Source organism: Typha latifolia, chromosome 4 (genome assembly GCF_019914945.1).
Source record: "Typha latifolia isolate L0001 chromosome 4, TyphaL0001v2, whole genome shotgun sequence".
Lineage (NCBI taxonomy): Eukaryota > Viridiplantae > Streptophyta > Magnoliopsida > Poales > Typhaceae > Typha > Typha latifolia.
The window spans coordinates 9,975,364-10,263,721 of NC_133089.1; the positions used below are offsets into that span (position 1 = coordinate 9,975,364).

The following is a 288,358-nucleotide window of genomic DNA, read 5'->3' on the forward strand; positions in this document are numbered from 1 at the left end:
CAGTTTTGCTTTTGCCTCTAGCGAACCATTTGTACAAAGAACTATTGGAAGTAGTGATTCTTTTGATACACCAATACTGAATGAAGTAATATTAGAACATGATGACACCTTGCAATGTGGTGATGGCATGTTAAATTTAAACTAAGGGGCTTCTTCTAGGATAAAGAAGCAATATCAAAGTGGATCACGTAAACAAGGTAAGAAGAAAAGGTCGACCCCTAGTGATGATATATGCCAAAAATTGGCAGAAAGCCTTGTGGAAAGAAATAGAACAAGTGATAAAAATGCGAAATATAAGTTGAAGAAGATATTTTTTGAAAAGATGAAGTTTGAACAACATGCAAGCCAAATTTAGGACATTCAACTAATTATGTCTGTAGCATAGTAATTTCCTGGTATGGATATTAAGAAGATCATGTTTCTTTTAGAGACTTTGTTATAAGATGAGAATAGAGTAATTGTCAAGAGTCTACAATCTACATATTAAAAAAATGTTTGACACCACCATCTACCTCATCTACTCCACTACAATCTAGAAATATAGGCGCTAATTTGCACAACAACTTTACATTCAGTTTATGGATTAGATTGGCTTATGACATTCCTCTATTTATCTTGTCTCTGTAATAAACTTATTAGATGCTTATTAGTCTCTCTTAGCAATAAGAACTTATGTTGTTTTTCTCCGGTTATTAATACTGTGGGAATGTATATTATTATTTCTATTTGAAATATGCAAAAAAAAAATTATTATGTATGCAATGAGTTGTTTTACATACATGGTAAGTTGTTCACATATATATGAAAGTGATGGAAAAGTTTTATCCAATTAGATTGAAAGGATTATCCATTATGGATAAATATATTATTGATAAGATTAACGACGTCCCTAATGAGTAGTATTACTTTATCCCATCTATTATATTTTTATGATTATGATCGAGTCAAATTATGCACGGAGCTATAATCTTCCATCTTTTTAACGATGTTTATAATGCTATCTTCTTATTTGATAGTTTAGATTATATTTAAAACGACGGATTCATGAATTGCAGAAGGAAACATATGGATCAGCTTTACATGATTGTAGATGATATTATTTGTACAAGGCAAAAGATGTGTCACAATTGTGCTGAAATTTTAGAAGAATATGCTCAATGTTGTTTTATGAATATAGACTTATATGTAAGTTATTATTAATTTCTCATTTTTTACTTCCTACAATATATTTGAACTGAAACATTGTAGAGGTTTTGAGCATGAAGTAGGATCCAATGGTTAAACATTGTGTATCCGGTGCTCTTGAAGGTGGAAGCCTAAGGAAGTGTATTTATTGAATGATTTCATTGAATACAGCTTGATACGATCCAACCACATGAGTTAAGTCAGTCAAGTCAGTTGAGTCAAGTCGAGTCAAATTGACTTAGTTGCTTAGATTTATTTTATTACTTTAAATTTTAAATAAAATAGAAAACCAACATGTTAATTCGATCTACTAGGACTTTCTATAAATTTTCTTATTGTCTTTATATTTTATTATGTTGTTAGATGATATGTATCTTCGTAGGAGTATATGGTAACCCTAGATCTACCTTTAAGCACCGAAACCCTAACAACCATCCTCCACTATGAGCCACCCTACTACGTATGCTATTTCACTACCACCCTTGACCATCTGCCACCCTCTGAAGATCGTCGTAACATCGGATATTTATTGATCTATCTCATTAGGATCTACTTCCACTATTTTATCTTTAACTTTTTATCCCGATCTTCGATTTATGGCAAACCACAACCATTAGAACGCTAACTTTCAAGGCCACCACTAATAATATCATAATTTTCTTACTTCCCAATCAGTCCAAATATGGTTTGTAAGATTGGTATAAGAGTTGACATTCCTATGGGAGTTTCTCTGACACCTCTACTACCAGTAGCCACCGTCGACAATGAGCCATCGGCGTGGGCGAAGATATTTTTTAAATAATTTTCTAACGAGGTCGCTAGATCCATTGCAAAGAGCACTAAAAGGATGGGAAAGGCTATTCAAGCATAGTGGCAGCCTTCCTAACACAGTAGGCCACCCCGTGCTGCTAGTACCATCAACCATAGTGAAAACCGGCTAGCCATGGCCATCAATACCCAACCGTGATAGAGGGGATGAACCAATCCCAAACCATGGCCTCAACCCTTCTTCCGGTCGTGGTGAAGACCCCTCCAGCCCCTGCAGACCCTCCTGGGCACTATTACCATGCCGGAGCTGCTCGTAATAATGGCAATGGGTTGCCTTCTCTACTCACTGTGGAAGCTAGGCCCAAAAACCCTAGCTTTCGACTAATACCGATCGAACATCTATCGGCCCCAACTTCAACATTCAGTCCCTTCCACAAAATCGCCACACTTGAGCTAGGTCGACGATAGCCACTAGAGATGACCGTAAGACCGCTATCAACAGCCACTATCGCTATAGCCAACTTGTGGTTGGTGGCTGCAAAAATGATGCTCCCACTACCACCAATAGCCATGGCTCAGTTCCTCGGGATAGCTACCAACCAATGATGGCCATCGATGACTATCAGGTGGCCGAACCTAATGGCAATCACCATAGGGGGCTATCCCTTTATTGGGATGGCTTCATTGGGGATTCTTATCACCACCACTCTCCTATAGTGGGGCCAAGCATCCTTTGAGCAGCTATTGGGGGCCAGTGGACCCACTGGTGATGCACCATAGTCGCCACGATACTAGCTCAAGCTCGAGATTGATTTTGGCTTGCCACCACTACTCTTCACCATGGGGACTCGTCAGATAGCAATTGTCAGTGGCCAACCACCTTGCCTAGCTGCCACTGAGGCTATAGTGGCTGTGACGGCGGTCCCTAGGCCAAAATCCTATCTTTACCCTAAGGTTAGGGTTAAGGCAAGTGCATGGAGAAGATGAAGTGCGCGAATTTTGAGACAAGCTAAATTTTTGTGAATCAGTTTGACCACCTCGTGCGAACTAGTTTGAGGCCTATGTACATAACACCGAGCTTGAGTATGAGCCTGAGGATGACTGATGGAACGACTTGATGAGCCCGTGTCATTGGACTGAACCGAACCCGCATGCAGCTCGGGTGCGACATGAGTCGAACCCATAGGCCTATGACCCACGTGACCAACATTGATCACAAGGTCACTTGGCTAGCGATGACAGACTATATTTTGGGATCCAGGCTTGGACTATCAAGCTTGATTTTCCAAAATTCTCTAGAGGATACTTGCTGGACTGAACCTATCTAGCAAAGAAGTTCATCACGTATTATGGCACGTATGACCACTAGAAGGTCTAGCTAGCATCATTTCACTTGGAGGACGTTGTAATTAGGTGGTACAAATCGGCTGAGTGAACTCACCCATTCAAGTCTTGGTAGGACTTTGCTGATGTGATTTGTGCTAAGTTTTGTCCAACCTAATATGAGAAATTTCAGAGCATGTTAACTAAGCTGACTTAGTTAACAACAGCTTGAACTTACCAAGAAGAGTTAGTATGGATATGCAACTGAGTCACTAATTGGTCTAACTCGGCCCTGAAGAAGAATACCTTCATTAGTGGGCTTAGACCTGGCATTCATATTGATGTCAAGGCTTTGAGGCCCACTACTTTTGATAAGGCCTTCTCAATAATTGTTTTAATCATGGAATCTAAGTTGCATTAGTTGAACCAGATCTGTAAGGAGGGGAGAAAAAAGATGGCCTAAGCCTATGACCCACTATTTGTAAACTTTGTAGATGTTGACATTATTTGCTAAGGGCTATCGGCATGAAATTATTTTGTTTGTTGTTGTTGTTAATAAAAGGAGCCTTCATAATATACTGTTATTTCTTTGATGTGATTTTTAACATTTCTTTATTGTTTAATACTATTTGCTACTGTTATTTCTTTTTTATGTTGTTAAGCTTTCTTATTCTTATATCATTATTGATAGGTGTTATTAAGATTTGTTAAGAAATTTTGATTTCCTTTGAAAATCTAAAGCTTCTAATGTGGATATATCTTTAATTATGTTCCATTTTCTTCATGCATATTATCTCAGATGATGGATCACAGATATCTAGCAAGTTGACGTAATGTCTTATCCTTGCTTTACTTCTTTGAAGGTTGAGTATCAAAAATCTCTCTAGGGGTTACCTGTAATTCTCACTGTTACCTTTAATTGCAGCTGTGACTGCATCTTACAAGATATTTTGTTGAATTTGGTACAGCCATATGTAGCTAGCTATTCCAGAGGATTGGATTATGGTGCAGCTATTTTGGAGGAGTGGACTTAGATAATATTTGTTTTAATTCTTTTTCATAGAGGTAGTGCTTGTTGTCTAGTAATCCATTTATACTTTATTATGACAAGTATACATTTGTGGAGTTACAGTGTCTTGAAAGTTTGAATGATTAGTGCAATATCTAGTAACCTTGAAATAGTTTTGAATTTTGATGGCTAAGAATGTTTGACATTTGTCTCGTATAAAATTTTCTTATTTAGTACTTAAACAGAACATATATGCTGAATTAGAGAATATGTCATTGAATATAGTAAATATAGCTTGAAGAATTACTATATATACAGATTGTCAATTAAAAATTATTGGTTTTAGATGATTTAGTAACGGTTAACTATAAATTCTTGCACGAGTTGGATAACTTTGTTGTTTTTATATTATTTTTCAAGAATTTTGCTATAAATGTTTACTGTAAAGATCTTTTAGTTATATTTATATTAATATATATTATATAATTTCAAATATGACAATTTGATTTAATGGCCTAGATATAGGTATTGCACTAATTTCAAACATAATGTTTACCTACCTACTGGTGCATAATGCATATGTAGGCTCCGCTAGTAGGTGAGAAAAAGCATAATAATGTATGGTAATATAATGTTTGCTACACACATTGCATGTATATCTATAATATATTACTCTTTTCTTTGTCTATTCCATCAATCTATTTTTAATTAAATTAAAGGGTATTTTAATAATTTTATATTATTTATTTCTATTTATATCATATTAAAAATAATTATTATAACTTTATTGTAAAATACAAGTAAATATAAGATTAATAACTATTCCTAAAATAAATTCCTTATTTTATTAATAATAAATTATCCTATGCTATTCCTATTTCACTCTATTCTGCGTGTGGACACAGCTTACCATTTCATACTTGGGAATTGGGATTAACACCACATAACACATGGTCCCGTCCTTGGGCCTGGGAGGTAATCCGACACCATCTTGTAGGCCATGCGGAAGGGTTGAATCTCAGAATACGACGTACCAGATATTAATTCCATCATCTCTGTGTCTTGTGGCTATTTGGTTCATTATCTATGCTTTAAACAAGACTGCTACGTGAACCAAAGAAGTAGCAATTGACGAACTCAAGATGATGATGATGCTTCTATATATATATATATATATATATAATATTAATAATTAAATTGTGCTCCATTAATACCTTGTTAATTTGCATTCTAAATCTGCACCTAAAGTGATAATAGTATTTTTCTGTTACAATTATTTTATGTTAATGAATAAATAATTTAACTATTATGATACCACTTTATCCGTAAATCCGGTATAATAATGCTGCTTCAGCATGCATGTTCTACAAATAATTCAAACACTCCTACGTAAAAAAAGAAAAGGAAAAAAAAAACGGCGGTCAACATCTCGAGCAGTGGACTTGATCATCCATGCTTTTGTCCGTTCCTACGAAACCTACGGTCCATTCTCCGAAACGCAAGAAAAGACTACTCGAATCTAATCCAACGGTGCAGTTAAAACCAAGACGTTCTTTTCGTGGAGAAGAAATAAACACATTTTTCTGTACATGTCGCGACACGTCGCATTAACATCCAGACGAGAAAGAACAGAAAGACTGGAAGGAAGAACTTCTTTGCAGAAATGGACAGCTGCGAAGCGCATTTCTCGTTTTTGTTGTCAAGTCTCCGGCTGCGCTCCAAGAACGAGAAAAAGACGGAGAAAAACCCTGACAATCTCGTAGGAATTGAACTCCCGACTCAATCGGATCCGGCCGCCTCCTGCCTCACTTTGGGAGCTCGGGTTTAATAGTGGGGCGGGAGGAGATGAGGCGGGTCGGGAAGGCGGATTCTCCAGGGGTGGTGAGGGTAAGCGACTCCTCACCCGAGTCCAGCTTCCGCGAGCTCGACGACGTCTTCTTGCAGGTACTGTGGCTTGGAAGATGATCCTCTGAGTAATTTGTCATTATTTTGTGATTGGATTTGGACTGTTCTCCTTACTTGCTTTTGTGTTTGAGGAACTTGTTCTTGATAGGGGTAGTATTAGATTGATCGGTTGTATGGAGATAGTGTGAGAGTAAGTTGGTGGGCTTAGATTGATGCTTATAGATTTCTTCCTTCCATTTAGGAAGTATTTTATTGGGAAGTGATGGAAGAATAAACCAGTAATGACTATTTTGAGCAAGATGATTTGTTGATAATTTTGGAGCATGCATGCAAAACAATTGAAGGGAGACGATGAATGTGAAATTTCGTAGCCTTTTCTCCCTCTTAAATCTTGGCGTCTGTAGGGGATTGTTATCCAATGTTGTATGAACACCAAAGATTCTGCAAATAAGTAGATAGTTTTAGCTTGTTAGATTCTTTCTTGATTTTTATGTGGTTATATATGAATTTAGCATGAAATTTTGAGGGTTGAGATTGTTGGTCGAAGATGACGACGTTGATGCAGCAAATTTAGGATATTTGATGATGACTGGATGACAATTTGCTGGGCTGAAGATGCCTAACTCGAGGTCGATGCCGAAGCACAAGAATTGGGCAAGAGTATCACATGAATTCACCCCTCATACCCTCAGGTTTGAGAGGAGAGATGGAAGGATCTACAGATCAATGGCATCTCTCTTGCAGTCCACATGCCACAAGCACCACAATAATACATAGGCATCCAAGAGGAGGGGTTTAGGTACAGAGAGACTTAAACTGAAGAGTCCTATCCTAATGTTATAAGGGGTACCACTAAGAAATAACCCTTAGGAGCATCTAATCTGATTCGCATAACAGAATTTACGCAGATAGTTGACAAAGTTCGCATCAAGTATAATCCAAAAATTAGTTACACATAATCATATTTTGTCGAGAACTCGTCAAAATTAACTTAAGAAACATATAGCACACCATAAATCATTTAAGGTTGTGGCTTGGCCACTGTTATTGCCCATGTACACTGCTTAACAAGGCAAAGCTACTTTAGGGATTATCATGTTATTACTTGACACTTCATATCTCTTGGCATTAAGATTTCAGTCTTGATTAATTAGCTTTTCCACAATTTTCATATCCTGCCATCATGGACAAAGCTCATTTGCTCGAAAAGAATCAGAAGCCATGATTAAGTTGATGATACAAGTTCTTGAAGAATGCAACAACCGAGGGATACCCTGAAGGGCATAATTGGTATTTAAAGATATAGGGAATCAATAATAAAAGAAAATGCTGGGGAACTGCTAGGAAAAAGGTTGTCTGTTCTGAAATATAGGTCATCACTAATGGGAAGAGGTAGTAGCCTGCCTGGAAAGAAGATTTGCCATTCCACTATATAATAGGGCCTATAGACTGACAGAAAAAAATTCTTCTCTCCTCTCTTTCTCTGTAAGGGGGATATTAAACTGTGAAAATGGGGACCATCTTCTAATGGCATTAGTATGCCAGGTTCTCCACTTATAGAGAATTTAGGCTGCATCAAGAACCCATGGAAGTAGAGTATTATCCTGGTCATTGACTATAACAGGAGGTAAGGTCCGTATCACAAGAGACTTCATATGTGACAGTGTCTAGAGATTTCTCATCAGGCTCGAAGAGTTTTACAACATGATCCCTTCAGGAACCATATTCCATCCAGATAACTACTAGAAATCTTGGTAAAATATTCTCTCTCTTTGTCTCTTGTCAAAATAGATTAATAAAACACAATTTTAATCTTCCAACATAATTGCTGGAAAAAAATTCTTCTGCCTAATATTATTAGACGTAATAGCATACCCATGTACTCTAAGGTGACATATTCCCAAATTTTCTTCTTATGGTTGAGAAATGTGGGCCATTAGATTATTTGACCAATATAAAAATTTCCAACTAGATATAGATATATTAAGCTATTATAGACCATAAAGTCTCTGTCACTATATTCAAGTGACTGAATTCGTTGTGCGGGACACATCAAAATAACCGAATAGATATGATATATATTGTTGTTGGATATTGTCACGAACTCATGACCTAAATTTGGAATTATGATCAGTCATGTAACCCCAATAGACTTGAGATACATGAAAGCCATAACAAATAAAAAATTTCAAATCTATAATATAAAAGAATTCAATATGAATCAAGTCAATAATCAATAAAACTCTAAAGGGGTAATAATGATAACCAAATTTGACAACCAATGTCTTCCCAAAATAAGGCAACAGATAGTTTTCAGATGGAACAAAAGCAACTCATACAACTAAAGGTAGAAGACGCAAATCCTAAGTAGAGATAGAGTCCCAGTGCACCATACTCATTTGCCATGCTAACTAGCATATGAAATATTAGGAAATTTTTTTTAAGTCAACAACTATAACTTAGTAAGTGAGGTGAATCCATCTAAAAGCTAATAAAATCCATAATCCATAAGTATTCGTTTAAAAATTTAAGGCTCAACAATTTATAATACACATATAACACTAAGCATGCTTATAATAAGAATAATAAGACACAAGTAATAATAATGTGAATAATAAGCTGATAACATGCTTAAGGTTTCATTCTATGGAACTTTTCAATCTCTATAAATGCCATTCTCATTTCGATCTGTGCCTATGGATTATTTTGAGATGATGCTTAAGTATTTTTTTCTTTGTAGTTGATCCTATTGGGGTCACCAAACGGCATCACTATGTAATTAATGCACTCTGACATCTTCTAAGAGTCACTAGGAGGTGTCGCTGTGTATTGAATGCCTATATTTTCTTTTACTGTTGACAGATATTAGGGTCACTTTAGAAGATTTTTGTTTAGTCTATGACTATTTCTTTGACCATGCCAGAGTTTTCTAAATGGATCATCATATGATTATGAATTATTTGCTTCTTGGATTTCAAGATAGATTTGAGTCACCACAGAAAAATGCATTAAGAACATCTAGCTTGCGTTCTAAAAGTCATATTTATTCATAACAAATTTTTCACTAGTCACTCATTCACTAGTGACTCATGATTCATATACTTTCTATTTGCACGGGGAATCGCAATGTACAAACAATAATATTGCACAAAGATAACATGATATTATAGTAACACAAAATATGAGACGAACAAAACATGTGAGTGAACCCTCACTTGTGGTCCACCTGGAATAACTCAAATCAATGATCTAGTATGAGTATAAATCTTCACCTTTACCCAATTACTTTAAATTAACACTATATATAATTTGTAAAATTTTTTACTAAATATATTTGGGCCAGAAGAAAGCCAAAGACTTAGGTTGATCCACACACTAGGCTAGCAGACTAGGCTAAGGCCCAAACCTAACAAATCGTTGAGCTCACCCGACCTTGAAACAACCCAGATTAGGAACAAGCTCAAACTATCTCCCTTGAAGGTTGTCATCCTCACTAACAACCAAGACCAGATAGGCCAATAGGTTTGCCACGACAGAGGCAACATATGCGAGGTGGGTGAGGGAGGTAAAGGCGACCGGCGGTAGAAAGGATATTGTCCATGCTTATGGCCATGGTGATTATCGATCTTGTAGCTAGAGTAACGGGGATCTCAAAGTGAAGAATCAAAAGCTTCAATATGATGAGGCAAACATGCTGAAAGGTTTAGTCATAGCTGAGATTGACAACAGCGATTAGATGCGAGTTGAGAAATTGACCCTTGGGAACCTACTTTCGTGGGTCGACAACTTCAGCGGTGACCTGAAGTTGTCGGCCCACGAAAATCCGCCGTCGAGGCTACAAATAAAAAAATGAAGTTGTAACTTTATTTATTCTATTAAATAACATATAGAAGAGGACTCACAAGCATACCTGATATGGTCCAAGTCTAAATTGAGCCTGAGTCTGATTTAGCTCGAGTTCCTGAATTGTAAAAATTTACAGTCTTCGCAGTTCAGGAAGAATAATTAGCATATATTCATATAGTATTCAAAAAAATATGAAACTAGATGGATTAGATCAATGGCGTCATTATCTATGTTTTTCATATTTGGACTTTCAATAGATTTAGATTCTAATCTAGGGTGGAATCACGATCAAATCCGAAGGAAAGACGAAAGTTGGATGTATAAGATTAATTTTTAGTTTGTTTTAGTCATCTTATGACTTACTCTATAAATAAGGCCTTATGGCTTGAATGACTTTCTTTCTTTCTATAATAGGTTAGCCTATCATAGCTACTGACTATCTACTTGCAAGGCCAACCCGTTTGCACTATCATCCAATCGAGAACCCTACCTATTACGAACCGATCTGAGTTGATCCGAAGCAAGGGGGTCTAGGTTTGTTAGATAGAGGAGGCCAACGGGTGGTGATGAATGTCGAAGGTGGTGGAACACGGTTGGGAGAAATGATGAGCGGTGGTGGTGGTGATAAAGGGAGATTAATTTACATCTACTACTAGAATACTTTTACTTTTACTCCTAAGATAGTCTAAGGCTAAAAGATAATCTCAACTCTTCAATGTATGCTTAGGATATAAGCTATAAGGCCTTATTTATAGAGAATAAAACAAAAGAGTCCTAAACCTAATAAGACACAAATTGATAAACTTAACTAAACTAGTTTCCATAGTTTCCTCGGATTGGTTCTCTGTTCCGCCCCAGATAGCGTTTGAATCACAAGAAGTTTCAAATATAGGAATTGTAGATAATGACATCATTGATCTTATACATCTAGTTTCATATTATTTGGACATCTCACGAATATTTGATAATTTTTTCCCAAAATTATACAAGTTCTAGCTTAGGATTCTAACTAAATCACATAAGCTAATAAAATAAATAAGGTAAATAGACTCGATATATCAAGCCCAATGTCCCCATGAGGCATTTCGGTCAAACCCAGATTACAAGCCCACCATGGTTCTTAGTTTTGGCTAATCTCGATCCCACCCTAAAACTAGTCTTTTCGGTGGGGTATCCACTAATCCGTATCAGCCAAGTTTTGGCTGTTTCGGTTGAAATGAACCAGATTAGCCAAGCGAAAGGGAGAAAATGAGGGGAGATAGCAAAGAAAGAAAGGGAGAAAGAGAGAGAAAAGAGTGAAGAGCTTATCGGACGTTGATGGAATTGTATCTACGTTGGAAGAGTTCGGTAGAGGTTGATGGAATTGTATCTACGTTGGAAGAGTTCGCTAGAGTTTGATGGAGTTGTATCTACGTCGGAACAGTTCATCGGACGTTGATGGAGCCAGATTTATGTTGGAGTAGTTTGCCAGACGTTGATGGAGCCGGATCTACATTGGAGAAGTTTGCGGAACGTTGATGGAGGTCGAAACTACGTTGAGAAACATCATTTAGAAGAGAGAGGGAGTAGGACTATAGGAGAGGAAGATGAGTGCGTAGGGGAGAGAGAGAGAGGGTAAGAGAGGAAGTGGGAGAGAGAGGAAGGGAGAAAAAGAGGGAGAGGTTGGGATCGAAGGTTTTTTGGATCCTGATATCAACTCTTGGCTGCATCAATGGTATCATCCCCTTCCCCAGCTCGCATGCATGCACTTGCCAAGCCTTATTGTGCACATGTCAAACTAGGAAAAAGATCTATAGCTTTGAAAGCTTGGTCTAGCCTTAGCCCTAGCACATTGGCAGCCTCCAGCCCATAGTCGCGGTCTAACCTAGGTAAGTACACCATAGCCTTGCTCATGGTTAGCAGTTGGCCTTTCTTAGCTGATCTCGATTACAACCTCATTGGTAGACTCTATTGCAACATACTAGTTGAGGTGAAGACGTCTCAACTTCGTTCTTTTGTGGGTGCTTTCAACTTAGCATGGGTGATGGAGGAGAAGCTTCAGGAGCCTCGGACAGTTTAAAAACCAAAATAGACATCTTGAGAATAAGGTGGTCGGAAGGGTGGTGGAATGATATGGTCCAAGGCTGAATTAATCCTAAGTCCAACTTAGCCCGAGTCCGTGAATTGCAAGAATTTACAGTTTGTACAATTCAGGGAGAATAATTAGTAGATATTCATATGATGTCAACAAAATATGAAACTAGATGGATTAGATCGGTGACGTCATCATCTATATTTTTTGTATTCAGACTTTCTACATATTCAAATTCTATCTAGGGCGGAATTGCGATCAAATCCGAGGGAGAGATGGAAGTGGGATGGATAAGATTAATTCTTAGTGTATTTTAGTTACCTTAGGGGTCTTACTTTATTTCTCTATAAATAAGGTCTTATGGCTTGTATTTTAGGTATCATCAGTGATAATTTGAGTTAGATTAATATTCTCCTTATCTCTATCATTTTGAGTTTTCTCACTCATTCATCCCTCTCAGCCCTAATCATCCCTTCCCCTTGCACGATTCTTTCTTTTCTTAGCCAATTGATCTTATCATAGTTGCTGGCCATCTACCCACAAGCCCAACTCCCTTGTATGCTGACCATCATCAAACTGAGAGCCCCACTAGCTGTCCTCCCTTCCTTAACTATCTCAAACATCTATCCACTGACCTCCCACTCGCTCACCCACCTGGTTCACATCAATATTGCAGGGTTGTCTTTGCTTGCTCCAGCGATGCCCCAACGATTAGATCCGATAACACACGCTCTTGCTGGGAGGAAGAAAAAGAAGACGAAATAGTAGCACAGAGAAAGAGGTTATGACATGAGGAGAAGAGGAGGATGCTAGTGTTTTATAGAGAAGAAAGTCTAATGTTTGCCCCAACAGCATTCGTGATGATTTTGGCAGGATTAGTTGTGATCGTGGAATGGGTCAGTTAAGGAAAGAAGAGAAGAAAGGAGAAGGCACGTGCATCGCATATGAACTTTCCTTAATCTTTTTATTTTTATTTTTTTATTTCTGATTTTTACAGATACTTTCTAGAGCATAACTATATACTTTATAAATTTGTAAACTTTTGTTGAGTGGTTCTACTAAGACAAAAACCTCGACCTTATTGATGAAATTTCACAAGTATAGAATCCTAGATTCTAGTGTTTTTGTAGCTATATACTTACCATTATGTATGCTTGGTCAGTACTGTTGATATGATTAATAAACTTTATATTATAAACTGTATATTGTGGCCAACATAACTCTTCATATAGTTGAACATATCTTGTTCTGCCAAAACCTACAAATTTAGCTAAAACTAATCTATATCCTGGAAATCTTGTGGCAGCATATGTAATCTGGATCATACTTTTAGTGGACCATTAAATTTATAATCAAAATCTGTTTGTTCTGTTCTCCATCTTATATTTCTATTGATTTTTTATTTCCATTTTGTTCAGTGGTATATCATGATAGAGCACTGGAGTTGTCATGGAAGAGCTTAGGTCATGCCTATGTAACTACTAGTTACATCACATCAAGACTTGGTTGAATAAACTCATTCTGTTTTCTCCCTTATCTCCTAATTTTAAGTCCTTCATATGCCCTATAATCCTAAGTAAATTTGTTATCTGGAGTGAGAAGTTTTTGGTTGACTAGTTTGCCTACTTGAGTGCATAAAGCGTCATCCCATTATTGTTGGGTCTTATAAGGTGATATTTGATCGAAGTTGCTATTTGTCAGCTGCTCATATAATTTGTTTTTTCATGCATTAGACTCAGGCAAGAATCTGGCTTGGGGAGGTTCTCCATCTTAGATTCAATGAAGAGACATCTGTTGCTGACCTTCTTGCTGATGGGGAACTACTGTATGCTTATTTTTCTCCTTGATCTTGTCCTATTATCAAGTGACTTTCTTCTAGTTTCAGTAATTTCAGTTAGTGTTGCTAGAATACTATGTTAACTGACAAACTATAGAATCTAAACTTTTAAAATAGTTGGTAAGTTAATATCAAGGTTCCCAGTATCGGGATCGGTATTGGCCGTCCAGAAAAACGATACGTATCGGCCGTTCGTATCGGATCGGACTATTTTTTAATTATATAAAATTTTAAATATTATTTAAAAATGCAGAAAAATTTTAAAAAAATTTTAAAAAAATAAGAAAACAAAAATTACTCACATATGAAGTCTAAAAACTTAAAAAAATATATTAAGTTACTCAAAATTTAAAACTTTGTTGAATACCGAGCTGGTTCTCGTAAATTTCTATAGTCTTCATCATCATAATCACTATAAGTTTATAAATATTGATGTCTGGGACCTGATGCTCCAAAAAGTAATTCCATCATACTAGTCATATTGTATGGATCTTGTTGTGTGACTTGCGTTTGAGGAGGATAATAATCAGCATTTAGATCTTGTGCCTGAGAATACTGAGGATACTAAGGATAATAACTAGCATATGGATCTTGTGATGGCTCCAAACAATAAATACTCAATGTACCATAATCATAGGAACCAAAATGCATCTCATGACGACGTCGCTGATATGTATATATATCCTCAGTTTCTCTGTCTTTACTCCTTATGCCTCCTTGACTTTCCTCAACAAATGTAGATGGAATAATCTCACTACCATATGTATCATCAGGACTATGACTAGTACTAGTAGGTATACTATCTTTCGCTGCTGAATGGCTTGTACTAGCCTCTGCCCTCGTCGTGGTCTCTCCCAGTATTTTATCTAACCATAGGTTATCTTTGTCATCTAATATCCTGTCCTCTATCTCTCTGATCCATGGAGTCAAGGGGTCTTCTTCATCAAAAACATGATTTAAATCAATCAGTTGTTCATTTTCTGCCTTTCTTCTTAAATTTCTCTCCCTCAATCTCATATTATAATGACAAAAAACTAACTTCTCCAATCTTTCCATTGTCAATCAGTTGCGTATTTTTATGTGGATTAAGGAGAAAGTAGTCCAATTTCTTTTACAGTGTGATGAAGACACAGTTTGACTTAAAATTTTCTTTGCTATTGTCGTCAAATTTGGTGTCTCCTCCCATCCATAAATAGACCACCATTCAGCTGGGGTGTTATGAGATATAGCTGCAGCAACTTTAGCAGTATTGAATTGCCCAACTCTCAATCTATATCTCTCCATCTGAAATCAGAAATATATTATTAGCTTATTGATTATATTGATTATTGAAAGTTAAAACTTGAAACAAATAATAATAAAATTATTTAATTGAATCATAACTTCTTTATCGCACAGGATTTGTTTATGAATATCGGGCTCAAGCTTGCTGATTACCTTTCTAACCCCCAATAAGACTTCACCATCATTATTGACATTTTTAGAGAATTAAAATCTTGGATTAAGAAAATACCCTATAAAAATTTAAAAATTGTAAGTATTCAAATTTTTTAAATATTCATAAATAAAAGTAAATTAAAACTTAAAACTTAAAAGTATGCTTACCAGCAGCGTGTATATCTCTATGTAGTTGTTTGTTCCATCTAGAATCAATCATCTTCCACCACTTCCCATAACTTTGGCTCACATTTTTTTTATTGATACTTTAGCTATGTCCATTGCCTCATATAAGAAACCCATCTCAGACTTGTCATCATTGTCTATAAGTCTTAATACTTTGACAAGAGGCCCAAAATGTATTTCCAAGAGCCATATTTTTCAAAATTTCACCTAAAGATTTATCTTTAGGTTTCATATTCTTAATTTTCATAGACCACTCCTGTGATGTAAACATCCGCATAATATCATCCTTGTAGCGCATGATGCTCTCCAAGGCTAAAAACTGAGTGGCAAATCTAGTGACGTCAGGTCTGATGATCTCCCTACCACCAGTCATCTGCCTGAGTAAATTAAGAACCCAACCATGGTTATATATAAAATTTGTTAATCTCTGACCTTCACATATGACCATGTCAATTTCAGGCTCTTTTGCAATATCCTCTAACATCAGATCAATACAATGTGCAACACATGGCGTCCAATATAAATGAGGTCTTTTAATTATCAGTAAATTTCCGGCAGCTTTATAATTTGCCCCATTATCAGTAACCACTTGGACTACTCTTTTTTCACCAATTTCTTGTACTACCTCATCCATCAATTGACAAATATAATCTGCATTTTTAAAATGAGCAGTAGCATCCACAGACTTTAAAAATATTGTCCCAATGCCAGAGTACACTAAGAAATTAATTATATTTCTTCTGTTTTGTGTACTCCACCCATCACACATCAGTGTACAACCAAATTCATCCCAATACCGTTTAGATGTCTCAATATAAGTATGAAGTTCATCTACCTCTGAGTCAAGATATTTAGTAGCAATATCATTTGAACTAGGAGGGGGAACACCAGGCCCTACTGATTGTATAGCATCCACTATAGTGTGATAGTAAGGGCTATCAGCTACATTGAAAGGAATATGGTTGTAGAAGAAAAATTTAGAGATAGCTCTATCAATGTGTTTCTTTGCATTTTTAATTCCTTTGAGAGCTGTCTTGATTGGAGTCTGTGTATGACCCTTTTTTTTTCTGAAGATATGTATCCATTGGTCCAATATTTTCAGACTCTGCTGTAACACCAGGAGTCCTATAGGTAGAACTGCTGCCCCCCATATTCTCTCTCTCCTCGTATATTAACTGATCTAGATCTCTGAAAGTTACCACCAGTGCTTCTTCTCATCTCTTCCTCTTCTCTATGCATATTTTTGCTCTCTTTTATTGCCCTCCTCATCTGTCTCTCCTCCTCATCCTCCTCACTTTGCTCACTACTATCATCATCAATCTGTATAAGATTATGCATCAATTTTTCACGAATCATTGACTCTTTGTTGTGCAGATTGTTTATCCTTCTTTTTGCCAATTAAATGAGCCAACATCTGCTTTTTAACTTCCAAAGACACTTGAGTGCAAGCTGCTACATTTTCTTGTCTTCCAGCTAAATATTCTTTCAAACAGTTGACACCACCACTTATTTCCTTTCCACACCAGTTGCATTTAATGCGCCTTTTATCTTGCCCAATAGTTGTCACGACCCGAAATAGGAATCATGACCGGCCCTGCATCTCAATATGCTTGAGATGCACGAAGCCTTATTAATACTCTCTACCTGTACGATGACAAAATAAATAAATAAAATGAGAATTTGCTTTATTAAATTTTATAACTAATTGCAATGAAGATAAAAAAAAATAATGTTAATATTTTTGAGTCTCTAAATTAAATAAGTAAAACTTCTAATCTAAAGCACAAAATCTAAGAGAGCGGAAAGGTAAATAGGTGAATCCTAAGTGGAGGTGGAGTCCGGGTACATCTCGCTCAGTCGCCCCGCTGACTATTACCTGAAATAAATAACAATACAAAAACAATAGAACCCGTGAGCCAACAATTATAGCTCAGTGAGTGGAATCCACTCGAAAACCAAATAAATTTTAATTCATATTAATGCTGAATAAATTAAACTAAAAGTAATAATATTCATCACAATATGCAATAGGCATGCTCTCTAAATAATAGCGATGATAACAATAGAGAGATGTCACAACTTGTAACCTTGCACGTTTTCAACATATTAACATCTTTTGATATTTATACTGTCATATGTCTCAATGGGTCTAAACCCTGTGGATCCACATCAACTAGAAGTCACCTCGAGATGACGCTCGAGACTTTTCTTCATAGTTGATCCGGTTACGGTCATCAGAGGGTATCACCCTGTGATTAACACACTCTGTCTTTTCCTCTAACCGTTAAAAAAATTTAGAGTCACCTAGGACTGTTCCCTAACCCCGCCAGAGTCACCTAAGAAAGTCACCGCAGTGATCTAATTTAGGACTTTCCCCTGGACTTCCAGATAGACTTGAGTCACCACGAAAAATCGCAAACGATTTATACTGGGACTGTTATCTAAGTCGTACCAATACTAGTCTCATTTTTCTTTTCACAAATTTCAATATTTGGACGAAGTATGGTGATGCACTGAATATAATAATTAAATGCACACAGGAAAATAAAACAATTAAATTTTCGCACGTACGGATGAAATAAATAATTAAATGCACACAGAAAATTTACATGGTCTGACAAAAATACGAAATACAATAAAATAAACATGTGAGTGAACCCACTCACCTGAGTCTAGGCAAGACAACCGAAATCTCAAATCTCTAGCTCACGTACTAAAAATCACCACCTTAAATAATAAATAACAATAACATTTTTAATTAAAACAATTATTAAAAATCTTTCTACAATTTAACCCAAGAATAATTAATTTGGGCTAAAATAAGCCCAAATCAGTTGGGCTGGGCTGTAGTTGGCTGCCCACCCAACTATTTTTTAAATGGATTGGGCCAAGGCCCAATCCAATTAAATAATGGAACCGGGTCGGGTTCCTTGGATTCAGATCCAACCCGACCTGAATCCAGACACTAAAAGGGAGAGAAAGAAAGAGAGGAAGAGGAAGACGCCGGCGGCCGCCGCAGCGAAGGTTCACCGGCCGCACCCTTAGCTCCCTAACACCCATACGGTGCTGCCGTCCTCGCGAGGTGGAGAACCCGCGAACGGTGGTCGATCCCATGACCGACGGCGACCGAAGCCACGAGAGCTCCAATGGTGACTGCCCACGGCACGAGGCCAACGGCAAGGTGCTTCCGGAGGTAGCGGCTGCGACTCGAAGCCGCCGTCCGGCCAGATTTGTCGATGAAGCCGATGAACCCCCAAATTAGGTATTTTCACTAAACCCTATTATTCTTAAATTAACTTTGAGGGGTGAGAGAAGGCTTACGAAGGAGTCACGTGGTGGTCTCCGCTAGCTCCGACGACGCTCCGGCAGGCCGATTCCACGTGACTCCGTCGGTAAAGGAGGAAGAAAAGAGAGAGGAGAGGACTGAGATCGTTAAGCAGGGAGAGAGAGAGAAGAGATTAGGGTTTAATTTATAGACTAAATGAGGATCAAATCTAATCCGATTCGGATTAGATGAAATCCCCCCCCCTTAACAGCGCCTCGTCGCGTGCTGGAGAGGGAGAGGGGAGGGGCTGCACGTGCATAGCGCGTGCACCCTCCTCTCATCCCCAATTTTTTTTTTTAATTCTAACAATAGTGTTACAATGTTGCCACCCAATGTCGGTATCATATGACTTCTCTTTTGGAGCCATTGATATTTTAGCTCTGCAAGACTGCAACTAAAAAACATAAACAAAAATCAAAATAAAATATAAAATAATTTAAAATTTATGAGGCATAATTGCATAAGCAGCACCAGGTGCTGCTGCAGCAGAGAAGCTGCTACTGCACTGCTGCAGCTGCTATACAAGGGGAAAAAAAACTGAAAAAAAAACTTACCGAAGGTCGCCGGAGATCGAGGTCGTCGAAGAACGTCGCCGGAGGTCGGTCGTCGAAGAACGTCGCCGGAGGTCAAAGTCACCGGAGAGACAGAGATCTACTTACTATTCAGTCGCTGGGGAGAAAGAGAGTAAGAGATCCATGAGAAAGAGAGAAAGAAAGAAAGAAAGAAAAGAGAGAAAGAGAGGAAAGGGATGGGGACATCAATTATTGATGCCCCCGAGTCGGATCCGGATCGGATCCGACCTGTTCCCACCCGTTTCGGTTGGGACGGCCGATCCCGCTCGGGATCGGCCGAAACTGGGAACCTTGGTTAATATGGCTTCAAAACAAAGGTCCCAAGTTCACATTTTGTCCTAGCCTAAACATACAAAACCTGTACCCATTCAATTTAAGTCCACTTATTGGGTTTATAATGTCTCAAAGTAGAGGTGAGTGAGAGTGTTAAAATATAAAATATAAAAATTACCAAACTGTAAGAACTTAAACTTTTAAAGCAGTTGATGAGTTAACACATTTTTCTTTTAACAGTTAAAAGTTTCTAATCATGACATGTCCATTATTTGATGAGTGAAATGATAAGTTAAGAGTTTTCGGTATAAAAAATCCAGTTTTCAAGTGATTGCTCAGTTAAGTAAATCAAAACTGCAACTGAGAATACTGTAATGATACAATTCATGGTACACAACAAAAATAATGCAGAAAGAAGGTAAAAGACCATAAGGGTAAGACTTTCACATATTGGAGTTAAATTTCATCGTTAGGAGTACTTGTTAAATGAGATGACAGCTGTCATACATGTACAAGTGAGGTTTTAGATTAGTACTATTCTTAGTGGTGCATAGATTACTAAATAATTAAAAAAAACATTTGTTCTTATTTATTGCTTACTTCTCTTTACATGGCCAACAGATTTCAAGTATCAAAAGTTGTATGGAAAATGCTGTTGAAAAAATATGCAGAACTGAAGCAGTCAAAAGTATACATCTACGAACGAACATCTTTTGGTAAGAGTGATGGAAGATACATGGCGTATCCTAAGGTTGACTCGTTCCTAAAGGTACAGTAATTTATTTGTTCATTTACTCACCCTTTTCTTAACAACTCCATGATTGAATGGCATGTCTTATTTGATGCCCCACTAGATCATTTATTTTACTAGTATTAGTCAATAGTCTTCTTTGTGAAAAGTTAATTGTCTTCATAAATACTCCATTAGATGGCTGAAAATAATAAGTATGGTGGTTTGCACCATAAACCAAGATAAATTATAATTTTGCATTCCTACCCATTTTAGTTTTTCTTTGCATTTTTACCTATTTCAGCTATAAATTGACCAAAATGCATTTACATCTATTAAGTGGACAAAGTCACATCACCTGCAACATTAAATGACAAAATCATATTACCTATTTTACCCATCTCTCTCTTTCTAATTTTATATTCACGAGGAAAAAGGAAAATATCCCTAAACTATTTTTTGGTACACAATGACTATGAATTATCAAAAATACTTCACCCCCTTAACGTCATAGACGGAATCAGAAAAATGACCAATTTGCTCCTCCATTTTGGTCAATATAAAATTTTCTTTTGAGTTGCATGTAACTTGCATGTGCATATAAGGGGGTAAATATGTCATATTTTTGTCACGTGACTATCACATGATAATTTATATATAGAAATAGTTAATAAAAATCTAACGAAAGCGACGGGGAGAGAGGTATTTTTCATAGTTTCTAGTTTCAGCCGATCCCGATCCGGGTTGGCTGGTTTCGGCCGTATAGGTGGCTGCTAGTAGCCACCTGCAGGCAGCTCTCAGCTGCTGTTGACAAGGGTGAGAGAGAGATGGAAAGATAGAAAGAAAGAGAAAGTGTAGAAAAGAATGGATACTTCAGACTAATAGTTAGAGGAATAGAAAAAAAGAAAGGAAGGAAGAGAGATTTTTAATATTTTTATTTTTAGGTTTTAAATGTGAGTAATTATTATTTCTTATTTTCTTATAATTTTTTCGAAATTTTTAGAAATTTTTCAACATTTTTCAATAATATTTAGAATTTTATTTAATTAAAATAATCCGATCCAATACGGGAGGCCGATACGGCCGATATGTATCGTCTTTCCGGACGGCCGATCCCGATCCCGATACCGATTTTTGGAACCTTGGTATTTTTGATAGTTTAGGTGGTCAATGTGTACTAAAAAATAGTTCCGTAAATCATTATTGGAAAATAATGGTAGTTCACTGGATGAAAATGAAATTAAACCTAAAATGTATAACCATAAGAATGGACTAAGGCAATATTTGTAAATTCCTTAGATATAGTTACAGATTTTATAAATATTCATCTTTAGGTTATGTAAATATTTATTATTTGGATTCCATTAGTAGTTATGGATTCTTTAGATATATTTGTAGATTCCTAGATATATTTAAGGAATCCATAGTTACTAATTTTAAAATCTATAATTAATTCTTCAAAATATTCATAATCAGTGACTAAAAAATCTAAAGTTAGTATGCACAAATCTAAAGATATGAACTATGGAATCAAGAGTTAGTATCATTGAAATCTATTATTGTCACTATATATAAGATTAAGTTCAACTACATAAGTCATTTTATCAGTAACAAAGTGTGTTTAGAATTATCAAATCTGAAATCCATAGTTATAATAATAGAATCTAAAATTAGTAACTACAGAATTAGGAGTTGGTATCTATAAAATTCGTAGGCAGCATATATGAAATCCGAAGATTCTAACCAAAAAAAAAATGTGAATTTAAGAGACACTTCAATGCTTTTTCAAATAATAAGAAGGAATATCTTTACCTTGCATAGTAGAATTCACCAAAGAAAATTCCAAGTTTGAAAATATTTTATTTTATTTTATTTATATTGTTCTATCACTCAGGTGCGCACTTGATCTGCTAATATAGGAGTTTGTATGTTAAACTTATGCATCATTGTGCGCGTTATGGAGTCTATAATGAATAACTATGAATCTTTAGTTAGTATCTATAGATTTTAGAGTCAGTATATTTGGAATCCAAAGATACTAATTATATAAATTGTATGCCAAAATACTTTGTTGTTGTGCACAAATATTTTAGAAAATAATATCTATGAATTATGTATATTGTATGTCAAAATACTCCATCGCTGGACACAAAGAAATATATATTGATCTACATTTCAAATATTGTTGCATTGTATGTAAATTTTATTGTTCCACATACTCCAAAATTCAAATTGTTCAGAATACAATTTAATTACAATAAATTAGTATGTGAGCGTAACTCCTCTAGTACTCTTCATTTGTGGAAGATTGTCAAGTGAGGCATTAGTTGTCTTAGCACGATATTTGTACTCGGAGCAATTGTGGCTTTATTTATATTCTCTCTTTGTTTTGATATCTTATGATGATCCTTCATTCCTTTGACTCCATCAATTACAATTTTTGCCGTAATTCTCACAGGTGTCATAATCCTCAATTAGTCATTTACTCATTGTGCTTGTAGAATATTTGTGTGTAATTATGAATCATGAATACGTATCCATGAATTCCATCAATATATCTATGAATTATAGAAATAGTATTAATATTTCCCTAGTTAAATGTATGCTGAAAGTATGTATAAAAATTGTATTTTTTTTTATATTTAGCACCATTTAATGAGTTGTAATGTATTCATACCCAAAAGTTAGTATGATATTACTATTAAACATTATATTAAAAAGTAGTTTTACACCCATATTACAGGTCATGTTACAAATTGGAAAAATACAAATAATCATGACCTACAAGATTTAGAATTAGTTTCTGTACAACAAAGAAATGTTTTCATATAATTTACCAGCATAAAAGAATAATAGAGTACAAATACAAGAAAACATGAAAAAATTGTTTTGACCAATATAGGGTGAAGAGCACCTTAGGTTCAACACCTAAGGTTTAAATTTAGGAAATGCAATTAGGACCCTAGAACTCGTCCCTGAGAGATGACCCAACCTTCTTGCTTATCCCTTTCTCTACTACTCGACACCTACACTCATACTGTCCACTATCTCAACTCAAACTGCCCTACCTAGGTTGAGTTCCACCACTGTCACGACCTAAAATAGGAATCATGACTGGCCATGCATCTCAATATGCTTGAGATGTACGAAGCCTTATTAATACTCTCTACGTGTACGATGGCAAAATAAATAAACAAAATGAGAATGAGCTTTATTAAATTTTATAACTAATTGCAATAAAAATAAAACAATGTTAAAGTTTTTGAGTCTCTAAACTAAATGAATAAAACTTCTAATCTAAAACATAAAATCTAAAAGAGCGGAAAGATAAATAGGTGGAGGTGGAGTCCGGGTACATCTCACTCAGTCGCCCCGCTGACTATTACCTGAAATAGATAAACAAATACAAAAACAATAGAACCCATGAGCCAACAATTATAGCTCAGTGAGTGGAATTCACTCGAACACCAAATAATTTTTAATTCATATTAATGCTGAATAAATTAAATTAAAAGCAACAATATCCATAACAATATGCAATAGGCATGCTCTCTAAATAATAACAATGATAACAATAGAGAGATGTCACAACTTGTAACCTTGCACGTTTTCAACATATTAACATCTTTTGATATTTATACTGTCATTTGTCTCAATAGGTCTAAACCCTGTGGATCCACATCAACTAGAAGTCACGTCGAGATGACGCTCGGGACTTTTCTTTATAGCTGATCCAGTTAGGGTCATCAGAGGGCATCACCTTGTGATCAACACACTCTGTTTTTTCCTCTAATCGTTGAGAAAAGTTAGAGTCACCTAGAAAATTTTCTCATTCATCCTAGGACTGTTCTCTAACCCCGCAAGAGTCATCTAAGAAAGTCACCGCAGTGATCTAATTTAGGACTTTCCCCTGGACTTCCAGATAGACTTGAGTCACCACGAAAAATCGCAAATGATTTATACCGGAACTGTTATCTAAGTCGTACCAATACTAGTCTCATTTTTCTTTTCACAAATTTCAATATTTGCACGAAGAATGGTGATGCACTGAATATAATAATTAAATGCACACAGAAAATATAACAATTAAATTTTCGCACGTACGGATGAAATAAATAGATTTGCACACAGATATTGCAACAATTTAATTTTTACACGTAAGGGTGAAATAAATAAATTGCACACAGAAAATTTACATGGTCTGACTAAGATACGAAATACAATAAAATAAACATGTGAGTGCACCCACTCACCTGAGTCTAGGTAAGACAACCGAAATCTCAAATCTCTAGCTCACGTACTAAAAATCACCACCTTAAATAATAAATAATAATCAAAATTTTAATTTGAATAATAACAATATTTTTAAAATTAAAAAAACTAAAAAGAACTAAAATGGGTTTAAATTTACCCATTGGATTTGGTTGGGCTACTGCTGGCCCGGCCCATTCCAAAAATGAAGCTAATCGGGCTGGGCCAAAGCCCAGCCAAAAGAAACTAATCGGGCTGGGCCAAGGCCTAGCCCATCCAATTTAATTGGTTCGGGTCGGGTTTGTGGATCCGAAATCCAAACCCGAACCCGAACCCAACCCGAATTTAAAAGAAAAAGGGGGTTGGCTCGGGTTAAACCCGAGCCCAACCCACCCTTTCTTCTCTCTCTCTTGTGTCCGACACGAGGAAGGGAGAAAACTAGAGAGAGTGGACATCGGTGACTCTGCGGCGGGCAGGTCACGACCGGCTCCCTCTCTCTCTCTCTCTCTCTCTTTCTCTCTTTCTTTACTTCGTCGTCCTCACGAGGTGGAGAACTCACCACCGACGGCCGAAACCGAAGTCGACGTCAATCGGAGTCACGAGGGCTCCCTAGAGGACATCACCGACACCGACTTGGAGCACGAAGCTTCCGGTGACGATGCGGTTGCGACCCGAAGCCGCTGGCCGGCCAGATTTGCTGACGAGGCCGAATTCCGCGAATTAGGTATTTCTGATTTACCTATTTAAATTTAAATTAAACTAGAGGGATGAGAGAGGGCTCACCGGGGAGGAGTGTGGTGGCCCTAAAATCCTCCGGCGATCTGATCCCACATCGACGACTCCGACGGAGAGAAGAGAAAGAAAACGATGGAGGAAAATAAGGCTGGGGGTAGGGGTTGAGGAGAGAGAGGATTAGGGTTTAATTTATAGATTAGAAGAGGATCAAATCTAATCCGATTCGGATTAGATGAAGTCCCCCCTTATCAGCGCCTCGTCGCGTGCCGGAGAGGGAGAGGGGAGGGGCTGCACATGCAGAGCACGTGCACCCTCCTCTCTCAACCCCCAAATATTTTTTTTTCTGGTTCTGACAACCACCACCATATCGACCTTCATTCCACCATCCATTCCGATAGATTCGTCCGTCATTCTGAATCTATCAACTCCCCAAAACTATTCATTGATCCAACCATTGAATCTCATGGACCTTCTTAATTTTAAAGGTTCGTGATAGACCTAGCTTTTACCTCAGAGGGGTGCCTATTGGTAGTATCAGAGTTGGTCAATCTTAGACCACCATTAATGGCTAACACCAGATCCATGGACCTGCTCCTCCTACGAATGTTCGAGGAGATGCATGCGGATTGTGAAGCACATAGGGCATCTCTAGAGGTGGCTCGTATATCGTAAAAGAGATTGATAAAGCTTCTCACCCAGACGATCGCCGCTGATCCTACAAACCAAGAGCCATCTCCACCAAATCCACTTCCCATGGAGCAACCAGATGGACAACTTCCTTTCGGCCCAGCAATTCGATCTCCATCGGTGGAGAAGTATGACATCCAAACCCCTGCATCTAGACTTGAACTTCCCAAGTTCGAAAGGGATGATCCCATAGGGTGGCTATACCGGGTAGAGCAATTTTTTGCCTCCCAAAGGACAGTGGATGAGGCTAAGGTACTACTTGCCAGTTTGCATTTCAAAAGTCCTGCATTGCATTAGGGTCCACCTATTTACCCGAACTCCACCTCCACTTAGGATCCACCTGTTTCATAATTATTACAATTAGTTTAAATTTAATAAAGAAGATTTTCTTTATTTATTTATTTATTTTTGCCATCATATACGTAGAAAGTATTAATAAGGCTTCGTGTATCTCAAGTATATTGAGATGCATGGCCGGTCATAATTCCTATTTAGGGTCGTGACAGGTGGAGCCAACGACGGGGTTCGTGGTCGCTCTTGATAATCTGGATAGAAATCAGCATGAAACTTGCGAAGGTAACTGGGATCAATCTAATCGTTGGATTGATCTGAAATTTAGAACATTGTTCCTCTATAAGTTAGAAATCCAACGCAACTGGATAAGTGGTTATGGTTATGGAAGATGATTATGGTATGGTGGATGGGTTAGTGTGGAACTAGATGAGGGAGGAGAATGGAGCTTTCAGGTATGGCTGGTTGCTAGAGATAGGAGGGAGAAGCGATGGAGCATTAACCTTGGCCGTAGATGAGAATTTGGGTTGGATACCAAGGGGGAGGAAGGAGGAGGGAGAAGATGGCTTAAGCCTAGATGAAAACCAATTCTAATATTCAATAATCAATAGAGGCTATTTTTTCACATATATAGAGGCTAGCCAAACATCAAAAAACCCTAAATAAATTCTATTACAATTCAACTTTCTCGTCGTGCGTTCAAATGCACCCTAATCTTATTCGAAAGGCCAAAACGCATTCTCTGTATATGCAAATGCGAGATCAGGCGTTCGAACGACTGCATTTGAACGCACCTACCAAAAAATATTTTATTTTCCTAAATCATATATAAAAATTGATACAAATTAAAGCGGTTTTACTATGCACCTAAATTAAGAACCGCAACACATTGTCCTAGGCACCTAATGGTTATAGAGGTTAGGACCAGTACTCTTTGATTTTAGCGTCTTATGGATGTCCTACCATCGAGAAGGGCGAGAAGTGCACTTTGATGGTGTCTAGGGGCAGCCGATCCCTGCCTTGCAACTAATGATGGCACTGCTAGGAGCACACAAGAGGGCCTACTTGTTGCAGATAGCACTCGCAAAACCTAAGACATCCTCAAGCTTAGGTATAGCTCCAGAGTTAATCCAATTGCTAACTGATTTTTTTGGTTTATTTGAAGAACCAAAGGGATTGCCATCGACCATAAATTCAAATCATCGCATACAGATTATGCTCGAGGCCGAGCTGGCTAATGTGTGCCTTATAGGTACCCGCATGTCCAAAGAGGAGATCACAATGTTGGTAGCAGAGATGATGAAGCAAGACATAATACAACCAAGCTAGCTGCGTGCCAATTTGTGCCATGTGAAGCTATTTGTTTTTTAATGTTTTCTATTTTCATTAATCATTATCAAATCAATTGATTAGTTAATCATTTAGAAGGCTTAAATAAAATTGATGATAATGAGACTAGAGATGATAATGATGATGGTGATGGTGATAATAACGAGACTCAATTTAGTAGCAGTGATGATGGAGATGAGACATGCGTTCTTGTTACACAACTTTTTTAGAGGTATTATTTTTATAAAGGACTTGAGTTTGTAGGTAATAGAATATTAGGAGAGATGCACCCACAGGATGATATGAGTTCATCATAATTACTCTATATTAATCAACTTATCATAGGCAGAACACCCGTATTATACTCTATATCCATAATCTGCATATGCTTATATTGTATTTGTGCCTGTTCTGTGCCATTCATTCCCATATATATTTAATATCCATATTATATCATAGGAAAATTATAAAATTTCTATTTGTATGAAGACTATGTGAGACGTTATAATAGGCAATACTATCAGTGAATGATTTCTGAAGAATATCGACAATATTTAATGCAATATTCTCGTGTTATTCTTGTGCTGGCAAATGAAGTTTTGATCCTCATCATTTTATATTCAAATAGATATTAATTTTAATTATTAAAATATAATCAATTAATTTATGTCTTCAATTATATTATTGAGTATTCAATTATATTATAGAGTGTTCAATTGTTAATATTAGTTTTAATGTATGTCTTTAAGGCAGTTTGAGTATTCAATTATATTTAATTGTTGTTTTATTAAATATAATTGTTAATATTAGTTTTAATAAATGTCTTTAAGGCAGTTTGAGTATTCAATTATATTTAATTGTTGTTTTATTTATAAAGATAATGGTAACCCTACCATTTAGTTCATTTTTATTTATTAATTTCATAGTAATAGAAATACATGTCCTATCGAGATAGAATTTATAACTTACTATCCTCTTGCCTAGCAGGCAAATTAAACCTAGTGCTCAGGTAGTTTGGCTAATAGTAGGTCAAAGAATATTGAATAGTGATGTGAGAGGGGGTTTTCGACAAATAATTTCTAGTTTTTTTTCTAAAATAGGTTATTTACAAAAATAATAAAAAAAATAAAGCATTATAATGTAGGTTCTAAACTTTTAATATATATATTTAAATAAAGAACCAAATATTGACATATCGAAGACTCAAAAACATATTTAAATGTCTTAAAATTTTTATTAAAAATATTATAAATACGTGCTAGTAGCACGTAGGGGCGTTCCACTAGCACAGTGGGGCATGCTGACGTATGCCAATGGTGGCAGGGCAAGGCATGTACCACTGGCACGACCATCGTTGCCACCCATCATCTAAATCCAAACTGCCCTATCTAGGTTGAATTCTATCACCACCATATCGATCTCCATTCCACCATCCATTCCGATAGATTTGTCCGTCATCCTGAATCTATCAACCCTCCAAAGCTATTTGTTGATCCAACTATTGAATCTCAAGTATCCTCTTAACCTAGAAGGTTCACTGCAGATCGTTTACCTCAGAATCGGATCTCATAACTGAGATTATTGTTGATCTCGTGTGGATCGTGAGAGTTGGTAGACACCTTCGGATTGTCGATCGGGAGGGGTGGCTATTACCACTATCATTGTAGATTATTAAAAATATCTTCCAAATAAATAATATTTTAAAGAGAGAGAAGTCATCCGCATGAATTATATTTCAGAAATCTAAGAAAGATTTAGTTTTGGTTTTTCATCAAACTATATAGTTGTAATAAAATTATAGACACATTTGAATAGCAATGAGTGCTAAATCTTAGAACTTGATCTTTTTGTTCCAATATTTTATTGCAGGCTGCTTCAATACGAAAAGATTTAAACAATAGCAAAACCCAATTTTCTTACTGACGATGAAGGAGAATGGAGGAGACCGAAAATAGAAAAGATCAAGCCATAGAGGCCTTGGTGGGGCATATTTGAAGTTCTTGTCATCAGAGAGAAAGAGATTAAGATTGTGGAGAAGAAATAAGAGGTTTTGGAAAGGTAGAAAATTTTAGTTTCTTGCCACTAAATTAGAAATTTTGTTGGAGAAGATGAGTTGAGAAAAAAAATTCAAGATCTATTAACATATAATGCCAAAGAAGGGAGAGAAGTAGAAAAAAATAATTATTTATACTTTATAAATATTATAAGATCTTTGTGCATTTAATGAAATGAGATATTCTTAAATTTGGTGCAAGTACTATTTTGGCATTTACAAAATTTTGGGTGAAACGACAAAGTAAAAGTAGAAAGTGTAAGAATGCAAAAATATAAATTATATTGGTTTATAGTGCAAATTGCCCAACAAGTATTGTCGAGGGATTTATGAATGACAATATTATTTGTCTAGGTATAGCTTGTTATCCCTTTCTCTATTTATCTATTCTCTTTGCTTCTCAACATCTTCTACCCTTTCTACTCTCTCTAATTCTTCGATGTAGAGGTCCTCTATTACATACTAGGACTCCTTTGCCTTGTATTATTTTTTTCTCATATGTGGCCTATATTCCTTGTTAAAGACATGATATACATTGTGTCACGATCCGAAATAGGAATCATGACTGTATGAATCATGACCGGCCATGCATCTCAATATGCTTGAGATACACGAAGCCTTATTAATACTTTCTACGTGTACGATGGCAAAAATAAATGAAGAAGATCTGCTTTATTAAATTTAAACTAATTGTAATAATTATGAAACAATGTCATTGTTTTTGAGTCTCTAAACGAAACAAATTTAACTTCTAATCTAAAGCATAAAATCCAAAAGAGCGGAAAAGTAAATAGGTGGATCCTAAGTGGAGGTGGAGTCCGGGTATGTCTCGCTCAGTCGCTACGCTGACTATTACCTGAGATAGATAAATAAATAAAAAAAAAAAATCCATGAGCCAACAACTATAGCTTAGTGAGTGGAATCCACTCGAAAACCAAATAATTTAAAAAAAACTAAAATCAACAATATACATAACAATTTGCATTAGGCATACTCTTTAAATAATGACAATGATAACAATAGAGAGTCACAACTTGTAACCTTGCACAGTTTCAACATATTAACATCTTCTCAATATTTATACTGTCATATGTCTCAATGGGCCTAAACCCTGTGGATCCACATCAACTAGAGTTACCTCGAGATGATGCTCGGAACTTTTCTTCATAACTGATCCTATTAGGGTCATCAAATGGTATCACTATGTGATCAGCACATTCTATCTTTTCCACTAACCATTAAGAGAAGCTAGAGTCACCTAGGAAATTTCTCATTCATCCTAGGAATATTCCCTAACCCCGCCAGAGTCACCTAAGACAGTCACCGCAGTGATCTAATTTAGGACTTTCTCCTAGACTTCCAGATAGACTTGAGTCACCACAGAAAATCGCAAGCGATTTATACCGAGACTGTTCTCTAAGTCATACCAATACTAGCCTTATTTTTTTTCACTAAATTTAATATTTACACAAAGTATGGTGATGCGGTGAATATAATGATTAAATGCACACAGAAAATGTAACAATTAAATTTTTGCACATAAGGATGAAATAAATAAATTTGCACACAAGAAAATTTACATGTTCGACAAAGGTACGAAATATAATAAAAATAAATGTGAGTGAACTCATTTACATGAGTCTAGGCAAGACAATCAAAATCTCAAATCTCTAGCTCACGTACTAAAAATCACCACCTTTAATAATAAATAATAATAAAATTTTCAATTTGAATAATATCAATATTTCTAAAATTAAAAAAAAAACTAGAAAGAACTAAAATGGGTTTAATTACCCATTAGATTGAGCTGGGCTGCTGTTGGCCCGGCCCATTCCAAAAATAGAACTTGGCCCAACTAATTTAATTGGTTCAGGTTGAGTCTATGGATCCGAAATCCAAACACGAACCCGAACCCGAACCCGAACTTGGAAGAAAAAGGGGTTGGCTCGGGTTAAACCCGAGCCCAACCAAATCCCTTTTCTTTTCTCTCGGGACCGATGCGAGGAAGAGAAGAATCGAGGGAAAGAGTGACCGCCGGCGACCCCACCGGTGGCGATTCATGACCACCCTCAAGCCTCTCTACTCTCTCTCTTTCTTTCTCGCGACTTCGTCGCCTCACGAGGTGGAGGAGAACCCATGCACGATGATCGTCTTCATGGCCGACGGCAACCGGAGCCACGAGGGCTCCAAAGGTGACGCCCATGGCACGAGGCTAACGGCAAGATGCTTCCAAAGATGGAGCGGCAGTGACCCGAAGCCGCCGGCCGGCCTGATTTGCCGATGAAGCCGAGAAACCCAAATTTAGGTATTTCTAATTTACTTTATTAAACTTTAATTAAATTTGAGGGGGTGGGAGAGGGTTACCAAGGAGTCACATGGTGGTCTCCGATGGCTCCGACGGCATTCTAGCATGCCGATTCCACGGCATGACTCCGACGGTGAGAAAGAAGAAAGCGAAGGAGGAGAGGAAGAAGAGAGGAGGTTGAGGGGGATTAAGGGGAGAGAGAAAAATTAGGGTTTAATTTATAGGGCAAAGATCTAAATTTGAATTAGATTTGGATTCGGCAAGATTTTCTGTTGTGCCTCGTCGCGTGCTTGGAGAAGGAGAGGGGAGGGGTTGCACGTGCACCCTCCTCTCTCAATTTTTTTTTCTTTTCGGTTCTCACACATTGTGGTATATTATTTAAAGGCTTAAGCTTTTAGGTCAACTAGTTTTCTAAACTAGTAGCGCCAATTTTTTCTAGAGTTCATGTGTGTGGTATGATGGGTCGCATATTCTATTATCGATCATCTGTCTACATGTAGTATTAGGGACTGCACATGAGAGGGCATGTTAAAAGCATAATATATATTGTTGATCTATTACCTAGTAACTTATTTTTTTGGGCTAACTGGTTGTCTAACAGCCCTATTTGACAAGACATTTTTCTCGAACAGCTGAGAAGCTTTACAAAATATTGAAAGCAACTTGTTTTCTTTCAAATGGAGTAAAGCTTATCATCCCAGGTCAAAACAATTTATTTGATAAGATCCTCCTTTTTACATCCCCATGTCCTTGTCATGTGGTGTTGTGACATGGCATCATTAATGCTGCCACTATTTGTTATCCTGAAATCTCCTTATCCTTTACTGTACCTTAGTACACATTCTATTCTAGTATCCAACGATGGTTATGCTAGCGGCACGTGCCATGCTATGCCACCATTGGCATAGCATGTGTTGACAGGTACGCCCTTGGCACTGCTCAGCGTGCTACTAGGCACATATTTAACATATTTTTAATAAAATTTTAGGATATTTATAGATGTTTTTAGGTATTTAGCATGCCAATTTTTTATTTTTAGTTTAAATATACATATATTAAAACCTATAGTATAGTGTTTTATTTTTAGATTATTTTTGTAAATGACCTATTCTATTAAAGATAAAGCAATAGTCAAATATAAATATTATTTAACACATAATATGATTAAATAAAACTAATATTAATGATTGAACACTTATCATGGATAGTCGTGCCGATCGGCACGGGGCATGCCCGCAGCATACCGGCATGTGGCACGAGGGGTGCTGCATGACACTCCTAATAGCTCTGCCGCTTGCCATCGACGCCGTTATCGAATTTGCCATCACCTTTCGCTGCTCATTGTCGCTCGTTCTCGTGCCGGATGCCCTAGCCTCTTGATCTTTCTTCCTCCCTCCCTCAAGCTAGGGCAGTGACTCAGTGACGGCAAATGTGAGTAGTCCCTTACCATTTTTTCTCCCTCCCTTACGGCATAGCTAACAGGTGCCGCGACACGTGCCATGCCATGCTGTGCCGATCGATGATCGGCATGGTCCGTGCCTGTGGCATGACCATCGTTGCACTTCATAGTATGATTAAATATTTCATAATATAATTAAACACATAATAACATTCAATAGATAATATTAATTGATAAAAAATAATAGTTTAATAATTAAAACTAATATCTAATAGAATGTAGAATAACTAGATGATTAAAGACCTCATGTAATGATGATTGATAGAAATAAAAAAAAATTTAAAAAATCGCTCCACATCGGCACGAAGATTGGTACACCCTGTGCCAGGTGGGTGTGTGCCACTGGCACACTCCGTGCTAGGTGTTGTGCCACCACCGGCACGGCCATCCTTGCTTGTATCTATTTAAACATTTTACTTTCTATTCAAATAGAGTATTTCTCTTTCTATTCTGAAGTTAGCCAATTAATGTGCAAACAATGGTTGGAAAGACAAGTCCATCATGGTCCATTTTCCTCTATTCCATTTTACAGCAAGGCTCAAGTTATTTTATTTTATTTTTTTAACTTTCAATGTTACTTTGATTTTAATTTTGCAAAAGCCATTTATGTACTAATGTTCGCAAAACTCTTTGGTTGTTACTAGATCTGTCAAATCCTGGGGCTAACCGGTGTTGATCTATTCTGCCCATCTGATGTTGTTGAGAAAAGGGATATCCGTAGAGTCTGTATGTGTATTCGTTCACTATCAAAAAGAGCAAGGTTGAAGAACTTAAATGTGAGTTCCAAATAAAAGTACTGTTGTAGTAGTCTGTTCTAACTTCTAAATGTATGACGTTTTGCTGAAGTTGTTATACAGGACTTTCTTTTACCTGACCTGTTATTTGTCTCGCTTTGGTAGGTTCCAGACTTTGATGTAGTTACTTATACTATAGCCATGCCCACCGATATCGTTGGTGGTATCTGCAGGAATTTGGAGAAATCAAGCTGCAGTTTGTTAAGTTCCAATGGATACAGTTCTTCTGTTAAATCAAGAGAAATATATTCGCAGGCAAGCTATAATATAATCTTTTAAAGCTTCTCTAATTCATTGGTGATCCTGGTTAGTAACTCATGCTTATTGCAAACCTTATAATTACTGTAGAGAAGTTTCAGTGGACACCATGATCATCAGTATGACTCATATTATGATTCTGATGAAGCAGAAAGCAGTTTTACAGAGTATCATATTCCACTTGCAAGTGCTTCATTGGAGTCTTCGAAGGTGTTCAATATAGCTGGCATAAATCCGCATGAGGACACAGTTAGTGGAAAAGATTCTGCTTTCTACTGGTTACGCAGTCCCCCCCACGTAGATATGGAAGACTCTAATGAAAATTGGCATACTATTGATCATGGTGAACCTATGTTAGTTGAATCAATGGATTTATCTAATGCAAGCCCTATCAAAACTGGTAACCATGATTCCACATTTGCAATTTATAAGAAAGAGTTCACACCTTCTATTAACACGGGAAAGAAAATGTGGCCATTTAAGTGGCTTAAATATGATGGAAAAGTCAACAATATTAAAGTAGACTCTCTGTATGCTGCTTCATCTTCTGAGGGTTGTAAGAATGATTTGGATACAGAATTGCTAGAAAATGCAGAAGAAAAATGCACATTTCCTACACAGTGCTTCCCTAATCATGAAATTTGCTTTGCTGATTCTTGTACGACTCTTGCTAAGGCAGGACAGGGTACATCTAGACATGGAGTAACATGCCACAATCCAGAAGAAAATGACAATGTCGAACAGGAAGACATGGTCTCCTTTGAGGAAATCCAACAAAATGGTTGCATATGGTCCTATACATCTCATGAAAGCATTCCCGCGTGCAGCAACATCTCAGGACTTGCAGAAATGGAAAATGGGGAAACCACTCCAAAAGCATATAATAATAATGGAGAAAACTTTTACAACAATTCCATGAGCAGTTATTCTGGAAATCAGCTGAATGAAAATGTTTCGTTTGAGGATTCCGCCGGCCATCTCTCAGGTTTCTCAGACTTTGTATTTCACTCTGGTGTCAATGGTAGTAAGCTTTGTTCCGGTTCTGAGGTGTTAAGTGGTTCATATAGTCTAGACATGGAAACTGCAGATTCAAATGGAGGAAAAATTATATTTGGACTGAAAAGGAAGTCGACTGGGCAGACTGTAAATTATGAAGTACCCTTTACTACCTCAAATTCTATATCAGAGAATGGATCAACAGGAATTACTGAAGATAAAGTTTATTGTAAAAGTCCTACGGAATTCCATTGTCTCAAAGAGATTGGATGTGATATTGAGGAAGGCATTAAAATAAGTATAGTTAATGGAGAAGAACATGATTACTTGACAACCAGGAGTTGCATTTTAAATGTTGAAGAGGAAGGCATGAAAAGCAGCTCTTTAAATCGGATTGGGCCATCTGTTATGCTTGGTTCAAGAGACTCTGTTGATTGGCAAGAAAATGGCTCTGTAATAACAAGACATTGCATGAAAAATGAATATATGAAATCAGCAACATGTGTATCATCAAGTGTGGACAGACAGCCATCTCGTCGTGCAATTATGAATGATCTACACTCAACCTGTTATTGTACCATGTCTGTACATCCAGATTTACAAAGTGACAAACAGGCTCAACAGCAAGAGTCTTGTAGCGTTTGTCATTATATGACCAGGAAGTATGAGACAGACAGTTCTTTCACTTCAAATACACTCTATGAATGCAGCGGCAGTGAGCCTAGAAATTCTTGCCTACCTGATATATGTTGCAGCCCCACTAATGCAACTTTGGTATCATCACTAAATCTAATCCCTGATAACCTCATAGCAGAGCAAGAAAGTTTTTTCACCCCTGATCTGGAGTTGGTTGATGAAAATAAGCAACCTGACAAGCTGACTGAATATGTAGATTGCACTGCAGCTTCGAATACACTATTAGATGGAGAAAGTAATTCAGATAGTCCTATGGATAGTCAAACACGAATAGGCAAGACTAATCTTAAATTAAATAGCCTTGAGGGTCAAATTACTGTTTGTTATTTAAGCAGTGAATTTGAAGGAAATTTGGAAACTAAGTTGGATAACCAGAAACGTACCTTTTGTCATAGTCAATGTGCAGAAAGTGGTTTTCAGATAGAGCTTAAGGAAAATATATCTAAGAGACAATGTGCACAGAAGTTTTTGAATAGGTATTCTGAGGAGAATTATACCTTGAAGTCCAGAAAATGTGGCTCGACTTCAACTTTAGTTGGGATGGAGAATGAAGATCAATGCTGCACAAGTCCTAAGACAGGAGATAAATTTAAGTTTCTCTTTACTAACTCAATGGAACATGGGGAACAAGTTCTTTTACCTAGAAAAGACACCATTAAGCAACCTTCAATAGTAGATAATGGAATGCTCTCTGTTTCAATAGCAGATTCTTTCTTCCTTCAGCAGATGCATCAAGTAAACCAATGTGCATCAGGAAATGCACCCATTCCAGTGAGGAATTATATTGAAGAAATATTGACTATACTAGCCCCCAAGTATAAAGACAAAAGAGTGCTTCATGGATTGCTAAGTTATGGAGCACTGGAAAGTTCTGCAGTGTTTTCCCCTATTTGCTTAAGAAAAGTTCACAGAAGGGAATCTACAGGGATATATGATGTTGTTCAAAGGGGTGTTCAAGATTTGGATTATGAGTTGATATCTAATAATGAATATCTCCATTATGACTTTGAGAGAAATACCAGAAATAGGATACAATTGAAGGACGACCACATGCACAACCAGGAATTGACTCTCGGACATATAGAAGAAGCTGAAGGAGATACAACCACAGAGCAACCTAATGAAGTAAGCGGACAATTTGCTCATCCCTTTGGAGGTTTTATTACAAGCATCAAGTGTGAATCTGCAGATGAAACTGAAATGAGAAAGGTGAAGCTCTAAAATAGTTACCTCTCAATTTAAGCAGCCTTGTCTATTTATATAAATTATAAACGTAATCATCAAGTGTTTTTTCATTTTTATGAGAGAAATGAGAACTTTATGGTGGCTAAACAATTAGGTGTTGCTGGGATTCGAATTTACAGTCTATGTGATGTGATCCGGGTCTGATCGGATCAATTTACGGGGACATTGGGCTCGATTAATCGAGTCTATCTATCTTTTAATTATTTTATAATGTAAGCTTTTTAGGCAAGTCTAGTTTGGTCATATGAGTCATTAAGACAAGTCAAAATAAGTCATGACAGCCTTTAAGGTAAATCTAATTAAGTAAGTCTTTAAAGCAAGTTCAATTAAGTCATGTCCTTTGAGGTAAATCCTAATTTAAATTTAAGTCGTATCAGTCTTTAGGGCTAGTTCTAGTGGGATTCATTATAACCTACCTTTATATATAGAGGGGTTGGGCTCCTTGTTAAGCATCCAAGCATTAAGAAAGTATTCTAGCCTTGAGTTTATTTTAAGAGTAAGAATAAGATAGCCCATCATCTTCCTCATCATCAATACCACCATCATCCCTCCTTCCACCATGTCCATCTATCGTCATTCACCCTAATCAAAGCATACACTCCCTTGTTGCAGATCATCTCTAGTCGGTCCGTAACACTATGTTAACCAATTGTACATTTTGTTGCTGTCATCTAGGATGTAGAAGAATATGGAGATGAGCTGACGACTTCAAATAATTCAATTCAGCAGGAGAGGGGAGATAACAACAGCAAATTACACAATCCAGTCAAAAAATTGCTGAAATCAGTTGCTAGTGGAATTACAATAGTTGCGGCACTGTTTGTTTTCCTTCATCTCAGGTATGATCCAAAGATTAACCTGCACATATTTATGTCTGTTAGTCATGTTCTTCAATGATTATTTACTGTGCAGAAAAATAAGTAAGGAGAAGAATTGCAGAAAAGTTGTGCCTTTGCAAGCTCATAAATCAAGCAAGGAAGACTCCAGACATAGGAAGGTACAGATGGGGAAGTCAGACGCTCTATACCCCAGAGAGTGGCTAAACTTTTAGGTGAACTATTTCATGCTTCGAAGAAGTTAAGAATGGAGAACGTAAAATCTCTATATGCAGAAGAATCACTTCCCTATGAATCTTTTCATTCTTCTTTCAGCCATTTACTACTAAATTTTCAGGTTACAAGAACCTTGTAGGATTTTAGCTATCAACATCTTCCAAGTTACACTTGTATGCTGCCACAAGGCAGAAGTTTTCTATCTACAGGGATTATGTACATGCTTCTATAAGAACGCCAAATTATTCATTAATCTTGTATATACCCTCCTTGAGAAGGAAAGAACAACAATAAAGTACCAAGCAATGAAATAATACTCCTTTCAGTGTACATGGTTGATAGTGAAATTTTATAGAAAGTGCAGCTATTTTGAAATGCCCCCATTTAGTGTATTATCATATAATATATTTTATTGATAGGGTTATTTCATTTTATTTGTTTTATTATTTTAAATATATTATAAATATGTGGATGGCAGTCAAATTCATTATACTATTGGATTATTGATTTATTGCTTTCTATCTTCTCTCTAGACTCTCTCTCTCCTCCCTCTTCACCATCCTTCCACCTCTGTCGTTGGAAAAGTTTCTCTTAACTTCTAATCTCCCTCGACTGTCAAGCCACCCCTTTTCTTTGGGATCTCGACCACTTCGTTCTCTTTGTCTATATCCCTTAATCACATCCACCATTTACCTTCATCTCCATATCCATCCATAACCCTAACATCCACTCCATCCGTCACCACCACTTACACTCACGTTATTCCGTGTTTTCGTTCCAGTTGCATCTCAAATCTGCAAAGGGCGTAAATACGAAAGTTGTAGATTAGGAAGTTAAGAATCTAATCCACTTGGTATCGTAATGTTTTGACTATAGGAGAATATTTGACGAATAGTTTCCTACGGTTGCGCGGACTGTTTTCTACAAGAAATTCAGATCTTGAAGGAACCATTCCGTAGCCGACCTTTTGGTACAAGAACCCATCATATTGACATAGAAAATAAGCAATGTTATTACTTTATCTAAGGTAATAATTACTTTGTGCTAAGTCTTATGGAGGTCCGAGGTTCACTGTGCTCTAATACCAATGATAGGCTACGAAATGATCCCTTCAAGATCTAGATTGATTGTAGAAAGTAGTCCACACAACCGAGGAAAATTTTTTACCAAATATTCTCTTGTAGTTAAAAAATTACAAAACTAAGTTTGATCAATTAGTAAAAAATATTTATGCCCTTCAAAGATTCGAACTACAACTAGGACAAAAATATGATAGAGTGGGGATGAAGGTGGTCGTGATAGGTGGAGTGGATGCTCAGGTTATGGATGATAATAGAGATGAGGGTGGATGGTTTATATAGTTTAAGGGATAAAGACGAAGGGAAAGAAGTGGTCGAGATCCTAAGGAGGAGGGAGGACTTGATAGGTGAGGGAGATTAGAAGTTAGATGAGATCTTGCCAACGATAGAGGTGGCTAGTTGGTGAAGAGGGAGGAGGGATATTAGGATAAAGAGACTAGAGAGATGATAGAGGAGGAAAGAAACCGATATTCATTAAGCATCCTGATTTTGGCTGCCATCCACACATTTATAGAGGCTAGCTAATAAGCCAAAATAATAATTATTAACCCTAATTCTAGTGGACTCCTTACCGATCGCGTTTGAATGCGAACTGATACGAGCTAATGCAAGCGTTCGCACATGGGCGTTTGAACGCACCCGACCGCGTTCGAATGCACTTTTTGCATTGTCTATTTTTGTGAACTGATGCAGGCATTCACAAAGGCGTTTGAGCGCGACCTACAAAAAAATTATTTTAATAAAAATAAATAACTAATGCAATAAGAAAAGACTCTAACAAGGTGTTTTAGGCACACTTGACCACGATCTAGCTAGCATCATTCCATTTAGAGGGCATGGCGATTAGATGATACTAGTCGGCTAAACGAACTTGACCATTCAAGTCCTGGCAACTTCTCGATGTGATCTATGCTCTATTTGCTTTGACTCAGTATGAGGATTTTTAGGCCATGTTGACTAAGCTGACTTAGATAACAATAGTTCGAGCTTACTAAGAGTTTGAGCGGATATGCAACTAGGTCACTAATTGGTCTGACTTGGACTTGAAGAGTACCTTCATTAGTGAGCTCAGGCTTGACATTCAAGTTGAGCTCAAAGCTTTAAGGCCTTCTACTTTTAACAATGCTTTCTCTAGCTATTTTGATATAATCCAAGTTGGATCAATTGAACCAGATCTACGAGGAGAGAAGAAAGATGATCCAAGCCCATAGCCCACTAGCGATTGCATCTATCCTGACTCAGCCCGCGCAGACAGCTTAGCCCAATCGACAGCAAACCTCACGCCGCTTTGTACACAATGATTTGGAGGAGTGTAGAAGGAAAGGCTTGTATTTTTACTATGATGGCTGATTTACCCCTGATCATAAATGTAAACACTAGTCAGCCCACGTCATGATCTTAGGCGGTCATGAAGAGGGTGAACCTTAGTCCATTAGTTCCCACGATCAACTCTATGAGTACGTGATCAACTCTTGAGGACATGGCGACAGAAGCGTAATGGATTGGTATGATCCGATTCTAATCAGATTGAATCACGAGAGACTAGGATCGATGGATCGAGTCTATTTATCTTTTAATTAGTTCATGATGTAAGTCCTTAAGGCAAGTCTAGTTATGTCATGTAAGCTCTTAAGAAAAGTCTAGTTAAGTAGTGAAGCCACTAAGGCAAGTCCAATTAAGTCATGTAAGCCTCTAAGGCATGTCCACTTAAGTCATGTAAGCCTCTAAGGCAAGTTCTAGTTCGAATCATATAAGTCTTTAGGCTAGTTCGAGTATAACTCATTGTACTCGACATCTAAATATAGAGTGGCTAGGTGATACATTTCGTTAGGATCTTTTCTTTCTGCATTAGTTGTTTATTTCCATTAAAATAAAATTCATGTAGGTCGTGTTCGAACGCAGGAGGGGTCGCATTGGAACGCCCTTGCGAACGCATGCATTCGGTTCGCAAATACAGAGAACGCGAAAAGTGCATTCGAACGCAGTCAGGCGAGTTTGAACGCTGCGTTCAAACACCTGCATCGCGTTCGCACATATAGAGAATATCTTTTGTGAGTTTGAACGCGATCGGGTGCGTTCGAATGTGATTGGCTAGAATCCTCTAGAATTAGGGTTACTTATTGTTTTAGGACTTGTTGGCTAGCTTGTATAAATATGTGGATTGCAGCCAAATTTATTATGCTATTGGATTATTGATTGGTAGGAATCCTCCTATCTTCTCTCTAGACTCTCTCTCTCCTCCCTCTTCACCATCCTTCCACCTCTACCGTTGACAAGGTATTTCCTAACTTCTAATCTCCCTCGACTATCGATTTTTCCCTCTTCTTTGGTATCAGAGCCGGTTGAAACAAGGAAGATGACATCAACAAAAAGACCAATGGAGAGCACATCGACAAGGGAAGACTCAACCCACGACAATCCTAACTATGAGGCCGATTCCTTTGGGCGACCACGGTAGGACTGAGTCAACCAACGTCCATGGGTGTGAATATGGGCTTGATGGATAAACTTAGGGGCATGTTCCAAACATTGCTGCATAGAGTTGATGCAATACAAGAGGATCACAATGACCTAAAGGAATATGTCGTGAACCGATCGGCATCGTCTTCTCCTCGACGACGACTGGTGCCTCAAAAAGGACAAGTGGTGGAACCTCATCGACCCGATACCCTATAGGTCCAGATGCAACATGTGAGTGTCAATGATCCCCTCTTACCCATGCCTACACATCATCCCCCTCCTCCATTACAAAACTGAGAGGCGTGCTGCACCGGTGCTCTTCGTTGATGAGGAGGATTGACACTTTGACAATGAGGTTGATCCCTTTGGAGATGGTGATGGACATGCTCGAGGATTTAGAGAAGGTGATCAACATGCACAAAGGTTTAGACCTGAACCAAGGATCTTTCGCGAACCTGACAATGCTATTCGGGGAAGAACCACACGTTTGGACTTTCCAAAATTCTAAGGCGGTGATCCAACGGATTGGATGTTTCAAGTTAAACAATATTTTGATTGTCAAGGGACAACGGAGGATGCAAAGGTCCAAATGGCAAGCTTTCACCTCCATGGAACGGCATTGCATTGGTATAGATTAGTTATTCGTGGTGGAGGATTTACCAGATGTGCTGATTTTTGTAGGAGGATTATAAATAGATTTGGGACAGCAGCATATGAAGATTTTGCTGCCACATTAAGTAAGATGGTTCAGAGGATGACCGTATTGGAGTACCAAGCTGATTTTGAAAGAGTTAGTAGTTGTTGTGAGCAACCTTAGCCCGAACTGACATTGATGAGCACATTTATTTTAGGGCTGCGGGATGAGATACAAGCGGATCTTCGTGCTCTATGTCCAAGCACTCTTGAGGAGGCCTTTGAGAAGGCCGTGTGGATGGAGCAAAAGCATAAGGCTCTCAAGATGGCAGCCTTATTCTTTCGATGCGTTGAACGTTTCACCCCCGTTCATCGGTGTTCTAAACCGATCAGGAGTGTGATGCTCATCGACGGGCTTGAGGAGGATGATGAGGTTGTTGAGGTCCATGAGGAGGCCATTGAGGAGGGTGCGGAGAAAGATATCTAAGCTGAAATATCGATGCATGCATATTCGGGTACTTTCGCGCCGAGGACGTTACAGGGAGACGGATTTGTTAGAAAGCATTGTGTGCAGATCCTCATCGATTCGGGGAGTACATACAACTTTCTAAACAAGAGGTTAGTGAGGAGATTGTGTTTGGATGCCGAACAGACCACAGGATTTGATGTTGCTATTGGAGACGGCACGAAACTTAAGGCGAAGAGCTTGTGTTGCCGGGTTGGTATACGGGTGCAAGGACACGACACCATTATGGACTTGTATCCTTTGGCACTGCTGTAACAACGTGGCTGGCCACACTATGACCGGTCTCGTGCCCATGAAAGCTGCATGAGCAGCTTGCGTGGTGAGGTGCCACGCGCCTATCGCCGCTGTCGCAGCCAACCGGCTACGGCCAGCTAGCCGCAGCGGGCCCCGGTGCCGCCACGGCTTCCCTCCACCGCCTCTCTTTCTCCCTCTATATCTCTCTCTCTCGCTCTCTTTCTCGGTCTCTCTCACTCACTCACTCTTCTCTCTCTCTCAAACTCTCTTCCTCTCTCTCTCAAACTCTCTTCCTCTCTCTCTCTCACTACTGCCGCCGTGGCCTCGTCGGCCTGCTAACCGGCGCTACCTCCCGTGGAACCGGCGCTACCTCCCGTGGAACCGGCGCTACCTCCCGTGGAACCGACACTACCTCCCATAGAATTGTCGCCGCGACCGGTGAGGTCTCTCACTTCCCCTCTTTCGTTTTCACTCCCTTGCTCTCTCCCTCTAGCTTTCTTGCTTTGGGCTCGGGTTCATCGGAGCCGAGCCGCTAGCGAGAGGCCGACAGCTGGCTGGCCACCAGCTGCCGGTGCCCTCCCCGCCAACCCGGGTCCACACTTCCCTCCTCTTCTCCCTTCTTCTCCTATTCTTCTTCTTCTTTTTCTTCTTCTTCTTCTTTTTCTTCTTCTTCTTTTTCCTTTCTTCTTCTTCTTCTTCTTCTTCTTCTTTCTGCACAGGCCTAGCACTATAGCAGGCAGTGCTGGGCTGAGCCCATCACTGATGGCAGTGATTTATTTCTTTATTTATGTTATTTTATTTTATATTTATGTTATTTATTTAGGTATTTCCTTCTTAATTAATGCAAATAGATTATTCAAATATTAATTATTTTCATAATATTATATATTCTTCAATGTGATTATTATTAATTATAATTTGTATAATTAATGATTAATTAGGTATAAATATAGGTAATACTTATATTTATTATTTATATCTCTATTAGATTAATATATAGATTGTAACTTATAATTATCAAATTATATACTAATATTCTTATGAGATACATTTTAAGTAATTCTAATAATTTATTATACATTATTATTTTGTAACAACTAAAATACCAGGCTTAGGTATTTATTTTATTATTTTATAAAGTAATGACTACATAGTCCCTAATTAATCAAGATATAATTTAACTATAATTAGGTTTTATCTATATTTTATTTTTATTTATAATTAAAAATCTAGCTAATTATAAAGATAAGTAGAAATTCTAAAACCTAACAAAGATTTTAATTAGATGGACGGCTAACTTTATACTACTTAAATATTTTTAGATCCCGAACCCCTTATGTGAGGCTCCGTGGACCCTGTTAGGACAAGTTGTCGCTCGGTTACCGGATGTGAGGGATACGTGAGTTGTGTCTTTTGATCAGAGGTGAGTAGTCTTTTCCTCTAGACACCTTTCTCAAATTAGGATATATTATATATATTATGTGCATGCATATTTTGGCCTCCAGCATGATTATATGACTTTATATAGAGATGATTTCAGTCAAGCATATTTTATTATGCATTTGATTAGGCTGATCTAGGATATGAGTACATTGGTGATATATAGAGATGATTGAAGATGATTATACTATTATGGTTTTATGTCGGGATGATCTCTATCATGAGTGTGCATGTGATAGACTAGTAGGTATACATGTGTTAGATACATGGTTGGAGACTGCATTGCATTATTTTCCTCTTGACTTTCTTACTATCTAAATTCCTGATATGCATGACTTGTTATAGTACTGGATATATGCATGTGATCTATCTTATAGAAGGAAATGCATAAATCTTATTGATAGGAAAGTTGATAGAAAAAGCATGAGGGTACCCAAGTAGGCACTAGGGTTAGGGGTATCTGGAGTGATGATTGCGATCGCTGATATGTGATATCTCGTGGCCCATGTTCGATGTTAGTTGAGTATGTGCGCATAGACAATTGAACACCTATTGTTCGCCAAGGCATGCGTGTGGCGAGTTACCCTCATGTGATTTTTATTAATTGGTGGGGGTACCCGATCTAGATGGATTTTGATATACCTTTAGCGTATGGCAGGGTATGATTATGACTGAGATACTCTTAGCGTATGGCAGGGTATGCTTTGAGCCTATGGGCAGGATATTATCGGGTATCGAGTGTTGACTGTGCATAGTGGTCTAGTATGATGATATTATACCGAGATGTCGTGATGATCGTGATGTTGAGAAATGCATATGATTTTATTATCATCTGTTATACCTGATTATCGAATAGTCAATATGCATCATAGATAGTTGCATTTGATATCATAGCATAATCATGATCGGCATGCATCATATGTGTTATATTTGAGAGAGAGTTATGATGATGGTATGACATGAAAATTTATTTATACATTGTCGAGGATTATATATTTTATCAGTTATGACATGACATGTTATCTATGTTTTATTTATGTATTATTGAGGAACATTCATATACTCATTCATTAGCAGGTAATATTTATTAACAAGTTTATTTGGTTGATAGTATGATTTATTTGGTGTTGGATTATGTGCGCATGGATTTATTAGCAGGTAATATTTGTTGATATTGATATGGTAACCACCGTGTCGGGTGGGGGCGTTACAGCTGTGTGAAGCGGATATTGTCCTTGGCACTCAATGGTTACAGAGCTTGGGACCCGTCGCATTTGATTTCCAGAGCATGTGGATAAAATTTAAACAAGGAAATAAAAATGTGCGGCTTGATGGCATTCAGTCTTCGTCGATTCCTGCGATGCAGCCTATGGTGGGGCTGCCTTGTGCTTATGATTTGGCCTATCTTCTTCAGTTAGGACCAGCAAGAGATGAGCCTCAAATGAGTTCAGGTACTACAATTGAATTGTCTAATTTATTAGATAACTTTTCTAGACTGTTTGAGGAGCCACAAGAGTTCCCACCGAGGAGAGCGGTGAACCATTACATAGAGATTGTACCTAGAGCTGCACCGGCGAGTGTGAGGCCATATTGGTATCCACATGTGCAAAAATAAGTTATCTCCAAGATGGTAGCAGAGATGTTGGAGCAAGGTCTCATACAATCAAGTCATAGCTCACACTTATCCCTCGTGCTATTGGTGCAAAAAAGGGACGAGACATGGCGTTTTTGTGTCGACTATTGAGCACTAAATGCTATTACCATCAATAACCAGTATCCTATTCCGGTTATAGAACAGCTATTGGACAAGCTTGTAGTAGCAACTATATTCAGCAAGCTTGACTTGAGGGTCGAGTATCATCAAATTAGATTTCACCCGGTGGATGTGCATAAAATTGCATTTCAGACTCTAGACGGACCTTACGAGTTCCGAATGATGCCTTTTGGTCTCACCAATGCTCTAGCTACCTTTCTAGGCCTCATGACTGATATATTTCAGCCTATCTTGTGAAGGTATGTCTTGGTATTTTTTGACGATATTTTAGTGTATAGTAGGGCTGAATTGGAGCATTGACGGCATTTGGAGGACGTGCTGAATTTGTTGAAGCAAAATCAATTGAAGATCAAGAAGTACAAATGCCTATGGGGAGCACCATAAGTAGAGTATTTAGGCCACATCATTTCAGCGGATGGTGTAGCGGAGGATCCTCAAAAGGTTGCATGCATGACTACTTGGCCTATTCCAACTACCACCACCGGATTGAGAGGATTTTTGAGGCTGATCGGATACTATCGCTGCTTCATCACCGGGTATGGCAAGATCACTGCTCCCCTCACTTCTTTGTTGAAGAATGACTCTTTTAGATGGACGGATGAAGCCCCTACAGCCTTTGAAAAACTAAAAACAGCAATGACGACAACACCCATTCTAGCACTACGGACTTCACCAAAGAGTTCATTGTGGAATGTGATGCGTCGGGTGTTGGCATAGGAGCTGCACTAATGCAAGGATGACGTTCCCTAGCCTTTCTTAGTAAGGCTTTGTCACAAAAATCTCAGCAATTATTGACTTATGAGAGAGATATGTTGGCAATTCTGCATGCGGTGACAAAGTGGAGGCCTTATTTGATCGGTAGACGATTCCTTATACAAACCGATCAAAGGAGCCTTCCATACTTTATGGGATAGCGTATACACACGCCGACATAGGAGGGATGGGTCACAAAATTGTTGGGGTATTATTATGAAATCTAATACAAGAAAGGGAACAGAAAATACATCGCACCAACCTGATACCGCCGAGGTTGCAGCCTATTCTTCTCCTACCTTTCTCTTCCCTGACGAGCTGAGGTATGCATGTACATCTGACTCAGATATTTTGAGATTGTTGTAGGAGGTGATGGATGATCCGGAGTGCCATCTAGAGTTGGAGAACTAAGGCGGTTTGCTGCTGGATCGTGGATGCATTGGGGTGCCCACAAATGATGGATTGCGGCAGAAATTGTTAGAGCACTTCCACCAAACTCCAGAGGCTGGTCATGAGGGTGTCTTGGGACTTATAGGAGGATATCTTAGAGTTGCACGTGGCCAGGATTGAGGTGGGATGTGAGGAGTTTTGTCCGTGCTTGCGAAGTCTGTCAAAGGGCTAAGGCAACCATATTGAAACTAGCCAGATTACTTCAGCCTTTACCTATACTAGACCATGTTTGGGAAGATATTTCCATGGATTTCATAGAAGGTCTTCCGCTGGTACGTGGTTATTCTGTTATCTTTGTGGTGGTTGACAGATTGAACAAGTATGCGCACTTTTTGGCATTGTCGCATTCGTTTTTAGCCAAGTCGGTGGCTGAAATTTTTATTAGAGATGTTGCTCGGTTACATGGCATGCCATGCACGATTGTCTCGGATCGTGATCATGTATTTATGAGCAATTTTTGGATAAACTATTTCAGATTGTAGGGGACTCGATTTAACTTCAGTTTGGCCTACCATCCACAGACGGACAGCCAAACTGAGGTGGTCAATCGAGGCATTAAGTAGTACTTAAGATGCTTTGTTGGAGAGATGTCGAGACGATGGTTGGAGTTCTTACTATGGGCGGAGTGGTCTTACAACACCGTCTACCATAGCAGCATTGGCATGACTCCATTTGAGGTTGTGTATGGTTACAACATTATGTGCTCATCTTAAATTTTGAGGAGGTGGACTTAGCTTTGATGGATAGAGATGCCACATTGAGAAAGTTGTGTGCTCATATTAAACTTGCTCAAAATCGCATGAAGCAAGTTTATGATCACAGCCATAGGGAGCAGGAGTTCGACATCAGTAGTTGGGTGTTTGTGAGGGTGCAACCATATCAATAGGTGACCTTGCGTCTGATGCATAATCAAAAGTTAGCTCATCGTTACTTTGGTCTATTTCGGGTGCTAGAGTGTATTGGTCCGGCTGCATATCATTTGGAGCTGCAGGAGGGATCGAGAGTGCATCCTGTCTTTCATGTTTCATTGCTGAGAGAGAAGATTGGGGATCATGAGGTCATTGGATTAGTTCTACCGGAGCCATTGGAGGAAACAAAGATTGTAGAGCCAGTGCGTTTACTTGCTAGGCGCAGACGACGACATGGTACTAAATTAGAGATGGAGATTTTAGTCGAGTGGCTTGGCAAGCCATCCGATGAGCTGACATGGGAGGTGGAGACTGATATCTTTGAGCGTTTCCTCGACTTTTCACCTTGAGGGCAAGGTGGAGGAAGCGTGGTGGGCTGATACATTTAGTTAGGATCTTTTCTTTCTACATTAGTTGTTTATTTCTATTAAAATAAAATTCATGTAGGTCGCGTTCGAACGCAGAAGGGGTCGCGTTCGAACGCCCTTGCGAATGAAGTTCATTGAAATCTCTTCCCAGATTTGCTCGCACACGAGAAGGGGTTCGAGAAGGTCGGCTGGTCAAGTTGAATCAGATTTGGCTCGTTGGCAAACTTCACATGTGCGGATGTAATTGCGCACGTCTTTCTTCATGTCAGTCCACCAACAATTGAGGCATAGTCTCTAGTGGGTCCGAAAGATGCCCTCGTGGCCTACAAGGGGTGAGTTGTGGAAGTGGCTAATCAAGGCGATCCGCAAGTCTGCATTAGTTGGGATTAGGATCTAATCCCCCTTGAGCACTAGTCCGTCTCTCGTGCTGTACTCGATCTAACTTGATGAGTCTTGAGTTACCTGAGTCGCAAGTTCCACTAGGCTTGGGTCCTTCAAGGTGGCATCCTTGATTCAGTCCAACAAGGAGAGGGTTGGAATCGATAGGGTGGCTAGCTCGCAGCATTAGATTGGTGCGAGAGTGCATTGGCTGTGCCATTCTCTGAACCCATTTTGTAAACCAAGTCATAATCATACCCGAGCAACTTAGAGAACCACCTTTGTTGCACTGGAGTGTGGATCCTTTGCTCGAGTAAGTATGGTAGACTTCTTTGACCGGTGTGCACTACGAACCGCCTTTTGATCAGGTATGGGTACCACTTTCTAATAACGTGGACCACGGCTAACATCTCTCGCTCATACATCGACAGTTGGTGGGACCATTGCGAGAGCACCTTGCTCATGTAGGCTGTTAAGTTTTTAATTATTGGCAATTGTGTACAAAATATTCTAAGTGTATTTTTACATGTATATGAGCTTTATACAAGTCTAGAATATCTCTGGTTTGAAGAATTGCAAAATTATTGGAGAAAAGCTGTTGAGTTCACACCGCGTTCACAAACATGTTCGAACGTGGGTACTTGCATTCACACAGACCGAGAGCTGCGTTCACAAACGCATTCGAACGCGGGTACTTGCATTCACACAAACCGAGAGCTGCGTTCACAAACGCATTCGAACGTGGGTACTGCGTTCACACAGACCGAGAGCTGCGTTCACAAACGTGTTCGAACGCAACCTGAAGACAAGTTGTCGCGTTCGAACGCACTTGGGCCCGTTCGAACGCACCTGAGATCAAGTCATGCCGTTCGAACGCACCCGGGCCACGTTCGAACGTACCAACGAAGTTTGATAAAATTGGACTTTCGTGAGTACAGATAAGACTTGGATTTGGCTCTATCTTGGAGATCATATATAAGGATTATGATGCCCTATCTCTAGGGTGGTTGAAGAAGCATTATTGAAGGAGACTTCTTGAGGCTACATTGGTTCTTCGACTAACAAGTTTCCACTCGTCATCAAAAGTTAATCTTTCGTCTTAAGGGCTATCTAGACGAAAGATCAATCTCGAGGGTTACTGAGGTTGGACTTCAATCACGAGAAGTAGTGAATCGTGGGTTCTAGCGAGCAAGACTGAGAGGAACAAAATCATTTGGATCGACGGGTTGTTTTGTGAGTCAGTCTTGTAACTGCTACTATTCTAGTGATTGGTTTTGATCCAAGTTTGGATCCGTGGTTTTTTCTCATTTGGGTTTTTCACGTTAAAATCTTGGCGTTGATCTCTGCTTTCGTTCTTAATATTTTTACGAACTTTTACTTAAGCAAACGAGTGATATCATTGCCTAGTATTTAGATACATACTTGTGTCTAAGGGTTTTTCATAGGCTATGGGTCGCCCTTCTTGCATCAAAATTGCACCAATCCCTAACCCAGATGCATCACACTAGACAACAAAGGTGTTGGTGAAATCTGATAGGGCTAACATAGGGGCCTCGGTCATGGCTTGCTTGAGTTCTTCAAATGTGCATTCCACTTTGTCGTCCCACTCGAACTTGCCTTTGTAGAATAGGGCGGTCAGTAGGGCTGCAATCTTCTCGTAGCCCTGGATGAATCGATGGTTGTAGCCGATGAGGCCAAGGAAGCCTCGGAGCTCCTTAAGTGTCTTCAGTCGTGGCCATCACACTATGCTAGCCACCTTCGCGAGATCGGCCTCCACAACTGCGAAAGAGATGAATTGCCCTAGGTACTCAATTCATGGCTACCCCCAAAGGCACTTGAATTTTCTTCACCTTCAGTTCGTGTGCTGCAATATCTCCATGATTGTCCATAGGTGATGTAGGTGCTTCTCTCTTGATCAGCTGTGAACGAGGATGTTGTCAAAGAACACGAAAACATACGCTCGAAGGAGTGGGCGAAATATATCGTTCATCAGCCCTTGAAAAGTTGCTAGGGCATTGGTCAGGCCAAAGGACATTACAAGGAACTCGTAATGCCCGTCATGGGTTCAAAAGGCTATCTTGTGAACGTCGGCTGCCTTGACCCTAATCTGGTGATAGCTAGCCAACAAATCTGGCTTGATGAAGATGTTGGCCCCAGTTAACTCGTCCAACAATTCTTTGATAACTGGTATCAAATACCGGTCCTTGATGGTGATGGCATTTAGTGCTCGTAATCCACAACAGAATCGCCATGAGTTATCTTTCTTCCGCACTAGTAGAACCGGTGAAGAGTAGGTGATATGACTTGGCTGGATGATGCCTTGGTCAAACATCTCTCGTACCAACCGTGTGATCTCATCCTTTTGGGCATGTGGATACCGGTAAGGCCTCACGTTCGCTAGTCCGACTCTTGTTGTGATCTCAATTCGATGATTGTGGTCTTAGATTGGCGATAGTTCATGCGGTTCTTCAAAGACTTGATCAAAATCTTGGAGAAGTGAGTCCAAATTTGTAGCTATTGTGTTACCTGGGTTTGGTTCCTCCATGGTTGAGACCAACTACATTAATAAGCCATGGCAGCCAGCTTGTGGTAATCCAGTTAGGGCTTGAAGGCTAGCCCTAGAGTTCGGTCGCAACCCTTCGAGTCGAATTGGTCTCCCCTCATACTCGAAGTCCATCCGCATCATGCCAAAATCAACAAGGATTGTGCCTAAGCTCGGAAGCCATTGAACTCCTAGGACCAAGTCGGCCCCCTTGAGCGCCAATAGGTCTAGGTCCGATAGGAACATCTCATCTTAGATCTTCACCTCAACTCCATCGCACCTACTATCGGTTCTCAAGACTATGCCATCTCCAATGGCTACATCAAATCTGATGGTTCGAGTCACCCCGAACCCAATTTGTCACATAGACTTGTCATCCATGAAATTATGTGTGCTGCTCGAGTCAATTAGTATCTCAACTTGGTACTTCTTGATTGAACCCTCTACCCGTAGGGTTCGGGAGCCGCAACACTCCTCTCTATTTATGCTCGTGAAGTCCATTCATCACGGAGTTTGCGAATAATGGACACCATCTCAGCCATGATGCTTGTATTGATTGCAAGGATTAAAGCACCTCTGATTGAGATGTCGAGGGTGGTGGGGTCAGTGGTTCTGGTAGTGGACTTGTGTTCTCAGGTAATCATCGCCGGTGGTGGATCCCTGATCGTAGAAGTCTCCCCGATTACTCTTGCTAGCATTTCACATATGATTACCATCTGGTCTGAGGATAACCTGGCTCTCATACCAAATTGTTATAGACCGACTAGAGATGATCCACAACATGGGAGTGTATGCTTTGATTAGGGTGAATGATGGTAGACAGAGAGGGTGGAAGGAGGGATGATGGTGGTGATGATGGTAAGGAAGATGATGGGCATAGATGGTGGTGATGAAGGGAGATTAATTTACTTATACTCCTAGGTTATCTTACTCTTACTCCCAAGATAAACTCAAGGCTAGAATACTTTCTCAATGCTTGAATGCTTAACAAGGAGCCCAACCCCTTTATATATAGAGGTTGGTTACAACGAGTCCCGCTAGGACTAGCCCAAAAGGCTGACACGACTCAAATTAGGATTTACTGATAGGCTCTGATACCACTTTGATAAGCTATGATACCACTTGATAAAATCTGGAACCAAAGATAAGCTGCAAATTCAAGATCTAGATGTATTACGGGAATCAATATGTGCAACTGTGGGAAATTATTCATCAAATATTCTCCAGTAGTTAGAAAATTACAAATTTGTATTTACGCCCTTCGCAGATTATAACTGTAGTAGGGACGAAAACACAAAATAACATGGGTGATGGTGGTGGTGACGGGTGGAGTGGATGTTAGGGTTTATGGACGGGTATGGAGATGAAGGTGGATTGTGGATGTGATTAAGGGAAGTAGATAAAGGGAACGAAGTGGTCGAGATCTCAAAAAAGAGGGGTGGCTCGACAGTTGAGGAATATTAGAAGTTAAGAGAAACTTTGCCAACGATAGAGGTGAAAGGATGGTGAAGAGGGAGGAGGGAGAATTCTAGAGAGAGAAGATAGGAGGCAAAAAATCAATAATCCAATTCCATAATAAAGTTGGCTGCCATCCACATATTCATAGAGGCTAGCCAACAAGTCCTAAAATAATATGAAACCCTAACAAACCAACTAAACTAGTATTCGTTATCTTCTCTAATTACCTCTCGGATTAAGATTTCATTTTCTCATAGATAGATTCCGAATCTGGAGAAGTCATGAATATCAAAGTTGTAGATCTGGAGGTTGGTGACCTTATCCAACTAGTTTGATATTATTTGGATATGTATATAATATTCTATGAATATTTTTCCGAAACTACAAAAAGCTAGATTTAGCTAATTAAATAAAATCCTAACCTATTAAGACTCTAACTAAACCAAATAACCAAATAAAATAATTAGACTCAATCCATTGAGCCTAATCTCCTTTTTATATATCTGATTTGATCCGATTCGTATCATTTACCTTAAAGGCTTACATGACTTAATTGGACTTGCCTTAAAGGCTTAATTAACTTAACTAGATTTGCCTTAAGGATTATCATGACTTATTTGGACTTGCCATAATGGCTCACATGACTAAACTAGACTTGTCTAAAAGGCTTACATCATGAAATAAGTAAAAGATAAATAGACTTGATCAATCAAGCATAATATCCCTGTGAATTAATCCAATCAAACCCGGATCACATCACACGTCTACTCCGGAATTGCCTCGCCAAAGACCCTTAGAGTGGATGGTTAGATTAGAGGCAGTACACATAACTTCTTAGATTAGAGGTTAGTCAAGGGCTAGGATTTGAGGAAGAGCCGACCAATATGTTTGAAGTAGCAATTGGATATGACACAAAGCTACAAGCAGGAAGTTTGTGCCAACGGGTAGGAATCTGGATATAAGGTCACGAGCTCCACATTGACGTGTTACCTCTCGCCCTTCGAGGAGCTGACATAATCCTAGACACGCAATGGTTGCAAATCTTAGGACCGGTGACTTTTGACTTTGGAGCAATGTGGATGAAATTCCGACATAATGGGTAGGTTGTACGGTTTGATGGAGTTTGAGCAGCCACCGACCCTAGTTTGCAGCCGACGATGGGAATGTCGAGGCCAATGGAGATGGCCTACTTGCTTCTCATGACACCCACCAATCTTGAGGCTGACCTAGCTCAGATATAAGTCCAAAATTAAAGGATTTGTTGATTGAGTTTTCTGCTATGATTGAAGAAATGAAAGGGCTGCCACCAACAAGGGATTCAGACACCGAATGGAGATTATTCCGGGGGCAAAACCCACCAATGTGAGACCTTATAGGTACCCACATGTGCAGAAGGAAGAAATTACAAAGATGGTGGGAGAAATGTTGGACCAAGGCATCATTCGACCCAGTTGAAGTGCTTATTCATCTCCCGTATTGTTAGTGTGCAAGAGAGATGACGGTTGGCATTTTTTGTGTGGACTATCTGGCCTTGAACATTATCACCGTCAAGGACCAATATCCAATACGAATGATATAAGAACTTTTAAAATGAATTGGCAAGGAACATACTTTAGCAAATTAGATTTGCGCACTAGGTATCATCAAATAAGAGCTGACGCTGCCGACATTCACAAAATGGTGTTTCGCACCCACGATGATCATTATAAGTTTTTTGTTATGCCATAACCAATGCTCTAGCAACCTTTCAAGGGTTATGGAATGAAATTTTTAGACCTCTCCTACGTCAGTACATCTTAGTTTTTTTTACGACATCTTAGTGTATAGTAGGAATTTTGGGAAGCATATTTTACATCTTCATGAGGTGCTAAAAATTTTGGCAAAACATTCATTGAAAGTTAAGTTGTCAAAGTGTTTGTGGGGGTGTGGAGAAGGTGAAATACCTGGGCCATGTAATCAACCAAGGAGTTTCGGCCGACCCAAACAAGATTTCTTTCATGCTTGGTTGGTCGATTCCTAAGACCATGTGCGAACTTCGAGGCTTCCTTGGTTTGACGAGCTATTGTAGGAAGTTCATTGCAGGATATGGGAAGATAGCTTCACCTCTCATGGCCTTGTTAAAGAAAGATGCATTTGTATGGAGCGAAGAGGCCACTGCTACTTTTGAAGATTTGAAAGTTGCTATGACATCGGTGCTAGTATTGGCATTGCTGGACTTATCCAAAACTTTTGTAATTAAATGTGATGCATCGGGAGTTGGTATAGGTGCTATTCTCGTGCAGGGAGGAAGACCTAAAGTAATCATGAGGAAAGCTTTGCCAGAGAGATCATAGTAGCTATCGAGTTATGAGAGGGAGATGTTGGCTATTTTGCACATCGTCACCGAATGCCTGTATTTGGTTAGGCGTCGCTTCACTATCTACACAGACCAAAGAAGCCTTCCCTACTTCATGAGTCTGCGGATTCACACCCCCGCCCAATAGAGGTGGGTGACAAAATTGCTAGGATATGATTATGAATTGTAATATAAGAAGAGACCAAAAAATTGGGTGTGAATGCACTTTCATGCCAAACCGACGGGGCTGAGTTTGCAAATTTTTCGGTCCCAATTTTTCCTTAAAGAGCTGAGGGGAGCAGGTACGGATGATGCAAGTGTGCCCGCAGTTAGCAGTAGATCCGACGAGCCACCCGTAGTTGGAGAACCGAGATGGCATCCTACTCGATCGAGGGTGCATCCGGGTGCTGTGGTTAGCTCATTGTGAACTCGGGCATTGGAACACTCCCACAACACCCTGGAGGCTAGACATGAAGGCATATTGAGGACATACAAAAGACTCTCCAACAGTTGTACCTAGCCCGGATTGAGGAAAATTGTTAGAGAGCACGTGGGAGCGTGCAAGACTTGCCAATGAGCGAAGGTGGAGATGATGAAATCGGCAGGACTTCTTCAACCTTTACTAGTGCCGAATAGAGTTTGGGAAGATATATCAATAGATTTAATGAAAGTCTACCATTGGTATGTGGTTTTTTAGTGATATTTGTTGTGGTGGATAGGTTGAGCAAGTATGCTCACTTCGCGGCATTGGCGCACCTATTTTTGGCGAAGACTATCACTAAATGCTTTGTTCGAAACATTACCAAACTCTATGGCATGCCCTGCACCATCGTTTCATATCATGACTGAGTTTTCATCAGCAATTTTTGAAGGAGTATTTTAGATTGCAAGGCACCCGCTTGCACATGAGCTCAGCTTATCACCCACAATTAGATGAACAAACAAAAGCGGTGAATCAGGCACTTGAGTAATATCTCCATTATTTTATGGGTGACCATCCAAGGCATTGGTTGGAGTACTTACATTGGGCAGAGTGGTCGTACAATGCAACGAAGCATAGCAATAGCAATATCAGGATGCCACTATTTGAGGTAGTTTATGGCCGCACTACACTAGTAGTATGCGTCTACAACAAATCGGCCACTTCAGATCGTAAAGAGGTAGACATGCCACTTCTTGATCACAATGAGACACTTAGGCAGCTGAAGACACACATGAGAACTACTCAAAACGGCCAAAAGTAGATGTATGATAGAGGACACCGCGATGTGGAGTATGATATAGGCGATATGGTTAATGTCCGGGCACAACCATACCACCAAGTTACCTTGAGACTAGTGCAAATAGAAATTATCGCATCATTTCTTTAGTCCTTTCAAGGTGTTGGAGAAGATTGGACTAGTGGCATATCATTTGGAGTTACCTAAAGGAACACGAGTACACCCCGTGTTCCATGTTTCGCTACTGAGGGCAAGAATCGGTGTGGATTAGATATTGGGTGATGTTTTGTATAAGCACAAGGATGAAATTGATGCATTTAGTTAGGATCTATTCTTACTGCTTAGTTGTTTATTTTTATTAAAATAAAATTCATGTAAGTCGCGTTCGAACGTAGAAGGGGTCGCATTCGAACGCCCTTGCAAACGCCTACATCAGGTTCGCAAATACAGAGGATGTGAAAAACGCGTTCGAACGCCTACATCGCGTTTGCACATACAAAGAATATTTTTTGTGTGTTCGAACACGATCGGCAGGATTTCACTAGGATTATGGTTAGTTAATATTATTAGGGCTTATTGGCTAGCCTCTATAAAGGTGTGGATGGCAGCTAAATTCATTATGCTATTAGATTATTAATTTCTTGCCTCCTATCTTCTCTCTATTCTCTCTCCCTCCTCTCTCTTCTCCAACCTACCACCTCAACTATTGGCAAGGTCTCTCCAAACTTTTAATCTCCCTCGTCTATCGAGTCCTCCTTCTTCTTTGGGATCACAACCACTTCTTCCCCTTCGTCTTTATCCCTTAACCACATCCATCATCCACCTTCATCTCCATAATCACCCATAACATTAGCATCAACTCCACCCGTCACCACCACCATCATGTGTGTTCTTTCATGTTTTCATCCTAGTTGCAGTTCAAATCTATGAAGGGCATAAATACCAAAATTGTAGATCAGAGAGTTACGGATCTAATCCAATTTGTTTCTTAATTTTTTTACTTCAAGAAAATATTTGGTGAATATTTTCTCATAGTTGCCTGGACTGATTCTTGTAATAAATCTAGATCTTGAAGGAATCATTCCTTAGTCGATCTTTTAGTACTGTAACCCATCAATTTAGTATCAGAGCCAGGCGAACCTCAGACCTCCATTAATGGTTGAAACAAGGAAGATGACATCAACAAAGAGACCAATGGAGAGCATATCGATAAGGGAAGACTCAACCCACGATAACCCTAACTGTGAGGTCAATTCCTTGAGAGCAACCATGGTAGGACCAAGTCAATCAACGTCCATGGGTGTGAATATGGGCTTGGCGGATGAACTTAGGGGCAAGTTCCAAACATTGCTGCATAGAGTTGACGCAATGCAAAAGGATCATAATGATTTAAAAGAATATATCATGAACTGATCGGCTTCGTCATCTCCTCAATGACGATTAGTGCCTCAAGAAGGACAAGCGGTGGGACCAAACCGAATCGATACCCCACAGGTCGAGGTGCTACATGTTAGTATCAATGATCCCATTTTACCTATACCTACATATCATCCTCCACCTCCATTACAAAACCCAAGATCGGCGGTGGTGGAACTCGAGAAGCGTGCAGCATCGGTGCGCTTCATCGATCAGGAGGATTGGCACTTTGAGGATGAAGTTGATCCTTTTGGAGATGGTGATGGACATTGTAACAACCCAATTCAAAAAAAAAAAAAAACTAGTTGCATGGCACGACGTGGTCGGCTGCATCAAAACACAACCAAGACCTTGTCGGGATGCATCACTGTAATACAAAGTTGTCGCCCTCTGTCAGAAGTGAAAGGATAGGAGCTGAAATCAATCTCTGATTGATCTCTTGGAAGCTATTTTCACAATCATCTGACCACTCAAATCTCACCCCTTTTTGGTGAGGTGAGTAAGTGGCAAGGCAATCCGTGAAAATCTCTCTACAAACCTTCTATAGTAGCTTGCCAATCCAAGGAAACTGCATATTTCAGATATTGAAGTAGGCCTCAGCCATTTGCTAACAGCCTCGATCTTCTTTTGATCCATCTTGACTCCATCCTTGCTGATTATATATCCTAAGAAAGCCACCTCATCCAACCAAAACTCACACTTCTAAAACTTTGCATAAAGCTTTTCCTCACGAAGAGTTTGAAGTATTATCCTTAGATGTTCCTCATGCTTTTCTTTGCTCTTGGAATAGATCAATATATTGTCAATGAATATCACAACAAGCTGGTCCAAGAAGATTTTGAAGACCTGGTTCATTAAGTCCATAAAAGCTGCAGGTGCACTTGTAAGGCCGAAAGGCATCACTAAGAACTCCTAATGGCCATAGCGAATCCTAAATGTTGTCTTTGCAATATCTCCATTCTTGATCTTCAATTGGTGATAACCAGACCTCAAATCGATTTTTGAGAAGACCTGAGAGCCTTGCAGTTGATCAAAAAGATCATCGATCCGGGGTAGTGGATACTTGATCTTCACAGTGACTTTATTTAACTCCCGATAATCAATACAAAGACGCATTGATCCATCTTTCTTCTTTACACATAAAATTGGTGCTCCCCAAGGTGATACACTCGGACGAATAAAACCCAAATCCAACAACTCTTGAAGCTGGGTCTGCAACTCTCTAAGTTTTGCTGATGCCATCCTATAGGGTGCCTTTGATATTGGTTCAGTGCTAGGGAGCAGATCTATGGTGAAGTCTATCTCTCTATCGGGTGGAAGACCAGGTAGATCTTCAGAAAAAATATTGGAAATTCATTTACCACTTGAAGTTCATGAATCTCCTACTCTGCACGCTCCACGCCCACTACCGATGCCAAAAAGCCTGGGCATCCTTTCTTCATTAATCGATTTGCTTGAAGTGCTGAGATAATACTAGTCGTAGGAATCTTTCGCTCACCCTGGATGAAAAATTCTGGCTTCTCCGGGATAGAAAATGTAATCATTTTCATTCTACAATCTACTATAGTATGATGTGCAGATAGCTAATCCATACCTAGTATAACATCAAAATCATGCATGTCTAGACAAATAAGATCTACTGGAAGTTTATGATCGTCTATCTCTACTAAACAAGATCTGCAAATAAGATTTAAAAGTATGGTCCTCCCTATGGGTGTAGTCACTGCTAAATATGATTCCATAATCTCAAGTGCAATAAGTAATAAGGAAAGAAAATCAGGTGAACCAAAAGAGTGGGAGGCTCCAGAGTCTATAAGGATTTTAGCTGGTATGGAAGAAATAGATAATGTACCTTGCACCATGGATGGTGAGTGCTCAGCCTCTTCCTGCATCAAAGTATAAATTCTTCCTTTATTCTCTAGCCTCGCTCCTAGATTTCTGCTACTTGCTAGAGGCCTATTGTTTGCTGTGCCAGACTGGGATGGTCGATGTTGTTGATCCTGCTGAGAAGTCGGACACCATCCCCCACGTGGTGCTCTGCAATCTCTCGCCAAGTGGCTAGGTCTTCCACAGTTATAGCAGCTGCGGGGTACTCCATTGCACCCAACACTAGACGAATGGGGGTGTTCACACCTCGTACAATTTTTAAGCTGACTCTGTTTGGGACCTCCCCCAAAAGGGTTTGGTCCACTCCCGGCCCTCAAGGGCTGTCTAGACGACTGACCACCTCCTTTGTTTTGCTCCTGGTACCTCCTCGGCTTACCCCTAGAACTAAAATGGGTTTAGTTTACCCATTGGATTGGGCTGGGCTACTGCTGGCCTAGCCCATTCCAAAAAAGAAATTTAATTAATCGGGTTGGGCCGAGGCCCAGCCCAAAACTAAGTGGATTGGGCTACAGGCTAACCCCGCAGCCCACCCACTTAAATGGTTCGGTTCGGGTGGGGTCTTTGGATCCGAAATCCAACCCAAACCCGAACCCGAAACTAAATAGAAAAGGGTTGGCTTAGGTTAAACCCAAGCCCCACCTATAGCCTTCTCTTCCCGCGACTGACTTGAGGAAGAGAAGGATCGAGGGAGAGAGTGGCCGCCGGCGACCCTGCCGATGGCAGTTCACGAATATCTCTCTCTCTCTCTCTCTCTCTCTCTCTCTCTACTTCGTCGTCCTCACGAGGTGGAGGAGAACCCGTTACCAACGGCCGACGACGATTGGAGCCACGAGGGCTCTTCCAGAAGGCAACCATGGCGCAAGGCCAATGGCTTGGAGCTCTCGAGCACGAGCAGTAGTAGCCTGAAGCTGCCGGCCGACGAGAGTTGCCGGCGAAGCTGAAATCCCCAAATTAGGTATTTCTAATTTACTTTATTAAACTTTAATTAAAATTTCTAGGTAGGAGAGGGCTTACCAACGAGTCGTATGGTGGTCTTTAATTGCTCCGGCGGCGCTCCGGCGATCCGATTCCACAACGACGACTCCGACAGTGAGAAAAAAAAGAAAACGAAGGAGGGGAAGAAAAGAGGAGGCGGAGGGGGCTGAGGGGATTAAGGGGAGAGAAAGAAAATTTAGAGTTTAATTTATAGATTAAGAGAGGATTAAATCTAATCCGATTCGGATTAGATAAAATCCTTTTTGCGCCTCGTCGCGTGCCGGAGAGGGAGAGGGGAGGGACTGCGTGCACCCTCCTCTCTCAACCCCCCAAATTTTTTTTTTCTGATTCTGACAATTCAAACAATCAATTTTTTCATATGCAGTCAATCCTCTAAAATTACCTCAAATCAATTAAATACAAGTAAGATGCTTCTATAGTGCCTTCTCATGAAGTTAGATTCTCAATTCTATTTATTTCTTGGAATTTGTATTTCACCTTTTCATCACCAACACCACAGTTACCTCACATCTTAACCATTGAAGAATTACTCTTTCCTACTCTATATATTTTTGAACTAAAATGGTCTTTCTCCGCTTTTGGGGCATTCTCTTTCCACTCGATAAATTAATGAAAAGCAAAATACTTGGCTAATCTGGTAAATCACCCTAAAAAACAAATAATTAATATGAGAAGAAGCTGGCGTCATTTAACCATGCAGTCTCAATCTAACTGAATTCTGTAGAGATACATATTCTTATCCATTTATAAGTCCTTTGAGACAATGCCATTCATAGATCAATTCGTACATACTGCTAGCTATGCAGAGCTAACATGACATTTGTCATAATTGAAGAGGCTGCAATTGAACCACAAATTTTCTTTCCTCTGGAACATGTCCTTGAACCAGTAAGCTGACATTTTTGGGTATCGCTTCAGGTCTTGGAAGTCAACATAGACCAGACCGAACCTGCAAGTGTAGCCCGACCCCCATTCAAAATTATCCAGCAGAGACCATGCAAAGTAGCCTATCACATTGGCACCCTCATCTATCCCTTTCTTGAGTTCAGTTAAATAGCTCTTGTAGAAGTTCACCCTTATGGTGTCATTCAAGGCCTCCGGGAGAGTGATGTTGCCTGGTTGATCCATACCTATTGGATATTATTGTAGCAAAACCTTAGAGCTTAGTTGTTAATTATCTAAGGTGATCAATGTTTCGTTTGTACCATTTTCCGATAAAATGATGATTGGATTGCCATACTTCTCCTTGATGTAGTTCACAACACTGTACATTCCCGTTGGTACGATATAAAGCCAGTGAGAGTTTGCCTGCACATAGCTTTCCATTTTTCAAATAAACCATCACAATATCACTTCTAGGCAAAAACAAATATTTACTAATGTTGCTACTTAACTTGCCAAGTTGACTTGACCTATCAATTGCAGACAACTTGACTCAAATCTAAACTTGTCAAGTTTACTCAGTGAATTTTCAAATTATGCAGGATAGTAACTAGTCAACTAGTTGAAGACCATAGTGGAGATCAGATAATTTACCCGTGGTCCAATTGGCACACCATTACATTCAGCTGTATTGTCAAGGAAATAAAGAAGAAAAATATAAGTACTACTATGAATATCAATAAAAATTCAGATGTTCTGGCCATATCGGAACATGAAAATAGTTGAAAAAACTCACAAACATAATCAACATTCCAGTCGGCTGAGTAGCTGTACGGTGTTTGCGGATTCATGTGTCGGTCTTTCGTGTAATAAGATGTGTACTGACTGATTCCTACATAATCTGCAGAACCTTTAACCAAGTTAACTTCTTCTGGAGTGAAATTAGGAAGTCTCTCTTTAACAATCTCCTGCATTATCTGTGGATACTGTCCATTTATTATCGGATCAAGAAACCTGAAATTTTAAATATCAGTGTTATGCTTCATAGCTATTAGTTCTTAATTTGAAGGTTCCACATAGATAAGCTCTTACCAACCGACGTGGAAGTCCCTAGCCCTCTGAGCTGCTGCTTGGTCGTTGGTGGAGTTGGAAAGAGGCTCATACCAATTAAAATCCAGAAGAATCCCAATCTTGCCCTTCTGTGTAGCCTACAAAGTAGTATTGTTCTTGTTCATAAATCAGTTACTATGCAATAAATCAATGTCTTTATACAATGAACTAGAGAAAGTAACACTAGTCACCACATGTTCTGAGTGAACAATAAAACTATTCAAATACTGACTATTTGGATTATAGATACGTTATTTGTTGACTAAACTTGCATCACATGCACCAATCATAGGAGGACTGACTTTGTCTTGATAGTATTCGAAAGTCCCTGCCAGGATAATGGGGCAAGGAAATATTTTATAATTATACTATTAGGTCCCACATGTGAGATCTTAGTTTGCAGATCTGAGACAATTAAGCACGTGGTACAATGAGTACATGTAACCATTGATTACACTACTGATTTTTCAACCAAACGCGATGATTAATTGTGTGAATCAATATTTTCTTTTTGTACTAGGTTGAATTACTATCGCAGCACGATCATCAGTAGAATAAAACTAATCTGTCTAACAATGATCTAAGTCCAACTCACATTCCCTATTGCTAGGTGAACAATCCAACACTAGGTTAATTCTGAAGAGCCGACATCGAAGGATTTTGTCGACTAACAAGCGCTGATCCTCTGAATGGTATAACGCACAAATGTGGGTGAAGTTGTGAGCACATAGTTATACCCACAATATAAGGTGAATAGCGATGTGTTGAGTTGAGGTTTCATATGATTATTTTCCACAGAGAGATGCAACGATGATGATATTGATATTTATGAGATAGGTCACACAATTGAGATCTTTATCTGTGCCACGAAAAATCAGTCAGCTATTCAATTACTAGGCTTAGCAGATATTAACCTCAAGTTCTACCACTTCTCTTGGGGTATTCCTTGATAATTCTGGATACATATTTGCCATGTGGACTTGTGACTGATCAACTTTCCCCATAGCCCTGAGGGTGTACTTGATGATAATTTGATGCTCTCGAGTATGTTTTGTGTATATTTATGCTTTATACACGCATGTTCACACACTAGTCCTTTATCTTCAGCCAAAAGATATGTACCACTTGCTGAATATCAGGCTTCACTTCTCGACACCCCTTGCTGGAACTCAATGTAGATTTAACTTGGAAGAAAATTAACTATGTAATGTATATTCTGTAACGGATTAAAATAGAGAATGCCATCTTGTGTGATGACAAGGCTCTCCATCATGAGCCCTATTGGTGCTGATTCAAATAACGATAGCGAACCTCTAACAGAAGTTGTTCATATCTTACCCCTACAGAAGGTCAAGTTCGTCTTAACACATAAACATGATCTAACCCACAATGGAGACATAATGGTGGGAGAAAAGTTTTCCATTAAATCTTTGGAATTATAGACTATATAGAAGTATAGAAGATATATGAAACCATATTTGGAGTTAAATGTACCTGATGCAGAACTGCAGACTACGATATTGTCACATGTCCGTAAGACCATTTAAATTTTTAATTTGGTTATGATTAGGTAAATGGGATAAAATAATTAAACTAATTAAATCAATAAACCAGCACAGTTTACAGTTAGCTATATTTCAATTTAGAAAAAATAACATTGATATTACCCGATAATTATCACGGTATCTCTTAACTGCTGTCGCATGAGATAAGATAAGATGATGAGCAACGATGTAAGGCTCAGTTGAGGAGTTTCCACTAGCTGGGCAGTTAGTGCATCTTAGAGGGGGATGCATGCCCTGGTCATAACCAAACGCTGCAATTATCCTTGGCTCATTGAAGGTGAACCAGTTCTTTACTCTATCACCAAATATCTTGAAACAGAAATCAGCATAATCAGCATATAAATCCCTGCATAAGATAAATTATCAAAGCAAAGTTTTAGTCCACTTCCTGTAATATTTTGGTTAATCTATGCAGCATGACAAGGCCTTATGGTTTGGTTAATATCCTTAGTAAAAAACAAATGTACAAATCAGTATGATAATTTCTTTCTTCTTTATGCTATTCCTGTGAGTATGAACGCTAATTTACAGAAATGTTGAACGCTAATTTACAGAAATGTTCTTTGAATTGCTAAATGAGTACATTGATTTTTTTTTCTAGCATATCTCTATTTATGAAGCATAGTCTGCAACAGCTTCTATAGCTGCACAGTGAATCTATCGGAAGACAACAAAAGTTGCCTAACATGGCATGCCAGAATGAGTCACAGTTTATACAATATGAAAGGATAGCTAAAAGAGAATCATTGCAACTCTGAACTTACACCATCTTTGGGTTTAACCAACCGTGATACTTTTCCTCGAGCGCAAGAGGGAGATCAAAGTGATGAAGATTTGCATATGGAACGATGCCTATTTTCAGGGAATAAGTCAGTGACAATCGTTTCTTAGCTCTTGGTATTCTGATCTCATCAAAAGCTTTTCTAATTCTTTTCCTATCATTTTACCTTGCTGAAGCATGTAGTCTATCAGCTTGTTGTAATATGCTACACCTTTTGGATTAACTCTTCCCTCTCCCTCTACATAAAGGGATGTCACCACCAATTACTTTCAATGAAATCTTCTAATCTGGACTTACGAACTCATTTCAAGTAAAAAGACAAGCATAAACTTAATCTCAGAGAATCAGAAAAAAGTTTTGTTTACCTGGAAAGATCCTAGACCATGAGATAGAGAACCTGGAAGCATCAAAATTCATCTTTTTCATGATATCCACATCTTCCTACAAAATAATATCCATCGCTGAGTTGTTGAACTTACTTTAACAATAGAATGAAACTAATAAAAATTTGAATACTATTTGAGAGAAGCAGAAGGCATCTTAAATGCTTACATCACTTTAAAAAAATAGAATGAAAAACTTTCTTACTTCAGGCTTAAGTTTTCTTATTCTTTTTGTTTATTTTTTGTTCTGCATATAAATCTGCTGGATTGATCATGTGAGAACCTAGTTTAGACTGTTGGTTTTCAAAAGAGAAGATAGACAAGACAGAAAGAGCAGGATGTTTGTAGCTTCCATTAAGATGGTAATTTCTCCACCTATGGTGCAGATGGAATTTTAAAAATTCAAATTACAATGTTTTCACTGTCAAGTTTCTAAGGACTGTACATCTAAAATTTTTTGTCAGTTACTAATCCCAAAGATCAGGAACAAGGATTATAAGCAATAATCTTGATTATAGAAAGGAAGATGAGAGAGAAAGATGGTGCTCTCTTCCTCTATATTAAAAAATTTAGAGATGTATCCATTAGAGATAGACATCGTTAACGCATATGAAATAGCACCTTCTAGACCAATTAGAGAGCTGTTGGATGAATGGATAAAACTGTATTTACATTGATCATTTGAAGGGCTTGATTCCCCTTGTCTGTTAATGTCATTTAAACATTATTCGAACCAACGATGGCCATGCCACAAGCACGGACCATGCCTACCACTGGTGGGCACGGCACGGCATGGCATGTGCCGCGGCACTTGCTGGCCATGCCGTAAGAGAATGAGAGAAAAAGGTAAAATATACTTATCTTTCCCTTAAATTTTTAACCTCTCTCTCTTTTTCTCTTTCTCTTGATCTTTCTTCTCTCTCGGGCTAGGAACACCCGATCAAGCTCAGGCGACGGTGAGCGGCGACATGTAGCTCGACGACGAGTGGCAAAATTACTAGGAGGGGTGTCGTGCCACGTGCCGGTACGCTATTGGCATGGCAAGTGCCGACCAGCATGCCTCATGCCAGTTGGCACAGCCATCCATGATTCGAACAATGCTCTCAGTCTATCACCATTTGTTCGTGAACACTACTTGTGTTTGAATGCTGAAAAACTCAGTTCGAACACTGAAATATATATATATATATATATATTATGCTCCATTTATAGAGTTCCTCCTAATGACCAAAAAGCTTTGCCAAGGGAACACATCTCTTTACATAGATGATGTAAACCTATGTCTCTTTAATTCAAGCAATGCGATACTAAACCAAAAATTCAATATTTCCCTCCGAGAGAGTTAGGAAACTTGAATTTCACCAATTGCCTTATTAAATACTTACCTTATTCATGCTTTTGCTTTATATATTTTAAGAAAATGCTCTACAAAAAGGGAATTCTCTGAAGCTCCATCTAGCAACCAGCCTTTAAGAGCTTGGCACAGACTTCAATAACTAGTGGACATTTGTCTTAGGGATAATTTTCAAGTACTAGAAGAGAGATATGAGTGGCAAAACTTATGGTTGGGTAAATATTTCAGTCTGTATCCATCGAAAAAGATAGGGCATAAGCATCTGCATAAGTTTTTGTTCTACTTTGTCAACTAGAACTTTATCAATAGTTGATTTGCATGGATGACAGTATCAATTGAATCGACCAAAACCAAGGTTCCAAGTATTGGAATTGGGATCGGGATCGGCCGTCTGAAAAAATGATACGTATCGGCGGCATCGGCAGTATCGGTCGTCCGTATTGGCCTGTATTTTAAAATAAAGAAAAATTCTTAATTTTTAAAAAAAAATAATAAGATATAAATATAAATTATTCATATATAAAGTCTAAAAATTAAAAAATAAATACTATTTTCTCAATTTCTATTTCTCCCCCTTTCTACTGCTCACACTCTCTCTCTCCTACACAAATTAAAAAAAAAATTTAACTTCTCTCCACTAATTCTCTTTTCTATCAAACTCTCTCTCTCTTAGTAACTCTCTCTTATCAAACTCTCTTCCTAATTAACTTTCTCTCCTACTAACTCTCTCTCTTAAAAACTCTCCCTCTCCCTCACCGACTGCCACCTCTTTCCCTCTTTAACATAGTTTTTTAATTTTTATTTTCTCTCCATGCCTCTCTCTCTCTCCTCTTTCCCTCTGTCTTCTTCCCTCTCCCTCTTACTGCTGCAACCCACAAGCTCTATCTCTTTTTCCCTCTCTTTCCCTCCCTCTTGCTCCATCTCTCTTTCTTTCTCCCTCTTTCCCTCTCTCTCTTCCTCCCTCTCTTTCCCTCTCTTGCTCCCTCTCTTTCTCTCTCTCTTTCCTCTTTCTTTCTCTCTTACCCATGCTCGTCTTGGGCGGGATCGGCCGATACAGCCGATCCCGAACTGAAATGAATTGGGTATCGGCCGATACCAAACCAAAACCAATCGATTGGTTTTGGCCAGGGAGCCGATCCCGATCCCACTCGGGATCGGCCGAAACTAGGAACCATGGCCAAAACTGATTGAGACCTACCCCCTTCTGAACAAAATGGCTAATTTTAGAACTGGATCGATGAGATCGGCGCGATTGGCAAAATTAACCGAAATGGCTTGATATGGGTTGTTCAAAGATTTGGGTCAGATCTGACCTAGTCAATAATTGATGTCTTCAATTGCCTTTATTTCAAATTTTCACCTTTTATTCTATCTCTCTCTCTCTTCCACTCTGAGAAAGCCATTCTTTCCTCCCACCTTTCAAACTTTAACGAGCTCATTTGATGGCAAACTCGGCAACTACGCACTCCTGCGAACTTGGGATGAATGTTTTTTTCTCTCTTTTAATTTTTTTATTTTTTCTCTTTCTCTCAACTCTCTAACTCCATTTTTCTCTCTCATTCTCTTACTAGTGAAGAGAGAAAGTAAGAGAGAAATCTCTTTATCTCACTTTTGCAATAGTAATTTACAAGCATAGAAATTTATCAAATTCAGTATGGAATTCATTATGATTTTTAATAAGTGAGTACATTTTCAGTTTTTAGGCTTAATATGAATAATTTTGTGTAATTAAAAAAATAATTTGATATCATTGACTGATATGAGCTGCTAATACAGCCTGTATGTATCATTTTTTTGAGCGGCTAATATTGATGTTGCCACTATTCATTGTTTGTAGTTGTTTATACAGTTCACAAATTGCAAATCAGGCACATGCTAAGGGAATGTATAAGAAGATCAATCAATTTATAAACATTGTAAGTTTTGTCTAATAATTTTGAGAGGAGCTAATCTCTGAAGTTTCTTTTTCTTAGAAATGAGTAAATTGAGAACAGTATTCCATCCATCTATTTTAAGTTATTTTAAGTTATTTTAAGAACATTAAATCATTTTAAGTTATTTTTACGACAGACATAGCATACGTTGCTTATTTTTTTCGGATTACCTTGTAGAGATGATACTCATCTGCCGTCACGTCTGCCGTAGCATTTCCTGGAATATTTCCTGTCCATATCAATAAAACAATTTTAGATGAGATTTACAATGAACATATCCTTAATCTATAAAGAAAATAATATCTTGAAGGCGTTATCATACGAGAGCATAAAGGGTGACAAAGATTTGATATTAGAGAGTCATCAATTGGTCTCTGATTTTGTAATTGAGTCACGACAACTTAAAAGTAAGTTATTTGAGTTGTTTCTTATTTTCTTTTCATTTATTTTCTTTTTTTATTTATTTGGTAGCTTTAGTAATTGGCATTACATTTTTTTTAATTGATTGAAAGTGTTCTGGATAAACAAGTTAGTACTCGGTTAGGTAATGGCAGAACAATAAGCAAGCAATGACAAGGAGTGGGATAGGGCAGCATTGATAGGTTGACCACCTACTAAATAGGAACAAAATAGTTTATTAAATGAGAGAGAAGCACTTGCATAGCCAGGAAATTATACTAGTCACAAATATTAAATTTCTGCCTAGCAACCAAGTGGATATAGTAGTGATATTTCTCTTGAGATCTTATATAGATGATAACTTATTGATGTATCATCACATTAAGCCAATAAAACCTTATTTTTCTATTATTCTGCATTTTAGATTTCTAATCAATACTTCTTTGAGTTCTTTCTATCTGTATATGTTTTTTTTTCCATTTTAGTTTGAAAGATAAGACAATTACGGAAATTACTTAGTACTGATTCCATCTACTATTGTTTTCATTGTAATTAGAACTCTCTATTTTTAGGAGTTAATTAATTGGAAACTTTCAATTTAGAAAATTAGAGGTTTTTACCAAAATTTGTGATGCAACGACAAAGTTAGATAGAACATCATAAGGAATTTCTTCTCTAATCTATTAATTCTCACCAACACTAGATCAAAGGTATCAATTTTTGAGAAACACAAAAGTTTGCAACTGAGAAGAAACATGAATTTTCATTCTCACCAACACTAGATCAAAGGTATCAATTTTTGAGAAACACAAAAGTTTGCAATTGAGAAGAAACATGAATTTTAATTGCTATAATACTAAGATAAAATAATATTTCACCACTCATGGTTTGGCTTGATATGAAGTTATATCCTTATACTTTAAAATTAATCACCCAACCCTCATATAGTTCAGACCAAAATATAATTGTTAGATATTTCATACAAACTAATAGCATAAAGATCAAACTACCCCTACCATTTCGGAATTATAGTGTATTTATAATGGGTATTTAAGTCTTTTCACTTTTTTTTATTAACGGTGATTAATATTTGCAACTTTGAGTGTGTGTTGAGAGAGGCGGGGGGAGGGGGCTGGTTAAGTGCTCAAGTCAAAATTAACCAAACCATAAAGAATTCAACTGTAAATTACCCAAACATCTATGAAGTACACATATGAATACAATACGAGGATATGGCAAATCATTGAAAAACATGATACAATCATACAATGCATATAGTATTAATAAATAAAGTATTATATTATATTCACTCACTAATGACTTCACGGGTTAAAAGGATAAGACTTTGTAGGTTTAAACCATTTAATATTCCCAATATCCACCTAAAATAACTAATAACCTAAAAAATATATCTCAGTCCTATTTTCTGCATATCCGATCGTATCTCAAATTTATTCGGTAATTGAAGTGAATTATTTTAATTAAGATACAACAAAAATCTGTCAGATACGTGTCTAGAGCGTGTCTAGCCCATATTTGATATAGATTCAGGTCCTGTTTTGGAGTATCTTTCCTACCCAGAATGGCACAATCACTAATTTTAAACCAAAAACAAGAATTTTACCAAAATTCACCCGAGTTCATAACCTTTAGTTGTGATGAGTTTTGATCAGCAATGCATCTACTATGTATTACCAAATCTTGTTCAATTAATAGCTTGTCACAGCCTGTTTTCTTATTCAAACTCCAATTCTATGTTATGATCTAATCACGAGCATAATCAAGTCGAGTCGAGTCAAATTGAGTTAGTTAGTTAGTTAGTTTTATCTTATTGTTTTAAATTTTAAATAAATTGCATAATCCATATGTAGACCCGATCCGCTAAGATTTCTATTACTATAAAAAGGAGTGGTCATGTGTTAGTTATTATCTATTGTAGAATGATCATTGAGTTAAATTATTATTTTTTATATTTTCTTTATCTTTTACCATAGCCGTTAGATTATCCTTATCTTTTTAGGAGTAGATCGTAACCGTATTAACCTTCCAATCTTTCAAACCTTAGCTACTATCTTCTTCTAGTAGCTACCCTACTTTACGGTCATTCATGATCACATTTGGCTATCTGCCACCCTCCAATGACCGCCGCAATATTGGATATTTATCGTTCTGCCCCGTTCTGACCTTGCTCTACTATTTTATTTATATTTTTTTTATTTCAGACTTCTGATTTATATGAAACCAAAACAATTAGATCCATAACTCATGAGGCTACCACTATAAAAAATTTCATAATTTTCTTAGATCCAGATTGGTCAAGATCTAGTTCGTAACATTGGTATCAGAGTCAGCATTTCTCGGCCAATGATTAGCACTAGATCAAAGAAAATGAATGAGGAAGGAGCAACTATGGAGGGCCAAAATCTCGTCTCTATCTCTGTGGAGGTTTCCTTGGCACCACCACCACCACTAGAAACTGTTGACAATAAACCACCCACATGAGCGAAGGCGTTGATATTATCATCGAAGGAGGGGCTCCAAAAGAATCGAGAACACTCTAAAAGCCTTAATGGTATCTAATAGCATAAAGATCAAACTACCCCTACCATTTCGGAATTATAGTGTATTTATAATGGGTATTTAAGTCTTTTCACTTTTTTTATTAACGGTGATTAATATTTGCAACTTTGAGTGTGTGTTGGGAGGGGCGGGGGGAGAGGGCTAGTTAAGTGCTCAAGTCAAAATCAACCAAACCATAAAGAATTCAACTGTAAATTACCCTGACATCTATGAAGTACACATATGAATACAATACAGGGATATGGCAAATCATTGAAAAACAGGTTACAATCATACAATGCATCTAGTATTAATAAATAAAGTATTATATTATATTCTATTCTAATGACAATCTATTCATGTTTATTTGTAGAAAGTAAAAGATAACATATACATGTAGGATTAAGAAACACATGAAATATACATATTTTAACACAACATACGAAATGTGCAAATTTGCATCTAAGTAACTAAATATTGTCACATTTCTCTACACTCTCTCATAGAAGAAAACAAATTGGAGAGAAATAAAAAATATCCAAAATATAAAAATTTAATCACTTACACATATCATTCCTTTATATTTTAAGTCCAAAATAAGACGTAACATTTGACTTAGCTTCTTGATAGCAAAAGAAGCAAGTCTTCATGGTGGAATTGTGATCTAGTGGTGGAGAGGAGAAAGGACTAAGGTGGGACAGGCAGTCACTTCACTGCCTAGGCAAAAGGTGGGGGACAAGGTGGTCTAGCATTTTTTATATAGAAAAATTAAAAATAATTATATATGAAATATTTTTGATACTAATAGTATATATAAATTTGTAATAATGCACTACACCAGTTCATTTACATTTCACATTTTAAAAAGTAAAAACTAGTTATTGTACAAAATCTATAAGACAGTAATAATTATTGATAGAAAACCAGTAAAAACAGTAATCAATAATCACTAATCAGTAACTACTGATTACTTCCTCCAGTTAACTCAGCAACTATTTACTTAATTAGCAACTAGTTAGTAATTCCTCCAATTAATTATGTCAAACTATGAAAAAATTTCAGTAATCTTAATTCACAAACTAATTCACAATTAATTCCTCAAATTAATATCTCTAGCTGCCTAACATAAATCTTAAGACTAATTGAATATTTGAACAATCAATAGTTCAAAACTATGAAAAAGAAAGCCAGAGATGATGATCGAAAGAGTGATTTGGCCGTTTAGGGTTTTGACATTTTAATCAATCGGGAGATTGAGCAGGGGGGAGAGGGGTTTCTTTTTATAAAATGGTTAGTTACTTAAAACTCGACCCATTAAATTGAATCCAATCCGTTTCAACTTGATTCACTAATTGGCGAGCTGAAACCCGCATTCTCAAGCCACTAGCCCACCTAGCATCTTTTGTCACCTAGGCAACCCACCATGCAGCAAACCGCCTTATACAAGTGCCGACCATGTTAGCGGGGCAGTCGATGCGCCACCATGACCGCTATCCAAAAAACTAGATTGTAGTGAGGAAGGGTTGTAACCTTGGAGGTGTTTGGGGCATAAAGGGTGACATAGTAGACAAGGAAGCCAATGGGAGAGGAGGGAGGTTGATGCCATATGTGAGAAGCTCGTCAGCATTGAGAGAGGAAGACCGACATCATTGAGAAAGAAAGGAGGGGGCTAGGAAACGCCTTGGGTTTATGAAAGGATTTGGTTGATGCTTATTCCTTTTCACTCACTAATGACTTCACGGGTTAAAAGGATAAGACTTTGTAGGTTTAAACCATTTAATCTTCCCAATATCCACCTAAAATTATTAATAACCTAAAAATATATCTCAGTCCTATTTTCTGCATATCCGATCGTATCTCAAATTTATTCGGTAATTAAAGTGAATTATTTTAATTCAGATACAACAAAAATCTATCAGATATGTTTCCAGAGCGTGTCTGACCCATATTTGATATAAATTTAGGTCCTGTTTTGGAGTATCCTTTCTACCCAGAATGGCACAATCACTAATTTTAAACCAAAAACAAGAATTTTACCAAAATTCACCCGAGTTCATAACCTTTAGTTGTGATGAGTTTTGATCAGCAATGCATCTACTATGTAGTACCAACTCTTGTTCAATTAATAGCTCGTCACAGCTTGTTTTCCTATTCAAACTCCAATTCTATGTTATGATCTAATCACGAGCATAATCGAGTCGAGTCGAATCAAATTGAGCTAGTTACTTAGTTTTATCTTATTGTTTTAAATTTTAAATGAATCGCATAATCCATATTTAGACCCGATCCGCTAAGATTTCTATTCTTGTAAAAAGGAGTGGTCATGTGTTAGTTATTATCTATTGTAGAATGATCATTGAGTTAAATTATTATTTTTTATATTTTCTTTATCTTTTACCGTAGCCATTAGATTATCCTTATCTTTTTAGGAGTATTTTATAACCGTATAAACCATCCAATCTTTCAAACCCTAGCTACTATCTTATTCTAGTAGCTACCCTACTTTACGGTCATCCATGATCACATTTGGCTATTCGCCACCCTCCAATGACCGCCATAACATTGGATATTTACCGTTCTGTCCCATTCTGACCTTGCTCCACTATTTTATTTATATTTTTTTTATTTCAGATTTCTGATTTATATGAAACCAAAATTATTAGATCCATAACTCATGAGGCTACCACTATAAAAATTTCCATAATTTTCTTACATCCAGATTGGTCTAGATCTAGTTCGTAACATTAGTATCAGAGTCGGCATTCCTCGGCCAATGGTTAACACTAGATCGAAGAAGATGAATGAGGAAGGAGCAACTATGGATGGCCAAAATCTCATCTTTATCTCTGTGGAGATTTTCTTGGCACCACCACCACCACTAGAAATCGCTGATGATAAACCAGCCACATGAGCGAAGGCGTTGATAGAATCATCGAAGGAGAGCCTCCAAAAGAATCGAGAAGACTCTAAAAGCCTTAATGGTAGCTATCCGGGCTCATTACCACCCACCGCACCACCAGCACCACCGGCCATGCTAGAACTAGCCCCCCACGGTAAGGCAAACCCAAGCCGTGAGGATGGCAACCAACCGAGCCAAACCACGGCCACAGTGGAAGTCCACTGACTACTGCAAACCATTCCAACCAACTCTACGGCGCCGAAGAAGGCCCTAGCGATGGCCTCAACACCATCTTCACTAACCATGGTGGAAGCTAGGGCCTGAAATTCTAGCCTTCCACCGGCGGTGATCCAGGCCCCACCGACCCAAACCATCATGATTGTTCACTTCCTTAGACCATCCATATCTAAGCCATAGCCTAAACTGTATGCACTAAGACCCAAGCTCGAACCACCCATAGCTAGGATTTAGCTTAAGCCACCCGTAGTTAGGGCAGACCATGGCTCAAATAAGTGGGCCATAGAGTAGAACCCATCGTGGGGCCCTCCTCCACATGGCAGGCAAGACCTACATAATGATCGAGAATATTTATTTTGAGAACGACGAAAGGTATAGAAACCACCATTGACGGATTGTTTGATCCGACCATGGGAGTCGAGTTAGTTGAGTCAAATTGAGTTAGTTCGTTAATTTTATCTTATTATTTTAAATTTTAAATAAATCGAATAATCCATATGTGGATCTGATCTACTAGGATTTCTATTCCTATAAATAGGAGTAGTCATGTGTTGACTATTATCTATCATAGAATGATTATTTAATTAAGTTATTTTTATTATCTCGTCTTTATATTTTATCGTAGCCGTTAAATCATCCTTATCTTTCTAGGAATAGATCGTAATCATAGAAGCATTTCGATATTTCAAACCCAAGTCACTATCTTCCTACAATAGTCACTCTACTTTACAGTCGTCCACCACCACCTTTGGCCATCCACCAACCTCCGATGACTACCGCAACATCGGATATTTACTGTTCTACCCCTCTTTAACATTGCTCCACTATTTTATTTATATCTTTTTATCTATACTCTGATTTATGTAAAACTAAAACCATAAGATTTGTAACACGTGAGGCTACCACTATAAAAATTTCTATAATTTTCTTATATCCAGATCAGTCCAGATCTAGTTCATAATATTTTATGAGATTTAATTTCAATCAATAAATGAGATTTAATTTGAATAAACCATTAAATGAGATCTCAATTTTGTCCCTCTCTCAATTTGGCATTCAATGAGTAGGGAAGTGCCAACCTTGATTGTTTCATAGTGGGAGTTGGTGCAAACGATTTTCCAAAAGGGTGTGGTTTACTTTCGAGCGCGCCTATCAGGGTGGCCCCTCAGATGCGAAAACGTGCATCCCCAATAATGACTCACGTCGTAAAATAGGTGGGTGGGCCCTTTTACTAATACCACATGCAATCCGCTCTTTATAGAGGTAGGAAGTAGGTGCATAATGCATTGGTACATTCGAGCTGGAACCCTTTTTTTTCACTTCTAGAAGATCTTTATCTACTTCATTATGTTCCATCTTTAACCTCCCACTAGTTATATCTCATATCTAAATTGATGAACCATGAACCATTTAGTTCTCATTTTTATTATCAATGAACAGCATACATTTAAGGTACGTACCATACACTGTCAATGCTTAGGTAGCACTTATAGATCGGGACCAATTAAGAAAATCCACATGATCTACTTTTACCCAGGACTGGCAAAAGAAATGACAAAGTAGTCAAATCTGAGGCAAAAAATCACTTCCAACTTTTGGCCCCAGAAAATTACGTGCATCTCTAATTCCTCTGTTGTCTTTGTTAATCCAAAAAGGAAAAGAAATCAAGACAAGATAATTGAACTTAAAACAAGATGAAATTATAATATACTCATCATCTATGGAATTAATTACTGCGAAAGAAATAAAATTAATAAATTAACCTGGGGTGTGGACGAAGGGATCCCAGATGGAGGGGCCGCGGCCACCCTTGAGCGCCATGCCCTCCACTTGGTAGGCGGAGGCGGCCGTGCCGAAGACGAAGCCCTCCGGGAACGCGCTCCGGCTCAGACCGCCGGTGTCCATCTCCTGAGGTTGCTCTGCTACTACTACTGCTCGCCATTCGTAGTCGAGTAGGAGGAAGAACAAGAAAAGAGAAGTCAGTGGAGTCATCCTGTCGCCTCTGGAGGACGAAGAGTGAATGAGCTCCGAGATGTTTATATAATTTAGCTTACAATAGTTCGAAAGATGACTCCCAGCTTAGTACGTACTGCTGTAAATAGAAGGGTTGAATTATAAATAGCATAAAGACAGGGTGTTCATCGTAAAAATACTAAAGTTTAGGTTGGTTACTTGGAAATTTTCTAATGCGGTACAAACAGTCATTTCCAACCGGAGGGGGGGGGGCTTTTCTTGGCTTCATTCAATTTAGCTGCCCAACCTGTTACAGTGTTTCTTGAAGGTGACTCTAAATTAGTCATCTCCTATGCTGAGGGTTTGGGCAAACACCCCTAGCTTATTCGGTTCATCGTTCATGTTTATCTCTTGCTAAAAGCGTACTTTAGAGCGTATCTTTTTTAGCACTCCTTTAGGGAGTGCAAATTTACTGTGAACTGAGCTGCCTTTCAGAATAGATCTGAACAGCCATTTTATTTTGAGTATCTAATCCTTGCCTACGGAGCTTTCAAATTGTATCTCATTTGACGCTTCGGGACCATGCATGTTGAGTTAAAGATACAGAGACTCGTGGTTTTCTAAAATCACTTAACATGAAATAATTTCTTTTCTAGCATTTAAACCTTAAAAGATTAAATATAGACTAGGCAAATGGTTAATTACGTTTAGATACAGAGTAGCTTAATAGATAAAATCATTTAATCTAAAGTTCAAACTATTAAATTATTAAATAATTTATTTTATAATAATGATTTGAGGATAGAATCCACTCAGTTCTTCCTACGGAGGGGGCTTTATGGATTTTACTATAGTTAGTTTGTAAAGGTAAAATGTACTTTTCTGATGAAAACCTATCTATATAGGTACTGTACATGCAATAGATTGCTGCAGCCCTAACTGCTGGGATCCAGAAGGTAGGGTAGGTACTACTACTAGGAGTGTTTTTGGACTGGCTACATCTAATACAGCGTTAAAGGATTTTTTTAGTTTATTAAAGAGGTCTGACAGACTGGCTAATATTAATATTTATGCATATAAGAAAACAACGATAAGAATTATGACGGTTCTACTGCAATTTTTTCTTATAGTTCCTTTCATAATTAGTTACCACTAATTGCTCTCGACTAAGTATCTTTATCTGATGTCCTGATATGAGCTTGTATACTTTATGCTCATTAATAGACACTGACTTTATGTCTATTAAAAGACTATCAACATATAAAGCCTTTTTTAGCCTTTATATGAGTCAGATGCTAGCCCCTCAGTTATACGATTTGTAAGTAGAATCGCTGTGTGACGTGAATAATTGACACATAACCTTCATTTATCCTCTCCTTAGCAATATAACATTATTAAAGAAGATAACAACTGCAGTATTACCACAATATACCTTAAGTGGCCTTAAAATGAAGTCTCTCCTACTGGTGTGGCAATCAACATAATATCCTCTAAAGGTTCCTTTAGTATGTCAGCATGGCAAGCAAAAGAACTTGAAATAAAGGAATGTGTGGCACCCGGATCAAATAAAACTCTTGCTATATGCGAAAATAATTTTAGAGTACCTGTGGCCACGTCATTAGATGCCAAAGCGTCGTGCTCCGTCATCGCAAAGATCTGGCTACCTCTAGACTTTCGACCAGGCTGAAAGGAACCTGCCCAGCACCACTTGCAGGGTGCAATCAGAGGGGAGAAGGGAAGGAGGAGGAGGAGGAGGAGGAGGAAAGGAAGAAGAAAGAGAAGAAGAAGAAGAAGAAGAAGAAGAAGAAGAAGAAGAAGAAGAAGAAGAAGAAGAGGGGTGGGCCATGGGGGAGAGAGAGGGGGAGAGAGAGAGAGAGAGAGAGAGAGAGAGAGAGAGAGATAGGAGGGAGGCTCATCGACGCTAGTGGAGGTGGCGGCGGCAACGGGTAGAGAGAGAAAGAGTGATTGATAGAGAAAGAAAGAGAGAAAGGTGACAAAGAACTCGAAAGAAGAGAGAGAGCGAGAGAGAGAGAGAGGAAGAAAAGGGAGAGAGGCGGTGGGAAGGGAGACTACGGCGGGGGCCCACCGCGCCAGCTGGCTCGGCCAGGTTGGCCGGGCCAGCGCTTGGGGCGCGTGGCGCCCATCCTAGTTGCCACTGCATGGCACGAGCTGTCGTGCCATGTAGTGCAGGAAATATTTTTTTTGTTGTTACAGCAATGATTTCTTAGTGCTATCACTTTCATAAGGAATAATAGAAGGTGGAGTGATAGGTTATGGAACGATCCTTTCAAGATCTAGATTGATTGTAGGAAGCAGTCTGCACAACCGAGGGAAAATATTTACCAAATATTTTTTTATAGTTAAAGAATTTTGAAACTAAGGTTGATCAATTCGTAACTTCTTGACCTACATTTTTTATATTTACACCCTTTGCATATTCGAACTACAACTAAAACTAAAATACGCTAGAATGGGGATGATGGTGGTAGTGATGGGTGAAGTGGATGATAGGGTTATGGACGATAATAGAGATGAGGGTGGATGGTTGATGTAGTTTAAGGGTAGGAACAAAGGGGAAGAAGTGGTTGAGATCCCAAGGAAGAGGGAGGACTTGACAGACGAGGGAGATTAGAAGATAGATGAGATCTTGCCAACGATAGAGGTGGCTAGTTAGTGAAGAGGGATGGGGGAGATTAGGGTCGAGAAACTAGAGAAAGGATTGAGGAGGATAGAAACTAATATTTATTTATCATAATGATTTTGACTACCATTCTCATCTTTATAGAGGCTAGCCAAGAAGTCAAAATAATAATTATTAACCCTAATTCTAGTGGACTCCCGCCGATCACGTTCGAACACATCCAACCGCATTCGAACGCACATTTTGCGTTCTCTATTTTTGCAAACTGATGTATGCGTTCGAACGTGCCCTCTTCCGCGTTTGAACGCGACCTACAAAAAATTTATTTTAATGAAAATAAATAACTAATGCAATAAGAAAAGACTCTAGCAAGGTGTATCATAGAGGCATAGAGGAAGAAGAACCATATATAATAGAATAATTATTAAAAAAACTTTCAAAATAACTTTTAATCGTTACAGCAACGATGACCCGACATGAACTTCTCATTGCATCTAAAACATAATCCCTTGGCCCTTCGCTCCTCTACCTAGGTAGGTGTAAGAGTTCGTACATGGGCCCTAGGAGCTGTCTTCATATCTGAAGAAGTGTGAAAAGAAGGTCGTGGTCCAACAATACCTGGGAGGATCCTTGGGGGGTAAATCGAGTTGCTGGGGCTACCTGTATTATCTGTTGCTTGTTAACCCATGGTTGCTTCATATGGCCAATGAATGCTTGATGTTTGTCTTCCATAAGCAAGGCATCCTCCACAACTTGCCCTAGGTTCAACGGTTGCAAGGCACGTACATCAGCCTAAATTTCTTCTCTTAATCTAGCAATAAAGGTGGCTTTGAGTTGCCCGTCTGTCCAAGGTGGTACACAACAACTAGACACCCGTTTGAACTCTTCTTAGTAAGCCCTCACCATTGTCTTTTGGACCTTCTTCATCAACAAAGCATCAAAATCCTTGTACTTCGACAATCCAAACTGTTTATAGGCCAAACAGTAAAACTCCTCCCAAGTTGTTATTCCTCTATGTATTGTCACCGAGCGATACCACCATAATGTTGTGTCCTTCAAATGAAAAGATGTAAGGAGCACCCTTTAATCTTCTTCAATGCCATGGAAGTCAAAAAATTGTTCGACACGGTAAAGCCAATTCAGCGAGTCACCTCCTTTGAATTTGGGGAATTCTAACCGCATCGTTCGCCCGCGAATACCGGTATCATGGATTGGATTGAAGTGAGCTCCAGCCCTAACCAGGGGAGGATGCTCCTAGGGACATGCCATCTCTCTATGGTGTCCTCTCGCTATAGCCATAATGTTATCTTCTTCTTCTTCCCTCTCAATCCAGGGATCATCATCTTCTTTGTCAACAAACCATGCTTGCTGGCGAGCTCCTCTTTCCTCAATTCAAGCGTGGCTTCCCTCCTGGTCCTTGGTCAACTGGCGAAACCATCATGGGGTTTTCGGGGGTGGAAGACTTGGGTACTTCTGATCCTTGATTTGACCCTTTTTGGATCGCCTACAACAACTCGACATTTTGTTGCGCCATCGCTTGAATCAAGGTTTCGATAGTTTGAGCAAGGATGGTAGAGAAGGTTTGTCCCAATGCTTCAATGAACTTTGACAGCAGCATCTCTATGTTTGGGTCGATGAAGGAAGATGGAGGAGGAAACGATGTGTGCACGTGGTCCTCTTGCCCTTTGTTGCCCAATGATGGATTTGTAGAATTCTGCTCTCCCGTGCGCATGGATGTCTCCCCTTCTTCTCTTTTTCGAGCCACCAAAGATCTCATGGTTGATGTTATTGTGGATGCGTGCCAAGGAAAGCTGGCTCTGATACCAACTTGTTACGGTCACCTTTGCGTAAACATGATATTCTAGCCAATTTGATAATCTAGACAGAATTCAACACAGAACTTGCAAAGGTAACCGGGTTCGATCCAACCATTGGATCGATCTAGGATTCCGCTATGTTGTTCCTTTGGGATTTAAAAATCCAACATTATTGAAATCTCATCAATCAGATGAGTAGATCAAAAGTTACGTATAAAATAATAACAGAAGGTCAGGAGGTAGTGGAGTGGACATGGAATATGTAGTTAGGATTATAGGAGATGATTATGGTTATGGTGGATGGATTAGTGCTTAAAATTAGATGAGGTGGGAGAAGGGAACTGATAGGGCGCCTACAAAATGATCCCTTCAAGATTTGGATTGATTGTAGGAAGTAGTCCATACAACCAAGGGAAAATATTTATCAAATATTCTCCCGTAGTTAGAAAATTATGAAACCAAGTGGAATCGATCCGTAGCTCCCTGATCTACGTTTTTCGTATGTACACCCTTCACAGATTTGAACTGAAACTGAGACGAAATCATGATATAGTACAGATGAGATGATGGTGGTGGTGACGGGTGGAGTGGATATTAGAGTTATAGAAGATAATGGAGATGAGGATGGATAGTTAATATTGTTTAAGAGATAAAAACGAAGGAGAAGAAGTGGTCAAGATCCCAAGGAAGAGGGAGGACTCGACAGATGAGGGAGATTAGAAGTTAGGAGAGACCTTGCCAACAGTAGAGGTGGCTGGTTGGTGAAGAGGAAGGAGGGAGATTAAGGTAGAGAAAATAGAGAGAGGATTAAGGAGGAAAGAAACTAATATTCATTAAGCATTATGATTTTGGCTGACATCCACACCTTAGGTTAGCCAACAAGCCAAAATCTAAAATAACAATTATTAAACCTAATTCTAGTGGACTCTCACCGATCGCGTTCGAACACGCCCGATCGCGTTCGAATGCATAGAAAGCGTTCTCTGTTGATGGAACCTATACAGGCGTTCGAACGCGCCTAACCGTATTTGAACGCACATTTCGCATCCTCTGTTTTTGCGAACCTGATGTAGGCGTTCGAATGCACCTCCTTACGTGTTCGAACGTGACTTACAGAAAATTTATTTTAATAAAAATAGCTAATATAATAAGAAAAGACTCTAACAATGTGTATTAGAAACTTTGAAGTATGGCTGGTTGCTAGAGGGAGGAGAAAGAAGCGATGGAGGATTAACCTCGGCCGTAGACGAGAACTCAAGTTGGATACCAAGAGAAAGGAGAAGGGAGAAGATGACTCAAGTCTAGATGAAAATTAATTTCAATAATAAAAAATCCAAAGAGGCTACTTTTCCACATATTTGGAGGTTAGCCAAATATCTAAAAATCCTAAATAAATTCTATTACAACTCAACTTACCCGTCATACGTCTGAACGCACTCTGATCACGTTCGAGCTGCCAAAATATATTCTCTGTATGTATGAATGTGAGATCAGGCGTACGAACTGCTAAAATACGTTATCTGTATGCGCAAACGCGAATCAGGCATTCGAATGCCATCCATTTGCGTTCGAGCGCACTTGCGAGAAATTATTTTATTTTCTTAAAGTATAAATAAAAATTAATAAAAATTAAAGTAGTTTAATTATATTCACTATGCACCTAAATTAAGAAACGCAGCAGGTGAGGAGCTGTCAAGTTGTGGTGTCGGTTCATGGTTCTCATCATTTTTAGTAAAAAGGTTTTCATGGTTGTGGGCCAATCTGCACTCGACCAACCACCTGCGGATTGAGGGGTTTCGAGGGTAACTCCCATTATCTCTTCATCGCACGCCGAAGTCTCCGGTACATCCTCCTCCATCATGCGCCTCTAAGTCATGGATTTGGTAGTTGCCATCTCTACGTGTGGTCCAAAGTTCAACTAGCTATAATACCAAAGTTGTTGATCACCATCAAGCAAGATGGATCAAATCCAAGATGCAATTTTGGATTGGGCATCTTACTTATGAAGACTTGTCGTTTTGCAGGGAATTAACTGATCACAAAGGACTCTAAAGACTAGGTAAACTTTTCCACCACATCAAATCTTCACTCAGGATCTGATCATTGTTTGGGCTATTGTAATTCTCTAAATTTTATCCTAGAGATTCGCAGGTCATAATTATTCCCAAATTGGAGAGTGGCAATATGAAATCCTTTACTTTCATTCAGGTAAATTATATGTAATCCTTTACTTTCATTCAGGTAAATTATATGTAAAGGGGAAAGAGACAAATAATTTCCTTCGACTTTGTCAAGGGTTAAATTTACGAAGATGGGCCGAGAGACGAGTATTCTCTATTTTGATGTCTAATGAAATTAAGTATTGGATGATGTTCAAGATTTAAAGGTTTCTCCTAAGGTCTACTTATGTTGCTAATAAGAAATATCCTCAAAATCTTACACCCAAGGATTTCCAATGCCAGCACTCCTAAGAATTATATCCTACTCCAAATACTGATTATTTTGAGTGAAAACATTCGCAGAAACTTGAATGCATAATAGAAGAGAAAATCTTTTAAGACATTAATTGCGAGCTTCTTCAGATAAATTTGACTTTGATAAATATATATATAGCACATTTAGACACATTATTCGTTGTTCTTGAGATTCTTCGACAAGTCATAGATGCTATTCCTTTATTTTACAAAGAGAGCAGACTAGGTAAATTGGAGAGGTATTTCTAGCCAGCTCAGCACAAATTGCAAAATTGGATCAAAGGCATGTAAAGATAATAAAAGTATTCTCGGTGGAACCAGTTGAAAACTCAATGCTTGGCTTCAGAGGAAAATTAACGTACCTCATATCAAAAGGCAGAAAAAAAGAACATTTTAAGTTTTAGTAATAGCAAAATTAGACTCCTAAAACTTCATTTTTCTATACTCAATAAACATATTTTTATAATAAAATACACAGTTTATAAAGAGATGGGCACGAAAACCATTTTTACTATTTTAAAAACTAAACGTTTTTTCACAAATGCCCCTGTCAAATATATCAATCAGTGATCACACTGAGATTTAGAAAGTATTAAGTATTAATTGATTTAATTGAAACATAATACATGTGTATGAAATACACAGTATCGCCCATGGAAAGTCAGATTCAACTATCTGAACTAATTTCATCCCTAAATTAGTGAGAAACAAAAAGAGAAGATAGAATTTTTTTTAAATTTAAAAAAGTTTGATGCTATGTTAGCAGAAGTTGAAACTAGCTTTTGAAAATCAGATCTTCTATGTGATCACAGAGGTGATAAGCATTCATATCTTAAAACCGGAAAAATGCTAAGTACCTTCTATACATGTACATCACTGCATAAAAATATAGCCCACAATTACTCATGTAATAGGAAGGTAGATTGCTTTTCTTGCCATATGACTCGGCATGCTCGCTTTGAAATTAGCTCGATGGAACGTCATCTAGGGCTGATAATTTCCATGAAGAGAAAAGAAAGACCGAATTAAATATTCATAAATAAGTCAAAAAATAAATGTGTATGTATGTCTGCATGTGTGTGTGTGTGTGTGTGTGTGTGTGTGTGTGTGTGTGTGTGTGTGTGTGTGTGTGTGTGTGTGTGTGTGTGTGTGTGTGTGTGTGAGAGAGAGAGAGAGAGAGAGAGAGAGAGAGAGACGCACTGCTTAGTATAAATCCCTGCAGTAGGCTCTGGGCTCTCTCTGCCTGATCAGGACTTCCAGATATTTGAACTATTTTTTCACTCAGTTCAGGTCGATCTTCAATAAGGGTAACAGTAGCTCCTGACATCTGTTTCATTTTATGTTATTTTAATGAAAGTTTAGAAGAAATGATATGTTTAATGCTAATTAAAGATAGCATATAGATGATATCACCTCACTGATCTGAGCAAGCTTGCTTCCTGATCTCATAATGAGACTTGGAACTGCACTTTTCGGTATGACAACTTCCAGAGTGCTTCTAGTGACCAATGGAACACTGAACCTGATGGAAGATCAAAGCCAAAGAAATCAAGCAACCTAAATATAGAAGTGAGGATAATCAAAACTTTAGTACCTTTTCAAACTATTTTGTTTTGTTTCATCGTTAAAATTGCTCTCTTCCTGTTCAAAAGATCCACTTGCACTTCCTCCAGTGTCCTGGTACACAATATTGCATATATTAAAATTAAGAAAAGAAATAACCTTGGCAGACCAAGAACAATTTCATTATCCAAGACAGGAAAAAGGGATAACATTCATAGTATCCTCCGAAACATCATTGTCCACACATTAGAATTCAGCATACACTAGAGGGCAGGAAGAGTATTTCTATGCATAATGGTAGGTGGTAGCAATTCTACTAGCATATAGACAACAAGTAGGATCAACTAATATACTTTTTATGAAACAAATCTTTTGAGGCAAAATACATTATAGTTCTTCGATACAAGTATTTCAGCAGGAACCAAGCATACCTGTGCAAGATACTTGTCTTAATTGTTTCCCATGACAAGGCATCCCCCAACCTACCTTGGCTTAATCAATCCTAGGTCCTAAAGCCCACTATGAACAGCAAACATTTGTCTTGCATCACTGCCTTTAGACCCAAATTCAGCATGTGCCTTTAGACTCATAATCTTGACATTTGATTTTTCTACTCCATAAGTCATGTAGCATTTTCTTAGTCTCCCATTATAAATGTCGAAAAGGATTCAGAAAACAGTATATAATTAAGCTTACGGCCTATTCATGAATTTTACTAGATAATTATTCTACTTTTAACTGCGTAGTTATAATTAGGGCTGTCAAAATAAACGAATGGCTCGGGCTCGACTCGGCTGAAGCTTGAATCCGGTTCGGCTTGGTTAGAGATGAACCGAGCCCAAGCCGTCGAAACTGGCTCGAAATTAATATCAAGCTGAGCCTAAGCTGGAGCCGATTCGCTCAAACTCGGCTCGATAAGCTCGGTATATATAATAACAAAACCTAAGTCCCAAATTCCCAAATCCCAATCCCTTTCACTCGCTCAGTCTCTCTGCCTCCTTGTCAAGCCGTCGGCCCGCCGCCCTCAACTCCTCCAAGTCCCCGTCTTCCTCATCAAGACTCAAGTCGTCGGCTCACTGCCTTCGAGTCCTCCTTCGAGGCGCCGCCTCGTCCATGACGAGGTGCGCCACGTCGGCGTCCTCATACGCGGCCCTGAGGCGAACGAGGTTGGGGTGGTCAAGGAGCGACGACATGATGGCGACCTCGCAGCGGACGTCGTTGACATCAATGGCTGTTCGGAGCTTCTGCTTGGGATAGATTTGCTCCCTAGGGTTTCGGAGGTTTGCTTGTCGGTGCAGAGGTGGGTAACACCGAACTCGCCACGGCCAATCTCAGAGTCGAGGAGGCACTTGCCGGAGAGGCGGACATGGCAATGGACAGCATCCTTGAGAACGATGAGAGGAGGCATACGCGGCTTTTGGGCTTCTTCTCTTTAATGTTCTAGGTTTAAATTTTTAAATTTTAAACTTTAGTAAAGTTTTATAAAATTTAACTAAAGTTTTATTCAAGTTAAATATTTTTTTGCTTGGCTCGGGCTCAGTTCGGCTTGGATAAGGCTTGATAATAGGCTCAATTCAGGCTCAAACTTGACTCGGGCTTGATCTGGCTCAGCTCGAGCTCGGCTCGAATTGAGCTGAGCTGAGCCTGAGCCTAAAATTGAGGCTCGAAATTAATTTCAAGCCGAGCTTGAGCTAGAGGCGGCTCGCTCAGGCTCGGCTCGTTTACACCTCTAGTTATAATATAGGTGGATAACTCAAGAAATATGAGCATTTAAAGGATGATCATAATCTCCAAAGAAGGAACATTTACTGTACAGAGGATATTACAAGACATTTATCCAAACTAGGTCGTTTCACTACATATTTATAGACATACTAGAACAAAATGCTCTTTTTATAGATCACTTGCAAGATGGTGCAATTAATTTAGGAATGACATGCAGTAGTATAGGCCTATAGGGTGTGTTACTGGCAGCCAGCATACCACATGATACATGAATTTTGACATTTTCCGTAACACTACCTCGGGAGAGAGAAAGATTCAATAAAGGCTATTTTCTAAAGAAGACAACAAGATTAGGCTCCTTATTCATGGAGCATCAAATCTTTTACTTCATCAACAAAGTTATCAGGATTCAGGACAATCTTCTGCAGATCTATTTTAGATTGATTTCACAAGTACGAGGTGCTCTGCAAATATTCAGCAGAGAGATTCAATAGAAACAATGACGGGGAAATAACCTCTAAAACAACCTCAAATGCACTTCTCTCTATCTTTTGATCCCAAGAGCTAAATAGCCTCTAGATGCGTTTGAACGGCCCCACTTGGCGTTCGAATGCTTGAACCCAACAGCAAAATGACCTTTGAATGCGTACGAATGGTCATCCTGGCATTCAAACACCTGTCCAGTTCGCTGATACGTTTGAATGCTTCCAAGCCATTCAAAAGCCCAACAGGCATAAGTTGGTTTATTTTGTATTTAATTAGGTTTTGAATTGTTTTCTTTCCTTAAGTGACTAGTCTAGGTAAGGGACTATATATAGGTTGTTTTGCTTGGACTTGGGAGGCAATAAAGTATTTTCTTCCTTTCTCTCTTTTCTCTCAAGACTAGTTAGGGGGCTAGGGTTTGTGGTTTCTTTCACCATTATTCTTACTGTGTTATTGCTTGATAAGGCTTTAGTGGGTCGGAACCTATCAATTGATATTAGAGCATCCGTGGCCGGTTGATGGAACTTTGTTTTTAAAATTTAAACTCACCACAAGGTTTGGAAGGATGTCAAAGACAGGTTATATCGACTAAGGACTGCCTGGATGCATTGCCTCTTCATCGGTAGGCTATAAAATAGTCGGAGCATAGGAAGGCCATGTAGGCAACGAATACCAACATGGAGGAGATGAAGGATCAAATATTTCATATCACGGAAATGATAGCTAGGATGGAAGGGTGATCGACGACTGCTCTGGCAAGGGGGTTTGAAGGATGCCAGATTAGGGAAGTTCAACCCCTGAATCACCCATTTGGACTTTTTGAAGTTCCCAAGCAAAGATCCTATAGGGTGGATATTCAAGGCCGAACAATTTTTCACTTACCAAGAGACGCGGCCAGTGGACAGGGTTATACTTACCGTGTTCCACTTTCAAGATGAGACCCTGCAGTGGTTCTAATGGTTCAGGAAAATGAACTCATTGGCAGATTGGCACAAGTTCACTCGAGGACTAACGTCCAGGTTCGAACATTTTGAGTATGATAACTTTGAGGAGGCCTTGAAGAAGTTGCAGCAGACTGGGACTATCAGTGAATATTAGAATGACTTTGAGAAGCCGGCTTTGAGCATCTATGGATGGCCAGAGTTGACTTTGTTGGAGTACTTTATTGGAGGGCTCCGAGAAGAAATACATCTAAAGGCAAAGCCCTTCAAACCCCAGGCCATAGCCCATGCCATGGATCAGGTTCGCGAGGGGGAGGTAGACCCAAGGTTAAACAGGACTATTACCCACACTGACTACTACAGTGAACTCGATGCCAACCATGCCCAGCCAAAATGCAAGACCTGGACAGGCAGCATGCCACCCCCATTGGCACGGTGCAGGCCATGACTCTATCGAGTAACGTCTTTTTACATTTAACATATAAGCAAATAAATGAGGGAAAGGAAAAGGGCTTATGCTTCAATTGCGACGAGAAGTTTGTGTAAGTACACTAATGCAAGAGAAAACAATTGTTTGTGTTGGTAGCCGAATCGAACTACGACAGTACAATGGAGGAAGACACAAGCAAAGCAGCCTTGTACAATAAGGAGCTGCTAGATATCACATTGCATGCTCTATCCGGGTGCATGATGCCACATACTCTTTGTATTATAAGGTACTTGGAAGGAAGGCCGGTGTCAGTGTAAGTAGATAGTGGGAGCATCAATAATTTTGTAAGCAAGGCAATCATCCAAAAACTTTGCAAAAAGATAAGCCAACTACACCATTTTTTGTATTGATGGCGGACAAAATCGGCTAGTGTAAGGAAATTTGTCAGGGTGCAGAGCTCCGACTGCAGAACTAACACTTCTTTGTTAATATATATTCCTACAAAGCTCTGATATCGTTTTAGGAGTGCAGTGGCGGCAAAGTCTTAGGATTGGTCGCTTTTGATTATGCAAGTTTGAAAATGGAGTTTGAGAAGGCTGGATAAAAGTTCCAACTGCATGGTGACACGAGTATAGGCCTCAAAATGGGGAGAGTAGACTCAATGCAAAAGATGATGAGTTAGGGAGTTACAACATTTTTTATGAATTTTTTATGATGATGACAAAGACACCCTTGATTGAGCAGCCAACGGCTACTCAGAGCATCCAAAGGTCTACACCTAGAGACTTGGACGAGGAGGCACGCATGCAACAGATAGAGTAACTCCGCACAGTATTATCGGATTCGGTAGGTCTACCTCCAGCAAGGACCCAGAATCATTGTATACCGATCATAACCTAGAGTGGAGCCAGCAAATGTGCGACCACATCATTATCTTCACTACTAGAACATGGAGATGGAGTAGAATGTACAAGAGATGGTAGCGGAAGACATCATCAAACCAAGTACTAGCCCATATTCCTCACTTGTGCTCTTGGTTAAAATGAAAGATGAGTCAAGGCAATTCTATGTGGACTAATAGGCTCTAAATGACATCACCATGAAGAATCAATACCCTATTCTAATGATCGATGAACTGCTAGATAAGCTACAAGGAGCGAGGGTTTTCACCAAATTGGACTTCAAATCAAGGTATCATCAAATACAAGTGGTCACCTGGAATGTGCCAAAAACTGCATTTCAGACGCATGATAGGCATTATAAATTCATAGTGATGTCATTCGGCTTAACAAATGCCCCAACCACTTTTCAATCATTAATGAATGATATATTTTGATTGTTCCTCTAGAGATTTGTCTTGGTATTTTTTGACGACATTATCATTTACAGCGGAACTTGAGAGGAACATGTGAAACATTTACAATTCGTCCTTGCCACTATACAAGAACATGCACTTTTCATGAACCTGAAAAGGTGTTCATTTGGCCATACCGAAGTTGAGTACCTCGGTCACATCATTTCAGTTGAGGGAGTAAAGGCCAATCCAAGCAAGATCGCTTGTATGTTGGAATAAACAACGCTTCGAAATGTCTGCGAACTTAGGGGATTTCTTAGGCTGACGGGTTACTACCATAAGTTTGTGCAAAATTATGGGAAGATAGCAGTGCCCTTAACCAAGTCACTGCAGAAGAACGCAATGGTCGACGGAGACAACGAAGGCATCTAAAACCCTTAAAAAGGTGTTGATCACCACTCCCGTCTTGGCTTTTACAGACTGAGCAGCCTTTTATAGTCGAGGCGAATGTCTCGGGTGATGGAACTAGCATAGTATTAATGCAAGGAGGCCATTCGATTACATATACAGTCAAGCGTTATCCACATGTGGATGAGCACATTCCACATATGAAAAGGAGTTGATGGTTGTTGTCCAGGTAGCAGAGAAATGGCGATGTTATTTACTGGGTCACAATTTTGTTTGGACAAACCATTGAAGCATCTCTTGGAACAGAAGGTGTTAACAAAAGATCAACAATAATGGGCAGTCAAGCTACTAGGATATGATTTTAAAATCAAATATCGGTCAGGGAGCAAAACTAATGTGACGGATGCCTTATCACGCCACTAGGCGGAACCGCTTCCAACGCAACAGCGGATTCTAACGAGCTGGCTAACATAGAGGTAGAATTAGCCAAGATTTCAGGACCATAACCATCTTGGGTGGAGCAGCTGCAAGTGATGACACGAAGCAACTCATAACTAGACGAGTTGTGTGAGTGGTTACGTGCAAGTGGAGGATGGTTGGACAGCTTTCAGTTGGTGAGTCTAGATTTTTGGTTACAAGGGAGACTGGTGTTACTACTAGATTTTGATCAGTAGTAGGATTTGTTACATGAATACCTTGATATAGCCATAGCTAGTCACTCAGGGATTTTGAGGACATATAAAAGGTCAGTAACGAATTTCTTTTGGCACAGGATGTGAGCGAACATTCATCGTTACGTCCAAACTTGTGATGTTTGTCGAAAAAACAAACAAATGTGTGGCACAATGATCAATAGGGTTGTTATAACCATTACCAATTCCATACCGAATTTGGGAGGACATTTCAATAGATTTTATTTATGGGTTACCTAGCTGACAAGAGCATTCGATCATTAGGGCTAAGTATGAGCACTATGTAGCTTTAAAGCACCCATACTCAGCTAAGTCAGTAGCGGAGATGTTTGCTGAATTGTCCGATTACATGGGGTGCCACAGAGAATTGTCTCAGATAGAGATCTGGTGTTTATCAGCAAGTTTTGGCAAAAATACTTTTGTTTTGCAAAGGGTCAAATTAAAGATAAGTACTGCTTACCACTCACAAACCGATGAATAGATTGAAGTCTTAAATCGCTGTATGGAGACATACTTCCGCTGTTTTGTAAGGATGTGTCCAAAACAGTAGGCCAAGTGGTTATCTTGAGCGGACTTTTGGTACAATCCATCATATCAATCAACATCACAAATGGCCCCTTTTGAAGTAGTTTATGGTCGACCCACACCAACTGTACACTACTACGAGTCGGGCTCTACAAAAGTAGCATTGGTTGATCAAGAACTAAGAACGCATGATTAGATCTTGCAACTTTTGAAGGACAATTTAGTGATTGCTTGTACTAGAATGAAAGTTCAGCAAGATAAGCATGGGGAGTTAAGACTTTCAGGTAAGAGATTGAGTTTACCTTAAATTGTAGTTGTATTGGCAAATGTATGTGCATGTGCGGGCTTAGCCACGTATTTTTATGGACCGTTTACAATTGTTGAAAAGATTGGACCGGTTGCATATTGTCTGTGCCTTCTGGAATGATCCCTCATTCATCTGGTATTTCATTGCCTCAATTGAAGAAGCAGATCAGTGTTGGAGGGCAAAATATGGCCTCTTTACCTCAATTTGCTGACGATGGGGAACTAGTCTTGAAACCAAAGGAGATTTATAAATTTCATCAAATCGACCGTCACCATGGTGCAAAAGCGCTAATCATGTGGGAAGGATGCCCCGAGAAGGACGCTATGTGGGAGGATTTCGAAGAATTGAAGCACTGCTTTCTACATATCAACCATGAGAAAACAAGGTTCGTCTTCAAGGGGAAGAGAATGATAGGCATGGAGGTTTAACAGCTCCATTCCTAGTTACTTATCCAAGGCAATGCCGTGCAGTTACAGGAAAGACGGAAGATGCAACAACAGCGCAAGAAGGCTCTTTGGAATCAGCATTTGAACAGCCTTTACCACGTCCGGACGCCTAAACTCAAAGCAAAATAGCCCCTGGATACGTTCGAATGGCCCCACTTGGCAATCGAATGTTTGAACCCGAGAACAAATGGCCTATGAATGTGTTCGAACTATCGTCCTAACGTGTCCAGTTCGCCAATGCGTTTAAATGCTTCTAGGTTGTTTGAACGCCCGACAAACGCAAGTTAGTTTAATTTAATGTTTGATTAGGTTTTGGCTTGTTTTCTTTCCTTAAGTGACTAGTCCGATTGAGGGACTATATATAAACAGTTTTGCTTGGACTTGGGAGGTAACAAAGTATTCTCTTATTTTCTGTCTTCTCTCAAGACTATAGCTAGGGGGCTAGCGTTTGTGATTTCTTTCATCATTATTCTTTGTGTAGTTGTGTTATTGCTTTATAAGGCTCCATCGGGTCGGAACCTATTAGTAAAGCCGTCAAAGAAGCTTTGCATTTACCTTCTAATTTATAGTTCCATACGCAAATTCAAGGATAAAATTATTACGTCAATGGAAAAGAATCACCTAAAATGGCAGTAAATGAGTATGACAACATTCTAATAAAGTCTTTACACAGATATAAATAACATAATCTAGTGTTAAAGAGTTAAAATTACAATAACACTTCAGAACTTAATTAACTTAATTAATTGTTCTATTTAATTGGTCACAAAAGAAGATCCATCTATAAAAAAAATCATGGTTCCTTTTCCAAATAAATAGCACAATACGTATTCGAAGAAAACAAAAGAACCAATATTCCAATCTAAGAAAGGTATAACAGCAAGGAATTCATATTACACACCTTCGAGTGCCACGCTGTTGCTGCATTTTGTTTATGTTGATTAATTGCCATGGGAGGGTCATTTCCTTGATATGCTTCACAAGATGAACCTTTTAGAGGTGGAGTAGATTCATGTCCAGCAATGAGACCAGCATGATCTGAAGTGGCACAAAAAGGTTGCAGCGAGTCATTTGCAACAGATAAGTCACGATATAGATGACTTCGTAGCTTTGCAGTTACTTGGACAAGAGCATTGCGAGCTGCTCTAATTTCCCCAACAATCTGTGAACAAGTCAATGTTGCAAAATCCAACCCAAAACTACAATTAGCACTATGCTTAGACATCTGATGAGTAAAATGATGAAATTGTACATGATTTGATTCTTGAAACATCTCTACTAGTAGATAGAATTGCCCCTTCAAATGCATAGGTAACAAACCTGCACTAGCTCATCAGCCTCCATGGCACAAAGAGGAAGATTTTCTTTTGGCAAGATCTGCACATTAGCACTAGTCAACCTCTGTATATCGGATAATAATCCGTCCCTTCCCTCCAAACATGCAATTTCACTTGCTGGGACAAGAAGCCTCGTTGTTATGATGTTGTCCTTGTCAGGACCAAGGTCTACAATGTGAGTCTGGATGTGCAATAATGCTTCCTGAGCTGGGAAAAGCTCGTCATCTGGACCCTAAAGCAGAGAACAAGTAATTTAGTATCTCTTGCTAGAAAAGGAAGTACTCAAATATGACTTAAAATCAGTGGGATGAAAAGCTTGAAAAATCTACAGAATCATATATGAAGTGGACTTTAATGCCATATTTTCACACTAAATGTTCTCAATGTTGAAGTTATCAATGACTCAGTATTCACTTCTAATGCAAAGCTACAAATACAATGGTTCCAAGCATATTCCTGATATTCACTTGGAAGCATAGTTGAGAAGAAATTTGTATGTCCATACACCACAGAAAAGAGACTAATTACATAATTGTTGATGTTAAAATGCTCAACGATCTCACAACCAATCAATGCTAATGGAACTGGGTGCTCATTCATGAGCAAACACACTACCAATATAAATAACATATTGTGACATCATCAAGTAGACAAGTAACTACAAGAAAGACCATCTAACATATTATTCGTAGGAAATTCAGAAAAGAAAAGCCTTAAATATGTTCAGCAGTTACCGGAGCACATTATTTTCTGGGTAATTAAACCTTAACTGAAAGAAAACACAGCATAAATTATCCAACATCTGAAACAACATCCAATAATGAAGAACAAATAAATATCTCCAACAAAAGGAACTGCATAACCTAGATGCCAGCTTTATATCATTAGAACTACTTAACCTAAGATACATAATGATGGAGCATGCAATATTAGATTTCAAGAAGTTAAACTTGCATCAAGTTGTTTTCAAGAATATATACAGTTTACACTACAGTATATTTGTTTTCATACCTTGTATTAAGATGAAAAGAAGATAAAATGCTTACACAGTCACTTATATGTCAGAGTTTAATGGCTCTCATAAGCATGTCATGTTAGATTTCTTTAACACAATCATTTCTTTGTCAGAGCTTCGGAGTCATTTCTTTTCTGTTCTGCTATTGTGGCAGTGTCCTTGCCAACAGTAGCAAGATAGTAGCAACACAATACTGGTGATTTTAATGTTACTTGCAATGAAAATAATGCACCAAATTGCTATACTGAAATGGATTGAAAATGAAGAAGAGCCTATTTAAAATATGGATGTCATGCTTCATACATAACATATATAATAATATATTACTAGTAAAAATTATAACGCCTTCCTATCAGCAAATCCCAAACACAGCAGTAAAAAGAACCAGATAAGATATCTTCTCAAACAGATTCTGGTAATTAGTAGTTTAATCAAATGGAAGTTGCTTCTTTACATGGATCTAGCCATATATAAGAAATTGAGAAAATAAATTTCTAAAGACATTTATATTATATTAAGACCAGTACGAGGAGTTGATATTATACTATCAATTTGTACTTGTAATCATATAATAGTTTCTTTAGTAAGCATTATTACCATGAGTTGACAAATAGTCCGAGGCGAGGACCTTGCATCCTAAATTAGCTACCACTCAGGTAAAATATTCAAAATAAAATGAAAAGCATGTTGTAACTACTACCTCATCAGAAGTTATAATAATGATCTGCTCATCTGAGCCAGCAACAGGATCACCCACTCTCACATCAACACCTACATCAGCTTGCAGAATTTTTAAAATTCCATCTGTTGCTCCCATAATGCCTTCAACTTTATTATTCGGGCAAAGAATTCGGAATACCATGTCATCGTAGGAAAATGACTGTGAACGGTCATTAATAGCATTACCATCTGAATCAAATGCATAGCCTGATGGTTCTGGACCATAGTTGTTTCTAATTCTATTTGGTCCTATAGAAGACCGTGAACCTAAGTCAGATTCTTCCACAGCTGATTGATGTTGTGTATTATTCAAGAACTCATCCTCTGGAGGAAAGTAATGCTCCGGTGAATGAATTCTCCCACGAAAATTACCACGGTCACGATGCAGACTTTCTTTCAACCGGGCTGAGATTATGGCCACAGCTTTCTTCACACAATTACCTTCTCCAACAATCTTCAAAATAAGGAAATAGACATCAAAATTGTAGAAAATTTCGCAAGGTTTTGCACAATCATCTGAAAGAGTACTGGTTTCATAAGAAAATTATTAATTAGCTACGTACAACTACCACTAAATTACTGGCAAGTAGTTTTTGTGATTTCTTAATTCATATTAGTAAGCAGGTTCATAATCAATGAAAGAAAAGAGTTAAGAGTCAGAACACATGTTATTATAATATTTGCCACATGAGGTAGAGATGCCAGCATTCCAAGTGCAGTAGCAAATTGATTGATCAATAAGGTATTTCCTATTGTAACCCTTACAAAATACCACAACTTCCCATAACCATACTTTAGCAACAATTGAAAACATCAAATAGTAGCAAGTCTTTAAGAATTTCATGGGCAGATCATCTTGAACTTTTACAGAAAGAAAGAATATGCATATGAATTAAATCAATTAATAGACAAATCTAAGGAGAGGTTTGCTTTTGCCTACTTGATTAGATAATTTATAGTAAAAATAGGTGAAAAATCATTAATTTCATTCTCTCCCACTTGTACAATGCTTACTGTGTTCAGCCAAAAGCAGCTTCCAAATTCTAGTCCATTCAATGTAATGACTACAGTATTCAAAATTTTCACTCCCTGAAATAATAAGATGCCTACATGAAACAGATGGTGATTGCAAAATCTAGATGAAGGCTAATTCTGGCTAAAGAGTGGGAAGCATGTGAAAGCCAAAAGACGCATCTTGAAACTTTAAAGCTTGCCAATGCAGCAAAAAAGTCACCTATTTCCATAAGGAAGACCAGTCGGGAGTTCAAATGCCGATCCCTAGAGAATAGAACAACTACCTTTAGAGAAAGACTTCCCAAGATCTGTATATTTCTAGTGATAACACCTTTCATAGGCTATCCTTGACGAGACACTGATATTGCGTAAATGGAAAGAATTCAGAAATTCATCTTTGCAGTCAAACACAGAAAGTCCATAATGAGTGGCCAAACATGTATTTTCAACACTTCGGCCACTCTAAGCTGTCAATGGCCCTTATGGTGCAAATGCCTGTAATTCTAGGCAGTGTTTGTGGCTTCTGGCCGTTAAAGGAGGTGTGGCCTAATGGCCAAACACCTTGATACTAGTAAGGCAAACAAAGAAAATATATAGGTAAATTGATTGTATAATTCGTGCAACCTATGCTTCATCAACTCATTCCCTACATATAATAATTATCCAAGTCTAAGAGCTGATAAGAAAACCAAGATATCAATGCAACGGTACTAAATGTGAAGTATATCAACTAGAAGAGCTTCAAAACACAGAGCAGAAGGTGGACTAAGTAAAAGATATGTTAGCTAAAACTTGCAATTAGACACAACATTAATCAACTAACGCCTCATGTTTCTGCATCTTTAAAATCGCTATTGCAACATTCAATTGTCCAAAGCAAGGAAAAGATGATTGTTCTTCTTTTTCTATCTCAGCAAGAAGATGGCAGTTGATGTCTTACAAAAAGAACTAATAAAATCCGACTCAAAGGCAAGACAAATAGACGGCATTACCTGAACAACCTCCTCCGAGGTCGAGACACACCGTGGGGTGTACTGATCCCGCGGCAGGATGCGGATGTGTGTCTTGGTCTCCATCCTCATCTGCTCAATTATCTTCCCTCCCTTTCCCAGCAAGCATCCGACGTGGAGCCTCGGCACCACCAGCCTCGTCGTCACCCTCCCCCTATCCCTCTCTCCTCCTCCTCCTCCACCTCCCCAACCCCCATCTCCACCATAACCATCCTCGTCGTCATCATCAAACTCCGCATCCACAATCCGCCTATGGATCAGCAGCAACGCATCCTGCGCCGGGGAGAACAGCGGCGGCCGGCCGTCGGGCTCTCTACGACGGTCGTCGGCCGTCTCTATGATATATTCCTCATCGCCGGGGACGAGCGGGTGAACGGTGATCCACGCGCCGGTGTCCTGGCGGATGGTCTTGATGACGCTCATGGATTTCCCGATAACGGCGCCGGATTTCACATTGGGGCAAAGGACGCGAAAGAAGGTGGTGACGGCGGCAGCGGGGACGCCGGCGCGGCTCCACTGGCGGAGGAAGAGGAAGGAAGTGGAGGCGGCGGAGGAGGGGGAGGGAGGGGCGGCGGAGGAGGAGGCTGAAGGCGGCGGTCCCCGCCGCGGCGGTGGTGGTTGGGGCGGCGGTGGCCGCCGTCGTAGCGGGCTTTGGAGCGGGGAGGAGGGCTCGGGGAGGTAGAGTCGGGTTCAAAGTGGTAGTTCCGCTTCGAGCGAGATCGATCCATTGGTCTTCGTCTTCTTCGATAAGATTTTTTAGGGTTTAGATCGATCAATCGATCTTATTTTTAATTGTATCGTGCGCTTCGATTTCCTATCAGCTGCTGCAGCTGTTTGCTACTGCTGTTCGGTTGCGAACAATGAAAGCGGAGCGGAGAGGAGGCGGGGGTGGTATTCGTGGAAAATGATCAAATTGACAAATTCTAATTTTGCTTTTACTGTGTAGAGTGAAAGATGGAAAGCAATCTTGACTCGGGACTGGGACTGGCTGCTGCTGGCTTGTCTTTTTATTTTTATTTTTTTATTATTATTTTTTAGAAATTGTCCGTAGACTGACATTTCATTGAACTTGCTGATTACAGAGAAGATCTAGTTCTCAGCTAGACCAAGTTTTACAGCTGCCATTATATATGGCAAGTTTAGCTAGAAGATGTGCAGTGATGTTGTTGCTCCTATTAGTGTAGCAAACACTAATATTCTAATACTTCTCTAGAATGGACATTATTTCAGAAATTATGGAGTGGATCAGCCTTAACCACCAGACCATTGAGAATTTTAACAGCAGTTAACGAGTCACTGAAGACCCAGATAGTGTTTTTGTCTTTGCCTAGGGAAGCTTCCTTGATGCCGGCCAACAGTGCTAAGGCTTCGCCGAAAAGAATTAGCACAGTAATTTAGGAAAGTAGAGTATCATTTCCTAGCCTTAGTGGATCCGTCAACAACAAGCTATCTGATGCCCCCGGTAAAACCAAATTTCTAGCTAGTGTCCACCCAATAGAATGAGTTAGAGATGGTGGGTCCATAGTGGGAAAACTTCTCAACATACAAATCTACTAACACACTGCCACTGATATGACAAGGAGGAGTTGAGCCATGCAAATTACGTGTACTGGAGTCTTGGCCGGCCAAGAGGGTCGAGTGGGAAAGATTTCTCTCCACCTCTTCATTCGATCTAGAAATGACTTTTGACAAAGAAAGGAAAGCTATTTCTAAGGAGAATATTATTTCTGGTTTTCCATATTTTTCAAAGAATAGTAAATAGGTATGTCGTCTCTTCTAGCAAGGACAAAAAAGGGGGAGAGATGTAAACCATGTATCTAGACCTTCAGGCAAGAGATCAGTTCTGATACCCAAACAACAAACGAACATAACTGCTCTAGAGAATGGACACTGAAGGAAGAGATGATCTGAGGTTTCTCTGCTGGCTTTGAGAAGGGGGAAAGGTCCTCTAACAGATGGGATGATACAGCTTAACTTGGCTAAAACCGGAAGGGTGCCAAAGAGACAATGCCAAACAAAAGTTTTGATTCTCGGGGAAACAACAGAGTTTTTCCAAATCTTTTTCCACATCGAAGCTGGAATGGTAGAAGAGACTGAATTGGTCCAATGGCCCGTTTGAGAGGGCTGCGTATGCTAACTTGCAGCTGAAGAGATCAGATTTGGACGCTGTCCAAACTAAAATATCTTGTTGCTCAGTAGAGGCTTGATTTAGATGTAATTGTACAATAGTATCCACCACCCGAACTGGGAGAAGATCTTTGATAAGATCCCAGTTCTAGTTTTGTTCAGCAATAAGGTTCTTAACCAAGTTGATATGTTGAAGGAGATTAAGATTCCGGAGATCACAATTTGGAAGCCAATGATCATTAGTAATGTCAATCTTCACATCATTGCCCACTAACCACCATGAGTTGCTAAACAACTCACTTTGTAGACTATCTTTGGTACAAGAACCCATCAAATTAGTATCAGAGCTTATCATTTGGTATCAGAGCAGGTGAACCTCAGACCTCCATTAATGGTTGAAATAAGGAAGATGACATCAACAAGGAGACCTATGGAAAACATACCGATAAGGGAAGACTCAATCCACGATGACCCTAACCGTGAGGCCGATTTTATTGCAGCAACCACAGCAGAACCGAGTCGACCAACGTCCATGGGTGTGAATATGGGTTTGGCGGATGAACTTAGGGGCATGTTCCAAACATTGCCGTATAGAGTTAACATAATTCAAAAGGATCATAATGAATTCAAGGAATATGTTGTGAACAGATTAGGTTCGTCATCTCCTCAATGACAATCGGAATTTCAAGAAGGACCAGCTGTGGGACTTCATCGAACCGATACTCCACAAGTTTAGGTGTGTCATGTGAGTGTCAATGATCCTCTTTTACCTATGCCTACACATCATCTCCTACCTCCATTACAAAACCCAAGATCGGCGGTGGTGTAACCTAAGAGGCGTGCGGCTCCAGTGCACTTCGTCGATGAGGAGAATTGGCACTTTGAGAATGAGGTTGATTCCTTTGGAGATGGTGATGAACGTGCTCGAGGATTTAGAGAAGGTGATCAACATGCCCAAAGATTTAGACCTGAACCAAGGATTTTTCGCGAACTCGACAATGCTATTCGAGGGAGAACCGCACGCTTGGACTTTCCAAAATTCCAAGGCGGTGATCCAACGGATTGAGTGTTTTAAGTTGACTAATATTTTGATTGTCAAGGGACAGTGGAAGATGGAAAAGTCCAAATGGCAAGCTTTCACCTCCAAGGAACGACATTGCATTGGTATAGATCAATTATTCGTGGTAGAGGATTTATCGAATGGGCTGATTTTTGTAGGAGGATTATACGCAGATTTGGGACAGCGACATATAAAGATTTTGCAGCCACATTAAACAAGATGGTTCAGAGGACGACCGTATTGGAGTACCAAGCTGAGTTTGAAAGAGTTAATAGTTGTTGTGAGCCACCTTAGTCCGAACCGACATTGATAAACACATTTATTTCAGGGCTATGGGATGAGATACAGGCAAATATTTATGCTTTTTGTCCTACTATAATTGAGGAGGCCTTTGAGAAGGCCGTGAGGATGGAGCAAAAGCATAAGGCTCTAAATATGACAGCGAAAACCAATTAAGGCAATTGAGATGGGCAATTTGTACCTAGGACGCCGACTGAAAATTCTGCGAGTTCAAAAATAGTGGTTGCGAGTACTAGACCATGACCATCTTTGAGACCTTCTTCCAATGTTAGAGGAGGCATAAGACCCCCCATTCGAACTCTCACACCTGCCCAGGTGGAGGAGCGAAGAGCGAAGGGCCTTTGCTTTCGTTGTGATGAGCATTTCACCCCCGGTCATCGGTGTTCTAAATCGATCGGGAGTGTGATGCTTATCGACGATCTTGAGGAGGATGAGTTGATGATGGAGAGTGTCCAGAGGAGGTCCATGAGGAGGCTGTAGAGAAGGGAAATATCGATGCATGCATATTCAGGTACTTCCGTGCCGAGGATGTTATGAGTAGATGAACTCGTTAGAAAGCATTGTGTGCACATCCTCATCGATTCGGAGAGTACACACAACTTTCTAGACGAGATGTTAGTGAGGAGATTGGGTTTGGATGCCGAACCGACCACGGGATTTGACATTACTATTGGAGACGGCACGAAGCTTAAGGCGGAGAGCTTGTGTCGTCGAGTCGGTATACGGGTGCAAAGACACGACATCATTGTATACTTGTATCCGTTGGCGCTACGAGGAGCGGATATTGTCCCTGGTACTCAGTGGTTACAAAGTTTGGAATCCTTCACATTTAATTTTCGAAGCATGTGGATGAAATTTAAACAAGGAAACAAAGATATGCGGCTTGATGGTGTTCGGCCTTTACCAATTCTTGCGATGTAGCCTATGATGGGACTGCCTTGTGCATATAATTTAACCTATCTTCTTTAGTTAAAACCAGCAGGAGATGAGCCTCAAATGAGTTCAGGTACTACCATTGAATTGTCTAATTTATTAGATAACTTTTTTGGATTGTTTGAGGAGCCACAAGAGTTGCCACCAAGGAGAGCAACGGACCATCGCATAGAGATTGTACCCAGGACTACACCGATGAACGTGAGGCCATATCGGTATCCACATGTGTAAAAAGAATTTATCTCAAAAATGATAGCCAATAGTTGGAGCAATGTCTCATTCAACTAAGTCATAGCTCATACTCATCCCCCGTGTTATTGATGTGAAAAAAAGACTAGACATGACATTTTTGTGTCGACTATCGGGCACTATATGCTATTATCGTCAAGGACCGGTATCCCATTCCGGTTATAGAGGAGTTGCTTGACGAGCTTGCAGGGGTCACTATATTTAGTAAGCTTGACTTGAGGGTCGGGTATCATCAAATTAGAGTTCACTCGGCGGATGTGCATAAAACTGCATTTTAGACTCCGAACGGGCATTACGAGTTCCGAGTGATGCCTTTTGGTCTCACCAATGCTCCAACTACCTTTCAAGGCCTCATGAATGATATATTTCGGCATCTCTTGCGAAGGTATGTCTTGGTATTTTTTTGACGACATTTTAGTGTATAGCAGGACTAAATTGGAGCATTGGCGGCATTTGGAAGACATGCTGAATTTGTTGAAGCAAAATCAATTGAAGATCAAGAAGTCCAAGTGCCAATGGGGAGTACCACAAGTGGAGTATTTATGCTACATCATTTCAGCAGATGGTGTAGCGATAGATCCTCAAAAGGTTGCATGCATGACCGCTTGGCCTATTCCTACTACTATCACCGGATTGAGAGGATTTTTGGGGCTGACTGGATATTATCACCGATTCATTACCGGATATGGCAAGATCGCTGCTCCTCTTACCTCTTTGTTGAAGAAAGACTCGTTTAGATAGATGGATGAAGCCACTACAACTTTTTGAAAAATTGAAAATAACAATGATGACGGCGCTGTTTTAGCGCTTACTGGACTTCACCAAAGAGTTCATTATGGAATGTGATGCATCGGGTGTTGGCATAGGAGCTGTACTAATGTAAGGAGGGCGTCCCATTGCCTATCTTAGCAAGGTTTATCATAAAAATCTCAGCAATTATCGACTTACGAGAAAGAGAGAGGGAGATATTGATAATTCTGCATGCGGTGATAAAGTGGAGGCCTTATTTGATCGGTAGACAATTCATTATACAAACCAATCAAAGGAGCCTTCCATACTTTATGGGACAATGTATACACACTCCAGTACAACAGAGATGGGTCACAAAATTATTCGGGTATGATTATAAAATATAATATAAGAAGGGAACAAAAAATACAGCGACGGATGCACTATCGCGCCAACCCGATACCGCCGAGCTTGTAGCCTATTCTTCTCCTATCTTTCCCTTTCTTGACGAATTGAGGTATGCATGTACATCTGACCCAGATATTTTAAGATTGTTGTAGGAGGTGATGAATGATCCGGAGCGCCATCCTGAGTTGGAGAATTGAGGCGGTTTGTTGTTGGACCGTGGATGCATTCAGGTGCCCGCAAGTGATGGATTGTGGCAGAAATTGTTGAAGCACTTCCACCATACTCTAGAAGCTGGTCATGAGGGTGTCTTGAGGACTTATATGAGGATATCTCAGAGTTGCACATGGCCAGGATTGAGGCGGGATTTGAGGAGTTTTGTCTATGCTTGTGAAGTCTGTCAAAGAGCTAAAACAACCACATTGAAACCAGCTAGATTACTTCAGCCTTTACCTATACCGGACTGTGTTTGGAAAGACATTTCTATGGATTTCATAGAGCATTTTCCACTAGTACGTGGTTATTCTATTATCTTTGTAGTGGTTGACAGATTGAGCAAGTATACACATTTTTCGGCATTGTTACATCCATTTTCAGTCAAGTCGATGGCTAAAATTTTTATTAGAGATGTTGCTTGGTTACATGGCATGCTACATATGATTATCTCGGATCGTGATCCTATATTTATGAGCGACTTTTGGACTGAGCTTTTCAGATTGTAAGGGACTCGATTGAATTTCAGTTCGGCCTACCATCCACAGATGGACGACCAAACTGAGGTGGTTAATCGAGGCATTGAGTAATATTTGAGGTGCTTTGTTGGAGAGATGCCGAGATGATAGTTGGAGTTCTTATCGTGGGCGGAGTGGTCTTATAACACCGCCTACCATAGCATCATTGGCATGACTCTATTTGAGGTGGTGTATGGACGCACGACTCCGATATTACGCAGTTATGATTCAGTAGCATCTGTAGACCGGACAGAAGTGGACTTAGTATTGATGGATAGAGACGCCACATTGAGGAGGTTGCCTGCTCATCTTAAACTTGCTCAAAACTGTATGAAGCAAGTTTATGATCGTAGCCATAGTGAGCAGGAGTTCGACATCAGAAGTTGGGTGTTTGTGAGGGGCAACTGTATCGACAGATGACTTTACGTCCGATTCGTAACCAAAAGTTAGCACATCGCTACTTTGGTCCGTTTCGGGTGTTGAAGCGTATTGATCCAGTTGCATATCGTTTGGAGCTGCCGGAGGGGTCAAGAGTGCATCATGTCTTCCATGTTTCATTACTGAGGGAGTGGATTGGAGATCATGAGGTTGTTAGATCAGTTCTACTAGAGCCATTGGAGGAGATAGAGATCGTAGAGTGGCTTGGCCAGCCATTCGATGTACTTGCTAGGCGCCGACGATGACATGGTACCAGATTGGAGATAGAGATTCTAGTTGAGTGGCTTGGCAAGCCATCCGATGAGACGACATGGGAGTTGGAGATTGATATTTTGGAGCGTTTCGCCGACTTTTTACCTTGATGGCAAGGTGGGGGAAGCATGGTGGACTGATACACTTAGTTATGATCATTTTTTAATGCAGTAGTTATTTATTTTTATTAAAATAAAAATTTTGTAAGTCACGTTCAAATGCGACGCAGGAGGGGTCGCGTTCGAACGCCCTTGCGAACGCCTGCATTAGATTCACAAATACAGAGAACGCATATTGTGCGTTCGAATGCGGTCGAGCGAGTTCGAATGCTTGCATCACGTTCGCATATACAGAGATGGAGCTTTTGGTGCGTTCGAACGTGATCGACGAGAATCCTCTAGAATTAGAGTTACATATTGTTTTAGGACTTGTTGGCTAGCCTTTATAAATATGTGGATAGTAGTCAACTTCATTATGCAATTAGATTATTGATTTCTTGCCTCCTATCTTTTCTCTAGACTCTCTCCCTCCTCCCTTTTCACTATCCTTCCACCTATACCGTTGGCAAGGTTTCGCCTAACTTTTAATCTCTCTCGACTATTGAGTCAGCCCTCTTATTTGGGATCTCGATCACTTCATTCCCTTCGTCTATATCCCTTAATCACATCCACCTTCCACTTTCATCTCCATACCCATCCATAACCTTAACATCCACTCTACCTGTCACCACCACCATCATCCACGTTATTCCATATTTTCGTCCCAGTTGTATTTTGAATCTGCAAAGGGCATAAATATGAAAGTTGTAGATCAGAAAGTTAAGGATCTAACCTAATTATTTTCGTAATTTTCTAGCTACCAGAGAATATTTGACGAATATTTTCCCATGGTTGCACGGACTGATTCCTCTAATATATCTGTGTCTTGAAGGAATTGTTGCATAGCTTATCTTTGGCACAAGAACCCATCAGCCTCCATGCCAATTTGAGAACTAGGGCATTGTTAATAAAAGAAATGTCTTTGAGGCCAAGTCCACCAAGCTCCAAAGGCTTACAAAATAGAGTCCCACCTTTCTAAGGTTAAGTGTCAGGCCTCGTTCTTAAACCCTCACCAAAAATTTCAGAAGATGGATGTGATTTTATCAAGGACTTTGGAAACATAAAGGTGCTCACATAGTAAGTTGGGATAGAGAAAATAATTGATTTGACGAGAATGAGTCGGCCTGCATGAGAGATCAAGTTTATTAAGAATAAAAGTGAAAGCTTCAAACTTTGATATTGGAAGAAGAAGAAGAGGAGAGCCAAGATACTTTTCACCTTCATGTAACCTCTAGCTTGGAGAATATCTATGATTCATTGCCTCCTAGCATTGCAGGTCTTCTTACTGAAGAAGATAGCCAACTTGTCCATATTGATACACTAATCAAAGACCAAAGAATAACTACGTAAGACTTCTGAGAAGTTGAGGGCTTCTTCGTCAATTGCTCTTCCTAGCAGTAGTAAATCATCTACAAACATCAATGATTGATAACTTCAACTCCTCTAGCAGTTTTAACTCCTTTAAAATTCCCTGCGTTAGCAGCTTGCTCGAGGAGAAAAGATAGAATGTTCAATCCAAGGATAAAAAGAAAATGCAAGAGAGAACAACCTGTTAGAATATTAAGCTAGCCCATTTGACTAGTCAATTAGATTAATTGGCTAGTATAGAATTCAAGAAAAATGCTTTGATTTTGAGGTGACTCTTAGTGCTTGTATACCTTTAAATGATAGTAATATTTGGATTATCTAGATGATGGAAATCAAAGAGTTATATATAATTACTAAGAGTCATATAGTATATCTAAGAGTCATGTAAACCACTATATATATGTGGTCTTATCTTGTGCAAGAATATGAAAAAAGTTTAAAAGTTTTTTATCTACTTTATCTTGTGTTAAGAGAACAATCTTCTTCTCTTAAGTTTACCATCACCTTCTCCTAACATAGTGGTATCAGAGCTAGCTTTCCTTACAATACAATGGCTTCCAATAGTTTGTTGCAACCCCAACTTCCTCGCTTCACCGGAAAGAATTTCAACCAATGGAGTATCCAAATGAAGGTTCTCTATGGATCCCAAGATCTATGGGATATCGTAGAGAAAGGCTATGTTGAGCCAGAGAACATGACAACACTCACCCCACAACAACTCAATGAGTTAAAGGAGACTCGCAAGAAGGACAAGAAGGCATTGTTCTTCATTTATCAAGCGGTGGACGAGGCAATCTTTGAACGAATCTCTACTGTGTCGACGGCGAAAGAAGTGTGGGATATACTCAATGTGTCCTACAAAGGAGAGGAGAAGGTGAAGATGATGCGGCTTCAAACTCTTCGAGCCGAATTTGACACGCTACATATGAAGGACTCCGAAGTAGTTGAAGACTACTTCAATCGGGTAATCTCTATTGTTAATCAATTGAGGACTAATGGTGAGAAAATTTTAGACCAAAGAGTAGTTGAAAAAATTCTTAGAAGTTTAACTAAAAAGTATGAGCATATTGTTGTTGCTATTGAAGAATCTAAAGATTTATCTACTATCTCCATTGAAAGTTTATTGGGATCACTCCAATCCCATGAACATCGCATGAATCAATTTGATTCCCCTTCCTTAGAGCAAGCCTTTCAATCTCAAGTTTCATTGAGAGGAGGTTCTAGAGGGAGAGGAGGACGGCATTTTGGCCGTGGGAGAGGTAGAAACAATGGAGGAAGAGGCCAAGAAAATGAAAATGATAATACATTCTCATCTACTTCAAATAGAGGTAGAGGTAGAGGACGAGGACGATATACAGACGTCCAATGTCATCATTGTGGCAAATATGGCCACATAAAAAGAATGTGTAGAAAAAGAATTGCCGAAGAGGAAAATAAAGATGTGAACTATGCTCAAGAAAATGATCAAAAAAAGGATGATGGTTCTCTCTTTCTTGTTTGTAATGTACAAGAAGATGTTATTAATGATATTTGGTACGTTGATAGTGGTTGTAGTAACCATATGACAGGGAACAAATGTGCTTTTGTAACTTTGGATGAATCTATCCAAAGTGAGGTTCGCATTGGCGATAACAACAAGCTATCGGTCAAAGGGAGTGGTGACATTCTTGTTAAAACAAAGAAAGGTGTCAAATGCATTACTAATGTCTTCTATGTTCCAGATCTTAAACAAAATCTTTTGAGTGTTGGACAGCTTCTTTCTAAGGGCCATGATGTTCTCTTCAAAGAAGACTCATGCGAAATCAAGGACAAAAATAATATTCTTATAGCCAAAGTGAAGATGACACCAAACAAGATGTTTCCCTTGAAGATACAAAGTCAAGCTCTTCCATGCTTCAACACCATCATAAAGGATGAGTCATGGCTTTGGCATCTCCGGTATGGTCATTTGAGTTTTAGCTCTCTTTCTCACATGTGCAAGAAACATATGGTACGAGGCATGCCAAATATTCATCAACATGATCAAGTGTGTGAAGGGTGTGCTCTTGAAAAACATCATCGAGAATCTTTTTCAAGTGGAAAAGCTTGGAGAGCATCCAAACCTCTTGAGCTTGTTCATACCGATCTATGTGGCCCTATGCACACAACATCTATTGGAGGTAATCGTTATTTCCTTACCTTCATTGATGATTATAGTAGAAAGACATGGATTTATTTTCTTAAAGAAAAGAGAGATGTATTGAACAAATTTAAAGAATTCAAGGCCTTAGTCGAAAAGCAAAGTGGATATATCTTAAAAACTTTGTGTTCCGACCAAGGAGGTGAATATAATTCACAAGATTTTATCTCTTTTTTCAAAGAGCATGGCATAAAACATCGAGTTACTACTCGCTATACACCACAACAAAATGGAGTGGCAGAAAGGAAGAATCGAACTATTATGGAACTTGCTAGAAGCATGTTAAAGGCAAAAGGGATGCCTAATACATTTTGGGCCGAAGCCGTTGCATGTGCAGTCTATCTTTTGAATCGTGCAACTTCTAAAAGTGTGCATGACATGACACCTCAAAAAGCTTGGAGTGGACACAAGCCTTGTGTTGCTCACTTGAGGGTTTTTGGAAGCATTGCCTATGTGCATGTGCCTGATGAAAAAAGAAAGAAATTGGATGACAAATCTGAAAAATATATTCTTATAGGCTATAGTGAAATGTCCAAAGCCTATAAACTCTTTAATCCCATTACCAAGAAGGTTATTATAAGTAGAGATGTGAAATTTAATGAAGGAGAATCTTGGGGGTGGGATGGGAAAGAGAAAAGAAAATATTCTATTCTTGCAGGTGAAGAAGAAAGTCAAGATGGTGATCTTGGAGAAGAAGAAAGGACTCCGCCTACTTCCCCGTCTTCTTCTTCCACGTCATCTTCAATGTCTTCATCATCGGAGTCTCTACCAAGGAAGACAAGGAGCATTAGAGATATCTATGAAGCTGCAAGAGAAGTATCATATGATGATATGAGCAACTTTGCACTATTTATTGATGTAGATCCTATCACTTTTGAGGAGGCTTCAGACCAACAAAAATGGAGGCACGCTATGGATCAAGAAATTGATTCAATTACAAAAAATGATACTTGGGATCTTGTAGATCTTCCTACTGGGCATAAACCAATTGGTGTTAAATGGATCTACAAGACCAAGTTGAATGAAAAAGGTGAAGTTGAGAAGCACAAGGCTCGATTGGTAGCAAAAGGCTACAATCAAAAGTATGGCGTTGACTACGACGAAGTTTTTGCCCCTGTTGTTTGACTTGAGACTATTCACATGGTCTTGGCTTTGGCGGCTCAAAATAAATGGAAGGTGCATCAAATGGATGTCAAATCAACATTCCTGAATGGTGTTCTTGAAGAGGAGGTCTATATTGATCAACCTCTAGGCTATGTGAAGAAAGATGAAGAGCATAAAGTATGCAAGTTGAAGAAAGCCTTGTATGGCTTAAAGCAAGCACCAAGGGCATGGTATAGTCGCATAGATGGATATTTCTTGAAAAATGGATTCAAGAGGTGTCCATTTGAGCACTCTCTTTACATCAAAGAAGGTACACATGGTGAGTTCTTAATTACATGCATTTATGTTGATGATTTGATCTTCACTGGCAATAGTCCAAATTATTGTGAAGCTTTTAAGAAAAGCATGATGCATGAATTTGAGATGACAGACATGGGACTTCTACATTTCTTTCTTGGCATTGAAGTTAAACAAAGTGGAGACAAAATTTCCATCTCACAAAAGAAGTATGCAGCGGATCTCTTGAAGAGATTCCGAATGGAAGACGCTTCACCTATAAGCACACCAATGGAGGTTGGCTTAAAATTAAGCAAGCAAGGTGATGATAAATCTGCAGATGCTACTCTTTATAGAAGTCTTGTTGGTAGTCTCATGTACTTAACAGGTACAAGACCAGATATTTTGTACTCTGTTAGTCTTTTAAGCAGATTCATGGAGACACCAAGAAGATGTCATTGGAATGCTGGGAAAAGAATTTTGAGATATATTAGTGGTACCTTGGATTAAGGTATTACTTATAAAAGTACTAACAATTCATGTTTAGTTGGTTATTGTGATAGTGATTGGGGTGGAAGCACCGATGATAGCAAGAGTACTTCCGGCTATGTTTTCAATGTCGGCTCCGGTGCAATCTCATGGTCTTCAAAGAAGCAAGATGTTGTCACTCTTTCTACTGCAGAAGCAGAGTATATTGCTTTGTCGTTAGTAAGTTGTCAAGCATTATGGCTGAGGTGGATTTTGGAAGAACCCAAGCATCCACAAGGAAAATGCACAAATTTATTTTGTGATAACAAATCAGCAATTGCACTCACAAAGAACCCGGTCTTCCATAGTAGAAGCAAGCATATTCGAGTTAGGTATCATTTCATTCGAGATTTGGTCAAAGATGGTGAGATCGAGGTCAAGTATTGCAAGACTCAAGATCAATTAGCAGACATATTCACCAAAGCTCTCAAGATGGATACCTTCACCAAATTGAAGAAGAAACTCGGTGTGGAAATGGTCTAGCATAAGAGGAAAATGTTAGAATATTAAGCTAGCCCATTTGACTAGTCAATTAGATTAATTGGCTAGTATAGAATTCAAGAAAAATGCTTTGGTTTTGAGGTGACTCTTAGTGCTTGTATACCTTTAAATGATAGTAATATTTGGATTATCTAGATGATGGAAATCAAAGAGTTATATATAATTACTAAGAGTCATATAGTATATCTAAGAGTCATGTAAACCACTATATATATGTGGTCTTATCTTGTGCAAGAATATGAAAAAAGTTTAAAAGTTTTTTATCTACTTCATCTTGTGTTAAGAAAACAATCTTCTTCTCTTAAGTTTACCATCACCTTCTCCTAACACAACCCTGTCTCAAACCCTTAGACGACCTAAAAAGGGGAGAGAGGATAGAATATTCAGCTCGCCTCCTAATTATCTTATCACTATCTCTGATTTAATCTCTTATTTTTTTTTCTATACAAGTCTCTCTAATCGATATTTAATTATCAAAGTAAAAAAACTAGTTAGAGCAATAGTGAGATAATTAGGGTTAGTTAAATAACCGACATCTCTATAATCAATATTTTAAAAATACACAATGGCATAATTTAAATTGTTTAATTTTTTTAAAAAGAACTTAATCTATGTTACAAATAAATTAAATATCTACTTATAATACAACAAATTAGCAAAGTATTAGTATTATAAATGTCTCTAAAAGTTAGAATAGGGTACTATTTATATTACTTTTTTTTTTTTCTGACCATATTTCATAGTTAATTTACAAATTTTGTAAATGACTTTTTTATAAAAGACGGTGAATTACAACCAGAATTTCTTAAACAACCAATGCATACTTAAACAACTTCTATATTATGAGTTTCTTTAGATTTAGACTCATTTTTGTGGCAGAAAGAAGAATTCCTAGTTTAAATATAAAATTTATTTTTTTTAATCAAGAAATTCTGACCACAATACACCGTTTTTTTACAAAATTCATCATTAATTTGGAAAATTTGTAAATTAACTATAAAATATGGTCAGAAAAAAAGAGAATAAGAAGAGTGATAAAGATATTACCATATTCAAACTTTTATAGATATTTATATTAGTAATACTTCATAATTTATTATATCATAAGTAAATACTTTAATTTATTTGCGACGTAGAGTAAGTTTTTTTAGAGAAAACTAACAATTTGAATTAAATCATTCTCTATTTTTGAATCGTTGGTTATGAAGATGTTGCTTATTTAACTAATCATAATTATCTCACTATTATCTTTAATTAGTCTCTTATTTTATTAATTAAATAATAATTATAGAGACTTTGTATAGAAAAAGAGAAAAAAAATTAAGAGATTAATCAAATAGTAAGATAATTAGGATTAATTAAATAATTAGAATTTCATACTTAAAACTAGGAATTGTTCGTTCGGTCGCAGATCGAGTTTGAATTCAAAGAAACTATGAATATAAAAGTTCTAGATCATGGTAACACTAATATAATTCAATTAGTTTAATAATATTTGGACATCAGATAAATATTTTTTAAATAAAATTTCAAAACTGTGCCTAACTAGAATTTTGTAGTTTAAGTTCGAAATTCATAATTTAAATACAAATTATGTACTTAAATTGTGAAATTCTAGTTTTGCATAGTTTTAAAAAAACATTCTGAATATAATTATATGATGTCCAAATATTATGATATTAATAGGATAAATCTGTAATATCATATGTAGAACTTTTGTATTCAAAGTAGATTCGAAGTTTGTCCGTATAAATTTTTTTTAAGTAGATACTGTAATTTATTTGTAACATAGATTAAAATAAATTTAAAAAAATTAATTAAAGAGTTTTTATTTATTTAAATTATCTGTAACTAATCTTTTATTGTATTAATTAGAAAGCTATTAAAGAGTCTAGATTAGAAAAAAAAAGAAAGATAATATTTAAGAGATAGAAGAAGAAAATAGTAGGAGAAGAATTAGTAGAAATAACAAAGAATAAAAAGAAGTTACCAGTCATTTCTATCTATTCTTATATTGTTCATATTTTAATGAGCACTAAATAGCTAGTAAGGAAAGAGGAAAAATGTCAAATCGAAAATACGCAAGCTCACAAAAATAAAAACCAAGTAGCTTTTGGTATAAATAATCCTGATGCAAATGAACGAGAATAAGTTTTGAGATTAAAGAGCGAGAATAAGTTTTGAGATTAAAGAAAGTTAACAGAAATCAATGCTGACCTTAACCCCAAATCCAAGTTCGACAACCGATCCCTAAGCTCAAACCATAGTAGATCACGAGGGAGAGGGGTAGAGATGGGGCGGAGGATACTGAACGACGCTTTAAGGACGATGGTGAACGCCGAGAGGAGGGAGAAGGCCACTGCAAACCTCCAACCCATCTCCACCGTCATGACTTCCTTCCTCAGAATCATGAACGATCGGGGTTTGCATCTCCTTCTTTGATCCCCGTTTCTCTCTTCCTTTTGCTCGATTGTTATAGGTGGGAAATTTTTGATAACGTGTGGATGAAAGTGATAAAAGATCAGGATATCATGAATTCTACTTTACTGCCGTAGTTGATATCTGTTTCTAGAGTAAGATATGATCACCTCTTTGTTATTTCAGTCGTTCATAGTGATAATTTGGAGTAGACATCAGAACTCAGCAAGTTAGTTATTGAAGAAGAGAGAAAAAAACTTTTTATATTCAGCTCTCCTTCTATTACAAGATAAGAAACTATATATAAAGAGTTTGGCTGATAACTAACTATCAGGCTAAGACCAATAGTTACAGGACAGCTGTACAAGCGTAACAATATGCTAACTAATTCTGTTATTAATTCTGTTACTCCCCCTCAAGATAGGCTCAGGAGCATGAATGTGGCCAGGAGTAGCTTTTAGATACCAAAGAAGATGACGAACATCAGCTAGATGTGGCTGTCGAGGCTTGGACACAAACTGACTAAGTTTGTGAACTGCAAAGGTAATATCGGGCCTAGAAATTGTGAGATATAGCAGTTTTCCCACAAGCCTTCGATACAATGATGCATCTTCAAGTAGATCTCCTTCAAAAGAACTCAGTTTGAGTTTAGGATCCATAGGAAGAACTCAGTTTGAGTTTAGGATCCATAGGCAAAGTAGCTGGTTTGGAAGCAAGAAAGCCTGTATCTTCAAGCAATTGAAGTGTATAATGTCTTTGAGAGAGAAAAATCCCTTTGGCAGATCGAGCAATTTCAAGACTAAGGAAATATTTCAGCTTGCCTAAATCTTTAAGTTTGAAATGAATGTTAAGAAACTCTTTGAGAGAAGTAATAGCTTGAGGATTAGAACCTGTTATGATTATATCATCAACATAAACTAAGAGAGCAATGAAATTTGTTCCAGATCCTTTAGTGAATAATGAATAATCTGACTGGGATTGATGAAAACCATGTTGAAGAAGTGCCTGAGAAAATTTTGAGAACCACTGATGAGATGCCTGCTTTAATCCATAAATTGATTTGTGTAATCGGCATACAAGTTTCTCCCCTTTAGCAATAGGATGGGATTGCAAATAACCAAGAGGTAAGTCCATGTAAACCTCCTCATACAAGTCACCATGTAAAAAAGCATTATTAACATCAAGCTGGATCAATGGCCAATTGTTATTTGAAGCAATTGCCAAGAGTACTTTAACAGTTACCAACTTAGCGACGGGAGAAAAGGTTTCAATGAAGTCCAATCCTTCTTGTTGAGTGTAGCCTTTAGCAACTAATCTAGCTTTATGCCGTTCAATACTCCCATCTGAGTGATATTTGACCTTATAGACCCACTTACACCCTATGGAATGCTTGCCTTTAGGCAAAACAGTGACAGTCCAAGTGTTGTTTGCTTCCATAGCAGCAAATTCAGCGTTCATAGCATCTCTCCATTCAGCATGCTTAACAGTTTGATGGTAAAACTATGGTTCCTCATGAGCAGAAATGTTGAGAATGAGAAAGTTATGAGATGAGGACAAATTTGTATAAGAGATATATTGGGATATAGGGTATGGTGTGGATGAAGGGGGGACAGTTGTTTTGGATAAAAGATTACAGTGGAAATCTTTTAGATAAGTGGGAGGTATTATGGTTCTGGAAGATTTTCTAGAAGGAGGGTTATCATGATGAGAAGGCTCAAGAACAAGTTTGTTAGAATCAGTAGCAGTATGATCAGTATGATCAGCAAGTATCGAATCAATGATAGCATGATCACTAGAAGTATTAGTAGCATGGTCAATGGAACTAGGTAAAGTAGAATTTGGAGATTCATTTGAAGAAGGTAAGTTTGAGAAAATATGAGGTAAAACTAGATCTGGAAATGGATCAAGAAGGTCTGTAGCAGAAGAGATGTTATGAAAGGGGAATAAATGTTCATGGAAGATAACATCTCTGGAAATAAAAAAAACTTTAGAAGTAATGTTATAGAGTTTATATCCTTTGATACCTGGTGGATATCCAACAAAGACACAAGCAATGGCCCTTGGTTGAAACTTAGTCCTGTGAGAAGATAAAGTTGAGGCAAAACAAAGACTGCCAAACACTTTGAGAGAGCTGTAATCCATAGGAATTTGATAAAGGAGAGAGTATGGCGTCTGATGCTGTAGGAGATGAGGAGTACGATTGATCAGGAATGTAGCAGTCAATACGCATTCACTCCAAAACTGAATAGGAACTTTGGATTGGAAAAATAAAGCTCGAGCAACGTTGAGCAAATGCTGGTGTTTCCTTTCAACCACTGAATTCTGCTCAGGTCTGTCGATGCAGGAAAATTGGTGAAGAACTCCTTTGGATTGGAAGAACTCAGTGAACTGAAATTCAGGAGCATTGTCACTCCTAAACTGTTTGATAGTTTTGCCAAATTGAGTCTCAACCATTTTAAAGAATCTTGGTACAATGGAACAAGCCTCTGACTTATTTTTCATGAGAAAAATCCAAGTAAAACGTGTACAGTCATCAAATAGAGTCAAAAAATATCTATGTCCAGCATGAGATTTAACATGATATGGACCCCAGGTATCACAATGAATGAGATCAAAGGCTTTCTTGGAAAAATTGTTATGAGAAATAAAGGATAATCTGCGCTGCTTAGCCAATGGGCAAATAGAACAGGGATGATGCAAATTTTCCTTATTAGAAGAAAAATGTAATTGTTCTCTCAACAAATCCAATCTCTTAAAAGATAAATGGCCTAGTCTTTAATGCCAAAGTTCAGAAGAAGTAGTATTAGCATTAGCAGTAGAAAAGATGGAATTACAGTCATGAAAAACTAAATCAGACTTATTGAAATCATAAAAGGCTTCAACGACATAAAGATCTGCAAACCTTTTACCCCTGCCAATCATCTTCTGGTTGTGTAGAAGAACCACCAAGAAATTTAACATGAATGGAGGTATCTTTGAGTAAGGAATTGACAGATAGAAGATTAAATTTGAATTTAGGCACATAAAGAACATCCTTGAGCACCAAAACAGAATTGAGTTTCACTGTGCCCATAAAAAAACAGGAATCTTATCATGGTTCGGTAGAGTAATGAAGACATTTTGAACTGGATGCATGTGAAGAAAAGCTGATTTGGTGAAGCATATATGACTAGTTGCTCTAGAATCCACAATCCAAATATTAGGGGACTGAAGACTAGGATTGAGAGAGACTAGAAAACAAGTACCTGAAGTAGCAGAAGTACTTGCAAAAGTCTCAGTATTAGCTTTGGCTGTAATCAAGTGGTTAGATAGCATATTCATCAAATGCTGATACTGAATTGGATTGAGCATTTGAACAAAACCACCCATATTGTCAGTCTTGCCATTAGATGTGGAATCAGTAACATGATTAACATGAACTGCAGAAATCTGAGAGTTATGTTTCTGCCTTACTTTATATCCAGGTGGATAACCATGAAGTTTATAACACTTGTCAATTGTATGTCCTTGATATCCACAGTGAGTGCAAAGAGGTCTTTCCTTTTTCTGATTCTTATTGGTTTGGGATCCAGTGGAAATAATAGATTTAGAAACTTCATTTTTCACAGCAAATGCCATATAATTTTGTCCATTAGAACCATTAGTAAGAACATTAACATTCCTTTGTTGCTCTTCTTGAGAAATAAGAGCAAACACCTTGTTAATAGGTGGAATAGGGTCCATAAGAAGAAGCTGGCCTCTAACTTGGGAAAAAGAATCATTAAGTCCCATCAAGAAGGACATAACATATTCCATTTGGTGATGATCTGCAATAGATTTAATTCCCCCACAAGAACAGCAATTACAAGTACAAACAAGTTTATAGTTACTAAGCTCTTCCCAAATAGTCTTTAGCTTGGTGAAATATGTACTAACACTCATCTCTCCTTAAGAGAGATTCATCAGATCACGTCTAAGTTGGAAAATTCTAGGACTGTTTTTCTGAAGATATCTTTTTTTGAGATCAATCCAAATTTCTCTAGCTGAATCGGAAAAGATCACACTAGCAGATATGTCCTTAGAAACAGAATTCAAGATCCAGGATATAACAATATTGTTATTCCTAATCCATGAATTTATAGAAGGATCAGTACCTGCTGGACGAAGTATACTTCTGTCAATGAAGCACACCTTATTCTTGACAAATAATGCGATGATCATCGCTCGGCTCCAAGAAGCATAGTTTTCTTCTGTGAGGGGTTGAGAAACTAAGATAAGGCCTGGATTATCAGAGTGATGAAGATAGTAAGGACTTGAGACATCATCAATGGCGAAATTGCTCATCAATGATCCATATAAAGAAGATGATCCAGAAGCAGAGGTACTTCCAGAAGCCATCAAGAACAAAGGGAAAGATTGATAGAGATCAATGAACAAATTGAAGAAAAAATGAAAAAGGAAGAGGAAGCACACTAGTGCTCTGATACCATGTTGAAGAAGAGAGAAAAAAAACTTTTTATATTCAGCTCTCCTTCTATTACAAGATAAGAAACTATATATAAAGAGTTTGGTTGATAACTAACTATCAGGCTAAGACCAATAGTTACAGGACAGCTGTACAAGCGTAACAATATGCTAACTAATTCTGTTATTAATTCTGTTATTAGTCGTTATAGCTTAGGGGATTAAAAAGGACGTCTATATGGTTTTGGGGAACTAGCATTGGTCATTTCGATTTTGTATGTTGCATGCTTTTTGGTAGTAAGGTGAACCTCTAAACTTTCGGCGTGATTAGTCACACCTTTATAGGGTGTTTGGTCATTGTTTAGATGAAATACCTTGAGAAGTTTGTTTATCTTAATGGTGTTTGCAGCTCTAGAAATCCACCGGTTCTTTAAGTTTGCAGGTTATGATAATCCAATGGACTTATGTGCCTATAAAATATTTTCTAGCTTTTCCTTTAGTTGTTTCTGCTAGTATTCTAGTTGATGTTAAAGGCAGAAGACATCTGGGGTATTGTCTATGTGTTACCTAGACTTGAGTGCTGCTTTGAACAAAAGAAATATAGGGCTATGTCTGGAGCTTCATTTTGTCCTGTCCTTTTCTTCTATAAGATGTGGACACATAATAGTGAAAGTCATATATTATGCAAGTTCTAAGGAGAATGTTTTCAGATATTCTTTATCTACAATCTTATGATGTCTTATACATGGCCCGCTAAATTGATCGATGACCTGACACTGAATTCTGTCCAACGTGATGAGTGTTAATTATTCTGATAGCCTGATCTGGAAGGATTCATATTTATTTTTCTGCAGCAAATTATTCTCTCTATTCTTGGAAAGAATTACAAGATAGTTAGATTGTTAGATACTTAGATGTCTTATGTGATAGCTATAACTCTATATGGAAGTAAGGAAGTCAGCTTTAATTCTTGAGCTTTGGCTTTGTGTTAGGATTTTCATTGATTTTCTTATATAGCTAGAAGGAAGCTAGCTTTGTAGAATTCTTGATTTTTTTGCCCTTATATTAGAATTTTCATTGCTTTTCATTAATTGGATTGGCATCTAAATTGCTTAAACAAATAGACAATGTGTTATATGAGTATATGAGAAAATAGAAAACAGTTTATAGTAAGTACAAAATATATGTTCTAGCTTGTAAGAAACATATTCATAGTTTTTGAATATAAAAGTGAACTCCAGTTTCCATTGTGGTTCATGTAAACAGTGACGGCATGTGCCAAAAATATATATATATATATATATATATATATATATATTGTTTTTTTTCAACTTATGATACATTCATTTCTTCAGGATATATTAAAGATTTTCAGGTCTTTGATCCACATAGAGTGGGAAAAATTACTGTAGAGTTGCAAGGCAGGATAAAGGATTGTCGAGCCCTTACTTATAGACAGGACATTAGGGCTAAGGACATTGAACAGTACAGACTGCGAATGCTTCCGACACGTCAGGTTTGTATTGTTTAGTCATGCTTAAAAACATTTGTTTGTTACATTAGGTTGCATTCTTTGCAGAGTAGGTTCATGTATGCTTGTTTCTGCTTTGTATGTTAATGCATGTTCTGGACTATTTGTTATAGAGTGTTAGAACAATTAGGAACACATCCAATGACCTGCAAGTGCTCCATGATGGATAATAATATTTTCTTCTTGCCAAGCAATAAATGCTTCATGTTTTAGTTGTTCTTTTCGCATGCATTCCAATGCCTCAATTAAGACAATCTACTGGGGAATCAGGTTTTGAAGAGATTGCTTTATGAAGTGACAGAATCCCTCTCAAGAAATATTTGCTGTTTCCATTGTGAAACCATAAAATTTTAATCTTGAGCATGTAACTTTTCAACATTTAGGGTCTCTTCTAGTACAATTGGACCAATCTTTGAGCAAACAAAGTTACGGAATACAAGAATTAAGTGAAGTAGCACTTAGGTTTAAAGATTGTTATGTTTATATTCCATCACAAGAATAGACTTGAATTGCATGAAATTTCAATATGCAATGTTCATGATTCTATTGAGCTTTAATCCATCAATTACCTTCCATGAATGCATTGGCTAATTTAGAAAGTGGTTGAAGCCTAAAACATTTTGTAATTTTTTAGGGTTTCTCTTCATATATTTGCCTAACTTTACAACTTATTGTAAAAAATCTCAATGTTAGCGATATGATCCGGATCAGACTGAGCCACCTCATGGACATTATACTCGTGGCTTGAGTCACTTATCTAGCTAGTTGTTTATTTCAACACTAGATCTATTTTAATTTCAATTTGTGATGGTCGATCTAGTTTATTGATGGTGATACCATTTGGGCCAAGCCAAGTTGCCTCGTTATTGCTTTTAGCTCTTAAAATTCTGGTTGCTTTGGGATAACCGAGAGTCTCTCTTTGGGTTAGCCAAGAGACATCTTTAGGTTAGATAAGAGACTGTCTTTGGGTTAGTCAAAGTAGTCTCCTTGTTATTGCTTGTATCTCTTTGGATTTGGCTCTCATTATTACTTGTATTCAACCTAAGAATTAGTCATTCTTTATTTGTTGCTTTATATTTGATCCATGGGGTAGCCAAAAGGTCAAGATAGTTTGGGTAGCCATCTATATAACATTATGATGCACACTGTAATGAAGTATAAAATGGAATGAATTGAATTGAGGTAAACTGAATATGCACATCATGATCACAATCAATACAGTAGTACAACATACTTATCATGTTCAACTAATGTGTGTATAACATGACATGCATCAATCCGGAGTTTCATATTCTTAAACTCGAGCTCACATAAAGTTTCGCCTATAGGCCATATCAACATTGTACAATAGGATATGCATCACTTCATACTACTAAGTTTTTAACTTAAGCTCATGTAGAGCCATCCTTACAAGCCACATTAACACTCACACACGACCACACAAACACCCCTAATAAAGGGTAGACTATAATAATATAATCACATGACCATCACCTAGTGAATAGCATGATCAATTACTTGTTGTAAACTAAAGACCTTAGTCGTAAGCCTAATCACACGAGTAAGTATCACACCGATACTACTCTTTGAGCCCTTGACTCCACATTATTACACCACTGTGCACAAATTTATGAGTTATCCCTTATGGATGCCCTTACCCTACGTTATCAGATACCCCGCTAGATCTATATCATCATAATCTTTGCTCTCTAACTTAAATACCCTAAAGAGTTCGCCTCTTATTGATCGATAGTAAATTGCTCATCGCTCGACCAAACGACTATTTGATTATTTAGAATCAACAGACTGACACCGTAAACATAGGCTCTAATTTATAAGTATAGTAATGTCCCCTATCCGTAACCCTGACCGGTAGGTGTCGAGTACTATTGAGACATAGAAATTATTCCCTTTATGATCATGCACGTGTGTACACAAACAAGAATAATGGAACAATCATCATTATTCATTATCATGTGCTATCATACATAATCTTATCCATAGGTATGCATAGAAATTATGATACACATAATAATGCCGAACAACAAGTTAGCATGTACTACTTGCATTAATAACAATAAAATAAATATATGTACATACATGATATGAATGCAATGCTGCCAAAAGATAAGGCATTGCATTCTCTAAATTACTCCTAGATTATAGGAGTTTTACTTGCTTGACATTGCTTTTTAGATAACTAGCTGCAACCATGTCACAAGATCATCCTCACATAGTACGAAATCTACCTCGATAATGAAGTAATAAAAATATAAGCACAACATTTATAACACTAATTAATTAAATAATTCTACTGACATCCACTATAAGCTTGGCTAGGTCAATCTAGGAATTCTCATATTTAATAAATAGGTAGAGCTGGCAATGCTTTACCAAGGCTTAACACATTATTAAAAGTAATTAAAATAATTTACGTCAAATAGATAATATTTAATTAACTTACTTCGCTAAATAAGAAAACATGTCTAATACAACTTGCTCACACTAATCTGTATTAATTCTCCAATAGGAGCAATTAAAATAAATATACCTAGATCACGACTCACCTGCTAAATTCAATTAACCAATATTATATTCAACCACCATAAACTCCAATTAGAGCTAATTTCCTATTAGGAACAATTAGTAATGGCATTCTCATACCACAATCTAAATTATTAAAATTATCTTATAATAATTAATATAGCTAACAAAACTATTCTCTAAAAATGATTAATATTTAAGCATAAGCTTGACAATGATAATTTAATAACAAGGCTAAAGCAAATTAATGCAAATTACACAACAATAAAACCACTTGGGCCATCACAATGGCCAAAGCAATGGGCTACAACTAACTCAAAAGCTACAATAAGATCTATTAACCTTGGGCCTTACCCACAAACTTAGGCTAGGCTGCTCGTAGCCCAACCCGCCACTTGGGTTAAGCCACACCAAGCCCACCACTTTAGTTGGGCCACACCTAACCCAAGCCCGAGCTGGGTTAGGCTGCACTTAACCCAGCCTATCCAACCTCCTCATTCCTCACTCTTGATAACTGACCAACCAAGAGGAGAAAGGAGGTGGCTGCCGGCGAACACCAACATTAGCAGTCAGTAGGCTGACCGACACTCACAATGGGAATGACACCTGAAGTGCGACCCGGTCGATGATTGAGTATGAAGCCCATCTAGACGTGGAGAGCCTAATGGCAAGGGGAAGGAATTGCCAATGGTCCCACCCACCTGCCTTCCCAACCGACTACACCAAACAACACCCACCCCTTTAGCTAGCAAAGTCCACTAGAGGTGGGCCGAGGTGGCCATGAGAGCTCGGCCTCCAGATTTGGTGTTCAATATCGGCAGTCGACATTGAGACTAATTCTGAACCAGAAGCTGGGTCACAAGTACCATAGGTCGTATCGAGTGTTATAATGAATTAGTCTAGTAGCCTACTGGTTCGACCTTCCCGAAGGAACTCGAGTCCATCAAATCTTTCATGTATCGACATTGGCAAATTGGGTTTCAAAATATAATTTTAATTTATGTAATGTGTCTAGATTTTATGTATGAGTATATGCACAAGTTATGACAAGTTATGAAATATTTGATAAAGAATATTAAAGTGGAAGATTAATTTTGAAGTCAAAGTATTCGAGACGATTTTAGAATCATTATTGAAGTGATTAAATAGTGTCATTATAGTTGAAGAAGTATAAAATTTTACCAAAGGGCATAGGAATGGGCACCCTGTATTCAACTGTCTAGTCTACTATTTGAACAAGGCATTCAAACACACTCGAGCCGCGTTCTAATGCACCTATAGCTATTCACACTGTATTTGAATGTGAAATCAGGAATTCACACATATAAATAATGCATTTTGACCATTTGAACGCACTCGGTCTGCGTTCGAATGCACTCATGTAACATGCAAATTTTTTGACGATCAAGAGTTCTATTTTGACTTAGATTTGGCCTTATCTTGTTAACCTATATAAGGGTTGGGATGCTCTAACTCTGGAGAGGTGGGTGATTGCTTTTAAAAAAGAAATTTTTGGAGCTACAATGTTCTTCTACCAACAAAGTTATTCTCTTCTACAACGCACTAAGTTTTCATCTTAAGAGTCATCCAGACGAAGGATCAATCTTGAGGGCTACTGAGATTATAGATCAATCACGGGAAGTGCTTAATCATGAGTTTTAGTGAGCAAAACTAAAAGAAACAAAGTCATTTTTTTTCTATTTGGATTTTCCACGAAATTTTTTTGCATTCATCTTTGCTTTATTCTTTGATATTTGTTCCACATTTATTTAAGAAATATGTTGATATCATTGCCTAAGGTTTAGATACATATACATGTTTAAGTTAGTTTTTTCAATTGGTATCAGAAGCGAGGCTCTCTTATCTTTAGAGAGATCCGCTAGGCATGGATTTTCATAGAGATGGACAATTTTCTATTAAACTCCCTATTCTTGATGGATCAAACTATGAATATTGGAAAGTTATGATGATAGCTTTTATGAAATCTATAGATAAGCGTATTTGGCTTGCCGTTGTGAATGGTTGGAGTGCACCTATGCATTTAGTGAATGATAAGTTAATTGAAAAACCTCTTAAGTCTTGGGAAATGTCGGATTATGAAAAAGTTGGCTGGAATAGCAAAGCAATTAATGATATTTTCATTTGTGTTTCCTCTGATGAATTTAGAAAAATATCTAAATGTGAGATAACTAAAGATGCTTGGATAATCTTAGAAATTACTCATGAAGGAACCGTAGCTTTTAAAACTTCAGAGATTGACTACTAGTTTTGAAACTCTCCGTATAGAAGAGAATGAAACCTTTGATGAGCTCCATGCAAAACTAAGTGAATAGTCAATTTCAGTTTCAATCTAGGAGAAAAAATTCTTGAGAATAGAATTGTTCGTAAGATCCTTAAGTCTCCCAAAAAGGTTTCAAGCTAAAGTCACTGCCATTGAGGAAAGTATGGACATTGATATATGAAGGTTGAACAATTCGTAGGTAATCTATAGACATTTGAGTCCACTCTTTCTAAATCTAGGAAGTCCAAAGGTATGGCCTTAACAATTGTGGAAGCAAATTTTGAGAAGTCAAATGATGACTGCAAATTAGATGCTGAGATATTAGCTTCGTTCGTCAAAAAGTTTACTACATTCTTTAAGAAGTCAAACAAGTTCAATGCTGAGAAGTTTGAGAAAAAGAAGAATCCTGCTAGTTTAAATGTTTGGGTGAGTAACAATAATTTTAAACAGAAAACCAAAAATTATGATAGTAAGATTTGTTGTTTTCAATGATCTGGTTTTGGACATTTTGTACAAGAATGTCTAAATCGGCACAAGAGGAAGGGTAAAACTATAAATGTCACTTAGGATGACTCAGATGAGTCGAATAATAATTTTGAGAAAGACCAAGAGAACTATGTAGCTTTCACCTCCTCTCTCTCTTTTATATTGACTTTATTGTTGATTTTAGTAGTACAGATGAACAAGAAGTGTTACCACTTAAAAAAGAAGAATTCGAGATATAAAAAAATATATAATAATTTTTACCTAGAGTTGCTCAATTTTAAGAAAAGTGACATAAGATTACTTCAGAGACTCAAGGTAATTGAATAAGAAAGAAATCAATTTGAAAAGATGTACAAAATGGAACTTGAACGTGCCAAAACCCTCACTCAACAACTCGAAGAAACTAAAGATAAGATGAAGACCGTAGAAGCTAAATTAGAGCGATTATTAAAGGAGGTGACATTTCTGAAAAGGAAGAAATCAAGATAAGATTACTTCAGAGACTCAAGGTAATTGAATAAGAAAGAAATCAATTTGAAAAGATGTACAAAATGGAACTTGAACGTGCCAAAACCCTCACTCAACAATTCGAAGAAACTAAAGATAAGATGAAGATCGTAGAAGCTAAATTAGAGCGATTATTAAAGGAGGTGACATTTCTGAAAAGGAAGAAAAAAGTGGACGAGATTTTAAGGGCTCAAATTTCTAAAAAAAAGACAGGCATGAGCTTGGATACACCGGTAATTCAAGTAATAAGAAGACTGTTTTTGCTTCTGTAGGTATCCAAAATGGAGATAACTTAAATCTAACTTTTCAACCTACAAAGCAAACTTGGACAAACTTTACAAAGTCAAAGTTGAATCAACATGTGGTGAATCTTCAAGGGTGACAAAGGTAAATATGAGACACACTCCTCAACAAAATGTAAGTAGAAAAAGGTTTATACTCACATATTTTCATTATGGCAATCTAAGACATATAAGACCTAATTCCAAATTATTATAAAAACTACGAGTGCTATCATTTATGAGTTGAAAACTAGACAAGTTTGGGTTAGGAAAGAAAACATTTTGACACTTCTTCAAGGTGATGCTATTGAGTGATCTCTTAGTAGGATATGCTAGCTAGGGGGAGTTTGATTGCTTATTGATATTTTCTAGCTACATACTTTTGTATATATATCTAACTTTTGAGTCTTAGATATTTTTTGGATTGATTGATAATTTGTGCGTTTTACGAACTTTTTTTTGTTTGTTTATGGCTTCTCATTTTCTTTTTTTACTTTGGATTATAGTTGGCTTTCTTTAAAACAAAAAAAGAGAAAATTTAAAACTTTGATGCACTTATTGAATAAGAGTGACTTTTATGACATGAAGTTGTCTTATTGTAAAGTTATTATTGGAGTTATACTCACTTGTGTTAACATATGGTATATTATCTCTAAGTGTATTGTTTACTCTTGGATTTTCTTTATCACCTTTTATGCACATCAATTTTAGTTATTGTGATTCAATCTTTATATAAGCATTATTTCATGCGGTGTTTTTTTGGATATCTTACTCATTAAGTTGACATTGACTGTTTGACATTTTTTATTTAGTTTCACCCTCTTAAAATTTATCCTTAATAAAAGATCAATGAAAAAGGTTATCACGTGATTAGTGTGAAAGCCATCTTAATAGTGTCCAATTTGACACTGTGCACCTCTATATTATTTATGAGTTATCTATATTATCAATATAGTGCATTATGAGAAAAGGACTACCTAACTGACGTGTGAAAGTCGTCATTGCATCAAAATGGTTATTTGATATAAGAAAATAGAGCGAAAAATAAAATAAAATAGAATAAAAAAATGTTCTTGAATTGAAATAGGAGAATGTGAACTAAGTTTAGTTTGACTTCAGTTTAGTGTCTCTTTTGGTGTTTGATATCATAGAATTGTCTTATATTTTTGTGCTTTACTAGAGCTAATTATCGAGACATTACAATTTGATATTTTCTTTTGACAATTTCAAGTGATCAAATCACTTAATTTATAATATGCTAATGTAAATATTTATACATTTATTTTCTCTTGACTTTACAGTGAGTCTGACTTCTTTCATAAATTAATTTAAAATTCTTAAGTACATAAACCAAACATATTTGAATACGATATGTGAACTCAAGTGTTAAATCTTTTGAATCATTTTTGATTTTGAATACTTGAAAATTGGATTTATGACTTATAATATTTTTAATAAAACATGATTGCATTTTTTGTCGACTTATGACAAAAGGGGGAGAGTAATATATAATGGAGTTAGTCATTTCAGTTTGGTTTGCTATGAATTGCTTAATTTAATTTTATACCCTCACATATATTTCACTTAGTATGAATGTTGAAGTTGTGTAGGAATTTTCATAGCAAACAAGACTTGTGCTATGCTCTATTGGGATGTATACATTGTTATAGGTGTACTTTGTATTTTAGGAAATTATATTTTGTCACAAATTGTCATATTGGGAGATTGTTAGGCTTTATTTATACTAATATAATTGACAAATTGTGTTTCAAAATATAATTTTATTTATATAATATGTCTAGATTTTATGTATGCGCATATGCATAAGTTATGACAAGTTATGAAATATTTGATAAATAATATTAAAGTAGAAGATTAATTTTGAAATCATTATTAAAGTGATTAAACAGTATCTTATAGTTGAAGAAGTATAAAATTTTATCAAAAGTCACAAGAATAGGCACTCTGTATTCAACTGTCTAGTCTACTATTTGAACAAGGCGTTCGAACGCACTCAGGCTACGTTCGAATGCACCTATAGCCGTTCACACTGCATTCGAATGTGAAATCAAGTGTTCGCTCATATAGAGAATGCATTTTGGCTGTTTGAACGCACTCAGGCTGCGTTCTAACGCATCCACATAATATGCAAATTTTTTGACTTTCAAGAGTTATGTTTTGACTTAGATTTAGCCTTATCTTGTTAACCTATATAAGGGTTGGAATGCCCTAACTCTAAAGAGGTGGGTGAGTGCTTTTGAAAAAGAATTTTTTGGAGCTACAACGTTCTACCAACAAGGTTCGTCTTTTCTACAATGCACCAAACTTTTGTCTTAAGGATCATCTAGACGAAGAATCAATCTCGATGGCTACTGAGATTGAAGATCAATCAAAGGAAGTGCTTAATCGCGGGTTCTAGCGAGCAAAACTAAGAGAAATAAAGTCGTGGGGATCGATGAGTTGTTTTGTAAGTTAGTATTGTATTTGCTACGAGTTTAGTGATTGGTTTTGATCTGTAATTTTTTTCCCGTTTGAGTTTTTTCACGTAGAAATCTTGACATTCATCTTTGCTTTACTCTTTGACATTTGTTCCGCGTTTATTTAAGCAAAGGATTGATATCATTGCCTAAGATTTAAATACCTACGCATGTCTAAGTTAGTTTTTTCACATTGGATGAAGACAACTAAAATGAACTAGTCAAAGTCTTAGACTATTAGAGACAGTGCCATGGGCCTAGATTAGAGACTGAAGTATTGATCGAGTAGCTACGCAAGCCTATCGATCTAGCCATCTGATTTGAGTGAAATTAGATTTGTTTGAAAGCTTTTTCCCAGGGCTACCACATCAAAATTTCATATTGATCCATCGAAAAATATTTTGAAAACTTCGTACAAATTTCTACCTAAAACTAGTTGTGAGTCGGATCAATCCCTTTTTAAGAGGAGATCGTATCACAATACCATAAACAAATGACCATTCTTTACCTATTATAAAATTATACCCTAAATTAGTATACAAATAAGGAACAATATAAACTTTCAATATATAATTAGCTCAAACATTATACCCGATATGAATTATAAATTATAAAATTTCAAAACTAATTTTTACTCCCTTAAGGACATATAGAGATTCCAAATGCATCCCAAAAATTAATCAATATTATACAGATCCCAATCCCTATAAATCCATGATGGACATAGAAGAAAATTTTGAAATACATTTCAATGATTTGTACTCCTCCGTTATGCAATCCAAAGATGTCTTTCGACTCTCACAATCGATGCGAGCCCCCGATATGTCCTCAGATTTGAATTCCGACTCCTAGGATGAAAGCCAAGTCTTCAAATCGTCATGGTAGGATATTTTTAAGATCCAACAATTAGATCAAAGTATGGCTTTGGGTTTTGATAGATTCAATATGGAGGAATAAATCTACTGAAACATAATGTTGAATGGAAGTCGACAAGGTAGAGGTGGTGCTCAACCTAGGTAATGGAGATGGTGGGAGTGGTAATAAAGTGTAAGGTGTTAGGTAGTAGAGAAAGGGATAGGAAGAAAAATGGGTCATCCCTTAGGGTTGAGAGGCATCGGCCGAACAAGGAGGTAGACAATGGTGCTCGCCCCTAGGTGGTGACTAGGTTCGCCACGGCTTGGAGGTAGTCAGACACAAAAGGAGTCGATATCAAAATTATTTGATTAATTGTTCAATTAGGTGCGCACTACAAATATATATAGGTGCTACCTAACTTGACTCAACTAGACCTAGCTTGATGAGCTTTGGTCCAACTAACCCAAATAGACATCAAAGAACATAAATCTAAGGAATTGCAACTCAACTAAGCCAGTCCAAAGCTAAAAGTAAATAATAGAAATCTAGGGTCTCAATTGCAATTTCTGGATTTAAAATTTAGGCAATAAAACAAAGGCATTCTTCACCCTTGATTTGGCTTGATCTAGTCGAACCATGTCAATTAAGACAAACAAGATTCTATTGTATATTGTAGAGTTTCCAAGATGAAAAGTTATATACAACTATTACTATGCATATGCGACATAATATACATCTCGAAGAACTCTAGATTGCAACTACATAGTTTTTCTTAACCTTAACAGCCAAATCAAGGATATCACCTTGATGGTTAGAGGAGGCCATACCATTGCAATATGGGAAGAAACGTTACATAGTCAAGTGGTTATCAAAGACGAGATCAAAGCTAGGGTTTGAGAGGATTTTGAAGTGTGTTTGCCGGAGGAACGATAAGGGCAAAAAAAAGAAATGGGGCCTTAAAAAACTATAAGCTTGTTGAGGTTATTTTGGTAATTTTTTTACTTTTATTTAATTCAGTAATTTTATAATTTTATTTAATTTTACTGGCTAAATTGATGAATCGGTATAATTATCATTAAGCGTTCCGTCACCATTGTTAGCTATTTTACTTCTCCCCAAACTTTAGACGAAATATTGTAAACTAAAACAAATTTAGAAGATCCCCACAAAAGTCAGATATAGTTCTAGAGGTGGACATAATTAACCCTTCATTTTTCAAGTCTTATCTACAATATCATTCTTTTTAGACAAGTTAAAACTTAATAGTATCCTAATTAATTAAACTGACATCGTTAAGACTTAAAATCTGAGTGCCCTCATCCGTGAATCCCTTTAACGATTTGAACACCATCTGATTGGCAATACTTACGTTGGTTTTATTTTTCAAGAAATGTAAATTACATTGGTTATTACAAAGAGGCATATAAGATTGATAAAAAAGGTTAAGAGGTCTTGTAGGAACACAACTTGCGAAACACGCATATTTACATAAATTCATCTCATTTCAGCATTCTGGGTGCGGGTGCACATACACTTCTACCTTTTTTCTTTTTCCTTTTTTTATCTTTAACAGTTTACACTTCTACCTTACAAGCCCAAATAAAAGACATCTTAAGCCAACTCATTATAAGCTTTCATGTAAACATATTTCGGCCAAAACCAAATCAGATCAACCAAACACCCTAAGGAAAGGAAAATAAATAGTAAAAAGAGCATATTGCAACCCCAAGATCAGCAGCAAGTAGATTCTCTGCCGTTGTTATCATGCAGTACGAAGATCACTAGACACTGCTCCTGCATGATTGGGACATGCACCAAGATCTGCAACACGAGGAAAAGCCAATCAGCATAAGAATCCAGTTTTTATTTGCATGCAAATAATTACTAATTACATAAAATAAAAAAATAGAAATAGGAACTCACTGAGAAGAAGGTTTCTCTAATATTAAAAGAATATTAGAAGATATAGAAAGGCATAAGGCAGACTTTTTTTTGGATTTAATATTATTTTAACAAAAAATATATTTAATAATAGCAGGCTAACAATATTTACAATTTAGGATTCTCTCTCCACGTAAAATAGAGAACAACCAATATGGCGCATGTGTTGAAGTCCTAATTAAAAACATTGAAACTCTCAATGTCTTTAAGGACACTGAAATATTCAAAACATTGAAAATTTGTAAGTATGTTGGGAGAAAATGTACTAGAAAGAAAACATTGAAATTTTTGGCATCTTAAAAGATGCCAAATATTTTAGCATTAAAGACATGTTGGTTGTTCTCTCCTACTTAGAAGGAGAGAAATCTAAATTTGTAAATAGTTTTAACCCGCTATTAAAAATATAATTCTTTTATTTAAATATTAAAAAGAGTTTCATATGGCAGAAAAATGTAGAAAATAAAAAAAGAATCCAGTACTTTACCAATTGAGATATGGGCAATGACTCATGATAGGCATCTCCATCGAGTAGGACCATGTGAAGAGGAATCAGAACCAGAAGAAGCTCGTAATGGTCTCTTCACAAATGGGTGCTCTAGAAGTCGAGAGGCAGAGGGTCGATCATGTGGATCAACTTTCGTACACTGGCTAATAAAATCACAGGCATCTCTTGACAAGGAATTGGGGATAGGAGGTCGTTCTCCATGGCCAATCTTATAGAAAGCTTGTGCCTGGAGTTCACAAAAGAACCAACGAATAATTTTAGAAGCCATTTTCATGCTTAAAATATCAATACTTTCGAAGAATAGTCACTCAAAATCCCTAGCAACTTATAATCAGAGAGGGAGAAAAACAAGTTTGCTGAGTGAAAAGAAAACGAAATGAACAGATAGTTCAGTTACTTAAACTAAAGGATAAAAAAAAAATTGCCAAATGACTAAATAATTCTTGCCCTGTAATTCATGTAAAACAAAATTGTCACTACTAATATATATCTGCTCATCGTACATTTATACTTGCATATATTGACTGCTGTAGCTATCATTTTTATTGTTCCAGTACCCCATATCTTTATGTTGGACAAAATGCATTCCCATAAAAGATCGTGGTAGCTATCTAGAATTGTGTTCTAACTACTAATAAATTTCTGTTTCATTCTTGATTAGGCCTAAGAAGTCATGCCATTGTAAAATCAACATTTTATCTGAAAATCCAAGTGCTTCACTCACAAAATGCAATAAGAGGATGACCACTTGGGTAGTCAGGTATGTTCGACTATATCCAGTGTTCTCAAAAATTGTCAAGGAAGCCACTTAGCAAGCCAAATTTGGAGAAAATCCTAATGCATGGGGATGACCGTGGTGACCACCATGGTGCCCATCTAGAAGTTAGCCAGGTCCTCAAGGTGATTTGAGTCTAGGTGCTCGCATAGGAGGTCAGTCAGGTGTTGGCTGCCGGTAATTAGGCTGTTTTCAAATATGTCAAAAGCTTTAATAAAGGTATAAGGCATAAAGTATTATTCCCACTTTGGTCCCGAACCTACCTACCATTCAACTTGTAAGAGGTTCCTAATTCCTAATAAATGAGTGTTTTCGCCATCATTTCTATTCTTCTAATCCTACAACCCTCTTTCTTTGTTTTTAAGGATTAGCAATGATGACCATTACTGAGAAGAGTAACAACCAGAAGGCTGCTGCCATAACTCTTTAAAATTACTATTACAACAGCAACAACAACAATTGCCTCTATCCAAGGAGAAACAACTTTTCTTATGGATACCTATAACTATTTTGATATTTTGCAGCTTTTGTGCCATATGACTGTGCACCTCATCCACCTAACGTCTAAACACTAGGCACCTCATCCAGCTACTGCCTAAAGTTTCTTAAAACATTGACTATATCCATGCTCAAATGTGAAAACCATCAAAAATCTGTCTGGTTTTCTAACAAAACGCTCAAATGTGAAAACCATCAAAAATCTGTCTGGTTTTCTAAAAAAACCACTCGATGAAACTCCACAACCTGAGCCAACCAGTCTGTCACTTATCATGAAAAAATGTTCAATCATCTTCGATTACTTTTCCAGTTTCCACATAGTTGAAAGGGAAATTTCTTCCAAGGGCAATCATATTCACATCAACTTCATGCTAACAAACATGTTGCACATGCAAAATAATTGTGGGTACTTTTTAGGGATAATTACCTTTTCATTTGTTGAATTATTACTAGTTTCCACAATGACCCTCTAAACTATATTTTGGTATATAATGTTCCCATGAACTATCAAAAATACCTTAACCCCTTGACACCATAGACAGAATTAGTGCATTGTATAAATTACCCCTCCACTTATAGCGCAAGAATTATTAAATGTCTGAGGTTAGCATAAAATACTTTTTGTTCGACATTCCTTCATTGCATTCTGTCGCCTCCACATCTTCTCCCACCTCCTAGACCGCACATGAGAAGCTCACCTCCATTGCCTACTTCCAGTGCCACCATGTCTCCTCCGTCGACACCGTGGCCATTCGCGCCATCTCCTCGGCCAACACCATGTACATCCGCTCCCAACACATGTAAACATTATCTTTCATTTCCCCTTGCTCTTTCGCAGCAGCCCTCCTCCTGTGAATGCTTGGAAGATCTAGTGTTGGGTTGGGTTTCTCTATTTAGAGATACTCAAAGTTATATGATACACTTAGTTAGAATCTTTTTTTATTGCATTAGGTATTTATTTTCATTAAAATAAAATTCATGTAGGTCGCGTTCGAACGCAGGAGGGGTCGCGTTTCGTTGCCATTGCGAATGCCTGCATCAGGTTCGCAAATACAGAGAACGCATATTGTGCGTTCGAACACGGTCGGGCGAGTTTGAATGCCCAAGTTCGAATGCCTGCATCGCGTTCGCACATACAAAGAATGTCTTTTAGTGCATTCGAATGCGATCGGGCGCGTTCAAATGCGATCAATGGGAAAGTTCTAGAATTATGGTTTCATATTGTTTTAGGACTTGTTAGCTAGCCTCTATATATATGTGGATGGCAGCCAACTTCATAATGCTATTGAATTATTGATTTCTTGCCTCCTATCTTCTCTCTAGACTTCTCCATCCTCCCTCTACAACATCCTTCCACCTCTATAGTTGGTAAGGTTTCTCCTAATTTCTAATCTCCTCGGACTGTCGAGCCACCCCTCTTCTTTGGGATCTCGACCATTTCGTTCCCTTCGTCTACTTCCCTTAATCACATCCACCATCCACCTTCACCTCCATATCCATCCATAACCCTAACATCCACTCCACCCGTCACCACCACCATCACTCACGTTATTCCGTGTTTTCGTCCCTGCTATAGTAGAATCTACGAATGACATAAATATGAAAGTTGTAGATTAGGAAGTTACGTATCTAATCCAATTTGTTTTGTAATTTTCTGACTACCGGAGAATATTTGACAAATATTTTCCCACGGTTGCGCGGACTGATTCCTGTAATACATCCAAATCTTGAAGGAATCGTTGCATAGCCTATCTTTGGTTCCAAATCTTATCAATTGGTATCAGAGCCTATCAAAGTGGTATCAGAGCTTAACAATTGGTATCAGAGCCTAACAATTTGGTATCAGAGCTTATCAAATTAGTATTAGAGCCTATCAATTGGTATCAGAACTTATCAAATTGGTATCAGAGCTTATCAAAATGCAACTTCGAGATGATTTAAATTATATACATCTTTGGTATTTGCTTATTTGGGTTCGAGGATTGCTTTTCTTGTAGCAAAGAGAGCAATTTTTATGCTCTAGAGATTTTTAACTGCACTCATTTGGATCATATTTCGGTAAAGAACATAGCTATTGGAATGTGGTTCCAAGTTGGTTTTTTTGACATTGAGATCTTTTGAAAGAGAGGAGAAGATATAGGTCATGGAGTTTTGGCCATGGCCTTATTACTTCCCACCGAAGACAAATTTGTTCCAATTTGCTCCAATTCTTCCCTACCACCACCACCACCAACTTCATCAAGCTCTTCACCATCCTTTTTCAACACAATGTGGTCCCTGTCCAATCCAAAACTTCCATCACACAGCATTATTCATCACCTCTGAAAGTAAGCTCATCACTAAGAAAGCTGGTATTAGAAACGAAGCCCTCCTACTCTCCTTCCGCTTGCTTCATGGCAATGCACAAATTTCAGGAAACGCCCCCCAATGAGTCTTAGAACTTCATGGCAGTAGCTGAGAAATGGCAGTCAGACCACTGTTTTGGTCATACAGATTGTAAGAGAGAGTTTGGATCTTGGAATTTGAAGTTGGGATCTTGCAATAGATATAGGTGGGATTTGAATTTGAGACCCTTAGTTCTCCTTTTCCGGCTACATGGCTTGATTAGGGAGAAGAGGACAAACGCAAGAAGGGCGTTCATTGATAGAGGAAGGTGCACTTCTTGCGAGTGGACTGGGAGGTGCGGTAAAAGTATTTTGGCTATTGTCATTTTCTCTTAAGCATCACATGACTTGCACATACATATGAGAGTATTTTCGTCATATTTTTATCACGTGATTATCACATGATAATTTATGAAAAAAATAAATAACAAAACCCTAACAAAATGGATCAAGTAAGGTATTTTTAATAGTTCAAGAAGTTATTATGTACCAAAAAATAGTTCAGGAGTCATTGTGAAAAATAATGATAATTTAGCAATTAAAAACATAATTATTTGTACTTTTTATTCTTACCTAGGGCATAATAGCATTTAAGATTCCTACTAGGGGAAACTAATTTAATAATACAAGGCTATATTAATAGTTAATAATTAATGTATAATCATAATATTAGACTATCATAAAAGGAAAACTGAATCCTATCAGTTTTATTATCTCTAGTTTATTCAGTCAGTAAGATCTTCTAAGACAGGTAGGAAAAACAAATTGGTTGTCATTCCCGATGAGTTTTACTACATATGTACACAGTTAACTTTTAATTTGTGACGAATGTGTTGAACATTGTTAATTGACTTTACTGGTTTGGATCATTTGTCCTATCATCCATCTAATCAACTACCTTGTAGACTTCTACAACATAACTCTTTCCTCCATCCTTGTAAGTGGAAAGTATTATTCTGATATCTGACCAACCAGATTCCTGTCCAGAAATTACTTTTATGTTCATGAATGTCAGTGGAAAGTTATGGATTAGAACCTGAAATTTAATATGAAGTTCCTTTTTATTCAATGCATTTGTAGTGTCTCACGCTCCATAGTTCATCTCCATGATATCACACTGTTTGCTAGAACTTCTAAATAGATCCTACTAAAATTACAAACAAGCAGTAAACCCAAGAAAATATAGAACTCAAAGGTAAGAGGAAAGTTTGAATATCTTATTCTTAGGTAAAAGAACTAATTTCTTGCTCTAATTTCTTATCTTCCAGTGGCAACCTTTTTATTTAAATCTGTAGGACTTGTATAGGAAAACAGATGTTTTTACTGCAAATCACTAGTTCCATATCTGATCCACTATTATGATGTAAATAATGAACAAGGACCACTCTAGAGGCCCTAAATGTAAGGATGGAGCTGCAACTACCTACCAAAGTTTCAATTGGAAATTGCATGATAGTCTATAGTTTATAGTCGCCTTCTTCATTGGCAGTCCCTTCAAGATGCAAAAAGGCCAACTTACAAAGCAATGAAAATCTGTAGACCTATGCAAGGAATGCTGTGTAGTCTTGTGTTAGGCAAGTAAAATTGGAAGGAAAAAAAATTCTAATCAACTTTCCCAGAAATCTTAAAATTATAAGGTGCTTAAGTGAAGATAGTAGGAAGCTAGATCATGTAGTGTGACATTTTATGTCAAATTCATTGAAATTTAGTATGACATTTTAGGTCACATCGGAAAGCATTGAATTTTGCCATTTTCTTTACCCAAAATGTGAAATTAAGGCACTTAACAACCATGGTCTGTGCACCTGACAATCCATTTTGGCACATCTCATGTCACATTGAAGTAATCACTAGGCAGACATTCAATACTATAAACTGTAAAGGATGTTTCTCATTTTAGCTAATGAGACAGAAATGGAGTTCATGTTCAGAAAAAAAGTGTTATCAAGAATTAACTACAACACTCACCCATTCCAAATCAGGATAAGGTATCTGCCGAGTTAGCATCTCCAGAACTGTGCATCCTAAGCTCCATATATCAGCTGCAGGCCCATATGTGCTTTTAGGATTAATAACCTGAAAATTATTGTCACAGTAAAAGTTGTGTTAGTGCTGAATATCAAAAGGACATTCATGATTCATCTACAGTGAGCAATACAATACATATATATGATATTCCATTGCCTTTTTAACTGACACCACAAAACAGCAATTAGAAGAGCAGAAATATTTCATTCCTTTCCGAATGCAATAAATGAAAACTAAATAATTCGAATACTAACCTATACAGGTTCAAGATTACATATCAGAAAAAATGAACCTAGATGTCAACGAATTTCATAGTTAAAAGATTTAAAGTGGGAAAGAAGTGGCCTACAATTTGAAATCATTTGTAATATGCTTAATAATAGGATAGCATGTTGCTTATATTCATTTGTTGAGTTCAAAATAGTATTAGTTTCTTCTCAGCATAGTAAGATATATAATGGAAACAAATATGCTCTACACCTCAATTCAAATCATCCAATCAGCAGGTATGCTGCATAGCAGATACTGAAGTTAGTGCTTAGATGTTGATATTCATTCCAATATCCAGTTTCTGAAATAATCCCTAATTGGAAGAGACATATACATCTTTCTAAATAAGGGAGTTCATTAGATAAACCTTCTTTATTGAAGAACAATGGCCAAATATATGGCCACAAAATACGAAATTCTGAAGTTGACAATCATATAAAATCTAAATTAAAGACTACTTAGTTCTAGATATCAATCTACATCACAATCAAATAGTAATCTTGACTTGGAGCTAGGCACTTCCAGCCTAGTTCTTTCCTCCACGCTCTCAAACCTAACAAACCCTAATCCCATCAGGCCACCACCCTTCCAAAATGCCTGTGCAGTGTGCCCTCAGCCTTCTTTCCAATTTTCCTATTTATCTAATAGCATAATACTCCATACTTTATACTCTACAGAAGCCCTTCCAACTGAGATAAAGATATGATTATACAAACAAACCAGCTGTAACACCTTATTAACATGAACTAAAAGAGCTAAAAGATTATCAAATATCAAAACTAACCTAAACTAAATGCTAGTATGATTTTCTAGAGCTACAAGGAGAAATACCAGTAATTCATAATACGGCTTGTCAAGAAATGCTTCTAGCTTGTTTTTTGCACTACTAGAAGGTGAGATCAGGGAATATTTTTCATCTTCAAAAATATACTCGGCACACAACTTTCAGTACATATACTTGATAGAGCATATTTTTATATGTGCGCTTCGACAATAAAGATATGTTCATCCTTCAGTCTTCTTCTAAAAGAGCATTCTTAATGTAAATATGTTTTATAAAGAGAAGGTCAACTTACGGGCATTCAAAAGTACTGATTAATGAGTGCCATCAGCAAATATTCGTTACAGAAAACTCTTTATAGCAAATAATTGATATCATGGTAATGCATCATTGCATTGTCTTTCATATCTATTTGGCATGACTGACAATAAAAATATGCAAAAAGTTACAATTTGTACATCCAGAAATAATAATCATCAGCCAAGTTTACCTCAGGTGCCATCCAATAAACACTTCCTCTGCATGACTTCAGCCCATTTAACTTGGTCATCTGTATCATGAAATTGTCAGCATAAGCCAACTAACTAAAGCACATGATTGTAGTATATGTGTATAACATGAAAATAATTCACAAAGAAACTAACCTCCTTAGCTAATCCAAAATCTGCAAGTTTCACAGATCCATTTACATGAACCAGTATATTGGCGCATTTAATATCTCTGTAAAAGAAAGAAAGAGTTTTGTTATAGAATTTATTATGAAGATAACATAAATTACAAACTTAGGAGTTATTGAAAGTCTGAAATTAATGAACCTCGAGATATGAGGTGACAAAGCATTCGTAACACAAATTGAGTTTTCCATGTACTATTTGAACTTGTATATGTTCTGTATGGTTCCATGAAATTTCCATGCATACAGTATATGGGATTAGCGCATACATAATGACTTTCAACATTGTCATCATGGCCAAGAAATTCTAGAAAAAACTTCAAAGTTGTGGATCACAATATTGTACATATAGCCATCATGATTATACACCTAAAGCTCTAAATATTTCTGATTAAGACAAATCTTTATGTCACTTGCAATGAGGTTTTGTTGGCAGGCATCTGCTAGGGACTACATAATATCTTTTGGCATTCTGTGTTTCTCTTTGAATAAAAAAAACATATTATGCTAAGACGAGAAACAACAAAATACATGTTTCCACCTAGAAGCTGAAAGCTTTGGACTAGTAGAAGAATTATCATCTTTCCCACATAAAATGAAATCTATAGCTATTATAGTACATGAATGTACAAAGTTGTGAGAATCAATATTGCAAAAAGTGCCCTGAATGGCCACCCCACCACATAGCGTATAAGCGGTATGTGGGCAAATATGCTTTGATGCCTATGTGAATAAATTAAAAAAATACTATATCGTAACTATAGGTACATTTTGGTTAGTAAAAAATTAATATATGTATAAATGTACTGAATAATATGTGTAGAACAATATTATATACCACAAATAACATTTGCTAGCATCGTATTTTTATTAAATTATATAGAACAATAACCCACGCCTACTAGCCCGATCCATCTAAACTGCCAAGTGGCCGCCTAAAACTCTCAAATGGCTGCCTAAAATCACCAAAAGCCGCATATGTGATCCAATTCACAAAAATATATATGTGACTGCCAAAAATCGCATACGCAGTTAAACTGCCTTGCTAGGCCACATATGACCTATAAGAGACAATCCATAGGACACCAATGCCAAGGTGGCCATCAAAACCGCCTTTCGAAATACTGACGAGAACTTTTCAAAAGAGTACTCCTGCACTACACATCCACCAAAAGATCATCACTAATTATATCCCAATGTCTATGGATCTGAGTTTCAGCTGATTCTAATCTAGATCAGCTGAAATTGATATGCCATCCTCATCCTGATCTAAGCACTAAAACAGCTGAAACCCGCTACTAAGTAACTGGGTGGGTCAATAATTTTCAGACGAATCCGACCCAGAATGGCTAGATGTGACAAGTATTTATCCAATGATCTTGACCTTAATTACCGGCACGGTGAGTTGTTTTTCAAATTTTTTACTCTACTATGTAATTTTTGTGTTCTTTTTTGTTTTTCCTATCCCCTCTCTCTCCCTCCTCGCTGCTACAGAAACCAACAAGGAGGGAGAGAGAGATGCTTTAGCAGTAATTTGTATTTTTCAATTTTCACTCAACATGTGAGTAATTTATTTTTTTACCTTTTTTGTTTTTTTTCTGATTTTTAGAATTTCTCCTGCATATGTAATTAAAAATAGTCCAATATTGAAACTCAGATATGTCCAATATGTATCGGTTCACAGGATGGCCGATCCTAATCCCAAGACCGATCCTAGTCACAAGACTGATACTTAGAACATTGCCAAGGATGATATAGATATAATCATCGATGCTTGATATCACAATAATTAAATACAACACCGTAATTTGAACAAAGAAATAAATAAAAAGGCAATATGAAACAAGAATTTGCATCACCTGTGAACCACATTTCGATCATGAAGATATATCAATCCATTCAGAATCTGTCTGGTGTATGCTGAGACTTGTGTGTCTTGAAGACGATACTTATGGTACAGAGATGCTAGGGAACCATGTGTAACAAGCTCAAGGAAGATGAGAAGTTTGGTCTCTTCCTGCAATCCAAAGATTAATACAGGAGATGGCTTAAAGATGCAACAATATAATAAAAAATAATAATAAACTTTTAAAAAAGCAATGTGAAGCCTTTAATTAACTTAAAGAATAAAATAAAAGGAGTGTTACTGATCTGAACTAAACTTTGTTTTGGATTTGAGATAAACATGATTACCAGATGGATCAAAAGTTAAGCTTAATGAGATGAAATTGCAATGTACCTTGTAGGTTCCATAATATTGTACTATATTTTCATGCTCAAACTGGCTTAAGAGCGTGATCTCCTGAAAGGGTATGATGTTACAGGTCAGAACTGTGCACACCTCACAGAACACAAATAGAAAAATCATTCACTGAAATTCAGATATTAAGTAGACTATCTAAAACAAGGAAGAGAAGGCAAAAACTCCTGTATGCCATTTATAATCCATCAGAAAGAACTCACTTGCTCAAGTTGGATAATACATTGTTGAGCATTGCTTCCTTGGTCAAGCAAGGATACTTCTTTAATAGCAAAGAATACACCTTCACTGCAAAAACAAGAAACATAAGATAGAGAACAAACAAAGCTATATATATAGTATCATTTGCCAATTTTACACCTATACAGTAAAGAACAAGAGCAGAAACCCTTAAGAAGAAGTTGGATCAAGGAGAAACCACATTTCCAATGTTAAGCAGGTGCATGTATGTTCTAGACAGTAAACTAATGGAAAGAGAATATCATGACGGGTAACTCGGCTATTGGGACTATATGAAAAGCCTAGGGTGATAAAAAAAAAGGTTAATGATTTATTTGGCATTCCTTTTATCTAGTGAGAATTAACCTAGTAAATGAGCTAATTTTCATTTGTCTAGCAGACAAGACGAGGATATTATTTTGACCAAGGTTCCCAATATCAGGATCGGGATCGGTATCGGTCGTCCGGAAAAATAATACTTATCGACAGTATCGACCGTGTTGGCTACTCATATCAGATCTGACTATTTTTTAATTACGTAAAATTTTAAATATTATTTTAAAATGCAGAAAAATTTCTAAAAATTTAGAGAAAATGAGAGGAAAATAAGAAAATAAAAATTACTCACATTAAAAAATGTATTAACTTAAAATTCAAAATTTTGATAAATATCAAACTCTCTCTCTCCCTTCCCCCCTCTCAAAATTCAAAACTTACTCAAAAATTACTCACATATACTAGATTCTCATTCTTCCCCCCTCTCTCTCTCCCTTCCTATTCTCTCTCAGGCTCTCATTAACTAGTGCTACTGCTTCACTACAGCAGCAATAGTAGAGATCATTGAATCTACTCAGTGTAAGAAGAGAAAGAGAGAAGGAATGAGAGGAATTAAAAACTGAAAAAAATAATAACAAAACTCATCCGAGGTGGTCGGATCTTCGTTGGAGAATGTCACCAGAGATCGAGATTGCCGAAGATCTACTCAGTCACCGGTGGAAGAAGTGAGAAAGAAGAGAAAAAGAGAGAGAAAAGAGAAAGAAAGGCGCGTGGAGGGGTGGGGTCCAGGTTGGATCCCACCCGTTCCCGCCAGTTTCAGACGGGATTAGTCCGAAACGGATCGGGTATCAACCTAAACGACCGATACCTAGGGCTGATCCCGATCCGTTTCAATCGATCCCACTCGAGATCGACCGAAACTGGGAACTATGATTTTGATATTAAAGTTATAACTGAGGAGTCATTCTATGTTATGGACAGAAAGTTTGCTTCCTGATCTAGATCGATTGCAAAAAATTAGCCCGCACAGTCGGAGGAGAATAATCACCAGATATTCTACCATAGACGAAAAATTATGAAATCAGGAGTGGTCGATTCATAATTTCCTGATCTACGTTTTTAATATTTATACCCCTTGCAGATTCTGACTGCAACTGGAACGAAAATACGTAAAGATGGGAGTGATGGTGGAAGTGGCGGATGACGGTGATGATAATGTGATGGATGATAATGGCGATGGGGCGGATGGATCCCACCCGTTCCCGCCGAGCTCATTTTCAGTTCAGTACCTTACTGTTTGAAGTACTCTTGCCAAAAGTGACTCATGAAGATCGCATCATGGTCTAAAACTATTGACAATGGCATTCCATGCAACCGAGCTATTTCCTTCACAAAAATTTCTACTACCTTCCTTGTAGTGTACGGGTGTGCTAGAGCTGAAAAGTGCGCACTCTTCATCAACAAGTCAACCACCACCATTATCACTGTATGTCCTCTAACTTGGGGCAATCCTTCAATGAAGTCCATCGTCACATCTTCCCAAATTTGCTCTGGAATGGGTAGAAATTATAGCAACCTCGTCGGTTTGGTCGAGTCCGCCTTAGCGCGTTGACAGATTTCACATGCTTAAACATATGAGAACACTTCCTTTCTCACCCCTGTTCATCCACAATTTTGTGTCAACCTCTTATAGGTTCTAAAGGTTCCCTCATGCCCCGCCATAGGAGTATCGTGGAAGTGGTGAATCAAAGTCACCCATAGTTTGGGTTTGGCCAGTACTCGTACTCGCCCCCAGTCTAGTAGTAGACCATCTTTCACTTCTAACCTGGGATAGCTAGATGGTTCTTCCTCTACCTTCTTCATGAGCTCTCTTATCTCTGGATCTTCCACATATGCAACTCTAATTTCTGAAAGGAAGGGAAAGACCGAAATAGAAATCATGGCTAGGTTGGCCGATTCGGGTTGCCGCGATAGTGCATTGGCGACCTAATTTTTAGTTTCCTTCTTGTACACCAATTCGTAGTCGTAGCTCAAGAACTTGTCGGAGTGTGAATTCGTTGCCCAAAGAAGTAAGGAAGACTTCGACGGTGTGGATAACAGCTAACATCTCTCGCTCATAAGTAGACATCATTTGGTTCTTCATTGACAACGCTTTGCTCATGTACGCCACCGGCCTCCCCTCTTGCATGAGGACAACTCCAAACTTTGCATCCATGGAGTCCCCAATACAATGTCAGCCCCTCGTAAGGCCAATGGGTGAAGATCCAAGGTGAAGGAATTGTCCTGAATCTTCAAAAGAACCCCTCGGTATACGCCGATCGCCCGGAGCATCGTGCCATCTCCCAAAGCTACATCGAATCCCACAGTAGCGTCTATAGCCATCCCTATCTTCTTGACCACATGCTTATCCATGAAGTTATGGGTGCTCCTGGTATCGATTAGGATCCTCACCATTTGATTCTTTACGGTGTCATCGACCCGCAACGTCCTAGGTGCATTAGCGCCGGTGTAGGCATGCATGCATATCTCGGCATGGACCTCCTCACTACTTACTAATGCTTCTTGGTCTTCCGCCACATCCTCTAGTTCAATTTCCACCATTTCCTCTTCCTCCACATCCTCTACTTCGTCCAACACTATCACCGTGGCCGCCAATCGGGCACATATGTGCCCAGAGGTGAATTGCTCATCACAGTAAAAACATAGCCATTTAGCTCTTCTCTCTTCAACTTGGGCTGGGATAAGTCTCCTCGTGGTAGTTCAGGGAGGTCCCCTCGACTCTGGTTGTGGCCGTGGAGGTATTCTTGCACCAGTTGTCCTCGGTGGAGGTGCTAGCATATGATGTGTGGTTGCGGTTTGCCAAAGCACCCCTCTAAACTCCGTGATGCTCTAGTCCCCTTTTGCTGCTATCCACAGCTCTCAAAGCTTCTCTTCTATCAATTAAGCTGTTGCAAAAGCCTCCAGCAAAGTTGTTGGTCAGGTAGCCTTCACATCTTCTTAAATGTCCCGCCTCAGGCCACTAATGAATGTGCTCTTGAGTTGAGAATCCGACCAGCCCCGCACTCGATTGCTAACACGCTCGAACTCCTTTTGATATGCTCTCACCATAGTCCTTTGAGTTAACTTGGTAAGAGTAGCCTGGAAATCCTCATAACTAGAGGGTCCAAAACAGACACAAATAGCATCAGCAAACTCCTCCCACGTTCGATAAGGTTGAGCTCGATTCGTGTGCATTAGGTGTTCTTTGGTACTCAAAGAACTGCTCCGCTCGATAAACCCAATCGAGAGGGTCTCTTCCATTGAAGGGTGGAAAGTTGAGGCGTACAGTCCTTGCACGGATGCCTCGTTCTTCTTCTTTATATCAGTTAGGCCTTCTTTCTCTTGGGTTAAACCTAGCATCCCTAGGATGGTGTCGTGGGGTCGTTGGTTCTTCATAATCTACCCACTCGTCATCGTCATCGTGGGGTGATGGATTCGGTGCTCGGTCACGATGATTAACCGGTGGTGGTACGTTGTGCCTTTCGGTCAGCGTGGGCAGCAAGGGCCCCCTAGCGTGACCACTCATGGGATCTTCATGATCATCCTCCCATCTGGTATTGAATGGTGGAGGCTGTGTCCTTTGGCAAAAATATGGTTCCATTGGTGGTGCAGGCCGGGCTCGAGTAGGGAATTCGGTCGCCACCGTATCCCTTGGTGTGCCTAATAGGACTTGAGTCATGGCTTCCATTGATGTTTGCATGGCTCGTTGTGTCTCCATCATATTCGCAAACATCTTGATCAAATCTGAGTTGACTGCAACTGGAACAAAAATACGTAAAAATGGAAGTGATGGTAGAAGTGATAGGTGGTGGTGATGATGATGTGAGAGATGATAATGGTGATGGGGTGGACGGATCGTGGTGTTAAGGAGATAAGAATGAGGGAGGAGAATGGGTCGAGATCCCAAGGATGAGGGATGATTCGACAAACGAGGAGAATTAGAGGATCACCGGCGTTGAGATGACGCACAGTTAGAGGATCATTCACAACTTAAGAGGCTAACCAAGCAAGCCAAAAATGACAAATAATAACCCTAGAAGTAATGATATCTTGCCGATCGTATTCGAATGGGGTCAAGCACGTTCGAACGCGGATTTCGCGTTCTCTGCCGATGCGAACGAATGCAGGTGTTCGTACGCAGGTGTTCGAACAGGGTTTGTGCATTCAAAATATACAAATTGTGTTCTCTGTTGATGCGAACACCTGCAGGCCTTCGCAAGGGGCATTCGAACGTTACCCTCTCGTGTTCGAACGCAACATATAGAATCTTTACTTTCTGAAAGAAAACAACTAAAATACAATAAGAATAGACTCCAATAGGGTGTATCCATGCTCAAGACGACTCGATGAGGTCCGAATCACATCAGTCTAGAAAAACTTAAAAGAGTTTTTAGTGCAAACTTAAACAATAAAAAATAAAGCATAAATACCTTCTTTTTTCAAAAGCTGAATAGGGCCACAAAGAATTTCACAAATAAAAGGACCTACAAACTAAATAAAGAAACAAATATCCTAACACAAGCAAACAATCATACACTTAGAAAAGGTGGTTTGCCTTGTTTTTGATAATATTGTTATCACAATACTACTGTCAGTAACTATCTCACATGATTCATATAAGGTTAGAATACAAAAGTTCTTACTAATAATTGAACTGCTTTACGAATAACATGTGATGAACATCATGCACCATCTTTCTTATAGTTTCAAGAAATGGGAAATCTGTTACTTTCAAGCACAACCATTGTTTAAAATTGTGCACAATGGATGTGAGGAAAGGAAAAGGTGAGAGTTTAGAGGAAGATAGTCCAACGAAGCAATCTAAGGAGGTCCAAAATAAAAAATAGGTCAATCATGAACAATTCACATTTTCTCAAATCGTCAGAAGTGTAGCAATTTCCTAACTATTTATTCCCTGCAAGGCTACAACCTCAGAGACCAATGTTGATGTGTCAACAAAAGTCTTATGCATGTTCTCATAATCTCATTGTAACTTTTATATATGTTAGTTTCCATTTTTCTTTTTTAATTGAAAGAACCAAAAATCATGTAAACATCCACCCATAAATCTTTATCTCTGATCATGGAACCTAGTATCCATATTCAATAAGGGTAAGCTGAGAATTAAAATTATATAATTTTGGAGCCAAGAAAATCAACTTTCAAGACCACACCACACGCTCATACTTGGTTGTTATTTACAAGCACATCTTCTAAAGAACATATATGTGGAGTCAGCCTACAATTGTGAAAACCAAGGGCTATCAACTATAAATGAGACTTGAGGAAGGTACCAAGACAATGGAGACAATTAAACTCCAACATTTGCTTAATTCAATTTATGCAATGTGAAAAGAGTACAATGGAACAAATAGTAATAGGAGGCTGCTACAAGCCTACAACTCTAGAGGTACGCATCAAGGCTGATCTGAGATAGACATGAGAAGCAAAATTTTAATATTTGAAAAGGAACTTCACATTCTTTCACATGTGGCACATAAGCAAATAATATAATGGCTCAAGAAGCTGAATATATGTTGTTGAACAAAGAAAGATTTCTAAAGCTTAATAAAACTGTTATTAGTAACATTTGTTGGAAAGGAACTTCACATTCTTCCAACTTTTCTATCCTTTTAACTAGCATAAGATATTTGAAATAAAATAAATGGTTCTGACCACAACATTTGTTGGGATCTTAGAGTGTCTGTTCCAGCATTTCCAGTTTTAGCAACCCTAGGTTCGACCTTGGGACAGTCGGGGAATCTCAATGATCTCCACCTATAAGACAACCAAGCTGTGAGCGCCATTGCAGTCCATTCCAAATCGAAGAGGAACCAGCACACCCGAGGCAGATATCGTGCACCCGCAGCTATGGAGTTGAACAACCATATGCACTATCTAAGGGCCTAAACATCAATTCAAGGCAACCATACTAGAGGTCAGGAAAGGATCCCTATGATGACTAAGGAGAGTTGGAATGCGAAGTCAATCGTAGACCACTGATCTAAGGTCGCACCAAGAGGTCAGCAATCGGATCACCAATCAAGGCTGCTAAGGCCACTCATGTTTGTAGCCCTATAGCACCTCCTCCACAATGGTACAAGCATGAAGAAATAGTCATCACACCAATAGGAGCACTGCCTTCACTATGTGGCCTCTGCTGCCCATTGACATCCTATGATCTCAGCCGATGCACGCATCGACAAGTCATACAGATTAACTGCCTTGCATACAAGCACAAATCTCCACCTCACCTGAGTCGAGTCATGACCAAACTAGATTACAGTTTCTGTATATGAGTCAACCATATAAACATCTTGGACGTGTCCGTATAAACCATATTGAGCCCGAGACCACTCAATTTGAGCCACACACATGCTCATAAACCAATTAGGTTCTCATTTTGCATCTGAGCCATGCTTAGCCTAAGAATAAAGTTGAGACTTAGTCTAACCCTTCATAGAGTCATGGCTATCATCTAGGTCAGCCCTTTCATCACCTTGGATACGCCCCAGGTATTAGAAGGAAGCAACGGGTGGCGGCGATCACCCCACCACCTAACAACCAGGCTAAAAGCTAGTGCCAAGGCAGTCTAATATTTTCAATATATAAAAAATAATAAATAATTACATATGATATATGCCATATACTAAACTAGTATTTATAATTTTTTTAACAGTCCACTAAACCCTAAAACCTAAATCTAGCCCAATTCCCACCTCAAATGTGAACTCATTCAAGATAAGTAGCTAGCTCTCTTTCCACCATCTAACTCCATCTAGCCTACCTCCTAACCAAGTCTTTTTTTTAAAGAAAACCTCCAACAAAATAAAAGACAATCCTTAAGCTAATAAAGTTGAGGGTCGTAGGTCGCGAGCTAGTCGCTGGTCAGTCAGCTAAGCTAACGGATAAGCAACTTAAAAGAATAAAAAACCCCAATCTCCTTTCTCCTTCACTCCCTCTTCATTCTAAGCGATTGAGCCCTAAACTCTCCTATCTCCCCCTCACTTCCTCTCTCAATCTAAGCCCTCAGTGAAGGCGGCAAGCAGCTGTGACAAGAAATGGCAGCAAAATACAATGACGACAAGTGGAGGCAGCAAACGATTGAGCCCTAAACTCTTCTATCTCCCCCTCACTTCCTCTTTCAATCTGAGCCCTCAGTGAAGGCGGAAAGCAGCTGTGACAAGCAATGGCAGCAAAATACAACAACGACAAGCGAAGGTGGCAAACGGATGACAGCGACAAGCGAATGGCGGGTAACTCTCAAACCAATTGTTTTTTTCTTTTTCTTCCCTTTCACTCTCCTCTTCTATTTCTTCTCCTTTTAGAGATAGTAAAGATAATAGAGATAATAGAGATCCTTCCCATAGATCTGACCCTCCCGCCTTGTGCCGAGCACATTACCGAATGGCGGGGTAGTTGATCTACCTCCATGACATGGTGGCCGCCAAATCCACCTTTCAAAACACCAAGTCAATCTAGCTAAAAATTGAATGTAAACATTGTGAATTGATATGATCCAAATTAGAATTGGGTCCAAGTTAGAATTAGCTTGAGTCCCTAAATTAAAGAAATTTACAATCTATTCAGTTGGTCTATGGACCTTCTTTCAAAAACGAAAGAATCTGTGCAGTTCCAAGAAAGCATTCATAAGATATTCATGCAACGTCTAAAATAATATGAAATTAGATGGATCAAATTTGTGATGTCATGATTTACGAATTTTGTATTCAAAGTTTTTTCATATTCGAATTTATCTAGAGCAAAACGGAGTAACAATCCGAGAACAAATTGGAGATCAGTTTAAATAGGTTATTTATTTATTTCTCTATAACTAAGGCTTTATGGTGTGTATCTTAGACATGCTTATGAATGCTTATTAGATGAATATATCTTTCTCAATCTCTTAATCTCTTATCCCTCTAGCTTCCTCTCTATTCTCTTAAAAGTCCCCTTTCTTATCACCCTTTCCTCTTAATGACTTTCACTTTCGCCGCGAGAGTACTCTCTCACTATGCGCAACCTTATCAAAGTCATTATTGATGTTCCACCATTAGCTATATCAACCCTAGCTCTAATTTATTTACCATCTACCACATATAAACCCTACATTTAGTGCACGCCACTTCAACTCACTCAACAAGGGCTTTATTTGCTGTCCCGGGTAGATTTGATTGCGATCCTTAATGAGCCGTATCAACTTGGTATCAGAGCTCATGTAGCTCCAAGACAATCCGCTATATATATATATATATATATATATAAAGCAAGTGAACATGCCAAAAAATACAATTTAGACAAGTATTGCACAAAGATTTTAAGGTTTCTTTATTACGAAAAGGAAAACTATTATTTATAGACTGCTGGATGACCTATACTACAATTCACATACAAAACATTCAAAGCTTTTGTCAAAAAGGCCTCTTCATTCAGAGACACTTATGAGAGGTGTTAACTAGATGACAACATAAATAAGATTATATGAACTTGAAATAAGCATTAGTAAATAAAACATTGCGCAATAATCACCAGAAAATTCATAAATGCAATTCAAATAATTGATGCAGGAAACATATTTCACAAAAAGGAGTGGAAAATTATTATGTAGCATCATCACTTACTCGCTGATCGCTTCATATACCGTTCCAAATGAGCCATTCCCAAGGAGCACTCCCTTTGTCCAAGACATGAACTTTCTCTTGGATTTGGCATTTGGGGAGACAGAGGACATTGTTTCGGTAGTCGTACTAGATGTGTCATCATCATTTGTAGACAAAGAGGATGTCCCTGTAAAGTCCTCCGAGGTCTCTCCTAACCTCAGCTCCCTGAAATCCTCCCTTTCAACTGACTCATCCACTTGATATATATTATCCTCCTCATCCTTCTCATAGTCAAAATGTTTACTCTTTTCTCCAGTACCAAACCCAAGGCCTTCATTACTGGGAGACAATAATCTCACAATCCGCACAGCTGATGGCGGAGGGTATAAGATCGAAATTGCTCGGGGAGGAACAAGAACTGGCGGTCGGTCACCTCTAATTCCTCCACCTGCCCTACCAATCCTTGAAGACCAGCAAGCAACTTCCAGAGTTTCATCATTTCCAACTTTAGCATCATCCTTGGATTTATCAAGCAAATGATCTTCCTCCTCCACATTTTGACTACTTATGGATTCTTTAACAAGAACCGATGGCACCACCTCTTTGATTCCTCCATCAACTTTAGCTTCACCTTTGGATTCACATATCAGCTGAAAACCTTCCACTACCAAATTATAACTACTTGCAGATTCTTCCTCTATCGTACTAACCGCATCCGTAGGAGTAGAATTTGGGGAAAAGTTGAGATATTGGCTACTTGCGGTATCCGCGAGGAGGATCTGCGACCTTGGGAGGCAGTCGGATTTGCACCGGACTTTCCGAGCCTCCCACTCTGCGACGGGGATCGCGAATTCCTCCGGGCCGGAGAGGCCAAGACTGCGGCAAAGGAGATCGACCTCCCCCTCGACGCTGCCCCCGATGCGGAAACTAGTCTGGTAAGAGTAGGAGGAGCGATAAAGGTCGAGTGATTTGGCGGCACGGATGTTGGGCGATTCACTGGACAAGGAAGACGAAGCCGAAGACCACGACTTTCCGTCCATAGATCTTCCACCAGGATCGTAGTCTATGTGCTTGCTCGCGTTGCGCCGCTCCAGCATCGGCTTCAAGCCCATCCCCTGCTGCTGCTCTCGCGGCTTGCGGTCCGTTTGCCGGCTCCTGGACCGCAAGGAGCCGGCTTTATTATTCAGGAAGAACATTTGGGGCAGAAAACGGAGAATCCATCAAGGAAAAGGGCCCAAGAAGGGATTCTCGTGGTTGGATCGGATAAAAGAATGAAAAGACTGGTAACTCAGAAGTAGGAATTGATGAAAGCGTAGAGAAGGAAAAGAGAGGGAGATTGGATGGATTACGGATGGGGGTTTGGGTACTTTCGAGGAAATGAGAAGAGAATGGAGAGATTGAAGGATCCTGGGTGGGACTGGGAGATACGTTTGGAAAGTACAAAACAAAAGAAGGAAAAAAGGGAGGAGTTGACTGGTGATCGAAGCACGCGGTTGGGAAAGACTTCTGAGACAGTGGCAAAGAACTAAACAAAGATCGGCACACGCTTCCGTACTTTACTTTTACATTAATTTAGCCTTTTATTAAAAAAATATAGGCGGATTTGTCTGACAAATATTTTCGGCCGCCATTTGCAGCGCTGATGTATTCAATTATAGTTGGTACTTTGATGTGGATCAAGTATTCAAGTCTCGCTCCAGTTTGAATCAAATTCGAGTGATATATCAACCAACTATAATTATAATAGAGTTATCTATTAGTTAGATTCTTTTCCTATGACTAACAAGATCTTGTATTCAACTACAACCCTAAATAATATTATAAAAAAAAATTTAATAATTTAGTAGTTTAGCGGTTTGGGTCAACGACTCGACTCCGATTGATGACTCAGTTAGTTTAAAGGAGCAGCCCGACGGTTTGGAGCAGATCTCAGCAGCATTTATTTTAAAATAATTATTTGGTGACGCATATAATTTGAAGCTTAGGCTAAAAGCTTAGTAGGGCCTAAGTACATCTATATCTAGGGAGGGTTGGCTCTTTATCTAGTCCATAATTAACCTTCGGGCTCATGAATGATTAAAAAAAATTCGAGTAGATATGACTTATTATTAAATTAGTTCAAATATTAAATATACAAATTAACTCCATTCGGTGTTACCTATTGAATAAACGGGTTTGTTAAGAAAGTAATATTTTACTAATTAAATGAGTTATCACTAAATGGGTTGCATAGATTAATTTAAGGGTGCTAATTTAAATATAATTATATTCAAATTATAAATTAATTAATTCATCTAATTAAATTATTAAATAGATTGTGTTCATATCTGTCACTTTAACCCGAAAGCAACAGTTTTAAATTAAATAGATCGACCGTATTAAAAAAAAATTATTATCTCATAACATGTTATAACATGAATTGTGACAACCAGAAATTTATAGATAATCTTTTATTTATTGAAAATTTTAGTTTTGGCCTCCACATTTTAGGAAATATATTAGAATCTCATATTATTACGACTCATCTTATATTTGCTCTAAAATATATTTTCAGTATATTTCAAGTCGCAATCACGTACTGTAATATCTGGAGGGTTAGAAAAGAAATAAAGAAAGTTACGAGCTAAAGGCTCAGTGAATAGATCTTACATCAAATCAGTGATATTAAACAGAGTGTAAATTATGTACTGTATAATATGAATCACATAAGAGCATTATGTTATGAATGAGTTTATTAATGTATCATCAATAATATATAAATAAAATATAGATATCATATCATAACTGAATAAAAAATATAATTCTCGACAATGCATAAATAATCTCCATGTCATACGATTATCATGACTTTCTCTCAAATATGACACATATAATGCATTCCAACCATGACCATGTTATGATATCAAATATAACCACATATGATGTATATTAACTACTCGATAATTAGGTATATTAGATGATAATGAAATCATATAGATTTTTCAACATCTTAGTCATCAATGTCATCTCTAAATATCATCATCATACTACACCACTATGTAAAGTTAACATCTGGTATCCGGTCTCAAATTCAGTCCAAAGACTTAAAGTATACCCTACCAACTGTTAAGGGTATCTCAATCAAATAATCATATCTTACTAACCATTAAGGGTATCATCATCATCCAAACCCGAGTATCCAACTAGCTAATAGAAACTGCATAAGGATATCTCGTCACATATGCTTTAGCGAACGGCATATGTCCAAATATCTACTGCACACACAAACTACTGACTTTGGATGTAAGGCCACAGAATCGTGACTATGTCAAGCAATCAATTAACTTTAGGCACATCCTAACCCTCGCACTCATTCGGATATCCTCATACTTTCTACCAATTATATTGTTCATGACAACTTATGCATTTCCTTCTATGTGTTAGATAATATGCATTTTTATCTAATACTATAATAAATCATGCATATCATGAATATAGGTGATAGGAAAGTTAAAAGAAATATATGATGTAATGCAATCTCCAACCATACATCTATCAGATGCATTCTCATGGTAGTCTATCATATGCATATTCATGTTAGAAATCATCTCGATATAAAGTCATATCAGTATAATCATCTCCAATAATTTCTATATATCAACAGCATACTCAAATTTTAGATCAGTCTAATCAAATACATGATAAAATATGTTCAACTGAAATTATCTCTAAATAAGATCATATAATCATATTGAAGGCCAAAACCTGCATATACATAATTATATAATATATCCTAATTTGATAAAGAGGTGTAGGGAATTAGTTTACTCACCATTTTATTAGAAGACCCAACACACGTATCCCTTCACGTCTATCGATCAACCGTCACTCATCACAGATCTATGGGGTCACAAATAAGGGGTTCGGGGTCTGAAAATATTTAAGTAGCATGAAGTTAGTAGTTTATCTAATTAGAATTAATTCAAATAAAATATAAATATTTATTAGGTTAAAATCACTTCTTTTATTTTTGATTATATAATTAGATATACATTATAGATACGATTCAAATACTATAATCATACTATTATTATAAAATATTAATTATAATATAAGGAAAAGAGGTTTGTTTCTTTTTATATAAAAATATTTCTAAATATATAATTATAAAATAAAATAAAAGGCGAAATAATTATAAATAAGATATAACTACAGACAAGATCTATTTATAATTAATTTTATAATTCTTAGTCTATCTTGATTAATCAGGAACTATATAGTCTTTACTTAATTACAAAATAATAAATAAATAAATAAGACTAGTATCTTATTCTACACACAATAGTATATAATAAATTATTATAATTACATAAAATGTATTTATTATGGATACTAGTATATATTTATAAATCTCATTATTATAGTTAAGAAAACTATTTATTAATCTAACAAAATATATATGTATTTGTAACACCCGCCACCGAACACGTGCCTCTCATGTGGGTAGAACCTATGTGACCACGTGATCTGCTGGTCGATGTTCCAACACAATAAATAAGCGAAAAACCCACATTTTCATAAATAATACAGACAAAAAGCCCATAACACCAAAGCCACAACAAGCCCAAAATATATATCCATAACCAAAAATATGATAAAGCCCACGCAGGAGCTACAAACCATTTAGCTTAATTTACATGAATAAACTAAGAATAAGAATAAGAATTAGAAAAAGAAGACTCAAGCCAGTCTTCGCTAGATCCGCCACAAACTCCAGCTCATCTACTAATCTGAAAATATTTCTACCAGAAGGTGGTGAGCATAAAGCCCAGCAAGTTTCTACTTCTATAGTCTAAAAGTAGTGCGATGAATGATGCAACAATAAGTAAATATGAATATGCGCATCATGATCAAATCAATACATCAACAATTAATAACCTACCATGTAATCAATCCAGACTATTAAGTCCTCAAACTCGAGCTCACACTAAGTTTCGACAATAGGCCATGTCAACACCACACTACATAATATGCATCATCTCAAATTATTACCAAGTCTACAATATAGGCTCATGCAAAGCTACGCTTGAGGGCCGCATCGATCCTCACCTTCGACCACACACATACCTCAAGAGAGGGTAGACCCTAGTAGTAGAATTGTCAGCTCATCACTCAGCAAATAGCATAACCAATTGTCCGCTACTGCACACTAAGGACCTTAGTCATAAGCCCATTACCAAGGTCAGTATCGCACATCAATACTACCATTCGAGCCCTCGGCTGCACATCATCGCACCATCGTACGAAAATCATGAGCTGTCACTCACGGGCGCCATTATCCTGCGTCATCGGGTACCGGTAGGTCTACGTCATCCTACCCTTCTCTCTTTATCTTAAATATCCTAAAGAGTATGACTTTCATCGACCGATAATAAATTGCCCATCACCCAATGAAATGACTACCTGATTGTCTAGGATCAACAGACTAAGACCTCAGGCTTGGGCCTAATATATATAAGTATAAGAATATCCCCTGCCCCTAACTCTGGCTGGAGAGGTGTCGGGTACTATTGAGACGCAATAGTCCCTCTTTTTTATGGTCGTGCACATGTACAAGTAGCATGATATTATCCAACACAGCAAGCATAATGTAACACCCATCATTATCATATTTTACATGCTAACCACATGGTCATGCCCAATAAGTATACGAAGACATCATAATATGTGAAATTTTACCAAACTGTAAAATATAATTATCATGCATGAGGTGCAATAATAACGGTAAGAAAAACATATGCACATTCATGATATGGATGTGATAATTTTATAAAATATGATATTTCATTCTCTACAATACTCCTAGATTACAGAGGTTTCACTTGTAACATCTTGTTCCAGTTAATAAAAAAAAACGTGAACGCACGTGCCCGATACGTGCGCTGCCTTATCCTTTCCCCCTCCCTCTCTTCTTTTCCTTCTTGTTCTTTTCTTTCTCTTCTTTTCTTCCCCCCACAGCCGCCACTCTCTCCATTTTCTCTTCTCGCGCGCCGGAGCGTCGCCGGAGCTTGCTATCATTGTGGATCAACTCGTCGGTAAGTCTCCTTCCGGCTCATGAGGTTAATTTGGGTTAATAATTTTTTTTAGTGCTGTCTTTCTTCCTTCTTCCTCATCGTCGGCCTCGTCGGGTGATTGGCCAGCAGACGGCTTCATGTGATAGGTTACGGAATGATTCCTTCAAGATGCGGATTTATTGTAGGAACCAGTCCACACAACCGATGAAAACTATTTATCAAATATTCTCCTCTAGTTAGAAAATTATGAAACTAAGTGCAATTAATCCGTAACTCCCTGAACTGCAACTAGGACGAAAATACGAATTAGTGCGGATGATGGTGGTGGTAACGAGTGGAGTGGATGTTAGGGTTATGGATAATAATGGAGATAAGGGTGGATGAATAATGTAGTTTAAGGAATAAAGACAAAGGGAAAGAAGTGGTCGAGATCCTAAGGAAGAGGGAGGACTCGAAAGACGAGGGAGATTAGAAGTTAGGAGAGACCTTGCCAAAAGTAGAGATGGTTGGTTGGTGAAGAGGGAGGAGGGAGATTAGGATAGAGAGACTAGAGAGAGGATAGAGAGGCAAAAAACCAATATTCCATAAGCATTATGATCTTGACTGCCATCCACACCTTTATAGAGGCTAGCCAACAAGCCAAAATAACAATTATTAACCTTAACTCTAGTAGGCTCCCGTCGATCACGTTTGAACACGCCCGACTACATTCGAACGCACAAAAGACATTCTCTATTTTTGCGAACCTGCTGCAGGCGTTCGAACGCGGCATTCGAATGCGCCTCCTTCCGCGTTTGAACACAACTTATAGAAAATTCATTTTAATAAAAAGAAATAACTAATGTAATAAGAAAAGACGGTGTGGACCAACTCCATGGTCGCCGGCCATAGAGGAGACTTTTCCCTTACCGTCGGCCACCTTAGCTGGCCACTCATGCACTGTGCACACTCCTCTCAACCCCCTCATCCTTCTAGCATGAGTCTTTCATTGATTTTTCCGGTGACTCGCCGATCCGCTCCCCTCATTGCCATTGTGCTCTCCTCTCCATGCCAATCGTGCTTCCTTACCAGTTGGCACCTCGTGTGCCTTTTCTCCCTGCCGGAAAGAAGGGTCAGCAAGTGAGTGCCCAACTGTCGGTGTCAGCAATCGTCGGCAGCTACTCTCTTTGTAACGCCCCCGCTCGGCACGGGCACGGGCACGTGCACACCCATGCACCTACATGGCACGTGCGGCTCACATGATAGGATGGGTGGGGCCCGCCATACACAGATACACTCTTGTGCACATATAATCATGATATCATAAAATAATATCTGCTGACATATCTATGCTCACATAATCCAACACCTAATAAATCATACTATCAACAAAATAAACATGTTAACATATGAATATCCAAGTTCACAATAATATACACTAGACCACTACATAATCTGGTAGGACCCAAATAGGTCACGACAAACCATTAAGATACAACTAAATAACTAATACACGAGTACACTATAATCTGACATGTATTATACAAATCATCGTCTGATGTAATAAAGTACAAATATAACAAACAACGATAAAACTTAATTTCTATACAAATTATCATCTACACTGTCTCGCACCTATAGCTCACCTCATCAATCTAAAATATCTTCTCGGGATATCTCAAGTCGCTATCACGTACCACATATCTAGGGGGGTTAGAAAAGAAATAAAGAGAGTCATGAGCAAAAGGCTTAGTGATTAGACCTTACCTCGAATCAGTAATATCAAACAGAGAGTAAATCATGTACTGAATAATGTGAATAAAAAAGAGCATCATGTCATGAATGAGTATATGAATGTATCCTTAATAATATATAAATAAAAAGTAGATAATATGTCATAACTGATAAAAGTATATAATCCTCGATAATGAATAAATAAATCTCTATGTCACACTATCATCATCTCTCTCTCAAATATGACACAAGCTGTATGCTGATCATGACCATGCTATGATGTCAAATACAACCATATATAATGTATATTGACCAAAGATAATCAAATAATCAGATGATAATGAAATCATATGTATTTCTTAATATTTTAGTCATCAATGTCAGCTCTATATGTTATTATCATATAGACCACTGTGCACAGTCAACACTTGGTACCTAGGTGTGAAAATGGGTTGGATTAAGTCCGAGCTAACCCGCTATCCGATCCATATCGGATCGGATACGGATAGAAAAATCCTATCCGATCCGGATTCGGATACGGATATGGATAGCCATTTACAAAAATGTCCGAATTTGATTTGGATACGGATAGCCTTTTAGAAAAAAAATCTGAATCCAGATACAGATACGGGTATGGTTGATTTTATCGGATACAGATTCAGATAACGGATATCCGTTTACCTGCTTAATAAATACCCAACTAAACCCTACCCTCTATCTATAATAACCCAAGTAGCCTGCGACTATCTGGCCGTTGCGGGCCCTGGCACCGCCACCCTTTTCCCCTTCACCGTCGCTCTCTCTCTCTCTCTACTCTCTCTCTATTCTCTCTCGCACTCTTTTCTCTCCATTGCCGACACCTTCCCTAGAGCCACTGCCACCAGTGAGATCTCTCACTCCCCCTCTCTTTCCTTTTCTTCCTCTCTCTCTCTCTCTCTCTCTCTCTCTCTCTCTCTCTCTCTCTCTCTCTCTCTTTCTTGCCTATAGCTCGGGCTCGCCGTAGCCGAGCCCTCGGCGAGAGGCCGGCCGCTGGCTAGCCAACAGCGGCCGAGCCCCTTCCCGCCAGCCCGGGTCCGCTCCCTCCTCCCTTCTCCTTCTTCTCTTCTCTTCTCTTCTCTTTTTCTTTTTCTTCTTTTCCTTCTTTCTTCTTCTCCTTTATTCTTCTTCTTTCTTCTTTTTCTTCTTCCTCAGCTATTCTCCCTCTGCAATAGTGCTGGGCTCGGCCTAGCACTGTAGTAGACAGTGCCGAGCCCACCACTATGACAAGGGAATTACTCCCTTTTAATTTGTTACACTAAATATATGATTTAGTTTCTAAAATTTAGGTAAATCAATTTATTTAGATGGTAGATTATTTTGATAATTTACACTCACTAGTATAAGTATTAGCTAAGTATTTTAGTATAATAATTTATTAATTATAGTTATAAACACTTGCATATGATGATATATGGTTCAGCCATTATTTATTAGATTAGTACATGTAATCATATTGATAATAATCTTATATTTTATCTAGTTAGTTTTATTAAAAATAATTAAATTATATAAGTTTCTATTAATGTTTATGTATGCTTATACATGCATATATTTAATATATTTGAATATGCAATGTGTTTCTAGCACCTTATTATTATTATATATTATTTTCTATGCAATAAAATGCTGAGATCAAATAATTATTTTTATATTTATGGATAATGATTATTATATGTATGATTAGTAACTAGTTAAGTAAAAGTAGTAATTGCCAAATAATTGGATTATAGTTAGTTATTTTATGTACATATATTTTAATTATAGTACTATATATCTGATTCTTTTATGCTTAAGGAGGTTAATTATGATGCCTAATGTATATAATTAGAATAAGGACATCTAAATTATATATATAATGTATATCAAGTTATTTAATGAAATCAAATAATTTATTATATTTTGCACTAATAAATTCTAAATGGGATAAATGGCTTAACATCATACTAAAATAATTTCAGATTCTGACTCCCCTATTCAAGACCTCATGGACTTAGCTATCGAGGCTTGATAATTGTCGTAGCAACGTGAACAAGTGGTTGTTTGGTATTTGCAGTGGTGGTGAGTAGTATTATCCTTTAGACGCCTTTCTTAAATTAGGTTATATTATATATTATGTACATACATGTTTTGGCCTCCAGTATGATTATATGATTTTATCTAGAGATGATTACAGTCGAGCATATTTTATCATGCATTTGATTATGCTGATCTCAGATATGAGTACATTAGTGATATATAAAGATGATTGGAGATGATTCTACTGCTATAATTGTATACCGAGTTGATCTGTAGCATGAGTATGCATGTAATATATTAGCATGAGTATGCATGTATTGACGATACAGTTGGAGACTACATTGCATTATTTTCTCTTGATTCCTATTCCACCTAAATTCCTGTTATGCATTGGCTTATTATCGAACTGGATATATGCATATGATCTGTCATTTAGAAGGAAAACATAAAATGTGATTAATAGGATATTTGATAGAAAGCGTGAGGATACTCGAGTGGGCGCGAGGGTTACGGCGTGCCTATAGATGATTGATTGCTCAACATAGTCGTGATCCTATTGGCCTTACGTTTGTGGTCGTTAGTCTGTGTGCGCAGCAAATATTCGGACACATGTCGTTCGCAAGGGCATATGTTACGAGTTATCTTCACGAGGTTTTTATCAACTATGTGGGTACCCGGTCTGAATGGATGTTGATACCCTAGCGGTGGTGGGGTATGGTTATATTTGAGATACTCTTGCGGGTGACAAAGTATGCTCTAAGCCTTCGAACATGATGTTGAGACCGGGTACCGGGTGTGGACTGTGCATAGTGGTCTAGTATGATGATAACATATAGAGTTGACATTGATGACTGAGATGTTAAGAAATGCATATGATTTTATTATCATCTGATTTTCTAATTATCGAGTGGTCATTATACATCATATATGATTGCATTTGATATTATAGCATGGTCATGGTTAGCATGCATTATGTGTCATATTTGAGAGAGAGTTATGATAATAGTATAACATGGAGATTTGTTTATTCATTGTCGATGATTATACATTTTTATCAGTTATGACATATTATCCATATTTTATTTATGTATTATTGAGGACATATTCATTTACTCATTCATGACATGATACTCTTTCTGATTCATATTATCTAGTATTTGATTTATCATCTGTTTAACTTCACTAATTCGGGGTAAAGTCTATTCACTAAGCCTTTAGCTTATGACTCTCTTATTTTTCTCCTTTCCAAAAACCTAGGTATACGAGTGGAGCAGGATACTTCGTTGGAGGTCTTGCCAGTAGGTGAAGAGTAGAGTGTGGTTAGTGTTATACGCTAGATGGATTATCTTTTCTGATGTATGAGTGGACATCCCCTAAAGTGTGTCTTTATCTTTGTTTTATATGCTAGCAGGTGACTTTGTACTTGAATAATTATGTATATACCACCGTTATGTATATGTATTTGTAAAAAGCTTTTGATGATATGTTGTGACCTATGTGGGGCTCAAGTAGGGTTATCTGTATGCTGTTGACAGTTAGACTTGAGTTATTCTTAGTTTAGATGTGGATAAAATTATGATGTTGTTACAGGTTTATTTGATTGTCAGTAAGTGCCATGCACGTGTTTAGGGTTGAGTGTTACACTATCTCTCATCTACTCAGCTCCTTTCGAGCCCTCTCTCCCAAATCTCCTCGATCCACAAACGCCTGCCGCTTCTATCTAAAATCCATCATCGCCATCATCACCCTCCCTCCTCCGGCCCTCCCTCGTCGAGCTCGGCCTTCCCTCCATGGGTCTTTGAGCTCGGTCCTCTTTCATCGAGCTTGGTTCTCCCCCCTCCACCGACTCTCCTTCCTCTAGCTCGGTCCTCCATCCCTCCTCCGGCCTTCCCTCGTCGAGCTCGGCCCTCCCTCCACAGGCCCTCCCTCCTCCACCAGCCTTCTCTCCATGGGTCCTCCCTCCTCCATCGGTCCTCCCTCCACAAGTCCTCCCTCCTCCACCAGCCTTCTCTCCATGGGTCCTCCCTCCTCCATCGGCCCTCCCTCCACGGGTCCTCGAGCTCGGTCCTCCCTTCTTGAGTTTGGTCCTCCCTCCCTCCACCGACCCTCCCTCCTCTAGCTCGGTCCTCGCTCCTCGAGCTCAACCCTCCCTCCACCGACCCTCCCTCCTCGAGCTCAGCCCTCCCTCCACTGACCCTCCCTCCTCGAGCTCAATCCTCCCTCCTTATGCTCGGTCCTCCCTCCACCGGTCAGGTACTACCATTTATGCTCTCTTATCTTCTCTATTTTTGGACTTTGTAATAGTGTTCGATTAATATCCTACTTCAAATCTGTTATGTAACTCTAATTTTTCTTTCTTTCAAGCCAATCTGCACATACTTTGTTCTTATTAGCATCAACATCCCTATCACAATGGTATTTGCTATCCGATCCTTATTTTTTGAGAAAAGTGTACTGAACCCAATTACACCTAATTCTTCAAGGATTGCTCTTTAGAAGTTAGCCGAATTAGAAGCTTGATTTTTTTCTTCTCTCACATTTTCCTTTTTTACTTCATTTTGATACACTTAGTTAGGATTTTTTCTTATTGCATTAGTTGTTTATTTTTATTAAAATAAAATTCATATAGGTCGCGTTCAAATGGAAAAGGGGTCGCATTTGAACGCCCTTGTGAACGCCTGCATTAGGTTCGCAAATACAAAAGATGCATATTGTGCATTCGAACGCGGTCGGACAATTTCGAACGCCCGCGTTCGAATGCCTGCATCATGTTTGCAAATACAGAGAGGGAGCTTTTTGAGTGCGTTTGAATGTGATCGGGCACGTTCAAACGCGATCGATATGAATCCTCTAGAATTAGGGTTTCATATTATTTTAGGACTTGTTGTCTAGCCTCTATAAATATATGGATGGCAGCCAACTTCATTATGCTATTGGATTATTAATTTCTTGCCTCCTATCTTCTTTCTAGACTCTCTCCCTCCTCTATATTCACCATCCTTCCACCTTTACCGTTGGTAAGGTTTCTCTTAAATTCTGATCTCCCACGATTGTCAAGCCACCCCTCTTCTTTGAGATCTCGACCACTTCATTTCCTTCGTCTACTTCCCTTAACCACATCCAAAATCAGCATTCATCTCCATACCCGTCCATAACCCTAACATCCACTCCACTCGTCACCACCACCATCACTCACATTCTTTTGTATTTTCGTCTTAGTTGCAGTTCGAATCTGCGAAGGATGTAAATATGAAAGTTGGAGATTAGGAAGTTACAGATCTAACCCAATTAGTTTCATAATTGTCTGACTATTAAAAAATATTTGATGAATATTTTTCCACGGTTGCATGGACTAATTCCTGTAATATATCCAGATCTTAAAGGAATTGTTGCGTAGCCGACCTTTTGGTACCGTAACCTATCAAATGGGTATCAGAGCTCATCACATTCATCGCTGTAAGAGGAGATATTTAACTTGGCCTTATATTAAACTTGTAGTTTGAAGTGCAAATAACAACTTCCACAGGTTTGTCTTATAGAAGATTAAACATTCTGTGTGGCTGAAATGAATTCATGAGTGTTCATGCTCAAATCTTTTGAATTCATGAGGTGTCACCTTGAATTGTTGCATTACTGCATTCTAATGCTAATAGCCTGAAAGAAGGGTGTTGTGCACTTTTATGAGCATAACATAGAGATTTATCTCAATGAAGTGTTGAACTTTCTTTACTTTTTCTTTTCACTCTACCATATAAAGTGGAGCATATCTTGGTGTAAAGCATTCCCTATGCAGCTATGCTAAAAGAATGTCAAGAACATGCATGTGCAAGAAATGATAAGAAGTAGGGCATTATGTGAGTGGTTACAACTATGACCTGCATCAGACAGATAGGGCATTACATGAGTTTCTAAGAATTTATAAGTTGCATCATCCAATTTAAGACAAAAATTGATAAGGTCATAAAAGTTAGACAATCATAATCTGAACTGGATACAACTTCAAGAAGTTAGATAAGAATGTAAGTTCCAAGATTTTTCTTTGCAGCAAAGGATTGCAAAGCCTATCACTTTGTTAACCTATGAATTAAGATCAGATCTACATAGTTCTATGTATAGTAGAATGATATCTGCATAGTTCTTTTTTATTGTATGTTTCATCTTTGAAATTAAATTTCCATAGTTCTAATATGCATAATTGTATTTCTCCCCCTATTTCCTACATAAGATGGGATTTATGCTTGTAATCAAGAAGTAGGTAACAAAATTTACTAATTGTCTCTGTTTGCATATTTTGTAGCTAGTTTTTTTTCTCTCCTCTCTTGTCTGATATTTTTGCAACTTGGAAGAATAATTAGTTTTAAAAATTATTAGACCTGGTAAGAATATTTTTGTATTTAATGTATTACCTCTTTTATGCTTTGACCTTTAATGTTTTAGTTGTAATTAGTTTTAATATCCATGTTTAGGAGTCAATGGCATCTACAAGTGCATCAGTTCAAGGTGACACCTTAAGTAGTATTTTTAATGATGATAGAACAAAGAAGAAGAAGTTGACATCGAATGTTTAAAATAATTTTGAGAAAGTTGAAGAAACATAAGTAATTGATGGAAAAATAATTCGCAAGTACAAGACAATATGTAAATCTTGTCAAAAGCAATTTAGTGAGGAAAATTCTATGGGAACATCACACTTGAGGAACCATTATAAAAATAAACATAATAGAGATAGAGGGAAAATGGTACTCAATCTCACAAAAGTTGAAGAAGATGGAATGTTAGAGTCATACAAATATAATGAAGAAATAAGTCAAAGAAAACTTATCATGGAAATAGTAATGCATGAATATCCTTTTTCTATTGTAGAGCATGAGTATTCTATTGTAGAGCATGAGTATTTTATTGACTTTAGATAAAGATCGGGCTAATGATGTTTGTGTTAGAGATGTGGTTACTTGGCTGAATGGACAATAAGCTCATGTTTGTGATGGCATAATTTTTTTCATGTTAGATGTGCCACACATATTATTAATTTAGTTGTGCAAGATGGTTTGAAGAAAATAAAATATGCAGTGGACAATATTTGTCATATTATTATAATTCTAAAAAAATCCTAATGGCAATGGGTGGAGTTTCTCAAAAGAGCAAGAGAATGCAATTTATATATAAATAAGTCTCTTTCAATTGATGTATTTACAAGATAAAATTCTACCTATTTGATGCTTAAAGATGCTATATATTATAGCAATGCATTTAAGAGACTTTATTGTGCTGATCCAATTAAATTTGCTGCATGTCCAACAAATGAGCAATAAGAGAAAGCAGCAGTCTTATGCAAATGTTTGAAAACATTTTATACGATAACTAAATTGTTTTCAGGAACTTCATATCCAACAACTAACTTGTTTTTCAAAGAATTTATGATATTCAATTGCAAATTAAAGAATAGTGCAAAAGTTTTGATGAACTTGTTCTTTCTATGGCAACATCAATGCAAGACAAATTTGATAAATATTGCAAACAGTGCAATCTTATACTAGTAGTGGCTTTATTTTTAAATCATCGATACAAGATGAAACTTATGGTGTATTACTTTCCTAAAATTTATTCTCTTGGAGAAGTTCGTGAAGTCATAAGGAATTTGTATAATGAATATGCATCCAAAATTTCTTCTCCGTCTGATTCGGATGTGAATATAAATAATTGTCAAGTGTTGCAGAATGGTAGGGTTGATATTGATGTTGATGAAGATTTGGAGCAATTTTTAAGTGAGGAATGTCAACAGCAATCTATTAAGATATATTTGGATCAATATATTAAGGATGCCTTACTTTTATGGCAATGTAATGACAGTAAATTTGATTTATTAGAAAGTATCATATACTATCATGAGTTGCTCGTAATGTATTAGCAATTTCAGTTGCATCTGAATCTGCATTTAGTACATATGGTCGAATAGTTGATGCTTATCGTAGCAATTTGGATCCCGAATCAGTGGAAGCTATAGTGTGCACTCAAGATTAGATAAGATCTACAAGAAAAGGTAATGATTATAATATTTTATAGTATTTTATAAAATAGTATTGTTTACTAATGTTCATATACTTTTTTTCTTATTAGGACAAATAGTATCAATTATTTAGGATTTTGAATAATCTGAAGATGTTGATTTACACTTGGTTCCATATTTAACTTCACAAGATTTAAGGGGGAGTAATCATATTGTAAGTATTTTTTACTTTATATTTTAAGTTGATTAATCTAGTTTCTTTATATTACTTTTAAGTTAGTTAATTTAGTTTCATTTATTTTGCAGATGTACTTGATAAGGAGGATTGTTTGAATGGTTGGATGTTTTGATGTTTTATTCCTCTCTAACTTTGGAATGTTGATACGCTTTAAACTTGGTTAATTTTATTTGTTGAAGTTCATGTAAACTTGTGTCTAGATTCTAAACTTTATTTTGATGGATATTTTATTTGCTTTCGTGGTTAATAATGTGAACTTGTGCAAGGATAATTTATTTATTTTTATGGTTAACAATGTGAACTTGTACAAGAATATTATATTTGTTTTTATAGTTGACAATGTGAACTTGTGCAAAGATTTTATATTTGCTGTTATGGTTGACAATATGAACTTCTGCAAAAATATTTTATTTGCTTTTATGGTTGACAAAGTTAGAATCTCATTATTGTTGTAATTTTTGGGTCAAGATTTTTGCTTAGGTATGTTACTATATCTATTACATATTATTATTATGTAAGATGTCTTCTTATGGTTGATAAAGTTAGAATCTTACTAAGATGTCTTTTTAGTGGTTATCTTTTAAGAATAAATATGACATAAAAACTTACATGCTATATGTCTAAGTTGGAATGTCATAATTTGTTTAAAATTTGATACGTATCCGTTTAAGATCCAAAAATTTATCTAAAAACTATCTGATTCGTATCCGAAAACTATATATTTGTATCTGAAAACTATCTAATCTATATCTAAAAATTATCTGTATCCGTTTTCTTAGGATATAGTTTTAATTTTTGCTATCCGTCAAATATCTGTATCCGAATCCGTATCCGGATAAAAAAATATGGATCTAGATATGGGTTGAGCACTATCCGATCCGTATACGATCCGTTTTCACCCCCCTACTAGTACTGGTCTCAACATCATGCCCAAAGGCTCAAAGCATACTCTGCCACCCGTAAGGAGTATCTCAAATATAACCATACCCTGCCACCCGCTAAGGTATCAACATCCATCTAGACCGAGTACCCTTCTAGTTGATAGAAACCTCGTGAGGATAACTCGCCATATATGCGCACACAGACTAACGACCTCGAACGTAAGGCTAATAGGATCGCGACTATGTCGAGCGATCAATCATTTACCAAGCGCGTCCTAACCATCGCGCCCACTCGGATATCCTCACGCTTTCTATCAACTATCCTATCAATCACATTTCATGCTTTTCTTCTAAATGACAGATCATATGCATATATCTAGTACGATAACAAGTCAATGCATAACAGAAATTTAGGTGGAACAAAAATCAAGAAAAAATGATACAATATAGTCTCCAATCTATGCATATTTATGCTATAGATTGACTAGACATAAAATTATAACAGTATAGTCACCTTTAATCATCTCTATTTATCATCATCATACTCATACTTAAGATCAGCCTAATTACATGTATGATAAAAATATGCTCGACTGTAACCATCTCTAGATAAAGTCATATTATCATGCTGTAGGCCAAAACATGCATGTACATAATATATAATATAACCTAATTTAAGAAAAGCGTCTATGGGATAAGATTACTCATTTCTTATCAGATACCCAAGACATGTATCCCTCACGCCCATCAATCAATCATCACTTATCGCTAGTGAGATCCCGGTGATCTCAAATAAGGGGGTTCGGAGTCTGAAAATATTTAAGTAACATAAAGTTAGTTGTTTATCCGATTATAATTCGTTCGAGTAAAATATAATATTTTATTAGGTTTAAAATTGATTAGATTCATAGGATAAATTTAATTGTGATAATATTAATATGCTATTGCCATAATTTATATTTAATAAAAATCCTACTTTGCTAATTATAGAATACGAAATAACAATATAGTAATTTATCTCTTTTTTGTAAATAACCAAAGACGACTATATATATGATTTAATAAAGATATAATTAAAAAATAGTATTATTAATACTTATTTTGTAATACCTACTCTAATTTAATTAATTATAAATTATACGCAAAATAGTCATTATCCTATTATACATTTTAAGTCTAGTATTTTATTTTATACAAACTATTAGACAATAATAATATACTAGAAATAGTTATATAAAATATAAATATAAATGTAAGATTATTATCAACAAGACTACATATATTAATCTAATAAATAATAACTAACTATAAATAAATTTATAGGCAATATTTATAATTATAATAAATAAATTATTATACTAAAATACTTAGTAAATTATATTAGTGAGTGTAAATTATCAAAATAATTAATTATCTAAATAGACTAATTTACCTAACATTGGAAAATAATTATATAATTAACATTAAAAAATAATAATCCTCTTTGAAATAAGAGGAGGAACCGAGAATGGAGAAGAAAGGAAGAAGAAAAGAAAGAAAGAAAGAAAAGAAGGAAGAAGAAGAAGAGAAGAGAAAGAGGAGGGGAGGAAAGTGCGGACCCGGGCCGGCGAGGAGGGCACCGGCCGCTGCTGGGCTCTTGCCGGCGGCTCGGCTCCGAAGAGCCCGAGCTCGGGTGTGAGTAAGAGAGAGAGAGAGAGTGAGAGAGAGAGAGAGTGAGAGAGAGAGAGAGTGAGAGAGAGAGAGAGTGAGAGAGAGGGAGGGAGAGGGGCTCACCGACACTTGAGGAGGTGGCAATGGTGGTTTCCAAGGACAGCGGCAGTGGTGGTAGGCTGGCCTCGACAAGAGAGAGAGAGGCCGATAGAGAGAGAGAAAGAGAGATTTAAAAGGAGAGAGAGAGACGGTGGGGACTTTGGCACTGCGATTGTGATATTGGTGGGCCCACCAAAGCTAGCTGGCTTGGCCTGGTTGGCCGGGCCGGCGACTGCAGGTGCATGGCACCCTCAGCTCGCGCCACCCCAGCATGGCATGAGGCCGGCCACATCGTGCCATGCAAATTTTTTTTTTTTTTTTTTTTTTTAGGATAGGTTGTTACACACACAAGCTGTCCTCCCTCTCTTAGAGGACAATAAGCATAGGTTGTCCGTTTATAACATGCTATGTGAATCATCTTCCATACCTTCAATTCCTTCATATTCAAGCTTCTAGCAGGAACTCTGACAAGTCGTAGTCGGTTTGGTTCAAGCACTGGTGTTGGATTGTCCACCGTCTTCGGGTTCCCTCATAGCTTCTGCCTAAGAGCATTGATGGCTTCCTTGTGGCTATCTGGCGGCCTTCCTTCTCCTGCCAACATTGGCCAAGTGCGTGTAACCACTATCCCTTCATGCATGATCTTGTAGGGATATCGTCCCTCCCCATGCAACGTGGGGCCTTTTCCTTTGGTAATCCTCACATAGGCTAATCATGAGGGTCTATTGTTATCTACTCCCAATCTAATTGATAGCCCATTAATGATGGCCATTCCTTTCTCCATAATCAGTATATTTATCGCTTCTTGAGTGGCTTCCTCTAAGCTTTCTCTCTTATTCTCTAGTAAGTGCACCTTGTGACGTGTTGCCTATCCAATCCTTTTTGCCTTCTTTTTTGCTGCCTCATGCTGTGGTAAGAGCGATCTAAGCCTTAGGTTTGCCTTCGGCTGGGCTAGTTATTACCTCAGGCATGACTTGAGGACAGCCCAAGGAAGGTTGTCCTTCATCTATTTTGCCTTTGCCTTTGTAACTCTTGGTACAATGTCTTTCCCTTTGCTTCAGCTCAAACTCGAAAGGGAGCGACTATTTGATTCTTTCACCGGAATTGACGTCATTAGGCCTGTTGCCCACACTGTGGTGGATGCTTCCCTCACCTTTGCACATCGAGGGTGCCGTCCTCCTAATAGCCTTGGGCCTTGAGGTAGCCTAGTGGTTGACTTTGGCTTGAGCGTTGGTCCTATCAGTTGGAACTGGTTGAGGCCAGTTTAGATTTCCTCGAGCTTTGTGTTGATTGTGCTAGAACACTCCTCGCTCTTCACCAGACGGTGCACTACAGTTTGTACATTGAGGTGGCCTCTCCTCCTCCACATTCATGGTATTAGTATCTTCTACTTTCTTCCTTGGGCTTGTAGTCGATCATGCGGTTCGTTTTCCATAGTCTGTTTCCTCTCCAAGCAGCTGCCCGCTTTGTGACTTATCCATCCACAGTGATAGCAAAATGATGAAATACTTTTGTAGACGACACGTTGGTCCACCTTGTCCTCCTTTAGCCCTAGCCATACCACCATTTTCAGTGGCTTCCTTAGATAAACTTTGATGCAAACCCTAGCAAATCTACTTCAAAGTAGGCCGCTATCAGTATCAAGGCCTCCAGCTCCCAATATTTTAAACATGGAGAAGATTATGGAGTTGGATCCATACCGCAATAGTAGCAAAAGCTTCTCATGAAGGTCTAAAGTTATTTTGTCGTGGTATGAGGTTAAGGACCTTGCCTTGGATTGTCCATGGGTCGTTGGCTAGAGCATAAGTCATATCTTTAGCCTATTCAAATTTGAATACGTAGTAGCCATTCGCCATGTCCGTAAGTTGGCTAGAGTAGATCTCAGACGGGTTAAGAGTATACCTCTCCTTAAGAGTCTCCCAAGCAAGGCAAGCCTCTACCTTGCTCGATCACCACACAATCTTCTGTTTGTTATTGGATTTGTGTTAGAATCTTCTCTGGAATAAAATCTGTTTGCGCTTAGGTGTGTTTACGCCCAACAGCTATAGATGCCCACGTTCTCCGTGGACCAGCAGACTGGCTCTGGACTCTTGTGAGATTTTTGCCTCCTTCGCATCTCTGGGCTTAGCTACCTTAGATGAAGTAGTCCTTCTAAGCTATACATCTTCACACTCGGCAGCCACCGGAGGTTCCATTCTCACTTTCCTTTTCCAAATCCCCCAGACCCCTCTCAGCATTAAGTTTGAGGAATAGTTCATTTTGGGTAAACTAATTTAGGAACAGTGCTTGCTTGATAAAAAAAAAAAAAACTCCAGGAATTCAAGAGTGAAACTACCCTCAGGTAGAACGTGCCAAAGTATTAGGGAGTCAATTTTCCAGCATTTCAATTTCAAAAAAAAAATTTTCCAGCACGAGTGTTACCAATCTCAGTCGGCAGCAGGTAGCAAATCAATTTGAGCAAACACCTACCTCTGTCCATCTCTACACGCCGTCACGCCCCCTTCTCTCCTCTTCACCAACTCTCTCTCTCTCTCTCTCTCTCTCTCTCTCTCTCTCTCTCTCTCTCACATCCGGCGGGGCCCACCGAGTCCTTGCTATTTCCGATCAGAAGAGGGGTGGCGATGCGGTTCTAAGCCCCCGTCCTCTTCCTCCACTCTTCTCGAGATCTCCTCTCTTCTTCCCTTCTCTTCCATGGATCTCCTCCTTGCCCTTCTCTCCGCCCTCCTCGTCCTCCTTGGTGGCGTAAGCGTCGACGCCTCGATCCACACGTACGACCTCGAGCCATTCAAGGAAGTCGGCAATGCCTTCCTCCTCTCCGGCGGCAGCGAGGGGATCGTCGCCTCCGTCCGCAGCTCCTACATCAAGTAAACTCCTATGCAACCTCTTTGTCTTACAACCCAAATCTATTTAATTGGGTACCGCTTACTCCTAATTTTCTCCAATGTTGAAGCGAAGCCACTTGATTGCTAATTGCCATCTTTTTCAGCCAGATCTTGGTAACTTTGGAAGTGGATTATTTGGATCTTGCTTTGACTTCGGAAATAAGATATTAGTTCTAGCATGGGTAGCATGCAAACGAATCTTAGGAATTTGGTGAGACGAATGATTAACTCCTAATGTTCGAATTCGTATTGGCTGGAATTGGTTGTTTCGTGGAGGGTGGATATGAGTATGTAGATGAGTGAGAAAAATGAGATCTGTCAATGTGGGTTTAAATTGAACTAGAGATGATTTATAGCTGGGAGCGAGTTCAGTGAGTAAAGGATGAGATGGTTAGTACTTCGTTTTGTTGGTATTCTATTTTTTATTTTTCAGATTGTTAAAGTGTATGCTGTGAAGAGATGACAGGGCCATTAGATGGGCGGAAAATATGTGAGTATTTTAAAAGGCGATTGTTTGGTAAATCATGCATCCATATCGCAAAGAGGATGGAAAAAATGGTACCAGATTGACCTCTACATAAAACAGTGGGATTGCAAACTTGTACTGATTTCATGAAAGATTTGGTTTATGATTGAACGGTTAATTGGGAAAGCTAGATATTTCTTGTTTAGTAAATAGAAATATCTTGTATTTTGTAAGTCACTAAGTTGTAAGTACAATATTCAATATCTGAAAGCAATGCAAGTGTTGCTTTCTTCTTTACCTTATTTCTTTCCTTATTTAGTGCAATTTTGAACTGGGCCTAGCTCCACTTGTTAAAGAGAAGTACAAAACACTGTTCTAAGGCTCAATCTTCTGAAGGATTTTAACAGTCTATTGTTAACTTTTTAGACCGCACTAAGTGACTATCATGTGGAACCTTTCAGGTTCTTTAGATTAGTGAGTGAGTTGACCGAATCCTCACTTACTGAGAGACTATTTAATCCTAATGGCTTAACCTGGATTTGTTGGTTGCATTACTCTCAGGCTTAATAATATTCATCTTTTAGACATTTTATGATAACTTTATTCTGTGCACTTTTTAAGACCTTCATTTTTTGGAAAACATAACATGAGTAACATCTGAGCTGTCATTATTTTAACTAAAATATCTAATTATAACAATTACAATCGGAATGATCCTAACAATGGAGCACCCTACTTGTAGGATGTATGGCCCTTTTAACTTGCAGTTTTATAACTCGGTGAATTACTTATGACATTGTTCCATTTTTCAGCATGTTTGTCATGTCAGAATAATTATCATGAAGAAATTTCATCTCATACAATAATTCTGTTTTATTTTTTATCTTCTTGTCTAACTGAATAATAATATTAGGTTTGACAATGTCACTTTCTGGAGGAGCAAGGAAGCAGCTGAACAACATTCAAGCATGGAGCATAGTACTGGTTTGATCCAGGCGATCATATTTGAAGCAGCTGATCGGGATAACATTGGAGGATCTGCTTATGGCGGACAAAGGTCCATATGTTGCACCCCTGACCTTGCTAAGCTTGAGGGTTGCAAACAAGGGGAAGTCATTAGGAGACCATCATCTGTGGATCTCAACTGGCCTGTTGTTCTAAGTACACACTTTAGTGCCAATGACTTGTTCGCCAATTTGGACCCTCAACAGGTACATATTTCAAAGACAGGAATGTATAACTTGTTCTTCATCTCCTGTGATCCAAAGCTGAGAGGACTCATGATGAGTGGAAAGACAATCTGGAAAAATCCTGGTGGTTATTTACCAGGACGAATGGCTCCTTTAATGACATTTTATGTATTCATGTCACTGGCATATCTGCTACTCAGTGTTATCTGGTTTGTGCAATACATAAGGTTTTGGAGGGACATACTGACAATTCAGAACTGGATCACTCTAGTTATTGCCCTTGGCTTGTTTGAAATGACTCTATGGTACTTTGAGTATTTGAACTTCAATAGCACTGGTGTAAGGCCTGTGGGGATTACAACTTGGGTAGTCACTGTGGGAGCTATCAGGAAAACAATTTCAAGTTTACTTATCCTTTCTATTTCCATGGGTTATGGTGTTGTCCGTCCAACTCTGGGAGGTCTTAAGTCAAAGGTGCTTCTTCTTGGTGTAACATATTTTTTGGCATCAGAATTGCTGGATATTGCAGAAAATGTTGGTACCATCAATGATATTTCAGGGAAAGCAAGGCTTTTCCTTGTTCTTCCGGATGCCTTTTTGCATGCTTTTCTCATTCTATGGATCTTCACATCTCTTTCTCGGACCCTTGAAAAGCTACAGGTATCAAGAATAGAGTTCTCTGCTAGATTAACCTATAACCTCTTTCATCCTGCTTTTTACGGATATATTCCCTTTTCGTTTTTGCTCTTTTATTTAATTTTTGTGGGTCTACCTGTGCTCTCTAACTTGGCTATATTTTGTCACCTTTTAGACGAGGAGAAGTTCTGTGAAGCTAGACATATACAGGAAGTTTACTAATTCATTGGCAGTTGCCGTGATTGCTTCAGTTTCTTGGATAGGTTATGAGGTACAAAAGATTTTGGTTGAATTGAATCTCTTACACAAGCTGATTCTTTACATGTTTCTACATTTTACTATTCAATTAAGAAGTATTATGCTTTTCATCTAATTGCTTAATAAATTTCATTAGGATTTAGTATTTTCTATAGAATCTGATGATTTAAGTATTAAATGTTTCTGGACATGCTGCGCTTGCATGCTACATTGATAGAATGTCGGGACTGATGATACGGATTTTGCATAGGCCTCATAGAATAGATGTCAACCTGTGTCAAGCATGATGCATGCTGAATATGCAAACTTTGGGGGATTCCTTCTTTTTTGAGCTAAAAGAGCTTGGCAAGTCTTCCTAAACTCTTTTACTCATTGCCTGAAGGATCAGAAGGTGGGCGATGATGGAGACTATTTAAATTTGAAAGAACTTTATTCTCTTGCTATTTTATCTCCAAAATTTATATCTTAATGCTACTTTCTCTTTTCTTCATTTTTTTTAATTTTTAATTTTTCATGAGCAGGTAGTACTTTACCTATTGTAAGCTTCAAAATTGGATGAAAGTTGAGCAATATAAAATATCATAATCTTTTCCATAAATTTTGACCTTTACTAGTTAAATTAATGTTATGACCCAATCTCGGCTATCGATTCAAGTTCGTGTGTAGGAAGGCAGTCCGCGTAGTTGGAGGAGAATATTCATCAGATATTCTTCTATAGCTAGAAAATTACTAAACCATATGGGTTTGTTTCGTAACTTCCTAATCTATAATTTTAATATTTACACCCATTGCTGATTCGGACTTTAGCTAGGGCTAAAAGCGGCAAAAATCCGATAGAGGTGTTGATGATGGGTGGTGGTGATGAAGGTGGAGATAGAGTGGACATGTGTTATAGATAGGGTTTGCACATAGTGTAGTAAGGTGAAGGAAGAGAGGGAAGAAGGTGTCGGAGTCCTAAGAAGGAGGGAGGGTCCCGACAGACGAAAGAGGCTAGAGGTAACCGGCAGCAAGATGCCACGCGGCTAGGGATTAAGCGAGGAAGAAGAAGTTTTAGATTAGAGGGGAGAAGATAGGTTAAAATGATAATTCCTTTGATAAAACCCTAATGAGGCTACCTTTCACATATTTAGAGGCTAGCATAACAACCAAACAATTAAGAAAAATAATCTTAATACAATTATTCTCGTTGAAAGCATTCAAATAGCCTCACGAGGCATCCGAACTGCCAAATCAATGTCTCTGTATTTGCAAACGCAATGCAAGCATTCAAACGTCCATTTTTGGCGTTTGAACGATCCTTCCTGGGGTTCGAACATCCAAATCAGTGTCTCTAAATGTGTGAACACAATGCAGGCCTTCGAATGACGCTTTCAAATGCCCAAATTGGTGTCTCTGTATGTGCGAACGCGATACAAGTGTTCAAACGCCGCGTTTGAACGCCTCAGTTGGAAATCCTTATTTATCAAGAAAAATAAGAAATTGAAACAAGAAATTGAATCATAAGTTGTAGTAGTGCACGAGGTGGTTAGGTCCGGTCCGTATCACATTATTCCACCATGCTTCCACTCAATTTGTCCTCAAAATGCAAAATTGGAAAAGCGGTCTATCAAAGTTATCTTAGGTTCCCAAGTGGTTTGATTGGATGTCCGTCCAGCCTAGCGCACCAGCACCTTTATAATCAGCCTTCCATCATGTGTGACCTTTCTTCGTGCTAAGATCTTCTCGGGTGGGGGCTCGAGCACCTCTGCAACTGTCTCAACCGGTCCAATCCATGCTCTCAAGCTTAGATACATGGAAGATCAGGTGAACTCGAGATGACTTGGGCAAGTCAAGCCTATATGCTATAGCTTTCGCCTTCTCTTGAATCTGAAATGGACAAAGAAATGATGGGCTAATTTTTGGTTCTGAATGGGTCAAACTAAGACTTGTTGATACGGTTGGAGCCGAACATAGACCCAATTGCTCACTTCGTAGCTTCGATCTTGATGCTTGTGGTCATACACTTGCTTCATTTGGTTCTGCGCTGCTACTAAGTGAAGCTTGAATCGCTTGAGTACTTTATCCCGTTTTGATAGCACCTCATCTATGTCGAAATGGCCCGATAGGCTCGATCGGTCATAGGATCGCAATGTGGGAGACGTGCGTCCATAGACCGTCTCGAAGGGTGTTATCACAATGGCGGTGTGGTGAGCCGTGTTGTATGAGTATTTAGCTCAAGGAAGATAAGTTAGCCATCTCTTGGGTTGCACTCTGGCAAAACATGACAAATATTGCTCAAAACAGCGACTAACCACTTAGGATTGCCCGTCGGTATGAGAATGGTATGCCAAGCTCAATTTGAGTTAAGTCCCTTGTTGCTTGAAGTACTCTTGCCAAAAGTACTCACAAAAATTGAGTCACGATCTGAAACTATAGATCTTGGCATGCCAGGCAATTGGGCTACTTCTTTCACAAAAAATTATGCTACCTTCTTTACGGTGCACGAGTGTGTTAGAGTTGAAAAGTGAACACTCTTCATCAACCCGTCGACCACCACCATTATCATTGGTTTGGAAGGAGCAGCAGTTGCAGCAGCCTCGCTGGTTTGGTTGAGTCCGCCTTGGTGTGTTGATAGACTTTACAAGCTCGAATATAGGCTAGTACTTCTTTTCTCATTTTAGCCGTGCTGCGATAGTGCATAGTTGACCCGGTTCTTAGTCCCCTTCTTGTACACCAATTAGTAGTCGTAGCCCAGCAACTTTTCCACTCACGGCTGCTGTGCCAGAATGTCAATCTGCTGCCCAAGAAAATATGGCAGGATCCGTTGATTAGTACACACCACGAATTGCCGTTCAATGAGATACGGTCTCCATTTTGTGACGTGGATAATAGCGAGCATCTCTTGCTTGTAGGTAGGCACCATTTAATTCTTCATCGACAATGCCTTGCTCATATATGCCACGGGCCTTCATTGTTGTATAAGAATGACCCCAATTCTAGCCCTAGACGTGTTGTATTCCACCACAGAAGGCTTGATAAAATTAGGTAGTGCCGTTGTCATTACCGTCTTCAATTCATCAATTGCCCTTGTTGCTGCCTCAGTTCATTGGAACTCCCCCATTTTTAGTAGTGATGTCAAGGGGCGGCAATCTTGCCATAGTTGGCATTAAACCGACTGTAATAACCCATCAATCTAAGAATGCCCTATAATTCCTTTGGCATCTTTGGAATCTTCTATTGCACCACGTTCCACACCTTGGAGGGATCGTCTTCTACTCCCACCGTTGATATGATGTGACTGAAATACTCTACTCTCGGTTGGCTCCATAGACACAGACTCCTTCATCTTCTCATCTTTAGCCTATTGTCTTTTAAAATTTACAGCACGTCGTGGAGGTGGACGGGATGTTGCCTCAATGACGTCCTAAAGATGTCGTTCATCAACCTTTGGAATGTGGACGGGGCATTAATAAGTCCAAATGGCATAACCTTGAATTCATAATGCCTATCATGTATGTAGAATGCGGTCTTGTGCACATCCTCGGGCCTCACTCGGATTTGGTGGTAGTTGGCACATAAATCTAACTAGCTGAAGTAAGAGGTCCCCGGAAGCTCATTAAAGAGTTCTTTAACGACAAGAATAGGGCACCTATCCTTCACTATGATGGCGTTGAGTGTATGGTAGTCCACGCCAAATCACTATGTATCGTCCTTCTACACTAGAAGCACCAACAATGAGTATGAGCTCCGGCTTGGTTGGATAATTCCGCTATCCAACATTTTTTTGATAAGCCTTGTGATCTCATCTTTTTACAAAAATGGTATTGGTAGGTACGTACATTAACTAGCTTAGCTCCGGGTATGATCTTAATGCGGTGATCTTGTGGTCAAGCTGGTGACATGTCGCTTGGTTCTTCAAACACCTCACTAAACTCCTTCAACAAGTTGGTCATGTCAGCAAGCACTCATTCCTCCATTTTGTGGTCCATTTGGTTTTGGACTATTTGCATTAAAAAGTCATAGTAGCTAGCCCTTGGTGGCCCCACCATCGGTTGAAGTTGGGTTTTAAGTCGCAATCCGATTCCGTCTAACCTCACTCGTTTGCCACTTTGTTTGAAATCCTTTCACATCTCTGAAAAGTCGAAGGTCACCAAACCCAAACTTTGCAACCATTGGGTCCCTAACACAATGAGCCCCTCGTAAAGCCAATGGGTAAAAATCCAAGGTAAAGGAATTGTCTTGAATCTTCAAAAGAGCCTCTCAGCATACATCACCTACTCGAAGCGTTGTGCCGTCTCCAAGTGCTACATCAAATCCAGAGGTAGTCTCTGTAGTCATGCCTATCATCTTCACCGCACGCTCATCCATAAAATTGTGGGTGCCCCCGGTGTTGATGAGGATCAACATGATTTGGTTTTTCAAGTGTCGTCAACCCTAAGCGTTCTTGGTACATTAGCATCGGTATAGGCATGTGTGGAGATCTCGGCATGGATCTTCTCGCTGATCTTCAAAGGCTCTTGGTCTTCAATAAGGTCCCTAAGTTCATCTTCCACTGGTTCACCCTTTTCCACGAACGAAGAAAAGTTTGTCCAATACTATTACCGTGGCCAGTCAGTCGAAGCACAATTGTGCCCCGAGGGTGAATTTCTCATCACAATAGAAGCACAGTCCTTTTGCTCTTCTTTCTTTAACTTGGGCTTGTGTTAGTCTTCTAATGAGGGCTCGAGGAGGCCCCCATCATCTTTGGTTGTGGCTATGGAAATGGCCTTGCACCCATTGTCCTTGGTAGACCCGTTGACACATGGTGTGCGGTTGCGGTTTGCTGAGGTACTCCTCTAGCCTCTGTAGTGCTCTAGCCTTTTTTTTTGCTATCCGAAGCTCTCTAAGTTTTTCTTTCATCATTTGAGCTGTGGCGAAAGCCTCATGTAAGGTGGTTCGCCGAATGGCTCTTACTTTCGCTTGTATGTCCCACTGAAGGTCGCTAACGAACGTGCTCCAAATTCGATTGTTAATACGTTCGTACTCCTCTTGATATGCTCTTACCGTAGTCCTTTGGGTCAGTTTGGTGAGGGTGGCTTGGAAGTCTTCATTACCGGAGGCCCCAAACCGAATGAAATTGCATCACCGAACTCCTCCCACGATCGATAGGGCTGAGCTCGGTTCGTGGCTTGGTACCATCAGATGGCGGTGTCTTCAAGGTGGAAGGATGCTAATAACAGTTTTTGTGCATTAGGTGTTCTCTGGAACTCGAAGAATTGTTTCGCTTGACAAACACAATCGAACGGATTGCCTCTATTGAATGGTGGAAAGTTGAGGTGAACAGTACCCGCACAAGCGCCTTCGTCATGTTAGTTGGTCCTCCTTTCTCTTTGGTTTAGTCCAGCAACCCTTGGATACTATCGAGAGGTCGTTGGTTCCTTATAGTCCACCTACCCATTCATCATCATCTTTTTGGCGAGACAGAATCGGTGCTCGATGGTGATGAAAAACCGGTGTCAGTTTGGTACACCTCTCTTGCGATGTGGGTAGCAAGAGGCTTCTAGGTTAGCCCCCCATGAAGTCCTCATAGTCTTCCTTTAGCACGGAGTGGTGGAGGTGGAGTCTTTTGATGAAGGGGTGGTTCTATCAGTGGTGCAACCTGGGCGTGAGCGAGTAGCTCGGTTGCTGCTGTGTTCCCTAGTGCGCCCATGAGGACTTGAGTCATCGCTGCTGTCAATGTTTGCATAGCATACTGCATCTCCATCATGTCCATGAACATCTTGATCAGATCAAAGTTGACAAAAAAGTTAAAGGAGAAGTTGCCGTCGGTGTGTTGGGGTCCAATTCGGATTTGATTACATCCGTGGGCTCTTCTTTGATTGAGGTGCCTTCATGGGGTCTCAATGCCATGGATCTGGTTGTTGGCATGATGTCTGAAGAATAGTGGTTCTAAACTACTAGTTATAACCTGATTTCGGTTATCGGTTTGAGTTTGTGTGCACAAAAGTAGTCCGGACAGTCGGAGGAGAATATTCATTGGATACTCCCCCGTAGCTAAAAAATTATGAAACCAGATGGGTTCGTTTTATAACTTCCTGATATAGAATTTTGATATTTATGCTCTTCGCCGATTTAGACTGTAGCTAGGGCTAAAAGCGACAAATATCTAGTGGTGGTGTTAATGACGGGTGGTGGAATGACGGTAGAGATGGAGTGGATGTGGGTTACAGATAAGGTTTGCACATGGCACGATAGGGTGAAGGAAGAGAAGGAAGAAGGTGTTGGTGTCCTAAGAAGGAGGGTCTCGACAGATGAAAGAGGCTAGAGGTGGTAAACAGCAAGATAACGCGCAGCTAGGGTTTGAGCGAGGAGGGAGAAGCTTTAGACTAAAGGGGAGAAAAATAGGTTAAAATGATAATTCCTTCGATAAAATCCTAATGAAGCCCCTTCCACATATTTAGAGGCTAGCCTAATAACCAAACAACTAGGAAAAATAACCTTAATATAATTATTCTCGTTGAAAGCTTTCGAACGGCCTTGTGAGGCGTTTGAACGACCAAATCAGTGTCTCGTGCGAATGCGATGTAGGGAATGACGCATTCGACCGGTCGTCCTTGGCATTCGAATGCCCAAATCAGTGTCTATCTATGTGTGAACGTGATATAGGCGTTTGAATAGCTCTTCTTGGTGTTTGAATGCCCCAGCCAAAAATCCTTATTTATCAAGAAAAATAAGGAAATGAAACAAGAAATTGAATCATAGGTCGTATCAACGCACGAGGTGGCTTGGTCCAGCCCGAATCACATCAATTAAAAAACATGCAAATTTAATCAGATTTTGGACATAATGGATAGATATTTTTAGATTGTAAGAAAAGAAATCACTTTTTACCAATTTTATCTATGTTCTTTTGAATTGAATAAAAGACAAATTGGTGAACAAAATAAGAAATAATGCTTGAAGTAGTTAGAAAAAGGTTTATATTGGAAAAATTTATTCCCTGAATTTTAATGCAAAGTTCTGCTATTTTTGAAGTATTGAATGAATAAAACCCTAAAATCTTAAAATTTACTCATTGTCATGCAAATGAATTTGATGAAATAAAGGGTTAGTTGACCTAACCTTTCCAAACTTAAATTTACTCATTGCCATGCAAATGAATTTGATGAAATAAAGGGTTAGTTGACCTAACCTTTCCAAACTTCTTTCATGCAAATTAAATTCGTAAAATTGTGGTGTTAATCTTGAGGGAAGTTGGTTTCCCCAACTTTTTCCTCTAGTTTTTCAAAACTGAAAACCTGAGAATGAAAGTATTGATGACCAATAATGGCTATATCTCTTGGATTCAATGATGGCTGCGCCGTTTGGCATGCCCCTATAAGCCATTGACATGTATTGGCACATCTTTAACACACTTTTAATAAAAAACTAGTGTATTTAGAGATGATTTTAAGTCTTTTAACACGTCAATTTTTGGTTTTTGATATGAATATATGTATTAAAGCCTATATTAGAGGATCTCCCTCCTTGTCAAGCTGTGTGTTCTCTTGATACTGAGATATTAGAGGATCTCCCTCCTTGTCAAGCTATGTGTTCTCCTGATACTGAGCAGTCTATATCTGCTCTATTATAGGATTCTCCTTGTATGAGAAAAACCAACATTTAGAGGGTCAAAAACTCAAAATCTCCCCTCATCTGTCTTCGATTCTCAGTTATGTGTTGTAAATATCAACGATGGCCGTGCCGTGCCACCATCGGCACGGCACGCCCCTATGTCCCACTGGCACGCATTTATAATAATTTTAATAAACTTTTTAGGATATGTAAAGATGTTGTTGGGTCTTCAATATGTCAATTTTTGATTTTTGGTTTAAATATATGTATTAAAAGATTAAAAACTACATTACAATGCTTTATATTTAGATTATTTTTGTGACCTATTTTAGAAAAAAAAACTAAGGTTATTTGTATTCCTCGAAAATCCCTGCCCACATGTTCATTTAATATTTCTTGATCTACTATTGGCTAAATTACCTAAGCACTAGGTCCAATGTGAGTAGGATCAGAGGTAAATCTTTGCCTACTAGGCAAGATGATAGCAAGTTACAAATTCCAACTCGGTAGGACATATTTCTATTACTATAAAATTAATAAATTAATTAATAAATAAAAATGAACTAGTTATGATAGGGTTACCGTTATCCTTAAAGATAAAACAATAATTAAATATAAATATTATTCAACACATACTATGATTGAAGACATTTATTAAAACTAATATTAATGATTGAATACTCTATAATATAATTGAAGACATAATATTAATTGATAATAGTTTAATAATTAAAATTAATATCTAGTTGAACGTAAAATGAGGAGGATTAAAAACTTCATTTGTCAGCATAAGAATAACACGAAAATGTTGCATTAAATACTGTCGATATTCTTCAAAATCCATTTACTGATAATATTTCTCGTTGTAACGTCTCACATGGTTTTTATACGAATAGAAATTTTGTAATTCTCCTATGATATAATATGAATATTGAATATACACGAGAATGAACGTCACCGGATAGACACAAATACACCATAAACATATATAAATTGTGGATATAGAGTATAATAAGAGTGTTCTAGCTATAATAGGTGTGATTGATATGATGATAATTATGATGAACTCATATTATCGTGTGGGTGCATATCTCTTGATGTTCTAACTTATAGACTCAAATTCTTTGTAAAAATAATGCATTTGAGAAGGTTGTGTAACAGAAATGCATGTCTCATCTTCATCATCATTGCATTATACTAAGTCTCGTTATTATCACTATTACCATCATCATTATCATCTCTAGTCTCATTATCATTAATTTTATCTAAGCCTTCTAATGATCAAATGATCAGTTGATTTGATAATGATTAATAAAAATAAGAAAAGTTTTAAATACGGGGCTCCACATGGCATAATGATTGGCATGAGGCCGTGCTGGGCCGGCACGGACGGCATGGGGGTGTGCCACAGCACACCTCGTGCTACGTACCGTTGTAATGGCACGGCAAGTGTTGGTTGGCACGGCCATCCATGGTAAACATAATCTCATATTGTAGTGGGTATATGCAAATTTTGCCAATTGTGCATGTGAAGGACGATTTTAGTTTTTATATGAATCAACGCAAAAGCAGATCAATTACGTTGATCTCCACTAGAAGAGATCTTCTGGGAGAGGATGCGGACAACAAACTTCTTAATATTGGGGCTCCATATGATGTATCATGTTTGTCGATAAAAAAAGTCCTCATAGAATATTTTAAATTGATCACTCTAATGAATTTGTTTTGGATCAATTAAACCTATTTCGAACCTCACCTGCACTTGTGCCTGTCGAATGCTTATATTGACCAAATTCCTTGAAAGATTTAGCAAGAAGGTTGTGCTGGTCGGCATGTCCCATGCCGAGCCTCTTAAGAAAACTGATTTTTTGCTAGTTTTCACTCTCCATTTCTTGAGGTGTGAGAAATATCTAATGGGTACTGATCCATTGTGTTTGTTTTCTATCATTATTCAGTAATTATTTTATTTAATAATATCTGGTAACTTAAATTTTGCAATATTTAAGAGGCAAAATGGGTTGCCACTTGCCTTGTATTAATTTGCTAAACTAGTTGCTACTACATTGTGCTCGGATACAATAGTTTTATAATTTTGTAGCAAATAGTTATGTATAAACTTTTAGTTATACCACAATAAAGAAAGTCTGTTGATGATTTGAATAACGGGCTTTCATTGATTTATTAATATGACACAGTTAAAGCGGTATACGCTGAGATGGCATTAGAAATAGAGAATATGCACAACCTGAGGATATGGTTGGTTGCATTATATTTTGTTAGTACTTAATGTAATTTGATTTTAAAAAGGTTGAGGTATTTTCTATTAGAAGGACTAGCTGTAGTTTAGATTGAGGTGTGTAAATGCCCTAATCTTCCATAAGAGGTTGGGAGGAGGATGAAAGCACTGTTAGATATCATAAGGTGATAAAACAAGAGGTGGAGAAGGATAAAGAATAATTTATAAAGAAAAATTTAATGCATGCAAGTCTGCAGATGTTGATTATGAAGGCCAAGATTATAGCTGAAAAGATGTATCTTGATATACAGATGCAATAAATGCTCTTTTTCAGAGCAGTAGCATCATAGGAGCAAGTGACACAATATATATTACAGTCTGGTCCCTTCACTTTGAGATTGCTAATAGGTAAATTCTTTTGGTTATCCTAATTTCTAGGGACTCTAGATCTGGGATATATCTGCCACATCAACGAAATGCGACCATATATGGTACTAGAGCACACATAGGTGATAATAGAGTGCACATAGGTGATATCATTCTCAAGGATGGCCAAAACACCCAATTTTATTTTTCCTTTGTAGGGGAACCCAATTGGCCCCTTTTCGGACCAAACTACCCTACTACTCATGGGTACCATGAGTTTGTATTTTCTGTATGTTTGATCCACAATTTTGTATACCTTATCCGTACTTACTATATATAGTAAATATGCGTACATACTACATACCTTATCCATATGGTGTTTTTTTTTCTCCCTTGTTTTATGCCTTGCGGTACTCAATTTCTTGTTTGGAAGATGCTTGGTATAAGGTTGACTTCATTTGGTTTGGTTCTGCACATCACATTGATTCCATGCATTTTAACTGACTCTATCATGATCCCATGCATTTTCACTTACTCTATCATAATCCTCACTTACTAATTGCTTAATCAGCAGTTATTTTGTAGTAAATCCACACTTATAATATATAGAAAAAGAGCTCATATGCTCACACAGTGCTTTTCTTCCTCCATGCCTTGTGACACTCAAATTTTTACTTGAGTAATGGTTGGTGTAAATTTGACTACAATTGGTTTGGTTCTGCATATCAATACCATGCATCTTCACTTACTATATGCTTAATCCTTATTTACTAGAGCTTAATCCATATATTAAATCCACACTTACTAATGACAAATCCGTACTTATTATAGTTCATATGCGCACTCAGTGTTCTTTTCTTCATTCATGCCCTAAGCATTCAAACTCTTCCTATGAAAATGCTTGGTATAAAGTTAATGGTTATATTAAGTTTGATTATGCAGATCTATCATGCATTATCACTTATGATATACTTAATCCTTACTATATTACTTAAAAATTACTATCTAGTAAATCTACACTTAAAATATAGCATATTCAGAGTTTTTGACTAAACTAGCCCTGTTCCAATTTATTTTTACTGAAATAGACTACTACTCAAATTTATTACTAAATTGGGTCTAATTTATTGTAGTCATAATAAAAATACTAAACTAATCAACGTTTTATCTTTAAGCAAAAACGCTAATCAATTCAGCGTTTTTATCTGGTCCTAAAATGCTGAATAGTTCAGCATTTTATGTATATAAATCTTTTTAACTTAATCTTTTAGCAGTCTAAAAAAATATCTAGCGATAAAAACACTGAACTGATTAGCGTTTTTAAAAATACTGATTAGTTCAACATTTTTGTTAGGACTACAGTTAATTAGATCCTATTTAGTAATACGTTTAAGAGATAAGAAAAAAAAGAGGTCTAGTTTAGTCAAAAACTTGCATATTCACATATCCCAACTCATGCAGTGCTCTTCAATTTTCTTCCTCCATTCCCAGTGGCACTCAAATTCTTAATTGGGGAATGTTTGGTATAAAGTTGACTATGCTAGGTTTGGTTTTGCACTGATACGTTCGATATGCTTAATAATTACTTATTGTAGCTTAATCAACACTTATCATGTAGTAAATCTACATTTATTAGATGCAAAAAAAGGGTTCACATATGCACTCACACAATGTTTTTTCTTTCTTTGTGCCCTATGGCATTCAAATCCTTACTTGGAGAATGCTTGGTATAAGGTTAATAATTACATTAGGTAAGTATAGGGCTAGGGGGAATATAGAAAACAATATAATTTATTATAGAAATTGAATGAAAAAATTATTCTTGTGGAGGATTCCACATGTATGTCCTCTTCTCTTTACTAGTGATTTTCATGCTTTCTTATCATTTTTTCCCAAAAGTGGTGTGTTGCCTCCCTTTCCCTATAGTTTCCCCTCTTCTCTATCTAGTCATGTTTGTATGGAAAATAACTCGAGGCAGAAACAGAGAATAATTGATGTGATCTTTTCTCTCCTTAGGCATGGATCCATGTAACTCCTTATCTTTCCCCACATTTGCACATCTTACATCCCCACTACATCCCTTATTAAGCTCTCAAAATATTAAACTGTTGGAATGTGGGAAATTACGGCTTGCTAAGGTTGATAGATGAATGTGAGGAAGCGGCATGCTAGAATTGTTTCTGAAGTAGAAAGAAAGTGCATTTCTAAAGTTCCATGTTTGTAGTAGCTAGACTCTAATCTCCAAGATTCCATGTATGTAGTAGCTAGACTCTAATCTCCAAGATTCCATGCCTCAAATTATTGATAAACAATGGTCTTGCTGGAGAACATCAATGAATTTTATCAACCTCTATGTCATCTTTCCATTATGTTTGCTTCATATATAGGAAGTAGTCTTATTTTTCATTCAGAACCATACTTTTTTCTGTCAATTTAGATCAAGGTAAGTTGTTATCTCTAAAATGTGGCAGTTCTCTCTTCTCACCATTACCTTTAGCTCTTCTCTGACTGTTGATTCTGAATAGTTTTCCTGATCAAATTTGTGGAGTTAGGTCTAACTATTAGCACAAGCGGTTAAAATTTTATCTCTCTAACCGAGAGGTTAGGGTTTAAAACCATTGCAAGGATAAATTGCACCTAGTGTGCCAATGGTTGATTTGTTGTGGCATGTTTCTAAAGGAGGGTTGACTCCCAATCTAATTATTGGAGGGGACTGGCTCTATTGTCCGGTCTATAACTTATGGGCTTTTGAATTATATGAAAAGAAGAAGTTTGTAGAGTAAATTTATAGAAATACTTTTAAATCATGATGATAAATTATCTAACAATTTCATGTTACAGGTTTACTTTAAGGCAACAGATCCCTTCAGTGAGCGATGGCAGAGTGCCTGGATAATTACTGCCTTTTGGCACATTCTGGCATTTTCACTCCTTGCTGTAATCTGCTATCTATGGGCACCATCTCAGAGCTCGCAACGGTAATTCCTCCTGCAATGTTAGGGGAATGCTGAAGAATCAGTTTTAATGCTCTCAACTTTTTTTTTAACAGATATGCCTATTCGGGTGAAGCCGCCGATGACGATGATGAAGAAGCTCAATCTCTTAATAAAAGTTCTCCGGATGGGGATGTTGGATTAGTGAAGCTGGATAAAGATCGGAATCTAGATCCTACCACTGCCTTTAGTCTTGAAGATGAGGCAGAAGAGGATAAGCAGGAATAGTCCACATCAAGTCATCTTATAATTGCATTTACAGGATTGTTCAAGCAGGGGAGAGATCAGCTGTAGAATCACTTGCGTTTTACGTTTTATGGAGAGAATCCCCATATTGTTTTGTTTTCCTTGATTTTATCCTTTACTTGGTTGTTTGTTCTAGCTTTAAGGAGGAAGGGCATCAGTATAATACATTAAATAGGAATTTGTACTGTAACTTCTTTTGTATATACTTGCTGAGGCAATGAGAACCATATGCTTGATGGTTATGGCTAGATATTGATGGAATGAACTCCAGTATTCCAATTATCGAAGAAAAAACTATAGTATTCCCAGTACCTTAATATTTCTCTAGTACTGTAGTAGAAATTTGTCATGCTATATATAATTATTACTTTTTATACTAGTATATTAAAATAACTTATACCCGTATTAGCACTCTTTATTTAATATTAAAAATTAAAATATTTATTAAAATTGGCCTTTTTCAACAATTGAACAAAGATTAATGTGTTTGTTGTTTTTTTTTTCCATATGCAACATATGTGTGTATATATATATGAGTAATCTTTATTCCACGCATACCTATGATACAAGTCATAAAACCCTATTTATAGAGAATTAATTAAAAAAGTTTTAAACAAATTTAACTAAATCAGTCTTCCTTGTCCTTCTCAGATTAGTCTATTTTGTCACAGATAAAGTCTAAATCTAGAGATCTAGAGAAGCCTCAAACAAAAGTTGTTGATCATGAGGTCATCGATTTTCTCAAGGTGATATCTTCTGAATATTTTTTTTTTAAATTGCGTAGATTTGAATTCAACTAACTAACCAAATTTTGACCTACTAAGTCTCTCAGTAAATTATAAAAGCAAATAAGATAAATAGAATCAACTCATTGAGCTTGCTGCCCTTATAATGTGACCGGACTAACTCGGTTTGTATCAATTCACTGTGCTTTTTCCCACCTTGCCCTCATGATGTAAAGTCAGGAAAGTGATCCATGATATTCGTCTCAAGCTCCTATGTCGCCCCATTAATCTTGTTGCATTTACTTGGCTCAGGCCCATGTTATGATTTAGCTAGATATGGCTTGAGCCTGACTTTTGTTTTGAAAATAACTTTTTTTTTGGAAGAATAAAGATTTCTAGCAGTCGTGTCCAAACGTTAGAAAATCACATTTGAATGTGACAATTGAACGCTTGCATAGTCGAAGGCGCCGTTCAAACATCTGCACACGTTCGCAAAGACAAAGAACGCATTAAGTGTGTTCGAACACAATCGACGAACTACAATTGTCCTAGGGTTATCTTTTGATTATTTTGCTTGTTCGGTTAGTCTCTAAATATGTGGAAGGCAACCTAATTGAACATTATTGATGAATTATTGAAGTTCTCCTACCCAAATCTCTATCTCCTTCCTCCAAAGGCATCCATCATTGGACGTCATCTCCTTTCTCCTTCAATCTGATAGTGCCCACTTGCCTCTCAAGGATCGGTCCACCCTCTTTCACTTTGTCTAGCTTAATCACATCCACCATGCCACCACCTGACCAATGGTCAGTATTTTTTCTATAACTTTTGATCTACACATCTGATCGATGTGATTTTGATTGCATTGGATCCCTCACTTCAAGAAAAGCTTGTTGCCAAAGTTACAGATCTATTGGACAGCTAGATCTTCCACAATACTCCTCAAAATTTTCGCCCTAGATAGAATAGGGCTGATCTTCAGATTGTTGGAATGCCATTAAATCAGATCGTAACGGCCCACCATAACATGTAAGGTTGGGCTTGACTTTGTCTTTGCTACCTCTAGTCGCACCACTCCATCGTTTCGTCGAAACATCATCCACATACTGTTGAAATCAAAGGTTATTGATCGTAAACTTTGAAGCTATCGAGTGCTTAGGACAATATCACCTCCTCTTATGGCAAGAGGGTATAAGTTCACTATCAAATTATGGCCTTGGATACGAATCTCTACTCGACAACATAAATTATTCGTCCTTAACCTTGTGTAATCACTTACTGCCACTTCAATCTTGGTAGTAGGCCCACTTTTAATCTAATTTTCTCCATTGACTTCTCATCTAAGAAGTTATCCGTACTCCATAAATCGATGATGATGTATAACACAATGCTTCTTGACTAAGCCATCTACTCAAAGTGTCTTTGGTGCAGTGGTTCCCAAGTATGCATGGAAAGTTCGATTTCACTTCTTCCATGTACCCTTCCATTATCTCCACTGGTTTCTCCACATCTCCCTCAGCATCAACATCATCATCCTCTGTCTTCTCACGTACCATCAATCAACATTATGCTTCTCGTCACTTTTGCATCACTTGTCACAATGAAAATGTAGAACTTTTGCTCATCTCTCCTCCACTTGGGCCGGTGTTAGAGTACGAACAACGAGTCTAGCTCATATCCGCTGAGTCCAATGGAGTGGTTACTTTCTAGAATTTGTAGTAGCAATCTTTGGTCCAGTAAAAAACTTTTTCACTGTTGGGTTTGGTTGAATCGGGTACCTCTCATCTCGGTTGGGTCCAGTAGTCTTCATCTGAATTCAAAATTCTCTATGCTTCTTTTTCATAAGTATAGCATCTTCATAGGCCTCATCCAAGGTCTATAGTCGAAGCGTTTGAATATCCGCTTGAATTTCACTTTGTAATCCCGAAATAAAAATAATTTTCAACAATGAATTTGACCATGGTGATAAGCAACGAGCACTAATACTATCAAACTTCTCTTGATATGAAAGAATGGTGAACAGAAGATGGCGTGGATGGTCGATGAATAGGTAAATTGATACTGCGGAAGATAAGAAGGGGGAGAAGTAGGCCTGTCTTACTGAAGTAGGAGGATCAACGGATGATGGAGATTGGAAGCAAGACGATACCGTTCTGATAGAAGAGCTAATATTGGTTGATAAAGAGGGAAGAGGGAGATTGAGGCCGACGACTAAGTTGAGAGGGAAGATACTAGGATGCAAGGCCAAACACTAATTAATTTTTATCTATAAAGATTAGATCAATTGAGTCATAAACAAACTTAAATAGACTAGTCTTCTTTAAATTCTCTAAATACTTATCACTTCTCAAATTTTAGTTTGGATATTAACTATTATAAATTAACCGTTATGATCGTAATAAATCCATTAAAATTTGGATAAGTTTTGAGTTTTAAATTTCTTTAATTATTTAAGTGGTGTTTGTTTGGTGCATATGGAATATTTATTTATGACTTACGATTCCCTTAAATATATTTTGCATAAAGCGAGAGAGAGAGAGAGAGGGAGAGAGAGAGAGAGAGAGAGAGAGAGAGAGAGAGAGAGAGAGAGAGAGAGAGAGAGAGAGGCGACAGCTAGAGGAGTGGGTCGTCAGCGATGCGTGACGTTCGCAGCTCCAATGGCTGAGGGTTCAGCTGAGGAAGAGTGAGGTTAAGAGGGCTAAAGGCGATGGGTTAGGAGGAGAACGAGAGAGAGAAGAAAAGAGAGAAAGGAAGGGAGGTGCGGTGGTCGCCGGTGTCAGGGTGGCGGTGCGACAGCGATGGGTTTGCCAGTGAGGTGAGTTGGAGAGAGGTTGAGGCAGTTCAGTTGGGGTGGGATGAGAACGAAAATAGATGAGTAGTAGTGATGAAAAAATATAAAAATGTTTTTTTTATTTTGTGTATACCCTCCAAAAATTCCTTATTTACTTCCAATCTAAAATTTACATTTATATCTATACCCTTCAAACATATGTTATTTACATAAATATCCATCAAATTATTTATCAAGTTAAGTCTCAATAATTTAATAGAAAAAAAAATAAAAAATACCCTTAACTAAGAAAAATTTATGAAAATTAAAATAAATCACTAAATTGTTTAAATTTTAATAGTTAGTTAACTCTAAGCATGCAAAAAAGAAGGGTTCTAAAGGGTATATATATACAAATCATTTGTGTATAAAAGAAATTCAAAAAAATTGGAGGAGGAGAGTTTTAAGTGATATCGACTTGGAATAGAGAAATTAAAAGGAGAGAGTTTTTTTGCCAAACTATCCCTTTCTCAATGTCTTTTTCTAAAAAAATAAAACAAACTTCAATCAAGAGTTGCTTCGATTATAAAAGGCTCGCTTAGATTGAAAGTCAAAAATTAAAGCAAAAAAAGGGAGGAAACTCTCTCCTAAATACAACCAAAAACATTGGCAATGACCAACATTTGCGAGATAGTCGGCGACAAGATTAGCATGTCAGTAAGTGTGAGAGATTTTATAATACAAACATTTTTAAAGAGTTTAAGATGTCGTCAGTGATTACTCTCATTTTCCAAGGTGGTTGGGTAACTCCATTAAACACTTTATGTCTCAGTGATTACTCTTATTTTCCAAGGTATCGATCCAATGAGGACTTGTTTAAAAACTTGAAGTATTTGAAAATCTTAAAAATAATTTTAACATAGTTGGAAAATGGGTTTAGGAGATTTATAAAAAAAAAAACCTTCTTGCAAATTTCTTTTAATTAAGTGTGAGAGATAAGGTCTTGAAATATACTTATAGATAACATATTTCTATTAGATAATATAAATCTCTTCTTTTCTACGATTCACCAAGAAATTATTCACCAGTGGATTAGAGGATTATCTTTGAATGAACAATTCAATTTTTATAAAAATTACATTCTTCCTTCATTTTTAGAAAATATAGAGTAAGCATTTTAAATCATTAGATGTATCCTCTTTAAGAAAAACAACTAATATCTAAATTCTAAACAATAAATTTAAAGTGGAAAAAAGAAGAACCTATTTAGCAATTAAAAAAACATAAGAGATTTAGAATACAAAAAATATATTTTCAACAAGCTTCATCCTCAACCTTAAGAAAATTAGAAATTTATTTTAGTAGTTAATAACACAACTTGAATAAACATAGACATGAGATTTAGCATAAGAGAGTTGTAGAATACTTCTTTCAAAAATAAAATCTAAATCCAAAAGAAAGAGATTACGATAAAAGAAAATTAGAATATGAACTTTGCAGACTTACAAAGATTGAAATTTCTTCGGATGTGCTATATTGTTGCAATTAAATTGACACAATTGCAAGTTTGAATGCTGAATTTTAAACTACAACTCCTGAAAAGAAAAACTTAATAGAAAATACACAAGAAAAGGCCTTTTTCTTTAGCTCTCAACCCTTCTATTTATAGACTTCTTGGAGTGTGAAAATTTGCTCCAAATTGTCTGAAAATCTGTTGTGATTGTGTTTGAAATCTGCTAAATATGTGCATAAAATATGATGAAAATCTGCATGAAATATGCTAGAAATCTGCCACATTAGGTGGGTAATTTGCTTGGTTGCTGCTCAAATAGGAATTTAAAATTTATCTACTGCTGCAATTATTGCTGAAATTTTGCCTGAATTGGAGACAAAAATCTGTTGTATTAGGTGAATGTTCTTTGCTAAAATTCTAAAACTTGATAGAGATTTGATTGCTGAAAATTTGTTGCTTGATAAAAAAAAAAGAAATTTTGACTCATTCTGATTTAGATAAGAAAGAAAGTGATTAGTGGATCATTGTTTGACTTAAGCATGACTTGAAAGATGAGAGGTAAATTTAGTTGGTTAGTAATGGCTAAGCCTAATTCTGGTTTGAGCCCAAATTTGACCATTTTTAGTGATTAAATGAGATTCAATTGATCAAAGATTTACATATAACTAAAATACATTAATTAGTTAAAATAAAATATTAACATTTACTAATTTGGGCATAACAAATATTACAATTATGAATTTAACAAATACCCCCAAACCAAGATTTTTGCTAGTCCTCAAGCAAAACAAAAGAACGAAGAATTCGAAAAGAATTTTTTTTTAAAAAAAATATACACTTTCGCAGGCATCGCGATTGCATTTAGTATATGCAACAAGCCTTTAAACCCCTAGCTTCCACTAGTGGACGAGTTGTGTCTCGTGAGGGTTTGTAGTGAATTTACCCACAAAATTCATTAAGTCAATTAAACAAAATAACAGAAAGAAAATACAAGACTCAAGTAATTAAAAAAACTTTAAAAGAAAACAATAAAATCACCTAAAAGTTTGCTCCTCATTGATTATGTGATAATATTTAGCAAAATCAACCTAGGACTACTGACAATTACATCCACTCAAATAAGCAAATCTCAAATTTTGCAATTACCCTCCAGATCTCATACAAGAATATACACAGGTAAATACTAGTAAATTTTCAGAAAGCGGATATAGCTAGAGTCAATCAATCTAAAAAATGTAAGCAAGGTATCCAATTATCTTCTCATTTAGCATTTATATACATTCTAACCTTATTGAAATTATTCATTCTCCCAAAGTCATAATAGAAAAGCATGCTGCAATTAAACACAGGGAGATAAATCTAGATCTGAATCACACTGGAACACTAGGGTATATATGTATAATATGCTTTATTACGATCTTAATTTTCTTATTAACTTAACTTGGAATTTCATGGTTGAGCAATGCTAGTGTTATCTTGCTTTCTAGATGGTCATTGTAGTGAGAATTCTCCCAGTGGATTTGGCCACTAGGTAAAGAGGCACCCCTCGGGCATCACAACTCGAACCAAAAAGGTGGTATACAACTAACAACCATGAATTAGAGATGGTAACTCTACCTTTTGATGCGAACATTTTCCGAGTAGTTACATGAAGGCCCGGTTACTCAGTAGAGAGACTATTGCTCTAACATCAATTATACCTTTTTGCATTTCAATCAACTTGATATATTTATCAGTAGAATATTATACATTCAATCTACATGTGATTTGAAAATTTCTCCTGAATAATTGGCATGAAACTCTATGATGATAGATCGAGAATTACTAAGAATAACAAATATTTTATACTGATCCTTGCATTTATTTCAGAAACATAATGGTAATAAGACTACATTCTAAGGATTGCATCACTAAAACACATGTCCCATTAGTTTTTTTCTTAAATAAGTGTATAAAAATAGAATGAAGAAAATAGGATTTATGCTTCGCTTAATGAAAAGATAACTTTGTGTTTGATCCTCGCTTTCTAACCAAATTGACTCTGCTAAATACCACTACATATTCTAAGGAGCAAAAACACATAAAAAATAAAACATAACTACAAGTAATTGAAAAGAAAATACGTAAAAAAAAAGAAAAAATATAAAATTTCACCCCCCAATCTAAATTCTACATTGTCCTTAATATAAGAAAATAAAGCACAAAGAAAATGGTAGAATTTATCTGAGAAGGATAATTTATACTACAAGCTTCCTCCTGTCAAATGTACTACATATAATAATAAAAATAAAAAGTCAAATAACCTAGCCTTTGACATCTCTCACAAACTTTGCAATACTCATGGACATCACGAAAGATGGAGGGACAATAAAACCCACATTGCAAAATTTTTGCAGTAGTATTTTTAGAGCTAAAATGACCCCCACAGGCTTGATCATGACAAAAGGAAATGATTTCATAAAAATCATTATCAGACACACATCTCCTAATGATTTGATCTGCGCAATAAAACAAGTATGGGTCATCCCAGAAAAAAAACTTTAGCAGATATAGGAATCATCCTTGATAATTAGGATTTTCTAGAAGTGCTTCTTCCACTTCTCGATTGCGCAATTCTAAAAGTAGTTTAAGCCTTTGACCATTCACCTTAAATACCTCACCATTTTTAGGGTTTTCAATCTCGATAGCTCCATAAGGATAGATGGTGCGTATAGTAAAAGGTCCCGTCTACTTCTCAATTTCCCAGGAAAAAGATGTAAACGCGAATTATAAAGTAAGACTCTCTGATCAAGACTAAATGATTTTCTCAAAATGTGTTTATCAAGATATTGTTTCATTTTATCCTTATAGCTTTTAGCACAGTCATAAGCATCATTTCTAAATTCCTCTAGCTCATTCAATTGTAATTTCCTATGAGCACCTGCCTTATCAAGATCAAAATTGAGTTGCTTAATCGCCCAATAAGCTCGATGTTCTAACTCTATAAGAAGGTGATAAGTCTTACCAAACACAATTCGATATGGGGACATCCTAATAGGAGTTTTAAATGTAGTCCGATATGCCCTCAATGGATCACTAAGCCTTAAGGACCAATCTTTCTTAGTAGGGTTAACTGTCTTCTACAAAATTCTTTTGATCTCTCTATTGGATATCTCAACCTGGCCACTAGTTTTGGGGTGATAGGGAGTGGCAACCTTAAAAACTTAATTACAAAAATGTTTCCCCCCGTCGCTTATAATGGCACGCTGCGTACCAAACTGAGCAAAAACATTGTCTTTCAAAAACATGATTACAACTTTGTGATCATTTGTTCTACAAGCTATGACTTCAACCCATTTTAAAACATAATCTACAGCAACAAGAATGTACTCATAATTAAAAGAATTTGGAAGTGGTCCCATGAAATCTATACCCCATACATCAAAAATTTCAACAATTAAAATCAGATTGAGCAGCATCTTGTTCCTCTTTGGTAGCTGAGAAGCACTCATTAGCTGCTCATTAGGAAAAGATTCAGATATTGGTTCGGATTCATAAGATGATTCTAGGATAAGCCTAGATAAGTGATCTGCGACAACATTTTCAGAACCTTTCTTGTCCCTAATTTCAAGATTAAATTCTTGTAGCAATAGAATCCAACGATTTTGCTTCAACAAATTCAGCACATCCTCCAAATGCCACTAATGCTCCAATTCATTCCTGCTATACACCAAAATATCGTCAAAAAATACCAAGACATACCTTCGCAATAGAGGCTGAAATATATCATTCATGAGGCCTTGAAAGGTAGCTGGAGCATTGTGAGACCAAAAGGCATCACCCAAAACTCGTAATGCCCGTCCAGAGTCCGAAATGCAGTTTTTTGTACATCCGCCGAGTGAACTCTAATTTGATGATACCTAGCCCTCAAGTCAAGCTTACTAAATATGGTCGCCCCCACAAGGTCGTCCAGCAACTCCTCGATAACTGGAATGGGATACCAGTCCTTGACGGTAATAGCATTTAGTGCCTAATAGTCAACACAAAAATGCCATGTCCCGTCCTTTTTTCGAACTAATAGCACGGGGGATCAGTATGAGCTATGACTTGGTTGAATGAGACCTTGCTCCAACATCTCGGTTACCATCTTTGAGATGATTTATTTTTGCACATGTGGATACCAATATGGCCTCACGTTCGCCGGTGCAGCCTCGGGTACAATCTCTATGCGATGGTCCGCCGCTCTCCTCGATGGCAACTTCTGTGGCTCCTCAAACAATCCAGAAAAGTTATCTAATAAATTAGATAATTCAATAGTAGTACCTAAACTCATTTGAGGCTCATCTCCTACTGGTCTTAATTGAAAAAGATAGGCCAAATCATATGCACAAGGTAGCCCCCACGATAGGCTACATCGTAGGAATCGGTGAAGACTGAACACCATCAAGTTGCACATCTTTGTTTCCTTGTTTAAATTTCATCCACATGCTCCGAAAATCAAATGTGACGTGTCCTAAACTCTGTAACCATCGAGTAACAAGGACAATGTCTACTCCTCGCAATGCTAACGGATACAAGTCCACAATTATGTTGTGTCCTTGTACTGTATTACCGACCCAGCGACACAAGCTATGTGCCCTAAGCTTTGTGTCGTCTCCAATAGCAACATCAAATCCCGTGGTTGGTTCAACATCCAAACCCAATATCCTCACTAACATCTCATCTAGAAAGTCATGTGTACTCTCCGAATCAATGAGGATGTGCACACAAAGCTTTCTAATGAGTCTGTCTAGCCGTAATGTCCTCGGCGTAGAAGTACCCGTATATGCATGCATCGATATTTCAGCTTGGATATCTTCCTTCACACCCTCCACAACGGCCTCCTCATGGACCTCCTCTGGACACTCTCCATCATCAACAACATCATCATCCTCCTCAAGACCGCCGATAAGCATCACACTCTCGATCGGTTTAGTACACCAATGACCAGGGGTGAAACACTCATCACATCGAAAGCAAAGGCCCTTCGCTCTTCGCTCTTCGCTCTTCGCTCTTCGCTCTTCGCTCTTCGCTCTTCGCTCTTCGCTCTTCGCTCTTCGCTCTTCGCTCTTCGCTCTTCGCTCTTCGCTCTTCGCTCTTCGCTCTTCGCTCCTCCACCTGGGTAGGTGTGAGAGTTTGAATGGGGTATCTTGTGCCTCCTCTAACATCGGAAGAAGGCCTGAAAGGTGGTCGTGGCCTAGTACTCGCAGCCACTGCTTTTGAACCCGCATAATTTCTAGCCGGCATTTTAGGTGCAAACTGCCCATCTCGGTTGCCCCAATTGGTTTTCGCTATCATCTTTAGAGCCTTATGCTTTTGTTCCATTCTCACATCCTTCTCAATGGCCTCCTCAAAAGTAGTAGGACAAAGAGCACGAACATCCTCTTGTATCTCCTCCCACAGCCCTGAAATAAATATACTCATCAATATCTGTTCAGGCCAAGGTGGCTCACAATGACTACTAACTCTTTCAAACTCAGCTTGGTACTCCAATACGGTCGTCCTCTAAACCATCTTGCTTAATGTGGCAGCAAAATCTTCATATGCCACTGTCCCAAATCTGCATATAATCCTCCTACAAAAATCAGCTCATCCGGTAAATCCACCACCACGAATAACCGATCTATACCAATGCAATGCCGTTCCTTAGAGGTGAAAGCTTGCCATCTGGACCTTTGCATCTTCCGCTGTACCTTGACCATCAAAATATTGTTCGACTTGAAACAACCAATCCGTTGGATCACCATCTTGGAATTTTGGAAAGTTCAAGCATGCGGTTCTCCCCCGAATAGCCTTGTCGAGTTCGCAAAAAATCCTTGGTTCAGGTCTAAACCTTTGTGCATGTTGATCACCTTCTCGAAATCCTCGAGCACGTCCACCACCATCGCCAAAGGGATCAACCTCATCCTCAAAGTGCCAATCCTTCTCATTGACGAAGCCCAACGGTGTTGCACGCCTCTCGGGTTCCACCACCGCTAGTCTTGGGGTTTGTAACGGAGGTGGGGGATGATGTCTAGGCATAGGTAAGAGGAGATCGTTGATACTCACATGACGCACCTGGACCTACGGGGTATCGGTTCGATGAGGTTCCACCACTGGTCTGATACGATTCGGACTTCACCGACGTCGTCTCGAGCATGGATTCACTTTAGGAGTGTTTTTGCTTCATGTTTTAGTATTTAATTTCTATTAAAATAAGTTTTCTGTAAGTCGCGTTCGAACGCGGGTGGAGTGAGTTCGAACGCGGTTTGTGAACAGGGTTGTGAACGTGGTGAAGAGAATGTACTGTGCGTTCGAACGCATTGTGAACGCCTGCATCGTGTTCGCAAATACCGACAGACGCGTTCGATCACGCGTTCGAACGCCTGCATCGCGTTCGCAAATCCAGAAGAGCTAATTCGGTGCGTTCGAACGCGGTCGGGCGAGTTCGAACACGGTCGGCGAAAATTGTGTTTTAGGGTTAATGTGAGTTGTTGGTTAGCCTATAAAAGGATGTGTAGGGCAACCAAAATTATCGTTGATTATTGAGATTGAGTTTTGCCTTGCCTCCTTCGTCTTCTTCGCTCCCATTCTCTCAATCCCCGGCGACGCCGCTTCTAACCTCCCTCGTCCGGCTAATCACCATAGTCCCTTAGGGGTGGCCCTCTTCTCCCCCTTCGTCCAATCTATCCAACACTTGCCCTAATCCTTCCATCAACCACAACCATTCCACCATCACTTTTCACCGGTGCCACCACATTAACGCCGGTCCACCATCCACCATTACCTAGGATCTCGTGCCTCCATCCACAGATCCAAAATAGAGCATCCTGATGTTCGTCCACTAAACGAACGATATCTCGAGATCTCCAACTCCGATTCGCCTGAAACTTGATTTGTTGGGAATCACTTTTCCGGGCCTAAAACATATCAAAATTTCACGTCGATCCAACGGCGGAATATTTCGGGATCTTATTTCAAAGTTCCGTGCAAGATCTAGTTCAGATCTGAGAATTAGAAAAGATCGATCTTTAGCCCTAAAGGAGAGATCGTATCAAGCTGGTATCAGAGCTCCATAGCCAGAGGTGTGATCGTATCAAGCTGGTATCAGAGCCTTAGCCCCAAAGAGAAGATCGTATCATGGTCCTTCTTGATGCTCCGATCATCATCGAGAAGATGACGAACCCAATCGGTTCATGTCATATTTTTTGAAATCATTGTGATCCTTTTGAATTGCATCAACTCTATGTAGCAATATTTGGAACATGATGCTAAGTTCATCCACCAAGCTCATATTCACACCCATGGATGTTGGTTGACTCGATCTTGCCGTGGTCGCTCCAAAGGAATCGGCCTCACGATTATGGTTATCATGGATTGAGTCTTCCCTTGTCGGTGCGCTCTTTATTGGTCTCCTTGTTGATGTCATCTTCCTTGTTTCTACCATTATAGAGGTCTGAGGTTCACCTGCTCTGATACCAATTGATGGGTTCTCGGTATCAAAGATAGTCTACTCAACGATTCCTTTAAGATATGGATGTATTACAAGAATTAGTCCGTGCAACCGTTAGACAATATTTGTCAAATATTCTCCTGTAGTCCTAAAATTACTAAACCAAGTGGATTAGATTCATAACTTCTTGATATACAACTTTCATATTTATACCCTTCATAGATTCGAACAAAAACTGGGACCAAAACATGAAAGAATGTGAGTGATGGTGGTGGTGACGAGTGGAGTGGATGTTAGGGTTATGGATGGGTATGGAGGTAAAGGTGGATAGTGGATATGATTAAGGGATATAGATGAAGGGAACGAAGTTGTCGAGATCCCAAAGAAGAGGGGTGGCTCGACAGTCGAGGGAGATTAGAAGTTAGGAGAAACCTTGCCAACGGTAGAGTTGGAAGGATGGTGAAAAGGGAGGAGGGAGAGAGTCTAGAGAGAAGATAGTAGGCAAGAATTCAATAATCTAGTAGCATAATAAATTTGGTTGCCATCCACATATTTATAGAGGCTAGCTAACAAGTCCTAAAACAATAAGTAACACTAATTCTAGAGGATTCCTGCCGATCGCGTTCGAACGTGCCTAATCGTGTTCGAACGTACAAAAGATGTTCTCTGTATGTGCGAACACGATGTAGACGTTCGAACGCGAGCATTCGAACTCGCCTGACTGCGTTCGAACGCACAATATGCATTCTCTGTACTTACGAACCTGAAGTAGGCATTCACAAGGGCATTCGAATGCGACCCCTCTTGCGTTCGAAGTGACCTGCAAGAATTTTATTTTAATAAAAATAAACAACTAATGTAATAAGAAAAGATCGTAACTAAGTGTATCAAGGACCTTGTATAGAATTTTTGAACTAGATTCCTGAAGATATAACAGTCGGATCAACATGAAATTTTGATAGGTCATAGCCCTGGAAAAAGAGCTTTTCAACATATCTAATTTCAGGTGATTCGAACTACAGAATCAAGAGATATCTTCGAACATTGGGGAGTCTGATATGCTAGATTCAGATCAGAACATGATTTTGGATCTGTGGATGGAGGCACATGATCCTAGGTGGAATATAGAGGTGGTAAACTGGTAGTAAAAGGGCGGCACCGGTAAGGAAGGTGGTGGGGGAAGATTTTGGATGGTGGAAAGGGTTAGGGCGAAGGTAAAGAGAGATTTGAAGAAGAGAGAGGAGTGGGCCGCCGCTAAAGGACTAGGATGAGTGGCCGATTGGGGGAGGCTAGAGGCAGTGACACTATAGTGGTGGCTGCTGCTATGGAAGGAGGGAACAAGAGGAAAGGAGAGTAAGAAGATTAGGGTAAGAAACTTAGTTCATTGGTCATCCCCTTTTTGGTTGCTATCCACATCTTAAGCGGCTAACCAAATAAGCCAAGAATGATAATTATTAACTCTAGAAATAGTGAATTCCCCCCGATCGTGCGGTTCTTCCTCGGATAGCATTGTCGGGTTCGCGAAAAATCCTTGGTTTAGGTCTGAACCTTTGTGCATGTTGATCTCCTTATCTAAATCCTCTAGCACATCTATCACCTTCTCCGAAGGGATCAATCTCATCCTCAAAGTACCAATCCTCCTCATCGACGAAGCGCACTAGCGCTGCTCGCCTCTCGGGTTCCACCACTACCGATCTTGGGTTTTGTAATGGAGGTGGGGGATGATGTGTAAGCATAGGTAAAAGAGGATCATTGACACTAACATGTCGCACTTAGACCAGTGGGGCATCAGTTCGGTGTAGTCTCACCACTGGTCCTTCTTGAGGTACCGAACTTCGCCGAGGGGATGATGAAGGCGATCGGTTCTTGACATATTTCTTCAAAGCATTATAATCATTCTGCATTGCGCCAACTCTATGCAGCAATGTTTGGAACATGCCCCTAAGTTTATCCGCCAAGCCCATATTCACACCCATGGATATTGGTTGACTAAGTCCTGCCGTGGTCGCTCCAAAGGATTCGGCCTCACGGTTAGGGTTATCGTGAGTTGAGTCTTCCTTTGTCGGTGTGCTCTCCATTGGTCTCCTTGCCGACGTCATCTTCCTGGGTTCAACTATTAATGGAGGTTTGAGATTCACCTAGCTTTGATACCAATGATAGGGTCTACGGTACCAAATTGATAGGCTCTGATACCAATGATAGGCTACGGAATGATTCCTTCAAGATCTATATTTATTGCAAGAAGCAGTCCGCACAACCGAGAGAAGATATTTACCATATATTCTCATATAGTGAAAAATTATAAAACCAAGTGGAATCAAACTGTAACTCTGTGATCTATGATTTTTGTATTTATGTTCTTCATAGATTCAAATGAAAACTGGGATGAAATTATGGTTTATTGCGGATGATGGTGGTGGTGATGGGTGGAATGGATGTTAGGGTTATGGTTGTTAATGGAGATGAGGGTGGATTATTAATGTGGTTTAAGGGATAAAGATGAAGGGGAAGAAGTGGTCGAGATCCCAAAAAAGTGGGAGGACTCAATAGATGAGGGAGATTAAAAGTTAGGAGAGACCTTGCCAACAGTAGAGGTGATATGTTGGTGAAGGGGGAGGAGGCAGATTAGGGTAGAGAAGATAGAGAAGATAGGAGGCAAGAAACTAATAATCTAATAGCATAATGATTTTATCTACCATCCACACCTTTATAGAGGCTAGCCAACAAGCCCTAATAACAATAATTAAACCTAATTCTAGTGGAGTCCCGCCAATCACGTTCGAACACGCCCGATCATTTTTGAACGCACAAAAAGCGTTCTCTGTCGATGCGAATGCAATGTAGGCGTTAGAATGCGCCCGACCGCATTTGAAGTGCATTTTGCGATCTTTGTTTTTGCGAACCTATGTAGGCGTTCGCAAGGGCGTTTGAACGCGATCCCTTTTGCGTTCGAATGCGACCTATAGGAATTTTATTTTAATGAAAATAAAAAACTAATGTAATAAAAAAAGACTCTACCAAGGTGTATCATCACATTCGAATGTGAAAGGGTGTGTTTGAATGCTGCATTTAAACGCCTCGTGCGCATTTGAATGCCTGCATTAGTTTGGAAAAATAGAGAACGCCTTTTGTGCGTTCGAACGTGACCGATCGCGTTCGAACACGATTGGTCGGAGTCCACTAGAACTAAGGTTAATAATTGTTATTTTGGCTTATTGTCTAGCCTCTATAAAAGTGTGTATGGTAGCCAAAATCATTATGCTATTGGAATATTGGTTTCTTGCCTCTCTATCTTCTCTCTAGTCTCTCGACCCTAATCTTCCTCCTCCCTCTTCACCAACCTACTACCTCTACCATTGGCAAGGTCTCTCCTAACTTCTAATCTCCCTCGTCTGGTTGAGTCTCTCTCTTTCTTGGGATCTCGACCACTTCTTCCCCTTTTTCTTTATTCTTTGAACAACATCAACCATCCACCCTCATCTCTATTATCATCCATAACCCTAATATCCACACCACCTATCACCACCACTATCATCTACACTATATCATATTTTTGTCCCAGTTGTAGTTCGAATCTAGGAAGGGCATAAATAAGAAAATATAGATCAGCGAGTTACGAATTGATTTCACTTAGTTCCATAATTTTCTAACTATGGGAGAATATTTGGTGAATATTTTTCCTCAATTGTGCGAACTACTTCCTACAATAAATTCAGATCTTGAAGGAATTGTTCCGTAACCTATCACTGGTATCAGAGCCAGGCGAACCTCAGACCTCCATTAATGGTGGAAATAAAGGAAGATGGCATCAACAAGGAGATGAATAGAGAACACATCGACAAGGAAAGACTCAATCCATGATAATACTAACTATGAGGTTGATTCTTTTGGAGCGATCACGGCAGGACTGAGTCAACCAACATCCATGGGTGTGAACATGGGCTTGGCGGATGAACTTAGGAGCATGTTCCAAACATTGCTACATAGGGTTGACGCAATGCATAATGATCATAATACTTTAAAGGAATATGTCATGAACCGATTGACTTCATTATCTCCTCGATGAAGATCGGTGCTCTTTTACCTATTCCCACACATCCTCCCCAACCTCTGATACACTGCCCAAGACCGGTGGTGGTGGAACCCGAGAGGCATGCGGCACCGATGCGCTTCGTTGATGAAGAGGATTGGTACTTTGAGGATGCTATTGATCCCTTCGGAGATGGTGATGGACGAGCTCGAAGATTCAGAGAAGGAGATCAACAAGCACATAGGTTCAGACCTGAACCAAGGATCCTTCGCGAACTTGATAATGCTATTCAAAGGAGAACCGCACACTTGGACTTCTCAACATTCTAAGGCGGTGATCCGACGGATTGCGTGTTTCAAGTGGAACAATACTTTGATTGTCAAGGGACAGCGGAGGTCACAAAGGTCCAGATGGCAAGCTTTCACCTTCAAGGAATTAGCATTGCATTAGTATTGATCGGTTATTCCTGGTAGAGGATTTATCGGTTGGGCTGACTTTTGTAAGAGGATTATACACAGATTTGGGATAGCCACATATGAAGATTTTGCTGCCACATTAAGCAAGATGGTTTAAAGGACAACCGTATTAGAGTACCAAGCAGAATTTGAAAGAGTTAGTGGTCGTTGAGAGCCGCCTCAGCCCGAACTGACATTGATGGGCACATTCATTTCAGGGCTATGAGAGGAGATACAAGCGGATGTTCATGATCTTTATTCTACCACTCTTGAGGAGACCTTTGAGAAGGCTGTGAAGATGGAACAAAAGCAGAAGGCTCTCAAGATGATAGTGAAAATAAGTTGGGGCAACCGAGATGGGCAGTTTGCGCCTAGAATGCTGACTGAAAATTCTGCGGGTTGAAAGACAACGATGCTGGTACTAGACCACGATCACCTTTGAAACCTTCTATCAATGTTAGAGGAGGCACAAGACCCCCCGTTCGAACTCTTACACCTGCCCAAGTGGAAAAATGAAGAGCGAAGGGCCTTTGCTTTCAATGCGATGAATGTTTCACCCACGGTCATCGGTGTTCCAAACTGATCAGGAGTGTGATGCTCATCGACGGTCTCGAGGAGGATGATGAGGTTGTTGGTCATGGTGACTGTTCAAAGGAGGTCCATGAGGAGGCCATGGAGGAGAGCGCGGAGGAAGATATCCAAGTTGAAATATCGATGTATGCATATTTGAGTACTTCCACTCCGATGACATTGTGGGTAGACAAACTTGCTAGAAAGCATTGTGTGCAAATCCTCTTAATTTTGGGAGTACACACAACTTTCTAGCTGAGAGGTTAGTGAGGAAGTTGGGCTTGGATGCTGAACTAACTGCGGGGTTAGAAGTTGCTATAGGAGATGGTGCGAAGCTTTGGGCGGAGAGCTTTTGTTGCCGAGTTGGTATACGGGCGAAAGGATACGACATCATTGTGGACTTATATCCGTTGGTGCTACGAGGAGCAGACATTGTCCTTAAGACTCAGTGGTTGTAGAGCTTTGGACCCGTCACTTTTGATTTCCAAAGCATGTGGATGAAATTTAAGCAAGGAAAACAAAGATATACGACTTGATGGTGTTCGGTCTCCACCGATTCCTACGATGCAGCCGATGGTGGGGCTGCCTTGTGCGAATGATTTGGCCTATCTTCTTCAGTTAGGACCAGTAGGAGATGAGCCTCAAATGAGTCAAGATACTACTATTGAGTTGTCTAATTTATTAGATAAATTTGATGGACTATTTGAGAAACCAAAGGAGTTGCCACAAAGGCCAACGGCGGACAATCATATAGAGATTGTACCCGGGGCTGCACCGACGAATGTGAGGCCATATCGGTACCCACATGTGCAAAAAGAAGTTATCTCTAAGATGGTAGCCGAGATGTTGGAGCAAGGCTTCTGATACATTTAGTTAAGATCTTTTCTTACTGCATTAGTTATTTATTTTTATTAAAATAAAATGTCTATAGGTCGCATTCGAACGCGGAAAAGGTTGCATTCAAACACCCTTGCGAATGCTTGCATTAGGTTCGTGAATACAGAGGATGTGAAAAAGCGCATTCAAATGCGATCGAGCATATTCGAACGCCGCGTTCAAACACTTGCATCGTGTTCGCATATATAGATAATGTCTTTTGTGAGTTCGAACGCGATCGGGCGCGTTCGAACGAGATCAGCAGGATTGCACTAGGATTAGAGTTAGTTATTGTATTAGGGCTTGTCGGGTAGCCTCTATAAAGGTGTGGATGGCAGTCAAATCAGAATGTTATTGGATTATTGATTTCTTGCCTCCTATATTCTCTATTCTCTCTTCCACCTCCCTCTTTACCAACCTTTCACTTCTACCGTTGGCAAGGTCTCTCCTAACTTTTGATCTCCCTCATCTGTCGAGTCCTTCCCCTTCTTTGGGATATCAACCACTTCTTCTCCTTCGTCTTTATCCCTTAACCACATCCACCATCCACCTTTATCTCCATCACCCTCCATAACCTTAACATCCACTCCACCCATCACTGCCACTATCACGTGCATTCTTTCATGTTGTTGTCCTAGTTGTAGTTCGAATCTACAAAGAAAAAAATATAAAAATTGTAGATTGGGGAGTTACGAATCTAATCCGCTTGGTTTCGTAATTTTCTGACTACCGGAGAATATTTAGTGAATAGTTTCCCATGGTTGCATGGATTGATTCCTATAATAAATCTAGATCTTGAAGGAATCATTTTGTAGCCTATCATTGGTATCAAAGCCTATCTTTTGGTAGCGTAGAACCCATCAACCTGATACAACCAAGTCATAGATCCTAGTTATCACCCGTGCTATTGGTGTGAAAGAAGGATAGGACATGACGTTTTTGTGTCGATTACTGAGCACTAAACTTTATCATTATCAAGGACCGGTATCCCATTCCAGTCATAGAGGAGTTGTTGGACAAGCTTGCAGGAGCAACCATATTCAGCAAGCATGACTTGAGGGCCAGATATCATCAAATTAGAGTTCACTCGGCGGATATGCATAAAACTGCATTTCAGACTCTAGACGGCACTACGAGTTCCAAGTGATGCCCTTTGGTCTCACCAATGCTCCAGCTACTTTTTAAGGCCTCATGAATGATATTTTTAGGCCTCTACTGCGAAGATATGTCTTGGTATTCTTTAAAGATATTTTGGTTTATAGTAGGACTAAAAAGGAGCATTGACGACATTTAGAGGATGTGCTGAATTTGTTAATGCAAAACCAGCTGAAGATTAAGAAGTCCAAGTTCCTATAGGGAGTACCACAAGTGGAGTATTTAGGCTACATAATTTCAGCGAAAGGTGTAGCGATGGATCCTCAAAAGGTAGCATGCTTGATCGCTTGGTTGATCCTTACTACCACTATAGGATTGCAAGGATTTTTGGGGCTGATCGGATATGGCAAGATCACTGCTCCTCTCACAGATGAAGCCACTACAGCCTTTGAAAAACTAAAAACAGCAATAACAGTTCCTTCTAACTCTATTGAACTTCACTAAAGAGTTCTGATATGCTCTTATACCAATTGATAAGTTCCGATACTACCTGATGAGTTCTTGAACCAAAGATAGGCAACGCAACGATTCCTTCAAGATCTGGATGTATTATAGAAATTAGTCTGCACGACTGTAGAAAAATATTCATCAAATATTTCATAGTTGTCAACAAATTACTAACCAATTGGGTTAGATCCGTAACTTCCTAATCTAAAACTTTCGTATTTATGCCCTTCACAGATTCGAACTTTAGTAGGGATGAAAATATGGAATAACGTGGGTGATGGTTGTGGTGACGGGTGGAGTGGATGTTAGGGTTATGGATGGGTATGGAGATGAAGGTGGATAGTGGATGTGATTAAGGGATATAGACGAAGGGAACGAAATGGTCGAGATCCCAAAGAAGAGGGGTGACTCAATAGTCGAGGGAGATTAGAAGTTAGGAGAAACCTTGTCAACGAAAGAGGTGGAATGATAGTAAAAGAGGAGAAGGGAGAAGTCTAGAGAGAAGATAGAAGGCAAGAAATCAATAATCAAATAGCATAATGAATTTGGCTGCCATCTACATATATATAGAGGCTAGCCAACAAGTCCTAAAACAATATGAAACCCTAATTCTCCCTATCGATCGCGTTCGAATGCGCCCAATCGCGTTCGATTGCACCAAAACACGTTCCCTGTAAGTGCGAATGCGGTGTAGGTGTTCGAACTCGCCTGACCGCGTTCGAACGCACAGTATGCATTCTCTATATTTGCGCACTTGATGCCGGCAATCGCAAGAGCGTTCGAACGTGACCCCTCTTGCATTCGAACGTGACCTACAGGAATTTTATTTTAATGAAAATAAACACCTAATGCAATAAGGAAAGATTCTATCTAAGTGTATCAAGTTCATTGTGGAATGTGATGCGTCGAGAGTTGGCATAGGAGCTGTATTAATACAGGGATGTCCCATAGCCTTTCTTCGCAAGGCCTTATGACAAAAATCTCAGCAATTATCGACCTACGAGAGTGAGATGTTGGCAATTCTGCATGCGGTGACAAAGTGAAAGACTGATTTGATCGGTAGGCGATTAATTATTTGAACTGATCAAAGAAGCCTTCCATACTTTATGGGATAGCGTATTCACACTCCGGCATAGCAGAGATGGGTCAAAAAATTGCTGGGGTATGATTATGAAATTCAATATAAGAAAGGAATGAAAAATAGAGCGGCGGATGCACCATCATGCCAACCCGATACCACTAAGCTTGCAACTTATTCTTCTTATATTTTTTCTTTTCTTGGTGAGCTGAGATATGCATGTACTTCTGACCCAGATATTTTGAGATTGTTATAGGAGGTGATGGATAATTCGGAGCACCATGTAGAGTTGGAGAATCGAGGCGGTTTGCTGTTGGACCACGAATGCATTCGGGTGCCTACAAATGATGGATTACGATAGAAATTGTTAGAGCACTTTCACCAAACTCTATAGGATGGTTATGAGGGTGTCTTGAGGACTTATAGGAGACTATCACTCTTTGGAATATATTGTGGACTTTATTTGGAAGATAGAGTAAATTTCTACTTCTGAATTTTTGAGGAATTGTCAAAAGCATGTAAATTAGTTATTATAAGTTAGATATATGATGTGATTTATTGCTGACATAAATGTCAAATAGAGATACTATGGATATTGACATATTGCTTGTTTAGTAGTACTAATTGGAGAGGTAACTAGATAGAGTTATTCATAGAGAATATAGATATGACTCTTTATTGTGATAGATAGATTATTTGAAAGTTAAATTAATTGCTTAATAGGATAGTAATAAAGGAAATATGAAGAACTATCATCACTTATATAAAGTATTGATTGATGTTTATTATAATGCTAGATGATAGACACATAGTAATGTATAGGAAATGACTAAATAATTATTAATAAGATTATGTGTTATACTATTATTGAAAGTTATTAAGCAAGTCCTTTTAGATCCACAAGTTGACTTTAGCGTTAAGGTAAATATATCTGAATATGAGATAATGATTACATGATTGATAGCTTTATTATAGTATATGAAAACTTGATCTCGTAATAAATTGCAGAATTTAGGATGTGAGTTGATCTAAAATAAAAGAGGAGATATATTAGTGAGGTTAGATAGTTAATATTTTTGAACATCTTATTATTTACATAAAATTAATTGATTTCAATTGTTTTACTGACACATCATTATAATATGAATGATTTGGAAGATTAATCTTGGTAGCTTTATTTTTCATAGACAATACTTCATTGGACTTCTTTCAATTTATTTTAGTTATATTTATGGGCTAAATATATTTTACCCCCTCTATAGTTATGCCCAAAATCACTTTGCCACTCTGTACTTTTAAAAGTTTTAAATCGGTCCCTATGCTTATGATTAAAGTAAGACTATTAGTTTTTATGTTAAATTTAACTGAGTACTATGGCTATTATATGAAAATTTGCATGTCTTCTCTAACTAAAACGATAGGAGCATTTTAATTATTTTGATGTCATTCAGTTAAGTTTAACAAAAAAACTAACAGTTTCACTTAAATTTAGTTTGAGAATTTTGATACGATTCGGACTTCACCGACGTCGTCTCGAGCATGGATTCACTTTAGGAGTGTTTTTATTTCATGTTTTAGTGTTTAATTTCTATTAAAATAAGTTTTCTGTAAGTCGCGTTCGAACGCGGGTGGAGTGAGTTCGAACGCGGTTTGTGAACGGGGTTGTGAACATGGAGAAGAGAATGTACTGTGCGTTCGAACGCGGTGCGTTCGAACGCACTGTGAACGCCTGCATCGCGTTCGCAAATACCGACAGGCGCGTTCGATCACGTGTTCGAACGCCTGCTTCGCGTTCGCAAATCCAGAAGAGCTAATTCGGTGCGTTCGAACGCGGTCGGGCGAGTTCGAACGCGGTCGATTTAAAAATTGTGTTTTAGGGTTAATGTGAGTTGTTGGTTAGCCTATAAAAGGATGTGTAGGGCAACCAAAATCATCATTGATTATTGAGATTGAGTTTTGCCTTGCCTCTTTCGTCTTCTTCGCTCCCGTTCTCTCAATCCCCGGCGACGCCGCTTCTAACCTCCCTCGTCCGGCTAATCACCCTAGTCCCTTAGGGGTGGCCCTCTTCTCCCCTTTCGTCCAATCTATCCAACACTTGCCCTAATCCTTCCATCAACCACAACCGTTCCACCATCACTTTTCACCGGTGCCACCACATTAACGCCAGTCCACCACCATCCACCATTACCCAGGATCTCGTGCCTCCATCCACGAATCCAAAATAGAGCATCCTGACGTTCGTCCACTAAACGAACGATATCTCGAGATCCCCAACTCCGATTCGCCTGTAACTAGATTTGTTGGAAAGCTCTTTTACGAGGCTACAACATATCAAAATCTCACATCGATCCGACGACAGCATATTTTGGGATCTAATTTCAAAGTTCCATGCCAGATCGTATCAAGCTGGTATCAGAGCCTTAGCCCCAAAGAGAAGATCGTATCAAGCTGGTATCAGAGCCACCTTTCCTCAGACAAGCGCTTCCAATGACGACAACCATATCCATGGCTGCACGGCGAGATGATGAAGAAGAGATTCTCCTAATAGAGGAGGGAGAAACGATTGCAAGGACTTCCACCCGTGGAACCGCCCGATCTAATCAGAATACGGAAGAACCTAGCATTCAAGCCATGTTGGGGTCTATTTCAGAGCAATTGGCCATCAACAACCAGATGATGATGGAGATGATGCGGGAACTACGGGCGAACGGGAAAGCACTATCGACCCCACGACGCGAGTCCACCCCCTTGAACCCACCGCCACCGGTTCAGCCTTTGCAACCACAAGAGCCGCTACTACCACCACCCTTTGGGCAGAGGCAAGCAAGGATGGTTACACCAGGTCCAATTGCAGGTGAACCCATCCGACGGGTGAACCACTATGGAGACTGCCTTGGAGATCAAGATCCGTGGGCGGGTCAATACGATCCGGAACCACAACAAGTTAATCAAAACCGAAGGAGGGATCATCAACCCTTCATGGTGCATCCTCCCCCGGTTAGACAAGGACATGATCCGGAATGAGGCTATGGCATTCGTGGACAAGTCGTGCGTCTCAAATTCCCCAAGTTCAAAGGTGGCGACCCGATCGATTGGTTGTATAGGGCGGAGCAATTCTTTGCATACCAAGGAACGACGGAAGAGTACAATGTGATGCTTGCGAGCTTCCACCTTGAGGATGCGGCGCTTCATTGGTTTCGAGCAGCCAATGCCACTTAGGCTATCGAAACTTGGGCTGAATTTTGCGCCGATATTACATGGCGATTTGGAGCATCGGGATATGAAGAATTTGATGCTCTCCTCTCAAAGACGGTGCAAAAGACCACGGTTGGGTCATACCAAGAAGAATTTGAGAAGATTAGTAGCCGATGTCATCCACCATGGATGGATCAGCAACTTCGCAGCACCTTCATCTCCGGGTTGCGGGGTGACATACAAGCCGATGTGAGGGCTTTAAGGCCTAGAACCTTAAAGGAGGCCTTCGAAGATGCGGTGCTTATGGAAGACAAACATAGGGCCATGAAGATACACTTGAAACAGAGTTGGATGAGCCAAGGAAGCCGCAATCAAGCTCAACCAAACATAGCGGCGGGAAATACTATCGGAGTACCAAGGGTTGCTGCTACAGTGGTACCTCCTCGAGCACCCTTGAAGCCATCCCAAGATGTGAAGTATGCACCTAGAGGTCCGGGACGAGCACTCACCCCAGCCCAAGTAGAAGAAAGAAGAGCCAAGGGCCTATGCTTCCGTTGTGATGAGAAGTTTGTACCCGGGCATCGCTGCGCTAAATCGATGGGATCGGTGATGCTAATCGATGGATTGGAGGAAGCGGAGGATGAGTTTGCAGCTGAAGGTGCAGATGTGGCTGGACATCAAGGAGAAGAAACTGAGGAGCAAACCGTGGAGGACATGATAGCCAAAATCTCCCTCCACGCCTATTCGGGGACAGCTGCGCCAAAAACCTTGTGGGTAAACGGGGTAGTCAAAAAAACCACAGTGAGAATCTTGATTGACACCGGGTCCACCCACAACTTCATTGACAAGAGGCTCCTTAGGAAGATTGGGCTCGAGTCGGAACCCATGGAAGGGTTCGATGTGACGATCGGAGATGGCACCACATTGCGAGTAGATTTTATTTGTGGAGGTGTAGAATTGAAGGTGCAAGGCCAAACTTTCACATTGGACCTTTATCCGTTGGCCTTGTAAGGTGCCGATATTATTTTGGAGACTCAATGGCTTCAAAGCTTGGGGCCCGTAACATTTGATTTCTCAAACATCACACTGACATTTCGGAGGAATGGAAGAAGGGTGCTGCTGGATGGAAATCAACCGCGGCAAGGGCCGACATTGCAACCACTTGTGGGTTTTCCTTGTGCAGGGGACCGAGCTCTACTATTGCAAATGGCTGTTGTTGAACCAGAACATCCACCACCAAAGGAAGTAGCCTCTGACATGGAAGAGCTGCTGCAGGAGTTTCAGGATCTCTTCAAGGAACCCCGAGGACTACCGCCGAACCGTCGTCATGACCATCGCATCCAAATCATTCTGGGGCTGAACTGCGAATGTCCGACCCTATCGGTACCCGCATGTCCAGAAGGAAGAGATCAGTAAATTGGTGGAGGAAATGCTCGAGCAAGGGATTATTCAACCGAGTAGAAGTGCCTACTCATCGCCGGTGCTGCTGGTTCGGAAGAAAGACCGGAGTTGGCGGTTTTGCGTCGACTACCGAGCCTTGAATGCAATTACTGTCAAGGACCGGTATCCAATACCGGTGATCGAGGAGTTGCTGGATGAGCTCACAGGGTCGGCCTACTTCAGCAAACTTGACTTAAGAGCGGGATACCATCAAATCCGAGTCGACCCTGAAGATGTACACAAAACGGCGTTCCGAACTCACGATGGCCACTATGAGTTCCGAGTCATGCCGTTTGGGCTCACCAATGCACCGGCCACCTTCCAAGGGCTGATGAATGACCTCTTCCGTCCACTCTTGCGTCGGTACGTGCTCGTCTTCTTTGATGATATTCTAGTATACAGCAGGAATTGGAGTGAGCACTTGCGGCACGTGCGGGAGGTATTAAATATCTTGCGACAAAACCAGCTAAAAGTTAAGATGAGCAAGTGTCTATGGGGAGAGTCAAGAGTGGAGTACTTGGGGCATATAATCTCTGTAAAAGGAGTGGAAGCCGACCCAAGCAAGATCAAGAATATGGTGGATTGGCCGATTCCTACTAATCAGAGGGAATTGAGGGGATTCCTTGGATTGACAGGGTACTACCGGCGATTTTTTGCCAACTATGGCAAAATTGCTGCCCCGCTGACCTCCTTACTCAGAAAAGGTGGGTTTCAATGGACGGGCAAAGCAACGGAGGCCTTCGAAGCCTTGAAGACAGCTATGTCTACAGCTCCGGTTCTAGCACTACCAGATTTCGGCAAGCCCTTTGTGGTGGAGTGCGACGCTTCGGGTGAGGGCATTGGAGCAGTTTTGATGCAAGAGGGCAGACCCGTGGCATATATGAGCAAAGCATTGTCAAGTCAGTCGCGACAGCTATCTACCTACGAGCGCGAAATGCTAGCGATTCTACACGCCGTCACCAAATGGCGACCCTACTTGATTGGCCAACGATTTACTATCCGCACGGACCAGCGTAGCTTACCCTACTTCATGGAGCAACGTGTGCACACCCCAGCCCAACAACGGTGGGTCACGAAACTCCTTGGGTATGACTACAAATTAGTCTACAAAAATTGGATTGAAAATTGAGCCGTCGATGCTCTTTCGCGCCAACCGGACACAAGTGAGCTTGCCGCTCTTTCAGCACCAGCATTTCCTATATCTTCAGATATGTGGGGAACCAATGCAGAAGATCATACCATGGAGGAACTTAAGCCAGAGTTCAAAGATCGCTTTCCAAACTTCAAACCTTGAGGACAAGGTTGCGGAAGCGTGGTGGATTGATACGATTCGGACTTCACCGACGTCGTCTCGAACATGGATTCACTTTAGCAGTGTTTTTATTTCATGTTTTAGTGTTTAATTTCCATTAAAATAAGTTTTCTGTAAGTCGCGTTCGAACGCGGGTGGAGTGAGTTCGAACGCGGTTTTTGAACGGGGTTGTGAACGTGGAGAAGAAATGTACTGTGCGTTCGAACGCGGTGCGTTCGAACGCGGTGCGTTCGAACGCACTATGAACGCCTGCATCGCGTTCGCAAATACCGACAGGCGCGTTCGATCACACGTTCGAACGCCTGCATCGCGTTCGCAAATCCAGAAGAGCTAATTCGGTGCGTTCGAATGCGGTCGGGTGAGTTCGAACGCGGTCGGCAAAAATTGTGTTTTTAGGGTTAATGTGAGTTGTTGGTTAGCCTATAAAAGGATGTGTAGGGCAACCAAAATCATCATTGATTATTGAGATTGAGTTTTGTCTTGCCTCTTTCGTCTTCTTCGCTCCCGTTCTCTCAATCCCCGGCGACGCCGCTTCTAACCTCCCTCGTCCGGCTAATCACCCTAGTCCCTTAGGGGTGGCCCTCTTCTCCCCCTTCGTCCAATCTATCCAACACTTGCCCTAATCCTTCCATCAACCACAACCGTTCCACCATCACTTTTCATCGGTGCCACCACATTAACGCCGGTCCACCACCATCCACCATTACCCAGGATCTCGTGCCTCCATCCACGAATCCAAAATAGAGCATCCTGATGTTCGTCCACTAAACGAACGATATCTCGAGATCCCCAACTCCGATTCGCCTGTAACTAGATTTGTTGGAAAGCTCTTTTATGAGGCTACAACATATCAAAATCTCACGTCGATCCGACGACAGCATATTTTGGGATCTAATTTCAAAGTTCCGTGCCAGATCGTATCAAGCTGGTATCAGAGCCTTAGCCCCAAAGAGAAGATCGTATCAAAATTTTAAAGTACAGGAAGGTAAAGTTATTTTGGGCATAAATACAAGGTGTTAAAATGCATTTAACCCTATATTTATAATATTCTAAAAGAGCAAATAAATAATGGGAACTCTATTAGTTACATGATGTTATGCTTATGTTATTGAGTATATATATTAATAGTTGTTGGATATGGATTGACATTATAAATTGACTATTATATTGTTAAGTTATTGAAAAGATTATTGGATACTTAGCAGAATTCAATAGGTAGTCATTGAATCTAAATGTCATTAAGTGAAGATCTAAGTGGGCATTCTAGTAGTGATAGTGATTGAGTAGATAATGATTAAATTAGAACTGTATGAATTAGGGAACAAATATTTTGGATACGAAAAATTATTAAAGTATTTGAGTATTGGAGTATACATTTAGTAGATCTTGGAGGTAACCTTTTGTATTGTATTACCATAGGTAATTATGTCATTATATTATTATATGGTTGTAGTTAGCATTCGAAGTGATAGATTTAGATAAATTGAGATATTTTGGATGAGAACATGATATAATTAACAGATAATAATACTTTTTATATTATAGAATTAGTGTATACAATGAGCTATGATGTCTCTAGAAGAATAGTACGATAACTGATCTAGATAAGTGATTCTTATATTGAGGCTATAGTGATCTAGATAAGTGATTCTTATATTGAGGCTATAAATGTAAAATACTAGCATGAGTATGTATGTGATAAACATATGATTGAAGACTGCATTGCATCATATTTCGTTTGACTTCCTTACCACTTAATTTTCTAAAGTGCAGGACTTATTATAGTATTAGATAAATGCATATGATCTATTATTTAGAAGAAAAATAATAAAATTTAATTAATACGATAGTTAATAAAAAGCGTGAGGATACCCAAATAAGCGCTAGGGATAGTGGTGCCTACGGATAGTTTGCTTGCGAGAGATGTGATCTTTTGGCTTTACGTCCAAAGTCGATAGTTTATGTGCACAACAAATATTCGAGCATATGCCATTCATTAGGGCATATGTGGTGAGTTATCTCCATGTGAGTCTATTAGCTAGATGGGTGCCTAGTCTAGATGAATGTTGATATATCCTTAATGAATGATAAGGTATGATTATGACTAAGATACCCTTAGCGGATGATAGTATATGTTTTGAGCCTTCAGGCATGATGATGAGATTGGGTACCAAATATTAATATTGCACGGTGGTCTAGTATGATGATGTTATACCGAGATGGCGTTAATGATTGAGATATTAAGAAATGCATATAAATCCATTATCAATTGGTATACATAATTATCTAGTAGTCATAATGCATTATTGTGGTTGTGTAATGTCCTCGCTCGGTATGGGCACGTGCATGTCCACGTTGCACGTGCGGCACACATGATAGGACTACCGGGGCAGCCACGCATAGATACACCTCTATGCTTACAAATCCATCATAAAATAAATCCATCATAAAATATCACATCATCAAGTTAAACTTGTTAATATATTCATATCTAAATCCACAACAACCATACTAGACAGCTATAATATTTGGTAAGACCAATACAGGCCACAACAAACTATCAAAATATAACTAAAATAACTAATGCATGTGTACATTATAATTCGACTTGTATTATACAAATCATCATCTAACACAATAGAGTACAAATATAACCAATAATAATACATCTCGATTTCTATATAAATTATCTTCTATACTATCTCACATCTATAACTCACCTTATTTTTGCAGCAAAATATCTTCTTAAGATATCTTAATTTGCTATCATGTACCATATATCTCGACAGTATATGATCATATCCTCAATTATATATAAAATGTATTGTAGATATCATGTCATAATTGATCAAGTATATAACTTTCGACAATGTATAAATAAATCTCTATCTCATACTATCACCATAACTCTCTCAAATATGCTACATATGATGCATGCCGACTATGACCATACTATGATATCAAATGCAACCACATATGATGCATAATGACCACTCAATAATCTAGTATATCAAATGATAATAAAATTATGCGTATTTCTCAACATCTCAATCATCAATATTGTCTCTGAATAATATCATCATACTAGACCACTATGCATAGTCAATACCTAGTACTCGGTCTCATCATCTATTCGAAAGCTCAAAGTATATCCTGCCATCCGCAAAGGGTATCTTAAAGATAATTATACCCTGCCATTCGCTAAGAGTCAACATCCATCCAAATCGGGCACCATTCTAGCTAATAGAAATACATGAGGATAACTCGCCAAATATGCCCTAACAAATGGCATGTGTCCGAATGTCTGCTACTCACATAGGCTAATGACCTCGGACCTAAGGCACAGGATAACGACTATGTCAAGCAATCAATCATCCACAAAGTGCATCCTAACCCTCATACCCACTCGAGTATCATCACACTTTTTATCAATAATCCTATCAATTAGATATTATGCTTTCCTTCTAAATGATAGATCGTATACATTTTATCTAGTACTATAATAAGTCATGTATATTGGGAATTTAGGTAGAAGAGGAGTCAAAAGAGATATAATACAGTGCAATCTTTAATCATATATCTATCACATGCATACTCATGCTAGAGATCATCTCGACATAAAGTCATAACAATATAGTCATCTCCATTTCTATATATCACCAGCATACTCATATCCAAGATCAATATAATAGAATGAATAATAAAATATGATCGACTAAAATCATCTCTAAATAAGATCATATAAACATGTTGGAGGCCATAACATGCATATTCTCATGTTGTGATCTGACATGATCCGGTTTTGCATCAATCCACCATGTTTTCGATCACCTTGTCCTCAAGGTGTCCATAGTGGTTTCCATACCTTCCGCCACTCTCGAACAACATATCCTCAATCTCTATGTGGGTCTCATGTGCCATATGGAGGAGGGCCCCATGGTAGGTTCTACTCTAGGGCCCACTTGCTCGAGCCATAGTCTACCCTAGCTGCAAATGGCTCGGGCCAAGTCCTAGCTATGAGCCATTCGAGCCAAAGTCTTAGTGCATGTGGTTTAGGCCATGGCTTGGATTCGAGTGGTCCAAGAAAGGTGTTTGTGGTGGTAGCATAGACCAAAAGTGCCTAGATCATTGCTAGTGGAAAACTAGGGTTTTGGCCTTTATTTTTCACCGCGTCTAGGAAAGATGACAATGGGGCCATCGCTAGGGGATGCTCTAATGTCGTGTCGATGGTGGAAACAGTTTGCAGAGATGGCAGGAGCTCCACTGTAGCTAGAGGTTGTGCCTTGGTCGTAGTTTGGGCCGAGACTTCCCCTCCCTTACAGTTTGGACTTTCATGCCGTAACGAGATTAATTCAGCTATGGCCAACAACAGTAGCAATTTAGGAGGGCGGAGGGTGGCTAGTAGGACCTCTACCAAGGCTTGGATCGAGTTCTTGATGATGGTTTGGATCTCCTTCGAGTTCTCTTTAAATTTGGTCAAAAATTCTTTAAATATCATCTTCGTTCATGCTAGTGGATTATCATTGACATTTGAGTTTAGTTCTTGGTCCTCTATGGTTGCAATCTCCCGTGAGTTTGCTTTGTTCACTATCGTTTGATGAATGTTGACTCTAATACCATTGTTATGAACTAGATCTGGACGTAAGAAAATTATGAAAATTTATATGCTGGTAGATTCGAAAGTTAGAGTTCTAATGGTTTTAGTTTCATATAAATCGGAGGTCGAGATGAAAATATATAAATAAAATAGTGGAACAATGTCAGAACGGGATATATTGGTAAATATCTAACGTTGTGGTGGTCGTTGGAGAGTGGCAGACAGCCAAGGGTAGTGGTGGACGGCCGTATAGTAGGGTGGCTCGTGATGGAGGATTGTGGTTAGGATTTGGATGCTTGGAAGGGTTCTATGGTAACGATCTATTTTTATGAAGATAAAGACGATCTAACGGCTACAATAAAATGGTAAATGTGATAATTATAAAATAACCAAACTCAATTATTTCTTAATGCTTGAATGCTTGGATAAATAAACAAAAAAGCCTAACCCCTCTATATGTAGAGATTGGGTATAACGAATCCTACTCGGACTAGCATTAAAGACTTATATGACTCAAATTATGATTTATCTTATAGGCTTATATGACTTAATTGGACTTGCCTTAGAGACTTACATGACTTAATTGCACTGGCCTTAGAGGCTTACATGACTTAATTGCACTGGCCTTAGAGGCTTACATGACTTAATTAGACTTGCCTTTTGACGTTTATATGACTTAACTAGACTTTCCTTAAGGGCTTACATAAGAGATAAATATAAATTAATTAAAAGATAAATATACTCAATCCATCGAACCTAATGTCCTCATGATGTGATTTGATATCATCCGGTTTGCATCATTTATGCTAGTACTATTGTTGTTAAAAGGAACTAGACCTGCCTTGTGTGACGCTATCTTAGCCATCTATTTACCTATGCACACTAGGGTTGATTATTAGGTCTGGGAATATCCCCCTAGAAGCATGGCTAGTGCTAAATCTATTTACTTCTTTTGTGATCCACCTATGGATATTCCTATCCACTAGGAGGACTAGAAGTCTATCTAGGCTTTGTATATCCTACCTTTTCTTTTGGGAATTCTATTGGAGAAAATCCTTATGGGGGATCTATTTCGTTACCTCCATCTCAATCCCAACTCTATTTTTTTCAAATTGTGTCCTTATCATCAAAACCTTTTTCTATGACTATAGTTTGCCACTTCCACATAGTCTTTTGTTGAGAACAAATTTAACATTGTGTTTTTGGATTTGCACTCTTGGGATAGTGACAATTGAATTTTCACTAATGGAGGGCTCTTTGGTGATACTTAGGGGTGTAAACGAGCCGAGCCTGAGCAAGCCAGCGCCAGCTCATGCTTGGCTTGAAATTAATTTTGAGTGAAATTGTAGGCTCAAGCTTGGCTCAGCTCAATTCGAGCCGAGCTAGATCGAGCACGAGTCGAGGTCGAGCTTGAATTGAGCCTATTATCATGCCTTATTCAAGTCGAGCCGGATCAAGCCTGAGCCAAGCCAAGCCTATCGAGTTGAGGCGGTGCCCTGAAGGCAACGTCGGGAATGAGGCCAAGATCGTCGGATCTAGGATGGGTTTCCCAATAGCAAAGGAGGACAAGATCTTTGATACGATCTCCCCTTGGATTAAGGTTTGATCTATCCAGTTTTTAGATCTGGACAAGATCTTGCATGAAACTTTAGAAAAGGATTATTGAAGATATAATCGTCGGATCAATGTAAAATTTTGACAGATCATAGCCCTGGAAAAGAGCTTTCTATCTAATATTAGGAGAATCAGACGTTGGGATCCAAGATATCTTCAGATAAGTGGGCAAACATCTAGGAGTCCATTCTTTGGATCCGTGGATGGATGCACGGGATCCTAGATGGATTATGAAGGTGGTAGGCTGATGGAAATGGGGTGGCATCAGTGAGTAAGGTGGTGGAAGGATTTTGGATGATGAAAAGGGTTAGGGCAAGGGTAGAGAGATTTGAAGAAGGGGGAGGAGTGGGCTGCCCCTAAGGGACTAGGGTGAGTGGCTGGTCAAGGGAGGCTAGAAGCTGCAGAGCCGGGGGATGAGGGAACAAGAGAGATGGAGAAGAAGAAGATTAGGGTAAATACTCGATTCATTCAATATCGTCATTTTGGTCGTCATCCACACCTTAAGAGGCTAACCAAAAAATTCAAAAATTACAATTATTAACCGTAGAAATAGTGGATTTCTGCCGACCGTGTTTTAATGGGGTCGAACACATTTGAACGCACCAAATGCATTCTTTGTATTTGTGAACACATGCAGGCGTTCACAAGCGCGTTTGAATGCACCCACCCGTGTATGAACGCGACGTTCGAACGCATAATTCCCGTTCTCTGTATTTGTGAATGCCTGCGCAGCATTCATAAGCACGTTCAAACACACCTACCCGCGTTTGAACACACCCACTCACGTTCAAACACAACCTACAGAAATCTTCTTTTTTTCTCTGAATAAAACAATAAAAAAATAAGAAAAGACACCAATAAGGTGTATCCATATGCTCGAGACGATATCAGTGAAGTCCGAATCATATTAATCCACCATGCTTCCGCCACCTTGTCCTCAAGGTGTTAAATTGGGGAAGTGATCCATTATATCTGACTCAAGCTCCTCTGTGACTCGATCCTCTGCACTAGCTCCCCATAGATCTAAAAATGAAAGGAAGGTTGGTGTTAGGTTTTTATTTGTTGGCAATTGTGTACAAAATATTCTAAGTGTATTTTTTCATGTATATGAGCTTTACACAAGTCTAGAATATCTCTGGTTTGAAGAATTGCAAGATTATTGGAGAAAAGCCGTTCAGTTCACACCGCGTTCACAAATGCGTTCGAACACGGAATCTGCGTTCACATAGACAGAGAGCCACGTTCACAAACGCGTTCGAACATGGGTACTGCGTTCACACAGACAGAGAGCCGCGTTCACAAACGCGTTTGAACGTGGGTACTGCATTCACATAGACCGAGAGCTGCGTTCACAAACGCGTTCGAACGCAACTTGAAGAATTCAAGTTGTTGCGTTCGAACGCACCAATGAAGTTTGATAAAATTGGACTTTCGTGAGTACGGATAAGACATGGATTTGGCTCTATCTTGGAGATCATATATAAGGATTGTGATGCCCTATCTCTAGGGAGGTTGAAGAAGTATTATTGAAGGAGACTTCTTGAGGCTACATCAATTCTTCAACTAACAAGGTTCCACTCATCTACAAAAGTTAATCTTTCGTCTTAAGGGCTATCTAGATGAAAGATCAATCTCGAGGGTTACTGAGGTTGGATTTCAATCACGAGAAGCAGTGAATCGTGGATTCTAGCGAGTAAGACTGAGAAGAACAAAGTCGTTTGGATTGACGGGTTGTTTTGTGAGTCAATCTTATAACTGCTACTATTCTAGTGATTGGTTTTGATCCGAGTTTGGTTCTGTGGTTTTTTCCCGTTTAGGTTTTTCCACGTTAAAATCTTGGTGTTCATCTCTGCTTTCGTTCCTAATATTTCTACAGACTTTTACTTAAGCGAACGAGTGATATCATTGCCTAGTATTTAGATACATACTTGTGTCTAGGGATTTTTCAATTGGTATCAGAGCGGGTTCTCTCACTCTTTGAGAGAGATCAGATAGGCATGGATTTCCATAGAGATTGACTATCATCTATTAGACCTCCTATCCTAGATGGATCAAATTATGGATATTGGAAAGCTAGGATGAGAGCTTACTTGAAGTCTATAGAAGAACGAGTATGGTTTGCCGTTGTGAACGGTTGGAGTCCACCAATGTACATGGTGGATGATAAACTTGCTGATAAACTGATAGAGTCATGAGATAGGTCAGACTATGAAAAAGTTGAATGGAATAGCAAGGCAATAAATGCAATTTTTAGTTGTGTTCCCTCGGAAGAATTTAGAAGAATTTCCACTTGTGAGATAGCAAAAGAAGCTTGGACGATCTTAGAAACTACTCACAAAGGAACTATGGCTATAAAACTTTCTAAACTTCAGAGGTTGACTATTAGTTTTGAAACTCTACATATGGAGGAGAATGAGACATTTGATGAGCTCTATGTAAAGCTGAGTGATGTAGTCAACTCCAGTTTCAACCTAGGAGAGAAAATTCCTGAAAATAGAATTGTCCTTAAGATCCTTAGGTCTCTTCCAAGAGAGGTTTCGGTGAAAGTTACAGCTATTGAGAAAAGTAAGGACATCGATTCTATGAAAGTTGAACAATTGGTAGAAAATCTACAAACATTTGAGTCCAGTCTTTCAAAATCGAGGAAGTCCAAAGGGATTGCTCTATCCATAGTTGAAGAAATTATAGAAGAGTCTGATGATGAAGGTGATTTAGATGTTGAGATGTTGGCCATATTCGTCAAAAAGTTTAATAAATTCTTTCGGAAGCCAAACAAGTTGAATGCTGAAAAACTTGAGAAAAGCAAAGCCTTTTTGAAAAAGAAGAATACTGCGAGTTCGAATATAGGTGTGAGCAACAACAGTGTCAAACAGAAAAATAAGAATTCTGAGAATAAAGTTCGATGTTTTGAATATTCTGGTTTTGGACACATAGCACAAGAATGCCCTAATCGCCTTAAAAAGAAGGGTAAAGCTATGAAAGTTACTTGGGATGACTCAGATGAATCTGATGATGATTCTAGAAAAGACGAAGAAAACTTTGTTGCTTTTGCCTCTTCTCTACTTAATATTGATTCTGTTGTTGATATCGATAGTACAGATGATCATGTTATGTTACCAGCTGAGGAAGATGAATATGAAATTCAAAAGGCATATAATGACCTATACCTGGAGTCGTTTAAACTCAAGAAAAACAATCTTAGACTACTTCAACGACTCAAGGTAATCGAACTAGAAAGAATTCAATTTGAGGAGAAGTACAAATTAGAACTTGAACGTGTCAAAGACTTTTCTGAACAACTTGACAATGTAGTTGTGAAAAGCTCTTGATGACGTGTTGTGGCCTGTGTGGGGCCTAAGTAGGGTTATCTGTATGTTGTTGACAGTTAGACTTGAGTTATTCTTAGTTTAGATATTGTGAATAAAATTATGATATTGCTACAGGTTTATTTGATTGTCAGTAACAAACTGAATGGTCAGGTACTATGCACGTGCCGTGTGGGCTCGTGCTATGCACGTGTTTAGAGTGTGGGTGTCAAACATCGTTGCTGTGCTAGGGTGTGCACACGTTGCTCCATGAAGGTAAGCTACGCTGGTCCGTGCGGATAGTAAACCGTTGGCCAATCAAGTAGGGTCGCCATTTGGTGATGGCGTGTAGAATTGCTAGCATTTTGCGCTTGTAGGTGGATAGTCGTTGCGACCGGTTTGACAATGCCTTGCTCATATATGCCACGGGTCTTCCCTCTCACATCAATACTGCTCCAATGCCCTCACCCGACGCATCGCATTCCACCACAAAGGGCTTGCTGAAATCCGGTAGTGCTAGAACTGGTGCAGTGGACATGGCTGTCTTCAATGCTTTGAAGGCCTCCGTCGCCTTGCCTGTCCATTGAAACCCTCCTTTTCTAAGTAAGGAGGTCAGCGGGGTCGCAGTCTTGCCATAGTTGGCAATGAATCGCCAGTAGTACCTAGGAATCCCCTCAATTCCTGCTGATTAGTGGGAATCGGCCAGTCTACCATATTCTTGATCTTGTTTGGATCGGCTTCCAGTCCTCTCGCTGAGACTATATATAACGCCCCCGCCTGGCACGAGCACGTGCACGCCCACGCGCCAACATGGCACACGCGGCGCGGCGCGGCGGGGCACGTGCACGCCCACACAACACGTGCGGCGCACGCGACAAGTCGGGCGGGGCCCGTCACACATAGATACTCTCCTATGCACATATAATCAAGACATCATCAAATTAAACCTGCTAAATATCCATGATCATATAATCCATCACCAGATAAATTATACTATTAACCAAATAAACCTGTTAACATATGAATATCCTAGTCCACAATAATATACACTAGACCACTACATAATCGACACGGACCCACACAGGCCACAACAAACCATCAAGATACAACTAAAACAACTAATACAAGAATACACTATGATTCGACCTGTATTATATAAATCATCGTCTAATACAAAAGAGTACAAATATTAAATACTCGTACAACTCAATTTCCATATAAACTATTATCTATACCATCTCGCATCTATAGCTCACCTCATCATCGCTCTAAAATATCTTCTCAAGATATCTCAAGTCGTTATCATGTACCATATATCTAAGTGGGTTAGAATAGAAATATCAGCGCAAAAGTCAGCTCAAGTTTTGATAGCATCATTGGCATTGACTGCTCGAAACCAATGAAGCACTGCACCTTCAAGGTGAAAGCTCGCAAGCGTCACCTTATATTCTTCCACCATACCCTGGTATGCGAAGAATTGCTCCGCCCTATGCAACCAATCGATCGGATTGGCACCTTTGAACTTGGGGAATTCCAGACGCACAATTTGCCCATGGATGCTGTTGTCTCGATTTGGATCATGTCCAAGTCCATGTCTAACTGGAGGAGGATGCACCATGAATTATTGATGATCCCTCCTTCGATTTTGATTAACTCGCCGTGGTTCAAATTCGTATTGCCCCGCCGTCGAATCTAGATCTCCAAGTTGATCTCCATAGTGGTTCACTCGTCGGATGGGTTCACCTGCAACTGGGCCTGGTCGAACCATCCTTGCTTGCCTCTGCCCATAGGGTGATGGCAGCAGCGGCTCTTGCGGTTGCAAATTCTGAATCGATGGCGACGGATTCATGGGAATGGACTCGCGTCGTGGGGTCGATGGTGCATTCCTGTTCGCCATGGCCTCCCTTTATCATCTAGTTGTTGATGGCCATTTGTTCGGAAGGAGACCCCAACACGGTACACTAGGTCCTTATGTATTCCGATTTGATCGAGCGGTTCCGCGGGTGGAAGTCCCCGCAACTGTTTTCCCCTCGTCTATTGGGAGAATCTCTTCTTCATCATCACACTGTGCAGCCATGGCTCTGGTTGTCGTCATAGGAAGCGCGTGTCCTTTTGGGCCAAGGCTCGATCTATTCCGATTTTCAGATCTAGATAGGATCTGACACAGAACTTTGAAAATAGATCATGAATGATGCCACCGTCGGACGATCATGAGATTTTGATATTTGTAACCCTAGAAAAGAGCTTTCCAACAAATCAAGTTTCAGGCGAATTGAATGTAGGGATCTCGAGATATCGTCCGATTAGTAGATGAACGTCAAGGGTCTGTCTTATGATCCGTGGATGGAGGCACGAGATCCTAGATGATGCTGGATGGTGGTGGACCGGCGTTAATGGGGTGGCACCGGTGAATAAGTGGTGGTGCAAGGGTTAGGACAAGTGTTGGATAGATTGGAAAAAGGGAGAGGAGTGAGCCGCTGCCATGGGACTAGGGTGATTGGCCGGTCGAGGGAGGCTAGAAGCGGCGTCGCCGGGGATCGAGAGAACGGGAACGAAGGAGACGAAGGAGACAAGGCAATAACTCAATTCATCAATAATGACTCCCTGGTTGCCATCCACACCTTTAGAGGCTAACCAAATAATTCAAAATAACCTTAAACAGTACATTTTCGTTGACTGCATTCGAATGTGCCCAATCGCGTTCGAATGCACATATTTCTCACTTTTCTGGATTTGCGAACATGATGAAGGCCTTCGCAGCGCATTCGAATGTGGCGTTCGGATACACAATTCGCACTCTCTAGATATGTGTACCTGATGCAAGCGTTCACAATCATGTTCGAACGAACTCCACCCATGTTCGAATGCACTCCACCCGTGTTCAAACGCGACATACAGAAAACTTATTATTATTATTATTTTAGAATTAAATACTAAAACAAGAAACAAAGACACTCCTAAAGTGTACCAATGCTCAAGACGACATCGATGAAGTCTGAATCGTATCAGAGTAGAGCTCGGTCCCCTACAATGGGAGTCCCATGCCGCGGTTGATTTTTATCCAGCAGCACTCTCCGACCATTCTTTCGAAATATAAGTGTGCGGTTTGTAAAATCAAATGTTATGGGCCCTAAGCTTTGAAGCCATTGAGTCCCCAAGACAATGTCGGCACCCTACAAGGCCAATGGATAAAGATCTAATGTGAAAGTTTGTCCTTGCACCTTCAACTCCACACCTCTGCAAATAAAATTAGCCTATAATGTGGTGCCATCTTCGATCGTCACATCGAACCCGTCCATAGGTTCCGACTCGAGCCCAATCTTCCTAAGAAGCCTCTTGTCAATGAAGTTGTGAGTGGACCCGGTGTTGATCAAGATTCTCACTGTGATTTTTCTGACTACACTGTTCACTTGCAAGGTCTTTGGTGTGGCTGTCCCATAATAGGTATGGAGATTTCGGCCATAATGTCTTCCCTGGGCTGCTCCTCCGCTACTCCTTCTTGCTGTTCAGCCACACATTCATCTTTAGCTGCAACCTCATCCTCAGCTTTCTCCAATCCATCATTAGTATCACCAATTCCATCAGTTTAGCACAGCGATGTCCAGGTACGAACTTCTCATCACAGTGAAAGCAAAGGCCTTTGGTTCTTCCCTCCTCCACTTGAGCAGGTGTGAGTGCTTGACCCGGACTCTAGGTGTGTACTTCACATCATAAGAGGGCCTCAGTGGTGCCCAAGGAGGCACCATTACAACAACAATTCTTGGTACGCTGGCTGCATTTCCTATCACTATGGTAGGCCGAACCGGGTTACAACTATTGTGGCTTGTCCAGTTCTGTTTGATGTGCATCCTCATTGCTTGATGCTTGTCTTCCATTAGTACCACATCCTCGAAGGCCTCCTTTAAGGTTCTAGGCCTTAAAGCCCTCACGTCAACTTGTGTGTCTCCCCGCAGCCCCGAAATTAAAGTGCTGCAAAGTTGTTGATCGGTTTAAGGAGGTTGGCAGCGACTACTAACTCTCTCAAATTTTTCTTAGTATGCTCCAACCATGGTCCTTTGTATAGTCTTTGAGAGGAGAACATCAAAGTTGCCATACCCCAATGCTCCAAATCGCCGCATGATATCAGTGCAGAAATTGACCCAACTTTCAAGCGTATCATGCGCATTGGCTGCTCAAAACCAATGAAGTGCCGCATTTTCAAGGTGGAATCTTGCAAGCATCACCTTATACTCTTCCGCCATACCTTGGTACACGAAAAATTATTCTGCCTTATATAACCAATCGACCGGGTCACCACCTTTGAACTTTGGAAAGTCGAGACGCACCGTTCGCCCATGAATACCGTTGTCTCAGTCTGGATCATATCCAAGCCCTTGTCTAACCTGAGGAGGATGCATCATGAAATGTTGATGATCCCTCCTTTGGTTATGTTAACCCTATGCGGTTCCGGATCGTCTTGCTCCGCCCAAGAGTCTAGACCTCCAGGATGATCTCTATTTAGGTTTGCCCGACGAACGAGCTCACCTGCAACTTGGCCTAGCGGAATCATCCTTGCTGGCCTCTTCCCATAGGGTTGTGGCAACAGGGGTGAAAAAATCCCTAGACACACGTATGTATCTAAACACTAAGCAATGATCTCGCTCGTTTGCTTAAGTAAAAATTGGAAGAAATATTAAAAACGAAAGCAGAGATGAACACCAAGATTTTAACGTGGAAAAACCTAAATGGGAAAAAACCACGGATCCAAACTCGGATCAAAACCAATCACTAGAATAGTAGTAGTTACAAGACTGACTCACAAAACAACCCGTCGATCCAAATGACTTTGTTCCTCTCAGTCTTGATCGCTAGAACCCACGATTCACTGCTTCTTGTGATTGAAGTCCAATCTCAGTAACCCTCGAGATTGATCTTTCGTCTAGATAGCCCTTAAGACGAAAGATTAAATTCTTGTAGATGAGTGGAACCTTGTTAGTTGAAGAACCAATGTAGCCTCAAGAAGTCTCCTTCAATAATGCTTCTTCAACCACCCTCAAGATAGAGCATCACAATCCGTATATATGATCTCCAAGATAGAGCCAAATCCTAGTCTTATCCGTACTCACGAAAGTCCAATTTTATCAAACTTTGTTGGTGCATTCGAACGCGGCCCGGGTGCATTCGAACGGCATGACTTGAACTCAGGTGCGTTCGAACAGGCCCGAGTGCATTCGAACGCGACAACTTGAATTCTTTAGGTTGTGTTCGAACGCGTTTGTGAACGCAGCTCTCGGTCTATGTGAACGCAGTACCCGCGTTCGAACGCGTTTGTGAATGCGGCTCTCTATTTGTGTGAACGCAGTACCCGCGTTCGAACGCGTTTGTGAACGCGGCTCTCTGTCTCTGTAAACGCAGTACCCACGTTCGAACGCGTTTGTGAACGCGGCTTTCTGTCTGTGTGAACTCAGATTCCGCTTTCGAACGCGTTTGTGAACGCGGTGTGAACTTGACGGCTTTTCTCCAATAATCTTGTAATTCTTCAAACCAGAGATATTCTAGACTTGTGTAAAGCTCATATACATGATAAAATACACTTAGAATATTTTATACACAATTGCCAACAAATAAAAACCTAACAATCTCCCCCTTTGGCAATTTGTGACAAAACACCTAGGTTACAAGTTATTACAAAAACTTCAAATGAGCAATCAACAAGACTAGAATATTTTGCACATCAATCCCTACAAATAAACATATACCAATACAAGATCAAGTGAAAATAACTTGAAATGAATAAACAATCCAACCACAAGTTATCAATGGAGCATAAATTCAAAAGTACTTAAACAGACAAACTTCACAATTTCTCCAAGCAAAGTTATAAGCAAGATTAGAAAGATAGAAATACTCTAATAAACTCCCCCTATTGCCATGCTCCCCCCTACACACCTAGACACCTAGACACTCTCCCCCTTTTTGCCACAAATGCCAAAGACTAGGAACTCGGAGGAAACTGACGCTGAAGAGTCATCAACACAGAGTCAAGTACAGTCCCCTAACGAGCTTGCTTAGCTCGTAAATCAGTCACTACCGAATGGAGATCCCGCACTTGAGTACTAAGCTGATCGAAAGGATTAGAATACTGTGGTAACTCCCCCTCAGAGTGAGATGTGTCACCGTCAGAGCTATCATCAGAACTGTCAGGGTGCGATGAGCGACTAGCGGCGGAAGAGGATGGCTTGAGAGGAGACGACTGGTCGTGAGATTGACTCCGCTTAAGAGTAATCCGATCCAACAGTTTGTGCGAAGTAATGGAAGGTTCTGAAGCATCCACACGCACCCCACTCTGAATGCACAAATTCGTAATAAATATGCCAAACGGTAACCCTTCACGAGGTGCTTCTTTCTGTGCAGCTATGAGAATCGAATCATAGATCATCGCAGCCAAATCAACCGAGACTCCAGATAACATTGCATGAAGAAGGAATGCATGATCCAGACTGTACTGGAATGTCGAGTCTTGGGAGTAACGTTGGACAAACAAAACAGGTGAAGCATGCGAGCCACTAGTGTCAGTTTCGCATGCGGCATCATGTTTCCCTTCCAACGTTCCCCTTTGATCAGTACTGTGCCAGCATATTCATCGACATCAGGAAGTGGAGCAGACGTGGGATACTGGAACTCAGCATCAAGAAGATGAAGTTCAGCGCGAATAACATCAGAGTCCAAGTATACAGACACCCCACGAACAGTAGAACGAATACAGCATTCTAAAATTGTGGCATTATAAAAGAATTCGCGAACAACTTCCACATAAGCAGTCCCGCTCATCCGACACACCGATAACCATCCTCGCTCAGTAAATATCTGTTCGATCCTCAAAGATGAAAAATCGGAAATGACCACGGGTCGTTCACAAATAATAGGACGGGTGCCAAAATTATGTTTGTATCGTCCTGCAGCCGTTGATGTAGAAAACTTTGGGGCCGAAGATGGTGACGAAGGCGGCCTAGGTTTCTTGGAAACTGCAGCTTTCCTAGGCATTCTTGAGGAAGAAACAAGATGCAAGTTTCAATACATGCCCAAAGCAACCAAAAAAAAAAACAAGAAATCAAAAAGAAATCAAGAAACCATGAAGGCCCTAAATAAAATCCATCATCCACTTGAAAACGCTAAGATATCACGTTCAATCACACAAGAAACATCAAGATAGTAACTTTAACGTGATCAAAACTTGAAAACGCACGAAATCAATCAAGATCAAAAGACTTAATTGAAAAAAAATAGGAAAATTGATGGATGATCATACCTCGCAAAAGTGAAGAAAAACTCAGAAATTCGGCCGAAAAATGCAAGATTTAGAGGAGAACTACCCTCTAAAAGGGTTTGTAGTGAGAGATTTGATGAAAAATACCAAGATCTTGAAGATTTGAGAGGGAGGAAATGATGGGTTTCTAGGGTTTGGAAGATGGAAGATGAAAATCCTTGGGTTCGGACGCAATATTTAAAGAATCCTCGAGTGCGTTCGAACGCACCAGTCTGCGCATTCGAACGCGCCAGTCACCGCGTTCGAACTCAAAAATCTGCGTTAGAATGCCCTTTTTTTTTAATTTAAACTAAAACAAATCAAAAATCTTTTTGGAGATGTACTTCTAGAAAATTCAAAATAGATTCAAGACATAGAATATGACAATCAAATGAAATAAGTCATACAGAGATCAATCAAATCATCAAGAGCATATTATAATCAATTCTAATGCATCACTCAAAATTAAATTAATCTTGATTGATCATAACAATATACATATGCAAGGTGAGCATAGATAATATGAAACATTCTTCTTAAATAAACTTTCCTATTTAAACAATGATACAACACAGTAGTCAAACCGACTTAGTATTTAAATTTGCACTTTTTGACTTATTCGCCATAACCGAACAGGAATTTTTCCTGTATTATTTTTTATACATAAACCATATAGGTGCAATGATGGCTTTCACACATGAGTAGGTAGCCCTTTTCTTATAGTACAAATCAAACAATGTGCGAGAATATATACACAAGTAGAAAAAATATTATTTAATTTGCAATCAATGTACTGAGTCAAACTGGACTCTCAACAAGATGGCTTTCACACTAACTCATTGTAGCCCTTTTCATTGATCTTTTATAAACATATTTTTTATGACTAAGCATGAGGTCAAACTGTGCAAATCAAAGTTAATAGTGAGATATTTAAAAAAATATTCATGATATCATTCTCACACAAGAATACACGTTATGAGTTCATTAAAATTTTTATTATTATAGAAGTCGAGGGAGTGAATAACTCGGAAATGATACAATATACTACAAGATGACAAAATTGACTATAATAACTCATAATCAAGAGAAAAATCATATTTATATGTCAAGAGTATATTATTGAATCTAGGAGTGCATCAAATTTTTTTTTTATGACAAACACTCTCGACAAATCTGAAACTAAAAACAAAAGAAAATTTCAGAGTAAAGAAAACCTAAAACAAAACTAAAAGAAAATAGTAAAAAGATGAAACATGCAAACCAAAACAAAAAGAAAATCAATCCAAAGCATAAATGCCTAAAGAAGTACGAAGATACTCAAATCTCTGTAAATCCAAAGGTTTTGTAAATAGATCACCCAACTGTTTCTCTGTCTCAACATGTTCTAGTGCTATTATTTTGTCTTCAACTAACTCGCGTATAAAATGATGTCGGATATCAATATGTTTAGTACGCGAGTGTTGAACAGGATTCTTCGATATATTAATAGCACTCATGTTGTCACAATAAAGCACCATAGTATCTTGTTCAATGTCATAATCTTTGACCATCTGTTTCATCCATAGTAACTGAGAACAACAACTACCCGCTGCAATATACTCGGCCTCCGTAGTAGATAAAGATATCGAGTTTTGTTTCTTACTTTGCCAAGCAACCAGATTGTTTCCAATATAAAAACATACACCAGAGGTACTCTTTCTACCATCACATGAACCTGCCTAGTCAGAATCCGTGTATCCAGAAATGATAGCTCCCGAGTCATAAGTAAACCAGATACCTAAGTCAACTGTGCCACCGACATATTTTATGATACGTTTCACAGCATACAAATGTGTCTCCTTAGGTTCAGACTGAAACCTAGCACACACACCGACGCTAAATGCAATGTCAGGTCTACTAGCAGTTAAGTACAAAAGACTACCAATCATGCTCCTATACAGTGTTTGATCAACACTTTGTCCTGAAATATCCTTACCTAGTTTGGTAGTTGTACTCATAGGAGTTCTAGCATGTTTTGCATTTCCTAAACCAAATTTAGTCACTAGATCCTTAGCATACTTGGTTTGAGCGATAAATATCCCTCTTTCCAATTGAGTAATTTGAAGTCCCAAAAAGAACTTCAACTCACCTATCATGCTCATCTCAAAATGACTATGCATGAGATCAGCAAACTCCTTAGCTAACAATTGACTCGTCGCCCCGAAGACAATATCATCCACATATATTTATGCCACAACTAAACTTCTGTTCGACCGTCTAATGAACAATGTCTTGTCCACTCCCCCTCGAGTGAACCCCGCATCCACTAAAAAAGTGGTCAACTTCTCATACCAAGCTCTTGGAGCTTGTTTTAGCCCGTAGAGGGCCTTTTTCAGTTTAAACACATGAGAAGGAAATTTTTGATCTTCGAACCCCTTCGATTGTTCCACATAAACATCTTCATTCAGGGTACCATTCAAGAAAGCACTTTTAACATCTATTTGAAACAATTTAAATTTTAAGTGACAAGCAATAGCAAGCAGTATACGAATAGATTCTAATCTAGCAACAGGAGCAAATGTCTCATCAAAATCTATACCTTCAACCTGAGTATATCCCTATGCTACGAGTCTAGCTTTATTTCGAACTATATTGCCATGTTCATCACTTTTATTCTTGTAAATCCATTTTGTTCCAATGACGTTCACATTCTTAGGTCTAGGAACTAAATACCAAACATCATTCCTAGAAAATTGCTCTAATTCCTCATGCATAGCATTAACCCAAGAATCGTCTAACAATGCTTCCTTCACATTTTTAGGTTCAAAAGAAGATGTATAACAAGTAAATGATACCTCACTTTGGATTTGTCGTCTTGTCTTAATTGGTTCATTTACGTCTCCGATCACTTATGACAGTGGATGATCTTATTTCACTCTGGCAGATGGTTCCGGTACGTTGCAGTCATCTTTGTTCATTTCAACTTTGTCCTCGTCCTGATTCTGAATTTCCAGATCAAGCTCCTTTCCTATTTCTTCGTCATATGTATCTGCAGAAACAGAAATAGGAGTAGCTTCAATTAAATCAGTCGTGGATTCATCTATCATTAAATTGGCAGATTCCATCACAGTAGAAATGTTAAGATTAAATACTCTATAGGCTCTGCTATTATTCGAATATCCTAAGAAGATGCTTTCGTTACTTCTAGTGTCAAATTTAGTCAAATATTCTCGATCACGCAAGATATAGCATTTACTACCAAAAACTCAAAAATATTTAACACTAGGTTTCTTAACTTTTCAGATTTTATATGCAGTCAATTTTGTACCTGGTCTTAGATAAACACGATTTATCACATGTACCGCTGTATTGATCGCCTCCGCCCAAAACCTTTGAGGAACCTTTTTAGCGTGAAGCATAACCCTAGCCATTTCCTGCACAACTCGGTTATTTCTTTCCACAATCCCGTTCTGTTGTGGAGTTATAAGAGCTAAAAATTCATGTTGAATACCAAGAGAATCGCAAAATATAGAAAAATTTTCATTTTCAAATTCTCTACCATGATCAGAACGAATCCTAACTAGGGTAGTAGATTTTTCATTCTGCAATTTTAAGCATAGTGATTTAAAAACTTCAAAGGTTTCAGACTTCTCACGTAGAAAGGCAACCCAGGTATATCTGGAGTAATCATCGACCATTAAGAAAATATAGCGTTTACCTCCAAGACTTTCCGTTTTTGTTGGACCCATCAAGTCCATGTGAACTAATTGGAGCACACGGTCAGTGGTAGTTGCATTTACCTTCTTGTGTGAAATCCTAGTTTGTTTTCCAATTTGACACGAACCGCAAACCCTTTTTGACATTTCTTTCATCTTAGGTATTCCTCTTACTACTTCTTGTTTGGACAGAGTAAATAATTTCTTGTGATTCACATGTCCAAGACGTTGATGCCAAAGATCTGCAATGTCGAAAGACGCACTGTTACATTTCAGTTTATGTGACTTTCCAACAACATAGCAATTATTAGATGTTCTAGATCCATAACATATAACATTACCACCATGATCTAGAATAGTACAATCATTTTTGGAGAATTTTACCTAATAATCTTCATCACAAAATTAACTGATGCTCAGAAGATTTGCTTTCAAGTCCTTAACATAAAGAACATTTTCAAGAATAGGAACACTTGAAATACTTACCTTTCCTTTACCTATTACCTTGGATGAATTACCATCTCCGTATGTCACAACTCCCCCTTCATATTTTTCGAGATTAGAAAATAAGGATTTGTCGCCTGACATATGTCTTGAATGTGACCACTATCTAAATACCACAAGTCAGAATTTAAAGCTTTCAAGGCAGTATGTACAACATAACATTTCAAATCACTTTTCTTGACCCATATGGCCTTTGTTTTCATCCCATAAATAAAAGCACTTCTAGATTTTTGTAAAAGTTTGCAATGAGGTCGAATATGCCCTAGAATGCCGCAATGATAGCATGTCGGAACAAACCTTTTTCTACTCACTTTTTGTCGAGAAGTGTGACTAGAGTTTACCTTTGGTACCGTCGAAGTTTCACTAGTTTGTAGATTCAACTTCAGTTTAGAAGCATTCATCCAGGATTGCTTTGTAAATACGGTTGATGGCTTCAGATATTCTTCCTTTCATATACCTGCAGAAACAAAGACAGTTTTGTTATTATTTGAATTACCAGTGTATCCAACACCATACCTGTCTTTTCCAGAGATCTGAGCTTTTAGAATCTCATCAAGTTTGTTCTTCCCTTTTAGAAATGTCACTTCCTTATTCAATCGCTCTAGTTCAATTTCATCAGCCTTCATTTTATTTTTCGCATTGTCAAGTTGTTCAGAAAGGTCTTTGACACGTTCAAGCTCCAATTTGTACTTCTCCTCAAATTGAATTCTTTCTGGTTCAATTACCTTGAGTCGTTGATGTAGTTTAAGATTGTTTTTCTTGAGTTTAAATGACTCCAGGTACAGGTCATTATATGCCTTTTGAATTTCAGATTCATCTTCTTCAGTTGGTAACATATCCAGATCATCTGTACTATCAGTATCAATAACGGAATCAATATTAAGTAGAGAAGAGGCAAAAGCTACAAAGTTTTCTTTGTCTTTTCCAGAATCATCATCAGATTCATCTGAGTCATCCCAAGTAACTTTCATAACTTTACCCTTCTTCTTAAGGCGATTAGGGCATTCTTGTGCTATGTGACCAAAACCAGAACATTCAAAGCATCGAACTTTATTCTCAGAATTCTTAATTTTCTGTTTGACACCATTGTTGCTCAGACCTGTGTTCGAACTTGCAGTATTCTTCTTTGTCACAAAGGCTTTGCTTTTCTCAAGTTTTTCAGCATTCAACTTGTTTGGCTTCCAAAAGAATTTATTGAACTTTTTAACGAACATGGCCAACATCTCAACATCTAAATCACCTTCATCATCAGACTCCTCTATACTTTGTTCAACTGTGGATAGGGCAATCCCTTTGGACTTCCTCGGTCTTAAAAGGCTGGACTCAAATGTTTGTAGATTTCCTACCAATTGTTCAACTTTCATAGAATCGATGTCCTTACTTTCCTCAATAGCTGTAACTTTTGCTCGAAACCTCTCGGAAGAGACCTAAGGATCTTACGGACAAGTGTTTTCAGGAATTTTCTCTCCTAGGTTGAAACTGGAGTTGACTATATCACTCAGCTTTGCATAGAACTCATCAAATATCTCATTCTCCTCCATACGTAGAGTTTCAAAACTAGTAGTCAACCTCTGAACTTTAGAAAGTTTGACAGTCATAGTTCCTTCGTGAGTAGTTTCTAAGATCGTCCAAGCTTCTTTTGCTATCTCACAAGTAGAAATTCTTCTAAATTCTTTCGAGGAAACACAACTAAAAATTGCATTTATTGCCTTGCTATTCCATCCAACTTTTTCATAGTCTGACCTATCCCATGACTCTATCGGTTTATCAGCAAGTTTATCATCCACCATGTACATTGGTGGACTCCAACCGTTCACAACGGCAAACCATACTCGTTCATCTATAGACTTCAAGTAAGCTCTCATCCTAGCTTTCCAATATCCATAATTTGATCCATCTAGGATAGGAGGTCTAATAGATGACGGTCCATCTCTATGAAAATCCATGCCTATTTGATCTCTCTCAAAGGGTGAGCATTTAACAAGTCTAGAATATTTAGCACATCAATCCCTGCAAATAAAAATATACTGATCCAAGATCAAGTGAAAATAACTAGAAGTGATAAAATAATTCAAACACAAGTTCACAAGTTCTCAAGCAAACACAAGTTCACAAGTTCTTCAAGCAAAGTTATTAGACAGTAAACTTAAACAAGTAAACTTCCCCTACACCAGTACTCTCCCTACACTAGTAAACTCCTAAACTCTAAACTCACTCCGAACATCTAAACTCTCTCCCTTTTTGACACAAATTCCAAAGACTAAGAACTAGGAGAAAATTGACGATGAAGAATTGACAACACAGAGTCGAACAAGGTCCCCTAACGAGCTTGCTCAGCTCATAAATCATTCATGGCCAAATGTAAGTCCTGCACCTGAGTACTAAGCTAATCAAAGCAATTAGAGAACTGTGGTAACTCCCCCTCAGAATGAGATGAATCATCGTCAGAACTGTCATCAGAACTGTCGAGGTGTGATGGACGTCCAACGGCGGAAGAGGAGGACGGCTTGAGAGGAGACAGCTGATCTTGAGCTTGACTCCGCTTAAGTGTTATCCGATCCAACGGTTTTTGAGCAGTAAGTGAAGCTTCTGAGGCATCCACTCGCACCCCACTCTGAGTGCACAAATTGGTAATAAAAATACCAAACGGCAACCCTTCACGAGGCACTTCTTTTTATTGCGCTGTCAAAATGGAATCGTATATTACAGCAGCCAAATCAATAAAAATCCCCGACAGCATCACATGAAGGAGGAAGGCACGATTCGGACTAATACTTGAGTGTTGAGTCTTGGGGGTGACGTTGTAAAGACAAAGCAAGTGTAGCATGCGAACCACTGACGTAAGTTTCGCATGAGGCATCATGTTTCCTTTCCAATGTTCCCCTTTGATTAACACAGTACCAGCATAGTCTTTAACATTAGGAAGCGGATCATAAGATGGGTACTGGAACTCCCCATCAGGAAGTTGTAGTTCAACTCGAATGACATCGGAGTCCAAATATATCGAAACCCCACGGACTGTAGAACGTATACAATGTTCCAAAACAGTGGCATTGCTAAAAAATTCCCTGACAACCTCCACATATGCTGTCCCGTTCATCCGACACACGAACAACCAACCTCGCCCAGTAAATATCTGTTCGATCCCCAAGGCAAAAAAATCAGAAATGACAACTGGCTATTCACAGATAATAGGTTGAGTAACAAAATTATGTTTATATCGCCCTACAACAGTAGATGTAGAAAACTTGGGAGCCGAAGATGGTGACAAAAGCGGCCTTGGTTTCTTGGAAACTGTAACTTTTTTATGCATTCTATAGGAAGAAACAAGTCGCAAGATTCAACACATGCCCAAAACATACAAATAACAAGAAATCTAAAAATTTCTAGAAACCATGAAGACCCTAACTGAAATCCATCTTCCACTTGAAACTAAGTTATCATGTTCAATCGCACAAGAAACATCAAGATATGAACTTTAATGTGATCAAAACTCAAAAACGCATGAAATCAATCAAGATCGAGAGACTCAATTGAATAAAAAATAAGAAAATTAATGGATGATCATACCTTACAAAAAGTGAAGAAAAACTAGAAGTTTCGGCCGAAAGACGCTAGATCCGGAGGAGAACTACCCTCTAAAAGGGTTTGAAGTGAAAATTTTGATGAAAAAGATGAAGATCTTGAAGATTTTGGAGGGAGAAAATGAAAGGTTTCTAGGGTTTAAAAAATAGAAGATGAAAACCCTTGGGTTCGGACACACTATACAAAGAACCCCCGAGTGCGTTCGAACGCACCAGTCTGCGCGTTCGAACGTGCCAGTCACTGCGTTCAAACTCAAGAAGTCTACGTTCGAATGCCCTTTTTTAAGTAAAAAGTCTAAGAAAAATAAAAAAAAACTTTTTGGAGATGCACTTCTAGAAATTCAAAATAGATTCAAGACATAGGATATGACAATCAAATGAAATAAGTCATACACAGATCAACTTTCTTATTTAAACAATGATACAACACAATAGTCAAACCGACTTAGTATTTAAATTTGTATTTTTTGACTTATTCTCCATAACAGAACAGGAATTTTTTCTGTAATTTATTTTATACTGAAACCATATAGGTGCAATGATGGCTTTCACACATGAGTTGGTAGACCTTTCCTTGTAGTACATATTAAACAATATGCTAGAAGATATTCACATATATCAAAAAAAAAATTATTTAATTTGCAAGCAATGTACGGAGTCAAACTGGACTCTAAATAAGATGGCTTTCACACTAACTCATTGTAGCCCTTTTCATTGATATTTTATGAACACATTTTTTATAACTAAGTATGAGGTCAAACTGTGCAAATCAAAGTCAATAGTGAGCTATTTAAAAAAAAAATTCATGATATCATGCTCACTCAAGAATATACACACGTTATGAGTGCATTAAATTTAGTTTAATTACAGTAGAAGTCAAGAGAGTGAATAAATCAGAAGTCAACTGTGCCACCGACATATTTTATGATACGTTTCATAGCAAACAAATGTGTCTCCTTAGGTTCAGACTAAAACCTAGCACACATACCGACGCTAAATGCAATGTCTGGTCTACTAGCAGTTAAGTACAAAAAACTGCCAATCATTCTCTTATATAGAGTCTGATCAACATTTTTCTTGAAAAATCCTTACCTAGTTTGGTAGTTGTACTCATAGGAGTTCTAGCATGTTTTGCATTTTCTAAACCGAATTTAGTCACAAGATCCTTAACATACTTGGTTTGAGCGATAAATATCTCTCTTTCCAATTGAGTAATTTGAAGTCCCAAAAAGAACTTCAACTCACCCATCATACTCATCTCAAAATGACTGTGCATAAGATCTGTAAACTCCTTAGCTAAAGATCGACTCGTTGCCCCGAAGACAATGTCATCCATATATATTTGTGCCACAACTAAACTCTTGTTCACACGTCTAATGAACAATGTCTTGTTCACTCCCCCTCGAGTGAACCCCGCATCCACTAAAAAAGTGGTCAACTTCTCATACCAAGCTCTTGGAGCTTGTTTTAGCTCGTAGAGGGCCTTTTTCAATTTAAACACATGAGAAGAAAATTTATAATCTTCGAACCCATTTAGAGTACCATTTAAGAAAGCACTTTTAACATCCATTTGAAACAATTTAAATTTTAAATGACAAGCAATAGCAAGCAGTATACGAATAGACTCTAATCTAGCAATAGACGCAAATATCTCATCAAAATCTATACCCTCAACCTGAGTATATCCCTGTGCTACTAGTTTAGCTTTATTTCGAACTATATTATCATGTTCATCACTTTTATTCTTGTATATCCATTTTGTCCAATGACGTTCACATTCTTAGGTCTAGGAACTAAATACCAAACATCATTCCTAGAAAATTGCTCTAATTCCTCATGCATAGCATTAACCCAAGAATCGTCTAATAATTCTTCCTTCACATTTCTAGGTTCAAAAGAAGATGTATAACAAGTAAATGATACCTCACTTTGGATTTGTCGTCTTGTCTTCATTGGTTTATTCACGTCTTCGATCACTTGTGATAGTGGATGATTTAATTTCACTCTAGCAAGATGGTTCGGTACATTGCAGTCATCTTTGTTCATTTCAACTTTGTCCTCGTCCTGATTCTTAATTTCCAAATCAAGCTCCTTTCCAATTTCTTCGTCATGTATACCTTTCCAGATTTCATTTGTAATCATTTTTGTACTTGGTCTTAAATAAACACGATTTATCACATGTACCGCTGTATTAACCGCCTCTGCCCAAAACATTTTAGTAACATTTTTAGCATTTAGCATAACCCGAACCATTTCCTACACAACTTGGTTCTTTCTTTCCACAATCTCGTTCTATTGTGGAGTAATAGGAGCTAAAAATTCATGTTGAATACTAAGAGAATCGCAAAATATGAAAAGAATTTCATTTTCAAATTCTCTACCATGATCAGATTTTTCAAATTCTCTAACTAAGGTAGTAGATTTTTCATTCTGCAATTTTAAGCATAGTGATTTAAAAACATCAAAGGTTTCAGACTTCTCATGTAAAAAGGCAACCCAAGTATATCTGGAGTAATCATCGAGCATTAAGAATATATAGCGTTTACCTCCAAGACTTTTCATTTTTGTTGGACCCATTAAGTCCATATGGACTAATTGTAGCACACGGTTAGTGGTAACTGCATTTACCTTCTTGTGTGAGATCCTAATTTATTTTTCAATTTGACACGAACCGCACACTCTTTTTGACATTTTCTTCATCTTATGTATTCCTCTTACCACTTTTTATTTGGACAGATTAAATAATTTCTTGTGATTCACATATCCAAGACGTTGATACCAAAGATCTGCAATGTCGAAAGATGCACTATTACATTTCAGTTTATGTGACGTTCTAACAATATAGTAATTATCAGATGTTCTAGATCCATAACATATAACATTACCATCATAATCTAGAATAGTACAATCAGTTTTGGAGAATTTTACCTCATAATATTTATTAGTAGATTTGCTTTCAAGCCCTTAACATAAAGAACATTTTCAAGAATAGGAACCCCTAGAGAACTTACCTTTCCTTTACGTATTACCTTGTATGAATTACCATCTCCGAATGTCACAACTCCCCCTTCATGTTCTTCGAGATTAGAAAATAAGGACTTGTCACCCGACATATGTCTAGAACATCCACTGTCTAAATACCACAAATCAGAATTTAAAGCTTTCAAGGCTGTATACACAATATAATATTTCAAATCACTTTTCTTGACCCATATGGCCTTTGTTTTCATCCCATAAATGAAAGCAATTCTAGGTTTTCGTAAAAATTTGCAATGAGGTCGAATATGCCCTAGAATGCTGCAATGGAAACATGTCGGAAGAAACCTTTTTCTACTCACCTTTTGTCGAGAAGTGTGACTAAAATTTACCTTTGGCACGGCTGAAGAGTTACTAGTTTATTGATTGAACTTTAGTTTAGAGACACTTATCCAGGATTGCTTTAGAAATGTGATTGATGTCCTCAGGTTTTCTTCCTTTTGTATACCTATAGAAACAAAGACAGTTTTATTATTATTTGAATTACTAGTGTATCCAATACCATACTTGTCTTTTTTAGAAATCTGAGCTTTTAAGATCTCGTCTAGTTTGTTCTTCCCTTTAAGAAAAATCACTTCTTTCTATAATCACTCTAGTTCAACTTCATCAGCCTTCATCTTATTTTTTGCATTGTTAAGTTGTTCAAAAAGGTCTTTGATACATTCAAGTTCCAATTTGTACTTCTTCTCAAATTGATTTCTTTTTTATTCGATTACCTTGAGTCGTTGAAGTAATCTAAGATTACTTTTCTTGAGTTTAAATGACTCCAGGTACAAGCCATTATATGACTTTTGTATTTCAGATTCATCTTCCTCAGCTGATAACATATCCAGATCATCTGTACTATCAGTATCAACTACAGAGTCAGTATCCAAATCATCTTCATCTTTCTCAGAATCATCATCAGATCCATCTGAGTCATCCCAAGTGACTTTCATAGCTTTATCCTTCCTTTTAAGATGACTAGGGCATTCTTGTGCGATGTGACCAAAATCAGAACATTCAAAATATCGAATTTTATTCTCAGAATTCTTATATTTCTATTTAACATTATTGTTGTTTACCATTGTATTCGAACTCATAGTATTCTTCTTTTTCACAAAAGCTTTGCTTTTCTCAAGTTTTTTAGCATTCAACTTGTTTAGCTTCCGAAAAAATTTATTAAACTTTTTGACAAACATAGCCAACATCTCAACATCTAAATCACCTTCATCATCAGACTCCTCTAAATTTTGTTCAATAGTAGATAGGGCCATCCCTTTGGACTTCCTCAGTTTTGAAAGGTTGAACTTAAATGTTTATAGATTTCCTACCAATTGTTCAACATTCATAGAATCAATGTCCTTACTTTCCTTAATAGCTGTAACTTTCGTCTGAAACCTTTCTGAGAGAGACCTAAGGATCTTACGAACAATTCTGTTTTCATGAATTTTCTCTCCTAGGTTGAAACTTGAGTTGACTATAATACTCAGCTTTGTATAGAACTCATCAAATGCTTCATTCTCCTCCATATGTAGAGTTTCAAAACTAGTAGTCAACCTTTGAAGTTTAGAAAGTTTTACAGCCATAGTTCCTTCGTGAGTAGTTTCTAAGATCGTCTAAGCTTCTTTTGCTATCTTATAAGTAGAAATTCTTCTAAATTCTTCCGAGGAAACACAACTAAAAATTACATTTATTGCCTTGCTATTCTATCCAACTTTTTTATAATCTGTCATATCTCATGACTCTATCGATTTTTCAGCAAGTTTATCATCCACCATGTACATTGGTGGACTCCAACTGTTCATAACGGCAAACCATACTCGCTCGTCTATTGATTTCAAGTAAGCTCTTATCCTAGCTTTCCAATATCCATAATTTGATCTATCTAGAATATGAGGTCTAATAGACAATGGTCAATCTCTGTGAAAATCCATGCCTATTTGATCTCTCTCTACGAGTGAGAGAATCTGCTCTGATACCAAGTGAAAAAACCCTTAGACACAAGTATGTATCTAAATACTAGGCAATGATATCACTCGTTCTCTTAAATAAAAGTTCAAAGAAATATTAAAAACGAAAGCATAGATGAACGCCAAGATTTTAACGTGAAAAAACTCAAACGGGAAAAAACCATGGATCCAAACTCGAATCAAAACCAATCACTACGATAGTAACAGTTTACAAGATGAATCACAAAACAACTCGTCGATCCAAACGACATTGCTCCTCTCAGTCTTGCTCGCTAGAACCCACAATTCACTGCTTCTCGTGATTGATGTCCAACCTCAGTAGCTCTCAAGATTGATCTTTCGTCTAGATAGCCCTTAAGACGAAAGATTAAGCTTTTAAGAAGAGTAGAACCTTGTTAGTTGAAGAACCGATATAGCCTCAAGAAGTCTCCTTCAACATTGCTTCTTCAACCACCCTAGAGTTAGGGCATCACAATACTTATATATGATCTCCAAGATAGAGCCAAATCCATGTATTATCCGAACTCACGAAAGTCCAAGAATTTTACACTTCGTTGGTGCGTTCGAACGCGGCCTAGGTGCGTTCGAACAGCTTGACTTGATCTCAGGTGCGTTCGAACAGGCTCAAGTGTGTTCGAACGCGACAGCTTAAATTTTTTAGGTTGCGTTCGAACGCGTTTGTGAACGCTACTCTCGGTCTGTGTGAACGCATGTACCCGTGTTTGAATGCGCTTGTGAACACATCTCTCAGTCTATGTGAACGCATGAGCCACGTTTGAACGCGCTTGTGAATGCAGCTCTCGGTCTGTGTGAATGCGTGAGCCCATGTTCGAATGTGCTTGTGAACGCAGCTCTCGGTCTGGGTAAACGCGTGAGCCCGCGTTCGAACGCGCTTGTGAATGCAGCTCTCTATCTGTGTGAACGCGTGAGCCCGTGTTCGAACGCGCTTGTGAACGCAGCTCTCTATCTGTGTGAACGCGTGAGCACGCGTTCGAACGCGCTTATGAACGCAGCTCTCGGTCTGTGTGAACGCGTAAGAACACGCTGTGAACGCTGTGTGAACGCGATGTGAACTCATATAATTTTCTCTAATAATCTTGTAATTCTTCAAACCAGAGATTTTCTAGACTTGTATAAAAGCTCATATACATATATAAATATACTTAGAATATTTTGTACACAATTACCAACAATTAAAAACCTAACAAATTATATGAATGGGGCTTGGCCTAACAACTACAAATGTGGTGATTGGGTTAATGTCTCGCTCCCTCTTAGAGCCTTTTAGGGCTTTGATGTCAGCAGTGTGACCAAAAGATGGGCATAAAACATGTCAAGATGATGTAATGCAAGTTAGAAGTATGAATGTAATATATAATTGAGCCGAGTTTGATCTAAGCTAAGCTCCGATCAAGTCAAACTCGAGCCTAAAACAAGTAAAATCAAGCACATTTTATAAGCCTTTAACTCAAACCCCATGCTAACTCAAGTCAAGCTTGAATTAATAAGCCTGATTAGGTAGATAATAAACCTCTATATCTTGATTTAATGGTTTTAAAATTTGTATATTTGTATGCTTAGAGTCTTTTATCGAATAAAACTTCAGCGAGCCTACCTATGATCATTTACAAACAAACAGGTCGAGCTTGATTATTTTGACAGTCCTTAGTAGGGGTAGGTAGATCAGCTGTGGTTTAAGTTAGGGAATTATAAATTGGTCTATTTTAGGACCAAAGGGGGCCTTCCTTGCGAGTAACATGACTTCTGAGTTTTTTTTTTTTTTTTTTAAAGAAAAAGAAAAAACATGACTTTTGAGTTTTGACGAATGTGATTAGCGAATAGAATTATCTTCCAAATTATCCGTTATCCCTAATCCCTACTAGCATCGCACATCTACAACAGTAACGCGCGGCATATGCCATTTCGCCAGCAGCAGCTCCCACCTGGAAGCTTTCCTCTCTCCATTTTTATGTTATTTTATTTATTTTTTCCCTCCCACCACATCAAGAACCGTTTTCGCGAAGCAATCTTTCTTGAGTCTTGATACAATCTCGCGCGACGCCATGAGGCGATTCCCTTAGATACCCCCCGCCGTCTTCTTCCCTTCCATGGCTCCCCTCCGGCTCGCGATCGGCCGGGATTTGGAGACGGCATTGCCCGCGTTGCACAGGGGTGGCGGAAGATCGCCGCTGACGCGGTGGGAGGCAGCGGCTGCTCTTGCGGTCTTCTTGCTCTTCGTCACTGGGATTTTCTCCATCTATCTGACGATGCCGCACGCCGAGTATGGTAAGATCCTCCGGCTGCCTCGCACCCTCTCGGACGTTCGCGTGCTTAAGTGAGTCGCCTCTTGCCTCTCTTTCCGTGTGAATTTGCGATGTTAGATGATGATCAGATGAGATTGGATATCTAGTGCCTTATGTTGGCTGAGAATCTGTTCTTGTTCTTTTATATTTCTTACTACTATCACTTGTAAGAAAGATTAGCTCTCAACCTGGTTGATACTCCCAAGAGATTAGGTATGGGTTATTTGTGTTAGAATATGAAAAAAAAAATCACAATTTCGTAGTAGCTTAAGTTTTATGGTAGCTGGTCAATTAATATGATATAAGAGCAGAGTTTCTGCATTTGAATCCCAGGCCTCTGTAATTTAAAATATAAAATCTCCACCCATTTAAATAAGTTAAAGTGAACTTGAGTTTATTAAAATTTCTCGAGCATAGAAATAAAGGGAGAGTATTCTAATATAAAATATAGGAATCACCTTTCTTTGTAGCATAAGCTTTTAGAATAGATGATGAGTTAATAATTTGCATGTTACCAACTTACTGTCGTCTTCTTTATTGGCTCTTTGTTCTACTTCATGGCATGAAATTAATTGACGGACTCATATGTATGATCTTCTATGATGTATTGGTTAGGCGAGAATATTGTTCAAGCTTGTGAAGTAAGCATTCTATCAAATCCTCTCTAAGATCAGCCTAATTTCCCTTCCCTGCCAATTATCATTCTTTCTTGTTTTCCTGTGTTTGGCAGCATAAGGTACTGGTATAACTATTTCTTGCTCATCATTGGAGATGCACGTTAAATTTTACAACCTTTCTATGATTTGAATATTTTGATAGTCTAGTTTGTGGATGGTACATTAGACTTTATCCTTTCTTCCCTTTCAGTTCTGGGATAAGTTGCTGGTGTAGCTGCTCCGCATATAATGCATGTGCTGCTAATTGACTATTATGTATAAAACCAATATTAAGAATGTGCTCAAACCCTAAGCTTATAACATTATCCTAGATTTCGATATTCAACTTTATAACCTTTCTAAATTTCATGGCTAGTTTATGCATGTGCATATAAAAAGTGCATTCTTTTGGTGCATGTTGCAAAATATGCTCTTGGGGTCAATGTGGATCCCTCGGCCTTGCTCTTTATAACACATATTCCTAGTCTCTGACACTACTGTTTTCATATTGAAGAATATTTAGGATGAGCCTGTGTTTACTAATTTGACTTCCTATGTTTATTGACTGAAAGAAAGCACATCAATCATGTCTAAATTATTGCAAAAACACTTTGAACATGCTTTTTTACATTACTTTAGATAATAAAGTTTGCCCTGCGTCCCACCAAAATCACTAATATTTCTTCTATGCCTTTACTTTGTAGAGATGATCTTGCTGTCTATGCAAGAGAATATCGAGCAAATTTTGTACTAGGTTATTGTTCGATATACATCTTTATGCAAACATTCATGATTCCTGGAACCATATTTATGTCCTTGCTTGCTGGAGCGCTGTTTGGGGTAATCAGAGGTGTTGTCTTGGTTGTTTTCACCGCTACTGCTGGTGCATCTTCCTGCTATTTTCTTTCCAAGTTGATTGGCAGGCCTTTGGTCAGCAAGTTGTGGCCTGAAAAGTTAAGATTTTTCCAGGCAGAGGTACTATGGAATATTTGTTGAGTTAATTTTATTTTTCTGTGAACCATTTATTATCCCTTGTTCCGTTTTACAAATTATCTTTCTATATTCGAAATAAGTTCTTTTATGAATGCAGATAGCAAAGAGGAAGGAAAAGTTGTTGAACTACATGCTCTTTTTGAGAATAACTCCAACTTTGCCAAACACGTTCATAAATATGGCATCTCCAATTGTTGATATACCTTTTCATATTTTCTTTGTTGCAACCCTAGTTGGTATTATTCCAGGATCTTATGTTATTGTAAGAGTAAGTTTTCAGTTCTTCATGCTTGTCAATTTAACTGTCATTTCTTTTTGTTACATAATCTAATTTCAAATTTCCATGTTGCTACCTCTCTTTTGAATGCTGCATTGTGCTCCACATAGTTATCTAATGATTTAAGGTCATGCTACATTTTCACTTTTTTAGTTTCAGGATTATCTACTATGTTCTGATTAGTTCTTGATTGCTAAACAATGAGCTTGGATGAAATGTGAGCAATGGTGCTTTGTGGCCATCTGTGCAAACTAGAAAGTGCCTTAGTTTATTACTAGCATGTCTATGCTTGACTACAAGAGAAAACTCAGACAAGTAACTAATTTCTTGTTGTCATAAATAAAGAGGCCCCCGTTGGTAGGCTTATCATGTCATCCAATTTCTTTTCTGACTTTGCTTTTGTTCACAAAAACTTATCACGGTAGAGACTACAGTTTATATCAAGTAATAACAAAGTATAGAAGAGGCTGAACTTGATCCTGATGATAGATTGCATTTTCTTGTAAATGATTGTTATAGGCTCAGCTTCTCTTGTGCAAAATTACAAGGATCTCTATCCCTTGTTAACTCCCATCTGCAGATTTCTGCAGACATGCCTGGATTCTCATAGGTCTTGTATATAGAAGATTGCATCAAATGCACTTCTGAGTCACATTCATACCTTTCATGAGAAGAATAGGCATTAGATGTTCTTTTGTCTCAACAAAGGAAACAGAGACTGAATGTACATCTTTTGTCATCTTATGGGGATTCTAATATGAAAATACGATGATGTTCTTTTTCAGTATTAGGGCCATATTCATATTTTATCGGCATGATATACTAGTGATTACAGTAAGCAACCTTAGTTGTTTATTAAGATATTCTTTTTCTTGTGAACTATTTTGTTCCCTTGATCACAATGTAAGTACTTATTGTGTCAAATGGACAGAAGATTCCAAATTATCTTATGTATTGATATAATGATGCATATTGTGTTCCTAACAATAAATTTAAAAAGCATATTTAGTTCTTATGATGTGGGTATAGTTTAGAGTCTCTTTTAATTTACTTTTTCCTTATTTGCTTCCTTAGTTGGCTGTTGGAACATATGGAGAATAGAAAATCTCCAATTTGTTTCAAGTTAACTTCAAATTGTGTATGTAGATACTATCATGAAGTGGTCACAAATTTTAATGCCATTTACTTCTGACTTCGACCAATCCATTCACTATCGCATACAGTTCTATCTTTGTATGAATACTACAATAGACAAACAGTCCTCTTGAACTAAATATGGAGACCATATGGACTAGAAATAGGTAAATCTTTAGGGTCACTACCTCCTCGCTATTAGCATAATAACCTAATTATCATAGTACATTCTGATAAACATGGTTTGCCAAACTTCATGAACTGAATTCTGAATTAATTGTTTCATTGTCTTATTGTACAAATTTAGAGAAGTCAACCGGCTTGTGATTTTTTAACAGATTGTATGGATTAACTTGGTGACAAATTTACACATTTGTAAATTAGTGTTTTGTTTGTCCAATGTGATGTACACACCTTACACTTTATGTACATATTACATGACACATAGAACTTAGAATTATATTTGAAGACTTGATTCTAAGTTCAGCTTTAGATTTCAGTCGGAATGCGCTCAAAGGGTCCCTGACATGTTCGAACATCAACACAGAAAGCTTGGTACCCCAAAAGTCCATGACCACTGTTTGATGAGTGTGCGATCATCAAAAGTACGTCAGTTGGAGCTGGCCACTGTTCGTAGAGCATTCAAACTCTGAAAAGCAAACCTAAAGGATTCTTTAAGGGCACTTGAATGGTTGTGCAGGTGTATAGTTCTAACATGGGTTTGAGGGCTTTATTGTAACTATGGCCACCCATTTCTTAGTGGATTTTCTACAACTATAGAAAGGATATTTTTAGATATTTTTTAGCTGTTCTCCCCAATGAAAACCCTAGGAGCCAAAAAGTAAAGAGGGGAGATCCATCACACTACCAAGATAATCTCTTCAGCAAAGAGTTCTTGAGAAATCTTATCAGAGCTACATCGATTCATCTACATCTTGTAAAAGCAGCAATCTGTTATGGAAGAACATCAATCAGAGGGCAATCTGTTGCAAGATGAAGTAGTTTAATGTGAGGTCTAGTGAGCAAGAGAGTCTTCAATACTTCAACCAATAGCTGTGAATGTCTTGTTTTGGGCGTTGTAAGTGTTGTCTTGCATCTATCTTTTAACTTTGCAATAGATTAGGGAATCAGGACAGAATTACATTGTGGTTAATAATATTGATTTGTCCTGCACGAATTCTCCTGTTGTTCATCCAAGTTAAATGGTTTGGTGGATGATTGCATTTGCTGACATATCTAGTTATCTGGAATGTGCTGTCAGCATGAGGTATCATGATGCTGCAATACTTGCTTGGAAACAAACAAGTATCTTGACGGATATTTCGATATTAAATTTGCATCCAATCTAGGAATCGTATAGGTCATGTTGAAGGCAAAAGTGTTAAAACTATAGACATCCTTTGTGAAAGCTGCGGTGATATGCTGATGGAGAAGCATAAATGCGATAATTTCCACTTAATGATGGAACCCAAGTTTTTATACAAGTTTGCCTTGACCTAGTGTTGGTTAAGTTCTTGAATTCGATACCAGTAGGTACATAAAAATTACCTCCTCAGTGTTGTTTCAGATTGAGAAGGTTGTAGTGACCCTTATTGATTCTCTCATGGTAAATGAACTTGTAGCATCATTATTGTTTAACAGACTGTGATAAGATCTCAGTAGAGGAGCAGAAATGAACTGATCATGGGAGGAGGCTTGAAAACTTGCATGGATTATGCGATCAAAAGCAATAGTTCCTTGTGGAACTCATGTTTTGGGAGAGTAGAGAAGATAGGAGTAGAAAGTTCATCCCCTACTTGTGTCTTTGCAGAGAAGAATGAGTTGAGCACTAGTACAAGAAGTAGTAATTATATTTAATGTGACATAAAATTAATATTAAAATATTAGAAAATAGTAAATTTGTATTGGAAATTAGTAATGTGTTACACCAAATGATAAAAATATTGTTGGTTAGATGTAATAGTAATAATAATGTATATTTTCGGAAATTATAATATTCTTTCTTATAAATATAGATTTAAAATACTCCATATATCTGCACTATGATAAATGCGAACTTATAAATGCATAGCAATGCGGACATATAGCTATTTTGTATGCAGTACTGCAAATATATAACCATGTAGTGCGTGGCAGTGTAGATATATAGTCATATAGTGTATAGTAGTGTGAACATATAGCCATATAGTGTATGATAGTGTAAATATATAAGCATGTGTAATGCATGACAGTATAATTATATAGTGCATGGCAGTATGAATATATAACTATCTATTATGTGGCAATGTGGATATATGACTATGTAGTGTATGACAGTGTAAACATATAGCCATGTAGTGTATTGCAGTGCAAATATATAATGCATAGCAATATAGACTTATGTCTTTTGTACTACGTTGCAACATGAATATAATAATATATTTATGTGATATGACTATCTTTCAAGAGAAAAGAGAGGAGAGAGAATGAATCTCAACTATAACTAAGGTGATGTCTAATTAAATAATATTAAATCTAGGGGCAAAATAGTTAGGTCAATTGTACACTAGAAATAGGAGACTTAATCTAGAATAAGGATATTTCTATTCCATATGCGAACAGCTTAAAATAAGGTCAATTGAGCATCTTCTAATGCTCGGTGCCCACTAACGATCTGAATGTCATGCTCTGTCCTTACTAAAGTATTTATTCTTTCAGGAGTAAGTACAACGAATAAGTCACTAATCAGCAATTACAAGTTCTGTACTTGTTAAATTATTCAGCCTCATGACTCTTATCTCTGTTTCTGATATTTCAGCAATACCTTATGGCTGTTAATTACTTTGGTAAACTATTATGTTCGGTCACTTTGAACATTTATCACTGCCTAGCACAAATTAGCTTCTGTCTTCCTGCAGGCTGGCCTAGCTCTAGGCGATCTAAAATCAGTTAGAGACTTATACGACATCAAAACATTGGTAGTTCTGTTTCTTATTGGATCCATCTCCATATCTCCAACAATCCTCAAGAGAAAGCAGACCTATGAATGAGACCATACCTTTCAGATTCTTACATTCATTGGAAACTCCAGACAATGAAGGGTGTTACCGTGTTAGAGTAGCAGTGCATACTGTTGTTCTGCAGATTATGGAAATTGGCATTTTTTTATAATATTATATAATTTATTTGGTTATTTCGTGGTGAAAAATGTAAAGCAGAATGGATTCTTCTATACCTTGTAGACAGAACAAATCTTGTAAGTAGTTAAAATGTTCTAACCCACCAGACTTGGTGCTCAACCAAATCTCATTTTGCTACTTTTTCTTTATGCGGTGCTTCATTGTTTTCAAGCTAAGTTTCACTGTTTTAGTTTAGGAGTTTTATGGCTCGAGAATAGATAAAATTGGAACTATCACACATTTTGGATGATCATGATTTTTTAGCCATTATACACCATGCAAATACAAATATATTGTTAATTATTAGCCAATGGTATTGGAGTGATTGACCAAACTAGCCTTATTTTAATTTATTTATCAAAATGGATTGGCCCTCAAATTTACTTAAAACATCGAACTCATAAGCATTTTACGTTGTTTTCACTTAATCAATGACTAGTAGTGGTTGTAAAAGTATAGATGGCTTCAAGGTCTTCATTTTTACCTGTTGGCACGTCCAACATGCCTTCATGTATGCTCAACGTCCTTCTTCAGTCTGGACTAGGTACAACATTGGGAGATCCTCTTAGGTCCTTAAGACACCCTCTTGGTCCACCTCAAGAGTGTAGTAGAAATGCTCCAACAATCTAGACTGTAAATAACTCACAAGCACTTAGATGCACCCGCAGTCGAGTAGAAGCTTGTTTGGGTCCTCCATTTTAGGGTGGCTCTCTGGATCAGCTATAATCTCATGCAACAACCCTCTAACACTTGGGTTAGTGATACCTACGTCTCGGCTCCTCAAGGAAGGGAAATGAAAGTGCAGAATAATTGTATTAGTTATTTGTTTTCACTAAAATAAATTTTCTATAGGTTGCGTTCGAACACGGTTAAAGGCACGTTCGAATGGCTTTACAAACGCGATTGACGGGAGTCCACTAAAATTAGGGTTAATAATTATTATTTTGGCTTGTTGGCTAGTCTCTATAAAGGTATGAATGGTAGCCAAAATCAATATACTATTGGATTATTGGTTTTTTGCCTCTCTATCTTATCTTTACCCTAATCTCCCTTTTCCCTCTTCACCAACCTACCACCTCTACCGTTGGGTCTCTCTTAACTTCTAATCTCCCTCGTCTATCGAGTCCTCCCTCTTTCTTGGAATCTCGACCACTTCTTCCCCTTTGTCTTTATCCCTTAAACAACATCAACTATCCATCCTCATCTTTATTATCATCCATAACCCTAACATTAACTCGACCCATCACCACCACTATCATCCGCACTAAATCATAATTTTGTCCCAGTTGCAGTTCGAATCTACGAAGAGCGTAATACAAAAAACATCAATTAGGGAGTTACGGATCGATTTCATTTCATTTTGTAATTTTATGACTACAGGAGAATATTTGGTGAATATATTCCTTCGGTTGTGCGGACTACTTCCTACAATCAATCCAGATTTTAAAGGAATTATTCCATAACTTACCATTGGTATCAGAGCGAGGCAAACCTTAGACTTTCATTAGTGGTGGAAACAAGGAAAATGACACCAATAAGGAGATCAATGGAGAACACACTGATAAGGGAAGACCTAGTCCACGATAACCTTAACCGTGAGGTCAATTCTTTTGGAGCGACCATGACAAGACCGAGTCAACCAACATCCATGGGTGTGAACATGGGCTTGGTGGAAGAACTTAGGGGCATGTTCTAAACATTGTTGCATAGAGTTGACGCAATGCAGAATGATTATAATATTTTAAAGGAATATGTCATGAACCGATCGGCTTCATCATCTCCTCGATGAAGATCGGTGCCTCAAGAAGGATCAGCGGTGGGACCACACCGAACCGATATCCCACAGGTTCAAATGCGACATGTTAATGTCAATGATCCTCTTTTACCTATTCCTACACATCATCCCCTACCTCCGATACACAACCCAAGACCGGTGGTGGTAGAACCCGAGAGGCGTGCGGCACCGATACACTTTGTCGATGAAGAGGATTGGTACTTAGAGAATGATGTTGATCCCTTCGAAGATGGTGATGGACGTGCTCGAGGATTTAGTGAAGGAGATCAACAAGCATAAATATTCAAACCTGAATCAAGGATCTTTCGCGAACCCGACAATACTATCCGAGGGAGAACAGTACGTTTGGACTTCCCAAAATTCCAAGACGGTGATCCGACGGATTGGGTGTTTCAAGTGGAACAATACTTTGATTGTCAAGGGACAACGAAAGATGCAAAGCTCCAGATGGCAAGCTTTCACCTCTAAGGAACGATATTGTATTGGTATCGATCGGCTATTCGTGGTGGAGGATTTACCAGTTATGCTGACTTTTGTAGAAAGATTACACGCAGATTTGGGATAGCGGCATATGAAGATTTTGTTGCCACATTGAATATTTTGTTTGGTTAACTTTTGATCCCCTTCTTGACGTATCACATTTCACCACAAAGGGTTTGGTGAAATCGGGTAACTTCAAAACTGAAGCAGTGGTCATTGCCTTCTTCAACGCTTCAAAGGCCTCGTTGCCGCCTTATTCCAATGAAACTCTCCTTTCTTCAGTAGTGATGTCAAGGGAGCGGCAATCTTGCCGTAATTGGCGACGAATCGATGAAAGTAGCCCGTCAATCCAAGGAAGCTTGGCAACTCTTTCAGTGTCTTTGGAGTTTGCCACTGCACCATGTTTTGCACCTTGACGGGATCAGCTTCTACTCCCGCGGCTGAAATAATGTGGCCAAGATACTCCACTCTCGGTTGGCCCCATAAACATTTGGACTCCTTCACCTTCAACTCATTGTTCTTCAAAATCTACAACACTTCGTGAAGGTGAGTAAGATGCTCTTTCCTACACAAGGATGTCATCGAAAAAGACTAGCACAAACTGCCTCAATAACACCTTGAAGACGTCATTCATCGAACCTTGGACTCATAATGCCCATCATGGGTGCGAAATGCAGTCTTGTGCACATCCTCGAGCCTCACACGGATTCGGTGGTAGCTGGCTTACAAGTCTAACTTGCTGAAGTAAGAGGCCCTTGAAAGCTCGTCCAAGAGTTCTTCAATGATCGGCATAGGACACTTATCCTTCACCGTGATGGCATTGAGGCACGGTAATCCACACAGAAATGCCATGTCTCATCCTTCTTTTGCACTAAGAGTACCGGTGAGGAGTAAGAGCTTGGGCTCGGGTTGGATGAATTTGTTGTCTAGCATCTCCTTGACAAGTTTTGTGATCTCCTCCTTTTGCACAAATGGATACCTATAGGGGCTGCACATTAGCCAGTTTCACTCCGGGAGTAATCTCAATGCGGTGATCTTCGGGTAAAATCGGCGGCATGCCGCGTAGCTCCTTAAACACCTCGCTAAATTCTTTCAGTAAGGCGAACATATCAATGGGTACTTTTTCTTCCTTTGCATGGCCTACTTGACTTTGGATCATTGCATTAAAAGCCCATGGCATCCGACCTTTGACAGTCCCACCATTGGTTGAAGTTACACTCGAGCCAACAGTCAAATTCCGTCTAACTGCACTTGCTTGCCACATCGTTTGAAGTCCATCCACATCTCCAAGAAGTCAAAGGTCATCGAGCCTAAGTTTTGCATCTATTGTGTTTGCAATACAATGTTAGCCCCTCATAGGACCAATGGGTGAAGATCCAAGGTGAAAGAATTGCCCTGAATCTTTAAAAGAACCTCTCGGCATACGTCGTTTGCCTGGTATGTCGTGACATCTCCCAATGCTACATCAAATCCCGAAGTAGGGTCTATAGCCATCCCTATCTTCTTGACCACTTGCTCGTCCATGAAGTTGTGGGTGCTCTCGGTGTCGATGAGGATCCTCACTATTTGATTTTTCACTGTGCCATCGACCCGCAACATCCGAGGTGCATTGGCACCGATGTAGGCATGCATGGATATCACGGCATGGATCTCCTCACTGCCCTCCAATGCTTCTTGGTCTTCCGCCGCATCCTTTAGTTCAATTTTCATTATCTCCTCTTCCTCCATATCCTTTGCTTCATCCAACACCATCACAGTAGCCGCCGATCGGACACATTTGTGCTCGGGGGTGAATTGCTCATCACAATAAAAATATAGCCCTTTTGCTCTTCTCTTTTCAACTTGGGTTGGAGTAAGTCTCCTCATAGTAGTTCGGGAAGGTCCCCTCACTTCTGGTTGTGGTCATGGAGGTATTCTTGCACCCATTTCTCTTGGTGGAGGCGCCGACACATGATGGGTTGCTGCTGTTTGCCAGGGCACTCCTCTAGATTCCATGACGGTCTAGCCCCCTTTTTCTGCTATCCGCAGCTCTCGAAGCTTCTCTTCCATCAATTAAGCTATTGCAAAAGCCTCCAACAACGTGGTTGGTCGAGCGGCCTTCACTTCGGCTTGAATGTCTTGTCGAAGGCCACTAATGAAGGTGCTCTTGAGTTGAGAATCCGACCAGCCCCGCACTCGATTTCTAACTCGCTCAAACTCCTCTTGATATGCTCTCATCGTAGTCCTTTGAGTTAGCTTGATAAGAGCAGCCTGAAAATCCTCATAGCTAGAGGGTCCAAATCAGACGCAAATCACGTCAGCAAACTCCTCCCACGATCGATAGGGTTGAGCTTGATTTGTGGCCTGGTACCATCGAATGGTAGTGTCTCCAAGATAGAAAGATGCCAACAACACCTTTTGGGCATTAGGTGTTCTTTGGTATTTGAAGAACTACTTCGCTCAGTAAACCCAATCGAGTGGGTCTCCTCCATTGAAGGGTGGGAAGTTGAGGAGAATCGTCCCTACACGGATGCCTCATTCTTCTTCTTCATATCGGTTGGGCCTCCTTTCTCTTGGATTGAATCCAACATCCCTAGGATGGTGTTGTGGGGTCGCTGGTTCTTTATAATCCGCCAACTTATCGTGATGATAGATTCGGTGCTCGGTCGTGTGATGAACCGATAGTGGTACGTCGCGGTGAAAGACTGGCGGTGGTACATTGCGCCTTTTGACCAGTGTGGGCAGAAAGGGACTTTTGGTGTGCCCACCCATGGGAGCCTCATAGTCTTCCTTTCGCTTGGTATGGAATGGTGGAGGTAGTGTCCTTTGGCAAAAATGCAATTTCCTTGGTGATGTACCCCGGGCTCGAGTAGGGAACTCAATCATTGTCGTACCCCTAGGTGTGCCTAAGAGGGCTTGAATCATGACATCCATTGATGCTTGCATGGCTCGTTGTGTCTCCATCATATCCACAAACATCTTGATCAGATCTGAGTTGGCCATAGAGGTCATTGGAGACGTTTCAATCGGTGAGTTAGGGTTGGCATCTGATTTGATAATCTCTATGGCTTCTCCCTCCGTGAAGGTGTCTTCATTGGGCCTTGATGCTATGGATCTGGTGGTGGGCATGATAGCCCAGGAATGGTGGCTCTGATACCACTTATTATGGTCCGACATCCACTTCCTGATTTGGATCAATTGTAGGAAAGCAGCTTGCGTAGTTGAGGAAAAATATTCCCCAGATACTGTAATGTAGTCGGAATATTACAAAACTAAGGGTGGTTGATTCGTAACTTTCTGATCTACATTTTTGTTATTTATACCCTTCACAGATTCTAATTGAAACTGGGACGAAAATGGTGATGAGGATGGAAGTGACGGATGGTGGTGATGATAAGGTTAGAGATGATAATGGTGATGAGGATGGATGATTTGAGGCATTTAGGGGATAAGAATGAAGATGGAGAAGGGGCCGAGATTGCAAGGAGGAGGGACGACTCGATAGACAAGGGAGGTTAGAAGATCACCGTCATCGAGATGGTGCACAACTAGGGCTTGAAGGAAGAGGAAGGAAGATTAGGGTAAAGAGGATAAAAAGGAGATAGAACTCAATATTCATTCATCATAGTCTTTTTGGTTGCCATCCACACCTTAAGAGGCTAACAAAACAAGCAAAAAATGACAATTATTAACCCTAGAAATAGTGAATTCTCGTCGATCACATTCGAATGTGTATTTTGCGTTCTCTGTTGATGCGAACATATGTAGGCGTCTGCATGTGGGTGTTCAAATAGGGTCTACGCATTCGAACGCACAAATTGTATTCTCTATCGATGTGAACACTTGTAGGCGTTCTTAAGGGCGTTTGAACGCACCCCCTTCCATGTTTGAACGCGACATACATAATCCTTATTTTTTTGAAATAAATAACTAAATACAATAAGAAAAGACTCTCATAGGATATATCCATGCTCAAGACGACTCGATGAAGTTCGAATCATATCAGTGGTAATGCTAGTGTTACTAAGTAGGGGTGGTAAATCTTGACCCAGCTCAATAACCCAACACAATAGCCCACCTCTTAATCGGGTTTGGGTTAACTTAATCGATTTCGGGTCATAAACAGGTCAACTCGCCTAACCCGATTAATAATTAGGTTGTGTTCAAATTTATATAGTTGACTCATTTTGACCCGTTTAAGTATACGAGTCGGTTCATGTTGAGTCAACCTGCCAACCTGCACTATATATTCTAAACTAAATAACCTAACTCCCACTCTCTAACACTCTCACTCTCTCAACTCCTCTAATATTCATTCTCTCCCCTATGCCGCCGCTACTCTTATCTCCCCAGTTCCCACGCCGCTGCGGCCGCTGGCGTCATCTTCTAACATCTCGTCTGAGTCATCTCAACATCTCCCCTACTCTAAGGGCTAAGGCTCTCGGCATCTCGCTTCTCCTCACACTGATGACTCCTCCCCTCCCGAGTCCTAACTCTGAGCCCCAATAGCTGCCGACCACATCTCCCTAGTCCCCACGCCGCTGCCGGCGTCATCTCTCCACGTCGCCGCTGGCATCATCTTAGCATCTCCCCTACTCTAAGGCTCTCGGCATCTCCCCACGTTGCTGGCTCCTCCCCTCCCGAGTCCTGACTCTGAGCCCTAATAGCCGCCGCCCTCATCTCCCCAGTCCCCACGTCATTGCGACCGCCGGCCTCATCTCCCTACCTCTAACATCCTCTGTCGACTCCTCCCCTCCCGAGTATCCTGATCCAACACTCACATCCCCTAGTAGAATCGTTGCCACACCGTCGCTTCCTTCATTGCATGCGTGAGTGTGTCGTGAGCTCTCACTCCTTCCCCTTGTCAATGTGAGTGAGTCACATACTAGCATCTGCCATGAATGATACACTATTATTTAATCAGTTAGCAGTATAAAGGTGACATTTCAGCTTGATGCATCTTAGCAAGAGGAGAATTCAAGAGTAGAAATTTTATAGATTTGGGTTACTAAAATGACTAGTTAAAGCAGTTGAAGTGTTCTATCTCTTGGTATTGCCTGTTTCCCATGCCAGTGCACTTTTCACAAAGATTGAACATTCAGTATAAAAAAGGTAATTGATTGCTGGCATTTGGCATAATGACCATAGGATAAAAATTACATAAATAATAATGTAGATAGTAGATTTGGCACTAAAACTTTGTATGCTTAAACTTGAGCTCTTTCAATTTCTGTGAATTGGATATTTGATGATAATCTAATTTTTCTGCAGGGACATGAAGTAGATGCCTTTGGGATTGGTACTTATCTCGTGACATGTTATGCTCAGGCAGCTCTTGGTTGTGTATTTAAGCTAGTTGAGATAAATAACCAACCCCGCATAAAACTTTTCTGACGATATAACGAAGGTCAGTATCATATCTGAAGGTAGCATGCAACTATATTTTTGTTACTCTGGAAGAATTACATGCATTACCTATTGTGCAAATAACCAAATGTGTGAAGGAAGCAAAAGCAAAACCTTCACCCCCAACTATCACAATTAGGAATAGTGATGGAAAACCAATGCAATATTTGGGAAAAACTCCAATGAAGTGTTAATGGTGATAGAAAAGCACTAAACAAGTTCTAATCACAGATTAAACACCCTAATGCAAGCAATCTCTAGAATGAAAGCAATAGAGACAATAGAAAGAGAGGGAGATAATATTTACATTGTTCGGCGATGTGCCTACATCCACGGGCAGAGCAATCTTCTTTACTTTGCAAATCCTCACTTATAAAAAGTTTAACAATTCTAGTCACTCTCAATACAATGGTGGCTCAACTCTCATAAATGTTCTTCCAACTACTAAGCCCTAAACACACTTTAAGATTTATAGGCAGGTTCAAATTTGGGGTTTTTCTGCGTCGCGATCGAACGCCCTCAGGGGCGCGTTCGAACGCGCCCAATATTAATACAGCAAAATCAAAGAGGCATTCGAACGCAGGAGGGGCCATTCGAACGCCTGCATCACAGACTGCTCTCGGGTTTGGATTTGCATTTGAACACGGCTGTGCCGTTTGAACGCCTCCATCAAAGGCTACACTCGGGTTGGGGTTTGCATTCTTACGAGGCTGTGCCGTTCGAACCCCTGCATTACTGCTCTCTGTCTGGAATCCGCGTTCGAACGCCTCCTAGGGCTCATTCGAACGCGCTATCACAGAAATGCTGATACATGCTAAAATTTGCTGAAAACTGAATTTGAGCCAATTTTTAACAATTCTACACCTTAGCGAACAACTCATAACTTTAGCAAATCACTCTCCACCATGCCAAAGTGACTTAATCCTCCAAAAGGTGCTTCGCCTACAAATTCGTGTCCTAAGATGCCAAACCAAAACTTGGTCAATAGTGAGTGACATTGATCAAATCCAAGCAATGTTGGAATTTTATTTTGGTCACTACTTTTGTGAACATGTCAGCCGGATTATCAGCAGTTCCAATTTTGCAAAGTGAAATATCCTTTTCTTCCAAAATTTCTCTAACAAAATGGAAACGGATATCAATGTGCTTCGTCCTTGTTTGATGAACTTAACTCTTAGCCAAACAAATTGCACTTTGGCTCTCATAGGGTACCTCCACCTTTTCTTGGTATACACCCAAGTCATCCGTCAGACCAACCAACCAAATGGCCTGCTTTATAGCCTTTGTCACTGCAATGTACTCAGCCTCTGTGGTAGATAGAGCAACAGTCGACTGTAAGGTAGACCTCCAACACACTGGCCCTCTAGCAAGTATGAAAACATATCCCGTAGTGGATATACGCTTATCCAAATCACCTGCATAGTCCGAATCCACATATCTAGTAAGAGGTAGACTAGGTTTATCATCTCTCACAAACTATAGTCCAACTCCCAAAGTACTATGGATATATTTTAAAATCTATTTCACAGCCTGCCAATGTCCTTCGCCTGGAGCATGCATATATCTACTAACAATACTGATGGCTTGTGAAATATCTGGCCTAGTGCACACTATTGCATACATCAGGCTTCCAACTATGCTTGCATATGGTACCTTGGACATAGACTCTCTCTCGGCATCTGAACTAGGTGACATAGCTGCACTGAGCCTAAAATGATGTGCCAACGGTGTACTCACTGATTTTGTCTTGCTATCAACCCCAAACCGCTGTAATACCTTCTTCAAATACTGCTCCTAAGTTAAGCATACTATCCCCCTTTTTCTATCTCTTCTAATCTCCATGCCAAATATCTTCTTTGCTTCTCCTAGATCCTTCATTTCAAATTCCTTATTCAATTGGAGCTTCAATTTATCAATCTCCACCTTGCTCTTAGATGCTATCAACATATCATCAACATATAAGACCAAATATATAAAGGATCAATTTTGAAGCTTTCTAAAGTACACGCAATGATCATAGTGGCTTCGCTTGTACCTTTGCCTCTGTATAAATTGGTCAAACCTTTATACCACTGCCTTGGAGACTACTTTAGGCTATACAAGGATTTCTTCAATTTGCAAACTAAATCCTCTTTCCCACAAATTTTTGTAACGCCCCCACCCGGCACGGGCACGTGCATGCCCACGCGCCGACACACGGCACGCACGACACACGCGACAGGTCGGGCGGGGCCTATCACGCACAGATACTCTCTTGTGCATATATAATCATGACATCATCAAATAAAACCTGCTAACCTATCCATGTTCACATAATCCATCACCAAATAAATCATACTATTAACCAAATAAACCTGTTAACATATGAATATCCAAGTCCACAATAATATATACTAGACTATTATATAATCGGCAGGACCCACAACAGGCCACAACAAACCATCAAGATATAACTAAAACAACTAATACAAGAGTACACTATGATTCAACATGTATTATATAAATCACCGTCTAATACAAAAGAATACAAATATTAAATACTGGTACAACTCAATTTCTATATAAACTATCATCTATACAATCTCGCATTTATAACTCACCTCATCATCGCTCTAAAATATCTTCTCAAGATATCTCAAGTCGCTATCACCTACCACATATCTAAGGGGGTTAGAAAAGAAATAAAGAGAGTCATGAGCAAAAAGCTTAGTGAATAGACCTTACCCCAAATCAGTGATGTCAAAGAGAGAGTAAATCATATACTTGGATAATATGAATCGAAAGAGCATCTTGTCATGAATGAGTATATGAATTTATTCTCAATAATATATAAATAAAAAGTAGATAACATGTCATAACTAAAAAAAGTATATAATCATCGACAATGAGTAAATAAATCTCCATGTCATACTATCATCATAACTCTCTCTCAAATATGACACATGATATATGTCGATCATGACCATGCTATGATATCAAATGCAACCATATATGTTGTATATTGACCACTCAATAATTAGGTAATCAGGTGATAATGAAATCATATGCATTTCTCAATATCTTAGTCATTAATGTCAGCTCTATATGTCCTCATCATACTAGACCACTGTGCATAGTCAACACATAGTACCCGATCTCAACATCCTGCCCATAAGCTCGAGCATTACCCTGCCATATGCTAAGGGTATCTTAGTCATAATAATACATTGCCATACACTAAGGATATATCAAAATCCATCCAAATCAAGTACCCCACTAGTTAATAGAAATTACATGAGGGTAACTCGCCATACACATGCCCTAGAGAACGGCAGGTGTCCGATTGTTTGTGCGCACAGACTCAACTAACCTCAGACATGGACCACGAGATATCGCATATCAGTGACCATAATAATCACTCTAGGCACCCCTAACCTTAGCGCCTACTTGGGTACCCTCATGCTTTTTCTATCAACTTTCCTATTAATAAGATTTATGCATTTTCTTCTATATGATAGATCACGTGTATATATTTAATACTATAACAAGTCATGCATATCAAGAATTTAGGTGGTAAAAAGCCGAGAGGAAAATAATATAATGTAGTCTCCAACCATATAACTAACACGTGTATATTTCTGCTAGTCTATCACACGCATACTCATGCTAGAGATCATCCCGATACAAAGTCATAACAGTATGATCATCTCCAATCATCTCTATATATCACCAATGTACTCATATCCTAGATTAGTCTAATCAAATACATGATAAAATATACTTGACTAAAATTATCTCTAGATAAAGTCATATAATTATGCTGGAGGCCAAAACATACATGTACATAATATATAATATATCCTAATTTGAGAAAAGCGTATATGAGATAAGACTACTCACAATCTGATCAGAAGACACAAACCACGCATCTCTCATGTCCATCAGTCAAATATCAACTCATCGTTAGGGTCCACGGGGTCTCAAATAAGTGGGTTCAGTGTATGAAAATATTTAAGTAATATAATGTTAGCCGTTTATCTCATTTAGAATTCATTAGTGTAAAATATAATAAATTATTTGATTTTATTAAATAACTTGATATACATTATATATATATAATTATGATAACCTTATTCTAATTATATATTAGGCATAAATAATTAATCTCTTTAAGCATAAAAGAATCAAATATACAATAATATAATTAAAATATATGTACATAAAATAACTAACTATAATTCAATTATTTGGCAATTACTACTTTTACTTAACTAGTTACTAATTATACATATAATAATCATTATTTATAAATATAAAAATAATTATCTGAGCTCAACATTTTATTGCATAGAAAATAATATATAATAATAATAAGGTGCTAGAAACATGTCGTATATTCAAATATTTTAAATATATGCATGTATAAGCATACATAAACATTAATAGAAACTTATATAATTTAATTATTTTAAAAAAAACTAACTATATAAAATATAAGATTATTATCAATATGATCACATGTATTAATCTAATAAACAATAGCTAAACTATATATAATCATATGCAAGTATTTATAACTATAATTAATAAATTATTATACTAAAAATAATTAGCTAATACTTATACTAGTGAGTGCAAATTATCAAAATAATCTACCATCTAGATAAACTGAATTACCTAAATTTTAGAAACTAAATCACATAATTAATGTAAACAAATTAAAAGGGAGCAATCCCTTGTCATAGTGCTGGGCTCGGCAATGTCTGCTATAGTACTGGGCCGAGCCCAGTATTGTTGCAGAAGGGGGAATAGTGGTACGGACCAGATCTAGAACGATCCATCTGTTGGATGATTATGAAAATTTAAGTGGAGGTAGCCTCATGAGTTAGAATTCTAAATAATCTAGTTTCACTTAAATCGGAGGTCAGGATGAAAAGATAAAAAGAAAATAGTGGAGATAGATCAGAGAGGACATAAAGGTAATTTCTGACGTTGTGGCAATCGTCGGAGGGTGGTGGACGGCCAAGGGTGGTGGTGGACGGCCGTGTAGTAGGGTGGCTGCTGGAGGTAGGAGGTGACTAGGTTTTGAAAGCTTGAAGGGGATCTACGGTTATGATCTACTCCTATGAAGATAAAGGCAATCCAACAGTTAATATAAAAATATAAGGACGAGAATAATAACTAGCTGAACTCAAAATTCTCTCAATGATGATTCTTATCAACTCATGTACACCCCTATTTATAGGAGTAAAATCCCTAATAGATTGGATCCACATGTAGATTATCTGATTTATTTAAAATTCAAAATAGAAAGATAAAACTAAGTAACTAATCTCTAGCAGATCGAATCCACAAGCGGATTATCCGATTTATTTGAAATTTGAAATAGAAAGATAAATCTAAATAACTAATTTGACTTGACTCGACTTAACCCATGTGGTCGGATCGTAACAATCCACCACGCTTTTGACACCTTGTCCTCAAGGTGACTAGTCTCTCGCGTCCTTGTACTCAAATAACTTATCGTGCCAATCAATAGATTCGGGTTCATCTTCCTTAAGTCCGCCTAGGAACATGACGTGGGCTGGCTGGCACTTGCATTTATGACCGGGGGTAAATCGGTCATCACAGTAAAAACACAAAGCATTTTCTTCGGCGCTCTTCCAAGTCATTGGGTACAAAGCGGCGCGTGATAATCTGTCGGTTAGGTTGAGCTATTGGTGCAGTTTGAGTCGGGGCAGATGCCGTCTCTAGTGGGCCATGGGTTTGGGTTGCCTTTCTTCTCTTCTCCTTGCGGATCTGGTTTAGTTGATCCAATTTGGACTCCATCAGAACAACTAAGGAGAAGGCCTCTTTAGAAGTAGTGGGCCTCAAAGCCTTGACCTCAGCTTGAATGTCAGGCCTAAGCCCACTAATGAAGGTACTCTTCAGGTCCGAGTCAGACCAATTAGTAACTCGGTTGCATATCCGCTCGAACTCTTCCCGATAAGCTCGAACTGTTGTTGACTGAGTCAGCTTAGTCAGCATGGCCTGAGAGTCCTCGTACTGAGTCAGACCGAATCCAGCACATATCGCATCCGCAAAGTCCTACCAAGACTCAAATGGTCGAGTCCACTCAGCCGACTGGTACCACCTAATCGCCATGCCCTCCAAGTGAAATGAGGCTAGCTGGACTTTCTAATGGTCGGGCGTGCCATGGTACGTAAAAAAACTGCTCCGCTAGATAGGCCTAATCTAGCGGGTCTCCCTGCGAAAAGTTTGGAAAATCAAGCTTGACGGTCCAAGCTTGGATCCCAAAATGTGGTCTGTCATCACGAGTGAACTGACCTCGGGGTCGAGGCTGGTCTCGTGGGTTATAGGCCCACGGGTTTGGGTCATAGGCCCACGGGTTTGGGTCATGTCGCCCCCGAGCTGCACGTGGGTTCGGCTCATTTTGACGACGCGAGCCCACCGGTTCATTCCACCATTCATCCTCAGGCTCGTACTCGTGCTCAGGGTCTTGTTCATGGGTTCCAAACTATTTCACACGAGGTGGTCGAACCGGTTCGCAAAAATTTGGCCTGCCTAAAAAATCGTGTGCTTCATCTCTTTCATTCCAATAACCTAACCCTAGGGCTAAATTTGGAATTCGGCCTAGGGGTACCGCCATAGGATGCATGGGGGGCGGCAGTGGCTGGGCTTAGTCGGGGTTCATCGGCAGTCGACCCCTGGCTAGGCCTCGCGGTGGGGTAACGGCAGTGAGCGGCGGTGGAGGGCCAAACTCGAGCTCATGCTCGAGCTATTGCAGCAGCAGTTCTGGCGTGTCGCCGGCCGATCCACTAACCCTCGACGGCTGCAGAAGGGACCAATGGCCCCACTGCAATGGAGCAATGGCCGCAGAAAGATGCGGCGGAGCTACCCCGACGTAGGGGTAGCATCCCACAGCTGTGGCTGTCGGGTTTGGCCAACCGACGGTTGCCGGCAACTGCGGCGGTGTGATACCAGCTTCTGAGGAACATTAGCTCTGATACCAATGGTACGGACCAGATCTGGAACGATCCATTAACCATCTTCTGAGGAACGTCAACTCTGATACCAATGGTACGGACCAGATCTGGAACGATCCGTCCATTAGATATTATAAAAATTTAGGTGGAGGTAGCCTCATGAGTTAGGATTCTAATGGCTCTAGTTTCACCTAAATCGGAGGTCGCGATGAGAAGGTAAAAAGAAAATAGTGGAGATAGATCAGAGAGGACAAAACGGTAATTTCTGACATTGTGGCAGTCGGAGGGTGGTGGACGGCCGTGTAGTAGGGTGACTGCTGGAGGTAGGAGGTGGCTAGGGTTTGAAAGCTTGAAGGGGATCTACGGTTATGATCTACTCCTATGAAGATAAAGGCAATCCAACGGTTAATATAAAACGATAAGGACGAGAATAATAACTGGCTAAACTCAAAATTCTCTCAATGATGATTCTTATCAACTCATGTACACCCCTATTTTATAGGAGTAACATGCGGATTATCTAATTTATTTAAAATTCAAAATAGAAAGATAAAGCTAAGTAACTAATCTCTAGCGGATCGGATCCACAAGCGGATTATCTAATTTATTTGAAATTCGAAATAGAAAGATAAATCTAAATAACTAATTTGACTTGACTCGACTTGACTGGACTTAACCCATGTGGTCGGATCGAAACAAATAGCTAAGGAAGAAGAAGAAGAATGAAGAAGAAGAAGAGAAGAGAAGAGAAGAGAAGGAGGGGAGGGAAGTGTAGACCCAGGCCGGCGAGGAGGGCACCGGCCGCTGTTGGCCAGCCAGTGGCCGTCCTCTCACAGACGACTCAGCTCTGAGAGAGAGAGAGAGAGGAGAAAAAGGAGCTCATTGACGTTTGTGGAGGTGGCGGAGGTGGTTTCCAAGGACGGCGGCAGCGACGGTAACAATGGGAGAGACAGAGAAAGAGAGTTTGAGAGAGAGAGAGAAATATAAAGGGGGAGAGAGAGGTGGTGGGGACGTCGGCGCTGCGACTGCGGCTGGTAGTGCGCGGCACCCCTAGCCCTCCAGCAACATGGCACAAAGCTGGCCACATCATGCCATGCAAAAAAAAATTTATTTTTATTTTTTAAGGTTGGGTTGTTACAATTTTGAACCCTTCCGGCTCTGTCATATAGATATCCTCCTCCAAATCGCAGTGCAAGAAGGCGGTCTTCGCATCCATCTGGGCTAGGTCAAGGTCAAATTGAACTACCAAAGCTAGTAAAATCTGAATGGAGGAGTGTTTCATTACGGGAGAAAACACTTCATTATAGTCAATCCCCTCCTTTTGAGCATACCCTTTTGCCACCAATCTAGCTTTGAATCTAACTCTGCCTTTTGATTGAGGATCATCCTTCTTAGCATATATCCACTCGTATCCAATTGCTTTCTTCCCCTTAGGGAGCTCCACCAAATCCCAAGTTTTATATTTTTCTCAAGGGCCTTCATTTCATTATTCATTGCCTCTTTCCAATTAGCTCTTTCGGTGTTCTTCATGGCTTCTTTGAAGGTAGTGGGAAAATCTTCATCAATCACCGGAAGAGCATAGGCTAGCATGTCAGAATAGCATGCCGGCCTTTTGATTTCTCTCCTTGGCCTTCTAACTGCTATGGAGTCTTGTTCATCGGATTCTGGCTCCACACTGTCATCCTCTTGCAAATTTGAATCTTCTTCATTTGCCCCTTTTGAAGGTGTATCTTGTGGTGGACTTGAATCTGCCTCAAACTCCACTTGCCGTGGAACATCTTTAGCACTGTCACTAACCAGGCTATCTGATACTTGACTTTGCTTCAGCATAGATGATTCATCAAATATAATATTCCTACTGATGATCAATTTTCTCAATTCTGGTCTTCAAACCCGAAATCCCTTCACACCGGTACTAAAGCTCAAGAAGATGCCCTTTTTGGCTTTAGGATCCAACTTGCTTTTCCTGACATGGTAGTATGTAAGACAACCAAAAATATATAAGGAATCATAATTTGAAATAGGTTTGCCAAACCATACCTCCAATGGGCTCTTCCTATTGTTTGCAGATGAAGGTAGTTGATTTATGAGATAACATGCATAGTTGACTGCCTCAGCCCAAAACTCTTTGCCCAATCTAGCATTGGACAACATACATCGAACCTTCTCCAGTAAGGTCCGGTTTAAACGTTCTGCCACGCCATTTTGCTGAGGTGTCTCTCTAATAGTGAAGTGCCTTTCAATCACTTCTGCCTTGCATAAACTCATGAACAGATCTAAAGTGTACTCTCCATCGTTATCTGATCTGAGCTTCTTTATCTTCTTGCTAGTCTGATTCTTAATCATCTTCTTCCAATTTTGAAATATTTCAAGCACTTAGTTCTTATGGTACATGGTGTACACCCAAGACCTTCTAGAGTAGTCATCTACAAAGGTTATAAACCGATGCTTTCCTCCCAAAGAGGCCTTTCGGGTAGGCCCCCAAATATCTGTGTGAATGTAATCCAAGATCCCCTTGGTCCGGTGTACTGGAGTGGCAAATTTAACTCTAGTTTGTTTGCCGAAAATACAGTGTTTATAAAGTTTCAATTTGAGGCTCTTCACACCCTTTAACAAACCTTGACTTGACAAGCCTTGCAAAGCTTTCTATCCTGGGTGCCCCAACCTCATGTGCCATAATCTGGAAGAGTCAGCCTCACTAACTAAGTTACTTGAGACGGCCGCTACACTTCCCAAATTTGTAGAGCCTTGTAAGAAGTATAGATTGCTTCTTCTTATGCCCTTCATTACCACCAATGCCCCCAAAGACACTTCAATGCTCCACATTTTAAAGTGATAGTAAAGCCCTTTGATTCCAAAACCCCAAGAGAGATGAGGTTCGTTTTCAAATCCAGTATGTACCAGACTTCAATTAGCTCTTTCACGGACCCATCTTGGAGCTTTAGGCGAATGGTGCCAATGCCTTTAGCTCTACAAGGGCTATCATTGCCCATGAACACAACTCCTCTGAAGATCTTCTCAAAAGTGGAAAATCAGCTCCGGTTAGGACACATATGTATGTGCAATCGGAGTCCAAGATCTACTCATCTGTGTTACAAGCAAGAGCCGAGCCTACCAAGGCATTTTCTGAGTCATCATATATGCCACATTTGCCTTTTGAGATTTCTTGTCTTTACTCTTCAAAATGGGACAATCCTTCTTCCAATGCCCTTTATTGCGATAATAGGAACATTGGTCTTTAGCAATCATCTTCCTATCCAAAGATGCAACCCTTGACTTTGAGAAGGATTTGCCTCTTTTCACAAATTTTCTATTCTTTGATCTACCCCTTACCATCAATGCATTAGATGATGACTCATGAGTAGCTTGCTTATCCAATTTTCGATACTTATTGTTAATCAATGTATTTGCAACACCATTATAATGAATTGAATCCTTTCCATAGAGTAAGATAGTAGTGAGGTGGTCATAGGTATCCGGCAAGGAATTCAACAATACTAATGCCTTGTCTTCTTCATCCAAAATCTCAACATCCAAATTTTGCAAATCCGCAAGTAACTTATTGAAGGCATTCAAATACTTCGCCATAGGTGTTCCCATCTTGTATTGAAATCTGAAAAACTTCTTCTTTAAATAGAGCCAGTTATTAATGCTTTTGGTCATGAATTTGTCCTATAGTTTCTTCCACAAGCTCTTTGCCGAATTTTCCTTCATCACAGAGTACTTTTGGTCCTTTGCTAGACAAAGCCGAATAGTGCTACAAGCTTGCCAGTTCAACTTTTCCCAATCCTTCTCGGGTATATCTTCGGGCTTCTCCTCCAAAGTGATGTCCAATTCTTGTTGGAACAAAGCATCCATAACTTCACATTGCCACATTCCAAAATTATTAGTGCCATCAAACTTCTCAACTTTAAACTTTGCATTTGAGACAAATTTGCCCGATTTAGATAATTCCCCCATTTTGTCAAAAATTTTTACAATTTCTCACCATTCCCAAATTCAATAGCCTAGATTTGAAACCAATGGCTCTGATACCAATTTTATTATGCAAATATAACCAAATGGGTGAAGAAAGCGGAAGCAAAACCTTCATCCCCAACTATCACAAATAGGAATAGTGATGGGAAACCAATGCAATGTTTGGGAAAAACTCCAATGAGGTGTTAATGGTGATAAAAAAGTACTAAACAAGTTCTAATCATGGATTAAACACTCTAATGCAAGCAATCTCTAGAATGGAAGCAATAGAGACAATATTTACATGGTTGGCGATGTGCCTACATCCACGGGCGAAGCAATCTTTTTTACTTTGCAAATTTCTCACTTACAAAGAGTTTAAGAACTCTAATCACTCTCAATACAATGGTGGCTCAACCCTCATATATGTTCTTCCAACTACTAAGCCCTAAAACACACTTTAGTATTTATATGCATGTTTAAATTTGGGGTTTTTCTGCGTCACGTTCGAACGCCTTCGGGAGCGCATTCGAACGCGGCTATGCCGTTCGAATGCCTGCATCAAAGGCTACTCTCGAGTTAGGGTTTGCGTTCAAACGAGACTGTACCGTTCGAACGCCTGCATCAAAGGCTGCTCTCTGTCTAGAATCCGCGTTCGAACGGCCCCCCAGGGCCTCTTCGAATGCGCCTAGGGCCCGTTCAAACGCGCTAGCACAGAAATGCTAATACATGTTGAAATTTGCTGAAAACTGAATTTAAGCTAATTTTTAACATTACCTTCATGTTTCAGGTATCTATACCATGTAAAAAAGCGATGCTTCATATTGTTTGGTAGAGAAGGCTACCCATTGGTAGGTATAGTTTGTGGGGAAAGTGAACCACCCCCAGGGTAAATGTGATGTTATGCTATCTCTTCTTAAAGCCTATCATTTGAAACTCAGTTACTAGTCATTTTCAATTATAATTAGCTTGCGTAGTGTTTGAAGCCACATTATAAAATTTCTAGATGAAGTTCAGTATTTATTGCCTTTTAGTTGCAGTGAGTAATCTATATTGTAAATTTGGACTTGTTATAAAATTCGATAGTATTGGCAGAGCTAATAAAAGATATTGTAAATTTGGACTCAATTACTAATGCAAGTGAAGTTGTAGAATCCGGTGAATGCTCAAATGTATAAATCTAAATCTGATGAATGCTCAATGATTAATGCAAGTGAAGATTTCCTCTCTATTTTATATTTTAGTTATTGACGTTCTCTTTTGTTCTCTTTTACAAGGTTATAATCTTTGGACAATAAAATGGAGGGCTTTATTATACTAATTAATTATTTCAAACTATTTGTAATTTATAATGAACTGTAAACTTTAATCTTTGTTCTAATTGTCATGGAACTGTTACATTTGAGAGTTGGATCTAAAACTTGTTGTATATACTTGTTCTAAACTTTGTTCTAAATTTTATTCCATACAATTTATTATATAGATTTGGGCTTAAGAGTTGGAACTTTTTATAAACTCTAAACTTTGTTGTATGGAATTTTGTTATGATAAATTATTAGAATTATAATTTTGATGTTGTATGAGTTGAGTTGGAACTTTGTTCTAAACTCTAAATATTGTTGTATGGACTTTTGTTACGATGAATTATTAGAACTATAATTTTGATGTTGTATGAGTTGAGTTGGAACTTTGTTCTAATAATTTAAACTCTAAACTTTGTTAGTTTGTTATATGGACTTTTGATGTATTATTAAAATTGTAATCTTAATGTTGTATGAATTGAGTTGGAAATATATTATTTTATTTTTATGATAAATTAATAAATATTGAATTTATATATGATTTATTAAATGGGTTAGAAAGATTGTGTTAACATGTCGGGTTAACCCGACTAGTTTATTAAATGGGTTAGGCAGGTCATATTAACGTATCGTGTTAACCCGATCCATTTATTAAACAGGTTAGACGGTCATGTCGTATTACCTTTTAATAATCGGGTCGTATTTGTGTTTACCAAATACAACTCATTTATTAATCAAATCATGTTCGAATTAGGATAAAGTTGAGCCGACCCGAATTGGCTTAACTCAACCGGATTGCCACCTGTATTACCAAGCCTTCTTCAGGAGACAAATGGATTTTCGCACAAATACTTCATCTATACGAGCATATCCTACAACCGGTGGTATCTGCGCTATGCCAATATTACAATCATTTCATTGGTTACGAAGAGAACTGAAATCTTCTAGAAAGGTGGAAAACAATTCAATCAGATTTCCTATTATTTCTACTATGACTTATGATATTCTATCTGTTTCTACGCCTATTGTAACCTCAAAATCATTTCATTAGCACATGTGGATGTGTTATTGATGAATACTTCTACTATTTAGATCTTTTCACTATTGAAGCACTCATATATCTACGAGATTGGCATCTTGCGGTGAATAACGATGATCTGAACTTCGATCAGAGCGAGGAGAATAGCTATGAATGCCGAGCATCACCCTTCAATCCCATCCTTATTTCCTCCTCTCCCGCTGATTCCCACCTCACCCTACCATTACTACAGGCCACCACCACCTAGGGTCTAGGGCTCCTCCCACCCCTCTCGACTTGGGTTGCAGATTAGAACCCGGCTCACTCTTAGCTTGATGGTGAGTCAGGGCCTTTAAAATAAACCCGGCAAGATCCAAAAGGCGGGTTCAGCGCAGACCAGGCCTGGACCAGAAATCGGCCTGAACCCACCCGGCCCGATATTTATCGGCCTGAACTCGGCCCGATATTTATCGGCCTGAACTCGGCCCGATATTTTTTGGCCTGAACCCGGCTCGGTCCATGGCCACCAGTAGCTGCAATTGATGCACGATGCGGGCACTCAAAAGAGTTTCCGGACTTGCATGGATCCGATCCGCCTGAGATCAGCTTCTCTCATCTAAAAACAAAAGAAACCCATTTCCCCCAAAGCCAGTGGCAAATAGATCACCTTATCCCACTTCCAATCCAAGCTACAGAGACTGCGGAATGGCAGCGCTCTCCATGGTTTCTCTCCCTCTCGCCTCTTCCCTCTCCATCGTCAGCAAAGGAGTAAACCAATCACTGTTACTCCCTTCCAATCTCTCCTTCCCCAATTCCTCCTCCTCTTCCAAGGTAAACCACCCTCTTCTCTTCTCTTGTATTCCTCTAAACCAAACTCAAAGAAATGGTCTCTTGTATTGCAGCAATTAGGTCTCACCATCCGTTGCATTCGTGTTGGAGGCGTGGAGATACCTAACAACAAGCGGGTGGAGTTCTCTCTCCAGTACATCCACGGCATCGGCCGCTCCAGGGCTCGCCAAATCCTCTGCGACCTCAGCGTGGAGAACAAGGTCACCAAGGACCTTTCCGATGAGGAACTCATCTCGCTGCGTGATGAGGTTTCCAAGTATATGATCGAAGGAGACCTCGTAAGGACGACCCACTTGGTTTCCTCTTGATTTCTGTAGGATTTTGGCTTCAAGTTGTGTTTCCGATGTTGTTTTCGATGTGGGTTTTGGATTGCAGAAGCGTTTCAATCGACTGGCGATAGAGCGGTTGAAGGAGATTCGCTGCTACCGGGGGATTCGGCATGAGATGGGGTTGCCGTGTAGGGGACAGAGGACGAAGAACAACTGCAGGACGTTGAAGGGCAAGAAGGTTGCTGTTGCTGGAAAGAAAAAGGCTCCTCGTTAGAGGAAATTAGATAAGTGCTTGCGCTGTGTCAGTTGTCAATCCTAGATTCCGATTGTTTGGAAATGGCTGTTGTATATTACAATTTTTGGCATTTAATTCGTACCCTCTGAATCTTGCAAGTCATGACCAAGGATATGACGATGCTTCCAACATTAGGAGTTGCCAAGTTATTATTGTTAATTCCTTGAAGCTCATCTGTTTTCTTCTTTTTCTCGTTGTCATCATCGTTGGTTGGAATTTGGCTAGAATTGGGTACATTATGGTTCTTGCTGCTCGACTGCTAATGATTTTGCATGTCTTCTTGTAGATCTTGTGATAAAATTTGGTGTTCTCCTCTACATCTAGAAGGCGTGAATTGATGATTCAGTTATGACTATTATAACAGAAAGTTATGGTTGACTTGATTCTTTCTCCTTTTATTCATTTCGTCATCTTGATTATTTTTGGACTACAATTTGTGTTTTCGCTTCTCCTTGATTTCTGCTTATGTAGCATTGCATACTTAGAGATATATGTGGTTCAGATAGCCTATACTCACCTATAACTTGCTTTAAATAAAAAACTTTTGTAATGTAGATTTAACTTAGCCTTTGGTCCCACAATGATGCTCGTTTCGGAGTCCAAAGTTGGTCTAAAAAGTTTGGATATGTTTTACTTCTTTCATTTGCAATTCATATACCAACATGTTCACTTATAAGTGTTCTTATTGTGAGTCGTAAGTTGTAATTATTATCCATTACATACACTGAATGGTACAATTTGTTGCAATCATTTTTATGTAGCTTTCATTTTGCATTTGATTTTATTTTACTTTTATTGGTAAATAGTTCATCTGTTTCTGTGGTTGATGAATACCTGTTGAGTCTTAGAAATTAAACTTCTTTCTTTATTATATATATATTGTACATGCTTACAAGTAATAAAAGTAAAGCATCCAAATTACTACGACAAGTTGATAATTTAGGTTGATCTTAGTAATGATGTGCATCACAAGTTATGATTATTTCTTTAGTTTGTCATTTTCACATATACATGTTTACAACTGCTATAGCAATATTTATTTTGTGAATTCACTGTCCTGTTGGGACATTAGCAAACTAGAGATATTAATGAATGTGTGTTGAGTGGACCAAAGAGATTCTCTTATTCTGAAGTTCCAATTTAGTAACTGCAGAATTATATTTTCACTCTTTCCTTTCTTCACTGTTATCCATCTTTTAGTTATGATTATGTCTCAAATTTGATCTTTTCCTTTTGCCTAAAAGTTTTTTTTATTGCGTAATTGGAGTTATATATGTGAATCATATGATCTAGCTGTCTAATGTCTACCCACTTTTAGTTTCAAGTTGGAAGCATCATAATGCAAGGTATTTTATTTCTCTGTTAGCCTATTCCAACCAAAGCAATATTAGGGTGAGATACGATAAGTTCATATTTGTTCTTTTTCATGCTTTTCTTTTGCTATGCTTGACACTAGTACAAGTATATGCTGATACTTCCAGATAGCCATAATTTTTCCACTGTATACAGTTTCCCAGATTGATGCTGTTATTATTATTATTATTATTTTATTAAGCATGCACTTTTTATGTCTTGAAGTTGATTCTGTTTTACACTTATGTTGTGCTATAGCAAAGTGTTGTTTACGCGATTGGTAATCCCAATGGTTAAGACACTTGCTTTTATGCTCGAAGTTTACGAGTTCGACTCTCTTTGAACAGTGATTTACGTTTTAATTAGGATCAGTGTATTGAAGGGCTGCCCACAAACAAAGAAGGCAGCTTTAGTGTTTTTTTTTTAAAATTTTTAATCAATAGCATAGGTGTGTTTTCTTTTTCTTTTTTTGCATGAGAGATTATTAGTTGTGAATTATTATTTATTTTTTGCAAGTTCATAATTAGTATTTATGGCTTACGATTATGATTACTGTTTGCTAATACGGATGTTTGCCATTCTACTGATTATTGTTTGTAATTGTGATTATTATTTGTAAATTAGTTGCTATCCTGCTATAGGAATTATTGTAATTTTTTTATATAGTATATATTGTATATCATACATACTTATTATCAATTTTTTTTATTTTAAAAATTGATTAAATTTAATATGCATATGATTTTATGAAATAACTATCTAAATAATCGTCTTAATCGTTGCAGCTACTTGCGAAAATTTACGAATAATGGTAATTAAATATTTTTAATATGGAAAATAATATGGAGTAATAATTTGATTATATGCTTCAATTGATTCTGGAATGAATTTCTAGTATTATAATTTTTCACGTTTAAGGGATAGAAGTAGAAGAAGAAATAGTAGATTAAGAAGAATAAAAAAATGAAGAAAAATAAAAAGAAATGAAAAAAAATATATATATATATATTAATAATTTTTGTAAATATAATAATATGTTTTATTGATTTTTAATAACTTTTATTATGTTTTTTTATATTGTAGAATTTATATACTTCACCATTACAATTTACATGAAAATAAATAATAATCGGATAGAGTTATGTTTTTTGTTATTTAACTAATCCTAATTATCTCACCACTACCTTCGATTAATTACTTATTGTATTAATTAAAAAATATTATAAAAGCTTGTATAGAAATAAAAAAATAATTAAAAAATATTATAAAAGCTTGTATAGAAATAAAAAAATAATGATTAAGGTATCGAAGAAGAAGAAGAAGAAAAAATAATAACCAAAAAGAAGAAAAAGAAAAAATATATCAATATTGTAAATATAATAGAAAAACTTTCATCAGTTTTTAACAACATTTGATGTTATTTATACATTGTAGATTTTAGATACTTCACCATTATAGTTTATATAGAAATAAATAATAATGATATGTTACGAATCGGCTTGATCCGATTCGTAGCGGTTGAGATTCATATCTGCACAGGATTTGGAATCCGTGGGTGGAGGCATTCCTAGGTATAGGATGGAGGTGATGATGGAGTAGAGGCCTAATGCGAACCGAGTTAGGTCGAATTACATCAAAGAGAGATTGGGCTCAATGGACTGAGTCTAATTATCTTATTTAATTTTTTAGTTTAGTTAGAGCCTTAGTAGGTTAGAATTTTATTTAGGAATTTTTATAAATCACACCTTATATTTTGCCTATTTTGTAATTTGCACTCCCGTCTTTGGGGATTTTATAACACGATCCCTCATTTTTTTCTATAATGTTCATTTAACACCCCAACGTTACTTTAGCTAACTGACATTAATCATGTTATATAGTTTATGTGACTTTAGTTCAAAGAGTACTAAAATACCCTTAAAAAATTCCGACCTAATCTAAATCCCCATAAAATCTTTCTTCACCAAACTAAACTCTAACTTTACAAAATCTAAATCCTCTTATCTATAACTAAACCCTACCTCACAAAATTATAATATCAAAACCCACAACCCACAAGAATCTCCTAAAATCCCTACCACTTATAAAGTCTTAGAAGCTTCCCTCAACTTTACCTATTTTTCTTCATCTCTCTAGCTCAAACATTTTTTTTTCTCCATCTTTCCCGAAATTTTCTTCATCTCCCTCCTCATCTTTGAGGTCACAAGCAACAAAATCGGCTTGGCGTTTGGGGAGCTCTAAGATCTCTATGGCTTGGAGTTTGGAAGCTCTAAGATTGATTTGGCATTTAGGTGATACTCTCTATGGTTTGAGAAAAAACATCAAGTATGGATGTTCATATTATGAATAAAATTAGAGATAAGTACAAGAGTAATTTAGGAATATTATAAATTACATAGTGGATTATAACAGAATATTCTCTTTCTGGTATCATTCAGTTTGATTATGGTTATGTTAAGTTAACTTAAGGTGTTAAAAGAATATTATAGGGAAAATGATAGGTCATGTTATACAATCCTCGGAGACAAGGTGTGAATCATAAAATAGGCAAAATGTAAGGTGTGATTTATAAAAATCCCTTTTATTTAATTAGCTAAATTTAACTCTGCGTAGTTTCGTAAAAATATTCGTAGAATATTCTACAGACATCCAAATAATATCAAGCTAATTGGATAAGATCGCTAACCTCCAAATCTACAACTTTGGTATTCACAACTTCTCCAGATTCGAAATCTATTTGCGGCAAAACGAAGGGTTAATCCGAGAAGATAAGGAAGACTGGTTTAATTAAATTTATTTTAAACTTTTTGATTTAATCTCTATAAGATGGCCTATCTTTGATATGCTTGGAATGAAAGAATAATTAGCTTTTGCACTGGCATCTCTCTCAACTAGGCCACCGGCCTCTACATCTCCCTTCTCCTTCTTTACCAACCAGCACTACCTCTTCCGTTAGCACGGTCTCGTCTAGCTTCTAATCTCCCCTCGCCGCCTATCTCCCTAGTCTCTTAGGACAAGCCTACTTCTCCCCCTTTGTCTCACTATCTTAACCGTCTCTATCTTCTATATAATTTTTACTATAGTTGTAGGCCAATCATAGCATTCAATCATCTATCGCATCCGCGTTCGCAAACCACCACCACCATCATTGATTACCGAGCCACCTCCATCAACTACTCGGTCTCCACTCCATTATCACCTCCATCCTATACCTAAAAATCTGTGACTCCACCCGCAGATCCTAAATCCCGTGTAGAATCGCTACGAATTAGATCAAGCCGGTTCGTAACAATTGATATCGAGGCAGGTTGAGCCTTGGCCACCATTAATGACTACCTTAAGGTCAAGGATGTTAGTTTATCCAAAAGGTTTGAGATACGCGCCAATTGATCCGAACTTGCCGATTGATCCGAATTGCCCAAGCATTGGAAGGCCTTGATCAATGATGAGACGGGGTATCTCTTTTTCTGGAACACCAAGACTCAAGTTACACAATAGGAGGAGCCCAAGGTTTATGTGCAAATGTCATGGTGGTCTCCATGGATGCAGATGCCTTACAACAAAGCCACCACTGCATATGCATATGTCAACAAAGCAGGGAGGGTTGTGCTCAACCCACGACATGCCACCCAGAAGGAGGCATCGCGACAACAACCATCGGCGTACAAGTGGGACTCTCCACTATCAAGATGGATGCCATCATTGAATAAAACCATCTCGCACCATCTAAAACTCCGTCTCCCCTAAGTCCGCGAGATCTTATGGAGGGTCATGTCAATCTACAGCAAACCATGGCGCTCATGGCACAAACGTTGTTGGAGATCAAGGCGACCCTTGTGGACATGAACCAAAGTCGTTCAGGGCGTACACCTAATCATACCAACCGTAGGGAAGGTAATCAAGGCGGCACACTAATGAGACCAAGTGCAGCCATCGAACCAGATCAAGCCATAGCAACGGGGGCTGAACCTACACCGAGGGCACCTCCACAACATGACAAAGGACCACCAAAGTATACATCACCATCAAAGGAGACCTTGCTGCCCACACCGATAACTAGGAATCCCAAAGCAGTTGTCAACCATTACCAATTGCCACTCGAGCCGCTAATTGAGGGCATTGAAGCTTTGAAAGATATCGAGGATCTAATATCTCGAAGGCCTAATCCTATGGTCGTGGCTGCCTATCAAGTTCCTTACCGATCTAAATGACAACCTCCTCGGCCCATAAGCGATGTGCCAAAGCATAAACCAATTACCCTTACGCAAGATCTAAACTAGAGCCGAACCTATATTGGATTGTGGGTGAGATAAATCTTAGCCTTGCACTAATTAGTCGAGCACCAATCAGCGAGCTACATTATGTTACACTTGGCCGAGCCATGGCCTCCTCCACAAGTCTTGTGCTTTTGGATTCGGCTCGAATGTTGGAGGAAACAATTAAGTAAATAATGAAGGTTTGGAAATCATCATGGACACCTTAAGGACAAGGTGATCAGAAGCGTGGTGTATTGATACGAACTGGGTCAGATCGGATCATATCAAAGGGAGATTGGGTTCAATAGATTGAGTCTAATTATTTTATTTGATTATTTAGTTTAGTTAGAGCTTTAGTAGCTTAGGATTTTATTTAATTAGCTAAATCCAACTCTGCGCAGTTTTGAAAAAATATTCACAGAATATTCTATAAACATCCGAATAATATAAAACTAGTTGGATAAGATCGCCAACCTCCAGATCTATAACTTTGGTATTTACTACTTCTCTAGATTTAGAATCTATTTGTGGAAAAATAAAAAGTTAATCTGAGAAGATAAGGAAGACTGGTTTAGTTAAATTTATTTTAGACTTTTTGATATAATCTATAAGTATGGCCTTATCTTGTATCTTAAATATGCTTGGAATGAAAGATTAATTAGATTTTTCTCTGGCATCTTTCTCAACTAGGCCATTGGCCTCTACATCTCCCTCATCCTCCTTTACTAACCAGCACCACCTCTTCCGTTGGCACGATCTCGTCTAGCTTCTAATCTTCTTCTATCGCCGATCCTCTAAGTCCCATATTGTAATGCCCCCTCCCGGCACGGGCACATGCACACCCACGCACTCACACGGCACGCACGGTGCACGCAACAAGTCGTGCGGGGCCCGTCACGCACAGATACTCTCCTATACACATACAATCATGACATCATAAAATACTATCTGCTAACATATCCATGCTCATATAATCTAACACCAAATAAAACACACTATCAATTAAATAAACATGTTAACATGTGAATATCCAAGTCCACAATAATATACACTAGACCACTAATTCATCTAGCAGAACTCACACAGGCCACAACAAACTATCAAGGTACAACTAAATAACTGATACAAGAGTACACTATAGTCTGACCTGTATTATACCAATTATCATCTATACAATAAAGTACAAATATAAAATAATGGTACAACTCAATATCTGATGAAACTATCTTCTATACCATCTCGCATCTATAGCTCACCTTATTTTTCTAAAATATCTCATCGGAATATCTCGAGTCGATATCACGTACCATATTATCTATGGGAGTTAGAAAAGAAATAATGAGTCATGAGCAAAAGGCTTAGTGAATAGACCTTACCCCGAATTAGTGATGCCAAACAGAGAGTAAATCATATACTAGATAATATGAATCGAAAGGCAGCATGATGCCATGCATGAGCATGTATATATGTATCATCAATGACATATATATGAATGAAATTAATTCTCATAAATGAGCATATTATATCCTCAACCAAAAAATATATCACATGATGAAATTACCATATATCATCACCAAATATAACAACATATCATGTATAACAATTATGATCCAATGATACCAGTCACATCAATGATGATGCATGATGCATGCCAACCACTAGATAATCGTATATGTCAGAGCCAGATATAATCCACATATCTCTCACTATCATAATTATCTCTCTCAACTTTGAATATCATCCATCATGCTGGACTATGGTACCGAGCCCCAAACTCGATACACATCATGTCACAAGCTCAGAGCATACTCTGTCATACGCTAAGACTATCTTTATAGATAAATCATACCCTGCCATACGCTAAGGGTATCTCTATAGATAAATCATACCCTGCCATACGCTAAGGGTATATCAGAAGAAAGTAATCATACCCTACAATATGCTAAGGGTATATCAATAATAGTTGTACCATGTCATACGCTAAGAGTACAATCATTTGTCATCACCATACTCTGTCATACGCTAAGAGTATGTCCAGTACCAGTCTGGACCAGATACCGTTCTAGCCATCACATCATAACACACCACATCGCATATACATGTACTTTTATGATTTTCTATATATGATAAATCATATGCATATATTCAGTACGACAACAGATCATACAACTCAGGAATTTAGGTAGTAAAGAAGCCAAGAGAAAAATGATGCAATGTCAACTCTAACCATGTATCTAACACATGTATACTTTTGCTAGTCTATCACATGTATACTCATGATAGAGAGTTCTCGACATAAAACCATAACAATATCATCATCTCTATATATCAGCAATGTACTCATATCTCAAATCAGCCTAATCAAATGCATGATAAAATATGCTTTACTGAAATGTACTCATATCTCTATATAAAGTCATATAATCATGTTGTAGGCTAAAACATGCGTGTACATAAGATATAATATATCCTAATTTGAGAAAGGCACCTAGGGGATAAGACTACTCACAGTCTGATTAGAAGACACAAACCACATATCTCTCACGTCCGTCAGTCAAACATCACCTCATCGTCAGGGTCCCCAAGGTCTCACATAAGGGGGTTTAGGATCTGAAAATATTTAAGTAGTATGATATTAGCCGTTAATCTAATTAGAATTAATTCAATTAGAATATAAAGGTTTATTAGGTTTAGAATCACTTCTCTTTATTTTTTATTACATAATTAGGTCTATATTATAGATACGATTCAAATATTATAATTATATTATTATCATAAAATGTTAGTTATAATGTAAGGAGAAGAGGTCTATTTCCTTTTATATGAGAGTATTTCTAAATATATAATTATAAAATAAAATAAAAGGCTAAATAACTATAAGTATAGACAAGGTCTAATTATAATTAATTTTATAATTCATACACTATCTTGATTAATTAGAGACAATACAGTTTTTACTCGATAAAATAATAAATAAATAACTAAATAAACTTAGTATTTTATTTGTTGCATAATAATCATAAAATTAATAGAAATACTAAAAATATATATATGATAAAGGTATTAGAATATAAATCTAATAATTATAATTTACAAATCTATCTATTAATCTAATAGATATATAAATAAATAAATAAATATAAGTATTACCTATATTTATACCTAATTAATTATTAATTATAAAAATTATCATTAATAAAATTATATTGAAGAATATATAATATTATTAAAATAGTTAATGTCTAAATACTCTATTTGTATTAATTAAGAAGAAACATACCTAAATAAATAACATAAATAAAATAATTAATTAATAAATTAATTAAATCTGCCATCAGTGGTGGGCTCGGCCCAGCACTGCCTGCTACAGCACTGGGCTGAGCCCAACTAGAAAGAAGGAGAAGGAGCTCGAGCCCAGCACTACCTGCTATAGCGCTGCGCGCTTAAAGACTAGGCTGAGCCCAACTAGAAAGAAGGAGAAGGAGCTGAGCCCAACTAGAAAGAAGGAGGAGATGAGGAAGAAGGAGAAAAAGAAAGAAAGAAAGAAAGAAAGAAAGAAAGAAAGAAAGAAAGAAGAAGAAGAAGAAGAGAGGAAGAGAAGAAAGAGAGAAGGTGAGGGAGGAGGTTTGCTCGGCTCTGACGAGCCCGAGCTCGCGCAAGAGAGAGAGAGAGAGAGAGAGAGAGAGAGAGAGAGAGAGAGAGAGAGAGAGAGAGAGAGAGAGAGAGAGAGAGAAGGAAAGAGAGGGGGAATGAGGGATCTCACCGGCGGCGGCGGCTTCGGGAAGGTGGCGACGGGTCGACGTCGGCAATGAGCAGTGCGAAAGAGAGTGGAGAGAGAGTGGAGTGAGAGACCGAGAGAGAGATAGATAGAGAGAGAGAGATCAGAGGCGGTGGAGGCGGTGTAGCGGTGGCGCCGGGGCCCGCCGCAGTCGGTTTGCTGCGTCTGCGGTAGTGGACGCGTGGCGCCCCCACCACGCAAGTTGCATGAGCAGCTTGCATGGGCACGAGTGTGGCCGGCCACGTCGTGCCCAAAATTAAATATTTTTTTTTGGTTTGGCTTGTTACACATATGGCAGAACTATTTCTCCTTTTTACCACAGTTGTAAGCCAATCATAGTCTTTAACTATTTGTCGCATCCATATCCGAAAACCACCACCACCATCATCGATTGCTGATGCGGATGCGGATGCAATAAATGGTTGAAGGCTATGATTGGCTAACAACTGTGGCAAAAACCGTATGGGAGGTAGAAATAGTTAAGATAAAGAGACAATGGGGGAGAAGTAGGCTTATCCTATAGAACTAGGGGGATCAACGGTAAAAAGAGATTAGAAGCTTGACGAGACCGTGCCAACGGAAGAGGTGGTGCTGGTAGAGGAGGAGGAGGGAGATGTAGGGGCTGGTGGCCTAGTTGAGAGAGATGCCAAGGCAAAAATTTATTAATCTTTCATTTCAAACATATCTAAGATACAAGCCATAAAACCCTATTTATAGAAATTAAATTAAAAAGTCTAAAACAAATTTAATTAAACAAGTCTTCCTTATCTTCTTGGATTAACTCTTTTGCTATAGATAGATTCTGAATCTAGAGAAGTCGTGAGTACCAAAGTTGTAGATCTAGAGGTTGGTAATCTTATCCAATTGATTTGATATTATTCGAATATTTATAGAATATTCTATGAATATTTTTTCAAAACTATGCATAGCTGAATTAAACTAATTAAATAAAATCCTAACTTACTAAGGCTAACTAAGCAAATAAGATAATTAGACTCAATCCATTGAGCCCAATGTCCCCATGATGTGATCCGATCTGACCTAGATTGCATCATCATATGGAGTCATGTGTTTTATTATTTAACTAATCTAATTATCTCATCACTATCTATAATTAATCTATTATTTTATTAATTAAAAAGTGATTATAAAGATTTGCATAAAAAAATAGAATGATTAAGCAATAGCGAAGAATCATTCATTAATTAATAAAGTAAGAGATTAATCGGAGATAGTAGTGAAATAAATATTATTAGTTAAATAACTAAAATTATAACTCTATATGATTATTATTTATATCTATATAAATTATAATTGTGAAGTATGTAATTTAGCAATGTAAAGTAAAAACAACAATAATTATTTAAATTAATGAAACTTGTTATTATATTTACGAAGTTGTTAATATAATTATTTTTCTTTTCCTTCTATTTCTTCTTATTCTTCTTTTTCTTCTATCCCTTAATTATTCTCTATTTTTTTCTATACAAATTTATCTAATTGTTACTTAATTAATAAAGTAAAGATTAATCAGAGATAGTTGTGAGATAATTATGATTAGCTAAAGAACAAAAAGTATGACTATACATGATTATTATTTGTTTTTATGTAAATTATAATGGTAAAGTGTGTAAATTCTACAATATATAGGAAACTATCAAAAGTTTTTAAAAGTCAACAGTATTATATTTGTGAAAATCGTTAATATTTTTCTTTTATTATTTGCTTTTTTTGTTATTGCTTTTTTTTTCTTCTTCTATCTCTTAATCATTCTCTCGTTTTTATACAAGTCTTTCTAATTGCTTTTTAATTAATAAATTATCTATCTTATCACTATCTTTGATTATTGTTTTACTTTATTAATTAAAGAGTGATCAGATAGACTTGTATAGAAAAAAGAAAGAACTATTAAGGGGTAGAAGTAGAAAAAGAGGAAGCAAGGAAGCAAAAAAAAAGAACAGAAACGGAAAAAAGGAAGAAAAAGAATAAAACATATTAATAATTTTCATAAATATAAAACAATTTTATTTTTTTTTCTATATATTTTTTATACACTAAGTAAATATAAAACAGTTTTTGGAGCAAATAACGCCTAACCAAATTTAATTGGGAAATTGCACAAAAAACTAATATGACTTTTCTCTTTACATCTCTGCCCATTTTAACTTACCATTGTAGATTTACCTAATATTTTTTAAATACTAAGATTACTATAAAAAAAATATATTTACAAGCATTACATGTAGGTAGATTTCATAAGTTTTTGCGAGGCACGAGATAGAAGATTAAAAGTCACATTTAGGAAATTAAGAAAAAGCTATTAGAAGTTAAGAAAAAAGAAGAAGCTAATTTTAAGATTTAAGAAAATAAATTTTTTTTCCTAATGAAATCGAGTCAGATTGGATTGCATCACGAAGACGATGGGTAGAAAATACTCTACCATTAGATCTGTTAGTTAAACACTTAACTAAACCCTAAGTTAAGTTAACTATACTAGACAAATTATAAAAATATCCTTAGCTAAGTTATACTTCTTATTCAACCTATATTAAGGATATTTTAGTCTTTTTTAAAAAATATTTTAATTTGATAAAATATTCTTATTTGTCCATATGATGTTAGTTCAAATCTAACCGAGGAAATTTTTTACACATTCACTAAATCATAGGGCTCAAGTCATAAATAGTAAAAGTATAAGGTGTAAACCATAATTTAAAAAAAAAAATATAGGGTGTTATATGCAAATTTTCCTAATTTCAATTTAATAGGGCAGGTCATAGCATGCCTTAATTTTTTTGCACCATAGGGTTCATCAGAGCGATATGTCATTTTGGGTAATTGCACTAATCTAGGAGCTTCATGCCGTAGAAGCAAGCTCCATGGTTGATAACCATAGAATAGGGCTTGTTAGCTATCATCGGCAGCTTCTCTCCACCTCAAAGGGTTTAGTTGGTCAGAGGGATTGATTGATGCAATCACATCGTGAGCATATTAGGCTTATTGGGTTAGAATTTTATTTAATTAACTAAATTCAACTCTACGTAGTATTAAAATAGTATTCATAGGATATTCATCTAACGTCTAAATATTATGAAAGTAATTGGATAAGATTGGCAAATTATGATTTGTAACTTTTATATTCAGAGTTTCATTAGATTTGGAACCTACGAAGAACTAATCTAAGAAGGATAAGGAAAACTAGTTTAATTAAGTTTATAATTGTTTAGACTCATTCATAAAGGATTAATTGGCTTTTACCCTATCTCCCCTCTCAACTTCTATCGGCC

General features: G+C 38.4%; 8 protein-coding genes and 1 long non-coding RNA gene across 19 annotated transcripts; 6 read left to right on the forward strand and 3 right to left on the reverse strand.

Annotated features, from left to right (window-relative positions):
- The first annotated feature begins 5,843 nt into the window (after positions 1-5,843).
- On the forward strand, positions 5,844-38,948 carry LOC140786354 (uncharacterized). 7 transcript variants are annotated; one of them, XM_073134713.1, is made up of 9 exons: positions 5,899-6,229; positions 12,784-13,036; positions 13,841-13,932; positions 20,359-20,506; positions 34,222-34,353; positions 34,477-34,626; positions 34,720-37,530; positions 38,242-38,405; positions 38,479-38,948. In XM_073134713.1, exons 4-9 carry the CDS (start codon positions 20,387-20,389, stop codon positions 38,615-38,617), a joined length of 3,516 nt encoding a protein of 1,171 aa, XP_072990814.1. In that variant the 5' UTR covers positions 5,899-6,229; positions 12,784-13,036; positions 13,841-13,932; positions 20,359-20,386; the 3' UTR covers positions 38,618-38,948. The 7 variants fall into 7 exon arrangements, with proteins under 7 accessions (XP_072990811.1, XP_072990812.1, XP_072990813.1 ...); XM_073134710.1 differs by lacking the exon at positions 12,784-13,036 and having other exon boundaries at positions 5,844-6,229; XM_073134711.1 differs by lacking the exon at positions 12,784-13,036 and having other exon boundaries at positions 5,844-6,229; positions 38,293-38,405.
- Positions 38,949-62,165: 23,217 nt separating this feature from the next.
- On the reverse strand, positions 62,166-79,219 carry LOC140786355 (beta-glucosidase 7-like). 2 transcript variants are annotated; one of them, XM_073134719.1, is made up of 12 exons: positions 79,136-79,219; positions 77,342-77,509; positions 69,655-69,713; positions 66,179-66,254; positions 65,980-66,051; positions 65,797-65,884; positions 65,135-65,378; positions 63,450-63,565; positions 63,154-63,371; positions 63,012-63,043; positions 62,681-62,783; positions 62,166-62,605 (listed from the first exon to the last, which is right to left on the reverse strand). In XM_073134719.1, the coding sequence occupies exons 1-12, from the start codon at positions 79,176-79,178 to the stop codon at positions 62,274-62,276; spliced, it is 1,551 nt and encodes a 516-aa protein (XP_072990820.1). In that variant the 5' UTR covers positions 79,179-79,219; the 3' UTR covers positions 62,166-62,273. The 2 variants fall into 2 exon arrangements, with proteins under 2 accessions (XP_072990820.1, XP_072990818.1); XM_073134717.1 differs by lacking the exon at positions 79,136-79,219 and having other exon boundaries at positions 77,342-77,652.
- A 4,517-nt stretch (positions 79,220-83,736) lies between these two features.
- LOC140787313 (uncharacterized) lies at positions 83,737-84,324 on the forward strand. The gene is made up of 2 exons (XR_012108818.1): positions 83,737-84,048; positions 84,141-84,324. It is a non-coding gene; the product is annotated as an uncharacterized lncRNA (long non-coding RNA).
- An 898-nt stretch (positions 84,325-85,222) lies between these two features.
- LOC140787599 (RNA-binding KH domain-containing protein RCF3-like) lies at positions 85,223-99,244 on the reverse strand. Its single transcript, XM_073136603.1, is given in 9 exon segments — positions 85,223-85,453; positions 85,664-85,790; positions 85,877-85,985; positions 86,058-86,140; positions 94,179-94,439; positions 94,598-94,846; positions 96,330-96,803; positions 98,356-98,862; positions 98,865-99,244. Coding segments are annotated over 9 exon segments (2,073 nt in total). The 5' UTR covers positions 99,102-99,244; the 3' UTR covers positions 85,223-85,427.
- Positions 99,245-113,793: 14,549 nt separating this feature from the next.
- Positions 113,794-162,082, forward strand: LOC140785880 (small ribosomal subunit protein uS8my-like). Of its 3 annotated transcripts, none has more exons than XM_073133964.1 (3): positions 113,794-114,073; positions 119,868-120,028; positions 161,802-162,082. In XM_073133964.1, the coding sequence occupies exons 1-3, from the start codon at positions 113,944-113,946 to the stop codon at positions 161,844-161,846; spliced, it is 336 nt and encodes a 111-aa protein (XP_072990065.1). In that variant the 5' UTR covers positions 113,794-113,943; the 3' UTR covers positions 161,847-162,082. The 3 variants fall into 3 exon arrangements, with proteins under 3 accessions (XP_072990065.1, XP_072990067.1, XP_072990066.1); XM_073133966.1 differs by lacking the exon at positions 161,802-162,082 and adding an exon at positions 132,582-132,722 and having other exon boundaries at positions 113,804-114,073; XM_073133965.1 differs by lacking the exon at positions 161,802-162,082 and adding an exon at positions 126,134-126,679 and having other exon boundaries at positions 113,804-114,073.
- Positions 130,927-152,222, reverse strand: LOC140785879 (mitogen-activated protein kinase kinase kinase 1-like). Its single transcript, XM_073133963.1, has 9 exons — positions 150,745-152,222; positions 141,793-141,877; positions 141,569-141,631; positions 141,189-141,346; positions 139,301-139,376; positions 139,147-139,206; positions 137,546-137,653; positions 131,900-132,146; positions 130,927-131,295 (listed from the first exon to the last, which is right to left on the reverse strand). The coding sequence occupies exons 1-8, from the start codon at positions 151,917-151,919 to the stop codon at positions 131,922-131,924; spliced, it is 1,950 nt and encodes a 649-aa protein (XP_072990064.1). The 5' UTR covers positions 151,920-152,222; the 3' UTR covers positions 130,927-131,295; positions 131,900-131,921.
- A 9,425-nt stretch (positions 162,083-171,507) lies between the features above and the next one.
- On the forward strand, positions 171,508-188,451 carry LOC140786842 (uncharacterized). Of its 2 annotated transcripts, none has more exons than XM_073135532.1 (5): positions 171,508-171,604; positions 173,678-174,614; positions 174,766-174,861; positions 187,864-188,000; positions 188,072-188,451. In XM_073135532.1, the coding sequence occupies exons 2-5, from the start codon at positions 173,733-173,735 to the stop codon at positions 188,241-188,243; spliced, it is 1,287 nt and encodes a 428-aa protein (XP_072991633.1). In that variant the 5' UTR covers positions 171,508-171,604; positions 173,678-173,732; the 3' UTR covers positions 188,244-188,451. The 2 variants fall into 2 exon arrangements, with proteins under 2 accessions (XP_072991633.1, XP_072991631.1); XM_073135530.1 differs by having other exon boundaries at positions 171,561-172,280.
- Positions 188,452-246,762: 58,311 nt separating this feature from the next.
- LOC140787716 (uncharacterized membrane protein At4g09580-like) lies at positions 246,763-253,495 on the forward strand. Its single transcript, XM_073136805.1, has 4 exons — positions 246,763-247,184; positions 248,513-248,783; positions 248,899-249,069; positions 253,110-253,495. The coding sequence occupies exons 1-4, from the start codon at positions 246,958-246,960 to the stop codon at positions 253,239-253,241; spliced, it is 801 nt and encodes a 266-aa protein (XP_072992906.1). The 5' UTR covers positions 246,763-246,957; the 3' UTR covers positions 253,242-253,495.
- Positions 253,496-274,906: 21,411 nt separating this feature from the next.
- Positions 274,907-275,918, forward strand: LOC140785518 (small ribosomal subunit protein uS13c). The gene is made up of 3 exons (XM_073133376.1): positions 274,907-275,102; positions 275,174-275,398; positions 275,496-275,918. The coding sequence occupies exons 1-3, from the start codon at positions 274,977-274,979 to the stop codon at positions 275,661-275,663; spliced, it is 519 nt and encodes a 172-aa protein (XP_072989477.1). The 5' UTR covers positions 274,907-274,976; the 3' UTR covers positions 275,664-275,918.
- Positions 275,919-288,358: the final 12,440 nt, after the last annotated feature.

Bases quoted from the DNA above. Each gene is read 5' to 3' on its own strand.
- LOC140785879 (XM_073133963.1), bottom strand. From the start codon at position 151,919: ATGTTCTTCCTGAATAATAAAGCCGGCTCCTTGCGGTCCAGGAGCCGG. The intron at 139,377-141,188 runs GTGATGCAAATT...TTTCTTTTACAG, and splicing joins GATCGAAATGTGGTTCACAG to AGATATTAAATGCGCCAATA. The intron at 139,207-139,300 runs GTTAGTTTCTTT...TTCATGATACAG, and splicing joins ATTTTGGATTAGCTAAGGAG to ATGACCAAGTTAAATGGGCT.
- LOC140787716 (XM_073136805.1), top strand. From the start codon at position 246,958: ATGGCTCCCCTCCGGCTCGCGATCGGCCGGGATTTGGAGACGGCATTG. The intron at 248,784-248,898 runs GTACTATGGAAT...TTATGAATGCAG, and splicing joins TAAGATTTTTCCAGGCAGAG to ATAGCAAAGAGGAAGGAAAA. The intron at 249,070-253,109 runs GTAAGTTTTCAG...GTCTTCCTGCAG, and splicing joins GATCTTATGTTATTGTAAGA to GCTGGCCTAGCTCTAGGCGA.
- LOC140785880 (XM_073133964.1), top strand. From the start codon at position 113,944: ATGGGGCGGAGGATACTGAACGACGCTTTAAGGACGATGGTGAACGCC. The intron at 114,074-119,867 runs GTTTGCATCTCC...TCATTTCTTCAG, and splicing joins CAGAATCATGAACGATCGGG to GATATATTAAAGATTTTCAG. The intron at 120,029-161,801 runs GTTTGTATTGTT...CCAAAAACCTAG, and splicing joins GAATGCTTCCGACACGTCAG to GTATACGAGTGGAGCAGGAT.
- LOC140786355 (XM_073134717.1), bottom strand. From the start codon at position 77,570: ATGACTCCACTGACTTCTCTTTTCTTGTTCTTCCTCCTACTCGACTAC. The intron at 69,714-77,341 runs GTTAATTTATTA...TGATATGGACAG, and splicing joins TCCCTTCGTCCACACCCCAG to GAAATATTCCAGGAAATGCT. The intron at 66,255-69,654 runs GTAATCCGAAAA...ATTATTTTGTAG, and splicing joins ATGAGTATCATCTCTACAAG to GAAGATGTGGATATCATGAA.
- LOC140786842 (XM_073135530.1), top strand. From the start codon at position 172,108: ATGGATCTCCTCCTTGCCCTTCTCTCCGCCCTCCTCGTCCTCCTTGGT. The intron at 172,281-173,677 runs GTAAACTCCTAT...TAATAATATTAG, and splicing joins GTCCGCAGCTCCTACATCAA to GTTTGACAATGTCACTTTCT. The intron at 174,615-174,765 runs GTATCAAGAATA...GTCACCTTTTAG, and splicing joins GGACCCTTGAAAAGCTACAG to ACGAGGAGAAGTTCTGTGAA.
- LOC140786354 (XM_073134710.1), top strand. From the start codon at position 6,131: ATGAGGCGGGTCGGGAAGGCGGATTCTCCAGGGGTGGTGAGGGTAAGC. The intron at 6,230-13,840 runs GTACTGTGGCTT...TTCATGCATTAG, and splicing joins TCGACGACGTCTTCTTGCAG to ACTCAGGCAAGAATCTGGCT. The intron at 34,627-34,719 runs GCAAGCTATAAT...TAATTACTGTAG, and splicing joins CAAGAGAAATATATTCGCAG to AGAAGTTTCAGTGGACACCA.
- LOC140785518 (XM_073133376.1), top strand. From the start codon at position 274,977: ATGGCAGCGCTCTCCATGGTTTCTCTCCCTCTCGCCTCTTCCCTCTCC. The intron at 275,103-275,173 runs GTAAACCACCCT...CTTGTATTGCAG, and splicing joins ATTCCTCCTCCTCTTCCAAG to CAATTAGGTCTCACCATCCG. The intron at 275,399-275,495 runs GTAAGGACGACC...TTTGGATTGCAG, and splicing joins ATATGATCGAAGGAGACCTC to AAGCGTTTCAATCGACTGGC.